Genomic DNA, 288,358 nt, shown 5'->3' with positions numbered 1-288,358 from the left:
TGACTTGGATCAAACTGGGGACACTGTGATCACAGTATATGCATACGTATAGGAATATAATGTATTTCTTTGCATTGTGTTCCAGTTAGTTGAAGACTTGATTACAAAATGTGACTTCTTGTCACAGTGAGAAGGTTCTGGGTTTGCATGTTCTCCCCGCGCCTGCGTTGGTTCTCTCCGGGTTCTCCAGCTTCCTCCCACAGTCCAAAGACACACATTAGGTTAACTGGCGACTCTAAAGTGCCCATAGGTGTGACTGTGAGCGCGACTGGTTGTTCATCTCTATGTGTCAGCCCTGTGATGGACTGGCAACCTGCCCAGGGTTTACCCCGCCCTCACCCAGTGTCAGCTGGGATTGGCTCCAGCCCCCTGCGACCCAATAAGGATAAGCAGCATGGATAATGGATAGATGGACTTCTTCTCTGTAAAGACAAGAGTGTAAGTTGATTTTGGTTTTTATGGTCCATGCTAAGGGAGTTCTTTACCTGATGTACTCCAACATTAACACCGTTTAAAGGCAAACTGATAACATTCATTTTGATCCTGACTATTTCAGTAGGTTCGGCTTTGTTGTGTGTTTTTACTGCATCTGATGATTGTTGATTAGTTCATCAGTTTTTCTGTAAAGCATGTTGTATTACAAAGTTCTGTTTGCGCTACAGTAACCCCCAATCCCCAAGACATGAGACTGTAACCAGATTGGAACACAGGAGCCAAGACACAAATGTTTTGATCCCGTCTGGACACATCTGTATGGTGGTAGCATGTAGCACAGTTATCTCACTGAGCTGTGCTAAAAGATCCTGTCAGATGGTTCAGCACAACAGTGGCTCCTGTGTCTTACACCACCAACACATGTTGTCAGTGACTGTCCACCCCCACCCCACCCCCACCCCCCCCTCCTCTGAAAAGAAGCTTCATCTTATCTCTGGTGGGTCTAAAACATCTGTACGCACACCTGGACTCACTGAGGGCAGCCCTCATCAAACACAGCAGGCGCCGTATCCTCGTCTGATATCAGCCGACAGCTTTCTGCGGCTCAGACCGCCGTGGAGAGGCCCCCCGTTCTGCTGCAGCAGCAGCGGCACACTGATCCATGACTGTTACTCTCACTCTCACTCTTTGTGTCTGAACACAGCTGCCATGATGATGCAGTACTGTCTCTGCAGGCTGGGGGTGCTTCAATTCAGGTGTGGCAGATTAAACTGCCAGGTCCAGGTGTCAGGAAAGGATAGGATAATATATGAGGGACTACTTTTTCTCTCGGTAATGCTTGGTTAATGAGGCTGACAAAATATTTCAAAGAGGATAATTCCAGTGCATTACCGTATGTCTTATTTACACAGTTTAATCCATCATTCCCTCAGTTGTGACAACACTGTACTCTGAGTTCTGGGAACATGATGGTATCACTAAAAAGAAGTCCTGAGCAGTCAGGTTGGAAACAAGCCAACAGTCTGTCCAGATAATCTAAAACACTTTATTTTGAGATCAAGCTGAAATACCTGTAGTCTTCCTTTTCCCCATATGCCATAATTTGACCTTTCAAAAAAAAAAAAAGATGGTTTGTGGTTGTTTGTTATTATTTTTAATGTACAAAGGTAAAATACACCTAATCCTGGCACCACAGAACCTTGAGAAACAGGAACCCATGATGGTTTTAAACCTCCACAAGCACAAACCAGCAGCACTGGCTCTAGTCTGGTGGGCATGAGTTCCCCAGCCCTGTGGAGGTGTTCTTTGAGATACTCTGTTGTTATAGTAAAGATGAATGAATGAAAAAAAGTAAAACAGATCATGATGTTCAGTGACTCCAATGCACAGACTGCAGCAGTCTACAAAAGATCCAGCTGCTGCAGATGAATCTTTTTGTGCCATCTGGTGGTGAATACGTCACAGTGCACCTGCGCAACAAACCCTCGCCCTCTCTATAACTTCAGTGTTCAGTTGATACAGTGTCTACCGTAGGAGGCCGACTACATGTCCATGGTTCTTCACTGACTGTAGAGATGGTAACTGGATCACGTCATTTCTATTATCATGGTGAAGATAAACGACCGAGCAGAAATGTGTCATTCACTTTGAAGTTGTGTGAAAGAGCCCACACAAGGAAAGAAACCTGGATCGCTAAAGTCATGGTGCTTTCACGGTCTATAGAAACATGAGTAGAATTTACCCCACAGAGAGAATCTATGTCCATATTCTTCATACAAGATACTGTTTCTGTTTTGTTTGTTTGTTTGTTTTTTATCTTAGCATTTTCAGTATGTGCAATTTTGTAAAATTTTGTATGTAAAATTAGTACCTGAAATGTGTGTAGAAAGAAATTTTAAGCATTGAGCTTATTGCAGGTATGTGTGTGTTGTTACCAAATGCTAATTCAGATTTAGTTGACATTTTTAACTGGACTTTCTATGGTCTCAAATGTACGACGGAGTATTAGGGCCAGATTGAGGAAAAAAAAATATTATAGAAATATTATGATTTTTTTTTTCTAGAAATATTATGATTTTATTCTCAAAATTACGACTTTATTCCTGTAAGGTTTTTACTTCATTCTCGAAAATTTCAGATTTGTTTTGCTCTATGTAGCCCTAATACTCCGCCGTGCAAATGCGGAAACATGATTGTAAAGAATGTGGGGGTTTTGGCTGGACAGAGAGGAAGCATTACCCAACCTACACCCATTTACACCCATTCTATAAGTGGGAAAACTTGACACAAGTCTTTCCAGCATTATAAATTAATAAGTAATTTATTATATAGCAAAAGCTCTCACATTAAAATGGCCTGACACTAAGGTTGTTTGCTCAACTTTAGGTAAATAAAGTAGTAGTAGTAAATTACTTAATAAAAGTTGAAGAAGCAGCCGGAGTTGTCTTTATTCCCATGTGGCCTGAAGGCATCATGAGGTAATTTACTGTAAGCAGAGCAGGTTATTTCCCCATAGAGCAGGAAGTTTTTCATTCATAATCGACGGCGTCAGTCACAGCAGCTCATGGTGACCGCTGTCGTTTGAAAGTCTGTTTGTAATATTTTGTAATGGCAGAAAAACAAAGACTTTCTGCACGAGGACTGATAGTGTGACTGAATCTTGAGGATGTTTCTTCCAGGGGTTTTGGTTTTACTGTGTGCGTCACTGTCGTCCGCGGTGAAGGTGTTAACATGGCCGCCCCTCAACTGCTCCAGACAGGTAAGCACCGCCTGACAACTGGGAAGGAAACGAAGATATTTCAGCATTTATTTACCTTGACCATGGATGTTCTGTCTTTAGAAGGTGTAGAAAGTTTTATCCAACAGAACAAATAATTCTTATCTCTACATGTACAGGTACATGTGTAGTGTAGTATAGACTTTCTCTAACTAATTTTGTGACACAATAACTACAGATAGTAGACAGTGGTGATGAGATGCTGTTATCCAAAGCACTACGTGTAATCGATTAAAAGTTGAAGTAAGAATGATACAATTCTCTTTTCTAATTTACTTTTTTGCTTTTTTTTTTCCCCTTCCACAGGATTTGGAGTGTAAAGTCACCACAAGTGAGTAAACGCTCCTCTTCTAAATCACTGTTATCGTTACTTGCTGTTCAGTATTCTGTTACCTCATGTGACAGATTTGAGTTTTTGGGGTGTTATAATAATATTGTTATATATTGATACCAATAAGTCACCGATCAACTATCAGCTATCTTAAAATTTAACTGAATGTTGTGAAACTGTTTAATAGTTTCCTGCATTAAATGAAGCAGAGCAGGGATTCCTGGCACAAGTTCACCTCCTACCAAGATGGCCGACTATAAATAATCCTCTATACTTAAACATTTGCCTTTAAATTAAAAAATACATTTAAAAACAAACAGCTACAGACATGCTTTAAACATGTGTTTGATTGGATGTGCAAGGAAAAGCCAGATGTGATGTGAGGTTTTTCATTCTGTGTGTGTGTGTGTGTGTGTGTGTGTGTGTGTGTGTGTGTGTGTGTGCGCGCGTGCAGGTAACTGTATGGACAGGGGATGGCTGAATGTTTATAAATACACTCCCAGCGGTCCAGAGGATCTGCAGGTGACTGTGGATACCAGGCGGGATGAAAGAGGACGTCTGCAGCCTGTGCTGAACGCTAACTGGAAGCTTAAGGATGACGGTGAGTGGTGAAGAAACAGCTCGTTGGAATTTCAGATTCATTTGGACAGTAGAGTTCAGATGATAAATCAAAAAACTTGAAAGGATAATCCCAGTTTTTATGCTCCTACACCGGTGACAGCCAGAGCCGTCCGTCCCACTCTCGTTTACATGATATCTCAGTAACACGGATTTTTTTCAGATTTGGGACAAACATTCACTTAGACTCAAGGGTGAACTGGTCAAAGGTCAAAGTCAGTGTGACCTCACAAACACGTATTAAGCCATTACTCAAGACTTCACACAGCAAAATTTCACTCAAATGTTTCATATTTTCTATGACTCTGGATAAACAGGGATGTAACCAGAAACTAGTCTAACTTGTGTCTTTTTAACAGTTTAACAATAATTTATATCAGCAAAAATAACACTATATATATATCAAGTTAATAACTGTGCCCAACATCCCTCCTTATTTACTAAATATTGCCATATACTATATTTACCATCTACCATTTGATTTTAGTGTGTTCAGTGTGACATTTACCGTACTATGAAAATAAGTAAAGGTTAAGGAAAAAAGTTTGGTGTACTACTAAGCAATGAGTCATATTCTATAGATATGGAGATTAAACTTCAATTATCAGTGATTCATGAGTATCTGAAATATCAATTTAGTGCTCATTATAAATTCAAATACTGAGTGTTTTTAATGTAGAACGAGTGATTGATCTTAAAGGAGCTATTTGTAAGTTTTGTTATTGCTACATAGCTAGCTTTAGCATTAGCAGCTGTTTACTTACCAGTCTAGAAGAAATTTTGCAACTTTAGCATCAAACTGTTTTCCTTAACTCACCAACAGCTGTCTCCAGAAGTGGAAAGCAACATCAGTATTAACTCCTGTCTCTATCATGTCTTTTCTACTACTGAAGCTAGCATGCTAACCAGCTAGCCCCGGGACATATCGTCACTTTCCAATAGCAACTCACTGTAGCTTCCAATCTTCCCTGAAGATGTAAGAGGACGTATTATAATCTCATGTCTTGTAAACGCAACAATGGCTGAAGCTCTTATCAAGTGACAATCACCGCCACCTGCTCCTGGCCAGAAACCAGAAATCGTTGGCATAGAAAACTTACAAATAGCCCCTTTAAGACTGAGCTAACAGCAGGTATATGGGAACATTGTGATGTCACTAAAAAGATTTCTGACGAGGCAAGAATCAGAAAGTTGGAAACAAACCAACAATTATTTGGATGAGAAAGTGAAAGTGAATGTATAAAGTCAGAATGTCAGTATAAAGTGGGTTAGATAATCCAAATATCCAAAAATAAGCCCCCCCCCAAAAAAAAAAAAACAATGAACCATCCTTTAATGCAGCATATTGAGGACGAGAGGAGCAGTGAGACATGAAGTGACTTCGGCTGTGCTGTGTCTCCTCAGGCAGTATCAGTTCCCTGAACGCCACTGAGCTCCACGTTCTGGTGCTGTCCACCAATCAGAACCTGTGTGTTCGATATTCTCTCAAACACATACTCCCAATGAGAAGTCCATCAGGGGAAAAGGTTGGTGGCTCATTGAGTTATTCAGATCATATTCACATTTCATGGGCACACAGGGATAAATCAGAGAGAAACGCCCTCTGTCATAGCAACGCTGTTGTTTGTGCTAACAGTTTGTCAAAGTTTAACAGCCTGTTTTGTGTTTTCTCAGTGGTCATTCTCAGCTAATATGGTGGTGGTGGACCCAGGTCAGAGGTACCGGGTCTCTGTATTCAACATCCCCAAACCTGAGCTGCGCCACAGCAGCTACGACGTCAGCGCTGATGTCATCGTTCCTGGTGAGTCAAAATGATCTTTTTGTTGTTGCTGCTGTTTTAGATTAAGCAGATTAAATTGTACTGGAAAGAGTCTTTCCTGGTCTGTTCATGCTCCTGCTTAGTTAGTTTGATTTCATTTTGACATGTCATCATCCTGCCATCCGTGAATCTGTGACTCTGTTCATCTGTGACTCTGTAGACAGTACAATAACTCAAGAGCAATACACAATAGAAACTTCATACTTAAACCACAGGTACTCCATATGGAGATAAACTGATTAGATTTTGCTACATAAAGATGCATATTACTGTAATACTGTGAAAGTGCTCAGTCCACAGGGAAATGCACACAGCCTGTATTCAGGACTTCTGGAACTTTGTGATGTCACAACAAAGCAGTCACCACCCTCAGCCATGCTCTAAGCCCCGCCCACCTGGACCCACCATCCAACCTTGCAGGATTTGGTTTCTCTGAGTGTTTACCTGAAATCTGCTATATTTTTATTGGATCACTCAGAAAACAGTCAGCAAAACTTATAAATTCATTCACCAATTATAACAAGATTTACCTCAAATGTGTATAAAGATAAAATGAAGTGATGACATTTTATATCCAAAAAGTCAAAGGTCAACTTCACTGTGACATCATAATTTTCTGCAGAAACATTTTTTTTTCCAATACCAAAAATAAAACGTGACAATGATACATTCATGCAACTAAACAACAACTTTTTTTCAAGAGAAACAAACAAACTAAGAAGATTTTGAGCATCTGGTTTCATCTCTTGACTTTGATGAAACTCTCTGATTCTTGTTTACTCAGATTGTCGAGATTCCATAATGCAGATGACCCAGTTTTGCATAGAGAGTGGTGAGTCGCTGACAGTCTGGAGTCCAGTTACAATGAGTAAATCATGTGAACCATTTCTAACATGCTGTCTTGTCGCTGCACTGTAGGAAGTCTGTGGCAGCCTAACATCAGTCTGGCTGAGATCACCTCCGTCGGGGGAAGTTCTGCACTGACTGTCAGCTTCCGTCCTGATGAACTGTGTGAGGAGTACATGGTTATCGTCAAGTGCTCCTCTTATCAAGATGTGAACCATATATACAAGGTGAGGTCACATCATGATGCACATTCAAATCCCTCTGTATTTGAAGAGTACTTGTGCAGTAGGCTGCCTCACACAGAAGATGAATGCAGTTTCCTTTTCAGTGATGTGACCCAGAACATTACTGTCAGTGCTCATTACGACATCCTGTGTGTTTTGTACCTTAGCCTAGTTTTTACCCCAGTTCTTTTTCTTTCTTTTCAAAGCAGGAAATTCATCTGTTTCCTGCAGTATTTTTCTGATGATTGTTCATTATATTTACAAACTACTTGAATGTATGTGACACTAGACATTATCTGAGGACTTAATTTGAGCTTCAGAGCATTGTTGCAGTTCATTAGGAGTGTGATGTCAGCATCTCCCTATATCCTTTATCAGAATTATCACCCACTAGATAAAACTGCTGCCCTCCTGTTCAAAGCACTGAAAAGGTGTTTCTAATTCAGTATATAGTCGGCTGTCGTTAAAACACAAAGCTTGATGGGATTTATTGGAGTTGATGTCAATGTGTTACACTGCATGTGCACCAAACAAAGTGTCAAACTGATCGGAAAATGCAAAGTGAGTTGCACAAGAGAGAGATGATGACATATGAGGTCATCATCAGTAACAGGAAAAGTTATTTTACAGGCATCTTGATTTTAGCTACACGCCTCTGTGACTGCTTAAACTGGGACAAAAATAGTTTCTCTGAGTGTGAACCTGAAATCTGCTATATTTTTATTGGATCACTCAGAAAACAGTCAGCCAATGAGAAGAGAGGCTCAGAGCCTCCTCTTCTGATTGGCTCACTGACCTGTTGTTTCTAGAGCTCCAGAGAGAAGCCTGAGAGAGGAGATGTAAAACTTGATGTAAAAAATGTAAAAGCTTCTTAAACCACAAATACATATTATAGATCAACACTTCAAATAAAACACAGAAGAAGTATAAAATATGGACCTTTAAATGATGCAGCTCAATAATTAAACTAATCACATGAAAAAAATGTCTTCTCCAGGGCAATCGCACGACTCTGAATACAATGTTCAGCCTTGATAAATCGCCAAGCTCCTGCTGCCGGTTTGACGTTGAGGTAAATCTTTTCACATCTTTTCTGCTCAGTGATGTTTGTGTGTTACTGAACTCCATGATCTCATTTGACCTTCATGTTAGAGTTAACATGACTTCATTCTTCACTGCAGATCAAACCTCTATTCCTACAATGTGGCCCGGACTGTGTCCGTCAGAAAGCAACTCTGGATATTTGTCATGGTATGTTGGCAGCTATGGAATATCAATATCATCAAGTAGGAGAGTGACTGAATGCTCTTTCTGGTGATTACACAACAGTGTCTTAGCATGTTTTCGAATTCAGGATATGCAGCTGCTTGTTATCAGAATATGTTGTTCATATCCAACCATGGAAAACTATACAAAAATTCATGGTACTTAATCCAATAGCCATAGCAACAGACTGAGTAACTTTGCCAACCCTAGACCATCGCCAGTAGCATGACTAAGACAACACCTTATGGGATAGCTTCAACAAATCATCATCAAATGAATCAACTTTGTTCTGTTTTTCACAGTTCCTCCAACGGACTCCCCAGATGATCCTTCGTTCATATTCGTCATCCTCGGAGTGGGAGTGATGTTCATGTTTGTAGTGATGGCAGTCATGCTGTTTGTCCACTGCAGGAAGCCAGGTTAGTCTCAAATAAAAATTCTATTGTATCTCCATTGAGTTTTAACTTCAAACTCTTTTTTGCGATTTGTGCTTTTGTTGTCATTGGTTTAGAATAACTCCTACTTTGCTGATGGCATATCTGTGCTCTTGTGCACTTTCAGTCAAAGCTGGTGCTGCTGAACCTCCTGTGGGAAGTGAGAATCTGCAGCAGATTAAACAACCTCCCAAAGTGTTGGTCATCTACTCCCATGACCACTACCTCTACAGGGACATAGTGCTAAAGCTCTGTGCCTTCCTCAAGATCAAGTGTGGCACCAGGGTGGTGGTAGATTTGCTGGACTCCACCTCAGTTGGCATGGTGGGTCGAGTCCGCTGGCTTGAGTGGCAACGGCAACAGATGAAAAATCCATCAGATAAAATTCTGGTGCTGTGCTCGAAAGGCGTCCAGGCAAAGTGGAGAGCCTTGTGCGGTCAAGGCCAGGTGACGCTGAGGGAGGACGTTCTCTCCCCGACAGACGACATGCTCACCCCCTTTCTCCACCTTTTCCTACCAGACCTGCACCAGGCAGGCATGCTGGGCAAGTACATGGTGGCTTACTTTGATGACATCAGCAGCGAGCAAGACATACCATCGGTTTTTGACATCGCAGTCAAATACAAGCTGATGAAGCATTTTGAAGAGCTGTACTTCCGCATTGTAGACATTGAAAAGTATCAGCCAGGTCAGGTCAACCACATCGGGGGCATCGGTGGGGATGAGTATTTCAACTGCCCCTCAGGCAGAGACCTGAAAAATGCCATCGAAACTTTCCAGGCCTACCAGTTGGAAAATCCCGATTGGTTTGAGAAGGAGTGTGTGCGCAGTGAGGAGGAGGTCGTGACTGAGGCCAACCTGCTCATTGAGCCCATGCAGATCCCTCCAGTCCTACAATGTGTTCCTCTAATCAGAGAGGGCGCTCCTGTCTACATCCATGAGGTGAAAATCGCTGAGAATGGTAACAGTGTTCATGTCCTTACACCTGAGCTGAACCCGCAGCACCAGGTGTCGTCAGTGGCAGAACTTCAACCAATTGTAAACCCTGAGTGCAAGCATCAGTATCCATCAAACCTGTATCCTCACAGTCCAAGTCCAGAATCTCTCTACATAGTTGAGCCTGTTTTCAACAGGCTGCCTTCACCAAGACAGAACTTTGTCCCCCTTGAGGAGGAGCCACTGTATCAAATTCCCACTGAAGATGATGAAGAGGGCTCACTACTACCTAGAAGCCAACCCTCGGTTGATTGGGACCCGAGGAGCTCAGCTCTACAGAACTCCTTTGACTCGAACCATCCAGAATCCTCATGTGCAAACATGCAGAGTGACTATTTCCCTCCATCTAAAATCTTCCACTCCGAGCCTGTGGAGATGGACGATGATGAGGTTCTGGAGCCCAGAGGAAACAGTGGTCCAATCAGTGGATCTGATCAAGGCTACATCTCCAAAATGTCCTCCCAGCATGAAGCACCTTTCAAAGCGGATCCAATGGTGGCTCTGGCACGGCTGCAGGAGGAGCTGTTTGAGCAGAATCTCAGATACTCTGACGAAGGTCCTGAAGGGAACTGATGCTCAAGGTACCCAAAGTAACCAACTTTCAATGACTTTATTCAGTGACATTATTGATACCCACAAAACAGTAGCCCCGTTTACACAGCCTGCTCAAGATGGTATTGTTGAACCTTTGTCCCTCCTTGCCATTCTGTATAAAAGGTATGAACATGGAATGGGTGGGCATCGCTGCTCTGCCTTTAAGCCTTCACATGCTGTCTAAAAGCACCATGGGGGCAGCATTATGCCGGGTCTTCTTAACAGCAATAGAGCAGAAACTGTATTTAAAAGGGGCTAGTAACTGCCCAGGGGCCCCAGATTCTCAGGGGGCCTTAAAGTTTCAGGTCCACAGTTTGGCAATAACTTAAACACATTCTAAACTGAGAGGATGGGAGCCTGAAGGCAACACCTCGTAGAGATGTAGCTCCAAGAAAATCTAGTTCAAATCTAGTTTTCAATCCTCTTTTTACTACATACATTTGTTCTTAATCAGGTTACCCCTAACTAATACATAGTTGACTAGTCAATCTGCATGAATAATGTTGGATCTGGAACGACAGCCTTCGTCTTGTGAGGTTTTAAATTTCTGTTTTTTTTGTGCATTGAAGGAAATATTTTGATACAAACAATGAAAGTATTCCTGGTTAGAGGAGGATATATCACAAGTAATTTTTTTTATCACTGTGTTTGTGTTGTGAAATTTTCTGTGAAGGTCTTTGTTAAATACTAATTCTAACAGCACTTATCTTTGTTTCAGAGTCAATCATTTTCCTCTGTTGTAAAAGAATGCGTAATAAATAAACACGTTGTACAGTACTTTCCTCAGATTTATTTCAGGTTTCAACCACATAATACTCTGACTTACATCTACAGTACATAGATTGGATTATATCAGTACAGATATACACCACACGACTTTATGGTACAGGTATAGAGTCCTATGTGTAAACAACAGCGATATTCTTTCCTGTAAACAAGTTTGAAGAAAAAGGAAAACCCATGTGTTTTAAGGTACGAGTGTTCAAATTGTACACGTTGCCTAATTAAGAAAACACACAAACATGAATCTGTGTAGCAGGATTGGCTCCTTTGAAGACCCATGTCCATGAAAGCCTTTGGTAGTTTCAGTGTCGTTATGCACTGTGCTTATTCATGCAGGTTAAAGGCCCACTATATTTAAGTTTAAAGTTTCATGTAAATAAATGGTCCTGCTTGTGATTCAACTATGGTAAAGGTTTATGTGCAAATCCAAATACAGATTTTTAAAGAGCCTTTCCATCAGCATACAGTGCATACGCAAAGGTCCAGGAGATTACTGGCACAAGGAAATTATACAAAATAGTATAGAATATAACATTTTTAATACTTTGGCAAAGATATGATAAGCAACAAACAAACAGAAGCCGTTCTATTCTCAGTGCAATATGAGAAACAAAGCAGTCAGCATGTCATATTGTTTGTACAGCAGCATCTCTGTGATCTGTAACCCCCCCCCCCCACAGAGAGGTCAGAGGTCAACTTCACAGCGGCACCCTGATGTCTGCAGCGTGAATAAACAACAGCTCAGTTAAAAGATCTGATGAGATTCAATGATCCGGGAGAGGGAAGTTCAGCCTCGACTTTGACTTCCAACAAAAATAATCTGCTGATGTCTCAGAGTTTTCAACCACATCTCATGGTCTACAGCACCGGGTGCAGTCGTTGTCATGGAGACACTCCTGATTCCCTCATGTGACCTATATGGAGCTTCATTCATGTAAAAACAAGGTGATATTTTAGTGGTGGACAACTGAGGAAGTCTGCTGTTGTGTGTTACCATCTACCCCCCCATGTGCAACCGCTTATTACCAAGTGACTCAAGTTTCACACTAAGGTCACGTGATGACACCTGATCAAACTTTGGGGAAGACTGTGAGATGTTGTCGAGAGCTCTGGAAAAAGCAAAGTTGTCCTTCAGATTATTCTGTCAAACTATTTAATTATCTGTTTAATATTTCTAAATAACAATGACTATTATCAGTTATTATTATCTAGACCAGTGGTAACCAACCTGCGGGCTGGGGTCCACTGATTGGCCGCGAAGGTATCGCAAGTGGACAAATCATTTGCAAAACAGTATAAAGAAAGAAATAATAATAATAAAAATTATCTTAAAACTTTCTCTTTTTCATTTATGTTGCTGCTGTCAGACCACATCATGGATAGCTGCTTAGCAACAGGAAGAATTAAAAAGAAGAGGAGAGTCAAGAGACAGATGGTGAGTTGACAAGTGATCTCTCCCCCATCAAACAAAAAGGAATATTGAGCTTCCCCTGCTTTCAGTTTAGTCCCGAATGTTCAATCACTATAAATAAAAAGTGCTCTGAAAACACGTTAGCATTATTTGGTCTCCGTATGTTATGGAGTCGAATGTGTGTCGCCAACATTTTTGACATTTTCAAATGGGCCATCGGTTGGAAAAGCTCGGGAACCACTGATCTAAACAATCCATGACACTGCCTTCAGCTGAACTGACTGAACGTGAGTCTCGTCCTTTTCCCAGCTGACCCGCAGGCAGCAGCCCGTTTGGCCTCAGGCAGCTTCTCTGGAGGACGTACACCCACAACATGATAAGTGGTTTGAGAATAATTAATAGATGTGTCAGACAGACACGATAAGCGAGACACAACAGCGACACCCGAGGACGATGATCTGTGTCGTAATGACTGACAGCTGCAGGTCAGAGCTTTCGGGGGAAAGCGGAGGGATTTATAAACCGACAATTCAGCTGCACAAAATACTGGAAATTCACTGTCTCTTTAGGATTCGATTGGGTTGAACATCTTCTTAGTTTTCCTGCATGGAATTATTGTTAAAGCTTCAGAAGATTTTCACATTATGGTGTCGATATGAGTCTTTAGATCCCATCTCAGTCTAAAATGTGAATATAACCTCTATGGAATCCAGTCTGCAGACCCTGACGCCAGGCTGTGTTCGGCTCTACTCGGCCCTTTTGACAGCACCAATTCTTTAAAGTCAGTTTGATTGTGAGGACTCTTTAAGGTAAAATGAACAATTCCCTGATTTTGGCAAAGTGCACAATAATAAACACAAATGTACGCGTAGTGTGTTCTTCTGAATATGTAGAACGCCTGTGGGAGCTATAAACATCCTCACAATGTATCTTTACATTTAATCCAAGATGAAGTTCATTTTAAATTGATTTAAACTGAGCTCTTCATCCTTGCTGATGCTGCCTAACACCCAGAACCATGAGAGCAGAACTGTCCTGAGACCAGCCTAACCTACATCACTGCAGCTCTGCTGGGGCTGAGTCAAACAACAGGTGACTTGTTTGCATGTTTGTACGGTGGCCCTGACAGCTCAAAGCACTGTAACTTTTTGACTCTCTTTGCCTGCAAGCCCAATACACTTTGCATCATTTTCTAAGCAAACTGCGTGTTTTGAGATCGGTTTCCTCCTCTCAGTCCATTTCAATACAGCATGAAAATCACCAGAAGAGGCTTGAAACCTGCACATCTGTAATCCTTCACCTTGAATATAACACATCTCAGCGCGTCAGCCTGGGAGGTAGGAGAACACGGCAGTACACTGTACACAGCAAAAATGCAAAGTATTTGTGATCTGTAGTAAAAAGGGGCTCAAACTTGACTACAACTCTGGTGTTGGACATTTATCTCATCAAGTCCTGACCCCCTCAGGAGTCATCTTACACCGCTCACAAGGCACAACTCACATGAACCTGTGGCCTGCAGACACCGATCGCTCAGAGAAGCAAAGAAAGATGAGAAATTGCACATATACCCTCAGTGTGATTAAATCCACCTCAATGAACCATGAGTTCACTCACGACTCTTAAATAATAGGCACTGAAATCAGACTGAACCCTTTTGACCCATATTGCACAAACTCTTGACAGTACATTATCCTCGGTCACATAATTCACTTTGATCACCTGACATTACTATCAGCTTAGGGAGGAGCTCATCGTGGGGGGGGGGCGGTGACCATGCCATGACAAACTGTACCTACTGTTCAAACATAAATATAGTGTCATTCTAGTAAATCTACTGCACGGACTCACTGAGAGGGAGTTCCCCTGTTGCTCCCGGCAGCACCAGGATGCAGATTGTCTCCCACGACAACTCATGTTTACATACACTCTGAAGAAGGTGGATTTTCAACACGACCTGTTGGATACATGTGTGTGTCACTTTACTTTGTTTAAGGTGGTCCACGGATTATTTCAGTGAAACAGTCTGACTTTTTTTAGTTCGATTATTTGACTTCCTTAAAATGATGCTGATGTCGTCTCTGTGCATCCAGTAGAGGCAAGTCTGGGATCTGGTTAGCCTAGCTTAGCATAAAGAGTGGAAGCAAGGCGGTAATGTTATCCAAGCTCAGATCTGGTGGCGGCGGCAGCAGCAGCAGCAGCTTGGTCCTGAGGACAGAGCTTCAGAGATGCTGTGTGAAGTCTGGTTGCACAAAACACCTTACATTTTCCACTTAAGTATTTCACTTAAGGTTTCATTTCTCCTTAGCTGAGAGTGTGGCACAGAAACTCTTCATTTGCTTCATCTATCACCTTAAACTCAGTCATGCTGCAGTTACGACTCAGAGGTACCTTTAGTCTTATTCCTTCCTTTGGTCGCTAAGGTCTTTTGTGCAACGGTTTAACTGACTTGATAAGATGACGAAGTAAAGAAGAAAACCTTAAATACTTAAGTGAACATTTTAAGGAAACCTTAAAGAGAAGACTTAAGGTCTTTTGTGCAACTGTTTTTATTTTAAGGAAAATCTCAACTTAAGGTGTTTTATGAAACCGGCCTCTTGCTCTTTAGCTGCCAGATGTTCCACTTCCTTCACCAGTAGTTGAGTTATTATTGGGCCTTGTGCAAGAACCAGCTGCACAAACTGATTTTCACCAATCTTCTCTTAGTGACAAATGAAATTCTTCAGTGGTGCGGACCTTGTTGAACGAGTCATGAACAGATGAACTACACTTGGTTTCCTCTGAATGAAATTTGGAGTATGCATTGTGCCACATTCAATGGGTCTCAATCTTTATCAGCTGCAGCTGTGGGGCAGCACGGTGGTTAGCACTGTTGTCACACAGGAGGTTCTGGGTTTGAACCCGGGGGCCCGGGGCCTTGGGTGGACTCCCTCCAGGTGGTATATATCCTATAAGGATAAGCGGTATAGCTAATGGATTAGCTGCTGCTAATGGAAGTGGAGTTTGGCACCTGATTAAACCAAAACAATGAGCTAAAAGAAGCTAAAGAGAGCTGAGAGGAACTGAAGTACTGATTACTTGAGCTTTATGTAGAAGTTATGATTTAGTAGGTCCAGACTTCATATTTCATATCTGACGTGGTGAGAGACTGTCATAATGACTTTGTGTGCTAAACTGAAAACGTACTATTTTTTCTCCTTTTTGACTGAATTTCATCAGAGAACTGAGATTCCATAAAATACTGAGGAAGTAACAGAGTTGACACACAGGTGTTGAAAATGACACTTTTTCAGAGTCTAAGATTTTAGCAAAGAAAAATGACTGTAGACTGATAAATGAATACATGAGTGTATTTTGGGGAAACTGAGAGCTGAGCCCTTAGGAGAACTACTGCTTAAAAAAAAAATCTGCTGACAGAGTGAACAGTACCCAGTGATCTTTTAGGACTCCTGATCCAAAAAGTGACAGAAGTAGTAAAACAGTAGCAGAGCCAGTAGAAACTCCTGTTGTCGGGCTATAGAAAAGCTGTTTGTCATGGCACTATTGGATCTTTATGCATGGCATTAACTTACACACGTGTCTACTCTAACCTTAGTACCAGACACTTTTAGCATTTAGAACCAGCACACAGCAGCAGACAACACTGTCGTCAATAGAAAAACACTAATGTACATGGGTGGAGCAGAGCCCAGGTGAGGATTCTTCAAATTGCACTTTACGTCCCAACACTAGACACAGTCCACATGCTGTCTCTCTCTGTATTCTCTTCAGGTGCAGTGGTGAAACACACACAACTCAACAAGGTCCAATGCACTACAGTTGGTTCTCCCTTTGTCGTGAGCTCTTGCAGGTGTTGGGTTTGACTGTAGCACCTGTAGACTGGTCTGAAAAAAAGGAGCATTTGTAAGGCTGGTACAGATGATGCGTTCCAGACTTGTCCGAAAAATTGGAGAAAAAAAAAAAAAAAACCATTCTCCTGCTATGTGAAATGTCATCAGAGTCAAAATCTCAGGTGATGAGTCAGCTCCAGGTTTTGAGAGATGCAGTTATCTGACAGCCATTCGAACGTAGCAACATATGCTGTAAACACTAAACAGAATCAAACTGCTTTGAGAATGTTTTTTGCCTATAACACTGAATCTATAGATTCTATTTTTTGCATCACATGATGTTAAGTCCACCATAACTCCAGTGTGGTGATTGCTTAAACACACCTGTTCATAGTTGGATTACCAAGCGGCGACCGCCTCAGGCTGTATGTGGCAATGACTTTGTGGTAATTTGACCAATTACAGAGCTGTTTGGTTATATGCACCATTTTTATCCAGTTAAGGCCCTATGTCATAGATGGACCCAATTTTAACATAGGGCTGGAACTATTTGCTCAATGGCGGCCCAAAGCTCTCGTTCACCCCGTGGCTCCATCTTAAGTTAATTGATACTTATCTGTGCCCCAGGCATAAATATGAAGTGTGTATGATAATAGCTCATCATAAAATTGTATTTTTTTTGCAAAGAAATCCTATAATCCCTGTTATTCAAAAGTAGAGTTGCACCAATGGTTGTATATTTATCGCTGAGATATCTGCCTTCACCCCAATACAAAGGAGGTGGATGGAATTCAGTTCATGCTCGCCACATTTTAAAAGCTCCATCGTCCCATCGTCTCAAGAACACACAGAGGCAGTTTTTATAGGAGCTATTTCTTTGTTGTAAAGCAGTTCCAATGAAAACTGTGAGTTACCCAGAGTTAACAGGGACACTGTTTCTGGAAAGATATATTGCTTTTAAAGGTGTGAGCAGTAACAACAGTTCACCTCTGTTGTACCCCTTGTTGGGGCCCTATGGTCCATCTAGAGCTGTGGTTCCCAACCTGTGGGCCGACAAAACAACAAATTTGGTCAAAAGATGTAATTTAAAATAAATAAATAAATAAAATCTAAATAATGTTTTGAAATGTTTTAAAGTGAAATGATCTTTTTTCTTGTATTAAGGCCTATCACTGTGATATGGCAGGAATGATCATGTTGTTACCAGCAGGACCCCCTTGTTTGCTATCTCAAGCTGTGTCCCAACGCAGGGGCCGCATCCTTAGCAGGATGTGGTCTGCGAAGTTGTGGCTCTTCAGCTTTACGCACCAGCTGTACCCGCCTTTTACAGTTGCGTCATACTCAAGCGTGGCTAATGTCTGTGACGCAACTGGTCTTTGAATGCAGCCTGCGTAGAATTGGGACACAGTTTCAGTCTGATTGCACACTAAGAGATCTCATCCATGGCAGAAACTGGACTATCTAAGTGGATAGGTGGTTAAAAACAGGAAGGATAAAATAAAAAAGAAACAAAAAAAAAAAAAAAAAAACTGAGCTTCCTCTGCTTTAATGCAGTCCTGAATGTTTTGTCATTAAAATAAAAAGTGCTCTGACAACATTTGATGAGGCCGATTTTCAAGTGGGTCATTAGTTGGAAAGGTTTGGGAACCACTGATCCATTGGTCCAATGTCAAAATCTAGTTTTAATACTGTTAATATTATAGTTGATATTAACCTTGTATTGTGCATATCCTTAGATAAATTAGTGGTTATAATCAAACTGAGTTGGGGCATACGGGGGGGGGGGTCAACAGGGGCCCACAGCTCTTATTTTGCCCATAGGCCTGTTAGCAGGTGAATCCAGCCCTGCAGATGTTTGAAACACTGGAGTATTGGAGGGAAAAAAATCTCAATTTATCACTAGAAGTAATTGAGGAAATATGTATTTTCATCATTTGGATGAGGGGAACCCTTGAAGTTGGGCCTATTTAATATATTCAATAAGATTTAGTTTTCTCTTTCAATCTTAATTTACTTACCAATAACTGTGCAAAGTAAATTAACCTGCTTCTCCCGACAATAGTGGGGAAATAATTCGTACATTGTTGTTCAGTACCTTTCATGTGGGCTGTTAGTTGCTAGTCTTCCTCTCGGGTCATCACTAGATCCAAAGCCACTGTGCGGACGCAGAGGTTTGGGTTGTAATTCGGATTTAATTGGGATTTTCCCATTTTCAAGCGCAATTCAGACGCGCAGCACGACTCCACTTTCCCGCCATCACCACAGTCACACGGCTCTCCCCCCAGCGCCCCAGGGCCCGGGCTCTAGGACTGGGTGACGGCCAGGGTGTTGACGTATCCGTGCGGACACATGTCATTCTCGGACACGCAGTGGCTGAACTGGGCCGGGTTGCTGCCGCCGGCCAACCTGCGCGCCCCGCGCACCGCCACGCACTGCTCCACCAGCTCCAGAGACTTACACAACAGGAAGAAGATGTTTTTAAACATGAACACCGACACCGGCATCTTGTAGACGTACACCTGGAAACACCTGACCACCAGCAGCGGCGCGTTGACCAGCAGGCCCGTGGAGAAGCGGGCCCACAGCCACCGACACCGCAGCTCGGACGCGGTCAGCTCGTAGAGCCAGATCACCGGCACGGCCAGGGCGACGAAGTACACCGTGATGACGGTGTACTTCAGGTACACGGTGGGAATCTCGTTCCTCAGCAGCATCTCCAGCAGCGTGAAGCTGTCCAGCAGGTCCAGGCAGGTGCTCATGAAGCAGCTCTGGGAGTGGTGCCGCGTCGCCCCGTTCAAATCTTCAATGATGGAGTTGATGAGGCAGAAGAGAAGCGGCGCGGAGAGCAGCGTGATGATTTTGAAGCCGGTCACTCCGCACGGGACCTTCAGCGCGATCAGGTCCAGGATGGAGGTCTCCAGGATGAGCACCACCTTCGGCGTGCAGGCGATGACATATATGAGCCAGGCCAGGTAGGCGTAGGTGAACTCACCGAGGTTGCAGCCGAAGATGGAGCTCTTCTGGTGGAAGCCGCAGGCCCGCTCCCTCTTGCTCCGCGCGTTCTTCATGAAGAAAATCCCCCAGCCCGAGATCACCACCAGGTCCGTGGCTATCCACGAGCACCAGTACAAGTCGGTGAAGATGATGAGGTAGAAGTCCAGAATGCCTCCCTGGAAGATGAGGAGGAGGAAGCAGAGCGCCTTGTACAGCAGGCTTCTCTTGGATTTGTGCGCCAGCAGGGGAGCGGTCTGCATGAACTCCCCCGATGTCATGATGCAGGTGGCGGCCGCGGATGAGGAGACCAGGGGCTGGATGCTGCCGCTCTCCTCCGGGATGATACTGCCGCTGGTGGTCTGGGTGTCCCGCCTCCTGCTCAGCTGCCCGGCTTCCGGCGAAGATGAGTCGGGGGAGTCTGGGCAGTAGCTCGCTTCGTATCGGAGATAGTCGGCCTTCAGATTGTCTTTCCCAGTTTCAGAGATCATTGTATTTCTGCGGTCGCCTCCCTTTCTCTCCTTTTCTTCCTTCCTGATGCTTTAAAAGGTGGAGAGACAGAGACATGCGCAAAGAAAGGCACGGACTTTATCTGATGGAATGGACTACAGCGGCTTCCATAGCCTTATTTACTATTTCGTTACACTGTAACAATCATATATTTCCATCAGCATGGAAACATTCAATGTCTATAACTTGGAGTGGATACAAGAGGATTTAGACTTAATCACACCATCTGTTACAGTAAGGTCTATATGCACAAACATGTCTACTATACAGGATAATAGAATAAAAAAGATCAGAGAATAAAGAAATATATATAGCCTTTATAAAAAAAAAAAAAGGAGTTACAATGACAAAGAAAAGTGTCAATGATTTTCCAGTGGTAAGAAAAAGTCAGTGAAGCCTTTGGAATGACCTGGTTTTCTGCATTAATTGGTCTTAAAATATGATGTGATCTGAATTATCTTAAATATTAAACATTTACAGCGCATGTGGAAAAAGTAAGAGAAACCTTGATACTTCACTAATAACTCTTTAATTAACTTAAACCTCCTTTGGCTCCAATAACCTGGCACCAGCTCTTCCAGTAGCTGCCGGATGACTTGCACAATGTGCAGGCCTTGGATCGTTCTTCCTGATGGAGCTGCTGCGGCTCAGACATGCAGGGTATGATGTCTGGTGCCTCTTCGGCTCAATCCACAGCAGCTCTGCTGGATTAAGGTCTGAACTCTGACTCCAACAGGTGGATTTCTTTTGTTTGAAGTCATTCTGTCAGTCGACTGATGTTTATCGTTTAGCGTCATTGTCCTGCAGCATCACCCAACGACACCAAAGTAAATACATTGCTATACCACAACAGAAATAATAAAGCAAAAAGGACCTAAGACATCTTACATTATTAATGCATCCAAAGTAAATAAAGAATCTCTAAACCTTCACCAGGGTTCTGCCTATCCTGTTAACAGAATACTTAAATACATGATCCAATTTATATAACTAGGCAGGCTACTAGCAGGAGGAGGAGCAGCACCCACACCAACAGGCTAAAACACCTTTTCTTTACTGTCATGGGATTCAAACAGCAAAGTTAGTGTCCTGGTTCATTTATTATGAGTGTGCAGTGATCTGAGATATTATTTGGAACAACGGCTGCATGTGATGTTTTTATACCTAATGGTTTTTTAATGACTCTAAATATAAATGCTCATAACCTCAGTGATTACAGCAGCTGCATATTATAAAATGCTCATCTTCACTTTACAACCACATGTGGTAGAAAACTGTCATGTTTGTGACGCAGGGACAAAGATGTCCTTGAACAAAAAAATGTAATGTAAATAATTATTTAAAAAAAGTTATAAACTAAAACAACATAGACAGGCAGGTGTAGGACCAGCATGCACCTGGGAGGATCTATTACCAGAGGAGATGGAGCCATGATTTCTATCTACTAAATAACTCTCAAGAACAGATAAAGACATTATATCAAGTTTGTTTAAAGTTTGATTTTAATTATGAACAAATTGTCACTACAGAGGGAGAGCTGTGAACTCTTTCCTTTGTTTCTATACGTAAAACAGTTTATTTGCATTTAGCCTGAAGGGCATCTGCTGTAGTTTTACCGTGGAAGTCAGTGGACATATCAGAGAGTAGAACGAAGAAAGTCTGGCGATGCCTCCAACCTCCATCCCTGTGAAGGAGGCTCCGCTGATCTGTGTGTGAGGATTAGATGTAAGTGTGAAGCGCCCTCTGCCGGAGATGCGGCGGGAGGCAGATCATTTCTATACAGAGTCCCAACAGCTCCTGGCAGGAAGTCTTCACCCCTGAAGACCGAAGTGTCTCTCTGCCCTCCACCTTGTTGAGCAGAGAGATGATGTAAAGGTAAGATTTTCATCAAAGATAATCAGGGGAGGATGATAGAGGACCATCCCAACATTCGTCCTGAGACAAAAGCATTACCCCCCCCCCACACACACACACACACACACACACACACACACACACACACACTGTTGAGAGCAGCTGTCCTCAGTCTCTCTAGTTGCATGTGCTGCAGACAGCTGACCCACTGACTGTTTGTTTTTCTTCCAGGTTTCTTCATGCGCTGCCTGGATGACATTGTGTGGAGACCTGGAGGTGTCCAGCTGGAGGTGAGTACTACAGGTGCTGGTTTTCACCTGCCTCCTGCTTTTCTATTGGTCAGAACCTTCGGTCTCTGCTGCGTCAGTCTGAAGGCTGTAGCTGAACCAGTCTGACCTCCCTCCTCCTCCTCCTCTCTCTGTCTAATGTTCAGGAAAGAGCAGCAGGAGATCCAGCCCACACCCCTTGACGTTGAGCATGATGACGTCATGTCCTTGCCCCTCTCGCCCACCCCCTACAGCCCCCAGCCCGATGGTCCCCCCCCACTGCTTTTAATGTAGTGTCGGACATGTTGATGGCCTGGTTGACCGAGTCTCCGTTCAACCGGGAGATGTGAGGTGCAGCAACAGTAACACACACACACACACACACACACACACACACACACACACACACACACACACACACACACACACACACACATTCTGTAGATAAGTTTGACCTTTTTTTAGCTTGTAAATAAGTTTTCATTAAAAAAAAAATTAAATAAATAAAAAATAGATAAGTTTTAACGCTTTAAGTTTTTATTAGTTAGTTGGTAAGTTTCCTTTTTCAAAAAAAAACAACAACAATCTTTTAGTTGGTAGATGTTACTGTTTGATACTGACACTGATACTTTATTGATCAGGTTTAACTCTTTACTTTGTTATTAGTTTGTATATAAGTTTTAACTCTTTCATTTCCTCTTAGTTTGTAGATCATTTTGAACTCTTTACTTCCGTAGTAGTTTGTAGTTTAAAATCTTTTTGTTATGTAGATAAGTTTTAAGTATTTCATTTCTCAGAGTTGGTTGATATGTTTCCTTTTTCAAAAACAAACAAACAAAGCAAAACATTTTTCTTACATGCAAGATAACCATCATTTCCTCTTGGTTTGTGGATAAGTTTGAACTTTTTGTAGTTTGTAAATAAGTTTTAATGCTTTAATTTTTTATTAGTTGGTTTCCCTTTCAAAAAAAAGAGAAAAATATTTTAGTTAGTAGATAACTCTTTCATTTCTTGTAGATGATGTTTAACTCTTTTATTTCTTAGTTTTTAAGTTTTCAGTCTTTTATTCATCCTTTCATTAGTTAGTAGAAATGTAAAAAAAAAAAAAAAAACTCACAACAAAATAACCTCAGTGTGTAGACGGTACATTTGTCTAAATATTAGACTAGACACTTACTTTGATAAACATCTTCTACATCAGAAAATGTAAAATCATTTCATTTCACCAATGTGATTAATAAACATAATATTTAAGTGTTAAGTATTTATTGTGATATTTAAAAAATAAAGTATTATATAAATATTTCTATTTTTAATAATGTTCTAATCTATTGAGACCAAATTGTTCTAACTTCACGACAGGTAAAGGGTTTTAGAGATGTTTTCTCCTACAGTTCATATGTTGCTATAAAAACAGACTACTTTGGTAAATTTACCATTTTGCACTAAATGGATTTTTTTTAAATGAACGATATCAGTAAACATTTATTAGGTGTCTTAAGTGATTGAATGTCACACTGACTCCACCCACTAGAGGTCAGGAGTGCCAAGTTTCAAAGTCGCTCTGATGATGTTAATTTACTGTATGAATCTCGCAGCCTGAACCGACCGGAGCGACGTGAACTTCTTCCAACACAACACATAATTTCATAAAGATCTTAAATAGTCCTCCAACAGTTATAAAGATGCTCGCAGCTCATAGTTACAGTATCAGTACTTCATGTGTTTTTTAAACTAATTTCATTTGATTAAATCCTTGTGATCAGCAAAACTAATTAAGGTTTCTCTTTGTAGTTTGTTTTCTAACGCTTTGAGTTTGCAGCAGAAGGAAACAGCTTTATGAGGGTCTGTAGGGAACTTTCCATTTGATTCCTTTCTCCTGGGTTTTTTTTTTTTTTAGAATTTAGTCCATAATCATTACTGATGAATCTTTTTAATTTGGTTATATCTAAATATGTTATCTGATGAGCATTAGAAAGAAAGGACAAGAAGCTGTAGGACCTTGTTTGACAGATGGTGAAACTACATCCCCATATGAAACAATAACAACATTGGCAAAGGGTTAGTGAGCTTAAAACCTTCCTGATGAGTTCTTTCCTTAAATGATAAAATGTGAACATTATAGAGGATTCAACACATTTAAAGTTGTTATAACACAACAAATAAAGTCTAGAAGCCTTCTGCTGTTACTGTAGCCTTTTTTTTTGTTTGTTTAATACAAGAATATCACAGACCTCGTGAGTTGACCCCACCATAACTCACATCCACTTTCTGTTTGGCTCAGGTGTGTGTGTGTGTGTGTGTGTGTGTGTGTGTAAATTTCAATTTGAAGATTTTCTCCCAGCTGTTGATGTTTTGACACTTTTGAAAGCTTGAGCTGCTGAGTTGAGAGGAAATGATGAATTTAAAATGATTTGGGAGAGCTAATGCAATGTAGTTTTAAAGCAGCACGCAGTTATTTTATTTCACCTAGCTGTTAAATAATTCACTGTGTTGACTGGCTGTTTGGCGCCGGGCAAGTGTTCATCAAAGCTTTTTCACTGAAGACACGGCTGTTAACAGTGGAGTTTGTGGGCTGATCAAACCAAAACAAAGACCTCAGACAATAAAAAGCTGCAGATGTGCTGATAATTCTGTTTGTGACTGTGATCAAAACATTTCACATTACCGTGTTTTCATCCTCAAACAGAAATATTCAGACTGACTCAGTTAACTAAGAATTTTAAAGGCGCTGTTTTACTGTTGCTACATAGCTAGCGTTAGCATTAACAGCTGTTTGCTTACCAGTCTAGAAGAAACGTTGTGAGTTCTGCATCAAACTTTATTCCTTTACTCCCCAACAGCTGTCTCCAGCAGGGGAAAGCAAACCTCTTGTTTTGTTTCTATTTCTGTCACTTTTTTTCTTCTACTGAGGTTAGCAAGCCTTTCCGATACCGAGTCACTGTAGGGTCCAATCTGCTTTGAAGAAGTAGCGCAGCTCAGGGGGCGTATTATAACCTCCTGCCTTGTAAAAGAAACAATGGCTAAAGCTCTTGGCAGGATTTGTAATTAAACAACAGTTAAAGCGAATGCTGGCTTGCAAAACTTACAAATGTCTCCTTTAAGGGAGCACAGCTTCTCAGATTACTCTGTCATTCAAACAGACAAGACACATAAACACAGATTGATAATAAACTTTAATTTCATGTTAAGATGGATGGCTGTGGAACATAGAAAACACACATTTCAGTATTAACATATGCATTCCAATGGAGTTCAACAGGTTGAGACCAGCTATTAGGAGTCAGTAGATGAGCATCTTAGCAGCAAAGCTTAAAACACATTAAGCTTAAACAGAACAGTGAATCTACACACTGGTGCTGTGGGAAATGGAAAGTCTCTCAGCTCCTGGATTCTCTGCGCTGTGAGTCTGCTGATGAATGTTTAATCACAGGTGTCGACTCTGTAGCCGGGTTCTGAGGAAGGACTTGGTTCTTCCTGGATGCTGAGATTCAGAATGGCTGAAGGGAAGATGTTTCAGTGTTTTTTTTTTTTTTTTGTCTGTCTGACTGATGTATGGGGCCGATTGGAAAGGTAGGTAGACAAATACATCTGGAAAAACCTAACACAACATTTGACCTCAGTTGCGCAGTAAAATCATTCACGCAGCTCATAGCCACTTTGAAGATTTATCACTTAGCCATGGTCCAAGACCTGTCACACAATGCATCATGGTCCAGGATCATCATCTCCATAACCCAAGACACTTCAGTCACTGAGCAGCTTAAAATCTGTTACTGCCACCCTGACAGAAACAGTGTACAAAGGCGACTACCATTTTGTTCAGTAGTAGTATTTACTGTAATATAGACCCGTCGTCAGTGGCAGCATCGAGCTCTGTGGACTCAAAATAAGTGTGCTTGAGAAACTGGTTGCAGATCAGCCTGTAAACACCGGAATAAATGTCTTTTTTTTTAAGCTGAATTTGTGCAGATATTATAAACATCCTACAACTCATCATCAATCATTGGTAAATTTCATTTCAACAATCTCAAAATCTTATTGACCCATAGTTTTTCCATATACTCCAGCCAGTGAGTGTAAAATAAACCCCGTGTCATTTTGCTTTTGCAGCCCTTATAAGACTGTAAGAAGACTGCCAGCCATGTGGTGCCTTCATATTTTCAACATTCGTCCAGTATCTAATTTTATGAGCTGCTCAGTGACTGAAATGTCCCAATAACAAAAAGACGGTTGATCCAGGATCAGGGCTAGTGTTCACCCTGCTTTACAAAGCCACAAAACCCTGCATGAATTTCATTTTTAGGGGTTTGATGTACGTGTTCTGTTATGATTTTAATGTCCCATATGAAAAGGTAAATACTTTTCAGTACAACATGGAAGTGATTATGGTAAATTTATTAAACATCAGCACAATATATTGGCTATCAGCAACTTTAATAAAGAAAAAAAAAAAAAAGTTCCAGCCTTCAGAAACCTTATGTAAAATCTTAAAACATGCCCATCACTGTTACAGTAAATGGTGCCGAGTAAGTTCGAGTGCATCCTCAGAGTCTCAGTATTATGTACAAACACCTGGGTAGATGATAAACAAGTCAAACCCACACCCACAAATGAACTTAACAATTTTTATTAGCAATATTTGAAGAAAGTTATAATTTTTGTTAAATCTTATATTGAGTTCATTTTGTCATTTTATTATTTTCAACATGAACCGCACAAGATAAGACTCACGAGGATAGATGTCTAGAAAATGTTGAGCACGAGCGCACTGACTTGTCGGATTTTTTTTTTCTTTTATCTTTTAAGTTCATTTATTAATGGCCTGCTTAAAGGCACTGCCACAATACAGGGGGTGGGAAAAAGCTACTGTCCATCACTCACACAAGACAGTCCATTCTAGTGTCTAGTATACATGGGGGCTCGGGGAGGGGATGGGGGCTCGGGGAGGAGGGGGGGGGGGGGGGGGGGGCTGCTATAGGTAAATTTCATAGAAATCATCCAGCTCCTCGTGAAACAAGTCCCACTCATCCTCTGAGTCTGTCACCTCGTCGTCGGTTCCTGCGGCGAGCAGCATGAGGAGCATCTCGCTCAGCTCAAACGTCACCATCTCCTCATCCTCGTTGTCGAAGGAGTCGGTGCTTTCCCTCTCGTCGTAGATGTCCCACAGCGGCGTTCGCCTCGGGTTCTGAGGGGGGAAAGTCAGACGTGTGGACAATTTATACTTGGTGAGTCAGACTCGTGAGATAAATTTACATTCCACTGTACAGTACCTGTTTCCTGCCTGCGAAGAAGGAAAGGGGAAAAAAATGTAAATAACCTAACCCTAACATTTATTTATTTTCTGTAATTCTTTAGATTTTTCTCTCCATCTCAATAAATCCAAATATACAAGTCATATATCTGAATCTATAGCAATAACAAAAAGCTGTCAGTCGTTCTCTGCAGCAGTGTATGCCATCATGTTACATTATCTTATGGCGTGTTATGTGTCGTTATGTTATCACTTTCTTTGTCTTCATCTTGATTCACCAAATAAAAATAACAAGAAAAAACATTTCATTTCCTGATCATTTTGACTTCCAATCTCAGAATCTCACAATCTTGATTTAAAAAGTAAAAACTTACACAGAAAGTCAAACTCTTACTGAACTAAATCACTCAACAATTTAACTTAGTAGCTGATAATCTTGTAATCTTGATTAAGTATCTCAATATTTATGAAGTAAATCAAAATCTTTAATTCTGACACTTTTAATCAGTGTTTCCTCCCTGTCAGAGGTGGCTTCTTTATCTACACTAGGAGAAGAAATCATCATCAAAACATCAACTGACATTATACGATACAAATTATAAAATGAAGTATAATGTTTATGAAAGACTGAATTCACACAGGCTTGATTTAATGAGGGGAGACATCACGGTCTGATTTGCATCACAGATCTGTTCAATATTTCTCACTGAAGTATGCACTGGTGTGAATATTTTCCATTTCATTTATTATTAACAGATTTAACAGACAGAAACACCAGTGAGCGACAAGACAGACAGAAACCTCCTGTAATCATTTACAATCTGGACTCCTCTGGACCAGTTCTGTTGACTTTTGAAGTGAAGCAATGTGTTTATATGAATAAAATATAGAATTTGTCCAGAGCTGCCCAAACTGTCTCATGCTGTAACTAAAACTCAATGATTCTTACAAAGGTTTCAGTGAAAACAAAGGAGGAGATGTGGTTAATTAAACAGCCCATCACATAAACAGACACGTCACTGTTCACCAAAGTTACAATAAACAAGATCCTGTTCTTATGAGGATGAGTCATCATTAGAACATGACATGAAAAAACAAGCTGCTGATCGTGTACAAGGTAATAAACACAAATACAATTGTAATGTAATTGTAAATAAATGTAATTTAAAATTTCAACCATAAAGCCTGCGACACTACTGCCTTTATATATTTTGACTGCTGATGACTCAGAGAATCAGAGAGGTCATGTTTGAGTCTGCAGCTTGTGGTGAGGTTGTACTGGACAGTAATCTATTATAAGGCAATGGTTGGTCACTGGCGGAGTGAATGAGAGTGAATGACAGACACACACAGTCACATCAGGCTGCACTGTGGTCAGTGCACAGCACTTGGTGATAAAATAGATCTCCATCATGGCAGCAACAGTTACCCACAGAATCACTTTCTCTTTAGCCATTTTGCCAAAAATATAGCACAAGAAAGTTTTTTTTTCCCGTTATTTCAAGGTATTGTGAGCTTTAATTCTGAAAAGTTCTGACAGGAAGCTCCAAAGGTTCTGTTGCTTACTTGACAGACCTCTGAAACAGCTGACATGATGTGCGATATGAAAAAAAAAAAAAAAGACCAGTAAATCAGTCAAACGTATATTATGTGACTGTAACATGTGAGTACAAGTAACAAAGTTCATTCTAGTTGAATTTCTATCAGTTTTTCTTAAATTAGCCTTTGATTACGTTCTGACCGTCGTCTAATGGATTAGAAAAAACGTACTTGCCGCCCCCTGTTACAAGGCGATCCCAGTACTCATTTAACATGTTTAACACTCTACAAATACAGAACATTTTAGGGTAGATTTTAAGGTAGTATTTAATGCACAGTTCCATCTGATTTATTTCTGTTCTTCTGGTTACCCTGCACCCTACTGTTATTACATGTTCTACTTCCCACGTCCAGCAGAGGGTGCTCCTATGGAGATAAAGCAAAGCTAATGTCTTTTGACTGTGTTCTCGTGAGTATCTGAACTACTATAGAAAACTTTGGCCATCAGGGAAACGCAGACTGTCACACTCCTGGTAGCACTGGTGTGTTTCTTGCTGGTACTTGTACTTGCTGGTGAGAGGGTTTTAGGAGCGAGTTTTAAAGTTACCCGGTTTCTGCTGTTGGATCCGGTCTGTCTTCTCTGGGGCTGAGCTTCCTCCAGCCGTCCGTCGGGGAAGGCGTGCTTGTAGAAGCAATTCGAGCCAAAAGGGCACGTTCCACGACCCTCGTCAAAGTATCGACACGGTTTACTCCTGGACGATCCAAAAGGGAAACCAGAAAACACAACACCCACAAACACACACGTTAGATCGTCTCAACATAAAACCCCAAAAACACACCAGAGGCATCAAGCAACACTAATCTGCTTTTTTTTCCCCCAACTCTGCCTCCCTCCACTCCCGCACACACATCCACCCACAACAGCTTTCTATTCAAAATCTCTCTGCTCCATCCTGCAGGGAAAATAATGGATTTTTAATTGCTGAGACTCAATTGTTCAGTAAGGCAGCTCTAGAAGACTAGATTTAAAATAAGGCAACAAAAAAGATTGTGTCCCTGTTTCCCACAGCATATCCAAAGCAGTTGGTAGAAATCAGGCCTCAGTGAGGCAGTGATACTCTTATTGTTTACGTATGGATGTGAATCTTCTACAGTCCCATAGTATAGAAATGGTGTGTGTACCCCATGCCGTCCTTGTATTTCTGGATGAGTTTCTGCTTGTCATCCTTGTCTTCCACCCAGTACTCGCTCGGGATGACGAAGTTGGACGTGATTCGACACTCGGGGCAAGACCTGCAGAGAGTCGAAGAACGCTGTGGTCAGGTACAAGCACCGAGAGTCGTTAAGGACGAGCTGTGTAGTCATTAGGCCTCGGCCAGTGTGACATCAGCCCTGTTCACACCTGCCTTAACATGCGTCTCCCCTTGTGATCGGATGAGGAGGGCTTGAGTGAATCATTGCTCTGCTCACAGCTCTAATGAAATAAAGTTTTATCAATTTGAAACAGCACAATATTTTGGGTTCATTATAAACTGTGTTGGGACTACCCAGTCTGTGACAGAGGACATCAGTAGAGTAGTTGGTCATCAGTAACTAAGTACATTTACTTGAGTACTGTACTTAAGTTTATTTTTTCCCAGTATCTATTCTTTACATGAATACTTTTTTGGGGAAACTTATGACTTTTCCTCCAATACACCTAAAGACAAATATTGTAGTTTTGACTCCAGTACATTTCTATGAAGCAGCTTTTAGTCAGAGGAATGCATCTTCTTTTATTTTGAAAATGTGATAGACCATACACTGTGTTCATCACAGGAGAAAAGCAATCACAGCCAACTCCTCCACTGTCAGTCCTGTTGTAATGCTGCATGTTTGAACAGCTCAATTTGAACGACGGCTACTACATAAAGATGAGGCAGAAGATTCTTCAAGTCTATGTATAACATTTTTTAATCAAATAACGTTTGCTGTGTTTGACACAACCGAAATTCATCACTACCGACAGAAATTAGTCGTCCAACTTTAGAAACCACCTCTGAATGTGGTCTGAGTGATCGGATCTCAAATGCTTCCTCAATGTCGGGTGTGTTCACACCAGAACTTAGAGCTGACCACTTGTGATCGGATATTAATACCAGGTCTGAACAGGGCCATCCTGACCATAACATTGCAATAAGAACCCACCCTGTCTTTTCACAATACATTGCTGCTTTATATGTAAATAATAATAAAATATAGATTTTATCAGAAAGAAATTCTCTTAAATAACCACACGAGAGAAATGTGTGAGACTTTGAGCTTGATAAATGATGTTCAGAAATGATTTCAAAGCTTGTGACTGTTTATCAACTTCTGTAAATTTGTGAAAACTGGTATAAAAGACATATGAAGATTCTGAGATAAAAAGGAAGTTTTACCAAAAAACAACTTACTTAGATATTCTCAGGAAAGGGTCTATTATTTATCAACCAGAGCTACAGATTTAGCCTGACAGTGATCGAACCTACAATCTACTGGAGAAACAAGGACATTTCAGTGTCTCATAAACAGATAGAAACTCTCCACAGAAAATCTCCCCTCGCTGTTCAAACCCTAATGTGACTCACTTGATGATTTTGCTCTCAAACTGCTTGGCGCTCCTCCACTTGCGAATGCACTTTAGACAGTAGCAGTGACTGCAGTTGGAGAGGATGCCGAAGCGACGCTCACTTGGGTTGGCCTTCTCAAACACCACCTCCATACACACGCCGCACATCATGTCCTTGCTGCGTTGGATGGCGAATGAAATCTCCATGTCTTTCTCGTGGGCCTCGATGCACGCCTGGGAGAGAGGGAACGGTTAAATCATCAAACCACAACCTTGTCTTCATTCGACCGCGGTACTCGGATGCTTCAATAAACATCTCACAGACGCAACTGTGTTCTGTGCTCGGGCTGTGTTCAGATGACAGAAGCACTTCATTAGAAAACACAGCCTCCTCTTTCATTCAAATTAGACCATTATACCGACGCAGCTGTGGCGCTCGTTCGGCAAAAAACCTGAACCGGGCTCAAGTTTTGCTGCAAATCAATGTCAATCAGGAAATCACTGTGTCAGCCAATCAAACGCGTGTTAACAGCAGTAGATGACTTGATTTTTAACCACCAAAATCTGATCAGTTCATCCTTGAACCGAACCAAACAGAACCTTGAATTCAAAACTGAGGTATGCATTGTAATGTGCCTTTTTTTTTTTTTTTTATGTACACCCCTACTCCTGCACCTTTTTTTACTGTACGTTACTGTGATGTGTCCAAGTGCTAGTGTTGCTGCGCTGCTCTCCTTAACGATACCCTATAAGTGCTGAGCTGAGAGCTGGTGAAAGTGACTCTGAGATCTGATGCCTGGATTGTCAAAATACACAAATTCACTGAGCTCCAGTGCTAACACCATACAAAACAGTCAGGCAGCAGATTTTTGATTTGCGAACCTGTGTCTGGACTCGGAGGTGATTTGTGAGAGAAGCAGCTCAGCTCTGTGACACCACTGTACAACAGTGAGTGTTTCTGTAGTTCAAACAGCAGAGTGAGGAGGCTGATCCCTTCATGTCAACTGAAGGAGTCGCTGGCTCTTCAAAATGCAGCTGCCTTACAGAAAAGGTTGCCACGACAACAAGTCTGAAGTCACCTGTTAACTCAGTTTGGCAACAGTAGCTATGAAATCTAGATATTCCACAGATTCCAAAAAAAGGCAGAGGAATGAAAACACTGAAAACAATATAAGTGACAGGTATGAAGGTATTCTGTGTGAGACTGTAATCCTCCTCTAGCGATTCCACTGTGCTGCTGGACATACTTCATGTGGATCACCAGCAGGTTGTGTCTGTAACCATTACCTTAGTGTGCTCAGAGCGCTGGTTGTTGTCAGTGGGGTGGAGCACCTGAAGGCCGCACATATCACACACGTCGCCGTGGAGATAGGCACAGTTGATTCCGTAGCGGCACTCACCGACGGCGGCATACGGACAGAGCTGCTTCCTCAGCTGTTTGGTGTCTGGCGCCGGGTCACTGTCGAACTCCTCGATGAGTGGGACGGAGCTCTCCACCTTCGCTTGCTCGGCTGGACGCAGGAAGCCCGTCATTACAGAGACACAAACATTTATTCGTTAAGTTAATCAGCAAACAATAATGCTCACATGCTTTTCCCCCCATCCAGTGAGGAGAATCTGATCTGAGGACACACCTTCCCTTTCGCCTGCGCTCAACTTGTATTTACCGGACAGGCCTCAAAATGCAACTTCACCAACCTTTAAACTTTAACTTGGAGGTGAAGTCATGATCCCAGTTACATTTTCAGACAGTGAAAGATGCATGACATCATAAAAGTGTCATGTGTGCCTCAGGTTCAGTTGACTTGTTTCAGACCACAGAAAGAAAAAAAAAAAAAAAAAAAAAAGATATATTATTATATTTACACTCACTTATTAGAAACAAACCAAGGTGTTAGAGACAAACCGAGTCTTTTTCAGGTGGTCCTGGTCTGAGTTTTTTTTTAAATCCATTTTCACACAAGCTTCAATGAACTCAGCCAGATAGACAAACATACAGGAGGTTGTTTGAATTGCACCAAAGAAAGCTCCTTGGGTGCAAATCCACCTCCAGCCCAAATATCGTGAGATACGATATTACTGCTGGGGTTGGGGTGGTTATAATATAATTGTATTATTGTATTTTATGTTTCATGTATAAATGATGCTACCACTAAACATCAGTTGAAAGTTGTAATTGTCACATGCTGAGGTTCAAAGTTAAGATGGAACATTAAGGCCACATTGAGGAAAAGAACTTTTTTATTCCGAGAATAAAGTCATAATATTTAAAGAAAAAAAAGTCCTAATATTATGAGAATAAAGTGGTAATTTCATGTTGTGTGTTGCTTCAGAGGGGGAATATCAGAAGCTTCAAAATGAGTAACATGCAGCGTCCTGTGAAGTTTTACTTTAGCAGAGGTTTCACAAATAAGGAGATACTTCAACTTTGCCAGTTACTGTCCACTCACCTGTTTGATTGGTTGTTGTAATATTCTTAAAAATTATATTTTTTCTATTGAAATTTTACATGTTTAATTCTTGTAATATTACAACTTCTTTTCTTGAAATATTATGATTATATTCTTAAAATCACAACTTTATTCTCAAACTTTCCATTTTTTTCCCCTCAATGTGGCCCCAATACAGCGTCGTACAATGTACAGTAAGCAGAGCGGTGAAATAAGGGTCAGACTCATCAGCCTCTGCAAATCTGCCAAAAAAAATAAAATAAATAATGATCCAATGAAAAACAGGCTGCATATGATGGGAAATACTCAATATGGAATATTGGCTAGAATATCACCCGTCCATAGAGGACATACTGTCTTAACCTGGTTAAATCAAATCATAAAGCATCAACAAAACGACCATCCCTTTGTAAAAGATGGTGAAAGTGTGAATCTAGGATTATGTTAAAATGTGAGTATCAATATCAAACGTTATGTAATCAATGCTGGTCGCTCACCGCGTCCACAGTATGGCTGTCCTGGAACAAACTCAGCAGCGTTGACCCAGTCTTGCGCCCCAGGGACAGGTGTTGGCCCACTGGGTTCTGGGTCAGATGGGCCGGCCAGCGAGGCGGAGGGCAGCGGCAGCATCTGGGGGGCTGGCAGCTCCTCGTTTTTTGCTGGTTTACAGTGTTCAAACCTGAAGAGTCACACAGGACCAGGAGACAAATGATCTACGGTCCCACAACAATAATACAATGACGTTACAACCGTTACAGCAATGAGCAGGGACATATAGGGCAGAAAGAGAGGAGCTTGATTACAAAGAGCAAAACCAAAGTTGATTTTAAAGCTCTAAATATGTAAATGATTGTAAAACCCTGCTACTGAAGCTAAACCTACAAGGGTGCATGAAACAAATTTCTCCCATTCCAAAAGTACATCAATAAAAGGTTCATAATTTGCCAAATTAAGTATAAAAGGTTTTTCAGCACTAAAACACTTCAACAAAATCCATTTTGAAATATTTAATATTGAAAATATTGAAATATATACTGTGGATTCCTAATGTACATGCGTAGTAATTGTGAACTAGTGTGGCATATGGGACAGTACTGCTGTATATCTGCCACTCATAAGTAGGAAAATCATTATGCGTTATTATTGTTCCATTAAAGCAAATAATTACATCCAATAAAGCAGAGCCTTGGCTGAGGACACCACTCAAAACCTGGTTCTGCTTTTTCTTTCATCTCTCCATGTCCTTGCCTCTTTACATGAGAACCCTGTGGTATCATTTATCTTTAAGCTATTCCAATGGTTTTTGTAGCTTTATCAATAAAGGAAATAGTGAATGAAACACGACCCATTAAGACTACACATTAACTTTCAATCATTTCCAAGCTGCTGCTAAAATCCTGATTTTATAACTGTGACGTTGTCTGACAACATCACTAAACACATAAATTAAAGCCAGAACATAGAAACTGTCAATTCATTTTGAGAGAGCAACAACCGACAATGAAACTTTATGACTCAGCCCGTCGACCAGGGGTGTAACTTCATGACTCAGTCACATGGTGTTCAGTTGAGAAAAGGTGTAACTTGATCACTCGCTCAGCAGTGTGGACGTAGCTAGACTAAGTTTTCATTTTTAAAACAAAAACGATTTCTGTCCAGACGAGTGTTTTAGCTCCATATCAGAGTGTTACTACTCCTTCTGTAGTAACACACCTTAAAACGCATATCACATGACCATTCATGTACACTGGGCATGCACTACACCATTTTGCATTGGCTTAAAGAAATGCAAACAAGGCAGAGCGTTTTTATTCCTCCATGCTAACAACACTCAAAGCTGGAAGAATATTGTTTTCAGGTTGTCCGTCCATCAGTCCCATCCTCGTGGACACGCTACCTCAGTAATTCCTTGAAGGGACTTCTTCAAAATTTGGTAAAAAAACATTCACCTGGACTCAAGGATGAACCAATTAGATTTTAGTGGTCAATGGTCAAAATCATGGTGACCTCACAAAACACGTTTTAACCATTACTCAAGACTTCACAAAGCAATTATCTTAAAATTTCACACAAACAGTTAATACTACTTTAGGCTTTTACCACAAATGACAAGAGACTAAGAGCAAAAGAGAAACAAATCACATACACATCATATACTTGTCATTTTTACATAATACATCTCTATAACTGTTTTTGTTTTTGTTGTCATCTGCATATCTGTCCGTTATGTCCTAAGTGTCCTTCATGTCTCACTTGTTCTTGTTATGTTATCTAACCAATAAAAACGAAACTAGAATCACCTCCTGGTGGTTGACTGCCTCCTCCACTCAGACTTGTTTCAGGTCACATCCCCGTTTATCCGGAGTCATAGAAAATATGAACCATTTGTGTGAAATTTTCTCATAACTGCTGTGTGAAGTCCTGACTACCAAAATCTCATCAGTACGTCTTTGAGTCTAAGTGGACTTAAAAGAAATTTAAGGCGTTACTGAGATATCACATTCACAAGGCCAAAACCGTGTTTTGTGATGTCACCACGACTTTGAACTTTGACCTTGCCCACCAAATTTCAATCAGTTCATTCTTTGATTCTAGTGAATGTTTATGCCATATTTGAAGAAGTTCCATCAAGGTGTTATTGAGATAATGTGTCCATGAGAATCGGTTGGATGGACAACCTGAAAACAATACGCTCTGACTGTCGCTGGTGCAGAGGCATAAAAAGTGCAATAAAAGCTTTCCAACAAGTGTTATGAATCTCTCTAAAATCAAATATGGACAGGTAACGACCCCAAACATCTAAAAGTCAGGACAAAATATTAACGAATCAGTGGCGAGGATGCCGAGGATGCTAGCAGCTCTGTCCTGAGAGAACAAATAGCTCTGCTGCTGTTACAGCTACAAAGAGAAGCCAAAAGCTCCTCCTCCTGCAGGTTTACAACTCCTATCTTTCCTAAATGTTCATCCTCTCTGAACTGGTCTGTATTCTCAGTAAAAAACTGATTCAAATCGCCATCAGAGTAAAACACCATAGATCAGCTACTGCACCTGTACAATGTTTATGCCAGTGGTCTTGTACCTTTACACTGGAATGAGTCTACAGACACAGAGGACAAAGACAACAAGATACTACAATGAGTTTAACCTTCAGTAAGCTCAGTTTGTACCGACCAGGACAGTTTTTAGTTTGATAAGGCCTCAAAGACAGGACCCAAACTGATCTTCTCAGTGAGGATCACGAGAATGAATATTCTGGTTCTTCTTCTCCTGTAAATAACAAGCATGTAAGTGGAATGTAAACTGGCATTTCCCGTGCTGGGCTGTTTCTAAGTATAGGTTGACACAGAGTGTGGTGTTATATCATGTTATAGAGACAAGAACAGATAATGATAAAACAGTCAGTATATGGGACTTCAACAATACAAAGTAGTGAAGCTAATCCAGATTACTTATCAACATGTTTACACGCGTACATGTTACTCAGGGCCTTATTTCATGTGCTTTGTTCCAGCATTCTGCTGTGATCACATGCTCTATTTTGAATGAAAAATTAAGGCTTCATGGGAAAATCATAATTTTGTAATGTGTAAATCACAGTCAAGGAGCTTTATTTATGATCTACATGCTATGTTTTTCCTGTTGAGATAAAGTGTTTTTTTGGGACCCTCATAAAAAGGTCTCAGATCATCAGTTTCAGAAAGAAATGATCGAATACACAAACACCCATTTCATGCTGTGACTGGCCAAATGTGCGGAGTTGAGGGAGGAGCCAGGCACTGTACTACTGTCTCTAGCTCCCTTTTTTCACAACTTGTTACACAACTACAGTATTCCTGCTACTTTTAATGTGAACAACTGAGTGCAAGACTATGAATGTTTTACTGGAGAGACTGTCTGAAAATATGCACATTATCCCTCTTTGTAATGATATTGCGTCTTCCCTGTCTCTATTATATATTTGTTTTGTTTTTTTAATGTGGCCTTCTGGAACAACTATAGAACATTTGATTTCCAAAGTAGTTGGATGGCATGTCTTAAGACAGGGGTCTCCAACACGTGGCTTTTCGGGGCTATCTACTGTTGACTATAGGGGTAACTTGACCCCATTTTTCATTTGAATCACGCTGACTGTTGTATTAGTGCAAAAAAAACAGTAGTCTGATCTCTAAAAATGCAAATACCACATACAAACTTAAATGGAAGTTTATCTCTATACTATACTCAGTGGTGAGATGGCAGATATCCTATAACAACAGAACAAAAATACATATGCTACACTGTGAATACTGTTCATTTTCATGCACTGTAGATTCAGAGGTTAGGCCACAATAATTATCATGAAGACTACACTTTACTTAAAAGTAGGAAAATATGTTCATGCTCGCACATGCAAAAACAATGACATGTACATATATGGCTCCTACTCATTAAGCTCCACCAACACACATAAACACACACACGCAGTCCAGATCACAAACCTACATATAGCAAGAATAAAATTCACTAGCTAACCAGCTTGACATTATATGTTATTGATATGTTATTGTTTAGACAACCGACGTTAGTTGGTAGTCAGTGAACGTAACTGGTTAGTAACCACATTAATTAGCTGCCATGTTGCATTTGAGGACACAGCAACTATGATTCTGTTTGGAGTAATACAGAATTAATATTAACAGGGGGGTTAGGGTCTGGGGGATGGGAGGGATTATGAGTCCAGAAGGGGTCTGGTTGGTACAGGATCTCCACTGCACAGCAAGCTCTCTCCATCTGATCCGCTTACTAAAAACATTTCATCTGTTATCCTGAAATATCACCGTAGCCTTTATAGCACCATCATGTTGTATTTTGTGATGATTTTGGTGATACCAGTCATCAACAAAGGCTGAAAAAATACATAGTAAACACAGGGGAGGTTCTGAGTTTGTATTCAGTGATGACAGGAAACTTTGAATCAAAGCCTATCTCCAATATAAGCCTGCTTCAAATAAAGGTCTGGTTCAGTGATGTAGTTTGTCATGTGGTGTTTGTCCGACTTCTCACATTTAAATGAACATAAGAAAATGATCGTATGAGAAGTGAGAAGTGCTAAAATGTAACTATCCTGCTAATACGGATAAAGCAGAACCAGTGTAATGTAACAATGAGATCACATTGAGGTCTGAATTAAAATCATTATGATGTCAAAATAAAATAATTTAAAATATATTTTATAAGGTCATATTTAATATATATTTTTGTACATTATTATAATATGATTAATGGAACAGCCCTGATGAGAGAAGACCCTCAGCTGTCATCATGGAAGTGTCTGTGAGAGTGACCTCATTATCAAAACAAAATAAGTCAACTCCAGTGTTTCCGCTACATACAGAAATTAAAAGGGTGCCTAAATGTCATGAAATCACAAGACACCGTAGAGACCTTTTACTTTGAAACTACAGATACAGGAAGTGAAGACATGTGGTGACACCCACCCGCGGTGAGAGAGAGAGGGAGAGAAAGAACAGAAAAACAAAAGAGAAGGGAGAGAAAGGTAGATTAACGAGTTCACATTAAGCTAGATAGATTTTAAACCTACCAGGTATTTTAAAAACAACCTCCATAGTCGGAGAGGCCATCATGTAAAAACTTCTACTAAATTCATTAGACCCTGCAAAAACCCTATAGCTCTACTCCAAAGTTTGACCCTCTGAGCTAAATTTCCTTATTTGCTAAAAGCTAAAGCTTCTCAGTAATATAAACAGTCAAAATAGCTTTTAAAAAGTGTGTTTTTCAGTTACCAAGCTACATTAAGCAAGATCTGTGCCATTAAGTTCTTTTAGACAGGACCACATATAATTGATATAAATATAAAATATAATATAATTGATTCATTTAATATAATTGATATTAACATTAGGAAACAACTTTACTCTTCAGTAAATTAATACTACACAGTTGGAAGAAAGTGAAAACCAGTGGAGTGGATATAATTGTTGAAATGTAAAGACTCAAAAAATGTATTATTATTAACTTGATTGTAACTGTAAATCAATCAGCAACAAACAATCTAAACCAACACATGTTGGTAAATTATCCTTTGGGTTTCTCGGACGTTCAGTAAAGATTTCAACTCAATCCAGTGAAAAATAAACGTTTGGTGAGTCTTAGAATAAATTTACATACACACAGATGCAAGGAAATTTATCCAAATGTCAAAAATACTAAAAAAGTATTTGGAGTGAGTATAATGGAGGTTATATATGAATGTGTAAAAAAAAAAAAAAACATGACATGGAACTGGAAGGACCGAGGTGAGTTGGTATGAATTACCCTAAAATAAAGCATTACTAACAGACTATGACAGCCTGTGCACGCAGACGTACAAAAGGAAGACCCGGCCTATCTTTCCTCCTGCGTCCTCCATAATGGTAAGCACCATCACAACACACACGGTTAACCAGTCTGTTCCCAGGAATCCATTGGAGCACTGGAAAAGCAGGGAGGGAAATGAGGGAGGAGGGCTGCTGGAGTTACGCATAAATAAATGAGAGAGGAGGGTGCTGCAGTGGAGTGAACCTGGGGAACCCAGCAACAGCACGGGGGGAGGAGGGGAGGAGAGTGGGGGCTCTCAGAAAGAGAACAGGAGGGAAACAGAGAATGTTATGCAATTGCCATGCAGGCTGCAGTGCACTCTGTCTGGCCCTGGGGGCTGCAGGAGAGAGAGAGAAAGGGAGAGCGACACCGAGACAGAGTGAGAAGGCGAGACAGAGCCCGTCACAATAGATAGAGCTCAGGGAATTCAACCATAATAAGCCCCCACAGCGAGAGCTTTTCTATGGACTCGTAATACAGGGTGCACAGCCCCATGGGGGTCACAGAAATAATGAGGACACCTTCCTCACTCAAGCTCCATCACTATAATGGAGGAATGTGACTTATCAACAGAACAACAACAGCAGCTTTGTGCTATATACACTTATCCAAAGGCTTCTACAGGCAACAGGCCAACTATTCAAGAAAAATGATCAAGTATGTGAGTACCTAATACATCCCCGTAGCTGATGGGGTGGTCCTACGAATGCCTTGGTAACTATGGGGATGCTCCTGAAGCCAGACATGGAGCAGACACTGTCTGTACAAGCAGGCTGCTGCTGTCTGGGTACACTCACACTTAACAACACACTGGGAACCTAATTAGTTTCTCAGAGGACCATACCACTGCATGTTTGAGCCCACTTGCTACAAATATACACTGATGACTATATTCAAAGCATGCCGCAGTGTTCTAGATTTTACTCTCTCACTCTTTGATAATGCAGTTTAGACTTTTCAAGCCAGTCTGCGCACATGTAACGATGACATAACTGACACATTAAATAACACAGAGCTAGATCAGCCAATAAAGATAATAAATAAAAAAATTCATCCAAATACTTTACTTTAATTTCTTTTAATTTACGTTCCAAATGACAAACAAATGACAGAAAAATGTAATTAGAAACAAAATGTTCTCTGGACCATCTTTCACCATTTATAGATCTGATGAAATTGAACGTATTGTTCTTTGAAAACTTGGAAGCTTAGAAGTTAGAATAACCAACTGTTGTGCTCATTGTGTATGCATTTAGATGATTTAGAAAAAAAAATGTGTATCTGAAATTGACAGTGGGACATCACGCAACTAATTTCCAAATCGTATTTAAAAAACCTGCAACCGACCACATGTGCCACCCTGATCATTCAATGAATGGAAACCGAACCAAGTCAAAAATATTAAATACTACAACATGTGTGCGCAAAAGAATATCCATCCATTCACTTGAAGGTCACAGAGGCAATAATCAGTCAAACTGCCATGTATGTATTGCAACTATTGTCCATTCCATCTCAACAAAGGCCTATGGTGAGACCGCCAGGAGGAAGTTTACGCTGGCAGTCATGTTGAACACACACTAGCTCTACAAACACTCTAGATGTTTCATAATACATGATTTCTTCCAGCAGAGCAATACTGTAACACCACAGATGAGTGAGTCTAGTTCCTTGAACCTACACAGGGTCTCCCACAGACACAGACCAACAACATGTTGACATTAGAAAACACCAGTCTCAGGTGTCAGATCCACTTGAGGAACAAACTGCAACACTTCTGAGAAGCCCTGCCAGCAAAGCTGCTGTGCTGTCATTTGGCTGAGACCAAGGCCAGTTTTAGAAAGGAAGTTATTATGTAGCTCAACTGACAACTGGGAGCACTTTTTCGGACTGTGGCAGCTGACTTTGAACATGCCACTTGAGTACAGACATCCAAGCCTTTTCTCTTTCTATTTTTTTTTTTCCATTTATAACAACGTGGATTTTAGTTTTGTCTTTACCTGCAACGGTCCCCAAACACACAGTTTCCCTTCTGAAAGAACTTGCAAATCATGGCCGCAGGTTTGCTGTTGGTCAGATCGTGGGAATATCGACAGTTGTCTCCTTCTTTACAAAGTCCATGCATGAAATATCTGAAAATACAAAATAAGAGTAAATTTGTCATTTTCAAATCTGCATGTCAAACTCAACCGTGACAGTTTAAAAAACATTGAACAAAGCAAAGCAAAAGTGTGTAAATGCCGTGTTTCACTTTCACACTAGTAACGCAGTCAAGCTAATCTTAGCACGGTCCAAACAAACAAAGCGTCTCATAACGTCAGTTAATGTAGTCTGGATGTGGCGATTAGCATGTGCTATGACTATTATGAAGTTTAAATTCGCTGGTTTTCAAATTGATTAATGTTAGTTTCAAAGTAAAAGTGTAGCTGCTGAGTGTCTCTGAGCAGCTAATTCACATTTACATAAAATATTTTATCACTGTGTTGTATGACAGCTGTTTTACCTAGTCTAATGTTGTTGTCTGGCGTTAATGCTAGCCGTGTGAATTATTCAAAACGTTGCTAGTAACCTGGCGGCTATCCTCCAACTGCACCCTCGTATGTGACCATAACACAGAAAACATAACACCACAGTAGTCCAACGTTAGTACAGCTAGCTAGCCAACAACAGCTGAGTCGAGCCTTAGAAGACGCTGTTGTCAGTCGCCCTCCGGCCTGGTGTCAAAACAGCAGTGGTAGACGATGTAATCATCTTAAATATTTTTAATAATCGCTTGTCTTTTCTTACCTGCAGGTTACGTGTTTGGTCCAACCTCCTATTACTCCTGAAGCCGCCGTAGACGCTGCTGCTGCCTCCGCCATAGCTGTTTATGTTGAGAGGCTACAGCCGGATGTTCCGGACAGCTCCGGTCCAGCTCGGCCTCTTTCGTATTTGTACGATTCAAGTCGGAGTTTGCCGAAAACCTAACTCCTTGTGTCATCAGCGACCGGGCAACATTGCTACACTCACCTGTTATTCATTTATGCACAACAGCTGTATAAGCCGGTGTTCTTTCAGCTTCGTTACATAAAGTAAATTAATTTAAATCCAGACGTTGTTTTTGTTTAAAATATCAATTTACTTCTAAATTGTGTAGTATTGTGTGATCTTTTCCTCCCACTGTAAAAATAAATAAAATAATAATAATCAAGTTTCAACCAAATGCTTTTTTGAAAGATTTAAATTATCAAAAAAACAAACAGATTTTTACACTTTTTGCAATCCTAAGTGACTTGTAGAAATAGGGGAGACTGGGGACCATTGCAACAGTTTCACTTTCTCTTAGTTACTCAGATTATTTGGACTAGACCAACAAAACTTAAACTTACATCTGCCTGCTAATAACCCATACCATGTAAAAATAATAATATATGACATATCATTCACAACATTTATTTTGAATTAAAGAATTCAGATGTTGCAACTGACCCAAACCCTGGAGACAGTTGCAACTTGGATCAGGAACGGTTGCAACGAATTAAAAATACATATAATTTCAATAATTAACTGTTTGCTTTTTGTTTTAATGACCATGGTTTCGGTTGTGATTTGGCAGCTCAGTTTGGGGAAAGTTACAATAACTTGTTGCAACTGTCTCCACCCTGTCAGCCATGACAGAACATCATGTACTAAACACACTGACCTTGACACATGCTAACCATGTCATTTAGAGGTCAACAAAACAATGATTCAGACTAAGTAAGTTTTAATTAGGTCATTAAAATAATAAATAAATAAAAATTCTACTGTGATCCAGCACTTTTCCATCTCGGGTAACCTTTTCATTTAAACTGGCGGTGCAGTGATATATGTCACAAAGTGGTGGGTTTTATCCATCCTTAATTGTAGAGTATCCTCATTATTTCTGCCTGTGTTATGACTGACGCCAGGTCAAGACAGCAATATGTCAAACAAGAATTTAAACATGATCTTGGATATTTAGCATAAATAATATCCACAAAACATGTGTGCATATTTATTTCATATTTAGTTTCATGTTGATTGAACCAGTAGATTATATTTCTATTATTTATCACAGAATGATAATCTAAAATAATAACCAATCATTATGTAGGCACACAGTTTCGAAAAAGGTTTAAGCCACTTGGTCGCATGATATTGTGGCAAAAAAAAAAAATTCTATTAAAAAATATATTAATAAATACACATACTAGTATACAGTATGAAGGGCTGTGTGCTCTCTTTGGGCCATGTAGCCATATATTTTAGAATAGATTTTGAACCAGTAGATAGCTTCAAAAATCTTTTAAAATATTATTCCTAAGTAAATAAAAAACTCCAAAGTTGATGACCTTCTCCTTGGTCTCGGAGGTGTTCAGAAGGAGGCAGTTCTTGTCGCTCCATTCACTGAAGGTCATTGCCACAATAGCTGTGTCAGCCGAGTATTTCTGGATGTGGCAGGACTCAGAGTTGTATTTAAAGTCGGCCTTATACAGGGTGAACAGGAACGGAGCCAGAACAGTCCCCTGTGGAGCCCCAGTGCTGCTCATCACTGTCCCTGAGACACAGTTACCCAGCCTGACGTACTGTGGTCGTCTTGTCAAGTAATCCACAATCCAGGACGTGAAGCAGGGATCCACCCCCATCCCTTCCAGATGGTGTTAAATGCACTTGAAAAATCAAATAACATAAACCTCATGTATAACCACTTGGCTCATTACAACTAATAATATAATAATTCTTATAATGATATAATATTATATATGTGTAATCCTGTTGTTATTAATCAAAATGGTACTTGCGTTCTGACCACACCAGCCAACTGTGCATGACATGACGTTGCTGCTGTGGATACTGGTTCTGTCAATCTGTGATGATCAGCTGTTTGTGTTTCGTCATCGAGGACGTAGCTTTAGTTGACTGACAGTTGCTCCCTGAAATCTACTGAGGATTGTACTTTTCATCTTTTGATATACACAACAACAACAACCTAGAACATACACTGCTCCAAGACTAGATCTGTCTGGACAAACTCCCATTAAGCAATGTCAACAACATCTCTGTATATTTTTGAAGGAATTATAAAATATTTTGCACGTAGTAACTCAAATTCAAGATATCTCCCCTTTAACTCTGACTGGTCAGTACTGTCACTACGAACAGCAGTTTGAGATAGTAAAAGATACTCAATGCTAATTGCTAACTGCTAATCTCAGCAGTGTCAAATCTTTCAAAAATACTATATTTCTTTAACCAGCATGGAAATATGTTATTTGTTCTTCAGTATGGTCTTGTGTTTGTGTCCTCGGTCTAAAACTTTTTATTTAAGTGAATATCTCCATCTACTGTTTGTACTGACTCTCTACACCTCACACCAGTATGAAAGAATGAATGTGACTGAGGCTATACAGCACAGATAGCATTTTTATCCTTTTTCATTTTTAAAGAAATCACCTAAAATTCAAATTCAAATCCATGATAATTGTACTATTGTATACTGATGCTCTATACTCTAATTAAAAATACATCATAAAATACATTTGCCTTCGATTCCGAGTTATTGTGAGTGTCATTTAACACCTGTATTTTAAAATGATTTTAATTCATTTTCCCTGGATAAGCAGCAGATATTAAATGTAGATTTGGATTCATTATTTTATTTGAGTATATGATTTAATCATTTGAATACATTGAGTGTTTATCAACAATATAATTTACCAAAATGCAAACAGTGTAATTAAACATTACAAAATATCTTATGACTAAATAAGTAAATAATTCAATAATTGTTTATAGATCACTTATAAGCCAAAAGAACATCTGCTGTGTTGCCAGGTTGTGAAAGCTGCTTTGGTGTTTATCTTAACATAATTAAACAAATTAAATTAAAATTTAAAATATAATAAAAGCCAATTTTGTTTTTGTTTTTTTTTCCCACAACCAGGCAAACTAGGAAGGGTTCAGTCTTGCTTTAGAGCAGTAATAAATGAATTAATCATTCATAAGGACATTAATTACAGCGTTATTTTCCTTTACACAATACAAAGGTCTCAGAGGGTGAGGAGCGAGCTACACTGCTAACTCTGCCTTTTCATGTGAAGCACTTGGTGCATGTCATTTCTTTGTTCTAAAGCATTTTGTTCTACATTTCTTGTATGAAAGGTGCTATAATATAATATGGGATTTTAGGGTCACATTGAGGGAAAAAGAATAATGACATCATGAGAATAAACTCGTAATGTTACAATAATTTAAAAAAAAAACACAGTTTTTAGGAATACTACATCAACCAATTAAACAGGGGAAAGGACAGTCAGTGTCAGTCTGAGCTGCTTCTGGCAGCTGCTGTTTGACTGTCTAACAATAGAATAGACTGTGAAGAAACAATCTTTTCAATGTCATCATCATGATGATGATGAGGATGATGATGATGATGATGATGATGATGATCCAAAAGATTAAGTATCTCCTTATTTGTGAAACCTCTGCTAAAGTAGAATTTCACATTTGAAGGCTTTTGATATTTCCCTTCTCAAACAACGCATAACCTAAAATAATGACTTTATTCTCAAAATCATCAATCAAGGATTTTTCAAAAATAGATTTATTTCAGTAAAACCTTTTTTAGCAAGCCATTCATTTAAAATTGTCTCAGACACCCCCCCTCAGTATAGTTCGGTGGCCCCCTTTGTTGATGCCCCTGCTAAAAGATGGTGATAGTTTCCTGGCATTACACTACAATACCCATCATTCTATGCAAACAACATCAACACGATTTGCGCCGACTCACTGAGTTGTGTAGTTGCTCCTGCTCTCTCCTCCTTTCCAGTGTAAGATGGTGGTTTGTGTTGTAAGTTGGCAGTCAGCACCTTTACGTGCAGAGAGAAGAGGCCGGTTGTTTACTGAAGACAAATGTTAAGTCCCGCAGCCTGCAGCTTTCTGTAGGGGAGTGACTGTTACTGTGACGCTGGACTTCTCCTCCAACATCCTGGAGAGGAATCCCACTCAGGCAGGGTGAGTATCCTGACTATCCCAATTATCACAACGCCATAAACTACGCTATCCACAGAATTATCATTGTCATTGGAAGACATGAGTGGCACCGTTCAGCTAAAGCCGTATACAGTTGTCAAGCGACAGCTCATCCGTCACAGCCGCTGCTGCTTCGGGAGGATAGCCGAGGCAGCTTAACTCAACGGTAGGTTGGCTTTGCGGTTATGTCGGGCTCAGGCCGTGTAAACTCCCCTTCCCGACACACTTTTTTGTAAGGAATACAACTTAGAAACAACACGTTATTGTGCGAAGAAGTACTAGTGTCTTTCGGTAACTTTTAGCGGGGGGTTCGTGTCACGGTGAGCGTTGTATTTCATGCAGTACACCTCTTAGCGTACGTCGTAGAAGACAGACAGTTAGTTAGCGGCATTCCAGCCTGGCAGCTGGTTACCTTAGCTGGTTAGCTTAGCTTAGCCCGGCAGGAGCACCGGCAGCGCCCAGCTGGAGTGACAGTTCACCCGGCACATGAGCTACAACAAAGCTAACGGTTCTAACCCTCAAACCAACACGGATTCTATTTTCATACCTTTATTACAAGTGCGTGACAGTTAAACAAGGGCGCTATTTGGCTGTCTATATTTTAGCTAAGAGGGTTACAAACTTTGCATACTTGACCTGGACTTCAGTATTCAGTAGGTTTCCTGCTCTGATCATATATGATTTGTATGAATAATATAGTAGCCCTGTCTTCTTTGCGAGCAGATGTGGACACAGCTCACAATTTCATTACTTGAGTAGAAGTATACATCCTCCTGGTCAAATATGATTCCAGTACTCAAGTTAAAACAACTTTCTCTTATAATGGAGTACTCGATCTTGAAAATACTGTGTTGTAATACAAGTATTCAAAAGTACATTTTTTAATTTTTTTTTATGTCAACTCATTGTTGTAGTATTCCACATTTGCAGAACCCAATGACTCAACATACTGACTGACTGACTGTCTGTAGAACCTGTAGTATATGATACAAAGCATAATTTAATTAAAAGACTGAGAGGCTAATTTTGTTATTTCTAAACCTTCAAACACAGACTTCAGATCAGATCAGGTCTCTGGTGAAGAATCTTCTGCCTCATCTTTATCTAACGTTGCCATCGTTTGGACACTGACAGGTTCAAACATGACTGACAGTGGAGTAGTTGGCTGTGATTGGTTTTTCTCCTGTGATGAATACAGTGTATGGTCTATCACATTTTTTTTTAAATAGAAGAAAATTCATTACACTGACTAAAAGCTCTACTTCAAAGTAAGAGTACTTCATAGAAATGTAGTAGAGTCAAAATTACAATATTTGTCTTTAAGTTTAGTGGAGTAAAAGTCAGAAGGTTCTAAAAAGAAATAATACTCAAGTAAAGTACAGATACTGTAAAAATACTTAAGTACAGTACTCAAGTAAACACCGCTAATTTTGAATGAATAAGTTAAGTTGAAGTGATAAAGGTTGTCAGGACAAAGTGAAGAGTGTGCTGGTGCCATTATATTTTCCCCATGGCACAGCTCAGTGTTGACACATGACGCTATTCTCATTAGACTCATCCTGCTCTAAAAAGGTTAGCTATCCACAAGCCATTCTTCGAGACACACAGTGGTATGATAAGAGCTGCTGATGTGGCTTTACACTCCTCATTTTGCTCCATTGTTCACTTGAGTTGATTGTAGCAGTTTTTTATTCCTCCTCATTTTGCAGTTGTCACATTTGTGACATTCAGCCTGTGTTGTCAGGCTACTGTTGCATTTGTTTGTTGCAGTGGGGGGGGATCAGGTCCTGTTGTTGTTTTACATGGCTCACTCAGCCCTCTAGTGATTCAAACCTGCATGCTGAGAGAAACAGGCAGAGTGTAGAGAACTGTTTTGACTTTGACAGAACTGTTCCTGCCTCTAACACCATCTGTCAGAGTGCAGTCGTGCCTTGAGGCAAAGTTTTTCTGTCGTGTGTTAGAACTGATCACACAACTTTTCACTGCCTTCTCCTTTTTAAAAATAAGTATTGCAGACTGTCAAAAACAACACACTTTTAAAGTGGGGGTAAGGTATTTGTACCAGCAGAAAGGACAGTGGGCAGTAATGCTGCCTCCAAATCAGGATTTCTCTACAGCTAAGAACCAGCTTGTCATGATATTTGCTGTGGATGACGAGGCTAAAGTTTCTACCTGTATATCTGAAAATCATATTGCGATTATTTTTAGATATTGTGATTACAGTTAGAATTGTTATTTCATTTTCACATTTGTACCAAACGAATGAAGATTATGATTCGTAGACCGGTCGTCTCTGTACCACCACAACACTTATGATCCTAACAATCCAATCGAATGAAAACATGATAGAATGTGAAAGAATTCTCTCATAGTGATACATCTACAGAAGATTATCACCAACTCTGCAGTTTCCCTCAGCTCTGTGGAGCTTTTTAACCTCATTTAGCTCATTGTTTTGGATGTATGAGTCTGCAAACTCCACTCTCGTTAGCGTACCTTCCAGCAGAAACAGGCAGCTGTTGTCATTGAAAAAGATAAACCCACTGTACACTACACTACACGCCCAGCAGACAATTGCTAATTGCTATGACACTGAGCCTGATTTTGTTGGTGTAAAGAGCCGAGTGTCAAACCGCAGTATTTTTTCAGTTCTCAAATGTGTCCGTGGCAATGTCAAAATTCTCTGCTTGTGTTGAAAACTTTTGAACATTTGAGTTATTCTGGCTTTTTTTTTTTTTGTTAAATTGAAAAGGGGCTTTGTATATTAAGTTTTTCAGGGTGTCAAGTGGTTCAGATGAACTAGACTTTCCCTGCTTCAGTTCTGTGTGTGTCTGGTGTGTTATACAACGTGCGTCTGATTCTGGCATCTATCACACATTATGCCGGCTTTATTTGCCACGATAATGAAGGGTCTTCTTAACAGCCATATAGTGGGACCTCTGTTTAAAAGTGACTCACAATAGCGTTATTGATGTAACGTTTGAGAAATGACTTCCTACTCTCGATCTGTCTGATAACATCTGTATAAGCAAAGTACTCATGTCATACTAAGTTTTGACGTCTCATGCAAACAGCTGTGCATGTTTTGTTTTTTTTCCTCTTCCTGTTTCCTCTGGTCTAATCCGGCCTCCGTGTCTGGAAAGGCCCTCCTCCACAAAACCAGGTGTTTATCTTTCTTTTTATGAACTTGCAGACAATGTATTTCAGTTAATCATTAATGAGAAAGTCCCAATCGCATCATGGACAAAATTCAGAGTGAGCTTGCTTTTAGTCTCTTGTTGTTTGTGTAGGTGAGTGAAGGCCTCAGGCTGGCTCTTTCTCAGTCAGCAGAACCTGTGTAGGAAAGTATGTTTGTGTTGTAAGGTTGCTGGCATGCCTATACAGATATTTCAGGTGTTTCCCTGAAAGAAAGCTCTTCATCTTGTGACACCATGCATGACAGCACAATACAAAGGTTACAGTTTACTCCGTGAACATATGAATAGGCCCTGAGTTTGTGCAGCACTTTGTGAGGCTGATTTATACTGGGATTTTAAACTGTGGGAAGCTCTTCTGCCACACACAGGAGGAAACATATTTACTCAGTTCAGGACCATGCAGGAAAGCAGAGTAAACGAGGAACTGCTAGTGTTGCAGCACTGCAGTTTTGCTCATTGTTGCATAGGACTGATATTAACCAGGGACCACCTGTGTTTTGTAATTATTGCAGAAGTCATCTGAGTTTTCAACCATTTTAAAACGACCTATTTACATCCAAACTTATTCTCAGGGACCTTATTCAGTTAAATTGGAGCTTATAGAATCAGCACAGCCTGCTCTTCCAGTGGTTAGATGTTTTCTTCAGTATCAAAGGATGATACTGGTGATTGTTGTCTGAATATCACCAGTGTAAACAGGAAGTCGTTGTAGCCAATGCAATGTGATTTGAACTTAATGATGCAAATTGGACTAGATATAAAGAAATGGAGACTGGGTTTGCATCATTAATTTTTGGCCTCCATGTCAACATCATACTTCCTGTTTACATCAGCCACAGACAATGAAAACCCTGGTTTGGTTTGGTGTTAGGTTATCAGTATATTCTTTTTGTAAATATGGATCTAATATGGAATTGGATCAGGATCAGAGCCAGAAAAACACTTCATCAGGATATCCATAATTCCGAGTCCTTTAATCCTCGTCTACCATTTCTATAAATTTGAAACAAGTTGCTCATTGCAATGCTTACTAAGGCGAAACTTAAAGGTAGTAGGTGTTAGTTTTGTTTTGTAATTCATAAAAGTATCTTCCAAAGCCCGTTCTATTTCTGTGTCAACCGGGTACACCATGTTTATATACAAAGGCCATTTAAAGGCATTTAAAAACACTTTTCTTTCCACACCAAAAGCACATTTGCTTTGCAGCAGCTATTCTTCCTGGTAGAGCATTAGCCAGGGTGTTTTGAAAGTATCACTTCTTCCTCTTCACTGGCTCAGTTGGTCTCTCCCCACCTGCACCCGCACCCTCAAAATCAGTTGTGGTGTCGTTGTAGTGAGCTCTGGTTTGCTCTCCCTCTCCACCAGGCACATTTTCATTTAAGGGCTCCAGACTAAACTTTTGTTTTGTGCAACTTCAAAGTGTCATGCTTAAAGATAATTGATTGAATAAATAACAAATGAGCAGGTATGACACAGAAGTCTTTAGTGCAGATTTACTTACATAGCACAGAATCACAACCTACATAACAAGACACTTTACAGGGAAGATCTCAACCTATATATAATACAAAACAGTATGATTTAGATAGAGTAGAGACATAGGGGAGAGGGGAGGGGAGAAAGCAAGTCAAGGTAGGGGATAGAGGATAAAGGAAGGACGGGCAGTGTAGATAGGAGAAAGGTAGGGGGTGGGGGAGAGAAGAGAAAGGGAGGGAGTGTCAGGTAGAGAGGAAAAACTTAGGGAGGGTAAGGGAGAGAGGAGAAAGGCAGGGAGCGTAGGGATGAAAGCTGAAAGTGAGGGAGAGTATGGGAGAGAGGAGAAAGGAAGGATGGGAAGTGTAGATAGGAGAAAAGTAGGGGGGTCACTTCCTGGGGGAGAGAAGAGAAAGGGCCCCTCCCTTTCTCTTCTCTCCCCCACCCCCCTACTTGTGAGTGTCAGGTAGAGAGAAGAAAGTGAGGGAGTGTAGGAGAGAGAGAGAAAGAGAAGACACAATTGGATGGAGTGAGGAGAAATGAAGGAGAGGGAGAGAGGAGAAAAGAAGCGAGGCTGGGGTAGAGAGGAGTAGAGAAGGGAATGTAAGGGAGGAGGTAGGGGAGAGAGAAGAAAGGGAGGAGGTAGGGGAAAGAGGAAAAATGAAGGGAGCATAGAGGTGAAAGGAGACACTGGGGGAGGGAAGGGGAGACAGGAGAAAGGGAAGAAGGGAAGGGGAGAGGAGAGGCAAGAAAGTGAGGGAGGGTAGAGGGGAAAGTGGGGGTAGGGGAGAGAGAAGAAAGGGAGGGAGTGTCAGGTAAAAAGACAAAGTCAGGGAGAGTAGGGGAGAGAGGAGAAAGAGAGGAAGAGTAGGGGAGAGAGGAGAAAAGGAGGAGGGGTACTATAGAGAGGTGAAAGGGAGTGAGGCAGGGGAGAGAGAAGAAAGGGAAGGAGTGTCAGGTAGAGAGGAAAAAGTGAGGGAGGGTAGGGGAGAGGACAACGGGAGGTTAAAGTAGAGGAGAAAGCAAGTACAGGTAGTGTAGAGAGGATAAAAGTAAGTGGTGGGGTAGAGAAGAGAAGGGTAAGGGAGAGGAGTAAGTGAGGGAGGGTAGGGCAGAAAGGTGAAATTGAGGGAGCATAGGTGGGGGAGAGAGGAGAGAAAAGAGGAAGGCAGGAAGCGTAGGGGTGAGAGGAGAAAGGGAGGGAATGTTAGGTAGAGAGACGAGAAAGTGAGGGAGCGTAGGGGAGAGAGGAGACACGGTTGGATGCAGAGAGGAGGGAAGAGAAATGAAGGAGAAGCAGGGGAGAGAGGAGAAAGGGTTGGAAGTAGAGAGAAGAAAATGAGGGAGGGTGAGGAAAAAGAAGGGAGGGTAGAAGGGAGAGGTGAAAGGGATAGGGGAGAGAGGGGAGGGCAGGTTGGGGAGAGAGGAGAGAAAGGAGGGAGTGTCAGGTAGAGATAGGAGAAAGTGATACAGAGAGGAGAAATTGAGGGGGAGTAGGAGATAAAGGAAGGAGGGAGGGTCAGGTAGAGAGGCGAAAAAGGAGAGAGTAAGGGACAGACGAGAAAGGGAGGAAAGGTAGGGGAGAGAGGAGAAAGGGAGGGTAGGGGAGAAAAGGTGGGTAGGGGATAGAGGAGAAAGGGAGGGGGTATGGGAGAGAATAGAGAGGAAAAAGGCAGGGATCGAGGGGTGAGAGGAGAAAGTGAGGGAGTGTCAGGTAGAGAGACTAGAGAAAGAGGGAGTGTAGGGGAGAAAGAAAGGGTTGGATGGAGAGAGGAGAAACTGAGGGAGATTGGGGCAGAGAGGAGTAAAGAGGGAGGGTAGGGGAGAGAGGACAAAGGGAGGTTAAAGTAGAGGAGAAAGCAAGGACGGGTAGCGTAGAGAGGAGAAAGGTAGGAGGTGGGGTAGAGAAGAGAAAGGGAGGGAGGGAAGGGGAGATAGGAGAAAGGAAGGTAGGGGAGAGGCGAGAAAGGGAGGGAGGTTAGGAGAGAAAACAGGGGTAGTGGTAGTGGAGAAAGGGAGGGAGGTAGGGGAGAGAGAAGAAATGGAGGAAGTGTCAGGTAAAGAGAGGAGAAAGTGAGGGAGTGTAGGGGAGAGAGGAGAAAAAGGGAGTAAGGGGAGGGAGGGAGGTAGGTGAGAGAGAAGAAAGGGATAGTGATGGCGGAGAGGAGAAAGGGAAGGAGTGTAAGGTAGAGAAAGGAGGAAGTGAGGGAGGGTAGGGGAGAGAGGAGAAAAGAAGGGAGGGTAGGGGAGAGAGGAAGAGTCCTGCCATGAAAGCCAAGACCATCAGCTCGTCTGTCCACAGCGTCTGGGAGGAATCCTTCTGTGCCAGACGAGTCAGGAGCTCCTTCAGGTGAATCTGGGGAGACTGGACGATGGCTGCGTTATCATGAAGGTATTTTTAGTGCAAAACAACTGAGCACCTGTGACAGTGGAACTAGTAGTTGTTTAAAATAGTCACACGTGTTGCACACACACAACATAACAGTTACACCTTTTCAAATCCTTCATTGCAGCTGCACAAATTCTGTTCTACAAATCACAAATTAAGAAACTCATACTCTCACATCTTGTGTTTTGTGGTGTGTTTTGCACCACATTCACTGCAGCAACTGTAGCAAAAATGTGAGTGTATGAGTTTCTTAATTTGTGATTTGTTAAACAGGATTTGTGCGCCTGCAATGAAGGATTTGAAAAGGTGTAACTGTTGTGTTTGTGGGAGAGAAAAAAAAATCTACAACAGCGTAACTCCTAGAGCATCTTTTCTGTGACTATTTTATACAACTACTAATTCCACTTTCACATGTGCTCAGTTGTTTTGCACCAAAAGTACCTTCATACTGCGACGACCACTGTGTCCTGGAGAACAACTAGTGACTCCAGCAGGCACTGACGGGTCCTTCCTCACAGCCTTGAAGACTCTCTTGACATACCTGACGTCTGGAGAAACGTTTCTGCACTGGTGAGACCCGCCATGGTCTGGACAGCCTGACATATCATCAAGGCTTTGACTGTCTGCAGGGTGACAAGGGGCCAGACCTGGTCCTCACACTGTGCCTCACTGGAAGCTGAAGGCTCAGATCTGGTACTTTCTTCTGGTTTCTGGTGGACCTCAGAGTCCTTTCTCTGCTCTGGGAAGACTCCCTCTCATGTCTCCTCAGATACAGCTCTTGTTTGTGGTTTTCTGGTTGACCTCACACTCCTCTCCATGTTCTGGGATGTTTTCCTCTAGTGGAACCTCAGATACGGTAGTTGTCTCAGGGTGGTCCATGACTGTAGACTGCTTCTCTCTCTAGCACATGTGTAGTCTACTGGCTTCTGTCTCTGAGTGGGAGTGTGTGTCTTCTGAGTGAGACTTAACTCTAAATCTAACTATGTGTCATATAATATGTCATAATGTAGATTCTGGAATGTCAAGACGCTGGAGTGTCAAGACAGACACACACACACACACACACACACAGAAATACAGGAACACACGTGTTGGTGTAACTGTAGTTGTGAGGACACTATTTGACAATGCATCCCCTAGCCCCTAACCCTAATTTTAACCCTCACAACTAAATGCCTTTCCTCAACCTAATTCTAGCCTGATCCATGTGTGTTAGTGTGTATTCAAGTTAAAATTATAATCTGTAACTTTTCCACATTAAAATGTCCACAAACAACTAGACCAGGCCGATTCAACTGGCGGCCCTCTGGCCAACTCCGGCCCGTCTATCAAGTCCGACCGGCCCACCGTTCATTTGTTTAGTTACAGATAAATGTTGTTGTTTTTTTTTCTTTACAATAAATCCTCTAGACCACAGAGAGGCTTTAATCATACAGCAGCCTTGGTAAACAATTTCACCTGTCCCAGGAAGTAACTGCAGTGTCTGTTGTCAATATGTTCCAACTTTCAACTGTAGTTTGTGTTGTATTGTAGGGATGGTACTGAAACCTGGTATTAAACGGCCTTAGTGTAGTATAGATAAGGTTTAATGTCTCTCTATCTCTCTCTCCCCCTCTCTCTCTCTCTCTCTCTCTCTCTCTCTCTCTCACTCTCTCTCTGAGCCTGTGTGTATAAGGGGCGTGGTCAGCTTTGTCTCATGCTGGAGCGCCGTGCAGCACACACAAAAACACAATGGCAGAGAGAACTAAACGTTCAAAGTATGGTTCAGTGTTTTTTCGAGCAGAAACACGAGCGATCGCTGGAAACATCCAGTCAAAGTCCGTCACAAACAGACAGAGAAATGCAGTATTTGACCGACTAGGTCGTAGTTCATCCGCTGTTGGTCCAGGTGTGTTTTGTACGCTGCAGCCTGGAGCCCACACACAGAGTTAACTGAATTTTACCGACATAGGTTGATGATGAAAAGTAACCATTAACCAGCTGACTGTTCTGGGCGTGTTCTTAAATTCTATTTGAAATGGACAGAGCATCATCTGAACTCTTCAGACATTCAGGTTCAGGTCACTCACAGCAGGTGGGGGGGTTAATGATGTGGGGGCTGCTGGTGAACTACTGCACAGTAAAAATACAGTCACAGAAAAAGTCATGTAATAAATCAATGTGTATTTTATTAGTTTTACATTTCCATCATTCCAAAATCACTCTACAATGATTGTTCAATACGATGCTGTTGAATTTAGCATGTAGCTAAGCTCCTGTTTATCTCTGCTCCAGTGTCTGCAGCTCCTCCCGTCCCTCTCCTGTGAAAGCTGTCCAGTCCAGTTAGAGTGGAATCATAGAATGCTCCGAAGCCCCGAGGTGAAGGACGACCCGATGGAGTGCCCGCTGTGCATGGAACCGCTGGAGATCGATGACGTCAACTTCTTCCCCTGCACCTGTGGATACCAGATCTGCCGCTTCTGCTGGCATCGAATCAGGACGGACGAGAACGGTCTCTGTCCCGCCTGCAGAAAGGTAGACCCCAGTCTCCTCTGAAGCCTGCTCAGACTCACAATAACTAATACTAGTCCAACTGAAAGAGATTCGGTCACCACAGTTATGCAAACCTTGATGCTCACTTCTGATTTAGTTATGTTAGACCAATACACCATTGTAAGGTGACCAGCATGCACCAAAGAATCATGAGTTAAATCTTCTATTAAGTGTATTTTTACAGAACTATAGGACTTTATGCGAGGAATCACGTTAATTCAATTAATACTTGTTTAATCTTCACTTTTTTTATTAAATAAGTCCTTTTTTATAAAATCGTCAAACACTTAATCTATAAAATGCTAATCATAAATTTGCAGAGCTCCACACAAAATAAACCAAAAGCTGCTGCACTGACACAAAACAGAAAGGCGGTAAATCTTCACACTGGGGGGAATTGACCTCAACACCCATCGCTATCTAACTTCACGTTGTTAAATTATGATTCTTACATTATATAATAATGTTTATTATATTATTATAATATCACATGTTTATAATTATTACAAAAATAAAACATACTATTCTGTCATAACACCACCACACTATTATCATATTATTCTACGCTATTCTACGCATTTTATATCATAGTATATTAAGTTTTATAATATATTAGCATTTTCTTTACGTATGATTTATTTATTTATTTATTTATTATATTTTATTTGATTTTTTTTTCTCCTTATGATTATATTTATTTTACACCATTAATGTCCACTACACACACACACACACACACACACACACACACACACACACACACACACACAATCACTTGGAGCCCTCCTCTTGACTTTTTGCCATTTGATTTAACTGATTATCTCTTACATTATCTGTTACTCATCAAAGAGCTGACTCACACTGAACACCATAGCTTATATGATACCTGACAGGTAGAACATTAGATTGGGGATGTTTTTTTCCTTAAATGATGTGTGTGTGTTGTGCAGCCTTACCCAGAAGACCCTGCAGTGTACAAGCCTCTGTCACACGAGGAGCTGCAGAGGATAAAGAACGAAAAGAAGCAGAAACAGAACGAGAAGAAGCAGAAGATCACAGAGAACAGGAAACATCTGGCCAGCGTCCGCGTGGTCCAGAGAAACCTGGTGTTCGTAGTCGGGCTGTCTCAGAGGCTGGCTGACCCTGAGGTGAGACACACACACACACACACACACACACACACACACACACACACACACACTCACACGTATTCACAGTGTATGTTGCAATGTAATCTGTCTATCTGTCTGATGAAATTGGGCATTGGGAGGAAATACCACACACTCATCTACCTAAATGAAAATAAAAATAAATGTAGAAATACAGAAATAAATACATGAATAAATGTAGAAATGAATAATTGATTAAATAAATACAGACATGCATAAATAAATTAATGTAAAATACAAAAATGTCTATAGGGATAAAATGAGGATGTGAGGTGATGACATTTCATGTCAAAAAGGTCAAAGGTCAACTTCAGTGTGACACCATAATCTTCTGCAAAAACACTTCTGGTCATTATTCAACACTTTTAACTCAGGAAATACAGTCAGAGTCTCTCCTTCCTGACACTCGGCAGGTTGATGGAGGAAACGACCACGAGTCGGTGATTCTAGTTTTGATTAAAAACAATGCTCCAGCAGATATGTATTTGTGGAGAATTCTGCTAACCTTACTACTAAGGGATTGTAAAAGGCAACAAAACCCTGTCGCAGAAAATCTTATCCCAAGATGGCTGAACTCCAAACCTCCATCTATGAGCTGCAGTCTCATGGAGCGTCACAGAGGCTGAGCAGCATAATAACAGCAGTGAAATGGTTTGAACAACTGATCAACTGCAGAAAACCAATGATTTTCTTAAATCTACCTCTTTATAAAGGACGCTGTGACCTTATTCAGCTTTGTATGAGGAGAAACAATAAGAGATGGAAGTGTTTTTTCCTTGTTGGGGTTTTGCAAGCAAAGTTTATTTGTGTAGCACTTTTCGCAGAGACTAGTCACAGAGTGCTTCACAATTAAAAGAAATGATAAAGAAATTAAACTCAAAATATATCAATTAAAAGCAAAAGTATATCACCAGATGAAATGTACAAGAGGAAAAACAGATATAGGACACTGGTTAAAAGCATAAAATACCAAATGCTACTTAAAAGCCTTTGTGAACAGATGGTTTTCAGTTACTTTTTAAAAGAGTCCACAGAGTCAAGGGAACTCAGATTTAGTGGGGGGGAGAATACTCCAGAGCTTCAGAGCTGTTGACTGGAAGGCGCCATCGCCCTGGATCTTAAAGCGTGTTTGTGGTATGTTTAGAAAAACCAAGGGTGGAAGACTTAAGAGCTGGGCTCGTGGTGTGAGGGTGAAGGAGATCTGTGATGTATTCTGGGGCCATGTAGGGCTCTAAAAGTTATCTTAAAACGGATTCTGAAATTTAAGGAGAAGCCAGTGCAGGGAGGTTAAGATAAGTGTTATGTGTGACCATCTGTTTGATTTTGTTGAAAGCCTGGCAGCAGCATTTCCACAGTTTGTAAGCACTGTAGGGAGGATTTGTGAATTACAATAATCTAATCATGATGAGATAAAAGCTTGTATTTACATCTCCATCTCATGTTGTGACACCACAGATCTACCTTGGCAGTATTTCTGTGGTGAAAGAAACATGACCTAGTCAGAGTGTAAGTGGTTTGGATGACGCAACATGTTGGTTGTCTCTCCACACTGGCACTTAAAGTGAATGTTCAGATCATCTGCATCAGTATTAACTACGTGCAGCGAAACGTCTGCGTGAGGCTCCCTGTAGTAACATTTAGACGTCTCCCTGGCCTTCTGCAATTACACCAAATGAAATTTAAAAAAAATGATCATTAATGCAATAACCATGATGATGATAAATGATTATTACAGCTAAATATTTGCTCTCTGCGTTTCACAGGTTTTAAAGAGGCCAGAATATTTTGGGAAGTTCGGGAAGATTCACAAAGTGGTGATCAACAACAGCACGTCGTACGCCGGTTCACAGGTGAGGCCATCCTCAGCGTCAGCGGGGGCCTCTGTCGGGGGGGGGCCACACTGATGAAACTGGTTTTTAATGTCAGCCTTGTCTCTGTTGTCTGACCTTTCCTCAGGGACCCAGCGCCAGTGCCTATGTCACATATATAAGGTCTGAAGATGCTCTCAGAGCAATCCAGTGTGTCAACAACGTGGTGGTGGATGGCAGAACACTGAAAGTGAGCTCCAAGGATTAAAGTATAGAGAGAGTTCATACAAGGTTCATCAGCTGGTTGTTGGTTAACTGTAAAATATGTTTTGTGTTTTTCAGGCTTCTTTAGGAACTACAAAATACTGCAGTTACTTTTTAAAGAGCATGCAGTGCCCCAAACCAGACTGCATGTATTTACACGAGCTGGGGGATGAAGCTGCTAGTTTTACAAAAGAGGAGATGCAGGTCAGTGGAGGTGGAGAATGAACTGAACTTAACTCAGTCTAACCTGAGCTCACAGATTCCAGTGATGTCAAATGTCCATTTTGGATAATCGCTCATTGAAGGATAATCAGACACTCTGAACTTGCCTCATAATCAGCAGATTGAGATTGATTTTCTTCAGTCTAAGTAATGCAGGTGACAGTTATTTGTAACCCCATGGCAACAGTGTAAACAGGAACTGCAAGCAGCCAATCCAGTGCCATTTTCCATGGTGCAAAAATGGGGGCAACAGGAATGACTAAATCCATGAATCTGAGCTTTTTCTTTTTACATTACACTTCTTGACAGAACTGAGGCTCAGAATGTCCCATCTGCAGGGGTCTAATGTTCCTGCAACACTCACACTCACATCTATCAATATACAAATATTTACTGCTTACTGTTTAGCTAAGACATGTAGTTCATACAATAAGTGTTTAAACGACGGCAGCAAAACCAGCCACAGGTTCAAGCCGAGTGTTTAACTTATACTCCACTTGTATTTTGCCTTAGTTTGGCTGAAGTTCCAACATAACAAACTATCTGTTGGTATTTGACATTTTTGTGTGATGCTCTCTCTGATCTGTCCTTTTGCTTCCAGGCAGGAAAGCATCAAGAGTACGAGCAGAAACTACAAGACCTCTACAAAATCAACCCGACCTTTCTACAGACCTCAGCTGTGTCAGGGGACAAACCAAAGGGCAAAGCCAACTCGTTACACATGTATTCAAACAGCATCAGTCTGTCTTTGTGTATTAGTATCCGTGTGTCTAGTCTTTTGACATGCTCCTCTCTCCTTCACTTCACTCATTGTAAATGAAGATATGTAAGCACAGCTTTACATTGTTGAGTGAGCTCTCTTTGCTTTCTGTGTGTGTGGTGTCATAGTCTACAGCCGTCAGGGAAAACCACCAACGGCCTGTCGTCAGACCACAGGAAGAGTCCACCGTTAGATGGCTCCGACTCTGAACACTCCTCCCCTGAGGGCCCCAAACCTGACCTCAGCCTTGGCCCCATACCGGACCTCTCTCCTTTCTCTTCAGACTGTGACGTTGCTAGGTAAACTAACTAACTTGACAGCTCCGCACAAGGTAGATTATTCATCATTCTCTTTTGATACAAAGGCTGCATTAACCAAGTAGGTCAGTCATCTATTTTTAAAAGTCTTGACGTCATGTATAGAATCAGAATCAGCCTTTATTGGCCAAGTATGTTTGTGCATACATGGAATTTGACTCTCACACAGTACAGAGAGATAAAGATAAATAAACATAAATATATGACTATATTATACACAATTCAGAGGGAGAGGAAAACACACAACACACAATATCTAGTATATCCATATCAAGTCAACCAGTAGGAAACAGGTGGTGAAAGGCGTGGGCGAGTAAAGGCAGTGCTGAAATAAATATTAAGTGGGTAGTGTAAGTTTCTTTATATACATACAGTAGGTGGTTTTATGTGCAGTGGGTGCATGTTTGCATGTCTGTGTGCAGTATATACAGCCTGCCTGTATTTATATTTAACAAGTGACAGATGATATATGAAGGTTATTATACAATGTGAGTTTAAATACAGAACGCATAGGTAAGTGGATGTTTTATTCAACCCTCGCATGGGGGGAGAAACTGTTCTCAGCAGAGTGGTGAATATGACATGACATGATGTTTTACTGATGGAATTAGTTCTGTGGAAATACATTATGCTGAATTTATTTTACCTCAATGATTATTTATTTATTTATTTTTTTTTTTTTTTTTAAATGCCTCCGCGCCGGCAACAGTCATGTTGTTTTCAGGTTGTCTGTCTGTCTGTCACATTCTCATGGACGCGATATCTCAGTAACGCCTTGACAGAACTTCTTCACGTTTGGCACAAACATTCTCTAGAACTCAAAGATGAAATGACTGTGACACAATTTAACTCAAATGTCTATAAGGATCAAATTAAGCGATGACATTTTATATTCAAAGGGTCAAAGGTCAACTTCACTGTGTCATCATCATGTTCTGCAGAAACACTTCAGGTCATTATTTAACACTGTAACTCAGGAAGGAGAAACTGTGACCATGAGGCGGTGATTCTAGTTTTCTTCACATTAGCAAATGGGCTTTATTTGTGGTGTGTGTGCTTATTTGGAACTTTGTAACAATTCACCTTTACGCTGTGTTGGTAGTGACATTATCAGATAGGGTTAAAACACTCCTCAGTATTCTGGTGAGTGAGTCTAACTACTTTTTTTTCCTACTTTTATTTTTCAGCCCCAGCGACAAACTGCCAGAAATGATCAGTATAGGCAACGGTGAAACCTCACAACTGGTAAGAAATGGACTCTAGACATTATTAAATGTGTGAGTGAAGGTGGCCTGAGACTTGGTTGTTGGACGTTTGATCTAACACATGAAACCGATTGGAAAAACACTTGAATATCAGGATTTAATGTATGTGCTTCATAAATAAAGTAAGAGACTGTACTCTCTGGTGTGCTGCAGCTCCCGGGCAGTGACTTCCCGTCGCCCCCTCCTGGCCTCAGCAAGCCCAGCCTGGTGGTTCCCGTCAGTGTCACAGGCCACACAGCTCACTCCCTTTTTGAGGTGGCTGCCGCAGAGTCCCAGTCTCTGTTCTCAGACAACAGTAACTTCAGACATCCAAACCCTCTCCCCAGTGGACTGTGCAGTTTCCCCAGTTCCCCACACAGCAACTCCGACTGGCCCACTGCACCAGAACCACAGAGCCTCTTCACCTCAGGTGGGTCTGCCCGCTGATAGCAGGCTGTACTGGTTCTTTAAGTCTCCAGTTGTTCTTAAAACAGAATTTAATGGATTGTTTTACAATGGCAATAGAACACTGATTTGAAAATAGTTACAATGTGAAAGGAGCTAACTTAGTGATGAACCTGCAGGGAATTAACAGCAGACAGACGCAGAGAGCAGCTGGTGAAGATGTTGGAGCATGTAGCAGCTACAGAGGCAGATATTTCCCTCAGAAATGGCTTGAGAGCAAAAAGAGAGGGAATGTTGAACTTACATTTAGCAGACGAACACAAACACGACTCCAAATGAATCAGTGGCGTGCGGTGACTTTTACAATCCGTCAGTCAAATTTTATTTGTATAGCACTTTTCATACAGGTTAGTGCAGATGAAAGTAAATTGAAAGGCAACTGATGAGCTAAAAAGGAAAAATCAAGTAAGAAAGCTGATAATGAAATGCAATAAAATAGATTGAAAAAGCTATGATCACATTAGCAAACAAATAAACGTAATAATAAAACGACAGATAAAGTACAATAAAATACAATTCACAACGTAGATAAACAATAAAACAAGTGAATAAAATGAAGTGACTAATGACTAAAAACCAGATTTAATTAACAGTCAGGCTGAAGAGGAAGGTTTTGAGTTTAGGTTTAAAGCTTTCGACACCTGCAGCTGCTCTCAGACTGTTCCATCAGCTCGGAGCATAAAAGCTAAAAGCTGCCCCGCCAAAGGTTTGAATCCTGCACTTTGAAACAACTAACAGACTCGGAGGACCTGAGGAGTCGCACTGGTTCATGAGTGTCAGCATGTGAGGTATATCTGCCACTGCAAGACCATGAAGTGCTTTAAAAACAAATAAGAAGAATATTAAAATCAATACGGAAGCTGACCGGTAACCAACATAGGGACTTTATAACACCTTTGACGTGTTCTACAGATACAGATGTTTACAGATAGGCAAGTCAGAGCTAAGCAGAATATTTTCCATTATCTGAGAATGACACACTCCAGTGGCAATGTAGAATCCTGCCTCAATGTTGTTAATCTTTCCTGGCTCATAGTCTGGACTGGAGACACAGGGACTTGGGTCCTTAGGAGTCGTAGCATTTATTTACTGACAAACAGCCTCAAGTGCACAAATATTTACTGCTACATTCACAGCTACACTGCTATGTTCTAACTAAGCAGCTCACTCTCTTCTCCGGTCGCCAGCATCACCACTCTCTCTCTCTCTCATTCTCTCTCCCTCTCTCTCTCTCTCCTTCTGTCTCGCTACGCACACAACCTACGTACTGATCTATTCCTGAAAGGAGCGGCTCTACTCCTGTAACAACATTCTGTCTCTAACTTACAGTAGATCTCACACAGAGATGATAGATCAGTGTAATTTGCTTACTTACTTGCTATTGCTGCATCTTTGACGCTTAACGCACAAGTTTAGTTTCCACATCATGATGCTGCAATATCATAACTGATCTCAGAACAGTAGAAGAGTCAAGGCCATTCTGACAAGCACACTTTGGCTATAGCGTTATCAGCAGTCAAAGATCACAGGATTATCCTCAATGTGCAAACCTCCAAATTTAGATGCTGTCCTCTCCTTTGTCAACCGGACACGGTCACACCCACAAAAATGACACCATAGATACAACAGCTGGAAGTCAAAGCTAGCTTCAGAGATAACACCCTGCTGCCACCACAAGAGGGCAGTAAATAATATGATGAAAACAAATGAGTAATCAGATCCTTTATGGGACAGAGGGCTGTTCTGAGATCAGATGTAAGTAGAGGTATCACTTCTACTTCAATATCGTACTAATTGCCAAGTTAAAGCTAAAAATAAAACATCAAACACTGCTTAAAAATTGCATAATAAAAACAGAGGTGTTGGTAGCTGCAGTGTAGGCGAGCTGCTTGAGGAACCTGTGTGTGTGTGTGTGTGTGTGTGTGTGTGTGTGTGTGTGTGTGTGTGTGTGTGTGTGTGTGTGTGTGTGTGTGTGTGTTTGTACAGATACCATCCCGGTGTCATCATCTACAGACTGGCAGGCAGCTTTCGGCTTCGGCTCATCCAAGCAGCAGCAGGAGGACGATCTGGGCTTTGACCCCTTCGACGTCACTCGCAGGGGTCTGGCTGACCTCATAGAGAAGGAGCTCTGTGTTGAGGACAGCTTCAGCTCCTCCCTGACGCCCCCCAGCTTCCTCCCCCACAGAAACCACAAACATCTGCTAAATAAAGGCCTCGGACCCCCAGGAGGGCCCCCACCCTCCCACCACCTCCCTCACTCTCACCATTTCTCCCAGAATCAGCACCCTCACAGGGGAGGCTACAGCTTCCCCACTCACCTTAATTCTTCATCATCATCCTCATCATCACCGTCCTCATCCTCCTGCTCCTCCACGGTCTTCTCCTCCCCTTCCTCCTCAGCGTTCCGTCAGTCCTGGACGGGCTCCACCTCCTCTCGCAGTAACTTTGTTCATTTGAACCACACAGTCAGTCCAACAGCCTCAAACAGCAGCTTCTTGGACTTTACACTGCTGCCGGGACATCACAGTTCTGGGCTGGGAGGAATCCCCATCACAGGTAAGACTGGATCAGGGAGAGGGGGTGTGGCCTGTCTACATATAGTGGTGTCTGTCTGTTCTAATGTGAATTACAGGTCTAAGTTGCTGTTTAGTGTCATTTGTTTTCGGGCTGCTCGATTATGGCAAAAATCATAATCATGATTATTTTTGATCAAAATTGAGATCACGATTACTCATTGACTTTGGAAACGTCACAAACTTAGCAGACTCAGGAGACTTTCTTGAACTTTAAATACATTTCAATGGAAAAACAAATACATTTTAAAAATGATATGAATAAATAGAATAATAAATAAAATGTTATGTTTATAATATACAATTAAATATATAATATAAAAATTATTAAACATAATTTAAATCAAAATAAATAAGATCAACTACAACACATCAATCCTGGTGGCAGCTTGTTGATGGTAAAGCTAATATCAAGCACTAAAAAGAAAAAACAAAATTAAAAAAAGTGCGTCAATGTGGTTTCCTGGATATACAAGATAGAACTTAAGTGTGGGACAGCAGCCAAACAGGACATGGTCTCTCCTGACTTTATATTGAAAGTCTTTGAACCAGCAAACTGCTCAAGATGACGCATTCCTACTTACGTTGCTAACATACGCCGAAACATAACCAGGAAGTGGATGGGGGTATGGTCTTTGTAGGGGGGATGAAATTTGTTGAGAAACAGAATGCGGCACAATAATGGTTTTATCTTGATCATCTTGTTTTCATATTTGTTGAAAGCCAAAATCATAATGCAAAATAGATTACATTAATTGCCCTAATTTGTTTGTTAATCACGCCATCATTATACCGTTTTTCTGGGTTGAAGTTGGGGTTGAAATGTTAAAACAAGGAAAACTATTTTTGATTTATGACATTGTCAGACTCCCAGAAGGCTTTGAAGGGAGGGAAACTGTGTCGTTTTGTTCACATGTAATATTCATAACACACCCACATCTGTGTTTGCAACACGCAGCCCAGTGATGCATGCCAGTGCAAGTAGGAGTACACACACCACTGAGCTGTTATCAGCTATCACAGCACGTGTGTGAGTGACGCATATTTGGAACTACTTTTAGAACTGGGAGTAAATGCCGTCTGTCATCTTTCTTAACTTAGGAAATCAGATCTCTGCTGATCCAGATGTTATTCATCTGTTAGCGGCTGCCAGGAGGTGGAATGTAGGATGAGACAATCGGACATTATGCAGGAGGAGAGATGTTCCGTGATGACTAAACTGACATCCTGCCAACCTAAGCTTCGAAACAGTGATGATAAACCAACAGTTGATCACTGCTCCAGCTCCTCAGATAATACACAGATTTATTCATGTCTCATTACTCAGTGTTACTGCATCCATTCAAATCTAAGGATTACTGATCAATTAATTTCTTGAAAATTAGCAATGTCAGGGCTATTTTTAAGAGATATTGCTTCTTCCCAATTAGGTGACATCACAGAAATAAATAATTTCCCTCACCTGCGAGGTAAATTAAAAGGAGTTTCAGTTAAACGATGAATTCCATGTTTTCGATGATGATGATGTTCAATGTTCCATCGTCTATTTACAAAACAATTGCTGCATGTGCAATGTTTCACAGCACATGCATGATGCAGCGCTAACATAGGTTGTGTAAAATTACTGTATGTGATTGGTTAGTTTATCTTGTCAGATTATCTAGCCTACTATCACTCTGCAAATGGTTTACATATATGTCTTTGTAAGATTTAAGTTAAAGCTGAACAATTAATTGAAGTATTATCAAAGTCGCAATTTGGATACGTGCAATATCCAAATCACAGGAGCTGCGTTTTTTTTTGATAAAGGTAAAATATATCGCAACAAATCATAAATGTGGTGCTACAGATATGCAGCAAGCCTCCAAATAATTTTCTCCAGATATAAAGGAAGATGTTTGTTTGGTACAAGCCCCAACAAAAAATAACATCATTTTTATATTTTTTTCAGTCAAAATCAAATCAAAAATGATTCTGATGTGTGAAGTATTTATTCTTGAAAGGGACTGCTTCTGCAGAACATGACATCATTGTAGTGTGCTGCATTGTGGGTAAACAATTGTTCATTTATTGACCACTTGGTGGCAGCACACTCATTTACTGTAGCATCATTGCAACACAGCTATGGTTCCAGTCTGTTTCTGAGCATCACCAAACACAGACCCAGTCTGTACTGGTTTATACTGAGGTGTCACTCAACACCTGCTGTAAATGCCAACACAAATCTTCTTCTTGTTTTTTGCTTGAGATAAGAAAAGAGAAGGAGCTTTGCAGCAGTGACAAGAGCAGCTCTCTGCACCTTACAAATAGATTTCAGGTCTCTCTGCTCCCTAAGTCATCATGATGATATGTATTTCTACTAATATCTAAAAAAGTGGTATGGTCTTAGATTCATGGACTAAACCTACAACTCTAATGGAGGCACGCAGAGGAAAACTGTCCTATAAGAATATACATATCTATGATATCTCCTTATAATTTTTCATTATTAGATGACTTAGAACTGGTAGCCTATTAGTTACTGTTATGTGTCTTTTCTTTAAAGGTCCAACATGATATAAAGGTAGATGTCCATGTGTTGTTTGATTACAAAGCAGGTCTAGGTTCTATATTTATACTGTGAAGTTATCAAAGCGCTCAGTCCACAGAGAAATGCACACAGCCTGTATTCAGAAACTGAGCCTTAAAACAAGTTGTCAGGACTTCTGGAACTTTGTGATGTCACAACAAATCAGTCACCAGCCTCAGCCATGCCCCAAGCCCCGCCCCACCTGACCTACCATCCAGCCTTGCAGGATTTGGTTTCTCTCAGTGTTTTCATGAAATCTGCTATATTTTGATTCGATCACTCAGAAAACTGTCAGCCAGTCAGAAGAGAGGCTCAGAGCCTATAATATATATGTAGAATATATTATGTAACATGGTCCTGCAGTTCCCACTGTGCAGTTTACAATGTTAACATTAGCAGATAAGCATAAGCTACCGATTGTGGTTTTGCAGGTTTAGATACCAGCTTTTTCTATTAGCTGTAGCCAGATAGCTAATTAATCTTAACTCTGGCAGTTTGTACAATAATCTTCTGGAAAACTACCACATGACTAAACCAAATGGCAATTTTGTATAAAATACCAGCTTTTGCTAGCAGATTTTATTAGCTGCAGCCAGCTAGCTAATTAATGTTAACTCTGAAAGTCTGTACAAAACTGAAGCCATGTGTCATGCTACGTGACTGAAGATAAATTATAATTTTATGTTCATAGTACTGCATTAGTTATCAGAATGTAAGTTTACAGCTGTTTTGTTCCCTGTTTGGAGCAATAGACAATTACTTCACACTTGTACAATCAACACAGAGGTTAGCTTTATGCTACTTTTAAATAGTATAATTCACTTTGAGGATGAGGTCGAACCACTGAGTATATCTGTAACAAGCTAATCTGTGGTTACTGGAATGTTAACTTCCCCAAATCCAATAAAGAGCAAGACAGAACCGTTGATGTCAGCCTAATTCACAGTAGCATCCAGGACTGGCAGCCACACAGATGGGGAATACTACAGTACTAAATGTGATGTGCCAGCCTTGAACAGGGCTTTTTACAAAACTTGTCATGCTGCTTTGCTCCTCAGAAGTAACGAAGATTTACTGCTGTAGGTCGTAAGCTAGTTAGCTGAAGTCTAAATGAAGCAGACAGGGCTGTTCGCATAGGATACTCAAATTAAGCAGCAGCTTCTATCTCAGGCTGGAGCTGTCCACCATTTCTGATCTCATTATGTATCAGGCTTTAGCAATGTCTAAATATAAGGTAATGATTGTTACATGAAACTCTTTGAAGAGCACGAGGCTACATTGGCAGACAACCTTCTTCTGATAACAGTCATAGAAGATATCAGCTAATTCAGTGGTAAATAATTCATCGCTGTGAAGGAGTGGCACTGGATAACTTGATTAAAACAGATTCTGAAGGCAGATCTCGTTCTCATGAATTAAACATGGCAGTGCTTGTTTATCTGGGGATGCAAATGGCAACATAGGTGATGATGTTAATGCCAGTCATGCTTCCCTGCCTGACAGCCTGATTAAAATGAAAAAGGGGCATGGTGAGGGCTAAGCAAGGATCACAGGGGAATACTGAGGGAGGATTGTTTCTTCTTAATCACTGATGTTCTGGGGGTTACTGCTTGACAGTATTTAATTGAAAAGCTTATTATAATCAGTGGTAGAAGAAGTATTTAGACCCTTTCTTTAAAAAAAAAAAAAAAAAAAGTAAAAGTACAAATACAGTAAGAGTAAAAATACTCCATTACAAGTAGTCTAAATGAAATATCCTGCTTCAATAAGTATTAGTATTAATATTAGTTAAAGTATGAAAATAAAACTATTGATTGTTCCCTCTAATTGTTGTGTTATAGATGACATCATTGGATGAAGCACTGAAGCATCAGTGTGTCAGCACCATTTTACTGTTGTAGCTGCTGGAGATGGAGCCAGTGTGCAGTACTTTACACAGTTATATACAGTTATATACAAGGTCACCAGATAAATCTGGAGGGTCGTCAGATAAATAACGGGAGAGGAAAGAAGAAGAAAAAAAAAAAAAAAAAGTTCTGATTCATAAATCTGTTTTCAGCTTTTGGACTTTTTCTCTAATCTTTGATTTTTGGTGAGATGTTGGATCATTTCAACATTTATTGAAATGAAACCATGTGAGAAAAAATAATTATTTTGTGGAGCTGTGACCCAAACCACACACTGCTTTTTTTTAAGATGTCAGAAGCCAAAGGTTGGAAACCACTGATTTAATCTAGAACAATGTGTTGTATTTTTAAAGCTTAATATTCATCTGAAAAGTTACTAGTGACTAAAGCTGTCAGATAAAGGCGGGGGAGTAGAACAATTAAATGTTTTCGAGTGGAAGTATAAAGTAGCATAAAATGGAAATAACAAGTATCTCAAAATTGTACTTAAGTGCAATACTTGAGTAAATGTACTTAGTTACTTTCCTCCACTGAATGTAATTAGTAGTATCTTATTTAAACCTAAACATCTCAAGACGTTGTGATAAATAATGCTTCATAGCATTTCCATTGTCTCTTCTATTCAACAATCTCATAGCAAGCTATAGCTGTGGGAGCTAATGAGTTAGTCAACTAACGATCATCTTGTCTCGTTAGTATTATTATTCATAGAACCATGGTAACTGGAAAGGATGTGTTCGTCGTGACGCCTGCTGTCTGCTGTGTCTCATTAGACAGAACTCTAAATGATTCCAGCTCCCAACCACAGCACAGTGGGACTGCTTTTGGGCTGCAGGACAAAACATGGCAGATGAATAATTAGCCCACTCCTGTCCTCCCCTGGACTTAAAGACCCCCCTCAGATGAAAATCAAGTTCTTAACCTTGTTACCATCCACATGATGTTTTTATATAATACAAGACATGTGACGAGTGAAATAATCAACACCATGACTGAATCCGCTTTTATGAGACTGTCATTGGTGCACTGCAGTTCAAGGTGGAAACACTCAGACAGCCAGGGTTTCATACGTCACAAACCTAAGGAACCAATCCTGTCAACTTGTGGGGACGGGAGGCGGGGCTAAATAAACCTGAAACCATGTCAGTACAGAGAGAGAGAGAGAGAGCTAGCATTAGCACAACCACTAAGACTGTGTCAGCCACTGCCAGTTACAAGCTAGCAAACAACATGAACAAATAAAAGATGCTAACTATGCTAACCCTTCTGATCCGTCTGGGTCTGACTGAGGCTCAAACATGTTTCCTCCTCTAACCATCTTGATACTCTCTGCTCTTTCACCTGTCCACCTGGAGCAAGCAGGTGGTGGGCGGGGCTCAATGCCTGATCCAGATATGTCAAGCAGGAAGTAAGAGTAGATGAGCTTCAGATCCAGGTTGTGTATGGGGAAACCACGCTAATCTAAATATGAATCATAGCAGAGGAAACACGGAAAAACAAGTCTGAAAGAACTTTAAGTCAGATCTCAGATCAGACCACAGGCACAGAAATCCAGCGTGGAAGATCTAATGTTCACAGTATAAAGTCTTTGAACATTTTATGAAATCAAATGATTTTTCACTGATTGATGATTTAATTTTGGAGCTGTAGTCAGATGTATTGTGCAGCTCCCTGTGTTTAGGCAACATTCAGCATTTTGGAATTTTATGGTTAATGTATGGAAAAAGTCTGTAAGGTGTGGCGTGAACGGTGAAACTTTTCTCTCTGCTCTAAATCTACCAGTCTCTCCCTTTGTGACAAAGTAACGTGGCTCCATGTCCCCAACTTTAAAGCTTTAGAGTTTAAAATCTCAGCTGCTAATTCTTTCCTTGTCTAATTTCCTCTCGCTGTGTTGTCAGATAGTGAAATGAGGGGGCCATTCTCACACACCAGCAGCCCACTGTTCATTTTCTCCACTAGCTCTAGAGTTGTGTGCCAGCACTGAAATAGTCTGTATGACGTCAGGTTTTACATTTGCATTGAAGGGCTGTTTCACACCTGAGCTGTTTGGTTTGTTTGAAGAATCCGCCGGTGCGTTTGTCCGTTTGATTTTGTTTGTTCAGGCTGGTGTGAAAGCTGTCAGTCAAATTCTAGTGCGGTTTGTTTGTGGTGTGAAAGCAATGCAGACACAACCACAGGACTTAATGACAGTAGGTATGAAATGCATAAATTCACAAGCTAAAGCTCTATTAAAGCTTTCTTCTCCTGTGTTTTGAAGTGTTGATCCATAAGTAGATATATTTGTGGTTTTAAGAACCAAAAACCATCTCAGTGTAGTTTTACATCTCCTCTCTCAGGCTTCTCTCTGGAGCTCTGGTAACAACAGGTCATTGAGCCAATCAGAAGAGAGGAGGCTCTGAGCCTCTGTTTTCTGGGTGACGGATGGAAGCCTACTGCTATATCTTGTTAAATCTCATAGGTAAATGTAAATGGTGATGTCAGTCAGCGCCGAACAGTCAAATTCAGACTAAAGTGCTCCAGTTCTTCTGAGTCCTTAATAGAGATCAGCTGAAAATAGCAGATTCAGAAAAACACTCTGAGAAACAAAGTCCTGCAACATTGGACGGTAGGTCCAGGTGGGCCGTGCTTGGGGCATGGCTGAGGTATGGTAGTCCCGCTAACAACAGTGTTTACAGTGATGGAAGAAAAAAATGAATACGAGGTTAAAAAAAAAAATGGGAAAAAAACATTTCCTTTGAAGTATCCTTTATTTATTACTTTATTTATGGACCACGAGCCTAGATTCCTTTGCAACAAAAAGAAGGGCACTTGATTTTTGCATGGGCTGTGCATCCTTACAGTATCTGTCACAGTCGTGCTGCTGTCATTTGCTTCAATAGGCACAAAGTGAATCTGAAGTCATTCCAGTTCATATTTTATACTATAGCTGTAAACAGGGCACTACCACAGTGTGAGTCAACCCTGTGCTCTGTCCCTGTCTTCATGCAGAAAACAGCAGTTGCGTAGAGAGTATAAATGTGAAGGAGTGGCAGGACGGCCTCAGAGCGCTGTTACCCAACATCAACATCAATTTTGGAGGTCTGCCCAACTCCTCGTCTTCCTCCTCCTCGTCATCATCATCCTCCTCCTCATCCGGCGTCAACCACACAGGGGCACCAGGGATTTCTGGGAGTGTTTCTCACAGCCTCCGTTGGGACGGCACAGCCAGCTGGATGGACCCGGCCATCATCACAGGTAGGGGAAAGGTCCTGCTCAGAGGTCCTGCAAAGATAATGAGCTTTTAAACAAATCCGGGGAGTTATCTTAAAGAGAAAACACCTCACTGTCACATTAAAAACAGAAATACTAACACTGAAGATGTCTTTATCCAGATTCAGATCACAGATTAATACCAGGTGGAGAGGGGGGAAACATTTAAGAACCATTTTCCACACAAAGTGTACACCTGAATTTCAGTACTCGTCAGTCTCTACTGATACATATCCAAAAGATTAGATACGTTCCAAGGGGACATGGTAAATTTAAATTTCCCTGTACACGGATGAGTTACCTGTAGGTACAGAAAACAGAGGATGTGCCATTCCATCATAAAAATGGATTAAAATCCCAAATGTCATGTAAAATAATTGGTTCAAAATCGTTTGTGTCAGTACCTAATTAAAAAAAAAAAATCTTTTGATTATTAATGTTCAAAACCAGGAGCTACAACTAGGATACATCATTTTGAATCAAGTATCTGTCACTCTCCCAGTTGAAGCTCCACTAATTGTGTTTTTCTATTAATGTAAAAATCACTGTGTTTAAATGTGAAAGATTCACTTGCAGTGAAAAACAGAGAATTTTGATCCTTAGAAAATTCACAATATTGTATCTGCTATTTATTATTGCTAAACCAGTGAATACAGTGTATTTGCAATTTAGCCAATAAGAAAGCATTGCAGTTACACTTTACAAGTTTTATGCATAAAACTTTCACAATGCTCGTGCAACATGGTAAATCACATCATAACAGAAACATGACATTATATCTGCAAAATAATATGACAGTGAATAAACAAATCAATACCACACGTACATTTTCCATATCCTGTTCAGTAGAGTTGAGCTAGAGCTGTGTTTTACACCATTACACTTCTTCATAGGATTATTTTTTACATGGTACCTCTGATCCCCTGCACCCATATACATATTCATATATATGCACCTGCGTGTAGGTCTCCTCAAACACTCAGAATATTATTACGATATGTTCAATGGATTCTTTTGTCTTCTTTGTCTATAAAATTACCTTACAAGAACACCCCCCCCCACACACACACACACACACACACACACACACACACACACACACACAAAATAAATCAAATTCAATTAATAACTAGAAGAAAACAAGTACAGAGGCTGGCTACAGAGAGCACATTGACCAGACTACAGCCAGATGGCTCATTTTGGCCTTTTGGAAAGTTACCTAATTCATTTACATGAATATAGACACATTCATAGATTTTGATCCTCTTCATCAAACTGTCCATCGAGTTTCAGTGTTGTTGAATTAAATGATAAATCAATGGTGAAGTCTTTTAATGCCACACACCCTTTGTGGATGTAATGGGCAATTAATAAAATTTTATTCTCAATTAGGATTTTGGCTTCCCAACAATTATGAAAACAAGATGATCGAGATAAAACCATTATTGTCCCGCATTCTGATTCGCAACGAATTTCATCCTCCCCTACAAAAGCCACCCTCCCCCATCCACTTCCTGGTTAAGCTTCAGTGTACATTAGTAACGTACGTTAGAGTGCGTCATCTTGAGCAGTTTGTCAGTTCAGAGTCGTCCAGCCTTTAATTTCCCTGGACTGAGTTACTCAGTGGAATATGTTAAATATATTTTACCAAACTGTTTTGGAGTTTTCAGGATGTTGGTGCAGTGCACTACAACATATTTGATCTCATTTATTTTAGTCTAATTTATTTTTATTTATTATTTTTATATACTGAATATATATTTAGTAGTTTTCAGTGGGTTGTGGAAGATAATTTAATCTAATTCATTGTTGTTCATTTTTATATTATCTATTTAATTCTATATACTTAGATATAAAATATAATTGATTTTTTTTAATCTAACTTTTTTAATGTATTTTTGTCTTTCTTTCCATTGAATTGTATTTTAACCTCCTAGGACCTGGCGTCCACATATGTGGACCTCACATTTTGGGTTCTCTAGACCACAATACTAACTTTTTCTCAACAAGGGCCTGGTGACCACATATGAGGATATTATACTGCCACTCAGTAATCGAAATTTAAAACTAATGTCCTCATATGTGGACATCATTTTTCTCAGGTCTCAATCAGCCTATATAGCAAAGAATAGAGCTCGGGTCTTAGGAGGTTAAGTTGAAGGAAGTCCACTGTTAAAAAGACAAAGTTTTTATTTAAAGTTCAATAAATACGTGGTGTTTCCAAAGTCAATGAGTAATCGTGTTAAATAGTCATGATCTCAATATTGATTAAAATAATCTTGATTATGATTTTTGCGATTATCAAGATGTAATTGCTATACATTACAAATTTTTTTTTTAAATCTTGTAAATCCCAAAACATCCCAGTCATTTTTAATACGGCCTGAAAACAGAATCTTATTTATTTATTGGTATCTTAAAACGATTTCACTGTAGAAAGCTGTATCTGAGTGAAGCTCGTCTCCTCTGCAGGGATCTCAGCCTCCAGCAGCAACAGTCTGGACTCTCTTCAAGACGACAATCCTCCACACTGGCTGAAGTCCTTGCAGACGCTCACAGAAATGGACGCCCCATCCAGCTCAGCTTCACAGAAAGGCCCCTTAGGGAGCCAGCGCCCCCCCTACAGAGCCGTCTGGGCGCACTACCCAACCCCCACCAGCCAGTTCCACTCTCCACCGCCGGGCTTCCAGGCAGCCTTCAGACACCCAACACAGACCCAGGCGGACCTGCGACAGAGCGCCGCCATTGACCGCCACTAGGGACTATTAACACACACACACACACACACACACACACACACACACTAACACACACACAAACACACACATACACGCAGCTTAAGAGTACAAAACTATTAACAACTAATCAGATAATATAAAATACTCTTGTGTTTCTTGTCTTGGTTTCTGATTGGTTGCTGGAGTTGGTCAAGGCGAGCTACCTGAGCTGCACTGTCTGAATGAATCATGACCACAGAGGTCTGCTGAGACAAAAACACATTCACTCTGTTCAGATCAGAATCAGAAGCAGTTTCCAGATTCTGAAAAGGTTTTTTGTCATCACAAGGTCAGATACAGCCATCATGTTGAAAAGGTGTGTTTGAGAGATGCTGTGGAATAAAAACGGCTGATTTATGCGACATGTTAAAGCAGGTTGCAGCTGAAAAAAAATCCGGGGATGTGTCTCTGTAGCCCACTCCTCATCTCTGTTTGAGGCTACAAGCTCAAGGCTGTCTTAGCTACCACTAGCATAACACATCCCAAATGCCAGACACTGGGTTTTGCCAAAGAAGAAGAATATGTGGAGTAAAAAAAAGACTTTTCTTGTTCTGTTGCATCAGTTTTGTGAGTGAGTTTAACAGTGTTATAGGAGTTTAACAACACTAAATCAGTGCAGTTCTCTTTTCATACACAGGATCACAGGAATGTGTCGAGACATTTGAAAAAAAGCAAAACCTTTTATCTTTGATAGAGGAGGTGACATCCTGGTGTTCACCCAGAAGCAGTCTCCACCAGAGGGTGGGATGTCGGGGTGTGTCTGCACACACACCAACTGTTCCCAAGTTGGTGTGTATGGTCTTCAGGGTCGTATATGTTGGGCTACACACAGATGGTCCTCACAGACAAGGGCATAAAAGAATGATTTGTGCTGAAGGAATACAAAGCTTTTAACACAGTGGTAAACAATGCTTTGAGTATGTTCCATTGCCTTAAAGTTTTGCAAGGCAGAAACAGGAAGTGTGTATCTGGGGAGCCCTGTACTACGGTGGCCCTTAGAGCTCAACGCACTGCATCTTAAGAAAACACATGCAAACAGACAAAACATCTTCATCAGTTTGACAACACCTGTGCTGCAAATACTCACTAAAAACACTAAACATTAGACACTAAAAAGTGATGAACCTGCTGGGACACACTTGTTGTTCAATGCATTTAACTCCAAAACTAACAAAGCAATGAAGAACAATTGTGTCTCAGCAGGTTCATCACTTTTTTCAAAGTTATTTTTTGACTTAATTCCAATAGTGACAGAGGCCACAGGTTGGACTCAAACCTGGTACATGATCTACCAGGTGAGCCGGTTGTGTGTTTGGTTGCTTCGTGAGTATTTGCAGCACACGTGTTGTCAAACTGATGAAGGTGTTTTCTGAAGTTGTTTGTGTTCTGTCTGTTTGCATGTGTTTAAGTTGCAGTGCGGTGCGCTCTCAGGGCCACCGCGCTGTGACCCCGCCCCCAGGAGATCTGTTGGCCAACCCTCTTTATCAAAGGGTTGAAAGTCGACAGACATCTGCATCAGGATGTGAAGTGCCTCCGCTCAGAGTGGGTTTAGCTCACTGTCAGCTGTCTTCAGAGACCTTGCCCATGGCGGCAGATTTATATGACAGCTTAAGCCTCTACTGCATGAGTGACGGGTCCCTGCACATTTAAACCGTTTGATTTCACCACTACGGAGATATCGGGGAATGAAAAAAATCACCCCTTTCATTTTTTGTTTTGCCAACAGAATAAAGAAAGAAGAAAGCAACTTAAATCCTTCTTTTTTGGCTCATATTTAAAAACCAAGATGTGTAGCTGTGATCAAACAGTATGTTCTGATGACAGCAGAACCAGAATACAACCTAATGTCACTGTGATTCACAGGCAGGAAACCAAATTAAAAGCTGACTATTTGATTTTCCCATGTGGGCGGGCCTCCCTACTAACGTGGCACTTCATGTCACAATAAAAATAATATGTGGTATTTTATTTCTTTCATGCAGGTTTTTGCTGCTTTAGATAAATACAGCTGATAAATATTGAACAACCTGAGGCTCTGTTGATGAGGGGGTGAAGCTTGTGCGGTCTGTAGGCGGTCTGTAGGGGCCCATCATGGTGGTGTTCAGTGCTCAGGCAGGTGAACATCTTCAGCTAGATGTTGCTGGTGGATGCCATTTTCAATGAACACCGCATTTAGTTGATTAGTGTTACCAATACCACACTGGTCCTACGGTAGTTGTTTAGGTTGGTTGCCAGGCCAACCTCAGCACACCTCAGGGGTAAGCTGAATGGAGTTGGAGAGGAGACAGGGACTCATGAACCCTGTTGCTGATGAGTCAGTGTTGAGTGGACGAACCTTGTAGCCAACATGGCGCACGCAGGTTTTTGCTAACTCACTAAGTTGTATCTCCAGAACTTCAGTTCAGGTCACCAGAGAGGACAACTATGCAGATTGATGTGGGTGTAGTCAAGTCAGGTCAACTTTATCTCTTGAGCATGTTTAAACACAGCTTGAGCTTATCAAAGTGCTGCACAAAGGACAACTCAAATAAATAAAAGAAAGTAAAACACAAGGAAAGCATAGTAAATATACTGTATACAGAACATATAAACATACTAACAAAAACAAGAAAATAACAAGGAGCAAATACACAATTATGAATAGAACAATGGACTAAAAGGTTAGTTAGAAAATGTATTTTTAGCTTCGATTTAAAAATGGAGATGGAGGGAGCTCATCTGATTTCTAATGGAAACTGTGTTCCATGATTTTGGAGCAGCAGCTGCGAAGGCTCTGTCGCTTTTTAGTTTCAGTCGTGATCGGGGGACGTGCAAGAGGGATGAGCTCAATGAATCAGGTCAATGAATGAGTCAATGAATGAGGTCTGTGATGTGAGGTGGGGCCTCGACATCACAGACTGAATTCTGAAGTGGACAGGAAGCCAGTGAAGGGAGGCCAAGACTGGGGTGATGTGCTTACACTTTTTAGTGCCAGTCAACATCCCTGCAGCTTCATTCTGGACCGATTGTAAGCGAGATGATGCAGTCTATCGAAGGCCTGATTACAAAGAATTACAATAGTCTAGTGGAGTTGTGATGAAGGCGTGGATTACTTTCTCCTTATCATGGAAGGACAGAATCAGTTTCAGTTTGGTTTGGTTCTTAACTGATAGGAACTGTTTTCAACAACAGAGGTGATGTGTTTATCAAGGCAGAACTAAGTCAAGGAATACACTACAGGTTTTTTGCATGAGATGTGGTCTAGCTTACTTGCAAGTTTGCCATCCAGATATAGGTCCAAAGCAAAAAATAACTAGGACTTCTTTTAGATACACACACATACAGGCAAATAATCAATTAAAATCAGTGAAAGGTTTTATTGTAGCTTGTCAGATGTGTTCATCAGCTGCACATCAGCTGCTCAGTATGGACTACAGTGACCTCTGCAGATTAAGAGGTGTGAAACCATCTACAACTTATGTTTACATCGAAGCAAAACACCAGGAGATAAGGTCTTCATGTTGGGATTTCGTCAAAGGCGACGTAGACAAGGATATGACCGTCTTACTTTCCCATCAAGTAGCCAAACCAAACTCTTTGATATGACATGGTGGTGCTCTACAGAGACACCTAGTGGTAACAAGTTTTTAGAGCAGTTCAGTTAGTAAGTGAATGTAATATCTCTACGTTTATAATTATATGACCCACATGTAGTAATGTATGTAATGTAGCTTTGTGGAACAGATGGAACATGGTTTCCCTTGTTGCCACATAGCTTCAGCCTGTTATCAACAGCCCCCCACCCCATTATCTGTTATTGATTGTGGGAAACTCTCATGAATTAAACAGTTACAGAAGTAGAACTAGTGACATTTTAGCATTTTCTGTGTCTGTTTTTATGCATATTAAGCAGATTGTTCCCATTCTCATGGGCACGATATCTCAGTAACACCTTGACATAACTTCCTCAAATTTGGCACAAATATTCACTTGGACTCAAGGATGAACTGATTAGATTTTGATGGTTAAAGGTCAAGGTCACAGTGACCTCACAAAACACTTTTTAGCCATTACCCAAGACTTCACACAGTAATTATGAGAAAATCTTTACACAATTGGTTGATATTTTCTATGATTCTGGATAAACAGGGATTTAATCTGAAAGTAGTCTGATTGGAGGAGGCAGACAACCATGAGGAGGTGATTCCAGTTTTGCAGTTGATTCTTGGGGCAGTGTATGCTGGGATAGCACAGCTTCAGACCAACTCAAACCTTCAGTAACATGAGGTGTACGTCATGTACCCATTAATCATCCAAAAGCTTCAAATTTAAATGGTTCTAAATAGTATCTGTTTATAAAGTCATGACAAGTTTCATTGTTCAACAGTATCTTTAAGAATGAAGACACTGATGCAGTGTAACATGTTTTCACAATGTTTAAACCTATCTAAAACAAGGAGCCTTTCTAAATCTGGAATGTAAAAGAAACTAATTATTAAATAAAAGAAAAATGTAAAGTGTGTTGAGTTTGTTCCTTGTTTTTCATCCTTCTCTTCAGTCAAATAAAGCTTCAGGTCAAACACAGATTATTCTTTTCTATGACAGATTTTAAGCAAGTCAGCGAATCAGTCTGGAGGCAAACCATAAAGAACCAGGTTTGACTGTTCAAACTCTGGTATGAATCAGTTCTCTCCATTCATGTAGGAAGTGGTTTTGAGCTCATTTGGTGTCACGTTCACTCCCCTGCACCAACTCGTGAGAGGCTCTGATGGTTTCCACTGACCTTACACTTCCCGTAAAACATTTGAAAGAACCGACCTCAGAGGCTTTCAGTGTGGACCAATTAGCTTTATCTGGCTGAGGAGGTAGCGGCTTTCAGATAATGTCAAGAATGAATTAAGTGCTCATACTGTTCCTGGCAAAGACGTGCTTATGTCCTATTCAAGTGTCACACTTTCAATAACAAAAATGACTCCTCTTCTTTGCTAATTGGCCAAACAAATGATGACCTAAACCATGGTTTATCGATGCTATTTAAATTCTGTTTCAGATATTAATTGGTGACCAATGCCTTTTTCAATATTTGAGGAACTATTTGTAAGTCTTAATATTGCTACATAGCCAACTCACCAAGAGCTGTCTCCAGTGCTGGAAATCAACCGTCTTGTTTTGCTTCTATTTCTGTCACTTCTTGTCTTTTATTCAAGTTGGCATGCTAACCAGCTAGCTCCAAGCCTCTTGTACTGTAAATGCAATCATAGCTAAAGCTTTAGGCAAGACTGGAAAGTAAGAATGTACCAATAGCTCCTTTAAAAAAAATCATAATATATTGTGTTCACGCTCAGCATTGACTGGGTTTTCTAGGTTCTCTGCGTGCACATTGGTCACAGTCAGCACCGCCCACCACCACAAGTAAATTCTCAACCTGTGGGAAACACTGTAAAAAAAAAAATGCCATTGCTAAGGGAGGAGGGAGTCATTTTTTCTGGGATTGGGACGACGAGACGGTGTCGCAGTGCTCTCTGGTGCACAAAACTATGTAACAGTGACACTGGTTGTTTTACTTTCTTGTTTCTTATCGAAAGTTATAAATGCCAAATCCAATTCATCAGCAGTTAGCTTAAAGAATCTATATGTAAGTTTTGCTATTGCTACATAGCTAACGTTAGCATTAACAGCTGTTTACTTACCAGTTTTGCCAAGAGCTTCAGTCATCGTGTTTACAATACAAGAGGTTATAACACGTCCTTTGAGCAGCTACTTCTTCAGACTGGATGCTACAGCGACTCGGTATTGGAAAGTGACGAGATGGTGGTTTCGGCCGGGTCGGGGATAGCAGGTTAGCACGCTAACTTCAGTAGAAGAAAAGAAGTGATAGAATAAACAAGATCCACCTCTGGAAACAGCTCTTGGCGAATAAAGGAATGAAGTTTGATGCCAAACTTGCAATGTTTTCTGGTAAGTTAACAGCTGTTAATGTTGGGGTTGCCACCTTTGATGAGTGATGATGTGGTGGTGTTAGATGTACGTTTTTTTCACCTGATTTTGTTGCTACGCCCTCCTCATCCATCTCTCCCCCATTTTACCACACAAACAAAATATACCATAGGGAGTGCACCCCAACCACTCAACCATCAGTCACACTTGCTGCTTCCCGCCTCAATCCTCTCTGCCTAGATTCACGGTGAGGTCATGGATGTGGATGCATGCTGCAGTTGCTATGTAATAAGGTAAACTTTAATATTTCTGCTACCCATGGAATAAAAGTATAAGCTTGGCCATTGGACAATCGTTACTGTTGTACAGATTTTCATACGTTAACGGACACAGGATTGGACATAAGCAGGAAGAAAACAGAATAGCAGGAGAAGGAAATAAATGATGTTTTATTTGTAACTGAAATTCTAAATTAGAAGTGCATCTTCACAAAAATCGGGACAATTTGTGTATACTCAAAAAATAGAAGAATCCCGGGAGAACCGGGACGGGTGGCAACCCTAGCTAATGCTAACGCTGGATTATAGCAAGACTTACAGATAGCTCCTTTAAATCAGCAGATAGAATCGTCCTGTCAAACTATCAGTTGGGCCTGTTAAGTTGTTTGAGAATCTCCATTCTTCACCAGTAGACCATCTGAAGGTAAACATCTATATCTGTGCCCATGATGATGATGATGATGATGATGATGGAGGGAAACTTATCTTGTAGGTATCTTGAAAGTATTCTCCAATGATTGTTGGTTTTTCTTTTGTGAAAGAATTTTTCCATTTCTGAGTGAAGAATCATTTATTTCCATTTCCAGAACCACCTTTGTCTCCTTTTAATCTCCTGTTCACCTTCTTACTTCACACACACACACACACACACCAACATGCACGACAACCAACAGCATTAGTAAACACACCGATGAGATTTATTTTGTTGTGATTTTACATTCCACAGTTGAACATTTCCTTTTTTTCTCCTATTTTTATGTTTACTCAACAGACACATTACTGATGTTAAAGGTTGATAGATCAGTTTTGTTAGAAATATCTGTCCACAATGGAAGTTGCAGTATCTCTGTCCTGAAAACCTCTCCAGCTCCGGTCTGTCTCTCTCGGTGAGTCGGCTGAGAAACGATGGGGGTTTTCAGTTCACTGTCACAAAGCTGTTGGTCTTATTAGTTGCCTGGAAGAGAGTGTTGCTGTTAGGTGAGTCATGGTTCAGTCTGTCAGTCCGAGCTATTTCAGGATGTCCATATTCTGACATACTGTAAGCCCTTGTCTGTGTGCTTCCCTGCTAACTCAGCTTTTAATGGTTTTGACGTTCGAATTTGACGCCATGCGTGACAAGTGTTTCAATTTATCAGTGAACACGGTAACGCCGCCCTTACACGTACTCAAAAAGTGCTGTTTTTACCTCGGTACGGTGGCCCTGAGAGCTCAACAATCTGCAACTTAAGAAAACACGTGCAAATAAACAAAAGTTTGTTTCGGTTTCAGTTTGCATGTGTTTCCTTAAGTTGCAGTGCTTTGAGCCTTCAGGGCCACCATACCTCTGACAGGTCATAGCGGTTGCAGGAAAGGAATCATGAAGTGAGGACTAATCTTCACTATGTGATCTCAGCCGGCAGCATTTAATATATAGTTATAGTTTCCAGTCAAGTTGGGGCCATTTTGTTGTATAAAGTTAAACAAGCTTTTATTACCGTCTCATCTCATTTTGATTTGCTCAATTAAACTGTAATGAATGTAAAAAGGCCTTTACAGTTTTAACTGCTCGTACTGTCAACATCAGTGTCACTGAATTAAAGGTTATAATCTCAACAATTTACAGTTATCAACAAGCTTTAGTTCAGTTTGAACAGATGGCTCGCTTTTTTTTTTTTTTTTTTTAATCAGCTGCTCCAGCGATTAACTTCAACTCTGGGGGGAAAAAACTAATAAACAAAAAACAGGGAGCAAAATCTACTACTCCATGGAATTATTTTCACTAATTCATCTCCATTATATTCTCTTGTTCAATCCAGAACCAGACTCTATGTGTTTCCTGGTTATAATTAAATGCAAGTTTGATGATTTATAATCAATAATTAGTTAGCTAATAATGCTAGACAGGGTTTCATCACTTAATAGCACTTTCGCATCCAGACTGTGGCTGTACCTCATGATGTCGGCGTATTAGTACATAACCTCAGGTCTCGGGGTCAGGTCCGGGTCTAAAATTCGGCGGCGGCGGCAGCAGTCCGGCTTACTGGTCCATGCAGAACTTTATGTTTAAAGTATAATCAGGAGCACCATCTGACATGAAGCGGATTGTGCTTTTATGCATGGCTTGATAACTCCTCTCTTGCTCTGTATGTCCTGGTCTTTTCTTCTTGTGTGTGTGTGTGTGTGTGTGTGTGTGTGTGTGTGTGTGTGTGTAGCTTTTCTGCTCCGGAAAGTTTGAGAAAAAAAATACACCCTGACTGCAAAGAACAACTCCGGCCTCGTTGGACCTGAATAGTTCTGATGGCTTGTATTGCCTCCAGTCATGTATACATATGAGAACACTGCTATAAATCTGTTGAATCCAACAGCAGCTATGGTTGCTGATCATATTTTGGTCCGTTACGTTAAAATGAAAACTAATTCATTTACTCAAGAATTTTTTTTTTTTTTTTGCGATGCTCATCTTTACTTTTCATCGCTGTTATCAGAGATTGTAGTTTGATGTGTCATTATCTCAGAAAAAGGCTAATTAAATAGTTAATTTATGATGATGACTCCATAATGTCATTATATGAGATTAGTGTATTAAAAGATTATATGTTGGCCGGCCTACACAGTTTATGATCTGCGCCTCTCTGAAGGCTCACAGGAATCACTCCACGATAAAACAGAACATGATTATCCCAATATAATGAGAAACTGACGTCCTGATCACCAGAATAGCATGTTTGATGTTCCCAGATAACATTATAATTACATTTTTATTAAAAACACCGACTCGGTCGTACCTCATTACCTTGGTCTCTAGTTGTAAGTGTGTAGCTGGGTACAGAAGGGGTGAGTGCTTCTCATTGAACCCTTTGAAGGTGCGGTCCCTAACTGGAGAAGCCGCGATAAAGATATTAACTGTCACCTGAAACGCTCTCCTCTAATCCACCCCCCCCCCCCCCCACCCTCCCACCTCACCTAGCAGAGTTTCCTTTAGACCCCACAAAGACGAGATCGTGTCACTGTGAACTCAATTTGGAGACAAAACGACTTTATTTTTTTCTCTATAACACGGCTGAATGAATTTATAACCACCTTTATCCTGCCCCTGTAGTATTTGAGCTTTATTTGCATACAGCAAACCAACACGGCAGAGCGAGATGATGATAGATATGTGTGGTATGTATGTGGTGTAACTGTACCCCATCAAGGTACCGCACTAAAAATGTGTTTCTGTTATTAAAGGTTCATTCAGGTTTAATACGACTTTGACTGTGGGTCTTATTTTTGTAGTTTTATCCAACATGTCAGGATGAAATTCTGCTTTGGGAGTTCATTTGTGAAATCTGGGAACACGTGACATTGATACAACAAAGTCTAGATTATCTAAACTCAGATAACATCCTCACAAGCCAGCAGTGCTTGGACTGGGACTGACAGGAGCAGAGGATATCTACAGTTGTGGCTTCATGAACCTGAATCTCTTTCCTCTCCCTTTGATTTGTTTGTCTTGACACATCTTGACATTGTTTTATCTTGATTGAAATGACTTTTTGTCGAACTTCACGAAAATATATATTTCACATTTTCAAACTCTGGATGCAGCATATGGATCAGTGTGCTGGGGTAATGTTAGAAAAAGTTAGAGAAGAAGCGGTTGGAACATGTTTTTCTGAACCACTTCAGAAATCATGTTTTTATAGCTTTTCTAAATGCCTACACTTGAAGGCTGGATGAAAAAGCACACGGCAATAATCGTTTAAATGTGTTCAAACCCTTTTCACTTACAGCCTCTCCTCATCTAACACTGGGAGAGGGACTGTGGGGCGAGTCGGTCCAGAATTCAGTCATTCCCATGGAGCATATTTAAACGTTTTTCCCTTGACTTGTGTCAACAAAGAATAAAAGCGGTGTAGTAGCTGCTGAACGCATAAACCAAAGATAAACCTACAGTAGTCTGCAAGACTGATGATGACTTATGCGCCATAAAAGGTTGAGGTTGATCTGAACCAGAATCTTCCCAAGCCACAGCACCCCGGCATCATTGTACTCCAGGGAGTAAATCAGCCGGGATAATCGGGATAAGCGTTTATCCCGGTTACTTAAACCAGGATATGATGTTTATATGAACAAAAACATCAAGAAACCCAGCCATAACTGGAATACAAAAATAAGACCCAGGTTGTATTTAACTGAGATTATTCTTGAGCAGACGCCAGTTCGGGTTTTGTTTTCGGATTGGCTACACTGGTTTTCAATGAACGGTTTTATTGGGGGGATCACAATGACTCTAAGTGTTCTGTATTGAGCTCAAAGCTCAGCTCTGGATGACTGGGATTCTGTATCTGATGAGAATGAATTGCCCTGTTTATTGCATTACGATGATCATGCCTAATGTGCATAGAAATATCCGACACCATGCTCGCGTGTGTGTTTTTTTATTTCTGACTGCTGATGGGTGGCTGAGGCCTGGAGGAATCTTGCAGATACAGAGGGCTTTGATTTTTTTTTCTTTTTTTTTTTTTCTTCAGCCTAGACGTCTTTTGACGGAGTAAGGTGACATCTTTTTAACCTCAACCTCAGCGGTACAGCAACAACGCACGACGGTTAGAGAGATTAAATAGGTTTAGAGAGGCCGGCAGAAAGCCCTGCCTGGTCTCGGCTGTAGGTGAAAAAAAAAAAAAATAAAGAGCTAAAGAGGAAAAGCCACGTACTCTTGAGAAAGAGTGGAGCTTCGCAGATCCGCAGGACGAAAAGCCAAGAGTGTGTTTTCGACCGATGCAATTACTTAAGTCTTTCTTAGTCGCTCAGGGCGGCAGAGCGCAGAGTTGACGTGCTGCTGACTCTTCTTTATGTGCCATGTCTGCTGGGAGTCTCCAGAAAAGATGACGAGGCAGAAGTCATTCGGGTTAAACAGGATACTGCATCTCCCCATTACTGTACGTTTGTCTGTTCATCAAAGCTCCTGCCTTTATACATCCCCAAGGCAGGGCTCCACTTTGTCCTTATTACAGTTTTTTGTTTTTTTGTTTGTTTTTTTTTACAACTGTTTTTCTTTAGAGACTGCTAAATAAACCCTCCCCACACACACACACACACACACACATTCACACTCACACATTTATCTCTATGACTAGAATGGAAAAAAAAAACGCCACATTTGCTCTGAACGTAGGCTCAGTCAACAGTTCGTCCACGACATGAAGGGGTCAGTAAAAAGGAAAACACACTTTTGAATAAAAGAGGAACGCATGTATAAAATGCTAAATGGCTAATGGGATCATCAGACGGAATGTAATGCACCTACACGAGAATGAAAATGGTCTGACATGACAGTTTCCTGGTTGTCACTTCTCTGGAATATTCTGTACAATAATGTACAACGGCGGAGGTCCTGGATCTCCTCGCTACCCACAAACCCCTCCCACGTGACCGGAGGGACCTCAGCAGCTGGAATACTGAGAGTTAATAGATGATCCCAGATCGGGGAGTTACATGTTTTTCATGTTCGGTCAAGTTCTCTGTGAATTATCAAACAAAGGAGGCTCCAAGAGTCCATGAGAAATGTTCCGCAAGATTTTTAACAATTTGACCTTTTCCCCTCCAATACTGCTGATTCGTTCAGTTCTCCACACACTCACAGTAGACCAGTCAATATAAGCTATAAGCAGTTCACAGGTTGAACACCTTTACCCGACACCTTCAGAGGTTCAGAACCGTTGTTTTTGCTACAACCATTCACAATCCAAAATGTAGTCCTTCAGTGTCTCCACGTACTTCCTTTTAAAAACTGTCTCGGGTCAAGGTCCGTTTCACCGTCTGCTCCACAACAACAAAACAAGCACAACTTCAAATTTTTGATAATATTTCTTTAGTTCTTCAGTTTTTTCTGTTTTTTTTTTTTCAAGATAGCAGAGCATCAAGACACCCATTTTAAAACACACACAAACAAAAAAAAAAAAAAAAAAGAAAAAGAAAAATCTGGAACCAGGAGAGACTGGAGATGAGTGGATGGATGAACACATGGAACAGTTTTTTCTGTTTTTCTTTCTTTCTTCTGCGGCTTTCGGTCGTTTTTTTCCTCGCGGCTGCGCGGCTTTAGCAGACGGTGCCGTTCTCCTGTCGGGACTTGGGGCAGGTAGATCGGGGTATCGGCTGCACGGAGGGTGCCAGGGTGCAGAAGAAGCCGGCGATGAGGGTGAGGCCGAGGCCTCCCCAGGCGCAGAACATGGACCAGCCGTAGCCATGGCCGATGTCGTCAGGCAGGCCGTACAGGTACCGCGGGTAGCGGGAGAGCTCGAAGTTGATGCCGGCGACGCAGGTACAGAGGGAGATGATGCAGAAGGTTCCTGCAACGACAGAACGAGACGGTGACGGAGAGGAAGACAGAAATCATCATCGTCACAGTGAAAGAGCAACTCTGCCTCCTATAAAATATGTCTATACCATAGTCGCTTTGTTGCTTGGATTATGCTCACTGGTAATGTTTTATCTCATCCAGGAAGTATGGCATTCCTGTACTGCAGAGAATTAGTCAGGGTGGACGCTTGGATGTCTCAAGCATCAATTGTTAGGTTTAAATTACTCAAACACTTATTATGTCTAAGGGGAGATGGAGCTTTTTGTTAAATACAAGTCCACACATCCTGTCTCTTGCACTGACCTTTTTCCATATTTAACCAAGACCGCCATCTTTCCCCCAATCTTAAAGGTCACACGGTGACACTTATTTTTTGACTGGTTTCCAAGCTTGAAGAAAGCTGGTCTTATGTAATATGAGCTGACCGAAGAGCGGACGCCAGAAAAAGAGAGGGAAAAGATCAATGACGGAAAGGCTAGCTGAGCTCACCTGAGTTTCAGGTAAGGCCTGGAACCCAAGGCATTCAGGTTACGTAGTGGCCTGTTAGGACCTGGTACAACCATAAAGGTCGGTGGTAACTGACCTAAAAGAATGATCTCACCAGCACTACCAGACACTGGTGTAGAGTAAAACAAAGAGCCCTTGAGAGAGATGTTGAAACCCTGCTTACTTTCTCACGTCTCACAAGGTGACACTTTGCATATACATTATAAATGTCTCCTCATTATGTTGATAAAAGTACTAATCATGATGTCATCATGTTTCATACAAAACATACATGCTTCTCTGACCGATGATTCAACTCTAAACTCTTAAAGTCCGTCAGCTGATAGTGTCTCTGCATAAAATGGAAAAGACTTTAGCTTCCGGTGCTGTGGCCGCCTGATATAACACCGCCCACTTCATCACCCGACCGTGTCTGCATTGCATTGTGGTCAATTTTCATTCTGCTGAATCGTTCCTTGAATTGAATGGTTTTTTTTCTAGATTCACTACCGAAGCACTTACTAAGGGACAAACCCCAGGGGATGAGGGGAGGATGTACCACCAGCTCTCTGACATGCCTTACAGAATGTGCTGTATTCCTGTAAATATTCCGTCCAAATTCTCTCATCTGAACGACTCTTTTTACTTTGGATTGCGCAGTTGGTGATGCAGACTCTAAATTTGGCCTCGTTCTCGGAGCTCTGCGACCCTGTGGGCTGCTTCAGACTGACCCAGCCTGTGTCTTGTGCCTTTATTACCAAGCAACATAATTGACTTTTTAATTGCCTGTTCATTATACAACTGTAGGGCACAGCACTAATCCAAGACTGATCATAATTGAGTGTGCAGTCGCCTCCTGCCAAGCAAGAGCAGTGCAGCACACAACACAGTGTGTGTGTGTGTGTGTGTGCGTGTGTGTGTGTGTGTGTGTGTGAAGTTACTACTGATTGTCCACTGCCAGAAAGTGGGACACACAGGGTTTTGTGTGTGTGTGTGTGTGTGTGTGTGTGTGTGTGTGTGTGTGTGTGCGCTTGGGGGATGCAGAGGCTGGATATGCACATTCATACTCACTCTAATTCACCAGCATCAGCACAGATGACAACACGAATACACACATTTATAGAAACACTGCTGTTTACAGTGTTTTTATCCACAGTGGTTTTTCCCGTATGAAATGCTATTTCAGATGAATTACGAATGGAATGTTTCAGCTGTCAGGTTTCGATATTTGTAGACAGTTAAAAGAATAGCTCACCATTTTGTCAAAAACACGCGTACTGACGTTTTTTTTTTGTGAGAGTGAGATTTTCAAATGGAATGCTGATGCTCAATCTCGTGTGTGTGTGTGTGTTGAGAACAGAGCTGCAGTCAGGACATGGTTAACCCAATTTAGCACAAAGACTTGAAACAGAGAGAAACAGCAAGCGCCGCTCTGGCCCAAAATCAAAAATACACCACCATCACCTCGAACGCTCAGTAATTAACACACTGCATCTTGTTTGTTTAGATGTAACAGTAACAGTTTGTGGTGTTAGGGGGGCTTGCATGCTGAAACTTCTCTATTTATGGGTGACAATATCACAATTCAATACTACATAAGCAATGTATACAGTATGCAGTACTGTGTATACAAATTATTAGAATACATTGATTTTTGCAGGCAGTATCCATGAAATCAACATGAATCACTGTTATATTAAAAGGAAATATTGCATCATTGTCTGTAAATAAAGATGGACGTAGCCTCTGTGACGTCACCCACAGGTTTCTGAAGAGCAGTTTTGAAGCTCAGAGTGAGCTGCTCCACTGTTGACATCTTGGCAGTAAAGAAAGGGGCCAAGAGGAGGGGCGTGCGCGGAGGGAGTCTTCAGTGCATGCATACTTTCACCCACCTGTCACTCAAAGAGGCCACGCCCTCAATTCTTCATAACTTTAAGTCTTAATAAAATGAATTAATGAATGAATGAATCAAACAGTTTTTGTACCAGGCTGTAAACATGTTTATTTCTGCTGTAAAGTTGGACATTTTAACATGGGAGTCTATGGGGATCGACTCACTGTTGGAGCCAGACTCTAGTGGTCGTTAGAGGAACTGCAGTTTTAGGTTCTTCAGTGTCGGCTTCATTTTGCCGCCTGATTACAAAATGCGCACCACTGGACACACTGCGACTGCTTGAACATTGCAAATAACTAACGGTTTTTCCCACGTTTTAATGCTTTTTGTTTGTTTTCAAGATGTCACCGCTATATTCAAACAGACATGGGACAAATTAAAGGAAAAACCTGAATTCTGACGGCTCGCGGTGACATAACACCTTCCTCAGACACTTTATGTTAATGTTTCCTTTAATTAACCTGTATATTGTTTTGCATCTCAGCCATGTCCATTCTGCAATGCATTGTTGGAGAATATTGTACCCCAGCAAACTCAAAACTCATTTTTCTTTGCTGCATTCCGACTGTTTTGAGTGGCTTCAACTTTTCCACTACATACTTAAAACCTGCTTAGAATGAGTATGTAGCCTGTGGCTTAGAGGTACTGTAAACCGTAAATCACTGGTTAGTGTGTGTATGTGTGTGTGTGAGCATGTGACTCACCTCCCATGAGGAAGAGGAGACCAGCCACATACTGCATGAGGCCTCGGTCCCAGCAGCAGCCGAGCACGCCGATGATCCAGCCGAAAAGGATGATGGCCACCGCCATGCCCATGAAGCCTGCCGTCATCCGCCGCAAGTCTGAGGAGGCGACAGGAGAGAGGTTCCACATTATTAGAAGAGGTGAAGAGAAAACATGACACACACGTGTTCTTTGTATCTGAAAGATGGGAAGTCAGAGGAGATTTTTTTAAACACAATAGGTATCACTGTGTGAATTTCTCTTCTTATCACTCTATATCTTTTTCTTTTTCTTTTTTTTTGGAAAAACATCTGACTTGGATGTGGCCAGATGTGCCACACATCTGACAGACAGCAGCTGTTTTCAGGCCCATGTGACTCAGTGTTGACTATGAGCTTTTAAACACAACTTCAACCTGCAGCAGCTGTGATGACAATGAGCGTCATCGTCTTTAATACACAGTCCCATTGGTAGCAGTTAACTCCTGGGCCTCGGTTGCTTCTGTGTTCCTGGTTAATGTGAGAATCACTGTGCAGAACTGAGATGATCCAGACCTGAACCTCGCGTTGGATTCTGTTTAGTAGTAAGTAAGTTGCCACAAACTCTACGTAATAAACACAGTATAGTTTGATTTACTGCAGCTTTCAGGCTTCTGGTCTCCTTCCCCTCCCTCATGTTTCCATCATGTTCCCCTTCCTGTTTGTAGCCAGTGTTTCTGTGTGTGTGTGTGTGTGTTTGGACGTGCTGGGTGTGGCTTCCTGTTTCTGTTCCCGCCAATTCTCTGACGCACCTGTGTCAGATCTACTCGTCACCTTTAACAAACTGCTGCGGTAAATACGCCGCGGCTCTTCACCCTCATTCCTCGCCGGATCATGAGTTCACCTTTGTGGTAAGAACGCTGCAACCACGCACACACCGCCTTCGCCGCGTGAACGTGGCGGCTGCCGTGGCTGAACTGCTGCAGCTCTGTCTCTCTACACAGAGTTTGCAGGTTACTGCAATGTTTTGACAGAAACAGTCACTAAAATTTCTCTGTCTCCACATGCAGCACCTGGTGGAGCGTGTACCACATGGACTTAGTCCTAACCGCAGCAGCCATGGGTATGAATCCCACCTATGGCCATCTGCTGCATGTCATCCCCTCTCTCTCTCCCGGGCTTTCCTGTCTACCTCGCACTGTGCTATCAAATAAAGGCAAATTTTTTTTCATGTCTGTGTGATATTCAGATTCAGCCTTTCTATCACATCACACTACATAGCTGCGAGACCAGAGACGCACATCTCACGCCTTCCCTGCTTACTTTGACAATAAACCATTCCTGTTAACTGTTCCGACCGTCTCTGAGTCAGAGTCTGAAACATGGATTTGATTTACAGCTTTGTATTAAGACAGTAATTATTATTATTGTATTTAATCCTGTAAACAGAGGCTAAAGGACTCTTTTTATATTCAAGACAGATTTTTTCATTTAAATAGCATTTTGACCGTTTGTTGACTCTGCACAAGGATATTCACCTACATTCATATGGAGTGTAACGATTTCAATATAAGCTCCCAGTGGCTTCAGACCACTCCACTTTTTCCACTGTATTCTTGTAGATTTCCTTTTGAATGGATTGGCCCATCAGTCTCCGCTCAGCAACTCATAATGACTAAGTGAAAACTGGTTTTTAGACTTTTTTGATAATTTATTCAAAATCGAAAACTGAAATCTCTCATTTACAAAAGTATTCAGACCCTTTATTCAGTACTGTCGGTTGACCTGGTTTTGGTCGGTTTATCTCATTCTTCCTTGCAGAATTCCTGTAGCGTGATGTTGCCACCACCATGCGTCACTGTAGAGGTGGTATTAGCCAGGTGATGAGGCACTGCCTGGTGTTCAGACATCCAGTAATTCATTCATAGTCATTTGCCTTTTGACTTGACTTGACTAAAAGTGGCTTCCATCAAGCCTCTCTACCATAAAGGCCTGATTGATGGAGAGCTGCTCTCTCTACAGTCGACAGTAGACTGTGAGAGTGGCTGTTGGGTTCTCGGTCACCTTCCTGACCACGGCCCTTCTTGCTTGGTTACTCTGCCTAGAGAGCAAAATGAAACTTTGCCCAGGCAACATACATACCGAGTCTGGCCCGGATACTTTAACATCTGTCGTCCTGGTACTGACTGACAGCTGGAAGATTTCCTGTAAGCTTGCCAGAACTTAGAAAGATGTAGAATTAGCATCTTACAATCAAGCTGGGTCAGATTTATTTTGCTATCTGGGTGTTTGGCTGGATAGCAGCATAAATTATGGGAACTTATGTATGTGTGCCTTCCTAAACTATGTGCAATCAGTTTGCTAAACACGAAACAGCGTCACAGCAAAGGATGTAAATACTTTTGTAAATGAGCGATTTCAGTTTTTGATTCTTTCTGAATTTGTAAAAAGGTGTCTTTATGGATTACTGAGTGTAGACTGATGGAAAAATGGCACTTTTATCCATTAAACTCCATAAATTGAAGGGGTCTGAACGCAAATACATTCAATTCCACTGATGATTGCCACAATGAGCCTGATATTATCATTTAACAGGTTTACATTAAACAACAGAAACATGCAGAATCGTGTTGAATGAAATCTGGAATACAAGCTTGTGTGTGATTTGTTGAGCTGAACCTTTAAGTTTAAATTCCTTAGGAAAATTGAAATTGAAAGCATATGTTCTACAAAGAGGACTTGAGCTCCTCGGCTGCCTCAGGAAACCAGCCACTGTTTTAAAAACTCAACTGTCTGACCCGCTCAGTGACGGAAGACAGGTGAAGTCACACTCTACTTAAATGTGTCTTTACCATCTTTTATACCCGGTGCGGTTTTGTAAATGCGGTCCATTGTGCAGAGGCAACATTGTGAGTGCTAACACAAAGAGGAAGCAGAGAGTGGATAAGGCCAGGCTCTGCCACGTGGACAGCAGTGTGCTCTGCAGGAGGCTAATGACAGTGACAATGATTAGCTGCAGAGAGCAGCTGAAATATGAGAAGTGGGGGAGGAAGATGAAGAGCTCCAAGCAAAACCCTGACTCCACTTCCACAAGTAGATTAGAATGTCATGGGTGAGCTGCTCTGCCAGGAGGAGGAGGAGGAGGAGGAGGATGAGGAGGAGGGAGGCTGGGGGCTGGCACAGGGCTCGGGTGGAGGGCACCATGTGGTGGAGCGAGAAAAGGTCAAAACATTTGGCCTGAGAGCATAAATGAAGAACAACGCAAGACAAGCCACCTCTCGTGTTGTACATGCTGCACATGTTCCTGCATCGTCGTCGCTAATGAGCCGTTAACACCCAGCATCCAACATCAAATATTATTGGTCCGAAACACGAGTTAGAGCTTGTCTAACCAATCAAAAAATGCCATAACAGGAAGTGGAGTAAGAAACTTTTTTTTTTAACATTAATCTACTAAATTCCCCATATCCACAGTTCATTTGTGTCGGTTTACATCAGTATAGAAAGAACTATGTGTGAGATCTCCCTTTTTAGCACGGAGAGTGTGAACAACGAATTGGACGGATAAACATAAAGTCAAACAAAATCCTATTTATTCTTTTGTGGAAAACGCTCTGCAGTCAGTGAAGACCTGGAGTGTTCAACCCACTGCAGCCTCCTCCAGCCTCTTGCTTGTCGATAAATGTCATTAATGTTCATTCCAACATTTTCCATAAGGTTATCCAGTGACGGTAAGGGTTGGCAAAACGAATGACTTTTCCATCAGCCTCAGGTGGACTTTGTATTAGGTGCTAATTGTGTTAATTGCAAATGTTAGCATTTTAACACATCAAATAAAGAGGAGGGACATTAAAAGCATCACCTGCTACACATCAGCAGGTGATGCAGGTGATGTTAACACTGCCATTTTCAACATGTCAGCGTGTGTCAGAGCTCTCTCACATCAGCTCTCCTGCATCTCTAGGAATACTTAATAGGTGGTAACAAGCTTACTATAGTTTATTGAACCAAGTGTGTGTGTGTGTGTGTGTGTGTCAGGTTCCTTCTGCCATCTTTCCATCAAGTACGGTCATGCCGCTGTTTCCGTACTCCTCTATCAAAGGCATTAGGCCCAGCATTCCTTCGTGATGTCACCATCGTATGAAGGTGCTCCTGTGTGTTCGTGCATACAGCATGTCCACATATGGTGAAATGCTGGTGTGGGCGCTGCTGCACCGCTTTGGCCAATAAACGAGCTTCGCTACTGAAGAACGGCGACGGCGTTTCCGCTACGCTACTGAGAAATGTAGTTAAACTGGTAACTACTGCCCAACACTGATGACCACCAACTGTCTCCTCTGTCTCTTTGCTCTCTCATCTGTCCATTGGCTGCAGGCAGGACAGCACGTGTGTCCATGCAATACTATGAAATCATAGGGCATTGTTACCCGGGGGGGGGGACACCACAAGGGGGGTTTTACTACATGGTTGTCCTCTGTAGTGCTTAAACTGGTGGAGTCCCACGGAGAGCTGCAGGGTCTGGTTCTTGACAGAGGACGTACTATGGGCTGATCTGACCTGACAGAAACACTGTCAGGGTGAGGAGTGAGGGGGAAATGTAGAGCAACCACTCACCCTGACCTACATCACTGCCAGCTAGCCTTTAGCCTTTAGCCTCTTATCAAACATATGAAAGCAAATACAGATTTATCTTATCCTGGACCCCTGAAAACTTTCAACCCCTGGGGAGCATGAACGCATTTCATATCTACCCGCCAGTTAGATTATGAGATATCTTATGTACTAAAGTGATATTTTGGACTGAGAGAAGTATAAGAGGGAAGGTCAAGGAGGTCATCGAAAATATTAAGATTCATTAAGATTCATCATTCCAGTAGCCAGTATATGGATCATACATGTGAGTCTGGAACTTTGTTTGATATGGCAAAGTGTATGTAATGTATGTAGGAACACTGAAACCCAGAACTACATGATATATGTGAAAGACACAGAATGAGCAGACAGACTTTGGATGCTGAACGGGACGAACAGTTCGTGCTCATGCCTTACTGTATAGGTCAGGAGTCGCTATGGTTACAGTGTGGGACTGACAGGCGTCCTAACTCGGAGTTCCACATGAGCTCTGTCATCATGAAGTCGTGTGCAGACATCAGCATGAAAAACGCTTCAGTCTTTGAAATTCATTTGTATTATATTCAGACACATAGATCCAGACATTATAGAGATGTACACATTAGAAATGCAGATTACATGTAGTGTGATAATAATAATAATAATAATACGTATGTTTCAGACATTTCTTTAGTTAATACCACAACACACATTACATTTAATAGTCTGGCCTTCAGTATATAACATATATATATATATAAATACAGCTCTCTGAAATCTGTATGACCTCCAATGATTTCCAATATGTACTACCTTGATTTCTACCACCTGTGGTGGTTAGAATGAATGAAATATAACAGCTGATTTTCCACAGGATAAAACTACTTTATTTACACTGGACAAAGGCAAAGAATTTACTCAAGAGAATTTACTCAAACAGGCAAAATTAGTGTAAAGTGACTCTTTAAGTAAACGTACAGGAAACATGGAATAAGTTGTCTTAGAATCAAAAGTGAAAGTGCTCATCATTCATAGTCGCCTTTTTATAATACTTGTATTTTCACTGATGACGTTGTAACGTATAAACAGTCTTCAAATGTTGTAGCTTATCAAAGTGAAGCTAATGAAACTACTATATAAAAATCCTTCAGTTTTATAGACTGGTGTTACGTTATATATGTTTTACGGTAAATCTTAATCTGTAAATAATAACAACTAACGAATTAACAGTTAATGTGATTCTCAGAGTCGAAATATAAATTAGCAAAAAACAAGTAAATTGTACATAAAAAAAGTAGAGAGTAAAGAGTAAAGCTGTATAACCCAACTAAGTATAACCTGTACTTACGATCAAATTTATTGAAAGGGACTGAAATCTGTTATGAAAATATTCTGATGCTGTTAAATATCTAGATTTTTGAATTGAATAATCATGTAAATCACATCTAAAATTTGGATTGAGACAAACCTTTGATTACAGTAAACACGTCTGTTCAACATTCACACTCGTAATTTCCTCCCTAATGCTTTTCTCGGGCACGAAGACAGATCTGTGTCCTCCTCATGCTCACGGCAGGCTGCCTGTGTTCAACACATCACGCTCCTTCCACGGCGTCTCCTCAGACAGAGGCCGCTCATGTCACTATTGTCGGCTGCGATTCTACGCTTTATTGATCATCGTCAACGCTGTCACAGATCTCCTGAAACACAACAGCGTCGCTCCTTCACGTACAGACTTTGTCTTTTCTTTTTCATTAGAGAAGACATTTTCTCAGTTTGTCTTTTTCCCTCTTCCAGCGTGACATGACTTATTTTTTTTATTTTTATTGAAATTAAGGTTTATTTTAACAATGTGTGTAACTCCTACAAGCGATGCTTTTAGTCATGTAAACTAAAAGAGCCAATAAGGAACATGGTGTCTGCTACAGCCTCTCCGCCGCCACAGCCGCCTCCTTATGTGCTGAGCTGTTGCTCTTGTTGATTTTATCACAGCGTTACAGTTCATGTATGTGTAGTTAAAAGGCAGGATTATGTCTCTTTGTCTTTGAGAGTTCCCTCAAAGATCGCTGCCTAATTGTAAAAAACAATTTGCTATAAATGGTCAACTCCATAAAACAAGTGTCACAGACTTGGTCCCGTCTGATATCAGGTCAAACATCTTGTTGACACATAAATGGTTTAAAGGTCGACTGGCTTCATCTGGAGGCATCTCATAATGTAGCATAAATGGTCCTAAATGGCCATGTATTTTAATACATTTGACATTAGTACCTGTGTAATGTCGCTACAGTAGCTCTAATTATATTAACAATTGATCAAATGATGCGATGGGAAAGTGTAGCTCGATGAACCGCAATAATGTCAGTGCTGTTTTTTACAGCTTGTTGTGATGCCCACACGTTGTTGCAGCTTTAAAAGAAGGATCACTGTATAAATCTTCATCGCTCACACTTTGTTTACGAGAAGCTCAATAATCTCTAATCTAATTGTGATGTATGTATATGTTGCTCCAGACTTTTAATCTGAAGAAACTAAACAAATCTGCAGTTTAAGGCTGAGACTAGAGAATATGCTGAAGCTCACAGCCTGAAGAGCAAAACAATGTGACTAACAATCCAAAAAGCGCATGGTGTGGACTGAAGATACCGGAGTGAGCGACTGCAAGAAATGAAGAGGAGGGATTTTTTTGGGGCCAAAGGTTTTCTAAGGACTGATGTCAGCTCTTCTCTGACACGCAGTAACTCACGGAGAGGGAAGAGACTGACTGGGCCGTCAGTCAGTGACTGGGAGGGAAGCCAGCAGAGGATTTTAACTCAACGCACTTTTCTGGCCAAATTCTGTGCTGACACAAAGTCTGCGGATCCATACGCTCAGTGACAGCCAGTTATTCTACATATACAATCACAATATTGGACAAATTGATTGAGATGATCATTTCTATAAAAGTGAATTTGATACCGTTACAAAGCTTGCCATGTCATTAGAAAATATTTCATTTAAGAATACCTTTTCATATTATTTGTGTATGAATCAAATTAATATGCTAGATGAAGACATTTATGATCGAAGCAGCTGTGTGGAGCTGTTGCCGGTTCACAGCAAGTTTTCTAATCCCCTCTATGAAAGCACAGTCCGAGTGTTTTAGAGATTAAGAAGGTAATTCTGTCATTTGCTTTAGCTCATAATCGGCATCACCTACTTGCTTAGCGCTTTTGACTTAGCACCCTTTTTTTTTTTTTTTTTTTTAATTTTCTCTGCTAACTGAGCGAGTGAGTTCTGCTGGCAGGTGATAAATGTGCTGAATTCCTTTTAAGGTTCGTCCTCTGATGTGTCTAATACACTCCTGTTCTCTTGCCATTGTGCTGCTCAACGGTTGAAACCTCTGCAGAGGGCTGGAAAAAACTCCCCCACTACACCTGACAAAGGATTCACACCTGCTGATCTCGCGCCTTATGCTATTAGCACATTAGTTATCATTATTATCATTATCATTATTATTATTGCCAAACAGTGACACTGTAGAAACTCATTCGTTCTTTCATTCGTCACTCCATGGTGTATTGAATCAATGAGGCACAATTCTAAATTAAAAACAGTAATGATTCATTTTCATGTAGCAGTGAATGTGGCACAATACTCTACATTTGTTGGGTTAGTAGCTATCAAGGAAGGATGAAAGGAGTAATGATGAGTGCTACACAAGGTGACAGCAGAACCTGAGAAAAATAACTTCCACTTCAGAGAGCAATCTAAGCAGACCTTCCTTCCTATGCAACAATTATCGCTAATTTAAAGCGACCACGAATCAAAGTGTTGGTTTCACACCTACAAACGTTTCGTAGGAATAATCTCTTCTGCATAAATCCCTCAGTGAGGGTTAAGGAGAGGTGAAATTCTAACAACGCTGTACAAATATCTGCTAATGAAATATGATCTGCATAACAAAAGCTAAGTAGTTCCCTGAAAGGAGGAGACAATGCAACACCATTGCCCTGTCATTCTGCCCAGAATGGCTTTTTCATCATTACCCCAAAAATCCCAAATAGCTCACGAAATAAATGGTAATCCAATAATATTCATTATGTATTAACAGTGAGACAAGACACCACAGGCAAAAACCTTATATACATATACTGTACATTACAGCAAGAGGGGTTTGTTCTATCATTCATCGCCTGATTCATATGAGATTTTATTCCTAATGACGTGGCAACGACTGATTTTTATGGCTGTTGACAGTATTTTCTGGTTTCTGTAGAAATCATCATTCGTCCTTCTAGGGTGAAATTACTAACACAGACAATGTGAGACCAACATCCACAGAGACTTTAACATCTACGTCACTAAACAGCAGTGACAAGTCTAGGATCCTCGAGTGTCCATCCAATGCTGCACCAGCGCGGCAACCGCATCACCGACTATAAAGCTACGGCAACCGACTCCAGCGCAACAGCTGGCCCGCCGCATCTTCAAACAGGTTAGCTCCTTGTTTATGGGTGACTGAGCATCGTCACGTTTTAATGCAGATACCTCACTGAGAGATCTGTTTAAACCCTGAGGCACGGTTTGATGCATGTCTCCTGTTGTCAGCCTGACTGTCTTGGTCTGTGGATTCTAGATACGATGGATCACAGCAGTCGGAATTCAGACAGGGCACTCAGGGCCTGTGCATTGGCTGGAGCTTGGAGCTGTCAAATCGTCATCCATGCCCCTGCGTTTGATTACAGTTCAACTCCCCCGGAAGTTTGAAACGTTTGATTGATGGATATACACTCAGTTATACTGTGCACATCCATCTGTGTGTTAGGCTAGTATTCTTTAAGGAGAAGCAGAGCAGTCAGTATCAGTTTTCCTGGTAGCAGGATTAGCTCATTTTCAGTATTAGTATTCATTTTATAAAAAAGTATTATTTGCTTCAGTGAGACAAATGGTGTTCATCGTTCTCCATCTTTTTTTGTTTGCATTTTTGTTCCTGGCTGGTTTATTTTGGATTTGCCTTCTTTTTGTAAGTTTCCTTTTTTTGGCATTAAATAAAACACCTTTCTCTCACTTTGGTTTGTCTCCATTTTGGATTCAGTTCTTCCTGAAACCTGACAGTAAGTTTGAAAATCTAAGAATATTGAGTTTCTTCTAGTTTGGTTTCAGTCAAATTTTGTTTAAAACAATAAACAGCATTCAATTGTGAACACAGGCCCAAATGATTAAAATATAAACAAACAGAAAACATACACAACACATTTTGTGAAAATCATCTTATGTTAAGATTTGTTGGGTTTTTTTTGTTGTTGCAATTTGAATTTCTAGGACTTGGTTGAACAAAACAAATAATTTAAAGAAATCACCTTGGGCTCTGGGAAATTGTCATGGATGTTTTTCACCACTTTCTCTCTGACTGCATTAAGCTGTGGGAGAAGCCAGTGGAGCATTTGGTGTCCCGGTATGTATTCAATTAGAGACGCAGTCAGAATTTACAAACAGACAATTGCAAAGCTAGCTGGCTATCTGAGAGAAAAATGAGCCTCAGTGAAAAGCGGAGTGACAACCCAAAGCTTCAAAATGTAATTGCTCCTTCACACGTTCGTGGGAATGTCCACATTTAAACATACAGTATACATGTGCCTTCCTTTCAAAGTAGTCAGCAACAGTTGAAAGGACGGCTACAGCATGATGCAATAAAGTAGATCCAACACTTCCTACTGTTGCAGCCCAACTGTCTACAGGAAAAAGACTAGTTTGCCATGTGATACGTAAAAGAGTATTTGACTCAGTCATTTCATTTATATTCATTTATTCCATTAGTAGTTTTATGGAGTATGAGTATATTTGTTAAAGATACATGATAATTTGACAGATTTTTCCAGTTTATTCATAGACATGTCAGTTCAAACTGTTGTTAACCTCCATCCTCCCTCTGCAGCCCACAACCTCACTGTGCTGTGTGTTGATGAAACCATGACGCTGTCCGTGGTGCTGAAGTAATAAACTTTATACAAACTCCTCATTTAATATTAAATTGTCTAATGTCAGGTCATTTTAAGAGACATATTCTTTCCAGAAGAAGTGAAGTAGCCGTTGTTAGAGTTGAATGTTGCTTAGCGATCTTTGATTTCCATTGCTACGGCAACACGTTGTAATGTATACGGGCGCTGTAGCCGTCACTTCAAACGTCACTGCTTCCATTAGGCAGGTGCTATGAGTGATTAGCATCAAAATTAAACCTGGTGAAGGGTCAACAAGCATTCTAGCAACTCTTTCAGGCTATACTTAGGCACAGTGGCAAATGCTAATATTAGCGTGATAGTAAATAACAGTGCTAATATGCAGAGGTTTAGCAAATACAAAGTTTACCATCTTAGTTTAGTGTGTTAGCATGCTAACATGTGCAAATTATCACTTAACACAAAGCAAAGCTGCGGCTGATGGGAATTTGTTTGGTTTTGTAGTTTTCCCTTCCTTTCCCTCTTAACTTTATTGTCTATCATTAATTCTATAACAGCTTGATCCACTTTATATGAAGTATACATTATGTCAGTTTTCCCTTTGTCACCCACCTGTATATAGGTGTGCTTATTTATTTATATATTTTATTTAGCGTTTTTGAAACCACTTTACACTTTACAATAAGAAGACATTTATAAAAGATTTATATATAGTTCATAATTAGGTTATCAATTAGCTTGTTAACACTTTATAAATCATAAATAAACTATCATAAACAAGTTATAGCACAGTTTTCATACATTGATGCAGGCTCACTATTTGCTAACTAGTAACTAGTAAAAGGAGCCTTATAGTAACTCTAATAAATGGTGATGTGTCTTACACTTTTACCAGTTATAAATGTTTGTAAATGATAAATAAATGGTAAAGAAACCTGAAGACGATGGAGGGAGAATCAGAGAGATGTGAACAGTGGGAGAGAGAATGGGTGAGCAGTTCACCAGGTAAAGGAAGGTCACCACCTGTGTTCTAGCTGGAATGCTAAAGTCCTAAAGAAGAGAGCGACCAGCAGAGAGCATCTCCATGTTAATCTCCACTGTGATAACAATCTGATCAACAGCTGTGATTATAATGAGGACGGCTGCTGAGAGCATGTAGAGGTCAACAACACTGCCGAGGCCTCAGAGGATGAATCTGGTCATGTGATATCATCATGTGATCTGCCAGAATTTGATCTGCCAGATGAAACTTTCTGAACATTAAGATGCTGACGGTGGTTCATTGATAGTAACTGAACAAACGTGATAAAGCAGCAGGTACAAACGCTCATGATGGAGAAAACAAAGAAAGCTCAGTAACTAATGAGATATGAGGCTGAACAGCACAGACAAATGTGGGCTCACTATTTGGCAAGCTATAGGTCACTGTTGCCCCTTTTTTCCTAATGTGTTTTAACAGCTTATAAATGATTTACATAGCTTTAACAATCTAATAACTAGTTATAAACCATTTATAAATCCTTTATAATGGTCGTCTGAATGTAAAGTGATACCATGTCTTCTATAAAAACTGTACTGCTGCTTCCAGACTTCCATTTGCTTTGCCACAGATTTGTTCAAACTGTCTTGGTTAGTGATAATAAAAGACCAGATGAGGCTCCTATCGTTGTTGCATTAAAGTTGTGGGAGTTGTTGCCATTCGCTGCTTCTGAGAGAAAAAGTAAATGACTAAAATAATGACATGTTCAGTAGAACAATAAACGTCCAAATAAACTGCACAAATGGAAAAAAAGAATGACTGGAGAATAAGAAGCACAGATGATCAGAACAACCACTGTCTTCACATTCAATCCTCTTGATTGTTAATGCTGCACTGTGAATAACTGTGGATAAAAAAAAAAATGCTGCTCATTTGTTTACTGTATCTGCATATGACAGGCTGCTGTCTATCTGCTTTTCTCTGCTGCTTAATAGGTTCCATTGTTCAGCTCTGTGCTGCAATTCCCTTTTAATTACATTCTTCGCTCCAGGACCAATGGCCCAATGAAACGTTATTTCATAAAAGGGAAATGGCTTTTGGTGCCTGTGTGGAAATGTTATTTCCGCAGTCTGATAGATGGAAATGAAAATGTCTTGCAGTAACAGCTCAAAGGTTGCCTGTTAATCAGCAGTTTGCTGCCTCGGATACTCCACTGTTAGAATATACGCTGTTATAACTCTGGAGTGTATTTTTAGATGACAGTGAACTGTTGTAGTGGACCTGGGCCAGTATGTGGATATGTGGATGGATATGTGTGGATGTTGTCATATTGTCTACATGTTGCCAAGTCACCACAAGAAAGAAGGAACATGCCAATTAACAACAACATTGGGCTTTAAATGCACAATATGTAATTTTCTGCCTTTTGCTGAGTTTGGTGACAACATGAAGTAGCGCGGGATCATGGGAGTTGTTGTCTTCATGACTATTGCTGATTCCTTCAGTACCAGTTGTTCAGGAGATTTTTAGCAGCAGCTGAATTATCCACAGAAGTCTCCTCCTCTCCAAAACAAACACACCCAGTGATTAAATGCAATAGAAACACGAAATAAAGCCGTTTCATGTTAAAAACCAATGTTTCGCCAACACTGTTTGGATGCAGGGCGTCTCAGAGGGGCTGGTAGCCGAGCTGCTGCTAATGTTTGTTCATCTCGTTTCTCTAAGATCCAGATGTCTGACGATTAAAATGAATTTAAAAAGTGGATAAAAAGTCTTGCTTCTGGCAGACAATCACAACGCTAATACAAGAGCAAAGGAAAAATGCTGGAAACGCTTGAGATAATGTTAGTACACATCTCACAAAAAATATATAACATAGGTCAAGTTGTTTCAAAGCATATTAATGAGGAAAAGTTAGATACTATACCTTTAACGCACTAGTGAGAGCTTCTGTACGTTCTCACAAGTTGCAAGAGTAATATACACTTTATTCAGATCCACTCTACAGTGAAAATGTTCCCACATGACAGAACAAGCCCACATTATTTTAAACGATAATTAGCCTTAGGACTCATTACCTCTTTTTTTTTTTTTTTTTTTTACAGCTTTCATCTTCATCTCACAGTCTTCCTCAGCAAATGGAATTATTGGCTCAGTTGGCATCACGTGACCCAAGTATGAAACTGAGCCAACTCCTTGACAACAAAGCCAATAACTTCCATTCACTGATCATGATTGTGAGATGCAAGTGAAAACCCTGGAAGAATATTTTGAACTACTGCTCACAAGTTTCATTCAGGTTATTATTTTTGTAGTTTAGTACAATATATCTATCAGTTATGTGCTCAAAGATGTGGGATCATGGCACGGGTAAAGAAACTGGACAGACTGGAAACAAACCTACAGATCGTCTGATCTTTCCACTACCTAAACCCAACCACTTAATTTGGAAGCCATTACTTAAAGGTATGTGTCGTAGGTCAACGTTATCACCATGCCCCAAGATCTCAGCAAGTAACTTGGTGAGTGAAAATCAGAATAAATAAACCTTGCAGGTCTAACCTCAAGTACAAGGCTTCAGTTCTGATTGGCCACAGTGCAACATACAGCAATGTCAGTGTTCCTATTGGTGCCCACGTTTTTTGGGCTCAGGGTGATTCATTCTGATGGCAGGTGTTGGTAGAGGAGGTTTTGCTGAGGTTTTGCTGCTGTAAGCATGTGGCCTTGTCACAGAGGCTGCCTGCAGCCACAGCTCAAGATATCGAGCTTAATTTCATTACCCCATGTCAACTGCCACTGGGGAGAAAACAATGGAGTGGGAAAATCAAATTATGCAAGATAACAGGAAGGGGGAGATTGTGGGTGTGATGGGGATGAGTTGGCAGCAGTGAGAGCAGAGTTAATGTCTTTAAACATATGTGCTATTTGCTGAGGAAGCCCTCACAATGCCCTGTGGCTTTTTTGGCACCGTGGTGAAGCCTTCATCCGGAGTGGGGGCCATATGCGCAATTTCATAGTGTGTCAGGCAGCGGCGGTGTGAGTACCCCTGCAGGTTGAGTCAGGGGCCCGAGGGAGTCAGCCAAGCAAATACAGAGGGAGGGGTAGACAGAGGACGGACGGGGAATTATAACTGACAGCCGTCTCCTGGAGATCAGGCTGGATGCTGGAACGATGGGAGACAAGATGACACCCTGGGCCTCCAGTTGGCCCTGGAGGGCCCAGCAGCTGTCAATCACCTCTCTTGGGTAGGCATGTACTGAGCACAGATGGTGACAGGATAGCTGGCATATGGGAGTGTTACTACAATGGCATTCTTATCAGCTGTCCATCAGAGTCTCCATGACAACAAGAAACAGAACTTTGATATACTTTTGATATGACACGTAAAAAATGAAATCAGCACCATAATACAATCAAGTCTCATCAGCATATCCATGATAAAAGTCCATGTATTGGCCCAGAGGCTGCAATGTCACATCCAGGAGTTAAACAAGAAGGAACAAATTTTTGGCTGGACCGCAACAGCAGGGCCAGCCCTATAATCATGAATGTCGCTGACTGACTGGCTGACTAATGGCATTTCCACCACTGGTGGAGTGCAGAGCCGCAGTCTACTGAGCTGCTCTGGTTTCCCAGCTGCTCAGGAACAGCAGGAAGAGGAGGAGCACTTCCAATACACTGAGCCTCTCCTCCATTACAAAAAATAAACTTCTTTCATTACATGTAACATTGTTACTAAAAGAGGCAGAGGAATTACTAAGAATAAGACAGACTGAGCAGAGTGAGCAGGAGATAGAGAAGTCGTCGGTAACGAGGCTTCGTACTAACTACTATGACCAATTCTTCATATCAACCACTGAACTACTGTATTGCTATGCACAAGTGCGCTGTATTACACCACTTTCTGATTTACTCAGCTGACATGCAGCTGTGGCATAATACAATGCACTCCATAGGTGCACTTGTGCATAGGAATACGGTAGTTCAGTGGTTGAAAAATGTAGTGCCAAAGGAAAGTCTTGTTCTCCATGAAGCTACATTTAAAGCTACATTTAAACGGTTATTGGATTGTTTCTGTGGCTGTTTTTAAAACTTTGCTGTCCCTAAAACATGTTTTTTTCTGATGGCCCCGTGCACAGCAACACATCGCTCTGCCACTCTGCTGGTGCTCCCGGTTGGCTTTCCTAACTGGGAGCACGCTGAACACAATCTACTGTGGGTAGTGTACCGACTATTCATGAGTACCTCACACAACCTCATGTCAAAAAACCCAAACTATCCCTTTAAGAGATCGTGTGCAACACCCTTAAGTAACTCCCGCAGCTAAGGAGAAATGAAACCTTAAGTGTTACACTAAAGTAGAAAACTTAAGGTGTTATGTGCAGCTGGCCCCTGCCTCTAATAAAAGTCTGTTACATTCTGAAGACGAAGAAAATAAAGACTAAACTTTTGTGGAGCCAGATACAAGCTGTTCTCTGTGTGACAGACTAAATAAGAAAGATAGTCTGTCTCAGGCCCTGGTGGTTCACCTGGTGGAGCACGTGACATTTGGGTTAATCCTTGCTGCCATGGCCCGGGTTCGAGTCTGGCCTGTGGCCCTTGCTGCATGTCATCCTCTCTCTCTCTATTTCTCTGTCTCTAACTATGACTGAAATAAAGGCAAAAGTTGAAAAAATAACTTAAAAGAAGACAGATATTCTGTCTCTTCTAACTTTCTCTCTGAGTGATCATGTTGCAGTAAATCCAGCTGAAATCACAGCTCAGTCTCTGTCTTTCATTTATGTGTTTGGTGATTTTGTCGGACGACGGGGCAGTTATAAAATTAGGATTTGACCATAGGTCCAGACATATACTGGGTTTAGACCTAGTTTTGTTTATGCTCAACAATAGAGCGAAAAAAACTTCCAACTTGGTGCTATGGGAATGGGGTCATTCAAATCCAGAGAGTATATTTGAACAATCGTCTCATCCTTTTCTATGACATCGGGCTCTTGCGAATAGTCAGAATAGTTATAACCACTTTTGCCTGAGGCAGCATCATGCCAACATTTTACACAAAGCAGTTAATTTGAAGCGTACCTCAGCCTCGAGGGCTGGTTTATAATCTGTCAGGATTAATCTGTAAAACATGCTGTCTGAGGTGGAGTGAAAAGCCCGGTCATAGCGATTTCATTTAAATACTGGGACTCACACTTTCAGACAGTCTCTCCAGGAAGACACTCATATTGTTGCACTTGGTTGTCCATGTGAAAAGTGCCACAGATAGTAGCAGAGAGAAAGAGGAATTCTCAGCTCGTTTCTCACCTCTGTGCAGTCGATCAAACACAGCTTGAAGTGGGTGTGAATGTCGTATCATTGGTTTTGGAAAGTTGCGGCAATGGTTGGATGCAGATTCCTCCCACTCCAACGTTGGAAAGGTGTGGGGGTTACTGAAGCTATCGGACCAACAAGCTGTTCGGACGAAGTATAGCAGCCGGAGAACACCTGCCTCTCCCTTCCCAGACTCCTCTTTCATCTCCCTCTCTAGCTGCAGACTTTATTCCTTTCTCTAAAGCTCTCTTTTCACCATAACTGTCCACCACCTTATTGAACCACACCTATTCCTTTTAGAGTCAAAAGTTCAGCCATTCCTGCTTGTTCCTGTCCCAAGTTCCTGTCTGTCTGCTTGCTCCCAGTCCCTGACTTCCCTGCTGCCCATGTGTTTTTGGAGACTGTCCTCCTGTCTCCACAAGCAACTTATTAAGACCTATAGCTACGTCTTATTGTTGTAGTAATTATGACATGAGCAAGAAAGGAAGTCAGGTGATCAGTCAGGTGTAGTATAAAGAACAATAACATCAGGAGGAGGTTGGGGTGGATGGACGGATCCACAAGGACTTTATAACACAGCGGGACACGACTGTTCATTTCTCATTTGAAACCAAGAGTCATTGTTGTTTGTTTAACTTAACTGTGTGTTTATTTTTCAAGATATCTTTTTACCTTTTTTCTGATAACCACAGTGAGAGAGAGGCAGGAAGGTCAGGGAGACAGAGAGAGGGGAGGGGGATGACATAGTGCCATAGTGACGACCCTGGGCCGTGTGACCTTGTTTTGTTTTGGCCTGTTCCTGTTTCCTGTGTTTTATTTAGGTACTTCCTGATTACCTGATGGATTTCACCTGCATGGAGCATATTTAAGCTGGGAAATTCAAGCTGGCGTCTCTCTCTCTCTCAGCCTTCTCTCAGCCCAACATGATTTTGTTTGGTTGTATATTGTGTTTGGTTAAGGCCTCAGTTTCTGGACATGTAGTTTAAGTTGGCTTAATTTTCCTAGCATCCAACATCTCCACTACACTACTGACTTCACATATGGTTAATTTGCTTCGCTTAACTTGGGTTATCCTCAATAAATTTGGTTTCTTTAAATGGTCGCTGTGTGAACCTCTCTTCTTGGTTATGCTCCTAAATGAGCCGGGCATAACAACCCAGGACCTCTCACACCCTTTACTGTGTGATTATTAACCCTGACAATGAAGCTCCTCTAACCTTTAGGAAGTTCTTGTTTTAACCCAAACCCAGACCTTTTCCTAAAACTAACCAATTTATGCCTAAACCAAACCAAACTGTGAATGTTCCATATGCTTTACCACGTGTTTAGCATTGTAACCACAGCGGTATTGCCTGCCCCCATACGAGCACTGCTCGGAGATATTCCAATGGGTCATATCTTGGACTCGACTTGGTTTTTGACCAATGCTTCCTGTTACTGGACTTCCTTTGAGTTGTCTGACCTGGCATTGACCAGTCCTTAAATGTAACCTCCATATTGTCTGTACCTTCAGCTGTCACACTGGATGATAAAAACACCACAAGGTACCTGTGATCCCAAGAGAGAAAAAAACACAAACGCCACCTCAGGAGTGAAGCAGCAATAGAATACCATGGCGTTTCAGAATGATGTACCTTTCATGTCCAGTGATTCATACTTTATTTGACTGAAATTTCACAAGGGTGCTTGAAACATATGCAAAACTTTAAAGGAAAGAATGTATCCTCTGCAGTTAATTCCATGGCAGTGTGATCAGTGGGTGTTACTCTGAACCAAAGTGTATGAACAACAGACCGCCCACCATCATCACCCTCTCCACTAAATATGATGAATATGCTTGGAATCTGGCCGGTATCTTCATCAGCGTCATGTAGAACTTCTGAGCGAGCCAACTTATACCAGCTTTACCGGGCGCCAAACATAATGAGCGGGGTAATGATCTCTATTAATCAAGGTCAGGAACTACAATCAATGGATAAACAGATGAAAATCAGCAGCCTCTGCTAAATGAAATCATATCACAAAGCATGTGATGATCATAAAACAGAGATGGAAAACAGCTGGTAAAGAGAAAGAGGAAGGAGGAGGAAATTGTCCAATCTGGTGCATCAGTAAGCCATTTCCCCCCCCTGCCAACTGTACGACATATCCCATTGCTAATATGCAAATGGTTGTCTTTCTGCACTCTGCAGATGGAGCAGGGACACTGACAGCCAATCACTGCACAGCATCATTAAAGCATTGGCGCTGTCGTGCATCCCCTCTGACGGGCCACTCCACTGGCACTGCTGATAAAACAGGACTTGTCTGAAACAGCATTTTTTTTTTTTTCCTTTTTTTTGAGAGGGAAGAGATTTTGTTAATCTTTCCAGCACTGATGCCAAGTTGTTAAGGAAGCGACACTCCAGCCTGGACCCTGAAAGCTGTTTGAATGATTCAAAGGCAGAACAGGAGGCAGGAGGGAGGGAGAGGTGGTGGAAACAGTGAAAGGCAGAATTTGAGGAGAGAGATACTAAAAGCTCTCAGACATTAATATCTCTGGTTCTAGATGCTCAGAGCATGTAAATGAGAGTGTCGCTCATTTAGAAGGGATGTGCAGAGCTGAGCGCTTAAGCAGATGCGAACTGAAAGAGGAAAATGTCATGATGGCTCAGGTTAACTCACACATTCCTTTCCTTACTTCAAAAATAACGATGTATGTTTTTGCAAAAGGTGAAAATAAGTCAAAGATGATTTCACCGTCTCAGAAATTTGAGTCAAGTTGAGCACGGTGGTGACATGTCAGGAGATAACCGCGACGAAAAAACCTTAATCATTAAAGTTGATGTAAAAGAGGTCTAAATGGAACATGAACATCAAAGGCTGAAACAAAATCTGCAAGTGGCGCTCAAGCAAAACCACAAAAGAAATCAGGGTTTATCCTCTGAAGGCCACGGAATATACTTTGTCATGCGATCAAACTGTCAGTCAAGAGGAAATCTTAGCTTAATGGTCTGGAGGAGAGGTCAGGGATGGGATCGCCATGATCACCAAGCAGGGTGGGAATTTCATGGCCGTCGTTGCGCCTCCCTGTGGTCGTGATGCCCTGAAAAATACTGTGCGTCCTACGGCCACCATGGCCTTCGTGTCCACGCTACTGTCACATTTTTGAGGTTGCTTTAAAAGAGTCCCTGAAGCAGTCCATGCTCTCTATTCCGGTCGCCGGCATCACCATTCTCTCTCTCTCGCTCGCTCCTTGCTGTCGCTCCCTCTTAACGCTTTGTGCAAGTTCAGTTTCCACACACGTCTGCGCATTCGTATAATGCTGCAATATCATAACTGATCTCAGAACAGTAGAAAACTGAGCCAAGGACAACTTGACAAGCTCCAGTTCTTGTCAACAAGGACATGCCCATGGAAATATAACTTAACTTTATAATATGATATAACTTTACTGTGCAGAATGATTTCTGTGGGTTTGACACTTGAAAACTGTTCTTACATTCATCTACTGAAGGTTTCTCTGAAATGACACATATTTACATATTTATAGATTCTGGTAAATGGATACATGGTAACATGATGCATTATGCATAATACATGATAACGACCTGCATCTTAAAACATGATTTTTTGGTTCCTTTAAGTGAATCATTTATGATTTTTGTGTCATTCGTGTTATTTTCTTATTCTTTTCTGATCAGAAAATCTAGTTATTTATTTGTAGGCATCAAGCCTTTGCGCCCTGAACATTTTGCTGACAATGCCTGGCCTGATCATCTGAGCTCGACATGAGCTTTACAATTATGATGCCTGGACGTTGCTTTCCTAGTGAATGTGGGATCTGTGACGTTTGCATTCATTTATTTAAGTTAGCTACAGTAAGCTCCAGTAAACCCACTGAGTAAGCTGCAGTGCTACCTACAGAACATCAAACCATACCACCAGAAAAAGCAGGAACCAGACAGGACGTTTACAGAGAGACAGACACCAGCAGCTTTTATCATTTGATTACAATTCAGCGGTGGACAAACGGTCACCCTGGACACGCAGCATGACGCGGATTATACGATTTCACACACAGCCATGAAGAAAAAGGATATGTTTGTCTGAAACCACTCTGTGTAAGGCAGAAAGGAGGGGAGCACTGAGGGGCTGTCATTTACTTCCCTCTAGGAGGTCTTCCTTCCTGTGGGTGACTCTCCGTACAGATTCACCTCAGCGCAGGCTATTATAAGCTGTTCTGTTATTGGACAACGGGAGAGTCCATGTGAGACCACACCTCGTCGGTTCAAATGGGATCGTCGTTGCCATGCTGAGTGCGGCCTGGGGAATCAAAACATGCATATGAACTTTTTGGTGGCCCCCCCCAAACCAAAAGAAATTCTTCTGAAAGTGGTGAAGGTTTTAACTGCAGGAATATAGTGTTCATGTGACGTATAAGTTGATGCAATGCAGGGGTGGACGATCCGGCAAAAAAGATCACGTGACAATTTTTTTTCTGTAGAATCTCAATCCACAGTTTGAGTCATGATCTACATCCTGTTTCTGCCCTGATTTTATTGTGAAAATCCTGACCAGAAGTTTTGATTTGTACCTTTTCGCCACAACGGTGCTTCTTGCATAGGAAGTTTGCTCGCCGCTATTCTTCACCCACAATGGTCTTCTGTTTACAAATTTGGTCACAACCAATCACTCTTATTGCTTAGTTCATGTGGATTATTGATTTGAACACTTTGAACACACTGTTATTTATTTATGAGGTACTATATGGAAGTAGTTTCATTTGAAAGTTCAGGTGGTGCTGACCAGCTGCCTGCAGCAGGTCTCTGGTCCTGTGGACAGACTGTAACTCCACCATCTTGGACTGCAGCTGGTGACGGTGGTTCTTGTTCTGCCCTGGTGGTAAACTGGTTCATGAACGTGACTACCACATCACATGGCAACCCATCAGATTGTTGTTGAGATATTTAACTAAAAACCACAAATGTGAACCTTATGGTGTTGCTAGAGGAAAAGTTAGGGGAAAGTTATTAGGATTCATCGTCTGGGCAACATGGATATGTGTGAAATCCGTTCAATACTTTCTGAGTAGTGATAGTGGTTGAGGTGTAGTGGTGTTGATGCGGAGGTGCATATACCTACCTCTGGGCAGGGGGGGATTTACTGTACCCACCTATAAAAATAGCTGCAGATACGCTGACTACAGGCAGTCATGTCAGAGCTTTTCATGTTCTGGTACCGTATATGTGTACCTTGTTAAATCTGCACTAAGCCTGGAGAGTAGCTCTGCCTGAAGGATAAACTCGGGAAACAAATGACTTGCCAACTGACGTTCAATAACCCGTGAGCTCCACAGCTGACACAACCACGAATAGGAAGTGAAAGAGTTAAAACTGTCGGCTAATGATTATACTGGAGCTGGAAGGAGAAGCATCTCCAGAAGAAGACGACGAAACCAACATAAGATTAGATAACAATGTTACAGCACAGGAGGAGTGTGTTGATCAGAGCTGAAGGAAGCATTAAGATCCTGAAAGTTGCAGTATATCTACTGCAATATAAAAATACTTAAAGTATCAAAGTAAAAGCAGGCTACTCAGAATTCATACACTGATACACTGATATAGTAATATGTTAGTGTAACCTATAGGAATGCATTACATTTTATCAGTGCATCATAAAGTAAAAAAGTAAAAAGTGAAGCAAACAATACCTAAAGCTGCCAAACACAGTGAAGAAATCCAATATTTCCTGGTGAATATGGTATAAATATAAAGTTGTAACTTTGGTTTGTACTTAAATACAGTAATAAATGTACATACTGTATTCACATTCCAAATTACATTACATTACCTTCAAAACATTTAAACAAGGTATGTAGTAAAGGTAAAAGGTTGGAGAATGTGTTACAGATGTTGCCATAGAAACAAAATTGAATCAATAAAAGGAGCTATTGCCGTTTTGTATTCCCTGTTTTGTGGACAGTGATGAAATCTGGTCGTGGTAAACACAGCTAACATTCCAAACTAAATGAATCTTTCTTTATTTCTAAACCTTCAAACACAGACTTCAGATCAGATCAGGTCTCTGGTGAAGAATCTTCAGCCTCATCTTTATCTAACGTTGCCATCGTTTGGACACTGACAGGTTCAAACATGACTGACAGTGGAGGAGAAGGCTGTGATTGGTTTTTCTCCTGTGATGAACACAGTGTATGGTCTGTCACATTTTCAAAATTCATTCCTTTAACTAAACGCTCTGCTTCAAAGTAAGAGTACTTCATACAAAAGTACAATATCTGTCTTAGTGCAGTATACTCACCTACCAGAACACCAACTTTTATACTGTAAAGTCGGACATTTTAACATGGGAGTCTATGGGGATTGACTCACTGTTGGAACCAGTGGTCATTAGTCATTAGAGGAACTGCAGTTTTTAGTACTTTCACGTTGGCTTCATGTATCAGTCCCAGAGGTTGCGGCTTGGTCAGAACTAGTTTGTATAATGTGTTCTGTTTGATATCAGAAGGCGGAGTAAAAAAAAACTGCCATCATGACTTGGATGGAGACGTTGAAGACTCTCTCTCCAAGAAGACACAGCTGGCCAATCACAGGGTGACGCAGACGTGAATGTTGTATTGTCGGCTTCGGAAAGTTAAAGAAATGGTCGCACACAGACTCCCCTCTATCAGATCTAGTAAAGGTATGACCAATCTGACGAGTTTAAAAGTCCTCTTGATTCTAACCCCAGTCTACACCTCATCTAATTTCTGATTTTAACCCTAACCTTGAATCAGCTCCTGTTGCCTCGAACAACCACAGTGACCTTAATCTTCAAACCACATGAGTCTAGAAGTCATACTAGTTCTCTCTAGCGGTAAAGAATAAGGACACACCACAGTCAGTAAGAGTTTGCTCTTCTTTTCGGTATTAAGCTTTCTGAAGCTCGTGGCCTGAGGTGCCTCCACTTCCTCTGCTCGTCCTGTCACTGCAGGATGTCTGGAATATGCTGTGATTTTATCTTTATAAATGTCCAGCTGGAGCTAACAGGAGAGCGGAGAGGAACAGTGGCAGTGGAAGATGGGGAAAGTAATTACTCCTTCAGTTGCGAGAGCGAGATTAAACAGACAGAGGGCAAAGAAATACACTTTCTCTTTCAGCTCCAGGGGAGATGAACTGATGATGTGACTGATGTAACTTGGGTATTACCGTCACACTGCCTCTGGTCTTTGATATGTCCTAGGACTAACAAAGTACAATTATATTATTGATTATTGTTTGTCATAAAATAAAGATGAAATAAACATATCTAAAAATAAAAACAATGTTAATTATGGATTGAATTATAGTGAAAAGAATTTTTGGAACCCCCTCAAGGATCCCTGAGGGTCCCCACACCCACACTGTTAGTGCAGTGTATGTTAGGGCTTCAAACGTGTGTTTCACACACAGGTAATCTCAAACACATCCTGACGCCATCAGTTTAGAGAATCTCGCATGCTGCCCGACTTGCAACATGCAATTTAAAGCTACAGGTTTTCCAACAATAAGGAGCCATCTTGGTGAGTAGTTGAGTTAATAAAAACTTAGAACTTCATAATGTCAATCATGCATGTATTCCCGGTCTTCTGCAATATGTATTGAATTGTGAACTGTTACATAGGGACTGGATATCGGTTTGTTGTTATCTTCCACTTCATGTGGGGTAAGGTGATTGGCTGCAGATTCAGCCACGCCCATTTAAGATGGCTCCTTAGTAAGCAGGAGTTTTGGATCCACTCATCCCGTTCCTACGCTCCTGTCTCACAAAATAGATGTCCGAAGTTTTTCTCCTGCTTGGAATCAGTTTAGAGAAACCATGAAGCACATGTGTGGGGTCATATTATACAAAGCTGTATAAGAGAGTGATTTCATAGCTGAGTATAATGACACCTTACAATCAACTGTTCTCTTCTGAAAATACCCACTATAAGAGGTATAAAACATTACATATTAAGTATTCCAAATCTACCCCAATAGATAAGCTTTCAAGTTCGTTCTTGACCTTTCAGCCAACATGTATGAGAGGTCCTTAAAGTGTTCACAAAAAAAAAAAAAAGGAAATTTGAATATGTACAATTTCCTGACAAATGGAGAAACGCCATCTGCTGATGAAGGGTGGAGGGTGAGAGCCAGAGTGAAACTGTGGGAGGAGAAGGCAGATGGAGAGAAATGATGGGAGTGAGACGGCTTGAACAAACAGTGAAGAAGAGATTCTGCATTTGATGGAGACACTCCCACCCATTAACAGTTTCTGTTAGAAATCAGTTCGACATGATGTCAGAAAAAGAGGCTTTGTGATTTGGTTTGTTAGCAAAAAGTAAAGCTAACTGCGGTGTATCTGGAAGCACCTCAGGGTGTTTGTGATGGAGTTTGTTCGGCAGGTGACTGAGAGAGATGACGGCTGGTGAACGTGTGGGTGTCAATATCTGTGACAGACAGATATTCCATATGTTAAAGGCCCATCATTCGTCGCACTCTCCTGCTGCCATGCCAGTGATTAGCCGGCGGTCAGCTGACCCTGCAGGCCTGGCTGAATGGGTGGATGACACCTGCTGCTCCGTGCTGCAGGTGAGGTGACAGCTGTGAAGCGCAGCATTTGGTTTATAGAGCTTTCTCAGTGAAAACATGAGACGGTTGGTGAGAGAGAATCCAAAACAATGAAGTGAGAGACATTAAAACTCTGTTGGCTGAGGATACGTGATAATTCTCTGTGAATTTGGCACTAGCAGCTGGTCACAGTCATGTGACCCATTGTTGATTTTAAAATACTAAATAGTAAGAAAGAAGTAGTTAATTACATGACACATATTCTTACACGCACAGTCTATAAGTTCTGTCTCTAGGAGTCTCTCAATTAAAACAATAACAAAAGAAGAGATGAGGTGACGTTATGAAATAGTGTGGAATCATGGGAGTTGTTTTACAATTACTGTAAGCTCCTCTCGGTTTGGATCCCTTCAGCGTCAGTGGTTCAGGAAATCAAACAGACCCGGTGATCCTAACTGTTAAAAACATAAAGCAGTTTGTCATTTAAAGTCAGTGTGTGAGCGACGCCGTACGGAGGACAGAGACTCAGGGAAGAGCTGGAGCTGAGATTGATGGTAACCTTTTCTAATTGTTTCTCTGATAACTTATGAACCAGACGTTCAGCAGGTTTTTACCAGCAGCTGAATTATCCACAGCTTGTTTCTCTGATAACTTCAGATCCAGACGTCCGACGACTAAAATCCTTCATCTGGTTCAAATATAAAACTGAAAACCACCAAGGTGTAAAAAGTGTATGTGGCTTAAAACTAGATAAAAGTCAATGTTGAGCTTCTGTCAGACAAACACACTGACACATGATCATAGAGGATGTGATGTCACTGACAGGCGACCAATTGAAATGAACCTTTACCATGATTAAAACCACAGATTTATTCTGGTTTGAGAATTGATGGAAACATTTGTGATAATGTAAGAACACAACTCAACAACATATAAAACATAAGTCTAGTTGTTTTTAGACATTTTAATGTGGAAAAGTTGCACATTATACATATTATAATTTAAAATAAAAATGTGTTTAATCAAATTGCCACAAAAAAAAAACTGATGGATTACTTCAGCATATGAGCTTCAGTGTAAAATGAAACTGCCATATACAGACTGCAGTTTGCTCTGGGCTTGCAAAGAACATAATATGCTGAGGCTCAATAGAGCTGTGTGTGTAGCTACAGTATGTGTTCAGTAAGGTAGTGATGGAGGTAAGATTGCCATTTTATTGTTCTTTCTGTAGTCAGAGAGGTAAAGTGGGCAACAATGTCATGAGGTCAGATCAAGAGTAGAATAAAGGATGAATATGGGTGTGAAGCAGGATTTTGTCAGGAATTGTTGACTTTTCCAGGAAACCAAAGTCAAAGTGAGGTTAGCCGAGGCACGAGGTGAAGTCTTGACATGTCTAACAAACACTTTTGTCTTTTCTCCTTCAGCATCCAGCAGCTTTCCCTTCGTCAGCACATGCTTCACTATCTGAGGGCGACTGTGTTTCTATCCTCATGAGCCAGAGACAGAGACAGAGAGAGAGAGAGAGAGAGAGAGAGAGAGAGAGAGAGAGAGGAGGGAGATGACCTTGGTTTCTCTCGGACTGTGGCGCGGCCTTGCTGCCCACATGCGCTGAGGAGATAAGCAACAGTGCTGAGAAGCCGACTTGACACAGCCATAAAGCTGGACGCTCTGTCTTTCCGCGGCGCTCAGATAGTCTGTATATATACAGGAACTCTGTGTGAGCGGCTTATGCGATGCTTCCATTCAACATGTGTACACCCACACGCAGCGTCTTCTTATCCGCCCTATATACTGACTCATTTTAAACCAACTTTAACTACAGCTGCATGGTAGTGAATGATGAAGCTTTAAAAAGAACTAGTGACAGCAAATGTACTGGAACATTGCTACAGTGACGCGACCCCTGTTGGATTATGCAGGTAAACAAATAAACAAGTGCTCAGGGTGCATGCAAATCTTAGCGTGGATATGTGTCATAGCAGCTGGGAGAGCTCGCTCCTCAGAGCTCCACCTAGACAGAAAACCAAAACCTAGAAAGGAGAAAGCTTTTCCTATCCTCACTCAGAGAAGAAGACCAGTCCTACCTGATGATCCAGATTAGATTCAAGATCACAACTCAACACAACAGGCTCTATTTTAACGGTCCAAAGGTCATTGTCTGAAGGGTGCAAGTGTATTTTAGGGTGTGTCCATGTCTTTTTACTATTGTATTAGAGGAAAAAACAGATGCTGCTCCAGGCGCATGGTTCAAAAGGGTTGTTCTTAGTCTCTCAATTATTCATGAGGGTGTTTTGGGTGTAACATCCAATAAACCAATAGACCAGTCCTGACCAGTGAGTCTTGTGTGCACAATTCAAGCAACGCCCAATACCTAAGCTGCTGTTGCCATGAGGTTCAGCATCTCCTCTCTGTCTATGGGAAAACACAGGCTCACACACAGAAATGAAATGCAGCAACAGACAAATATCTCCCCACTGTTGTTCTCAGTTCTCCATCACTTCTTTCCCAGAGGCATCATTAGTGCTACGCCCCCTCAGTTTTTGTCTTTGTCCGGGGAATTGTTGTCAACTTCTAACTTGTGTTTGGTTTTAGGTGTACATTTAAGGGAATTACCATTTATTCGAACTTGGATCTTATGCTTATTTTCCCATCATTTCTATAAAATTATGATAACATTGTACTCAAGTTATTTGCTGAGACCTGAGAACATGGCCAGCCACATTATCAGTCAGTTTATCCAGATGAAGCACTTTCAAACTGAAGTCAAACTACTTCGGTTTCTCTTGACTAGCCTGAGGGGTTTGGTCCCACACAATTTTTTTTGTCTGATATGAAGACTTCTATCACAAGACCACATTGCCTGCCTGTGCCTTCCAAAACTGTTACAAATCATTATTTCCTGGTGAGGTTAAAAGAATAAACGTCGGCTGTTGGTAACACATGGGAAGTAACCAGATAATCTGTTGGCCCATTCGTGTAGAGCTCACAGTTGTATCGTCATACCGTAATTCATATAGTTAAAGGTAGTTATAAAGGTTACGTATTATAAATGTGAAATAATTTCCTTGTTGTATGACGAATTACAATTTGGTACCAGGGACCAATACATGTCACAAGGTGGCAGTAATGTTACAATACAATACAAAGGAGTATCGTAAAGTCCAGGAAGTAGGTTTCAAGAGAGAAAGTACGCTACTAGCACAAGTGAGATGAAAAACAGCGCAATGTTGTGCATTTGTCAATGTAATGAAGTGCTATGTCCACATTCACACTACTTTCACTTTTGATGCTGACAAACAAGAGTCATAAACCATTCCTTTCTGTGGTAAATATGAACATTTTCTGGTGAACATCTGCTCTCAGACCTCAGCAGGTGAGCGCAACGTCAATGATGGAAATGAGACAAAACTGTAGCAGAAGTTCTTCTTCATATTCCACATTTCCTTTTTCCCCCTGCTATGTCAATAAGGAGTTAATCCATTAAACGCTGCCTTGGAAAGAGACTGCTCAACAAAATGGTGACTCTAACAGAGTACATGCACTCTTGTCCAGCACATGGTGGAAGCGAGAGAAGGGAGCAGCTCTTTAGGTGGCTAACTTTGAGCTAATTACAGTAAACTAGGAGGATAGCACCGCACTGTGAAATCTTATGTGGCAGTTGGTCAAAGTAAGCTAAGCTCTCTCTTTTCTTCTTTTTCTTTCTTTTTTTCAGTCAGGGTAAATGACTTGAGGATTTCTGAGCTGGTGGATACAGAAGCTCTGTGATGTGACGAACCGGATTAACGGTTAGCTAGGACTTCATGGGAGGAAAACGCAGTGTGGACTCATCATCCTCTGCCGCACTGGCAACACATACAGCATTAAAAGCGTGGGGGATGCACTCGCACACCCACACACACACAACTTTACTATGACAAACTGAGGACAAAGTGAAAGTGGGTACAGTATTATCCTATATAACTAGAAATCATGTTTAATGGCTAAAGGCATTAAAAAACTGTCAGATATGACATATACCTTCTGGAAATGATGTTGGTTTAAATCAGGTATATTTTTGAAAAGTTCCACTTGCTTCTGATGAATGTATTCCACACAAGAAAATATGTTCTTTCTCCTTGTCTTTAAAATAAACCCATGTTATCATATTCCTGCCTGTACTAGAAAACATCATTCGTCTCTAAATCTAGAGACAATGAGCTGAATTGGCAACGATGCTGCTGTAAACACCCCCTAATAGAACCAGAAACTCCAACTCAGTGATGAGGCACTCAGCTGACCAGTGGTGGAAATATGATCAGTCAGTCAGTCAGTAAGCGACATTTCACATTATAGGGCTGGTCCCACTGCTGTCAAGCTGAAAAGAGAAATCTCTGCATATCTGGGCAACAACAGCAAGGACACTGGAGGTAAGTGCTGGCACAGTGCTCATTCTGGAGGATGTCACTTCAATGAGAAAGTGAGCATTCCTTTTGCACTGACTGTCTGAACTGACTGGTGCGATTTGGTGACAAAAGGAACAGAAAAGCCAAATAACTATTGTTGGGTAAATATAATTTATTTTCTTTAATTGTAATTAGAGTAAATTACCTGGAAGTCTTGGACAATATACTGATCATGAACAGTGCTCATGAAATGATCAGCTTAGGCCAAAGTGCGTTATCTTAAGCAGCTGTCACCAAAACTCACTGGAATTTACTGAGGCATTTTATGCCAAATTTTACGTCTCTGTTTACTGTTTTTATGAGCTTCAGCTTGCAGACTGGGAGCTCTCGTTCTACAGTCACCAACACACCCATGCAAACGCTCCTAGCAAAAAAGAGAGGACAAATGATGTGACCGATTGCGATGTTTAGCCTATCACTTGATAATAAATATGCAGCTTCGTGCAGTCGGTGGGGGTGGAGGGGGATGTTTTTCTGTCCCAGAGACGAGCTGCTGAGTGGAGACAGGGAGATGTGGCGTCTCTGTGAGGAGATTTGCTGGTGTAGCCTGGCATTGCTTTGAAGTCTGTGAAGTGCTGCTGCAGACAACCATGAGATGGGGCTTTCAGTTTCCAATTACTCATGGCTCCACGCAAATATGGGGGAAACTAAATTCACTCAAGTTATGTCAGACCCATGCTGCAAATAAGAAGCTGCCTGCCAGTTTTCTTTGCATGTTATATAACATATGGTAAATGTCAGATTTGGCAATGTCGTATTCCAATGTGCTGTTTCAGTGGTTTTTCTACCATGACAAAGAATAAAATCCAGAGATGTTCCTACTCAATCAGGGTACTTCCATAGATTATCAACCAGTTTAGACAAAACAAAAATGTACTTCATGTCAGCTAGTAAGACAGTTCATACTGCTGTTTAGTGTTTATTGCTTCACGTGGGTCTTGGGAAGATTAAATCAGGTCCCCAAAACATGAGTCCTCCAACCTGAATAAACACACAGGTCATTTTTTTCAACCCTCTGATACGACCAATAGGAGTGCCTCCCGAAATAGTGCCCCTATGGTGGCAGGCGTACCGGACCTTGGTTGTCATAGTTACAATAATCAACATGGCGACCGCATAGAGAGCAGCGTACCTACCTTCGTCGCCATAGTTACTGTAATAACAGTCATGGCTTGGTTAGGTTTAGGAAAAGATAGTGACTAAAATAAGTACTTCCTCAACATTACACGTTTTTGTTGTCATGGTTACAATAATAACAACATGGTTAATTTTGTTGTACTGTCATGGATAATAGAAACAACGTAAACTACTGGTTTCACATGGGAATCGAACACCGCTCTCCTGTATCATATTCATCCATCCACCACAACCTCCTCCTGACGTGGACTTTGTCTCTCTTTATACTACATCACCGCACTTTTCCCTTTGCTCCTGTCATAATTACTACGACCATTAGATGTCGCCTAGCAACAAAACCTAACTATGTGTCATAATAACCTGCTGCATAAACGACCTGTGGGCTCATTTCTTACAGGAGGACTGTCTGCAACAACTGTTTTCCATCATTAAAAAATCATTCATGGATACTGTAGGCAGCTGCAAGATAATGAAACTAATGCATTCTACCATGTATATGTCTGCCATGGTATTAAGGTACAAGCACCCCTGCTGCAAGGACCCTAATGAACTTCTCTGTTTATCAATATTCTCCAGAATAAAAAAGAATTGTATATTTTGAGAGTCTCTTTTTCAGAGTCACTGAGGGGCCCCTCACAACTGCAGCTACTGACTGGCACTGTCAGTGCGACTTGTCTTTTGAGAGGGGGGAATTGCTGTGGTCCAGTAGCTTGTAAACACTTAGCATATCGGAAGTGTCTCCAGCCTGTTTCCTTTGGGCTCAGAAATTCTTAGCTACTCGCACCTCCTCTGGTTTCAGTTGTGTCTGGTGGTGATCTGCTGGGGTTGCAGGCCTGGATTCCCATCAAGACATCTGAGTAAACCCTGGAGAGATGCTGCTCAGGCTCATTGATCACTCTATCCAAGCATGGGGAGAGCATTTTCCTCCTCACATCATCTACACTGCTTGCATCAGTTCTCACAGCACAAGATGATTGCATCCATCCTTTTCTGCTTTCTCCTTCGAGCTGCACTCGGCTCTGAGATGTCATATATCTCACACGGAGATGCAGTTCTTTCAAAGTCCAAAGCAACATCATTGCTTTCGCTTCAAGCTATCATTGACGGCCTCTTTGTGTTGGAGTTTAGCCAACAAACCCACTGTTGGCTGTCAATATACTGGCGAGGCTCTGAGTGACAGCAGAGAGGTTGTTGAGCAGTGAGTTGACAGTGGGCAGTCAGCGTGCCCGCCGGGTCTGAGATAGCTGAACAAGATTATTTGGCTGCAATTCAAGTGGATTCTGAAGCTCCGGATATTTTCTGACGGCTATCCAGGGAAACGCTGAAGAAGGCTTAACACACTCTCCATCGTTTCAAAGAAATATAAAGCTTCTGGAATTTCCCCGCACACGTGATATGGCTCCCAAATTTAGCTCATTAGCGTAACAGTGCACGTAAATGGCCTCAGGGTGATGTTCTGGAAAAACGGGCTTGCAACACGCCAACAGGCCCACTCATCATGGATGCATCACTGACTCCAGGAGATGTTGAGCTGATGCTGATTGACTCTACATTAAATCCTTGCAATTGGTTGAGTGAGAGAGAACTTATTTTTTTAGTTTTTTTTTTTTACTGCATCCTCCACTGATACATACCTGACACACATGGTTAGTCTTTCTGTTATGCTGTCTGTCATGTCTTCTGCATAACATGCAATCATGCAATGTTCATTTTGTGAGGGTGGAGAGAGGGAAGCCGAATGACATGGAGCCTTGTAGTTTTTGGCTGGATCATAGCAGCGGGGTCAATGTCCCTGACTGACTGACTGGCTGACTGACTGATGATATTTCCACCACTGGTCAGCAGAGTGCTGAGCCGCAGTCTACTGAGCTGCTCTGGTTTCCCGGCTGCTCAGGAACTGCAGGGAAGAGGAGGAGTGCTTCCAATACACTGAGCCTCACCTCCATTCCAGAAAATAAACTACTTTCATTACATGTCTCATTATTACTAAAGGAGGCAGAGGAATAACTAAACATAAGACACACCAAGCAGAGAGAGCAGGAGAGAGGGAGGGAGAGAGAGAAGTCATCAGTAACGAGGCTTCGTACTAACGACTATGACCAACTCTACATATCAAACAGAGGGAGTTAGACATAAAGACCTGCCTCTAATAAAAGTCTGTTATGCTCCCCAATTCTCTTTTTTGTCACTATGACTGTAATAAAGGCAAAAGCCTGAAAAATAACTTTAAAAAAGAAAGACAGTCTGTCTCTTCTAACTTTCTCTCTGAGTGATCATGTTGCAGTAAATCCAGCTGAAATCACAGCTCAGTCTTTGTCTTTCATTTATGTAATAGGTGATTTTGTCAGACGATATTGCGGTTATAAAATCATAATTTGACCATAAGTCCAGATATTTACTAGGTTTGGACCTGTCTTGTTTAAGAATGGGTCGAATTGCTTGAGGTACGACACTCGAGAAAACTGCCTCGATTGTGGCTCATGTTCGATTCGTCATGACCATGAAACTGAACTCCCTGCTTCTCTAAATGGGCGAGAGTTGCAACTACACGGGAAAGGAACTCTCTCTCCTCTCAATGATTTCCCAAAGTTTTTCACACTTTCTGCAGCTGCTTAATTTCTCCACCCCCACACCAGTGGGAGGCTTTTATTGTGAAGCAGCTACAGGATATTTTACAATTTTTACTTTATAAAAATGTTCATTATTCTTTTTTTTTTGGCAGCGGAGCCTGTTTACAGAGTGAACTGGTAACATCCACAGTGAAGTGGTTAGAAGAGGTATTGTGGACAGTTAACATCAAATCTCCAACACATCCATCACCAAAGTAAGAAGCTCCTTGTAGCATGGCTGCATCACAGACTCAGATCACGTGCAAAGAGTGTAAATCCTACAGTATCTGATGATCTGATTTTAGAGGTCTGTCTGTTCTCCAAACACGTCCCTGCCTCTCAGACCTGCTGTCTGCCTGTGATGACCCCCAGGATGGTGATAAGGTCCACACCCAACCCCGTGTCCGGACTAAAAATAACACCAAGTTGTGAGCTAACTGCAGCACACATCATCGTGAGTCTGCAAAAGAAAGCTTCTGTCTTTAAAACCCCTCAGCAAGTTGTAAACATCAAAACCTGATTTCATTCTGTGTGTGTGTGTGTGTGTGTGTCTGGAGTGGACCTCTATCCCTGAAGGGAAGTGGTTGATACACTTCACTGATTCAATCTAAGTACATTTCAAATGGGTTCTGTCTCATTTCATTAACAGTCCAAATAGAAATCCTGTGTTGTGTAAAAAAAATAAAATAAAAGTTGGAAAAACTCAAAATTTCAAGTTAACAAACAAAAAAAAAGAGAAAAAAATTATGTGGTTTAACTTAAATTCTGAACTTATTCCAAGTTACAGTAACATATTAGTTTTCATAATGTCAACTCAGAGTTTTTACTTCCTTTTTACTGCCTTATCCCTCATGACAGCTTTAGCAGTGCTGTCACAAAAAGCCCAGTAATATTCTTCCTCAAGACAACCCTGTGATTCAAGTGGGAGGAAATACCTATCAACGTCTTCCAGTGTGAAGTGTAATTGGTAGCTTGCAAAGCTCTGCTTTCAAAGTACTTTCCTCTAGACTGAGTATGAAACAAGACTGACCACACCCCCTGGTCAATATCACAAAAAATATTAAGTAATTACAAATACTGTTCATTTCAGAACCAACTGCCGCTAAAGTCAGCACAACCCTCATTAATAAGATTTCTTTTTTCTTCTTTAAAAACTGATTTTGCATAATACCATCAACAAATGTCATCTCCCCTCCCCCTTTTGCTCTCAAGCAGCCGCTTATCAGCACTATCAGCTCACTCCCTCCTCCATATTTAATGGTCAGCATTATACAGCATATATATCAGTGTGGGAGTCCCGGTCAGGTCCATACCAAACGTGCTGGACCCCATCAGATCCACACAAATTTATTTTGGTTTTCTCTGACTAAAGAATGTGCTGCCAACATTCATCGGGCTTCTTTTCATCTTCGTTGGCAAAGTTTAATCTGCCGTTTTGTGAGCAGAGGTTTTTCTACTTGGACACCGTCCGTGGTGGTTTAGACCGACTTTATGCATTGTCCTTTGCACTGCCTGATAACTGAAACTGAAACACCAGTTTCCACAGAGTAATCCTTTTTCAATGCCAGGTTGCATAAATAGCGAATTGTGCATGGCATCATTTTTTGGAGACCGGCCACTGCACCCTGGCTCCTCCTGTACCTCCTAACCTCTGCTGCAGCTGTGTTTCTGCTTATGTTCAGTATCCTCTCCCATCTTCGCAAAGACTCACAGTCTGGTTTCTTACCTGTTCAGGTAATTCCTCACCCTGGCAACCCAGGCCGAGAGTGAGGAAGTCTCTGTGTTTACAGGTTATTTTACAACCTTGTTCACAGAATTAGCCTCATTTTTGCTGCAGTGATCACAAGTGCTCTCGCTTTTCCCGCTTCTGTTACAACTGAAAATTCAATTTATCTGTCACTGTATGTCTTGAGTCATCACACCCTGATTTTTTTGTTTTTCTAATGATAAAGTGTTGCCAAATGACTGAGAAATTTCTTTAGTTCCTGAATCATCATTTTGTGTTTCCTTCACAATAATCCATCAGAGCTGTGAGGCAGACTGCTATTATTCTCCACTGGAGCACTAAATGAATTGGAAAGCTAAGGCTGCAGAAGAGCAAAAGTTTTATAATACACAACTGTCTTAAAGGATGCGATTGCTGGGGGGGGGGGGGGGCAACAAGACTTTTTCTCTCCAGTGATAGGTTGGACTTCAGCCTTCTGCCCTCATCACATCATGCAGGTCCAGAGAGGGACAGCTCTCTGCCGGAGGCCCCGGCCAGAGGTGGAGGGAGCTGTCGACTGTTTCCTTGTGACACACTGTCACTGCTGTGCATAAAAAAAAAAAAACAACTGCATGCCACTTAAATCCCTCCTTTCCCGCACTGATCACAGCCCTGCTGTCTCAGTCGCAGGATAATTGTAGTTTTTTAAGGCTTAGCCTGTCTACATTTGATTTCTTCCCCTTCTCTCTGAATATGAATGAGCCACAACACAGCATCCAGCCTTCCAACAGGACTCCAGTCTCTCATTTCCTCCTTTTGTCCCCTTGTCCTCAGAGCCAGTAATGAAAGCAAAAGTTTGCACACTACCTTGTCAGAGCTGATTTAACACATCTCCATCTGCTGGCATAAGTGTTTTATATCATCTGTGACACTGTTGTGGCAGCCGTCGTCCTACGGCAATGGACAACCAACAAAATAATAATTACTGCAGGTACGTTAGCTGAATCTTACAACATAAAACCCATCATTTGGTCACTATATGTATATAATAATTGTGAAAAAATTAAATTAAAAGTTTACCCTAAAGGATATCTCTGCTGATCTGTGAAAACAGTTGTGTCTTCTGTGGCTTTTGTGGCGAAGCTTCGACAAGTCTGAGAAAATAACCCAGAAAATAACCTCTGATGTCACTGTGATGTCATCAGGGGATTAGCTGTCACTATTCTGTCTCCTGCCATTCTCCGTCAACCCAATACATGCTGTTTCCCAACTGCTTCACCCACCTGCCCTGCAGTAACCCCTGCGCGTCATCACCCACTCACACCCCTTGTTTCCAGTGTCTTTGTTATCCAGCCGGTTCCACGTGCTCCGTGCCAGATGTTCCCACGTTGTTTTTCGCTAGGGACTTATGCTCTCGCCAACCTGCCTGTTACCTGTTTTGTTTTTGTTCCTGATACCTGAACCACAACCTGCTCCTGTGCCTGCCTACAGTACCTTCCTTCTTCTTCGTCTGCATGGAAGCTTTTGTTTTCACCTCATGAAACCACTTCTCTGCACCTGCCTGCCTGTCTGTGCCTGGATCCGCCTTTCTGTTGTCTTAAACAGCACCTGTGACCATAGTCTAATGCATAGATGGTCTCGAGTTTCATTCATCAATGGTTTTGGACCTTGAACCACACAAGGGACTAAAAGTCAGGATATTTGTTTCTGTTGCACAGATTTCTGTCTTTTTTTGTATTTGGTGGTATCTATTAAAAATATATCACATCACTAATATGAAAAAATATGTTTTTGTAGGTTATAAACCAGAGTTTAGAGAAGTGCGGAACGTGAAAAGGGTTTAAAAAGGCCTGGAACTATTTAATTTTCACATATTACTCCCTGATAATGCTATTTAAATATATATATTTTTGGTGGGTTATCAAAAATTAATACATTTTCAAAATATCTCATTTAATTGCATATTAAGATTTTGAAAGCTGAGCAGAATGAAAAGGGTTTGAGTGAAAAGATAATGTGCAAAAAACATAAACCGGGCCACCCACAAAACAAACAGCCTTATTTACCGTCCTCTACGTTAAACACTGTGCTGACGTTCACTAACTGCAGCGTTTGCTCGATCTAATGTTCATCAGCTGATCAGGTGAGTGAGTGTACTTACTGTTGGGAGGGTGTCTGACCCGGCGGTGCCGTCATCTCATCAGTCAACATGAGCGCGGCACACACACCTGAGGGGCGTACATGATAGTGGCCACGATGAGATAACTTGGCCCCAGTACGTGCCTTGCTGTGAACTGATGCAGCTTTAGCCCCTGCTGACAAGTTCCTGAAATCAATATCACTTCTGGAATATTAAGTTTTAACCGCTAGTGGTCCGCAAGTAGATTAGTTAAAATATCATGTTTTAAATGTAGTGTTTCTCAGACTGTCTGTGAGTGAGCACAAAGCCTACTACAGAGCACTGTACATGTGTTGTTTTCAATATTAAAACAACCCATTTGTAAATTCCAAATTCACCAGTTTACAGTTAGTTTTACTATTTCTGTTAAAAATTGATCAGCGTGACATTTGAGAGGAAATGTGGATGAAGCTAACAGTTATCCTGCCCTGGGATTGTGCAAAATTTCTGCAGTTATCAGCCTGTTAACTATCAAACAGGGAAAGCGGCAAGATCATGGATGAAAGGGTGAAGGCCGTGTCATTTAACAGAGAAACCCAAATGAAACCTCCAACATAACCGACACAACAGGCAAGTCTTTAAGTGTTGAGTTTTAGCCGTAATTTAGTCACCACGGCTGAGAGTCGTGGTGCGTTTGATGACATCCGACCCAGTGTTCATACGTGCGTGAATGTTCTGATGTTACATAAATAACAAGACCTGTTGCCGTGCAGCGTGTGAGCAGCAAGGTTTCGAAATGATCAAAACATCTCTACCGGGTTGAAGTGACCAGATAGCTGAATGATTAAGGCGCTCACCATTAGCTATTACACCAGTTTGGTTCCCACGGCTGGTCGGACTTCTTGCAGCATGTCATTCCCCTCTCTCTCTGTCCCCCGCGCTTCCTGCCTGCCGCCACTGTCCTATCCGATAAAGTCATTAAAGTGTCCCGTCGCTTTGCGTCACATCATTAACCGGCTCTGCTGGTGTCTTTACCAGCTGCATCAGTGTCTTTACCAGCTGCATCAGTGTCTTTACCAGCTGCTCCAGTGTCCAGCTCTGTCTGTGTCTCAACCGGCTCTGTCAGTGTCTCTGTGGCCGAACGGAGGCCGGAGACGTGGCTGACAAAGTGTTTTCTGTTGGGTCTGAGATGCTGGTGGTCTAGCGCAGCATCGAGTGGCGCTGACGATCGTTCACAGGACCTTAAAGAAGCTAATACAGGGGCATGCTCTCCGCTCCAGTTGATGTTCAGGGTCAAAATGTAGATGCCAAATCTAGATCACATCTGAATTAAAAAAAATTCTTTCCCAATACATCTCCTTATAGCAGTGTTAAGTGTCCATTACTGAGAAAATAAATATGCTTGAAGCACATCATTTGTGCTTTGATAAATACCAGCCTCAGGAGAATGCCTACTGATCAGGTTCCTGTTCCAGCTCCAGCGGTTGTCCTGGACTGAGACACAGCTCACGGCTCTTCCCTCCAGACTGCAGCTTCATATGGATGAGCAGCGATGACTCACTGGGCCTTTGGGGCTCTGAGGTTACATGGCGGCACACGACCGATTTCCACTAATACGGAGCGCCTAAAGCACATAAGTATAACGAGGTGCATCCATGACTGCCAGCTATGTGTTTCTGCGGCGTTTCAACCCTGTTAATTAGGCCTAATTGTACTTCCCATCAGTCATTCACAACAAGAGGGAATGAATCCGAGCAATGTCTTTCTTCTGCTTCATCCTCATACCTCCGAATCAACTTCATGTTCTGTGTGAGAGGCAATGAGTAATGGTTGTCGTGCCAATGAGCAGCCCCTTCACCATGTCTAAATATGGAAACGAATGATTTCTCCGCTAATTACTATCACCGTAATTGCCTGCTGCTCAGCATAAATTTCTTTAACTTGACATCAGACAGAAGGAAAAACATGCAGGAAACTTTTTGAAGCTTTAACACCCGTCCCTGTCAGACGATTGGTGAGATGAAGTATGATGAGGACGCTGGCCGGGAAAAGACTAACTGCGATGATGTGGGGAACGATACAGGATGTTCCTAACGGTCGGCTCGGTGACTCGCGTAAATAATTGCATGCGTTGACCTTTCTCTCGTCACGTCTGAACATACGGAACATTGTGTCGAAAATGTTTTTCTCCAAGGAGGACGGTACACGGTGAAGACGGCGGCGGTTGACTGTACAGATGAGAGCTGGGCTGTCATTGGTTGATTTATCAGAGATGCAGTTCACACTGAAATTGATGTATATGTCAGAAAACCCGTGATGTCTTGGGCATGTCTGTACTGTCATTTCTTGGTACTTATCAGTATATGTTTTGAATGCACAGGGCAACAACATCATATGTAGATTTATACAGTTTAAAAATAAAAATAAAGTGATAATAAATAATCAGTTTTTACTTGTAATCAGCCACCTCCTGCCTATTTCCTTTCACTCCATTGTTTTCCTTGGTCTGTGCTAGATTACTGTTGCACAATCCGCAGAATAGATAATATTGTTGATTTTTGAGATGTTCACAGAGTATGCTGGGTATGTAATGTTCTGCACTGAGGTTTGCTAATTCCAGGAAATAGCCAAAGACTCAGACCACTGTGTCCGACACTGACAAAAGCTCTGACCTTTTCCCCATTAATCAGCTTAATAACAAGAACGAAACAAAACTGTCAGAGAGCAAGACTGAAGATTCATATACAGTAGTATGTTATCATTATATCAACAACTGGAATATCAATGTACTTACTGAACTTTAAATATCAGTATAGAAGATCAGAAGTTTACTGTACATCCCAGTATATTTCAGGAGAGACTGAAACGGTTATTAGAAAACAATTAGGGCTCCATCTAAAAATGTGTTTCTCCATTATTACTGTCTGTTGACTATGCTGTATATTTATTTTCTTAATTAGTTGAGGAATAAGGTTACAATCAATTAGTCACACCAGGGAACACGTCTCTATGCGCAGTGCAAAACACTGTAAATACCGTAAGGAAAAGTATTGGGCCGCTTACTGAACCTGAACTCCCAGTAATAAACTCCCAGATACAAGAGGATTTATTCTAATAATCCAAAGGAGATGGAGATTTGCTTAAAGTAATAAAGTTGCCCATTATACAAATGATCCACTGTAGAAAAAGTAATTTTAATGGCTGGTAGGTTTGAACTTAAAAAAGACAGATTTAAAAAAGTGGAAGCAGCAGACTTGACAGAACTCCTCCACAGCCACAGAAGACGTTGTACAACTGCTCTCACAGGCCGATTAGTATTCATCAAGTAAACTGAGCTTAATGTTTGAAATTGGTGGAGTGCCCCTTTAAATATGTAATAAAGATATCCACTGTGTGTGTTTGGTGTTCGGGGGTTGGAGAGATCTGGGTCTTTGCCTCAGCCATTAAAACAGACTGCTAAGTGGTAGAGAAGAGAGCACTTCTGACACTTTTCACTTCTACTTGTGTGTATCACGTTTTTTTTTTTTTTTTTTTGTCTCAAATACTTGTACCAGAATCAGCTTCAGAAATTAAGTATCACATTTTAGTTTGTAGTTGGCAATACTTTAAAAATCTGGAAGCAGTGAGGATCATTCCTTTATATTTGGTCTATTGTACCTGTTTAAGAAAAACTCTGTTGGACACAGCAGGACTGAAGCAGGCATGAGTGTGTGAACTGAATGTAAAACTAGATGATGATGTCTGGGTGAGTGTTTAAAAGAGTATACACCACTGCTCAGTCAATGTCAGGTCATCTCATACAATTTAAATCTAGAATTAGTAATGTAACACACTCTCTCTGGTCATGCAGTAAAATTAACACCAATTGGAAAAGCTTTTTCGGGGCTTTCGGGGAGCTGAGAGCGATTCTAGGAGCAAACTTACTCTTTATCTTCTGCCGATAAATATGAAAAAATGGCTTGTTTGGAGTGGTAACTGCAGAGAAGTTAATGATATGATGACATATGATTTGCGGTTGGGAGAAATGGCAAAACACTCTGCACTTGGAGAGACTGAGATTTTACAATGAAGATAGAGGAAGTGTGTTTGAGAAGATCTGTTTGTCGCAAAAAATACTGTAATATATAAGTTTGTTCTTTTTAGAGAAGCACTAACTTTCACTTAATTATCTGTGACTGTTGCTACTGTTGTTTTGTATGATGTGCTGTTGTTTTTTTTTATTCTCCCTTTCTGCATTCTGATTATACAGCAAATAATAAACATATGCATATAAGTATAAATTTAGTATCAGACACGCTCTACTGTTCAACACTAACACATCCTCCTCATTGGTCTGCTTGGGATGTAACGCTGATCACAAATCAAGATCACCAACGGCTGTCATTTTGGGAAATCTCATTTGTCATCATCTCTCCTTCCAGGACCGATAGCCTAGAGGTCTGGGAGGTGTTTAGCTTAGCTTAGCTAACAGGCTGGAGGCAGAGGCTAGCTTCTGCCAGAAGTATAACAATATGCCTTCCAACAATTCTGAAGCGGTTCTGCACTGTGCATACGCTTATGATCATTTGATCTGCTTCACATCAAAGTCGAGGCCTCAGGCAAGACATTTGAAGAATTCTGACAAAACTGCGAAAACTAAGCCCCCCCCATTTCCATTTCACACCAACACACACACACACACACACACTCACATCCTTGTCTCACTATATCTGTGAGGACCTGTAATTGACAGAATGCATTCCCCGGCACCTCACCCCCTCACATTAACCATCACAACTGAATGTCTAACTTCAACCCTCACCCTAACCTAACAGTCATTTCAGCACAAAGCTGAGACAGGCTCTTTCATTATCCACTCACTACTTTCCAAAACACAGTGGTTGAATCAAAGCATCTTCCTTTAAACGCACAGTGTGTAACTCCTGCTTCAAGGGGCCTCTCCATCAATCAAAACAATAAGAAAAGACGGCGGGGAGTAGAATGGGATCATGGGAGTTGTTGTCTTCACCATCATTACTGTCAGTCAGTATTTGAAAACCACCAAGGTGTAAAAAATGTATGTGGCTTAAAACTAGATAAAAGTCACTGTTGAGCTTCTGTCAGACAAACACACTAACACATGATCAAAGAGGATGTGATGTCACCGACAGGCGACCAATGAAACGTCACCATGATTAAAATCACAGATTTCTCTGGTTTGAGAATTGATGGAAACATTTGTGATAATGTAAGAACTCAACTCAACAACATATAGAACATAAGTCTAGTTGTTTTTAGACATTTTAATGAGGAAAATTTCCAGATTAAAACCTTAAAGCTCTGAGGAATGTAATAATGCACATTTAGAAGAACCTTTATCTGTTCTAACTCTCTGTTTATGTCTCTGGGCTTCATGGACTTAATCCTGGAGGATTAGGTGATTTTTGCCTTTAAAGTTAAAATCCTTAAGTGTGTTACCGGGGATACTCCGGTGAGTTCACACTTCCACGAAGAAGAGAGAGAGAGAGAGCGGCTGATAATGCGTCTCGATGGTGTCTGTTTGTTAGACTCCCGGTAAATTCCCCAGACTTTCAAATGTCACACCTCCAGTTTGCGACACAGGAGAAAAGCTGAAGAAGACACGATGCATCTGCTTTCAAAGGCTCTGTGGGACTAATCATGATGAGTAAATATTTGTAAAAAAAAAAAAATCAGTGGAGTGCACCTTTCCAGCTGCTCCCTGGTGTCTACAACGTCACAAAGGGTGTATTTCCACATTTGAAGTCCTCGCTCTTACTCTTTGACAGGAACCAAACTGTTTCCTCACGTATAACCGGAGGACTCCGACACAGAAAGGTACCGCTCCTGATCTCTGGCTGCTTTTTCCTGCCTCATAACTTTGTATTTTTCGCTTGCTGCTGACCTCCTTCATGGTCAGGTTTCCTGCTGCAGAGGCAAACTGCTGAGACTCACACTCTTTAATGTGACAAAAAAAACCCCCAAAAAAACCCCTGATAGTAAGAAACTGATGGATCACGTTTTGTTTTGTTTGTGTGGGGGAGAGAAATTGATGGTATAAAAGGGTGGAAGGTGGAAGTTTCTACCTTATCAGCTTAACAGGATGAAACCAGCAACCATACAAAGCTTTTAAATAGCAGTGAATCAGTGCTTCTCAATGAGATAAATCCCTGTCATCTTCATGCAGGCCTGCTCAGTGCATAATCTACCGACTGTAGCAGCCACATCAGTGTGATGAGATTGAGTGGGAGTGACTGCCTCGTGAAAAATTAGCCTCAGCCACAACCTTTAGCTACTACCTTGGATTATACACTGTCACTCATTGACAGCTTTTCCCCGGCTCACAATTTATAGTTTCTTTTGAAGTAACAAAACCCCTAAGCTGCGGTATGAGAAAACCTCCTTCCATCCTGTCCTCTCTGAAAGCCAGCGTCAGAAATGTGTGCACCCTCGCTGCTATCTGCATCTGTGACAGAGAATGAGGGTGGGAGAAGGGATATTGTGTACTCTGTGCTGTTGCTTTGATGTTCAGCAGTAATAGAAAAAGGGGGTTTTTGGTTCCCACCCGCGCGGTTGTGCCACCGCGAGTCGCTGCGGCTTTTTTTGACTGACAGAAACAAATGAGTATCATGTTCATCTCTGAGTCTTTGAAGCAGTGTCAGTGTCGCCCCACTGTTTCCTCAAATCTATGTAATGGGAGTGGGAGAAATTGTCAGGCCTGCCCAAGCTCAATTTAACTTCATGAAAGTGAAGACTGGGTTGTCATTCTTACTTAATCCGTACAAGCCCCGAGGCAGTGAGGGTGGATTTAGTCCAGGATATCTCTGAAGTTGAACAGCAAACTATTAAACTCTGCCTGCTGACCAAACAGCCTGAAAAAGGCTGAGATGAAGTGGGGTTACTCGTCTGTAAAAAGCAGTACTTGGGTCTTCCACTTCCAGGGGGCCGCGCAGAGAGACGCGGTAGACCGGCTGAAAGAGTTAGGCGAGTCCGTCTTTTATTTTTAACACTCATCTAATCTGCCAGATGGTGAAAAGGTGTAAATGACTATGTCTCTGCAAGACGCTCCGAATGAAACTACATGTCTGTGCGGAAACTGATAAGGGACTCTGAAATAAAACTGCCGTTCTCTCCGTCTCATTGAAACATCAGGACAAAGCGTTTCAACACATATGTGCCCAGTTTCACAAAGATACTTGACGCTGGTCTGTAGTGTTGGACCACTCTTCATTTTGCTCACAGATTAGTCTAATGCAAGTAAAACCACAAAAATAAAAACTGACTCATTTTTTAAGCCAAACACATTAGACATTAGACACATTAAATTAAGACTTTTTAAAAAATGTTTTATATACAGTACGTATATAAAAAAAAAACTGCTCAGTTCTGCTTACACCCAGCAGAAAATGTTTGTCTTTTGGAAGAATTCAACAGTTACAAGGACATTTTACCTGAAGAGTGAAACAATAAACAGAAAAATGGGATTTGAAAAACAAATCTGTGCGGTCTCTTTCCCTTCTCATCACTCTCTCCATAACAATGTCAGCAAACCACAAATTATGAGCCATGTTTTCCTGTTATTTGATGTTGGGTTTGCTACTGGTCAGCGCAGGTGTCACTGATTGTTACCATGGTAACGTTGGTCTTAGGCCTGAGTTAGCCTGGGGGTAAGTTGTCAAGTGTTTTTAGCTTAAAATGAGTCTCAGTCTTTATTTGGTGAAACAATCTGACTAACATCAAAACACCAACACTACAGACCAGTCTGAAATATCTTTGTGAAACCAGCCCCAAGTCTATGACCAATGTCACCATGGTAACAAATTAATTTTTTCTTTTACTCTCTTTGCTGAATTTCCAAGTAAAATGTAATTGGTAACTGTTAAATTCTTCCTATAGACAAACATTTTCTGCTGGGGGTAAGTAGAGTATTTGGATGTGGTTCCTTGGTCGGCCATTTTTTAAATATAACAATAAAAGTCTTAATTTACCCACAATTCATTGTATGGCAGTCTGGCTTAAGTCAAGACCTAACCGCTTTAAACTGTGTAGTTATTACAGTGACACATTCTGTTCGTATCAAGGATGATTATCCCTTGTGTTGTTGGGTTACCTTGGTTACACTAAAATGACTTGGTCAAAGAAATTGACTTTGAACATTTCAGAAGTCAAATTCAGCTGCTTTATACTTAGGTGATTGCACAGCACTGACAAATCATTCATTTACTACATAATTGTGTCCTCTGTGCCCAGTAGATAGAGATTTCAGAATCAATTAGCATCATCACTGGGAGGGCTAGCGAGCACTCATTTACACTAATCTAAAATGTGATGTATTGCACTGCGGGACTGTTAGCAGAAAGTAGTGTACAAGTTATGTACAGCATCTGCAGTCAGACCGTGGACTCATTAGAAGCCGACTGTCCCATGAGACCCCCCCCACCCCCCCACCACCAGTTCAAGGCCTTACATATAATTTGTTATTAGTGGGCTGGTCAGAGCTGCTGCTCATGGTTTGGTGGTCAGAGCTGTTTTCTGTTTTTTTAGTTTTCATACCCACTGTGACAAAACCTCAGTTAGAGGAGTGGAGTTACCTCCCGCTGAGATGGTGTGTGGACGGGCCCGGTAATAAGGACATTAAACATCTCCGACTAGCCATAAATAAGAGCTGTGTGTTTTTCTCAGCTCACCAAGACGGAAGAAAACACATCCTTCCTATTGCACATGAGCCAACACCAAAGTGGAAAGTGACAGTAACTGAGCCAAACATTTTCAGAGCTTTTGCATACACAGCACGAGCTCTCTTATTAAGCCCCATAAATGTGATGTCATTTGTCCTAATAAGCCTATCCATAGTAGAAAGTGTAGCGTCAATGATCTCCCGGTGGGACACGTGCGTTTGTCTAGAACTGAATGCACTAAATGTAATGCCAAACAGACAGATTCAATTCACTGATTTATCAATTTAATCTAGAAAAAAAAAACAGATACAGCTGCTTGTTATGGTTTGCCCTGAGGGACACTTTATGTCTGGACACTTTTTTACTCTTTGTTAGGACATTTGTTTCATTTCCCTTTTTTATTTTTGAGTTGACTTGTGTATCTCAAAGTCACTTTACTTCCTGTCTTTGTCCTGTTTCCCTCCTTGTTGACTGTCCGCCCTGCTCTACACCTGTGTTCAATTACCCTTGCCTCCTTTGTGTATTTAACTCTCTTTCTTCCCCTTTGTCTTTGTCAGTTCATCGCTTTCTGTTTTGCCATGTTTACCCGGTGTGTCCTTGAGCTGCCGTTTTGTGTTCCTGGTTTCCGGATTATTACTTAGTTCTATTTTGCGAGTTTTGTAAGTTGGTTTTCTTTATTCAAACACTTTTTTTCTCGTCTACACCCTTTTTGTCTGTCTGCGTTTTGGGTCCTTAGTTTCTGATACCTGACATTGCTTATTCATGCAATTAGCCAGTCAGCCAAGCTTTAACTGATAGAGACAGGAAACAAAGTGTGACCATGGGTCGGTTAGCAGGTTATTACGACCTGTAGTTACGTTTTGTTGCTAGGCGACATCTAGTGGTCGTAGTTATGATGACAGCAGCAAAGGGAAAAGTGCGGTGATGTAGTATAAAGAGAGACAAAGTCCACGTCAGGAGGAAGTTGTGGTGGATGGATGAACATGACACAGGAGAGCGGTGTTCACTTCCAATGTAAAAGTAGCAGTTTATGTTGTTTCTATTATCAAAGTTAACCACGTCATTATTATCGTAACCATGACAGCAAAGTTCATCTAATGTAGAGGAAGTATTTATTTTAACCCACACCTCGATCTTTTCCTAAACCTAACCAAGCCATGACCATTATTATAGTAACCATGGCGATAGGTGCATCATATACAAAAATCCATGCAGCAAAATGTCCTTTTTGTCCTGCATGTGTCTCATTGTCTTTCAGAATTATCACACTCAGCTCCAGAATACCACGTTTTATTCATCACATGTTCAGCTCCCACTTGAGGACTCCCCCTGGGCGCCGTCGTCACACGGGGTGATGGGGGTTGGGTGGGGCTGGGTTCTTCCTGAAGTCCACTATCATCTCCTCTGTCTTGGCGCTGATGGTCCGGGAATCAACCAGCATCACGTGCTGCCTCCTGTCAGGCAGGAAGTCAGTGGAGTCACACAGCTTGGAAAGCTTGTCCTGCAGCAGAGCCGGTGATGATGGTGTTGAAGGCAGAACTGAAGTCCACAAAAAAAGGTCTTGGCATAGGTCCCTGAGGAGTCCAGGTGCTGGAGGAGGAAGTGAAAATCCATGTTGACAGCACTGTCTACGGACCTATTAGATCTGTAGGTGAACTGCAGGGGGTCCAGGAGTGGCTCGGTGATGGCTTTGAGGTGGGACAGCTCAAGCTCAAATGACTTCATAACCACAGAGGTCCGTCCGACAGTTATTAAGTCCTGTGGTCCTTGGTGTTTTGGCACAGGGATGATGGTGGAGGATTTGTAGCAGGGTGGCACATGTGAGGTGTTAAAGATGTACATGAACACTGCAGCTTGAGCTCCTGTTTAGTTACATACATGTGTGCTCTGTTGTCATTTTGATGCACTTGCATTGGCGCTCTACTTTTTGTACATGTGTAACATGATTTTGGCATAGGCCTTCATCCATTATGTTCTGTAACAGTAGTTATTCTCGCTATTTCATTAAATGGCAGAAATAAACTGATAACATTTTGGGGAGAAACGTCCAACTAGAAGTAGTAATACATACAGCACATGGTATATCATCGGCCCTGGATATGCTACAGAATAGCCTTAAATTAGGAACTTTTCCCTCTTCTCCTTTGTAGGACAGACTGCGCAGTGGGAAGAAGACAGAAGAAAGGAGACAGCGGAGCAGTCCTCTGCGGTTTAGAGCTGAGAGGAGCTTTTCCCAAGCCTGTCACCTGACAGCCGAGGCCTGCTCAGACTGAGACAGTGACAGTTTGAGGTCAGAGTGTGTTTCCACTTGGCTCAGTGGCCAAGCGACTGGAGAGTTTCAACATGCCCAGAGGAACGGCTCATGAATGGCAGGTATCCTAAAAGTAGATAGACTCCCCCCAGATTCCTCTGACAGCACTCGTAGCCGTGCTGATATTATCTAACAGGCAAACCGTACTGTGGAGAGGAAGCTCTCCAGCTCCGGTCCAGGACTTTAAACTCAAACACAGTCAGTGAGTCAGTGAAAATAACTGAAATCATTGTTTTTGCCCCCTAAGAAGAAAGACTAAAAGTCAGTGTTTACCTTGAAGCACTAACACTAAAACCTACAAATCAAGCCAGAAATCTTGGTGTAGTTATAGACTCTGATCTAAACTTCAACAGCCACATAAAGACGATTACAAAATGGGCCTATTACCATCTCAAAACAGCAAGAATTCTGTCTAACAGGAAATAGAAAACGTTATTCATGCATTTATTTTCAGCAGGCTTCAACCATACAGCTGCACCAACACAGTGCAGTACATCACACTGCTCCTGAAATCACTGCACTGGCTTCCTGTGTGTCAGAGGACAGATTTTTATAATCCTTCGACTGGTCTTTAAATCTTTGAATTGCCTTGGGTCCAAACACATCTCTGATCTACTTGTACGATATAAAGCACCCAGACCCCTCAGGTGATCTGGAACAGGTTTACTCAAGTGTTCCCAGGATCAGAACCAATCAAGGTGAAGCAGCTTTAAGTTCCTTTGCTGCTTACCTGTGGAACGAGCTTCCTGAACACCTGAGATCTGCTGAAACGGTCAGCTCATTTAAATCATGGCTTTAAAACATCAGTTTACTGCAGCTTATCAATAAATCGCATACGTAACATCTTTTTAATCTTGTGAATTTGCTTGTTGTTAATGTCTTTTAAATGGTGTCCTAAGCTTCCTTCTTGATCTTATGTATTAAAATATTTTTATTTATTCAAATTAGTTTTTATTGTTTTTTTTAATACAGTTTTAATGTCATCTTAATGTTCTATTCTTAATGTATTTCCATGCCTCTATAAAGCACTTTGAATGGTGTTTGAATGGTGTTGTATAAATAAACTTGTCTTGCCTTTAATCAGTGTTGGATGGAACCAACTACATACTGATGATTTATTCTTGTTGTGACCTAAAACAGAAGGTTTACTCTGACGGGGGATTATGGATCCATCTTTTTTTTTTTTTTTTTTACTTGGTATACCTGTTCAATTTTGACATTTGTCATGTACAGTACAACCTAACAGATAGCATTCATCTTCTGGGGACTATGAATATACACTAGATTGTATGTACATTGTATGTTTGTATGTAACGTACATTATGACCTGATGAGATTCAGTCTTTTAGATGGATGGACAGACTGACCAACTGACCACAAACTGCCACAATTCCATTTAAGACACCATTAAAAATAAGAAGTGGCCTAGTGGTTGAAGTGATTGCACAGTCCTGGAAATGCTGTTGGTATGAGACCTGCAAAAAACCACATGCATTAAGACCTAAGTAAGTTTCACCCAAGAAAAGCCAAGTCATTAAAATCAAAACGGTTCATCCCTCGGAAACCATGAATGGGCAATGACAATCTTCTTACTTATAGATATGTTGTGTACAAATCTGAAATGTGACGTGTGAAGCAGCACAGAGGAGAACCTGGGTTTATGGAATCAAGGCAGTTAGCATTGATTCTCTCAGGTCCATGAACATCCATCGTGAATTTCATGGCAATTCAGTTTCCATATTACTTATTCAGTTAGTTCAGTCAAATTGCACAAAGGTAAATTGTGGACCGATTAAGGCACCATAACGCAGGTCAGGGGGATCATAAAAAGCATTGGCGATTATCCTCTGAGAACCATGACACAATACATTTCACGGCTGTCTGCTCAGAAGTGGCCTAAATATCTTTGCTTTTAAAAAAATAAACAAATACTGATTAGTGATCACTGGATCAGAACGACCCAATGCTTCAAATAATTCCTGCAAAAACCACATTCCACACTGAAGCTGCTCAGAACACCGCTACAGCCCCAGTGGAGTAAAAATTACACAGTATACTAGTCTACCTGTGAAGAATAAACATTAGCCTGCGGGTTTAATCACAGTGAAATTTTCTTTTGCTACATTAATAGCTCAAGGAAGGAAAGTCAATTGAATACAAAGACAGAGCAGAACAGTGAATAACTCTGTGGCTAATGTGGTGTATTTCTATTTATCTTACTTTGTCCTTTAAAAAAAAATGTCTATTACAATATAAATACTCCTCGTAAGTGAAATAAAATTTACTCAGCCTAAAGCACTTACGTTTAAAAATGAAATGGGAAGTTTTCACAGAAGAAAAGAAAAGAGAGCGTAGCAGACTTACGGAGGGAGTGCCACTCGTCCTGCCTTATCGTCTTGGTGATGTTGTATGAGAGATTTTTGGGTATCGTAGCTGAGGAGTAGTGATATTTGATGTAGGAGCATCTTGCAATGGAACCTGCAGAGAAATAAAATACATTTTTAATACAGAAACAGCACTGAGTCATAGGTCATTACATAAGATCCACACTGATGACACAGAACATAAAGATAACACTGTTCCACGGAAGATGATTCAGATGGAGATTCTGTGTCTGTGCAGTCATTAATAAATACCCAGAGACCGGCAAATCACTCACCCACCCTGAAACAATGGCAATCTGCTGTCGTATTAGACCCCATTGTGTCGACGCTGAAGGAACACTTTCAACATACATTTCCATTGTCTGCAACTCTGACACAATGGCTGTCAGAGAAAGGGTGCATTCTTCAAAAGCTATTAACTAATCAGTCAAGGGAGACATTCATGGTGTAATTATGAACTTTTCTGCGAGTCCCCTGGCCTGATGATGTCTTTCAGATTTCTGGATCAAATATATTTCACTGACAATGTAGACCTGAGTCAGACTGACAGTCTGACATATGTCTGAATTAATTAATACTGAGAAATACTAAACCACAATGGCGGGAAGATTTTTTTCTAAAGACCACAAAATGTTGTTAACAATGTCAGCATTTGTTGTTTGGTCAAACACGTAGAACAGCCTCTCGTGGTCATGTGACTAATCCTGAAGTAAAGACGAAAAACTCAGGGATAAGGTCTTCTGTGTCTGACTTTGACACTGGAGACTGTTACTCAGATCTTGTCTTCTACCAACAATAACTAGAATCAGCAACACGTGGTTGTTTCCTCCACCAACCAAAGTTGCAGGAAATATAGTCACAATCTCTCTTTCCTGAGTTACAGTGTTGAAGAATGGGCAGAAGTGTTTTTGCAGAACATTATGATGTCACAGTGAAGTTGACCTTTGCCCTTTTGGATATGAAATGTCATCACTTCATTTTATCCTTATAGACATTTGAGTTAAATTGTGTCATAATTACTGAATGAATTTGTAAGTTATGGACAAAAGCATGCTTTGTGAGGTCACAGTGTGACAGAGGTGATGAAATGCCTGACTGCCTGACATGGCGGTGCTTTCAGCTAAATGCTAAAGTCAGCATGCTGACAGGTTCACAATAACAATGCAAAACATGCTAATGTTTAGTAGGTATAATGTTTACCATGTTCACCATGTTAGTTTATTGTATCACTTGTCATGAATTTGTCATAAATCAGTTGTTGGACAAATTAAAATGTTGACCTGATGGAAACATCTATCAATTACCACGGCAACCAATCCTATATCAAGATATCACCCTCAAAACCACACATGTCGACCTCATGGTGGTACTAAATGACATTTGACTGACATTGCCATAGAGCCACACTGCCAGTGTGGCTATAATAAGGTCATAGGAGTTGTTTGGGAAGATAATGACAAAGAACCTGTTTTGTCGTTTGATTTGGAGGAAACGTCAAAGTCACCTATTTCTAATGTAAACTAAACAGTGACAAATCACAGACTGCTGCTTCGGTTTGACATTTGCTCAGTCCTGAAAATGTGCTGCCAGAAAAAAAGACCTATGTTTACTGGTTTACTACCGTTCAAGTCCCAGCATTCAACATTCAATAGTCAACAGTCTCATAATAACCCAGCAGAAACATAGACATTGTTAGAAAGTCTGACTGTAACTAAATGGTCAAGGGACAGACTAAACTAATAGCTGCTGCAGTGACTGTAAGCTTGTTGCCCTAGTGTCTTATTATAATTACACATTGTTAGCAGTGTGGCAAGTATTGTTTTCACTGTGTGCATGTGTGTGTGTGTGTATGTGTATCATCATGTCTCACACACAGTGATACTGTCACAAAACTTAACAGGTGTGTAGTTGAGATAAAAGTGAAGGCAGAGATCAAATATGAGTGTTGTCTGACTCTAAGTACTGAGTATGAGTAATAATAATAATGGTAATAATGTAGCAATGATTACTGAGTATTCATGGGTCGGAACGTCAACGTGGCGGAGATTATTAGAAAAGCAGGTTGTCTGTTTGACTGTGAGCGTGTTGGTCTTTTTGTGGAGACTGTTATATGTGCTGGCAGGTCATTTTATATCAGTACAGGTGTATTTGCTCACCTGAAGGTTTTTGCTTTTATCCACACAGAAACATTTCCATCTCGGGCCAAGTATAAAAACTTTTTTTGGATATTTCTACTTTTTTGGCTGGTCCGAAACAGAGGGATACAGAGGGCTTAGGGCTTACACCTCTTGTTACAGACAGTCCACTGAGCTGCGTTGGTTTCCTTGCTACTCAGGAACTGCAGGGAAGAGGAGGTGTGCTTCCAATACACTGAGCCTCGCCTCCATTACGGCAAATAAACTACTTTCATTACATGAATCATTATTACTAAAAGAGGCAGAGAAAGAGAGGGAGCAGCAAGAGAGAGGGAGGGAGAGAGGGAAGTCATCGGTAATGAGGCTTCGTACTAGTCTTTGTCTTTCATTTATGTGTTTGGGGATTTTGTCAGACGAAGTCACAGTTATAGAATCAGTATTTGACCGTAGGCAGTCCAGGCATGTACTAGGTTTAGACCTTTAAATTTGTTGCATTCTCTACTTTATCACAATCCCATGATGAAGTCGAAAATGTCTAAAAATACAGTTATTGTGTATATAACCTGTATGTTTTGTAGTTGACCTTTACCTTCTATAACCTGCCCCTTGTATTAACACAATGTGAGAATGGTAATAGTAGTAAAAACTATATTTTCATACCATGACTGTAATTTCCTGGCTGGTGGAGAAAGAGCACCACTTCCTTTCCACATCATTACATTACACCACATATCTGCACTAATTATTTCTGGCAAGGCTTTGTGGCCCATTGAAAACTGCATTAGAATTATTGGAGTCCTGGAAGAGTTGAAGTGCATGAAGAGAGACAACCAGGACAACACTCCACTGCCTCTCCTCTGTCCTACAGACATGCACTCACTTACACAACAACAACAACAACAACAACAACCACACACACTGGCATAAAGAAGCAAGCCTAGGAGACCACAACTGCTGACAATGATAATTACCCATTCATGACTATCTCTTTAGCTGCGGTACAGTCAGCACAGAGGGAGCAGATGTATTAGATGAAACCACTAATACAACTAATGATACAGTGCTACAGCGTATAACTTTCAAAGTTAAAATATTCTCCAGACTTCTGTGACCCAAGCTCATTGGACATCCTGCCCTCACCTTTCCAACCAATAAGAGAAGGCCAGAGTCAGGGGGTGGGAGCTCCTCAATCAGAACGTGAACGCTCTTCCTGGTCTACCACTGCTCTCAGACGGAGGCTTCAAGACTGGATTACATTGGCTGAGGTGAAGGGCTGGGCGGAGCGTATGGGAGCAGGGAGAGGGAGGGGTGGTAGTTGCATATCGAAAAGCTTAATTACTTTCAAAAATAGAGGACACATGGATTAACTGTTTTTTGCTGTTATCTGTTTTAGGATTTGCCTGGAAAAAATGTAAATATGAACAGATGGCAGCTTGTAAATAATTCTTTATTAGTCTCTATACATTAGTCTCAATAATCCTGGAGGTTTTTATTCACTTGTAAAATACATGTAAAAACACCCTTCTACACTTGATTATATTTATCCCTGTCTGGCAGTAGGTTGGTCAGTCTGTATGTCAACCAATCAAAAGTAAAAGTACTTATTGTGCAGAATGGCCCCAGTCAGAATAGTACATGGTTATCTAAATTATAATATTATTTTATTGCTACTGATATAAGAACCAATAAAGCCTGTTTATATGTTGTTGAAAGAAAATGTTTTAACTACTTATTACATACTTGGGTAGTTTAATCTATAACTATCTATTTTACACTATATATTACATTCATTACATTCTGAATGAACTCCAGCTGTCAGATAAATGTTGTGGAGTAGAAAGTACAATATATCCCTCTAAAATGTATTGAAGTAATGAAGCAAAGTACTTCAGAACTGTATGTAAGTACAGTTAAAGATCTATACTTTCTTCTTCTCCTGTGTTTTATTTGAAGTGTTGATCCATAAGAAGATATAGTTGTGGTTTTAAGAACCAAAAATCTCAGTGTAGTTTTACATCTCCTCTCTCAGGCTTCTCTCTGGAGCTCTAGTAACAACAGGTCGGTGGCTGAGTGTTTTCTGAGTGATCCGATAAAAAATATAGCAGATTTCAGGTAAACACTCAGAGAAACCAAGTCCTGCAAGGTTGGATGGTGGATCCAGGTGAGCGGGGCTTGGGGCATGGCTGAGAGTTTTGACAGCTTCGTTGTGACATCACAAAGCTACAGAAGGCCTGACGGCTGGTTTTAAGGCTCAGTGTCTGAATACAGGCTGTGTGCATTTCTCTGTGGACTAAGCACTTTGATACTTAGTATTAATATAGAACCTAGACCTGCTTTATATTCAAACCACACATGGACATCTACCTTCATACTATATGGGACCTTTATGTAAATGGAATCAGTTATATATGTATTAGCTATGTTACTTTACTGCACTGAAGGAAATGTATTTTGACAGCACTTTAGCTGAAAGATATAGAGCACTTAAGACCATAACCCACCAACACACCAACATACAAATGTGCACTGCTCCATTCGGTGAAATGGCAGCCAATAGTCCACATAGCCAAACTCCAGTAAGTTAATTTGCTGTGGTGGTAAATACAAACACTAGGGTTTAAAATATCCCTTCTGAAACATCACCAGTGGTACAACAGATGGATAATACGAAAATATGATCTCCAATCTGAAAGGTTTATAATCTATCATGGTTCCTATGCCCATGCTTGGACATAACCAAATCAGACTGAGACCATAACAGGATGGTAACTCTGCCAGGTAAAATCCACTCAGTGTTCTAACTTTACACCCTTATCCCTAGTGTTGGGTATCCTAACGCAACACTGATTAATCAGTGATGTTCCTGTGTAATTCATGTACTCACTGAAGGCTTTGCTTATGGCTCCCACAAGACATCTCCTGTTACCTCAGAGCTACTTCCCCTGTGTAGTGTTTGAAGTGGATCTTAACAGAAAGGTGGTCAGCAGTGATCTGCCCTGTGCAGTATAGAGTCGTGGGGCCAGCATAGATTTTCCTGATGTTTGAAGAAACCTCTGAGACCTGGACGGATTTCAAATAGGCCAATAAAACTGATGACCCCAGCAAGAGGCTCATCAGAGCAGTATGGCAACCGGCTTCTATTACCCAGTCGTCTCATTTGAACGCTGCTCGACACTGTTTGCATACCGCTCACATACCGACACTGCGTTAAGGAAGCCACTAGAGGGGACAGTGCAATTTACACACACTGAAATTGCTTTCCTTTGCTGCAATCTGGACACAGAGTAGAGCACTGACAATAAAGACTGGGCTGTAATTGGTGCTTGTTCACGTAAACATTTACATTTATGTAATCAATACTGCTCAGCTGTGTGTTATGGCGGAACACCCGTCCTATTATATGCCAGACGAGATGTTTCGATGAAGACGTACTTGGATTTATAGAGTGGGAACTGGTGGAATGAAGGCCTGACAAGCAGTCAGAGCCCATTAAGTCAGGAGATTTTGAGCAGATGAATGTAGGAAACAACCATTTCCTCTTGTCAGTGGCACAACAAGGTGAGGTGCAAGAAGCACATCTCTCATCCTCCACACTAAAAATAGAAGGTTTTTCCCCCTCATGCAAAGGCAAGATCAACAAATTCAACAGTGGCAGTTTAATTTCTGCAGATTTAGCACTTTTCTGTATACACACAGTATCCGCAGTCCAAATCTGGCCCATATACGGCGTAATTGTCAGATGTTACTTCAATACCTCGACAAATTCTGGAGCGCACATGAAAAATCTTCCGGCTGTCAGTCAATACTGGAGGATAACAGCCAGGCTATGCCCGGACTCAGAGACCAAGGACGAAGGCATATGTTAGGCCAGAAGTTACATTTTTCTATCCGGAGAGTCTGTGGTGCAGGATGTCAGGGGGCGCTGCAAGAATACCACTGATATAATTTTATTAATCATGGTTACAGTAACAAAATTATCATCGAAAGCAGCCTTTTTATTAAGCACAAGTTATTCTGAGTCAGAACCATTTTTGCAAAGTGATGGGAAGTCACATTCAGATATTTCTGCTGCCGTGTTGTAGCAATGGATGAGTAGGTATAAAGCTTGGAAGTAGGCTGGAGACTCCTCTCTCACAAGGGAATTCTCCCTAGTTTTTTGCCTGGGAATTTGTAGCAACACTTCACCAAGATATCTACTGCAGAGTCCAGAGTAAACCCTACGTTTGTCACACAATCCACATTCAGTCCCCATATAGCAAGGCTAAACCTGGAGTGATGGTGCTTCAGTACAGTGTACAGTTGCAGAGATAATTAACCAAGTACTTCTTTATTTCCTCTGATGTGCCTAAAGTGACTTCTTGTACAGTTTTTAATAAAACAATCTGAAGGCACCACACAACCAGCTGAGTGGAACTCCAAGAGTAGTGTAAAGAAAGACAAAGTCCACGTCAGGTGGAGTTTGTAGTGGTTGTAGTTGTTGTTGACGGATGAATACGACAAAGGAGAGTGGCGTTTCCCATGTGAAACTAGCTGTTTACATTGTAACCATGACAACAAAGACTGTGTAATGTTGAGGAAGTGTTTATTTTAACCGAAATCATGATCTTTTCCTGAACCTTACCAAGCCGTGACCGTTATTATAGTAACCACGGTGACAAAGGTAGTTACGCTGCTGTCAGCACAGTCTGCGTGCTTATTTTTGCTCATTTTTGTAACCATGACAATGGAGGTCCGGTATGCCTGCCATCGTACGGGAGCTGTGTCAGGAGACACTCCTATGGGTCGTATCAGAGGGTTGAAAAAAAATGACCTCTATGGTTGTTCAGCCCATTCACAGAGAACACTGGGTGTCACATAGCAGGGACACATCTGTGTGTGTTGTGCCAAGAAGATGATCTGTTAGTAGCTTGTCTAACAAAAGATGATCTCAGATGGGCCAGGAGGAGACATTCGATAAGTGATTTCAGTATTGATCAGCTCAATGTGCAGATCAATTATCTGTAGAACAGCTGCTTAAAATGGTAGAGATCTAAGAACAACTATGTACTAACGCTAAACTATTAAAGTTAAAGTTAAAGTTTTTTAACCTGATTTTTTATATTTTTATGGCTGACATTTATTCAGCATAAGCCCATTAGAGTATTTAAGATGTAAGTAGTAGTTTTTTATTGTTACCGGCAGAGTTAGTGCCTTTACTCACTGTATTTAGATTGCATAACCATTCACAAAGGGTTCCAATCATGTGCTGTGACAGATAACACAAGTTGCTCCTCTTCTGTTGTATTTCTGACAGAATAGCTGCTCAAGGAACATTCACTGCCTCAAAGTGAGTCATTTCGATTGGAACTCTGAAACCTTGTTCCCCATAAATTCTCAACAAGGGACCAGGTATTTACATATACATATAAAACCTCATTACTAATGTCTGTTTTTATTGTACATAATTTCATCATATTTTACCAAGAAGTCTTCTTCTGTTTTCTCCTGTTGTAATTTTGCATTGATGTAACACTTCCTCTATGTTAGTCTGTCTTGATAAATTCAGCACTTGTTCCATACAATGACGTCATGTGACACTCACATTCTCTTTTCAAAGAGAAATATTACTACCACAGCTGTTTTCTCCATCACTGTTAAGCTACCATCAGTGAAACGTGGTAGCTTATACTTTTTTTTTTAGGTATTGTTTCGAGACATGCTGACGTTTTTTTGCATCTTTTTCACATTCACTGAGCACTTTATTAGGAACACCTGTACACCTGCTTATTCATGCAACTACCCAATCAGCCAATCATGTGGAAGCAGTGCATAAAAATGCGCAAATGCATAAAATCAAGCATAACAGGTCAGGAACTTCAGTTATTTTCCACATCAAACATCAGAGCAGGGAAAAATGTGATCTCAGTTTCTGAAACTCAGAATGGAGCCAAAAACAAAACAAATCCGATGAACGGACAGAAGGTTACGGTCAGTCGGACAACCATTCCTTACAACACTCTTTATAACTACGTCCAACCTTGAGGTGGATGGACTACAACAGCAGAAGACCATGTCAGGTTCCACTTCCTGTCACCAAGAACAGAAACCTGAGGCTGCAGTGGACACAGACTCACCAACACTGGACAGTTTAAGACCTGGTCTGATGGATCTGGATTTGTGCTGAGGCAGCAGATGGTAGGGTCAGAGTTTGAATCCATGGAGCCATCCTGCCTTGTGTCAACAGTCCAGGCTGCTGGTGGTGGTGTGGTGGTGTGGGGAATGTGTTCTTGGCCCCTTAATACCAATGAATCAGAGTTTAAATTTAACAGCCTATGTGAGTGTTGTACCATGCCATGTTTTGAGAGGGAGTTACTACGCAGTATTAGTCTGGTGTTCCTAATAAAGTGCTTAATGAGTGTATTTCACATATTAATTTGGCTGTTATTAGGTAGAGTAGGGGGTGGCTAATGGGGCTTGAGCCCCAGTTCTTTTCCCAGAAACCCAGAAAGTTTATAATATAACTTCAACTTGGCATCATTTCCTCTCAGTCTCATCCGACCACTAGTGGAGCCTTGACATAAAACATGCAATGGTTTAATTTTCAGTCCAGAATGTTCACAATGTCTGGCTCCACCCCTGGCTGTTAGAACCTTGGCCATATGCAGAGTATAAAATGTTTTATAAAGATAAATGACATTTCATCAAGTGTCTCCCCACAGGGAATCTGCTGTGTGCCCACAGTTACAACACATTGACCTCAAAATAAGCGACAAATGACACGACAGCCACTAACTGGATAAATGTTGCCAAGCAAAACTTTTTACCCAGAAAATTATGAAGATCCTCTTCGTTTTACTAACATGATTAAGCCTGGAGAATGAGGACAAAAGCACATCCTGTGAACCTGTTGGGTCTACTTTTAGAGTCCATTACTTCAAATGTATTCATGCCTCAGGTAACCCAGTCTTCCTGTTTAAATATTTATAAAGGGATGAGGCATCACACATACTTCTTAAAATAAAACCTAAAATGTGTCAAATGCAGCAATCAGCAGCCTTGTCTTGACAATTTCCAAATATTTACCCATGGAGGACCAATTATGCAAAACAAAGTCATTTTGTCTTGGTTGCTGAAGATATCACCATAAGTCAACAGCTTTTTGCAGCAGTGAACCGCCGTTCCTACAGCAGCAGCCATGTGACTCAGTCCTGAGCCTGGCAAACACACAGGAACATGTTGAGAGTGAAGGAAACGTTACAAGAGCCCATAGGTCGTCTCGCTTAGTATGACCCACAGTTGCGGTTTATTGTTAAGCGACCTCTGGAGGCCATATAGTAATTATGATGGGGTCCACATTAGGAGGGTTGGGGTGGATGAATAATTCTACCGCTGTTTGTTTCCTGTGTGAAACCTAGTAAACGTTATTTCTTTTAACCGTGACCGTTCCAAAACCTTAGCCATGTGTTTACTATTGTAACCAAGATGACAAAGGTACTCTAACCTTAAACCAGATTAGCTTGATGTGTCTCATGTTTAGTTATTCCTCTGCTTCCTTTAGTAATAATGATACATGAAATGAAAGTAGTTTATTAGCGAGGCTCAGTGTATGGGAAGCACTCCTCCTCTTCCCTGCAGTCCCAAGTAACTGAGAAACCAGAGTGGCTGGGTGACTGCCCGTAACACGAGGTGTAGCCTTAAAAAAGTCTGTAAATCTAGCGACTAATGCACTAAATTAGCAACACTGCAGCTGTAAACATCCCCTAATAGAACCTGTGCAAATTCATTTTGAAAGTGCAACAGCCAATGGGGAAACTTCAATTCAGTCACGTCGCATTCTGCTGACCAATGTTGGAAATATGATCATTCAGTCAATCAGTCAGTCAGTCAGTCCTGTTGCTGGTATACTCTAAATGGGTCGTATCCAAAATCTAGTTTTAAGAGAGGGTAACTAGTTGTGATGTTAGCCCATATTATGATGTCCTGTTTTTAAAACACTGTCATGGCCAATGATCAACCGCCAAAATGAACAAATCAGCCTTACTTTGGGTTTTAAGTAACCAGAAGTTTCTCTTTTAAGCTGTAATATATATCGTTTCTTTTGCAAAAACAAAGCAGAACAAAATTGTTCATCTGCTTTGTTGGTTATTTTTCTTTTTCAGTCTTATCTTTTTCATTGTAATCACAAAGTAAGTATTGGGTATACACAGGCAACACCATTTACATTACAGTGAGAGTAAACTATATGAATATGACTAAATTCCATATACCAGATCCAGTTAACTTTACAAGCAACACATTGAAAGATGCAATGCACACAATGTGAGATTATGCAGCACAAAATCATTTTAAGACCATAAGGTTTTGTTACATTGTTTATTGAGTTGAGTTTATCCATATGATTTCATCACACGCCATAAGGAAGTTAGCTGAGTGTGAAGTAAGAGTAGAGAATGAGGAGCAATCTGATGCCAGGCTTGTGTGGCCCGAAGCTGGAATGTACTTTGACCGTTTGATTTCTTCACCGTAGAGAGTGCTACATTAACGTCTCTTTTGCCTGTTTCTGTGAACGATAACGCCCGAAGAAGCCTAATTCCCAAACCTCTGGAATCTTTTTTGCACTGAGAGACATATTACATTACACAACATTAGGCCTGCACACTTCCCCGAGAAGCGCTACTCGCAGCCCCGAGACTGGGCATATCACTCCCACCCTCCCAAATGGGTTTCTAACTCATTTTATCCAAATTGCCCTTCAGCCTTCTGAAAACATCTCTGAGCCAGACACCATTTCCTTTCCGTTAGTGATTGTGACTGGAAGTGATTGCACTGAAGGAGTGGAGCTGTCTGTTTGTGTACATACCTTCCCATGTGAGTGTTTGGATATTTGCATACAGGCCATTTTCTCGCAGGGATGTATTTTAGGACTCAGAATCTCAATATAATCCAACTACTCCTCAAGACTATAACCTATTCCAGCCAAGAGTCAGAAGTATTTTGTTGATACCGGAGTTTAGGACAATTAAACCTCGAAGCCCAATGACTTTTGAGATGCAGCATAAGTCATTCTTTAGTTTACAGTGTCTACTTGTTAACTACAGTACATAGGTCACAACATGTAAATAAGATAGCTTTGCAGTTTTCCCCAGCTGTTTCCAGGGCTATGATTGGCTAAGATGTTTCATTGTTTAAGATGTATCTGTTTTATGCAAACCTAATTATGATTAAGGAAGAGTTTATATTTAGCCATTTGTTAAAAACATTCTGGCTAAATGCAGGAGGGAAAAAAAAGAGGCTTTTAAACCTGGTATGGTTATGTTAGATTAGGGATAGACCACTACTACAGCAAACAATTGGTTTGGGAGGACATGAGTAAAAATACAATTCATTATTGCAATAACTTGATGTCAAACATTTGCAACCCTTTAATATTTTATCCATAACAAATGTATTTCCTGCCTTTAGCTCTTGCTGTAGCTGAGGGCCTGTCAGAAAACAGGATATTGTGGTTGACAGGACCCAGGACAATAATAATGGAACTCAACCACCTAGAGGTGAGGTTGCTGCAGCGCCCTCAGCATCCCTACTACTTGCAGCTCTGGAATCTCCTCAGAACCAAACAGCTGTCAGGCAAAACAATCAGTCCTTCCACTCACATGTATGCAGTATGAATTTCAACCTTTCACAACAGAGCCAGGAGTCTAATCAGGCTTAAAGATCCAGGTTTTTAACCTTGTTACCATCCATATGATGTTTTTATATAATACAAGACAATAATCATATGTCTTGAGTGAAATAATCATCAACACCGTGATTGTGTGTTTCCACCTTGAACTGCAGTGAACCAATGACAGTCTCATAAAAACAGATTCAGACAGCCAGGGTTTCATACGTTCAACCTAAGGAACCAATCGCGGGGGACGGGGGGCGGGGCTAAATAAACCTGAAACCTTGTCAGTACAGAGAGCGAGAGTTAGCATTAGCACAACCACTAACACTGTGTCAGCCACTGCCAGTTACAAGCTAACAAACAACATAAACAAATAAAAGATGTGTCCACCTGGAGCGAGCAGGTGATGGGCGGGGCTCAATGCCTGATCCAGATTTCTCAATCAGGAAGTGAGAGTAGATGGGCTTCAGACACAGTTTTTATGTGTGAAAAACATGTTCAACTAAATATGAATCATAGCAGAGTATTTTTACACAGTTTAAAACATGCCTGGAGGAACCCTAAAAATGTAGAAACACATTTTTAAAGCTTCCCACAGTATTTTTTTTATCTAATTTTCATATATTTCAAAACAGTTACCATATTATTTTATCAATATAATTGGCTGTTCCAACACTTTTTTCATTTTATTTAAGCAATAATTAATGTTTTATTTTCTTTATCTTTACCGTAGTTTATCACAACAATTTTATTAGTGTATCTATATTTTTGAATTAATTATACAATAACTAATTCATAAATTCCTCAGAATAATAGTACCATCCGTTTCTTATTACAACCCATCAGTCTCACATTTCAGACCCTTTAATTCCACAACAGAAAGCATCAGACTTTTCAAATCAAAATATATAAAACAATATATATTTATTGTGGTAGATTATTCAACAAAGTTTCAGTTCTCTCAAGTTGACTGACTAAATTCAGAAAAAAACGAACATTTGTATAAAATCATCAGGAGTAATTTAGTGACTATGGTAATTCCCCTGGGGAAACCTGAGCCAGCTGTTTTGGCCTGTTTCATTTGTGGCCGTGGCAGATAGGTTGGCTAGCTCTCTGCCAGCTGGGAGGTCCTGCTACAGTTCAAGCCCTACATGGCCTCATTTCTGCGTGACCCATTTCATCTCTCCCTCTGTCCCTCCTCCCTGCTCCCACACCCAGACCAATGGGATTATGATGGAGAGCAGCGCAGCCATTCCTGATGCTGCATCCGAACAGCTGGGAGGATGCACAGGGGCAAATGAGGGCGGAAGCTTTAACAGGTTGAAAGGAAGTGTGTGTGTGTGTGGGGGTCAGACTACAGTCTGACTTACTCTGTATTCACTAACACCAGCTGTCTGTTATTTTACCTCTTTTAATATCTTCACACAATGAGGCTCATCTACTGCTGGATCATAGCAAATGTGAGTGGGACATCAGCTGTGTGTGTGTATGTGTGTGTGTGTGTGTGTGTGTGTGTGTGTGTGTGTGTGTGTGTGTGAGAGAGACAGTGAATGACTCCTCACAGTTGATTTACGTAGCTGTGAACAGGGTAATTACCACAATTTGGAAGATGTTAAATTGATGCACGTCATACACCTCACACTTTCAAAACTGTGCTGCCAGCAGATCGAGGTGTCAGGTACGACGGCATATTAGGGGCCACTGTAGGTAAAAGAAATTATGGAGCTGGTTGGAGGAATAGCATGAGAAACAATTGATATATTCTTTCAGATTCTAAACTCATAAATTTGCCAGAGAAAGAGAGGTATTTCATGTTATTTTGTAAAATCTCTTTCACTGTTGCAAATGCATCCAATTTTTTCTTTAACTAAGGAAACCTTTTTAGAGATTCTGTGCAAGACAAGTAATTCCCTCAGCTAAGGAGAAATAAAACCTTAAGTGTTATACTCAGTTCCTCTCTAAAAAAGACCTGATGTCTTCCTTGGCTCTGGAAAGGCACCTTCACCTCACAAACTAGCCAACACTTTCTGAACTTTATATATATCAACTGATGTTATTTTGTCCTGTGAAGATGTTTTCAACTGTGTGACACATGAAAACTTCCAAAAATACTTTCACCCTCAGCTCATCACCAGCTCCACTGCCAGGCTGCCACTCATCAACAATATGTAATGCAAGTTGAAGTTGAGGGTTGCCAGATCATAATGGAGTATCCCCCATGTCCCGGTCTTTCATTATTTATCATAATAACCAACATTTTGCAGAAAACACTAAAACCTGGCAACAACTAGAGAGTGCATCTTACCATTAACCCAGAGGGGAAATAAAATGAAGATTGTTTGAGCTGGTTAGATATAATGGTAGGGACAATCCAGCATCACCTTGACATTGGTAGGGACATGTCCCTATTGTCCAAACACAAATCTACGCCAATGTCCAAAATAGACATGGACAACATTGTTTGGATCCCCTCTGATCTCCTGACTTTTCATCTGATGCCATCTTAATGTGTGTGTGTGTGTGTGTGTGTGTGTGTGTGTGTGTGTGTGTGTTCTCTGCCTGTCTCATTCAGTCATACCAGTCCCATCTATGAAGACTAATGTGTTAAAATCAGTTTTTCTCATAAAAACTCAGTCATTAAAGTTATCTAGGGGGAGATTCTAAGGTTCTCATCCATGGTTAGCTTGACATGAGTTGAAGGAAGATGAGTGCATTGCAGCATGGTTCCATCAGCATTTATCTGGCCTAATTCTGCTTCACACAGGCCTGTCAGAACCATTTCTTCAGGAATAACCAATTAAAGAGAAGAAAACCTGGTGTTTTCTCCCGCGAAGCTCAGTGGGATGTCATCAGACCCAGTCTGTCTAAGCAGTTTCTTATCCAGCACCAAACACAGCTTCACCACAACCAGTCTCTGGAGTGCTCCAGTGATTCTATTTGTGTTTGTTAATGCATTTAGTACCACAAGGAGAACACAAAGGAAAAAGAGCAGAAGGAAGATTATTACCAGAAAACTAAAAAGAGGCTGCACTTACTACAATACATGTGGCTGTTCTTTTATTGTACCAAAGCTGATTTGGCCAGATAACAATTAGCTGAAACTCCTCAGCCTCCGTGTATCTGCTTAAGGTTTGGTTAAGTTTAGGCAACTATAACTTGACCAGGTTGCAGAAAAATCATGGTCATGGTTAGATCAGCAGTCTCCTGCGTCATGGACTGACACTTCCTGTTATTGCCACTAAACACAACCAAGGAGATGCAAGTAAACACATCACTTGTCTACTTTTGTCGCCAAGGTTACTATTATAACAGTCATGGCTTGGTTAGGTTTAGGAAAAAATTGTGATTTTGGTTAAAATAAGTATTCGGTGTTCAGGCACATTCTTCTACACAACAGGCCAGTGAGTGAATGAGGTTCCCTACTGCAGTACAGTTGTGAAATGGCAGGGCTGTGGTTGGTGATGCTATCGTCACTGATCATGCTGTGAGATTGATTTCAATGCCCAGCACCCACATATCCTGCTGTCCTTTCATCTGAAGGTCTCAGCGCTTTTCTGTTTGGGTGGCAGCCCCTCCCCCATTACACATGCCAGGCCAGCCTTCTGTTACGGGGGGTCCTAAATCTCTCCCGAGGTAAAGCAGAGCAATGATGGATTGCAGGTGCCCCCCCCTCCCTCGGCGACCCTGATTGTGATATAAGTCCACCATCTTCCTCACCTCACAGAGGACAGAAAGATCAGGTACAGGGAGGGTGAATTGGACCAAAGCCTGTCCCTCTATCCCACATGTTTAGGCCCAGCAGGGGGAGGATAAGTCGGGTAAAATGGCAGATTGCCATGATGGGAGTTAGTCATCTGTCTGTCTGTCGAACAGCATTGTCAAGGGCAACCAATCTCAAAACCTGCCATCAGGTCAATATTTCTCCTACACATCAGACAAACAATTCTGTGTTTGTCATGTTATTGCAGAAGGTGCTGTCAAGTCTTCCATTAAACTACCTGTATCTTACAGTAGAAGATAATTTGCTAATGCGTTGACCCTTGACCACATGCCACTATGAGACAAGCATTTCTACATGTTTACAACAAAAACTGCTGTCTAGTAATCATGACATTTAGTGAGTACACTCATTCCCCAGGGAATGAATCCTTTCCATTTCAGGTTCATTATAAAGTTTATACATGAAGTATCCTTGCAAAAATCAAGTGTTTCACCTTGTCCATATGATGTTTTTATATAATACAAGACATGTGATGATCAGCCAGTTGTTCATGTCTGAATGTAACTGATTTATATATATATCATAACATAAACTTGATGAGTCTTGTGGCTTTGTTACATTGTTATAGAGCCTCAGAACCTCAGGGGGAGGAGGTCAGGGTGGATGGAAGCAGACAAACAAAGCGTGTGTCTTTGACACAGGAGACAAATCCCAATTCCTAGCAATAGTCAATAGGGACTTTAATCACTTAGATTCTATGTCGAGACTTCCTACTGTTGCAGCCCAACTGTCCACTACAGGAGAAAGACTAGTTTGCCCTGTGATACCCTGTGATACGTTAAAGAGTTAGCAGGTAATTGTACATTCCAGGTGCACCAAGAGCCATGTTCCAGTAAGCCATTTGGGGGAGGAAGGGGTGGGGTGGGTTTGGGGTCGATCCCTTTGTTAACAAAAATACCAAAATGTACAAACTGTTGTTAACCTCCATCCTCCCTCTGCAGCCCACATCCTCACTGTGCTGTGTGTTGATGAAACCATGACGCTGTCCGTGGTGCTGAAGTAACAGACTGAAATTAAATTGTCTCTAAAGCAAATAACAAGGGCTCTCAGGTCATTTTAAGAGACATATTGTAGCAACGTTCAGAGCGACCTCGGTTTCCTGAAGAACTAAAGGAGTCTTTGACAGAGTTAAATGTTGCTTAGTGATCTTTGATTTCCACTGCTACAGCAACATGTTGGCATGTTTACCGGCGCCGTAGCCGTTACTTCAATCATCTCTACTTAAAGTCCCTATAACATCAGGGTTAGGGCTTCTTTAAAATCATAGTGATAATGATCTTTAAAAATGTAGTGCCTTTGACCCAACACCTCCACAGCATTGGCCACTGGTGTTGTTTACATCAGATTACCAAAGAAAGAGGGACCCAGTAAATGACTCGGTAAATTTAATAGCAGGGAAAGCAGCTGTGCAGCTGACTGCTAGAATTTAATTAAGATTAATAGAATGAGTCCACCTTAGGAGCATCCCCTTTATGTTCCAGCCACAGATAGCTGGAAGGATCCAAAAGCAAAAATCAACTGTCCACACTTCAGCTTTAAAATTTAGTCATCTATTCTCCAGGAGAAGCTGAAACTCGTCAGTTTTGTTTCTTCAAGATGAGCTGGGTGTTTTTTAAAGTCCTTTGTAAAATGTCTGAGGCCCAGGGGACGTTTGTCCAATCCTTTGTTGTGACTGGCACCTCTGTTACTGTCAGCTAATTCCTTAGAGAGTCTGCAGCAAATCAGTCTTGCTGTTAACACAGTAGCTGTTATTTTAATTTGAGCACTACTTTATTTCATCTCAGTGTGAGTTGACAGCAAGACCCGCTGCTTTTATGGAAACAAATTACTCATTAAACACAGTGTGTTTCAATAACCTTAAAGCTGCAGAATGGCTGGCGAGTTTGCAGAAGGATCTTCTGACACACAGTTTGCTCTTAAAGACTGATCATTGTTGGCCCACGTTAAAAACACTCTTATCCAAAACTGAAAATTAATCCTGAGCGGTGTGATGATGCACGCTCGACATTTATGGCAGAGATATAGAGAAAAGCAGGAGCACAAGTCAAAGACAGAGGTGGCGGGCACTTTCATCAAGGTGCTGTAAGCTACAGGAGTGGAAGTCTCTTTGCATCGAACCTGCTTTTTCACAGCTTGAGGCTTTCAAGATGAAATGTCAGAGGTAGAGCAGCTCTCAGCTATAGCTAACCTTTACTTTTAGGGAACCATGAAACATATTCAGATGTCCACACCGTGCTAAGCCTCCTATTGGCAAAAGCATCCGATGAATAACACTTCAGACTATTTCCCATGTAATATATTCTGACTTTGAATCGTCTTCAATAGTGCAGGATAGTGATTGGGTGTTCCCATGGACACAACATCTATATAAGCAGTCCCATATTCAGAATGCTTTGTACTGCCACTCAGAGAAGAACTAAATCTTGTGTGATTCTATTTGAATTAGAACCAGTGAGCACTGCTAATAGCCATATCTGAATTATCGAATGATGAAATATTGGAAGCAGCATTTCCCATTAACGCTGCAGAATTTAAACATTTAAAGACGCCGAAGCGCAAGCCCCAGACATCAGATCTGTATACGTGAGATTCATTTCCACACGATTCTCTAGCCTAGTCTCCTGAATGTGTGTCATGCCACGTCTGCACACTGGTGAGACAGCTGGGGCCGAGCTAAGACAGCACTGAGCGCAATGTGCCTGCCCAGGACTACACCACAGCGCTGACCCACATGCAGACTGCCTACGGTTCAGTTTTACACTCTGCACTTGATCGCGGAGAGCAGAGACGCCGAGAGATGCTCATCCACAGATCTTAGACTGTGTTAATGTAGCTGGAGTAATACTGTTCAAGTCTTACTGAAGTTAATCTGCCTCCTTGATCTGCCCTAACTCTCTTTGAACGACTGCCTGACACAGACTGTAGAAATGTGTAGCCATGACGATAGTTTGAGAGACAGAGCAAAACATTGTCAGCCACAGAAACTTGTTTAGTGATCAAATCTGAGATACTGGGAGAGAGAAATATTAATTAATATCACAATTACATAATATTCCTATTTCTCTCTCCCACTCAATAAATCAAAATATATATGTCATATATCTAAATCTATAGCAATAACAAAAAGCTGTCGATTTTCTGTAGCAGTGTATGCCATCATGTTATGTCATGTCATGTTATGTTATGTTACCCCTTACTGTCTTTCTCTTCCTTCACCAAATAAAAAAAAAAAAAAAAATCTGAGATATCTGAGATTTAACTTTAGGGACACATTCAGTGAAAACTATAATTTTCCATCACTCTGTGTTGTTATTGCTGCTGCTGGTTGTGAAACAAATCACTTCACCTGCTTCACTTGTTAAGGATTTGTCTTGGGAAAAATAAAAATCCAGCTCATTTAAAAGCTTCGGTGAGCCTGTTTTAGGTGGAATTTATGTACTGACTGTTGACAAAAATTACTGGTTTGACTGGGTATATAACAGCATTTTAAGAGCATGAAAATGTATCTGCTGAGTGACTGTAATAACTAGTAAATCTAGTTCATAACATGAATTTTATAGGCAATAACTGTATGAATGAGTGAAGTATAATAGTAATTTGATATATTTGACTGGACTGCTACAGCGAGGCCAACCCTATTATCAGGAATGTGCCTGACTGACTGACTGACTGACTGAGTGACTGATGATATTTCCACAGTAAAGTGCTGAGCAGCAGTCTACTGAACTGCAGGGAAAAGGAGGGAGACTTCCAATACTCTGTGCTTCGCCTCCATTACAGCAAATAAACTACTTTCATTCCATGTATCATTATTACTAAAGGAGGCAGAGGAAAAACTAAACATAAGACACACCGAGCAGAGAGAGCAGGAGAGAGAGAGGGAGAGAGAGAAGTCATCGGTAACGAGGCTTCGTACTAACGACTATGACCAACTCTACATATCAAACAGAGGGAGTTAGACATTAAGACCTGCCTCTAATAAAAGTCTGTTACATTCTGGAGTTGAAGTAAATAAAGACTAAATTATTGTAGATCCAGACGGAGGCTGTGCTCTGTGTGAGAGACTAAATAAAGGTTCACCTGGTGGAGCATGTGTCATTTGTACTTTGGACTGGCCTGTAGCCCTTTGCTGTGTGTCATCCTCTCTCTCTCTCTCTCTCTCTCTCTCTCTCTCTCTCTCACTAAAAAAATAAAATAAAAATAACGTGATAACGTGTCTCTTCTAACATTCTCTCTGAGTGATCATATTACAGTAAATACAGCTGAAATCACAGCTCAGTCTTTGATTGGTGATTTTGTCAGACAACATCGTGGTAATAAAATCAGGATTTGACCACAGGCCGTCCAGACATATACAGTACTAGGTTTTGAGCCAGTCTTGTTTGATTTTTCTAGAGAAAGAAATAGGAATTTTGACTTTTTAAGTATCATCCTCTGGGAACCAGGAATAACGGCACAGAAGTGAAATCTTACTGGCAGTTGTGGAGATGTCCGTGGACCAACTAACCAGCACTACTGGGGTAAGGCTAAACACTGCTCAACATTACCACCATGTATTAACTATAGTTGTTAAAGGCTCAGCTGGAGATAATGGAGTAACGAGGCTTAGTTATGACATTAATATCACACAGAGGATTAAAAGCTAATTTTAAAGTCTCCCACAGTCCTTACCTACTTGATGTCCTTGCATGCTGTTGGGTAAGTACATCTTAAGTATGCCTCCCTGCATTCAGAGAGCGCGGCGGTATGAAACGGTGGATGGTGAATAATCAAAAGCACGGAGAGAAGGTGGGAAGGTTATTTCACATATTGATGGAACTGATTTTCAGGCCTGAATGGCCAAGTCCAATTATTGTGCCCTTTGGTGTGGGGAATTGACGTTGCATAAGAAGGGAAAGCTGGGAATTTGAAGCGAAAGTGAATGAATCATCAGGAAAGGTTGTGGCCCTGTTTGTAAGATAAAGCCCCGCTTTGTGTCATTGGCTCTGTTTTGATTGGATTCATCCTCCTCTGATGTCGTTCGCTTATTCCCCTCCCTCATATTGTCCCTGCCTCGATTCAAAGTCCCATTTTCAAGCAAATGTGGAGTCACTTGAAAGTATGAAATTTGCATCACATTTGAATAATGATGACAGCATTCCCCACACATCGCTGCAGGCTGCGCTCTCCCCTCTACTCCTTCCTCCTTCTGTCAAGCCCTTCTTGTTTCGCTAACTCTCGTCTCCTCTGCGCCCCCCCACCCCCACCCCCACCCCCACCCAAACCCCAACCCCATTCGACTTGTAAAAGGAGTGATGGGTCTGGACCAGCCTTGAGTCTCCTTGAGCCTGGCACTAATATTAGTCCTGTAATCCCAGCATGCACCGCTCCAAATGCAGGAGGAGGAGCAGATCCTGGAGGCTGCTGGCAGATTCTGACACATAGTCACTATCACAGAGCTGACAGTGGTTTGAACATTTGAGTGAGCATATGTGAACATGTTCCTCCTGCCAGAATATGTGTGTGTGTGTGTGTGTGTGTGTGAGTCTCTGCTGTGGCCTAAAGCTACCAGCTTGTAATTACAGCGATACTGTTCACATGAACATTTTACCACAGTAATCTACAGAGATTACTGTCCTAGAAAATCATAAACATGACCCTGATGATCATCTGTTTTTATTAGGTGTAGTGCTCATTAGCTGAGTCACTACATCCTATAGTTCAGAGACTGTGGGAGACGCGCTGTCATTTATATAAGGGGATAACAGCGCACATCTTCAGACAATCCCTTCTGACAGAGAGGCTCAAACCCTGGCTCCTCTCTCACCTCCAATCAGGTCGAGAATATCACATCGTCAGAATCTGAATCTGGTTTATTGCCAAGTAGGTTTCCAACATACAAGAAATTTGCTTTGGTGTTCTGGTGCATAAGAATAAACAAAGTAAGAAGAAATGAAATATAGACAAAGATAAAACAAGCAAGTGTTGCCACAGGGCTTGTTTAAGTCATCCAAAACTTGGTTACTGTCAGGGAAAGATTAGAGTTATAGAAAGAAAGACTGACTCTGACAGACAGAATGTAAACTGCAGAGGCTTGTGCTAAAGACTCTTTAACATCCCACCATGTGTCCCACCCTCTTGCCTGGGGGTTTTGCAGCAGGAATGTCAAGTTCCCTCTGCCTTTGCGTCTGAGTAAGAACAGACATTTATTTTTCACAACTGCAATAAGTCCTTGTCCAGAAAATATGAGCATAGGGTTTGTTGTGCTAAGCATCGAAACGAACAAAGCAGTGGTGCTGGTTGTCTGGTGTAGACGGTCTCGGGCTACACCCACGCGAGTACGTATTCATTTAGAAATGGTGTTTTAAAACGAAAATGATCTGCGTATCAAAAACAATGTAATTCCAAACGAACACGCCTGAAAACTCATACATCATTCACGTATACTGAGCATGCGCTAGGCGGTGTAAACAGGAAGCAGATTGTCTACTCAGCAGTTGGTTAGCCGCACAAAATACTATGACCAAGGAACGACGAAAAAAAACAGTTGCAGCATAAACAACAGCTGCTAGAAAAGACACCAAGTCGGTAACACATCCATGTTGTGTCCCAATCAGGAAGTCACCATGGGTGTCTATGCCATCATGCCCAAAGGTCTCAGTTCGTGTCCGTCCAGACTACAACACAACACAACAGTTTTTCAAACTAAAATGGGGCTGGATTCGTGCAGACGCCAGGAGTAAAACGTAGCAAAAGAGATGCGTCGTTAAAATAAAATTTGGTTGTGTGGATTTAGCCTCACGCTAACTGCAAGCTTGGTTATGGAACATTAGTGCTGAATGAAGAAAGAGCAGCAGGATTCAGCGGTCACTACTGACTGAAAGCCTGAAAAAGTCACAGGAATTGTTATCAGGAGGACGATGTCAGACTAAATGATGACATTTTAACAATCTGCTCATTTCTGACTGGTACGGACCATCAGGCCTTGTCATTAGCTGATTCAGCTCCTGGCTTGAGTCAGGACACTGAGGAGCATGTGTACTTGCCTCACTGATGACATTTCACTTCATTTCTTTGCCTAACAGAATGGGCTCGTGTTGTCACAGCAGGCCACCACCGGTGAGAGAGGAGCTCCGGGCGTTCGGTGGCTCCCTGAGGCCCCCGCAGACAGACTGTAGCTCTGTGAGGGAGAGCTGTGCAGGAAGTAGCGACTGTGACAGACAGGTGGACTGTATTTAATTAGTCACGTTACCCTGTTAGTCATAGGCTTCTGGAGCTTCCCTCCTCTGAAACATACACAACCTCACAAGCTGGTCTTATTGCAGCTGCAAGGGCCGTCCACTGACTACATTCATTCTCCATCAGCTAAATCCTTATCTTAACAAAATATAATACATTTTTATGCCTGTGCAGCGGCGACATCCAGAGCCAGAGGTGCATTGTTTTCGGGTTGTGATGGAAGTACGTTCGTCCCATTCTCATGGACAAGATATCTCAGTAACACTTTGACGGAAATTTGGAAAGAACATTCACTTGGTCTCAAGGATGAACTGATTAGATTTTGGTGGTCAAATGTCAAAGGTTAAGGTGGTGATGACTTCACAAAATGCGGTTTTGGGCTTATGAACGTAATATCTCAAGAACTCTTCAAGGGAATTCCTTCACATTTAGCTCAAACATTCACTTTGACTGAAGATCAACAGATTCAATTTTGTTGGCTAAAGGTCAAAGGTTAAGGTCACGGTCACCTGACAAATCACTTTTTAGCCATTACTAAAGACTTCACTCAGCAATTATAACAAAATTTCACACATGTTTAATATTTTCTATGACTGGAAAAACCGGGATGTAATCTGAAACTAGTCTGAGTGGAATAGGCACGCAGGTGATTTTAGTTTTCATTTAAACCAATGTCCGGAACATTATTCTTGACCCTAAACTTTATTCCTTAAACTAGCTTTAGTTTAAATTCAAGTCGATGTAATTCTGGTCCTCACTTTTCAGCTTCGCCTTGAATTCTTGAGTTCTGCACCAGCCTGAAACTGAGACCTAAACCTGAAGGATGCTTTAAAATCTGACCAGACAAATTCCAGATCCAAAATTTTGAAACCTAGCTTATATTTTTGTTAATTCCCTGCTCGAGAACTAATTATGTGCTTCTTTGAGTGTCAGATAAATAGATAAATCTAATCTGGCAATGGCAAAAAATATTTATGCCAACAAAATATGGCACAGCAGCCAACCAGCACAAATACAAACACAATCAAACTCTAGTGCAGACCAGCGTTTCATTGCCTTTGGGGTCCATGTTGGACTGATAATAAATGATGATATTTGGAACAATTTCCCAACGCAATGAATGAGTTAACTCACTCATATCAATCCATGGGACTTCATGCGTACTCCTCTTGTGTACTCCAAAAGTTATGTTTTTATGTTTATGTGCTCAGCTTCTCATAAAAAGGCTATGATGTCAGTGCTTTGTTTCCTCAGACTGTGCTCACATCCACACATAGGTACACACACACACACACACACACACACACACACATACGCGCACATCCATCATCAATACTTGTGTACTTCCCTTGACCAACTTTCCCAAGGTTCCAGCTAAAAAGAGGCTCTCCATGCATTTAATTAACACCAACCCTCTCACTGTGCTTCCATCTGCACAGCTTCTTTGGGGTGTGAAAGGTTGGAAGGGGAATGTGTCTGTGTGTGTGTTTTTTTTTAATGATATAGTTACTTATATGTTTCTGGAGTATTCTGGAGTATATGATTTTTATTATTCAACTCACTGTGGCCTCAATCTATCCCTTTGTCTCTATCAGCCGTGGGCTTAAAAAAATTTAAAAAAAGGAAAAGGGACATGAGCCTGCTGGTATCAGAGCGATGATCTGAGCCCACAGCGGCAGTCATACATCTCCTGCCAGCCACTGTGATGCCAGCTGCAGCGGTACAGGGAGAGCTCCTAAAATGGCAGATCACAGCAAACCACAGACGGCGTGGTCTGGCAGAGTGGACTGTTCCACAAAACCACGAACTGATCTCAGAACCAGACAGGTTCAAACCATCGACTGCAAATAAAGACGGACGTAGCCTCCGTGACGTCACCCACAGGTTTCTGAAGAGCGGTTTTGAAGCTCAGAGTGAGCTGCTCCGCTGCTACCATCTTGGCAGTCCGCCTCTAACTCCCAGCTAATCCAAAAATGGGCGAAGAGGCGTGGAGACGAGACTTTGGTGCATGTCGATTTGTGGCAAGCATGGGCTCACCCACCTGTCACTCAAAGAGGCGACGCCCTCAGTTCTCCATAACTTTACGACCTTAATAAAATGTAAACAGGTGAGTTATATAAACAGGTGTCATGAAGGAGGAAATTAGCTCTAGAGACCAAAACTGTTTTTGTACCAGGCTGTAAAACATGTTTATTTCTGCTGTAAAGTTGGACATTTTAACATGGGAGTCTATGGGGATTGATTCACTGTTGGAGCCAGACACTAGTGGTCATCAGAGGAACTGCAGCTTTTGGTACTTTGGTGTTGGCTTCATTTTACAGCCGCCTGGTTCAAATCTGCAACGGACTCTATGACTGTGAATGTGCCTGAACCTCTCCAGTAATGCTGTAATCAAACTTTAATGCCCTGACAGTGTACTCATGTCCTGGTTTGTATGTTAACAACTGTGATGAGAAGGCGCTGCGAAATCCAAGACTAAAGGAGAGCATTAAATGGAATTACTCACTGTTCTTGCTCATGGTGTGAACAAACAGAAAACAGGCCACAATGGACAATTCTCTACAGTCTTAAAACGCCTGTTATCTCTCGAAACTAAAGCGTAGGAACAAGCAGAGCCACTCATCCAGAGAGAGGCATATCCAAAATGAATGTGCTGTATTTTCAGTATTCCTCAATAATTGTTTCAACCAGAGGCATGGGCAATAAAAATGCATATAGAGCCATTAGAACCAAATAACATTAACAAGTATCTGCTGATTTGTTTGTGAAATTATATACATTAATAGTTAGTGACCTGACTAATTACAGCTAATAATGCATTACAGTTTTACTACTATCAAATATTCCTAATATGCAAATGGAGGGTTGTCTATTTTTTATGTACCAAATTAATGGATGGTACAAATGCAGAAAATAAATGCTCTTCAGTAGAACGAGTGAATCTATGCATGGAACAATCTTGATTATGACTTAAAATGTTTAGTACAACTGAGAGATTCGAAAGAATCTTAAAAAAAACTAAGTGATAAACAAATATACAATTTAAATAAACCTAACCTGTTTATATGAATCACTTTAGTTTGTTATTCTGTTAATTAAAATGTATAAATACATACCAATATGTATATATGTGTGTATGTATGTATTTGCATATTTGCAAAAAGCTCCAACATCTGGCAAAAAATAATACATAGTTTTAAAAATGAATGCCACTTGTACAGAAACATTATATTAGCCATATACTGAGGTGAGTCACACTCTGTGACTGTAGCATACTCTGCCATATATATGGCGAAGGAGAATGGAGAATGAATAAGTGTAGTTGTACTGGTATGATTACAGATGGAAGCGTTGGATTGTTAAACGATGGCTTAAATTGATATGGTGGATTGACACTGATACACTCAATGTGGTTCAAAGTTTATTACATTGTATTTAAAGGTCCAGTATTTTCTTCTTCTTCTGTGTTTTATTTGAAGTGTTGATCCACAAGAAGATAAATTTGTGGTTTTTAAGAACCAAAAACCATCTTAAGTAGTTTTACATCTCCTCTCTCAGGCTTCTCTCTGGAGCTCAGGTAACAAAAGATCGGTGAGCAAATCAGAGGAGAGGAGGCTCTTATCCTCTCTTCTGATTGGCTGATTGTTTTTGTAGTGATCCAGTAAAAAATATAGCAGATTTCAGGCAAACACTCAGAGAAACCAAATCCTGCAAGATTTGGGTCCAGGTGGGCGGGGCTTGGTGGATGCCTGAGAGCAGTGACTGCTTTGTTGTGACATCACAAAGTTCTAAAAGTCCTGACGGCTGGTTTTAAGGCTCAGTGTCTGAATACAGGCTGTGTGCATTTCTCTGTGTTTGATACTTTCACAGTATTAATATAGAACCTAGACCTGCTTTATAATCAAACAACACATGGACATCTACCTTTATACTATATGGAGCTTTAAAATTTCTTGAGAAATTAATCATAATGATCTATGGAATGTCCTTTATATGTTTAATCTTATTCATACTGTTTTGGGGTTGATGTTCAGAATATCAGCACAAAACATCATATTTATCTTCACAATCTTACCTTCATTAGTAGTAGCTGAACATTTGACTGACCTTGCTCTTTAGATGGTGCAAATATCAGACAGGATGTAGATAAATATTAGAATCCCGCTCAGACTTGCCTGCAGGCCTGATACCAGACCAGACTGTGTTATTGATCCATATTTGTGAAAGTGAGGCCCGTACACCTGGCTGAGCTCAGTGTGACGTCAGTGAACTGCAGCTGCTCTTACAAGTCTGTTTCTTCACTACTGTTTGATATTCCCCTCCATGCCTGTTCCAGGGAGCCACTGACAAAGAGATGTGCATGCTGTGGCAAGGTGAGGCAGAGCACCGCTGCATATTGCCCGCACTATGATTACCCCGAAGCTCTGTGCAACTCCGGAATAACAAATTAGTAATCAAGTTGTGTGTTTGCGAAGGGCCTAAAAGAATCTGACGCAACAAAACATCGAGTACAACCATGAGAGGGAAGATGGAAAGATTCACACTGAATTTCTACTCAGATCCCAAAGAGGCTGCTGCAGTGCTGGCTCACTGAATTAGAGAGGAAATGTTCTTTCTGGCTCAGCCGTGCCCCAGGGACTGCGCTGCAAACAGACCCCCACCAACTTCATTTTACACCATATGAAGCTCTCAAAATTGTGATCAAATCAATTCTTGCAGTTTGGTATAATTTCAGTGTTACCCAAGGGTACAGAAGGGCCCAGTTAAGGTGTAGAGACACTTGAGGGAGCATGACAACTAGTAGCCAGGGCTAGAACAAGCTTTTAGCTAGGGGCTTAAAGAGGTACCTGACTGATTTAGCATTGTATTTTTTATTATCTATCATTAATTTATCATCTTTTGTTTTTACCTGCGCAATCTGCAACTTCTGTCTCTAGGAGTCTCAATCAAAACAATAAAAAAATACTTTGAGTGACGTCATGAAATAGCGTGGGATCATGGGAGCTGAGACTGATGGTAACCTTGACGTTCAGGAGGTTTTTACCAGCAGCTGAATTATCCACAGAGGTGTCCTCCTCTCCATAACAAACACACCAGGGGATTAAAACCAGTAGACTAACACTCATAAAACAGTTTCACTTTAAAAACCAGAGATTCACTGACACTCTTCAGTTGACACAGGATGACTCTGAGCTGATCTGTCTAACATTTATTCAGATCTAGACATCCAGTGACTAAAATCCTTCATCTGGTTAAAATATGTAGTTGAAATCCACCAAGGTGTAAAAAGTGAATCTTAAAAACGTGACTTATGGGTGTCAAGTAGCTCAGTTGGTTGAGCATCCGCCCCATATGCTGAAGACAGAACTTCTTCAAATTTGGCCCAAACATTCACTCGGACTCGAGTATGAAATTATTAGATTTTGGTGGTTAAAGGTTAAAGGTCATTGTGACCATTATGACACAATTTCACTCAAATGTCTATTAGGACAAAATTAGGTAATAACATGTCATGTCTAAAAGCTCAAAGGTCAACTTCACTGTGACATCACACAGTGAAAACACTTCTGGCTATTATTCAGTGCTGGAACTCAGGAAGGAGAGACTGTGTCTATATTTCCTGCAACTCGGCTGGTTGGCGGAGGAAACAACCACGAGGTGGTGATTCTAGTTTTTGAAATTCTAATTTCTAATAACAAAACATGTACAGTGATTCCTGAGCTAATACTGTTGGTAATAGATAATAAAATAGTGTATAAGCCTCTTTTCTTACCCCTCAGGTGTTCCCAGGAAAATATGTTTCTGCTAATACGGAGAGGCCTTTGGTCAGCAATGGTATCTATAGCTGTGCTGCGTGCAGGGGATTCTATTAGATGGCTGCCTCAATGCCTGGACCTAATTTGTGCTCCTCATGCCATATTAATACAATCTCATGCAGCACAGCCAGGAAGTGGAATTCAATTAGCGGCGGAGCTGGCCCAACCAAATGGCACCTTGACCAGTGGTACGATTGAACCAAATTAATGAGGGGAGGCAGGCATTCTGGAAATGGAGTCCTGGACCATCACACCTCCAAATTAGACGCATTAACATAGAACACAGCCGGAGGCGTTAAGTCAAGAAGAAACATGCAAACAGAAATGGTACACCCTGCAATTACTGAATTTGTAGCAGCTTTTCAAGAAATCACAGAATAATTTGTAACCTTTTTATGCTAATAATTTGTTTGTTATTTAAACAATATTTGTAGGATTTTGTGCAGCAAATTTTATTTTGGTAGTTGGAAGCCTGTGGAGAGAACTAAGCCAAGAAGCTCAGCTTCCCGCCCACAAACCCTGCCAGTTGTCTTATGTGTGGGACTTTTTTGTCATCAATGGAGCCTATCAGGTCCTGCCTAGTTCCACTTCATGTAGAGCTCCCACTAAAGCATAAAGCATCATGAGTTCACACTGGGAGGAGGAAGACTTAAGGAGAAGCTTCCTCGCTTGCTTTGTGAAGAACAGTAAAAATGACCACACTGTCCTGACATTTTATTAATTATAAGTAACTAGAGATTTGATAGAAATATGATATATATCTCTATCCGTGAATTAACTACAGCCTAAGCCTATAGGTAGCAGCTGGTAAACCTAGCTTAGCACAAAGATTCCAAATAGGGTGAACCAGCTAGCCATGGCCGCGGGAAGCGGGGTTTGCTAAACCAACCAATCTAACTAACGAAGGCAACGATCACTAGCCAATCAGAGGCAGGGTAGGATTCATAATTTTGCATCCTGCTGCTGTAGCACTGATAGCTAATTGAAGGATAAAATCACAATGGCGCAAAAACATATAGTAGATCTTTTTAGGCACACCGCCAGCTAAAAAGAAGAAGAAGAAGAAGAAGAAGTCCAGCCTGCAAAGGACAGGATCTTGACCAGCACTCCATCGCTTTAGACTTATGTCTGTGCCTTCCCGTTTCTGTGACCTCATCTCAGCAGACCGTCTCCTGCTCGCATCGCTTGAACACATGGTTACGCAACACCATGACCCAGAGGAGAAAAACTACTCACCTCTCCCTGATGCATGCTCTTATGAGAGACTTCACGTCCACAACCCCCTGAGCGCGAGGCCGCATCTGGATTATTATTATTATTATTAACTACTGGAGCACCTGGTCAGTAGCTCAAGGTAAGACATGTGGTTTATTATAAGCTGCCGCTGAGCACTTTAATATTCAGTAGAAAAAATGTGGGTATTTGGATTTGTTCTTGTGTGCCGTGTACAATGGGCTTTTGGACATTTGTATTGCAATGTTACAGCATTATTGTGAGCTATTATTGTGCAATAGCACTTGTACTGGGTCTTTGTTTTATAGACCTGGCTGCTGCTGTTGTTGCTGCAGCTGCTTGTTTTGGTATCTGTTGTAGTAGTATTGTTGTAGGCCTATGTTGTATTTGTATGGAGAGACACCCAATATGAAGTTTTCCAAAACAAGGTCCAACAGTAATGAAATCCACCAACCAGCACCTTTAAAGTTTACTAACTGACATATAACAATGATTTGGTGTTTTACAGGGGAGTTATGTGCTGGACTATTTCTTGGCTAGGACTAGTAACTTCCCAAAGTCTGTGCTTGTTGCCTGGCAACTGCTCAGAGGCTTTGCCAAAGCTCTAAACTTTTGCCCAAATTGCCAGTTTTTACACACTAAAGGTTCTCCTGCTCAGTGTGTTTTCTCAGTGAAGCTTAGTGAGCTGCCGGTATCAGAACACTCCTGTTCCTCTCTTACTCCCGAACGAATCAGATTCACAGCTTTCACAGTGAAGCTCAGGTGTGATTAAAAACACTGGCAATGGCTCCATTCCAGCAATAATTACAACGCAATGCAATACGTAATTAATTATGTCATTAGTGGCACCTGTGTTTAACAAGCAAAAAAAAAAAACCTGCTGTGGAAAGGGTCTGTTTAACTTCAGTTTCACTCCGGTCATGTGGGTAAACCCTAAAGAAAAACAGGGTGAACCGTATTTTTTTTTTCCTTTATGAAGTGATTACAAAACAAGTGAAGATGAGTGTAACAGTAGCGAGAAAGATTGGACCAAACACACAAGAGGAAGAGAGAAAAAAAGAAATAATGATAATAATTGCAGAGGGTGTCTAATAGGAAAAAAACCCTGAAGAAAAAAAAAATACGGTAGTGTGTGTGTGAGAGAGAGAGAGAGACGGAATAGAGGAGCTTGTGTAAATGTTGTATGGTGTGTGTGTGTGTGTGTGTGTGTGTGTGTGTGTGTGAGTTGATTGTGAGTGGGGGTGGGGGGGCCCATAGCGGGGACAGGGACCAGATCCGGTGATTAGCAGGGCAAGCGTAGGGGCCAGGCAGCTGAGTGGTGGAGTGGTTTGTTTTTTTGTTTTTTTTCCCCCCTTCCTTTTCCGGGGGGGGGGGGGTTTGCTCAACCTGGCTGGTTGGTTGGGTGCAGCACCATCACCCAATCCCATTTAGCACCTACTACCTCTAGGGTAGCCCCAGTGAACACCAGGGACCGGGACCAGGGCCCACACCGCCGCTGCTGCCAAAAGCTGCAACCAGAGGACTGTTGGATGAGAGGCTGTGAACTGAATATGTTGTTGATTGACTGTGTGTGTGTGTGAGTGTGAGTGCAAAAGATATAAAAATTACTGGTAGTAGAGAAAGAGAGGGGAGAAAAGTAGAGAGAGGAAGAAAAAAAACAACAGAATGTTATGGTAAGGAGATAATAATAAGAATAAAGATAATAATAATGATAGTAATGGGGATGCTTGTAATAATGTTTATAAATGGGTGAACTGCCTGATCGTTTTGTTAACGTTTGCTACCAATCCCAGTCTGAACCTGTGTTCTGCCCCTGTAGTGGCAGCTACGCTCCAGATTCAGATTCTTCTTGCTTCGGTTTCATCACCGGCTGTACTACACTGTGTTGCAGGGAGGTCACTGTGTGTTCCCATCTGTCTCATGTTGTTGTCACAGCGGTGGGAGATGAGAGTGTTGCGAGGAAGCAGCCCCGAGTGCTACGGGGCAGCTAGGTGTTTGTAACAAGACCTATGAGCCGACCCGACACACGGAGACACCGACACCGCGCTCACGCCGCGGCACACCAACACACACACATCTGTCTGTTCACTCCCGAGCGCGTGTGTCAGCTTCTTCACGGATCTCCTGGAGAAGTCCCTCCTCTCCGGTTAAAGGTGAAATAAGCAGCGGTGTTTGGATGCTTGTGGGAAATATTTGCTTTTTTTACATGTTCATGTTGGATGCAATCATCACCGCAGTCTTCCGCAGCCAAGAATGTGCCCTTAAAATGAAATATCATCAGGAAAATAGCTTTTGAAAAAAAAAAAATCACCAATTCACCGAGTCAGGACCTCCAGTGGCTCATCTGACCTTTTGTTGATTTTCCATCAAGGCCAAGGCAGTAATGGAGAGCTTCTTATTCCTCGGAGGAGACCATTATTCCTTGAACACTCGGATCGTTGGAAGCTTAAGTGATTCTGACTTTAACCTTTCCACTTAACTGTATGCATGTGCCCCATGTGGAAGTGCTGTATATGTCTTTTCATTTAACAGACAGGAGATATGAAGTCTAACGCACACGGAGATGGAGAGAAAGAAGTACAGCAAGAGGAGAAGGGAAGCTGACCAGGAGGGGGGCCAATTACCGATCTATTCAGCCCGTGCCGAGATGATTGAGTTTCATAAAAATCTATAATCATCTATCAAGAGTTAGAAAGTATTAACACATTTTGAGCTGATGTTATTCTATCAAATGTAAATGCACATTGAAGCATGACAGGCAGCAGAGCAGGATTCATCGACTGGAGAGGGATTTCATCCATGTTGCTATGTATGCTTGGTTCTTGTATTTTTCCTTTCATCACAGGCACGCACACACACACACACACACGTCCTCGCTGGTGTGTGTGTGGGAGACAGATTTACAACTGAAGGTCTCTGGTGGAGGTCAGGGTAAAATAGACCAGAGACCTCACCTTCACCACGGTCTAAATGAACCTGACAAGCATCTCTCCTCCTTTTAACAAGAACCTTATCTTAGAGTCTTAAAATAAATACCTTACTAACTGACCACTTATTTGTATTATGCATCTGCTTTCATTAAAAGCCTGTTGTTGGTTAAGTGTAAAGGGAATCTCTTGCTTTGTTTTCATTTCAGCTAAATTGGGAGAATTTTCACTTTTCTTTGTGTAAAATTCAAATATCTTCAAGCCTCTTGGATTCTTTCTAAACTACTGTATGTAATCTCACAATATTAGAAATGTCGCTGTTGGTTTTGAGTTTGATCATTGCTTTAAGCCAACTCACTTGATAATGAGACAGGCTTAAACACAATACGCCAACTTCAATAAAATGAAGTTGTATTTTCCTCTCACCAATTGCTCCCACTGACATTTCAGTCTGCCTCATAGCAGAATTACTTAATGATTGTCAGTTTGTGCTTTAAAGGAGCTATTTGTAAGTTTTGAAATTGCTACATAGCCAACATTAGCAATGACAGCTGTTTACTTACCAGTCTAGTATCAAACTTTATTCCTTTACGCACCAAGAGCTGTCTCCAGCTGGAAAAAAAACCCTTTTGCTTTGCTATTAGCTAGATAGCTATTTGCTATCTATTTTTATCGCTGAAGTTAGCATGCTAACCTTGACACTTTACAATGCTGAGTCACTGTAGCGTCCAGTCTGAGGACGTACTATAACTTCTTGTTTTGTAAATGCAGCGATCGCTGAAGCTCTCAGCAAGACTGGTAAGCAAACAGATGTTAATGCTAACGTTAGCTATGTAGCAATAGAAAAACTTAGAAATAGCTCATTTAAACAAGATCAATAGCATGTAAAATTAGAGCTAAACGCCAGAATGCCCTGCAAGAACAATTGACATGGGCTTGGCAAAGGCCCCTGGCACCAGCTCACAAAACGAGTTGCTGGCTGAAATATTCAGACCCCAGACAGCAGAGCACAACTGTGAAACTGCAGGCCTGCTGGATTGCTTCAACCAAGTCACTTTGGACAGAGGCCACCTAGATGCTCAGGCAGACAAACAGTTGGTCTGTCTACCCTATCGTCTCAAGAGGGTTAGAAGGGTCAGTACACGGGTTAAAGTGTATCTCAGACAAAACTTTTGGCAGGATAGTGGCACAGCAGCACCCAGGCACCATCTGGTAAAGTCCTAAAACAACATAAATGCCTGCAACTTGCCTATTCTCCTCGCCAATGTCACCAGAAGAAATGCTCTATTGACAGACGCTGTTTCAAGTCAAACAACTCCAGCAGTTAAAAGGGAGTGTCCTGTAGAGCTCCCATTACCCACTGTAGGAACCCCCTGCGCAAAGCAAGCAAGGGGATCCAGTAGGAATATGCTGCGCCTGTGGAGGGTGGCGGGGCCTTCTGCTGGGTGGAAACCACCCGCTCTGGCAAGCCCATGGATGTGAGTGTGTCCCTCTCAAGGAAGAAGCCTGCCTCCTGCTTGCAACCTGTTACTTCCGTTATTGCTCTTTCAAAGGGGTGAAGTCACCACGGCCACCAGCGCTTCATCTTGTCCCTTGTTTAAAACTTTTCTAACATGGTTGTTTGCAGTTGTCTGCAGACAAACCTGGCTCTAGGCACCACAAATTGTTTCAGCACTACCTCCTCAAAACACTTGGAGGAGAGGAAGACCCCAGTGCATAGTTGGAGTATCACCCTCATCATCAAACTGAGGAGGATGTCAAAGTGGAAGTCACTGGGAAAGAAACCCAGAAGATCCTCACTGCAATCACTGATGGATGAAAATGTAAAGGGAAAGCTGCAGGCTTTGATTGGAGCCGACAGAAAGGTTATGGTACCTCAGATAACCACTCTTTACAACTGTGGTGACAGAAATGTCAGTGTTGTGTCATAATTAGTGGATGATTTCCTGAGCTATGGCCAAAAACGTGCTTTGTGAGGTCACAGTGACCTTTGACCACCAAAGTCTAATCAGTTTATCCTTCAGTGCAAGTGAACGTTTTTGCTCATTTGAAGAAGTTCCCTCAAGGCGTTCCAGAGATATCATGTTTATGAAAATTGACTGTCACCAACACGGAGCCATAATAATAATTTTCAGATCATTGATTAAGCTGATTCTCTACATATCCATTTAAATCAGTGCCATATTTAGTGCAGTTGCCTTGATCCCTGATATTCCCCCGTGTTTTCTTTTCTTGGATCACCTTGATGTTTGATATTCTATCTTGAAAAAATGTGGGTAGCAATCTCCACTTCCTTTATCTCACCCTACACACCTGACTGCATCACCGCGAGCCACAGGCATCTGCAGTGATCAAAAGATTATAAGAGGCAGAGCAGTCGAAGCGAGACGGCTGAATTTCCTCACCACCTTGACGATATAGCTTTCTTTATCTATTCTGACAGTGAACAGGCTGCAAAAGAGTTGAGTTTACAGAGACAGGGATAAATAGAGGGGGAAACAATAAAGAGCTGAAGCTACACAAAATCAATCAACTCTCAATCAATTCTTAATGTTGTCGATATTTTTTGAGATGTGAATGAGCTCGTCCTGATGCCCAAAGCTACACAATGAATCATATTTTAGACAAAAGTGTTCTTTCAATTTGTGTTGGTCCCTTGTCTTTTTCAATGTTAACATGAAACCAAGGTCATGAGAAAATGGCTTTCCAGTTTAGTGTGGAAGAACCTGACTGAGCACTGACCTCAACCCCATCCAGCACCTTTGGACCGACTGAAAGCCAGACCTGCATCAGTGTTGGACCACATTAATGGGAGTAAATCTCTGCCAGACAAAATAAAACCAGTGGAGGCTGTAATATCAACACAGTAATGCCCATCGTTTTTGGAATCACATCCTCATCTATCACATATAGGCCTATGTGTCAAGTCATGCTTTTAAGGGATGCCCCGATTTGATCAGCCGCCGATCATTATCGGCCGATTTTCATTAAAAATAGCTGATCAGTCGATCGGCATTAAATGCTTCTAATCAGAGATCAACCTTAAAAGCGATCACCTGTGGTTAATACTCCGGTGTCTGCGGCTGAGAGAAGCAATGCGTGTTGCGCAGTGTAGTCCCGCCTCCCACCTTGTTCACTGTGCCGGCGTGCGACAGGCACACCAGTCACATAAATTAACACATCTAATTAATTAATCATTACATCGTGTTATTCAGTTGTCCTTACTGCAGGATACTGTAGTGCTCTGAGATTTTTGTCCTGATCTGCTGAACAAAGTAAAAGCATGTTGTTATTGACGAAGACGATCCCATACCAACTGCTTAACCAGCTGCTATAACAAGACACAAAAAATGATCGGTATTGGTTACGGATCGGTCGATCTCACTCACAGATGATCGGAATTGTTAGGCTTTAATGACATATTGTTTGCTCGGACTAACATTTTTTCTTCCCAGCAATCAGTATTAACCAGAGTCGCAGCATCAAAGTGTCTTTTTCAACATTTTCTTGCTGCCGGGGAATAAAAGACTTAAATGACATGTCCCTGTGCCTCCATGAGCTGGGACTATTTCTAACCTTGCAGGCTCATTAAACCCTTCTGCATCCCTTTGAATGGTGTCAAAAATGCATTACCTTCCAGATACATTAAGGTTGGTTATGTTTAATGTCTACATGGGAACCTTTTGTGGAGCTTCTTAATGATGTGTCCTAAAACAACACTCAGGCTCTCATATGTCTATTAAAACTGTTTCTGCTGTCTGTGCTGGCCCTGTAGATGTGCATCTCTAATTTGTTTCCAGTGGGGGACGAATCTATATAATCATTCTGTGCGTCCTTCATCATCATCATCATCATCATCATAATCATTCAAGTCGTTTAAAATCTTCTCTTTATATTTTACCATCACAGATCAGCAAAGGAAACACAAGAATGGAAGTTCATAATAAAAAGATTCTAACTTTGGTTAATCACCAATTTATGAGTCCAACTCAGATGGCTGAAGCTTCAGATTAGCTTCATTTGTATCATAGAATTAATTTTTTGCATGTAATGACGATGTGTGATGCTGCTTTGACCTGTGCATAAAAAGAATCACTGGAATCACAGGTGGTGAGCGACAGAATGTTTTTCCCCGTTTTCTGTTTTTCAGTGTAGCTGAGACTCGCTCCGCAATCTTGAAATACATACAATACTAACATAGAGATAATATACTAATATAATACATTTATAACTGGATCAACTTTTCAGCAATCAGGCTTCTTCCAGTTATTTTTCATGATAAAATGTCAGTTTACAGATACCTGCATTAATGCCCAATCTCCAGTCCTTATAAACCTAGATATATATATATATATATATATATATACTGTTTGATATCGCCATCTTTACATATGTATAGTGCTTATATCTGTTACATACTGTTGACAAATAACAGCGGCAGACAGACAGAGGCAGATCAGAGGAAGTACCACATACCTCGACAGTGAGCTTTGAAACGGCACTTAGTGTCAAAGAGGCAAACGGATGTGTCTTTAAAACCACTGCTTCAGGAGGCAAGACAGTTCAGTGAAAGACTAAAGCTATTACATTGCTGTCGTATCGCACAGGACAAACACAGAGAGATCGAAATCACAGTGCGGAAATAATCATCGAAATCACGTTACGGCCAGGTGCAATGTCCAAATCACAGGAGCTGTGATTTTTTTGGGTAAAGGAAAAATGGTTCTCAACATTGTTGTGCATTGTTAGCATCATAAGTGTTGTGGTGCTACAGAGACACTACGGCCTACAAATCATATTCTCCAGACAAAGAAACATGATCACCTGGTAAAAGGTCCAACAAAAATCACACACATCATCATTTTTAAGAAACTTTCAGTGAAAATTAAATGACTCTATATACTGTATATATATATATATATATATATTTGTATGGGCTCAACATATATGTGAATGTAGGAAATGGTTCCAATTTCTAATAGTTTTATATATTTGCTTTTGTTTTATATGCACATATATTTCATATGTAGAAATTGAATATATGTACAAGGGTGATGTCATTGTGATGTCATCAGGGTTATCTCAGCTTGGGCTTGGAGAACCCTCACTACAGGTACTGATTTCATGTTTACAGTTTGATTGCTTTTGTCTGGTTTACATGTTCTACCTTTGCTGAGGATACTACATGGTTGCAGAGTGCATGCAGGGGGATATTTACAATTCTCCTACTGGAGATGATTCTCAGTCACGGAGGTGATGATGTGTAGTAACATGAACTCCAAGCACCACACTGCCACAGCTGTTAACTGTGGTTCATGTGAAATTCATGTCCAGGTGCCAGATGACATCAAGATGATTTCATTCTTAAGCTTAAGATAAAGTCATTTCAAAGAGCAGTGAGCTTAAAACTCCTGAGAAGATGTGATAATGGTGGGTGTCATGTCGGCACCTCACACGTCACCTCACACAAAATAGCCCTGGGCTCAAACATTTGCTTTTCTGAGGAATCAAACAGGAAACTGAAACTGCAGGTTCATAAGTTCAGTTCATATGTGGATTGCCTCACATCAAGTGTATGGAGAATTTAAAAATGAATCCATCAATAAATACTATTTACAAAAATAGCATAAAGCTGTCATTGAATAAACCATTTATAAATGCATTCATTAATTCATGAATAATAGATTTTTTAAAAACTATTTGAAAAGGAATTTTAAAATGGGAATACAATAATAATAATAATAATAATAATAATGATATTTTAATTAATATTATTATTATTATTATTATTTTTATAACTTTATTTATATAGCACCTTTAAAAACAAATTTGCTAAGTGCTAAAGCAGGACAGAAATATGGTTATGGAGTTACAAAGGGAGGACAAATAATATAATTCAATAAAGATAAGGACAATTACAGGGAGCAGATGTCGTATAAAAACACACACACATGCAAACACAGTAAAAGCAATAAAAGGGCGATACGGAGACAATTAAAAGATTAAAAGAGGATTAAAAGACGACATCACATAAAAGCAAGTCTATAAAAACTTTTCAGAAGTGATTCCCTCTTTGATTTCCATTTCCTTTTTTTCAGCTGCTTCTCCTTTTCCTCTTAGCAAATCGATTATCTTTAGTCATTTAGCCTCTTTCAGCCTTTCTCTGACACTCTGGTCTTATCAGCACTGAAAGCCCAGGTTTGTAAATCTAAAGTATTTATTGATCGATTAATAGTTCATTTATAAATTCTTCCAACACCCCTGTTCCTCCATACAGGTGAGGTGTTTAGTGTGTAAAGCAACGAATGTTGCTATTAGGAGTGATAGTGATAGAATGCATACAGTATGAGCAGTCTGTTTTGATTGAACTGTGGGTCTGAGACTCATCTCTTTATGTACCATAATGGAAAGTGGAGTCACAGCAGCGTACAGTGTTTACAGGTCATGGTGTTCCAGTGATTTAGTATTTACAGTTCTATAAAGTTAACAAAGCAGCAGAGGTTAAAACTCTGTGTGTCAGACCATAAAGCAATTTTATTCAGCGTGTTTTAATCATAACACGCTTGTAACTCTATGTCTGTAGGTAAATTTCCAGAGGTTTTTTACCGCTGCAGCCGGTTCACGTCCGTCCCTTGCTGTGCTTCTAAACTCCTCTGGTTGGTTCAAATTCATCACATTCCTACTCTTCTTTACCACTTTTATAAGTTTTCCTAAACCCATTCATGCTTTGAGAAACCACAGGAACTGCAGCGGTGTGAAGCGATACGCCACGTCCGTTGCTTTTGTCGAATGAAGGGGACAAAAGAGGAAAGGTAACTGAAGAATAACGACGTGAAACAGCAGCATGTTGTTGGGTGTTGAGGAAGACTTTCATAATCCGTGCTCATGCCCGCATCCGTGCGCGTTTCCTGTATCTGCTGAGGAGACCTTGGCGAGGAGAGGCAGCTTTCAGGAGCTCGACACCTATCTCAGCCTGTCAGCGGACAGAGCTCGGCCAATTATTCAGGGAGAAATGGATGTCATTCAAATGTCAGAGCCATTCCAGCGGCATGCCGAGCCTCAGCCGCACGTCAGGGCCGGTAATTAAATGCATCTCAGAGGCTGCATGAATCAAGACCTGCTAAATGTTTTAATGTGAGCCCGCAACACTGTGTTTATGTTTCCAGCCTGTGTATGCCTCACAGCGGGCTGCATGAGGCCATGAAGACCTATTGCATGTACACTGAATGTTAATGGTAGATATTTTTGACATCCAATTTGAACTCTTGTTGTGGATTGGGACTTGCCTCAAATGTCAATGAATACACCATATTTTTTCCAGTGCTATTTAATGCAGGCTATAACCAGCATTTTAGAAATACTTTTATAGGTTATAGGTCATATCTCCGAGCAGCAACCTCACCTCCACAGGCAATGCTGAAGAGACCAGGAAGGAATGTATTTAAATTCATTGTTTTTCATGTTCCAACTTGTTTTTCTTTTGTTTTTCTTATGCTATTTATTTATTATTTTCTTCACTTCAGTTCACTTCACTTTAAAGTTATAATCTGTAACTTCCACATTAAAATGTCTAAAAACAAGTAGGACTGTGTTCTATATTTTTTGAGTTGAATTTTTAATCATGGTAACGCTCTGTGTTATTGGTCGCCTGTCAGTGACATCATAACCTCTATGATCATGTGTCAGTGTGTTTGTCTGACAGAAGCTCAACATTGACTTTTATCTAGTTTTAAGCAACATACACTTTTTACACCTTGGTGGTTTTCAGCTCTATATTTGAACCAGATGAAGGATTTTAGTCGTCGGTCGTCTGGATCTGAAGTTATCCAGAGCTTAACCCTCCTGTTGTCCTCGGGTCAAAATGACCCGCCACTGTGTTAAAAACCAAAAAAAAATCCCCTAAACGATATTTTTTTAACTTGAAATTTTATGACTTTGCCTAATTTGGCACCAACAGTGGAAAAAGTGAAATGTTTCTTTTATTCACATTTCCATGTAAGCTGTACAAAAAAAGGTACAAAGATGGTCTTCGGGTCAAAATGACCCGTGAGGCAAAAAGAGTTGAAATCATGGTCACAGAGTTATTTACACACCACATAATGTTACAATGTTTTAGTTGTGTCTCAGATCAATCAGTAGCAGAAGTTAACAAGACAAATCAGGTGGTCTTCTAGCAGACTGCTGTGCCTATGATCAGTCTCAGATTAATTACTAGTAAACGTGAACAAGACAGTAGCAGATGTAAACAACACAAAGGTGTTGTCACAGACTGCAGAGCTCTTTTTCTGTGGATTTCCAGAGGTTATAAAGGTGCTGCAGATGACAGGACCCGAATTCTGTCTGTGCTGAAGCCATGAGTGTGCGTTATAACGTTGAAGAGGCTCTAGAGCTGATTTTTTCAGATGTCCAGCAAGACAACTCTGATTCAGAAGAGGAAGTGGAGGATGTATCAGAAGAAGAAGATGGGGAGCAATACAACCCAGAGCATGATGAATCATCTTCAGAAGAAGAAGAAAACCCTGAAGCTGAAAGAGAGACTTTCCTTTCAAAAAATGGCAAAATAACATGGTCCTCAGCAGCATATGACCAACACGGCAGGCATGCAGAACAAAACGTCATAAAGATGACCCCAGGACCCACAAGGTATGTCGTTTCTCATGCCCATGACATTGTCTCTACATTCTACCTGTTTATCACACCAGCAATAGAAAAAATAATCCTGGAGATGACAAATCTGGAGGGTTTTCTCAAATATGGAGACAGCTGGAAAAAGATGGATGAGACTGACCTGCAGGCCTACTTAGGGCCGCTAATCTTAGCCGGTGTATACAGGTCCCGAGGTGAGGCTGCAGCTAGTCTATGGGATGCAGAGAGTGGAAGGCCAATTTTCCGAGCCACAATGCCACTCAAACTCTTTCACACCTACTCAAGACTGCTACGATTTGATGACCGTGAGTCAAGACCAGCAAGACGTGTGACAGACAAACTTGCAGCCATAAGAGAGGTCTGGGACAAGTGGGTGGAGCGGCTGCCCTACCTCTACAATCCAGGGCCTGACGTAACAGTGGATGAGCAACTCGTTCCATTTAGAGTGAATCTATTTTCATATTTGTAATAAAAGTGATTTTCACTATTGATTTGTTTGACTGTTTTCTGTGACACTGATAATAATCACTGATGCTAATGTCTGTCTTATGTTATTTTTCATATTTTTGTATTGTAGATTGTCTTAAATTGTTCACTGGAGAAAGAAAAGAAGGAAACTGAGTCATTGGGATGAATAAAAATGCATAACTCAAAACTCCCTTTTGCACATTTTTTTTCTTTTCTTAAGCTATAGAAATACAAGTGAAGAGGGAAAACTCAGGTATTCACACATTTTGTGGTGAATGACAAGTTGTTTTCTTCAAGCAAGAGGAAATTTGGTGTTTAAATTCAATTAAGCTGCTTATATTGGGGGTTTAGTGAAGACGGGTCATTTTGACCCGGAGGACACGGGGTGTATACAGAAAATGAGGACAACAGGAGGGTTAAGTAGCATCTGTGATTTTCAAAGCAAAAACTGCTTTCTGGTGTTTCTACTGGTTTTAATCCCCTGGTGTGTTTGTTATGGAGAGGAGGACACCTCTGTGGATAATTCAGCTGCCGGTAAAAACCTGCTGAACGTCTGGTTCATAAGTTATCAGAGAAACAATCTAAACAAAGGTTAGCATCAATCTCAGCTCCAGCTCTTCCCCGAGTCTCTGTCCTCCGTACAGCGTCGCTCACACACTGACTTTAAATGTGAAACTGCTTTATTCAGTCTTTTTAACGGTTAGAATCACCGGGTCTGTTTGATTTCCTGAACCTCTGACACTGAAGGATTCCAAGACAACAACTCCCATGATCCAACGCTATTTCAAAACATCATTTTTAACGAGGTCAAAGGTTTTTTTTTTTTGTAAATATTGTAGCACATCACGTGAAGTTACATTTTTTCAAGTCGGACCTTCCACGCAGCAGCCATGTGTCTGTCTGCTGTGAGGTCATCATCCTGCAGTCCGCCGCACAAATGAGATTCTCCACCTACACTCGTATCATCCCAACCCCTGTTCGTCTCCCATCATTCTGCGCATTATAATTATGAACTCAGTGCAAATTAGAAGGTAAAAGGAGCTGAGAGAGGCACGACGGGAACCGAGGGCTTGATGATTATGTGAGGAGACGAGCTGTTAAGCACAATGAGATGAAGCCCTTATGCAGGTTTAAGCAGGGCCGCAGAGGGCCAAGGTACGTCTGATCTTCCTTCTGTAGCGATGAGACACAGTCGTGGCCTCGTCGCCAAGGAGAGGCAGTGAATTGCTCATCTCACTTTGCATCCGTCCCCCCCTTCTCGAAATTCATTTTCACGGAAAAGAAAAACACCAGACTGATTAACAATTAATGTGAAAAAGCCACTGAGACTAATGAGGACCGTTTTCACTGACAGCTGTTTGTTGACGTGCTATTCAGGTGAGACGCAGCTGGTCCTGGGGGAGATTGTTTGAAATGTTTGTACAGCACTTTGTTTATTCTGTTTTGAAAAGTGCTATATAAATAACGCTATTGTTGTTGTCCCCCTCAGTATATCATTGTGAACTTAAATATGTAAATGTAAGAAAAATAATATATATAGATTTCGCCCCCTCCCCCCCTGCCTCCCAGTGGTTTGGTCCACTGTGTGCTACCTTGCTCGCACACACATTAGCCTGGTAGGAGCCTGTGGTTCAGAGAGAGGGAAAACAGATTTTTTGTCACTGCAGGAAAATGCCAGTAATCCCTCAGTTATATTAATTTTCATAAAAAAAGAATGAAGTTCTTATGGAAATGTTAACATAATGGTGGAGCAATAGCGGTGGAGCAGGGACAGTCAGACAATTAGTCTGAAGTCTCAGCTAAAGTTTGTTCAGCTTTTGTTTATCAGTGTTTTTGTAAAGTAATTTCCTTTATACACATATTATACAAGTACATAGGGGTTAAAGTGGACCGCACCGGCACCAACACCTTTGTCTAACCAGTAAATAAGTGTGAGTGTGCAAACAGAGAGAGAGAGAAAGAGGAGAGAAGCTCCTCCTCACCGTGCTGCATGATGCTCCTTTAAACTTCCCTGTTGCAAAAGACCAAACACAGAAAAAAGCTCTGTGTTATAAATCCATGAGGTTATTATAAAGATCGGCTCTATGTGTATTAAGAAAGGAGCCGAGGATCGGAACCGCTTGTTGACTGGCGAGACTTTTTTTTCCTGTTTACTGTCCGCCCCCGAAATTCCCGCCCATTGATGAAGGTACTTATTGTTTTACTGTTGCGTTACTCTTCGCTCTCTCGGCCCGTCAGCCACAGCAGGCCTATCCTTTTAGTTTGGGAGGTGTTGCCTGTTGTCATTTGTCGACACAACTATTGATCTGTTGTGCCAGAGGGTTTGGATCAGATTTAGACACTCACTCCAACATAGGCAAAATCAATTTCAAAAACCCAGCTGTTTTTTTTTTTTGTCACGTGTGATGACTCATTGTGCCACTTTTTTACACTATGCTGTCAAGATGTGATTTATGGGGCATTATGAAAGTTTTTTTTTTTTGCATAAAAATGCAACTAAGTGTAATTGTAATGCTATGGTGTTATTGGCTAAATTGCAAATACACTCTTTGCATTGGTTTGGTTTAGGAAGAAAATCACATAGAAAAAATATTATGTCTCTTATAAGGATCAGAAAGCAGCAGGTGCAGCAGCCTCTCACAATCCGTCCCAGTCTTCTCCTCCTTCACACACACATCTACCAGATCTCCAAACACACACACCATCCCAGTGTTGCTTATATCATAAAGTGAATGAAAGGATGAAAGTTACTGAGGTAAATAACTAAATCACACGTAGAGGAGGAGGAATCTGACACTGAAATATAAATCCGGTTGCCAGTTAATCACGGTAGAAATACCAGACGGTTAGTATTACTGTTTAAATTTTAATTATCACTATAACCGTGGTTTGATTACAGCGGTTGATTATTGTGGTTGATTTGACTCGCGTTGGGTTCTGTACGCACGCACAGCAAACAACATGGGTTTGTTTTGTGTCAGTTCAAACGTGGTGGTTAGACAGTGACGCTGCGCCGCTTCTCAGATTCTTCAGCTTCTAAAAACCTTTTCACACCAAAATTAACAGGTAAAGGCAGGTGTGTCAAACATCTGTAAACCTGCTAAAATTAAAAAAAAAAAAGGCCACTGACTCCTTTTACTCCGTCATAGGAGTTTGTCTTTCTGGTCCGAGCGATGTCACATGACCACAGAGCGCACACACAGACGCAGCAGAGAAACAGTGGTTACTGTTATTATCATTTTAATGAATTAATAATAGCACATTTGCTATTTCCTTGTTAACAGAGTGGGCATGCAGCAGGTCAACCCAGCTCTGCCTCTGGTCCCTCGTCCCTCATCTGAGACACAGACGTGTTGGACACGTTATTTTAATGTTTAAATACAAACATTCACAGGTTTTGTTTTTGTATATGACTTTTTGAACATTTTCTGCACATTTTTACCATTTCATCTCCGCTTAGTCGAGCATAAATACAGCTTTAGTTTAAAGAACAACAGAATTGGTGCCACACCTAATTCAGTTTTTATTTCCGCTCACTAACTTGGAAAAAACATCAACATGATTGAGGTCACGAACAACCTTTGTGCACATAAAGCCCGCTGAATTAAAACTTGATGTCATTTTGCATGTTTGATGCCTGCGATTGGCTCGGCAGCTCGGAGGTCTGATGTTACTACTCATGCCACAGCATATCCTCAGTGACACGAGGCCCCCGTTACTTCTCACAGCAAACACGCCCAGACAGCAACCAAGGTGCGGCTGGCAAGAAACAGCGAAGATGTCGCCGTGGGAACGCAACGTCTCTCTCTCTCTCTCTCTCTCTCTTCACGCCTGTCGTCATCCGGCGCCGGAAGCTTTTGTTGTCTAACCTCCTGACATTCAGAGAAAACGCTGTTCCTGATCCCCTCTCGCCTCGCGTCGGCTCAGCTGCCGGCTCAATCCGCCTGAATAACATCTGTCAAACAGTAATCGCGCGTTACCATGACAACGCTAAAACTGGGAATAAGCGGGGTGTTTTCTTTATTGCTCCGAAGCTGATGATGCTCTCATTCAGTCCTCCCAGTGTTTATCAGTGGTTGCAAATTAGCTATGGTTTTTTTTGGAGGGAGTGTGAGACGATGTCATGAGCAAAGGAAGCACAAAGCTAAGATAACTAAAGCCTTTCACTTAACATCCAGCCTGCCTGCTCCACTTGCACCATAATGGTCCTTTTATAGGACATAATTCTTGCATTGTCCGGTGGTCTTGAGCAGTAAAAAGGCCTTTCTTGTGAGGGAGGCAGCTGTGGCCACAGAGCTCCCTTCATCTGCTCTCCCTCCTCACAGGCAGTCAGTCTTTGGACAGGCAAAATAAGGATCTGATTGATGCAGTCTCTTCCTAAAGGCCCACAGCGCTCTCTTGACTTGATTAGCCATTGATTAAACGGGCCAGTGGAGGACAAGGCTGGAGAGGCACCACACAAGAGAGAGCTGCCTTTTAAAACTATGGAAATGTCCGCTGATGTGAAATCAGAAATGGTTTTTTATCCCGAAATGCTACAGGAAATCACAGCAGCAGTTTTTCAGTCTGACTGACTGTTATATGAACTGTGCAGCTTCTCCACTGCCCGTGTGCAGGACAATCGTTGTCTTGTGCCCTAAAGAAGTGGTTTAGAGTGGGCCACTTAACTCCCCAAACATCCCCAAAACCAAAAAAATCTCAATTGGGGTTTGTTTTTTTTTTTGCTTTTTGCATTTTGATGTCTTCATTGGATCGATAGACAGACAGGAAACACAGGAGTAAAGAGTAGGGGAGTGACATGCAGCAAAGAGTCCAGCCAGCCGGGAATCGAACCGGGGTCTTGCTGCTCTAACCACTCGGCTATCTTATTATTATTCATGTTGTATCAAACTGAACAGTGGCCACATGTCATCAAACGCACCACAAGTCTCAGTGGTGGTCATAGGTTTATTTCTGCTGGTTCCATTATTTTTTTCTCCAAGTGATGAAATGAAGTATTCACAGTTCACATTATCTGGTTGATATTTTTATACATTTTTAAGAGCTTGAAGAACAATAAAACAAATGAATTGATCAAAGTTGTCTTATTGATACTTAAAGGTCTATTGATTGATTTCCAAACATCAATCATGCATTGAGTAAAACACAAGAAAACATTCCACCTTAAAAGATTGCGGCGCCTGCCGGTAGCCTCTGAGCTGCTCAGTGAATGGGACATCAATCCAACGTTAGCTCCGTCTGATTTCTACTCCATCTGATTTCTACTCCATCTGATTTCTACTCCATCTCCCATCATCAGTGCTCACATCACACCGTCAAACTGTGACACAACAGCGTTTGTACCATAATGCATTTTCAGGAATAAAACATGAAAGTTGCCGTCTCCCGAATAAACAACAGAATACCGAGTCACGACAGACCAGATTGATGCGTGCGGTGTTGTATGGGGTAACTTCGTAGCAGCTGGGTGTCATTTGCATGTTTATTAATAAAGGTTAATAAAGTGGACAGCCATGTGCGATGCTGCTGCGATCTGACGCGGCACTCCTCAAATCAAATGGTGCGGATTTATCGGCGTACGCGTCCTGCTGCCTTCAGATGGCTGCAGTTTAAAGAGCGATTCCCCCAGAAAACAGGTCCCTGTGTTGTTCTGTGCTGGTTCGGCTGCTACCAGGACTTTTACTGATAAAATGATGAATGGCATTTGCAAAGCAATTAGTTGGACATGCTGTGGCTAATTTTGTGCATGAATAATGTCCATGTTATAATGACCCACACAACAATAAGCCATTATGATCCATTGTGAAAAGGGAAGAGGAATGGTATTCTGCCTACAAAAATTACTGATGTCAAAGATATTTTTTTCTTGGCTGTGATTATAAAACATTCTTTGGTTTAAATACAGACCTGATGGCCTCCATCCTTTGGATTTCTGACTACAATAATAGAGGTGTTTAATGATAAAATAGTAATTACTTTGCACCATGAACACACATTTGCTAAAGTGTTATAACTGAACCTTTTGAATCATTTAAAAATATAAACTAGAATCACTTCCTCATGGTTGTCAACCTCCTCCACTCAGACTAGTTTCAGAATACATCCCTGTTTATCCGGAGTCATAGAAAATATGAACCAGTTGTGTGAAATTTGTCATAACTGCTGTGTGAAGTCTTGAGTAATGGCTAAAAAGACCTTTGACCTTTGACCACCAAAATCTCACCAGTTCATCCTTGAGTCCAAGTGAATGTTTGTGCCAAATCTGAAGGGATTCCCTCGAGGAGTTCTCAAGAAATCGCATTCACAAGGCCGAAATCATGTTTTGTGAGTTCACCCTGACCTTGACCTTTGACTTTTAGCCACCAAAATCTAATCACTTCATCCTTGAGTTTAACTGAACGTTTGTACCATATCTGAAGATGTTCTGTCAAGGAGTTAATGAGATATTGCATCTTGATATTGCGTTTTTGTCATTCAGCTTGAGGGTTGCCAGATCATCAGGTCAGGTGTTACACATAATAAACATAATTTGGGTGAACTGACCCTTCAAGCTGCAGTTCCAACAAAAAACCTTGTGACTAGAGAAGAGCTGTTCCTAAGGAACAATTCACTTCTTTCCTGAGGGGAAGGGTTTCATGCCTCCTCATGACGTGACGTCAGATACGTGCCTTCTGCTTCTGCCCACTCATCTCCATGAAGCCTCTGACTGCCAATCACAAGCCCAGGGTACATTTGTCTCCATGGAGATGTCATGCTTCCATGACACTGCCAAGGCAGTGTGGGTTAAATGTACTGAGCAGTCACTAAAGCTACAGAGGAGACGTGTGAGTACATGCTGTGTGTCACCACCTATAGCTTGCTCGACATTTCTGTGGACAAGAGTCATCAAAACAGAAACCTACACACAAACCATGTTACTCCAAAATATTCACCAGCCAAAACTCCCCATCTACATCTTTTTTTATTTTATCTTTACTTCCTATCTCAGTGTTTGTGATATGTGACTCATTTCTCTTTTGCTCTTAGTCTGTTGTTATTTGTGGTAACAGCCACTTCCACAACTACAGTAGCACTTCCTGAATGCCAGAGGAACTAGAATCACCTCCTCGTGGCCCTCTGCCTCCTCAGACTAGTTTCAGGTTACATCCCTGTTTATCCAGAGTCAGAGAAAATATGAACCGTTAGTGTGAAATTTTGTCATAACTGCTGTGAAGTCTTTGTATGGCTAAAAAGTGTTTTGTGAGGTGACATGACCTTGACCTTTGAGCTTTTTACCACCAAAATCTAATCAGTTCATCTTTGAGTTCTAATGAATGTTTCTGCCAAGTTTGAAGGAGTTCCGTCAAGGCGTTACTGAGATATCATGTCCATGAGAATGGGATGGACGGACAACCTGAAAACAATAAAATACAGCCAAGAATAAAACATCAAGTGTTCCAACTGAAAGGTTTTAATGATGGATTGAGATTACTGCAATGCAGCAATTAGACACAGACAGTAGAAAATGACATAGTGGCATTCATTTAGATTGATACATCACATTACTGTCGTCTGTGTTGCAAATTATCATCTAAATAAATGTCTTGGATGTCTGTCGACAGACCATCAGAACACGACTGTGTGGAAGTAGTAGGGATGCAGAACCCGACTCTGGGTATCTGCTGTCACATCTAAAATCTACATTCCTGACTTCATGGAACACCTTGGGATAAATCAGTTGACAATATCCACCAGGGCTCGTCCTCACTCATGAATACAACCTCTAGTAGAAAAAGTGAATTCCATCAGTCAAGTCTGGCTGATACCAAATCCACTTCATGAGATCAGTACGGAGGACTCCATAAGAAGAAATGATGGGACTGTCAAGGAAGGGCTCTCCTATGTGATATACAAGCAATCTATATAATTATACAATTTGGTAACCATGGTTACACACATGCAGGTCAAGAAAAATGCGGGGATTTTCCCTGATGTATCAGAAAGTGACAACAAGTTCAAACAGACTCTGTTGTGGATTTACGTTGTTCCTCATTAACGTGACTGCTCGCGCAAAAACCTGCCGTCAGTCACCAGAAGATGATTTTTCTCACACAAGTCCATGTAGCTCTGCTGATGCAGGATGACATCACCCTCCAATCAGTGAGTTACATGGTAGTCCATATGACTTCAGTGTGAGTCAGTGTGAGCGTGACACAGAGCAGAACTAAAAGCAACAACGTATCTTTTTTTATTCCTCCGCATCGGGTTGTCTGTACGTCTGCATCATTCCTCAAATATGGCACGAACATTCACTTGGACTCAAGGATGAATTGATTAGATTTTGGTGGCTGAAGGTCAAAGGTGTCCTCACAAAATGGGGTTTTTTGGACTTGTGAACTCAATATCTCAAGAACTCCTCAAGGGAATCCCTCTACATCTGGCACAAATGTTTATTTGGGACTCAAGGACGAACACAAAATACTTTTTATCCATAACTGAAGACTTCACAAGGCAATTATGACTAAATTTCACACAAATGGCTCATATTTTATATGACTAAACAGCGATGTAATCTGATACTAGTCTGAGTGGCGGAGGAATACTACTGTGAGGTGGTAATTCTAAATGCCACGTACTTTGTGACAGAGTAGAGCTCCATTGCCTCACCCAGTGTCAAACAATCCCTCGATGAACCCTGACCAACTCTGTGAGTGTTGATTACATATTATAATGGGTCAGTGAGCCCAGTCCTGGCACATGCATGTAGCGTCCTCTGAGAATCCAGGGCACACAGAGAGGGCCTGTTCAAACTTCATGGATTCTGTGACGGTCCACCAGCTCACCAGAGAGAGAGAGAGATGAATAACCAAACCCATTTGAAATAGTAAAAAGAAATAGAATGAAATATCAATATGTGGCGGTCAGTTTTGATAATGTGGCGGGCTGCCTCAAATAAACCAGTGTATGGGAAAGACTGGACTGAGATTAAGTGCAGATGTAGGCTGAGCTTGAAAAGTCTGGCACCAGGTTAAGGATCAATACCCGTGACAAATGATGTGGTCATTTGGCCAATAATCATAAAGATATCATGAGTCTGATGGATTCACTTTATTTTTTATCTTCTTCTCTTACCCGTTTTTTCGCTTTTAATTAATTCCAGTAACAAAACAATGTTATCATACTAATTAAAGTCTGCTTACATGTTTTGTTTAATTCTAACCAGCCTGATGCAAAGTATTTAGGTTGGACTCGCAACTCAACAGAGCAGCAGCATGTTCCTCTTGTATGTGTTTGTGTATCATATGCATGGACATTGTGTGTCAGGAGACAGTATCAGAAGTGCATTGAGTGCATCATTTATTATTTATGTTGGACAAATCATGCTCGTTTATGCATGTGATGTGTGTGCTGTCAACAGTACACCCATATAAGTACCTATTGTGTGTGTGTTTCGTGGATGTGTGTTAGTGTGCACATGCATCTACTTTAAATGGTAGCTGCCCCGTGTGTGTCCGTCTGTGGGAGAGAGCATGAGGTCATCAAACATTGATGTTAGCTGTGCGGCTGTGAAGAAACAAACCACATCGTGCTTCTTCTTCCTCCTCATCTCTCTCTCCATCTCTCTCTCTCTCTGTCTCTCTGACTCTCTCCATCTACTCTGCCTGTGGTCATACGAGTCAGACTGACTTCATGATGAGTAAGTCTCCCAGCACAGCAGAGCTGCTCTCCGGCTCAGGCCTTTTCAAAAAGACGCACAGGGAAATCTAAAACAGGAATGAAATGTATCCACTGCATGTCAAGCTACTGTCATATTACGCATGTTTGTTCGTTTTCATTTGAAAAGCACAGGATTCGACTTTTTCATGTTACTAAGTGACTATAACACACACTGTAAACTCCGAATGGCAACAAAATATTACACACTCCAAAAGTATTGGGCTGAATGACGGTCATATTGATGATTTAAACAACACAAGGTTTAATTTCCTGTCATTTAAAAATTATTGCTTCACGTGAATATTATAATATATTCTTTTCACACAATTCCTGGGATTTCCTGCCAAGTTCTCTACAGAACTCTAGATAATTAATAATGTTAAAAGAAATAAAAACTAAAAACAGAAGAGAGATTTAGCCAATGAGGTTGGGCAGTACTGACACCTTCAGTTCATTATTTTCATTCACACAGAGTACTGTAACTTGCTTCCTAATTAAAATTTTTTTTTTTAAAATAAGAGCTGATTACCCTCACACACTTCTCTCGGCTTTTTCCTCTGAATTTAATAAGGTACCAGCTTAACTGTCAGTTATGATTCATATTGCAGTGTTAGTGGACTAAACGCACAAGGGAATGGTTTAGTACACAGTGAAGTAAGAACCTAAACCTAGTTAGTAGCCAGCTCCTGATTTCTTCCTTATAGTCTTAAATAACGCCACAAAAATGTCTAGAACTTTTCATTTAGTTATAGTTTCCAGTTTTAGTAGCACAAAACAAGTCACTCCGTCTCCAAGAAATTATGTTCAAATGCTACTAAACTATTTTTCTAGTTACATTGTGGTGGCAATCGCTGGATGATGATCTATGATTTATGATCAGACAGGGATGGGACCAGGCCTATAATCTGGAGTGTCCTTCACTGACTGGTTGACTGACTGATCATATTTCCACCACTGGTCAGCCGAGTGCCTCATCACCGAGTTGGAGCTTCTAGTGTAAACAGGTTTGATTAGTGGGTGTTTTCAGCTACAGTGTTGACAACTTAACTCATTGTCTCTAGATTTACAGACATTGTGTCAAACATTCTGGGTATAAAACCTGGTTCAGGTCTAGACTGTGTATGGATGTCAACCGGGGGCTACACCCTGTTTCAGGCAGTCAATCTCCGGCTTCCCGGCTGCTCGGGAACTGCGGGGAAGAGGAGGACCACTTCCAACACACTGAGCCTCGCCTCCATTACAGCAAATGAACTACTTTCATTACATATATGATTATTACTAAAGGAGGCAGAGGAATAACTAAACATAAGCGACGCTGAGCTGAGAGAGCAGGAGAGAGGGAGGGAGAGAGAGAAGTCGCTAACTACTAAAGAAGCTAGCAGATTTAAATAACAAATCCACAGCAACACCAGCAACATGAAATGAGACAAAACGCTTACTGCAGCAGATCAATAAAATCCCTGTTAACACATAAAGGGTTTATGTCCACTGAAACGCTTTTAAGGGCTTTTAATTTGAAAATGAACAGGAAGTGTTAAGTTTGTATTGACACATAATGCAGTAACTTTAACAGTTACTGCATTATGTGCGTTTAAAACGGGAGTTAGACATAAAAACCTGCCTCTAATAAAAGTCTGTTAAGTTCTGGAGTTGAAGTTAATACAGATTAAACTATTGTGGATCCAGACGGAGGCTGTGCTCTGTGTGAGAGACTAAATAACACAGATATAAAATCAGGATTTGACCATAGGCGATTCAGATATATACTAGATTTTGACCTAGTCTTGCTGTTGTTTTTTTTTAATGAATGAATGAAGTGCTACATATATTAATGGCAGCATGCGGACAGGAAGTTGTTGTGGTGGAAGGCAGGTCCCATCCACAGTCCCATCAATGGTTTAGGCAACAAAAACCTTTGGTTAAGTTTAGGGAAAGATGGGTTTGGTTAAATGTAGATGAACATGTTGTGCCTGAAGTCACTGTAGAACACATTGTCAGGTTGCTGGTTACACAGCAGCTTCACCTTCAAATCAACCGAGCTGTGGTGAACTAAAGGGACAATAGCATTTTAGCATTAAACCCAAACAGCTCCTGATATAATATAGTTGACATCAAATTACTACTGAATTTTATGCCAGGTGACACAAGACGTGAGAAATTTCAAGTGTCATTACACAACAATCTGAAGACATGCTCATGTCATATTTGGGTGGATGGCATCATTGGATGGCCCTGGTAAAAATACAGCGTATCATTAGTATCTGGGTGTGAGTGGCTGCTAACAGGCAGGCACACAGTCTGTTCGGCAAGGGCTGCAGACTGCAGGGCCACTAATGAACAAGGACTCCTGCTATATGTGTCTGAATAATTTAAGTGTTTCCAGGAAGACGAGAGTACCCGTGTGTTTGCTGCTGTGGCCTCAACAAACCACCTTACACGTAAATAACCTCACACTTACACCTCTGCCTTCCTCTGAATACAGTCTGGCTGCAGATTCAACTGGACAGAGTCTATCTTGATACAACACAAACATGCCCCGAGTACACTAAAAGAGTTATGGGTCACTGTAATCATTCCTCCTCTCCATACTGGCTGTGAGATGATATCTATGCTGTAAGAGATGCAGCACACAACCCACAGTCCTTGATCTATATCTAAATGCGTTCTAAGACCAGATACACACTGGATGCATGGTGTGTGCGTCGCAGCTGTGGAAAGTCTTGGTTTTCATTTCAGCGCCCATGCTAACAGGTTAGAGTGGATACACTGCCTGTGATCACATACCTCGTAATGCGTCATGTGATCTAGAGATTTGGCGTCTTACCTATTTTTCACTCATGACGTGTCTCCCGGCAAAAAACAGAGAAACGACCTGTTGATGTCATATTCACATCATAACAGCAACATCACATAAAACTGACACCTTCCTCTATAGTTGTCTCTGTCTCTGTCTCGGCTGAATCTGAATATAACACAGATATGAAAAAATACATTTTCTTTAACTGTTTTAGCAGCTGCATGTGGAAACAGTGACATTTTACTGACATTTTCTGTCAAAAATAAATCAGAAATGAATTTATAATAGAAATCCAACATTACAGTGACCTACAAACTCTATGTAGAGAGACAGAGATGCAGCAGCAGCAGCAGCAACTCAGCAGAGAAGCAGCCGCCACGCACACGCAACGCAACGCAGGCAGTGTGTTCCCGGCGTTAAAGCTCAGCAGAAGTTTAACATGAGGCTTCACAGTTTGAGTTGGACAAATAAAGCAGGTACTTTTGTCCTATAATGAGCAGGTTTGGCCTGTTGCTTGCATTTTGTCCCCTGTATCCCTCCACCACGGCTCAGCGAGGAAACTGTGAGAACACAGTAAAGAGTTTCAAACTTAAAAGAGTGCAACATTGGAAATTAGTCACACATTCTCCTCAGTTTTAACCAATATGGCTGACTACAACATTTGCTTGACTCGTGTAAATGTGACCAAGTGTCCACCACTTCCCTCTGACTCCACACCTCCATTTTCTTCATTTACAGACTTGTAGTCTTCAGTTCCAACTGACGCTGACTCAAGTCATAACAGTACTTGCTGTATTTGTTTATTTATTTGGTGAAGCAAGATAAAGACAAAGAAAGTGATAACACAACAAGACATAAGATAACATGAGAAACTGTAACTGTAACTGTAAATACACTACTACAGAGAACAACAGACAGCTTTTTGTTATTGCTATAGATTCAGGTATATGATGTATATATTTCTATTCCTCTCTCCTTCTCAAGAAATCCAGAGTGAAATAAAAAAGGATTTATAGAAAATAAATAAGGTGTTAGGTATTTATTTATTTATTTTTTTCTCTCTTTCTTCGCAGGTAGAAAAAAGTTACTTGGGGGTAGGTGGGAGGGTGGGGCAGAGAATTGGGACAATCCATCGGCGGGAGAGGCGAAGCGTGCAGTACTGGGGGTATGGGGGTAATACTTGCTGTATTTCTGATGTTTGAAATGTTTGGCATAGGCATTGTTAGGCCTGGGCAGCTAGCTAACAAACTAAGGCTTGAGAAAAACAAAAAAGGATGAAAGAGGCAACGAAGCGCAGGCGAGGACAGAGGAGGTGGAGGAAGAGTCACCTGTTGCTGTGGCAGCAGGTGAGTCAGGACGTCAGTGACACTGACTCACCTGCAGGCTCAGGCTGGTGAAGAATCTCGAATGTTTTTTTTACACACATCACACCATTACATATTATTATAGCAGTGAGATAGCACAGTTTGAGAACTAGAGCTAGATCCTAAAAACGCCTCTGATGTTTGTATTATGAAACAGGAAACCAAATATATACAACTTCCAATAACACCACTCTTGGCCTAAAGTACATACATAACAATACAGACAATTAGCGGACAGACTGAAAACAGTCTTTTCATTTCATTGTCACTATAATTAAACCTCAAAAATAACGATCTGCTTCCAGCTAACTCCCACTAATAGTCATCCAGGGGGAAAGTCAAACTAGAAGTGAAGGCAGCCGCCCCACCCGCCCTCCACCTCTTCGCTGTGCCTATTAGATGAGCAGCTTTACGGGCAGGCTCTTTGGCAGGGAACCTATGAGGCAACTTTAGTCTCCCGTAGTGTCTAATCTAGCCCTCCCCATGATACAGGACCCCTAGGGAGCAAGGTAATCCAATCCGTGGATTCTCCCCGTTCTTTCTGCCTGGATAGGACTGTGAATGTCTTGATCAGGACCTGAAAGCCCTTTTACCTCACGGAGCTACAACAGATGGTGCAAGATGAGGAGGCCTCAGCCCTCCACCTCTCTCTCACCCACCCCCCCACTCCTCTCTATAATCCTCTCCTCTCTGACATCCTCGGCGTTCACGTCCTTCTCATCCTCTGTCTCGAGCCACCTTTGAGCCGGATGTCTCTCAGCCGTTGTTTAAGATTTCCCCTCCTCTCTTGAGGAGGTCTCTCCTTGTGACAGACAGAATGAGAGAGTGAGCAGCTTCTGCAGCGGGGGGGGGGGGGGGGGGGGGGGGGGGGGGGGTTACATACAGTGCCCAGTCACGGCATCAGAAACCAAGCCAACTGTTGGGATTAGCAACACGAGTGAATGACCACAGACATTAAATGCTGGTATGGCAGTGACCTTATTTAGAGGAGAGGATGACTGCACAAAAACACCTATAGGTCAGCTCAGTTTATGTCCTGAACCTGCCTTTTTCTGCAGGACGATGCTCCTTTAGATTGATTTTCACAGGAATTACACATCGTATTTACATATATAGTATATATATATATTTGTTTACTATTAAATTAATGAAATGGTCAAAACACATCAATCACAATCAGAGATCAATACACATAGAATATACATTATGTATACAGTTAGGTTTGGAGACTTGCCTTTGTCTCCCTGGTGACTTCAATTAAGTTAGTTCTTTGTATTTTACCCTGTTTCTGTATTATTGAACAATCCAGTCAATCTAATTGTATATTTCTTGTAATGTTGGAGGAAGGTTAAGGAAGTTTAAGGTCCTTTGCTCAAGTAAAAGAAGCAACTCAACAATGTGAAAATACAAGTAAAAGTCATGCATTCAAATTGTAAACTATAAAATGCATTCAAGGTAACAAGAGTGTCAGTAGATGTTATGCAGAAAATTGTCCCACATGTTTCATTGACTGAGCTGATAAGTCCAATATTTGCCTCTGAGGTTTCAAAGCTGAAGTTAGTAATATTTCACACTGGTTTTTAGGGCTGAATGATATTCTAAAAAAAATAAATGAATAATATTGGGATTGTGATGTGAGTCACGATTTCAGTTGGACTCGTCATGGTTTTTTCACTGAAAGAAATATAAAAATGAAAAATGATGATGGTGTGATTTTTGTTGGGGCTTGTACCAGACAATCATTGCATTATCCTTACATTTGGAGGAATTGATTTTTTTAAGTTCATTAAGTTATTCATTATCGAGACATGAACATTTGTCGGACTACTGACTAGTAGAGATAGTGCATTTGTCGGGGACTATTTTCTACAGCGGATAAATCCACATTTGGTGCTCTATTGAATATTTAACAAGTAGCAACCTCAGTTCCTGGTACAAAAACAGTTTTGGTCTCTATAGCTAATTTCCTAATTCATCTTCGACAACTGTACGGGGGTGAATTTTTATCTAATTCACTTGTTTACATTTTATCAAGGCTTTAAGTCATGTAAAATTGAAGGTGTGGCCTCTCTGAGTGACAGGTGGCTGAGTGTATCCTTGCCACCGACTGAAATGCACTGAAGTCTCGGCTCCACCTATACCCCACCTCTTAGAACATTTTTGGATTAGCAGGGAGTTAGGGGCGGAGTCAGGCACTGCCAAGATGGCGACGGTGGAGCAGCTCACTCTGAGCTTCAAAACCATTCTTCAGAAACCTGTGGGTGAAGTTTTCATGGGAATTATTGAGACAACCTTAACCCACTCTGTATTCACAAATACACACATTATGGTCATACTGTAACAAACAAACTCATTAAAATGGAGGCCTTAGTGTTGTGTGTTGACCTGTTGACACCGCCTCTCTCCCTAACTCCCCTGCCTCCATAAATCTACATAAAGATGCAGTTTGCAGTTATGCAAGATGCCTCTAAGATGAGGAGATGAATGGATGTTGCTGATCTGGCCAAACACATGTCAGAGAGATGGATGAGCTCCGAGAGATTAGAGTTTTCAGAATTGTTAAATATGAAGTATGTGAAGGTGAATCGGGACTGATCTGTGTACAGAAATAGGATAAGTACTTTTGGATTATGATTCATTCCTGACATATAAGAACAATGTTCATCTATGTAATAAACGAAAGCATTATCTTATTCAAAGGAACAGGAAATGACTCATCTGGGTTTAGTTATGTAGCTAATAATTGCATGAATGGATCCTGTCATTTCACTTCTTGTGTCATGAGCACACAGGAGAATGTGGAGTCATTATGAAACAGCAGGCCACAATCATCCTGTATGTGTGTATGTGATTCGATTTTGGGAGATTAAATGGAATAAAAGTGAAACAGCATGTGGGGTGGGGGGATGGGGTGGGGCGGGGCTTTGTGGTACTCTCCTCTGACCTTTCACTTCCCAAAATCCCTGAAAAATGAAAATTATGTTCCTCTCTATAATGCATGTCAACAGCTGACAGGGCATGGAGCTTAACATTACATTTACAGTACTTTTCATTATTAAGTAAAGGAGTGGTGTATCAGCTGTGGTTAGGACTACACCTTCGTGGTACGCATTCCACCAGGTGACCCTTGTGTCCCCTGGAAACACTTCTGTTGTGTTGTGAGTATTTGCAGCACATATGTTGTCCAATAGACACAACACAAACAAATTTAGATAACATCTTTATCTATTTGCATGTGCTTTGAGCTCTCAGGGCCACCGTAGTAGGAGCAGTAGAGGTAGGCTAGTAGTATTAATGGCAGCAGAGGCAGTCGCAGCAGTAAGAGACGTAGTGGTAGCAGAAGCAGCCATAGAAGTAGAAGTAGAAGTGTCAGTAGAAGCAGATATAGAAGCAGTAGCAGCTGTAGAAGAAGACGTAGAAGTAGTGGCAGTAGAAATAGAAATAGTAGTGGCAGTAGAAGAAGAAGTAGAAGCAGTAGTGGCAGTAGAAGAAGAAGTAGAAGAAGTAGAAGCAGTAGTGGCAGTAGAAGAAGAAGTTGAAGCAGTAGTGGCAGTAGAAGAAGAAGTAGAAGCAGTAGTGGCAGTAGAGGAACAAGTTGAAGCAGTAGTGGCAGCAGAAGTAGAAGCAGTAGTGGCAGTAATGGCAGTAGAAGAAGAGGTAGAAGCAGTAGTGGCAGTAGAAGAAGAACTTGAAGCAGTAGTGGCAGTAGAAGAAGAATTTGAAGCAGTAGTGGCAGTAGAAGAAGAGGTAGAAGCAGTAGTGGCAGTAGAAGAAGAACTTGAAGCAGTAGTGGCAGTAGAAGAAGAATTTGAAGCAGTAGTGGCAGTAATGGCAGTAGAAGAAGAGGTAGAAGCAGTAGTGGCAGCAGAAGAAGTAAAAGCAGTAGTGGCAGTAGAAGAAGAATTTGAAGCAGTAGTGGCAGTAGAAGAAGAGGTAGAAGCAGTAGTGGCAGCAGAAGAAGTAGAAGCAGTAGTGGCAGTAGAAGAAGAAGTTGAAGCAGTAGTGGCAGTAGAAGAAGAGGTAGAAGCAGTAGTGGCAGCAGAAGAAGTAGAAGCAGTAGTGGCAGTAGAAGAAGAAGTTGAAGCAGTAGTGGCAGTAGAAGAAGAGGTAGAAGCAGTAGTGGCAGTAGAAGAAGAACTTGAAGCAGTAGTGGCAGTAGAAGAAGAATTTGAAGCAGTAGTGGCAGTAATGGCAGTAGAAGAAGAGGTAGAAGCAGTAGTGGCAGCAGAAGAAGTAAAAGCAGTAGTGGCAGTAGAAGAAGAATTTGAAGCAGTAGTGGCAGCAGAAGAAGTAGAAGCAGTAGTGGCAGCAGAAGAAGTAAAAGCAGTAGTGGCAGTAGAAGAAGAATTTGAAGCAGTAGTGGCAGTAGAAGAAGAGGTAGAAGCAGTAGTGGCAGCAGAAGAAGTAAAAGCAGTAGTGGCAGTAGAAGAAGAATTTGAAGCAGTAGTGGCAGTGGAAGAAGTAGAAGCAGTAGTGTCAGTAGTAATAATATGAACCAAGGCATTAGTAAAAGTAGCAGTGGAACTAGCAGTACTAGTAGTAGTGGCATCAATAGAAGTAGAAGATGTAGTAGTAGCAAAAGTAACAGGAGCAGTAGCAGCAGTACAGATAAGAGTAGCAGTAGTAATGGTAAATATAGGTGGTTATAGGTGTTGTTGTTTGTTACATCATGAACCAGCAGCTGAATGTGAGCTATTAGTGTTGATGGTAGATCACACTGCTGTACATGTGGAGCACACACAGACATAAATCTGTTCATCTCTACAACTTTGTTCTCATTGACCCGTCACTGTGAAGAGAGTGTTGGATGCACCAGGACAGAGCACGCTGTACTGAACAGATCACACCCCTCTATGGAGGCATTCATCTGATCCCTGAACGCACTGACTGTGGGCTGCCCATTACTGCAGATGGTAGGCCATCAAGGCATTCTCAACGGAAAGGCACAGCTGCAACACACACACACACACACACACACACACATGCATTCAGAGAGTACACACACCCTCTCCTCTTCCAGACTCAGACCAGTAACTTCCATCAGAAACCTCAGCCTCTGTCTTTTAACACACAAACCTGCCTCAAAAAACTCATGTATTCTGAGTACATTGTTGTCAAAGACCAAAATCATCAAGTCTTTACGTTTTGTGAAACAATTATCAGTATTTTACATTAAATTACTCATTTTCAAATGACTTGACTTGCCTGTAGGAGCTTTTCACTATCTTGTTTTTTGTTTTTTCTATTATTTATCCATCTTTTCTGAGTTTGGATTATTTTGATTAATTTGTTTTATTTTTGATAATATTCTCTTTTTCTTTATATTATTTGCTTATGCAACATAGTTAGTTTGGTTAACTAGTACTCTGTTTATTTTGGGTAACGCTATGGGCACATGAGGTTATTTAGGTAGGTAGACCCATAGTCATTATGTAGGTCGTACGTCAGCGTGGCCGCCATATTGGACCGGTCAAGACTGCCCTGTAATCAAGCATAAGTAAACTGAGGAGCTGCAGTTTTTCTGGATAAAAAGCACAGTAACATATATATAGTAATTTATAGAATCATTTTTATATTCGAGGGTTTATGATCTACTTGGAGTAAAAGTAAAAGTTTGGTCTCCAGTTACTTAGAATGGTGATAGTTTAAGCTGTAATCACTGTTTTCCAGAAGGAGGAGTGTGCATTAACGTTAGGTTTACATGAACTGAATTACTGGCGTGGTGGAAAATAATTCATTGGGTAGACAGGTTTAGGACCAGCATGCACCTGGGTGGGCTTTACCAGATGAGGAGGGGCAGCAGGAAACATGAACCCTTTGGTCTTTGGTTTGCTGCTTGTTTGTTTGTATGAATAAATCAAAACGATAACACAATAGCTTTGTTTGGACAATTAATTTTTTTGACTGTGTAAACCATATTCCCCATGGTGCATCAGTGGCCTTTTGATTTTTATTAGGGCCCGAGCACCAAAGGGTGTGAGGCCCCTATTGAAATTGTAGTGTTTGTTATTATTTTGTTTCCCCTCCATAAAAGTGAATTGCCTTTTTGAGGGTCTAAACATGCTTGAAAACTCATTAAACTTTGCAGACGCGTCAGTCCTGGTGAAAATGTACATATTTTATGGGTCATGTACGTGGGTGTGGCAAAATGGCTCGATAGCGCCCCCAAGAAAATTTCAATGAAGCCCTTGGTTTCACCTACATGTATGAAATTCGGCAGGCACATGCAACATGCCGAGACTTACAAAAAAGCCTCTTGCACCCATAGTCTAAACCCAGCAGGAAGTCAGCCATTTTGATTACATATATCAATTTTGGCACTTTATTTTGGGATCTAAGGACGTCATCCTTTAACGAACTCGACATAATATTTGGTCAATCTCATCTTAAGACCTTTGCGATGCTAAATTGTTAAGTTTTAGCGAGTTTTAGTTGGAGCGCCTGCACATGGCAGCGCGGTGAATTTTTTGAAGTTCTTATAACTATAATATACAGTATCCACTCTGCCCCGAATGTGTTTGATGACAGTCCCACACTGAAGACATCTGCAAGGTAATCAGGAAGTAATCCTTGAGTTACAATCATCATTTGACATGATGTTTTCATGGTCTGGTTTACACTCGATATAAAGGGACAATGCATGGTGGCATCATCAAGCGGCCTCCTGGTGGCGGCCCCCGAGGTGCATGACAGGGCGAGGGGCCCGCATAACACTGCTTGTAGCTTTCATGTTGGACTTAAATTTGTTTGAAAGACAAATAGCCACTACACCACCCCCTTAAATGGCTCAGGCATTACTGCCACAGAGATCCTGTCTTGAAAATGGGGTTGTGTTAATGGGCCGGGTGTTATTCCTGGATATATCACATTATATACACTTCCAGAGTGTGGAAAGAATGGGAGGTTAACAGGGGGCAGAGTAGCTCTCATTTTTTGCATGGGGTCACCATAGCAGGAGAACCCAAACCATGCACATAAAGCCTGTCTAGAATACAGACCCGATGGATGGATGGATGGATGGAAGTAAAGGCTTCCTCTAAACCCATTCTCCCTGAAATGATTATGTCATTATGTGCAGTAGCAGGGTCAGACGAGCACCACTTAAAACTACAAGAGAGCGGACAAATCAGACCTGAGAAACAGAGAGAACATGTCACGTACTTGCTTTTCAGCGTCGTAATTACCATGCGCCCCTCTTCTGCAAGATAGCATGACAACAAGCGAGTCTGCAGCCACAGGCCGTGGCGCTCTGCATGCCTTTGGACAAACATTTGTTAGCGTAGCAAGGAAAAAGCTCGATGCCCTTGTTCGCCCTTTGGTCAGATGAACGATCACTCCAGAGCAGACTAATTGATTTTCTCATGAGAAATGTCACAGCATGTTTGGTTGTGTGGAATGCACACTGCTGCTTTCTGCGGCCACTCTTGTCATTCTTACCTTTCCGGATGAGATCTTCGATTTCTTGATCGAAGCCCAGCCGGTGACATTTCCTCCACAGCCCCATGTTGGTCGAGTTGTACTGCCTGCTGCACTCATCCGCGGCGCTCATGGCGAACAGCTGCCGCCGATTCCGGGCCAGCAGCAGCTTCTCCTCCCAGCGGGGCAGGCTGCTCCGGCTGGCCCGCAGCGGCAGGCTGTTGTTGGGGATGTAGATGAAGCCCGGGTCCTTGCGGCGGCTGGAAAAACTTCGGCACCGCTCCCTGTACCTCCTGGCGTCGGTCTCGTACCAGTGGTCGGAGCACATCGCCACGGCCAGCATGCCCAGGGCGCAAAGAGAAAGAGAGAGCCCGGCGTAGAGCAGTAACTTCCCGGCAGCCATGCTCGCTTGTCACAGCCGCATCTGCACCTCAACAGACGGACAGCTCCTCTGCGGCTTCCCCTTCACTGTAGCTCAGCTCACATCACCTCTGGAGAGCAGCATCGGGACCATAAGTGCAAAATAGAAGGGGGGGGGGGGACACCTTTCACAGCTCGCAGTGGCACAGCTCACAGCTCAAATGAAATATCAAATCCCCTGTATTCCGGTGTTTTCCACTATAACGTGCCCACGTCCTTCTTGTGTGCGCGGCGCTGCAGCAGCTCGGCGGAGATGGAGAGAGAGAGAGAGAGAGAGAGAGAGAGAGAGGGGGCTTATCTCATCTCAGCCGAGGATCCTCAGCATCCATCTGTCTGAGCACAACAGCACAGCACCCATCGTTAGTAAAGCATTACCTAGACTATAAATATTTCACATAAAATAAACCCTGACTTGCACAGCCCACCCTCCCAGACGAACGATGCACAAAGAAGAAGGGGGCAGTTAGAGAGGATCGCGCGGCTGCATTAAGCACAAGCCCTATTTTTTTTTTACAAATGCAACATCATTTCCAAACAAAACCGCCTCTGTGAAACTTCAAAATGACAGTGCGGACAGTGTAAATGTACCTGAAGAGTCCGAACCGAACCCTGTGCAGACCGCAGTCCATCAGCAGCAGGAGAGCGAGGGATCAGTCGGCAGACTCAGCAGAACCCTCGCGTCTGATCGGATGACGGCAGCTGCTACAGAGCAGGCCCGACCGCGAACCAATCAAAACAGCAGCCTGGTCCAGCAGCCTACAGGCTACATGAAGTCTGACTCAACAATCCCACAGAGAAATATAACATATGACATATGCTGTATGTCCCTATATCAAGAGTGATGTTGCCATATGTATGAAATACCCATAGTAAAATTTGTATATGTGCATACATTAAAAAAAAAAGTCTATATGATGAATTTTTATATAGTTTTAACATGTTGTCAATGATATTTATTTGATTCGTATTCGCAAGTTTATTTAAACAACATAAATATAAAAATTCTATAGGCCTATATTTTTCTTATTAATTTTAGCCATGTCTTCACATTCTGGGAAAGTGGTCTCAGACTTTTGGACCCCAGTGTGTATTATATCAACATATACTGACAGGCTCTGTGATGGATACATATTTATTTAACTTACAGTATGTCTACAACATACATATTGCTGTGGGCTACATATTTGTCAGTGTATAAAATTGTTTCAACTTCTAATAGGTTTCATATAAAGTTTTTACATATGTGCTTTTATTTTATATGTGCATACATTTCATATATAGAAATTCAATATGTGTACATATTACATTTGCGTATGGGATAATACGCTACAACTTCTGTTATCCTGCTACTGTTGTTTCCTACTATTGCTTTCACCTAAATCCTATAATGTGTGAATAATGGCAAGTGACAATAATGAATTACAGAATAATAAGTATTATAGCTAAATGCACTAAAGCAGGGGAAGCCCATATGCAAATGAAATATGTATATGTATTGAAATAAAAACATGTGAAAATTATATATGTAACCTATTAGAAATTGGAACCGTTTTCTATATTGACATAAATGTCTGGCTATACAAATATGTATGTTTATGTCTGTATGCAACATGAATAAATATCCATCCAGTATATGTTGATATTATGTACAGTAGAGTCCAAAAGTCTGAGACCACTTTCCCATGACGTGAAGAAAGACATGTTTAAAATGAATGAGAAATTGCTGAGAAAATATATCTAAACATGTAGAATTTTTATATGTATGGTGTTTTAATAAACTTACAAATAAATGAAATATATATTCAAATATATGGTCGCAACATGTTATACCATATAAAAATTCATCATAGATATTTTAATATATGTACATATATAATTTTACCATGGGTATTTCATGTATGTTATAAATTTATATCTTCATATATCCAGAGGATGTACTGTATATATGTTATAATAGAATATCCCCTGATAGGTGACACACATGACATTCCATTGCTGGGCAGACAAGGACATTTTAGGCAGCTCTTCACATTATAAGATTGTGAAACAACAAGCAGGTCCTGCATCATTACACATCTAACTATTCCAGATTAAAATGTCTAAAAACCAGAGAAAAACTGGGATTTTAATCGTGGTAATGTGTCATTGGTCGCCTGTCAGTGACATCATATCCTCTTTGATCATGTGTCAGTGTGTTTGTCTGACAGAAGCTCAACATTGACTTTTATCTAGTTTTAAGCGACATACACTTTTTACACCTTGGTGGTTTTCAGTTTTATATTTGAACCAGATGAAGGATTTTAGTCGTCGGACGTCTGGATCTGAAGTTATCAGAGAAACAAGCTGAGGAGACGTTAGACAGCTCAGCTCCCAGCTGCTGGAGACGTCCTGTCATTTTTAAAGGTAAACTGCTTTAAGGGAGCTTCTACTGGTTTTAAATCTAAAACTGCTTTATTCAGTGTTTTTAACGGTTAGAATCACCATTCCTGAACCTCTGACACTGAAGGAACCCAAACCAAGAGAAGCTTATGGTAATTGCGGTGAAGACAACAACTCCCATGATCCAACACTATTTCATGACATCACCCGACGTCGTCTTTTGTTATTAATCTGATTGAGACCTGCAGAGACGAAAGTTACAGACTATGTGTTTAAAATGTAGTTAAAAGGCTTTTTATTACTTACACAGGCTACATATTGTACTTATACATGGTACATATTACTGAACGAATATGTGTTTAACCAAATTACCATTACATGAACTAATTATTAATTAATGTACAGTAAAATGGGAGGAACAGTGAGAAACAGCTACATTTTTCCCCAGGCCAAAGTAGAGCAGTGCTGGTCCCTCTATGCAGAAGACTACTATTATTAATATCTACTTCTACTTTATAATGCACTCGCCCTCAAGAAGAAAGATCATGGTTTGGGTTCAAAAAAATACTTCACGGAGGTGGGAGGAGCTTTTACATTATGGTTACAATCATAGGTGTAGTGCTGGCGGCGTGTACCTGAACCACACCACACCTGTTCACCTAATACGTTCGAAAGTTTACCTTCAACGGAAATTCATTTCAATGTTTTTTCCAGGATTCATGTTAACAGTATCTGCAGTTCGAGCAACGTGTAGACTGTTAAAAGCCCATGACTTTCATTTCTTGCTGGTGTGGTATTAGCCTGAGGTCATGGTTTCCTGCCATCCCTGTGAAAACAGTCAGCTAAATAAAATGACATTCCATTGCTGGGCGGACAAGGACATTTTAGGCAGCTCTTCACATTACAACATTGTGAAACATTTATTGTTCCTCCACACTGGTGACAGCCAGATTTGGCACATATCTCGAGAACTCCTCAAGCGAGTCCTTCCGAATTTGGCACAAACATGCAATTGGGCTCAAAGACAAACTGATTAGAGTTTGGTGGTCAAAGGTCAAAGTTCATGGTCACAGTGACCTCAAAAAATACACTTTTTAGCCATCACTCAAGACTTCAAACCGCAATTATGACAACATTTCAAACGAATGGTTCATATTTTCTATGAGTCTGGATAAACAGGGATGTAACCTGAAACTAGTCTGAGTGGAGGAGGCAGAAAACCATGAGGAGATGATTCTTTATTAAAATTGGTTTCACTTTCAATTTCAACCATTATTAACTTAGTCAGGTTTTATGTTCTTTTCATATCAGATAAAGAATTCATTTACTCTTCTAAAACTCTTCTCTATAAAAAAAATATGAAAGCTGACAGACAGTTTTCCAAGTTCGAACACAACCAGCAAATGTAAGTCTGCCTGTCAAACATATGTTCACACCAAATGTCTCAGTTTAACAGAGGCTATGTTAAACCTTACAGTACTTTGTGGTATTTGCTGAAAATGAAAATGAGCATATTTCACCCTGTGAAACATGCTAATGGGTAACATGCTAATGCCTAATGCTAGCTGGCACTTTTGGGAGCGTGTCTATGTTCCCACAGCCCTATGTTCCCACAGCCCTATGTTCCCACAGCCCTATGTTCCCACAGCCCTATGTTCCCACAGCCCTATATTCCCACAGCCCTGTATTCCCACAGCCCTATGTTCCCACAGCCCTATGTTCCCACAGCCCTATGTTCCCACAGCCCTATGTTCCCACAGCCCTATGTTCCCACAGCCCTATATTCCCACAGCCCTATGTTCCCACAGCCCTATATTCCCACAGCCCTATATTCCCACAGCCCTATATTCCCACAGCCCTATATTCCCACAGCCCTATGTTCCCACAGCCCTATGTTCCCACAGCCCTATGTTCCCACAGCCCTATGTTCCCACAGCCCTATGTTCCCACAGCCCTATGTTCCCACAGCCCTATGTTCCCACAGCCCTATGTTCCCACAGCCCTATATTCCCACAGCCCTATATTCCCACAGCCCTAACCCTAATTTTCAAAAATTTCTGTAAAAAAAAAAAAAAGTTCTAAGAAATGTGGGAACATAGGGCTGACCCCGCACTTTTTTATATCTCCACGCCGGCAACAACCAGAGCCCGAGGCATATTGTTTTTGAGTTGTCCATCTATCTGTTCGTCATACCTTGAAGGAACCTTTTCACATTTCAAACATTCGCTCGGTGATTCTTGGCGATCCAAAACAACAGTTTGCAAATTTAAAGAAATAATCATTTAGAAATTGTGTTTTTTACTTACAATTACACTTTAGAGAAGCAAAGTGATCAGATGTATCTTGGTGTGTCACTCCTGTGACACCGTGACGATCATCTGTCATCTCTGAGTTGAATGTTTTGCAGGTTAGGTTTTTTTTTTTTCTGTGTTCACAAGAGTGTTTAGCTCTGATGTGATAATCTGTTGTCTGTCTCCTGCTCTGATCTGACACACACACACACACACACACACACCTTTGCCTCCTGAACTGGCTGCTGTCACATCGACTCAAAACACTGTACATCTTTTTTTATGACATTTTTTTTCATTTTTAGGTAATTCCAAGTCAAATGGAAGTGAAAATCAAGATAGATAGATAGATAGATAGATAGATAGATAGATAGATAGATAGATACTTTATTTAATAAGAGTGGTTGATATTAAACTCAAAGTGAAGCTGCAAGTTTTTTTATGCCTCCACACTGGTGACAGTCTGAGCCGGAGGTATATTGTTTTTGGGATGTCCGTCCGTCCCACTCTCACGGACAACACATCTCAGTAACGCCTCATGGCGAGTTCACCTTGTGAACGCAATATCCCGAGAACTCCTCAAGGGAATGCCTTCAAATTTGGCACAAACGTCCACCGGGACTCAAGGATGAGCACAAAACACTTTTTAGCCATTACTCAAGACTTCTCACAGCAATTATGACGACATTTCACACAAATGATTGATATCTTATGTGACTCTGGATAAACGGGGATATAATCACGATCAGAATCAGATGTATTCGTCACTACCATAATCCGCATTTCAGCATACATGGAAGCGAGATACCGTACTCCACAGATCAGGGTGAAAAAAAGAAGTGCTTATGCAACGTGTCATCCTGAATGAACAGGCGGTCAGTGGACACTTAAAGTACTGGTGCATTTTTGAGCATTTATGTCATCCTGTGGTTTTGGAGGGAGGGATGGGGGGGGGCAGCACTTTGAGGGAGTTCATAGTTCTAATGGCTTGTGGGAAAGAAAAGCTATTGCACAGTCTGGTGGCCGTTGCATGGATGCTCTGGAGTCTCCTTCCCCGAAAGCAAGAGTGCAAAGACGGTGGTGGGAGGTGCGAGAGGGGTCGGTCATTATATTGGCTGAAACTATTCTAAGTGGCGGGGGCATACAACCACAAGGCGGTTATTCTAGTTTTCTTTTTTCTATCTGTTTTCTCTAAAGCCATCGTTTTTGCTATTTGAGTCCAAGGCAGGTTGACTCGAGTCCACGCCTCTGAATTGCAAGTGCAATAATCTACTAAAGTAGGTAAAGGTACATAATTGCTGTTCTGTAATCAGATGTACTTCCTCAAATGTTCTTTTTTTTCAGATGCAGTGAGTCTGACGTCAACAGAAATGATGTAACTTAACCTGCTGTTTGGTAACATGACTTGGATGTCAGAAACAAGTGTGAGAACATCATGGAAAATGCCATTGAATTTATTCACCACCCTCAGGCTCTCCAGAGGATGAACCCTTTTCTATTCCGAACTGTGACCGTTTCTCTAGCACATCACACAAGGTATCCAAGGAGATTGATTTGTGATTTTAGAGATGCACTAATCAATATTTTATAAAGAATAATAGATGAAGTGACTGCATGTAATGTAAAATGTGTCACTTCCAGTGAGAAACCCCCCCAAAAAAAATGTGTGTGAGGGAAATATGATATTCCGATGGGACGGATGTGTTTTGCTCTTGTGTGTGCAGTTGACTTCGTGTCCTGTTGTTCAAGTTCAAGTGTTATCAATCTGACAGTTATGCAAGTGAGAAGACCTGGCGAGGACATTGTCCTTGGCTTGGGTCGTGATGACCGAAACTGTTGAAGTGATTGATGTTGTACAAACAGTTTTGGGAAATGTTTGGATAAAGACTGTTCCAGTGCAACAGTCCAACAGGGCCTGCTGGGAAACTGTCTGTTTTGGTGATTTGTAAGAGAGGAAGTCTTGTCTGTATTAGTCGGAGCACATTTGCCTTGACAACCTGTGTGTAAAATGTTTCTCCGTGTGCACATGAAACTGATATTAAAGAGCACTTGACTTCACCTGTTGGGCTGAGACTTCTTTTCTTTGATTAAGTAGATAAGTGTGTTTGTTGGCTGCGAGCGGGGTTGGACGGGCGGACCGAGCCGGAACCAGGGTCTCCTCGGATGGGGTTCATCTGCAGGCGAAGAGCGATTTAACCCCAAGGCTGGTCCACAAAAGGGATGTGCCTGCCCTCTGGGGGGGGGTGGGTCATCTGGTGCAGTATGTAGCATTAATGCTCAGTCCTTCGGTTTAAAGCCGACCCACAGCCTTTTGCTGTCATGCTTTGCCTCGATGAACACTTTACGTTTGGACTCTTGAAATTTGTTTGGACTCTTTATTTGGACTTTTGGTTCACTTCCTGTTTTATTTTGTGATCACTTCCCTGTGTTGCTTGTGGTCATTTTATCTCCTGTCTTTCTCCTGTTTCCCTCCTTCAGTGATTGGCTAATGTGTTTCACCTGTGTTTAATCACCCTTGCCTCCCTTGTGTGTATTTAGTCTCTGTGCTCCAACTTGTCTTTGTCAGTTCGTCGTTTGCTTCAGTTTGGATTTTTGCAGTTCCAGATGTCTCTTGCTGTTCCCAGTGTTTTTTTGGATAGGTCGTAAATGGCTTTTTTTGGTTATCAAAAACACCATTTCTTCCACCGACCGCCTTTGACTGCCTGTATTTGGGTGCTGTAAATCTGATATGCTGCATGTCATCAACCCCTCTCTCTCTCTCTCCCCAACTTTCCTCCAGAAGTATACTTTTCATAAAAATGATAAAAGCATGTCAAGTTCTGAGTGAACTCCCGGGCGTAGCTAAGCTATTTTGGCGTGTTAACGTGTCTGCAGTGCTTCAAGTGGGAAGAAGATACTGGTTTCCCTTATTGAAGCACTGGAAATGTGTGTCAACCAAAAAGATAATGATAAAATAAAAACTATTAATAGCAAATAAAAACCTAAATTGTAAGAGGAGAGAGACTGAGCATACTCTGTGCAAAGCCCCCCCCCCCCTCCACCCCACCCCCTTTGTGTGCACTGTCTGACTTTGTGTAAACATGTCTTTTCCTTTTTTTCCCGCACTCCCTCTGTGGAGGCGGTGTGTGTGTGTGTGTGTGTGTGTGTGTGTATAAGAAAGAGAGAGAGTGTGGGTGTGAGAGACAGAATTAGCAGTAAAGAGAACATAAGCGTTTAAACAGAATTTCAAGAATGAGATAGGAAATAAGGGTACCACTTTAAAATCAAACTCCCCTTATAATGGATTTATAAATGGTTTATAACTAGTAATTAGCTTGTTAAAACTATATAAATCATTTATAAGCTGTTATAACACATTAGAGAAAAAGGGCAACAGTGACCTATAGCTTGCCAAATAGTGAGCCCACATGTATCTGTACTGTTCAGCCTCATATCTCATTAGTTACGGAGCTTTCTTTGTTTTCTCCATCATCAGCGTTTGTAGCTGCTGCTTCATCACGTGTTTGTTCAGTTACTATCAATGAACCACCGTCAGCATCTTAATGCTCAGAAAGTTTCATCTGGCAGATCAAATTCTGGCAGATCACATGATCATATCACATGACCAGATTCATCCTCTGAGGCCTCGGCAGTGTTGTTGACCTCTACATGCTCTCAGCAGCCGTCCTCATTATAATCACAGCTGTTGATCAGATTGTTATCACAGTGGAGATTAACATGGAGATGCTTTCTGCTGGTCGCTCTCTTCTTTAGGACTTTAGCATCCCAGCTAGAACACAGGTGGTGACCTTCCTTTACCTGGTGAACTGCTCACCCATTCTCTCTCCCCCTGTTCACATCTCTCTGATTCTCCCTCCATCGTCTTCAGGTTTCTTCATCTCGTTTTTACAATCATTTATTTATCAGTTACAAACATTTATAAAAGTGTAAAACACATCATTTATTAATGAGTTACTATAAGGCTCCTTTTACCAGTTACAAATGGTAATAACTCATTAGTAAGATTAATGAGTAGTAAGCATTAACTTCATCTTGCCAAATAGTGAGCCTGCATCAATGTATGAAAACTGTGTTTATGATTGTTTATGATTTATAAAGTGTTAACAACAGAATTAATAACCTAATTATAAACCATGTATAAATCCTTTATAAGTGTAGTCTGATTGTGGTGGTACTAATGAATGAAACAATGAAAGTCAGTGTAACGTTTACACATTAAAAGGCATATGCAGGTTTGTTCACTCAGTAGCTGCTCTGGTGCAGCTGAAGTGCAGAAATAAACCGGAATTTTCTGCCCATTAATCATTCTCATGTGTGTGTGTGTGTCCCCGCCAGACTCTGTGCTGTAAGTTTGTGTCGGCCCATTTATCTCCGGTGGTTACTGTCAGGAACTGTCACTCTGCTGAGGAAGTTAAGCTCTGAACGTGTGCGTGGCTGCAGTTCCTTCATATCTGGCGCCCTCTTCTGTTAATAAGTTGTAAAGACGCAATGGAAGTAAAATGACAGCTTTAGTTTTAAGCCGCTCATGAATAAGTGAAATAATGGAAAGGAATTGGCAATATAAAACAATACAGTCTAAGCACAGATTTGCAGGCCCCTGTGGTAAAAATTACCCAACTGTCAAAGTTGATTAAACACAAATTCCATTTTTTAGATATGTAACTCTTTATTTACCACCACACACACGGAAACAATGTCAACAAAAGTGTTGTGAAGCTTGTGAAGCAACATGCTATTTTCTTTGATTCCCACATGGGCGTGTGATTTCTCAGCATGTCACTGAGAGGACATGAAATAGGCATCAAAACAACAACATGTCAGAAAGCTTTAAAAATGTTTTGCTTTGAAACGTGGATGTGACAAAATCCACAAAGAGAAAACAGAGCATAAATAATGAGACGTAACTGAGGTTAGATCAAATCTTTTTTTTTGTCTTAAAACAATTGTAGGATGCGATTTGTTATTTCGATTTTTTTGTATTTCCTCAGGTTTATTGAGAAACTTGAAATAATTGAAGTGATGGTAACAGTACAGAGACAGTACAAATATAATGCATTCTGTTCCTTAATTTAAATTTAGTAAACTTAGTAAGAACTAAGTTTCTGGTTAATGCTCAGAGTAACCATCAGAGAATACTGGTGAAGTTTATATCCACAGATCTATCACATATCAAGCATATCAACATACTGTAGGTCATAGGATGTAGTGGTGTCAATACAAACACAAATATACACATTTAAAAGTCTTCAAGTTTGCAATGAACATAAAGTAAAATGGTAGATGTATGGCATTTTTAACATATTTTAACATATTCAATTTGAAATAAAACAATGGATACTACATTAACGTACAAAGTCCCAGTTTTAATCCAAGTAGATTTCAGTAGGTTTACAGCAATATGCACAAGTCTACAATATATCTACATGTGATGTCAGGTGATGTCACATCTGGCAGCCAATCCCTCCGTGTTGGAACCAACTCATGCCACTGAGTTTACTGATCTTCTGTACAACAGTGCAGTCGTTATTACAGCAGACCAACTGGATTTGAAATGAATTCATTCATTTGACCCTTGCTTCACCGGCCTTAGCGAGAGCTGGGGAATGGAACATCTTACGAACAGACTCAATGGGACAGTGATCACTTTCCTGTGCTGAGCCACTTTGGATTTTCCCTAGTTGTGGATCCTGGGAAAACAGTTAAAAGATTTGATTTTTTGCCTGAGATGAGGGTCGAGGGCCGAGGGTCATGTTATTGCTCCATGGTGGAATAAGGATTGTGACAAGGCAGTAAGGAAGAAAAAGCACACATTAGGATATTCATGCAAGAATCCCACTCAGGAAAATCCTATTGAATACGAACAATGTAGAGCATTAGCAAGACAGAAATTAATAATGCAAAAAGGAAATGTTGGAGGGCTTTTTGTGGGACACTTGGTCCATATACCTGAGCCAGGCAGATATGATCCAGAATCCATAAACTGTCTGGTAAAGTTGTTAAGACATCAACGTCTGTTCCGAATGATGGCTGCACTGAGGCTGTAAATAGCAAAGAAAAATCAGACGTGTGTGTTATGGTCATAATTCAGAGTCACTAGGAGAGGAGGGCTTTAGGATAAGGGACGAAGTTAATGCAGTGCAGGCTGGGGAGAATACCACTCCAGGCCAGGATGAGATACGTTATGAACTTTTGAAACATTTAGTGTTAGAGGAAATCCTTTTGTTACGATTTGGTATTTAATTCTGTTCGGAGCCCGGGGCGGATTCAGATACAGACGCCACAGGATAGATGTGCTAAAAGTTCTTTATTGGCATGAGCCAAGCCCCTCCAGCTTCTGCGGGTGGAAAGTCAGCGCATGCAGGTGAATATAGCGGCGGGTAATGGTGGTGGATCTTCAGCAGGAGCAGGCACAGCACCGGTTCTGACAGTAACTGAAGTGAGGAGTCACAATGTGGAGTATTTTCCCCCCAAAAAAACAACAAGAAGCATCTTTCACGGGAGCAAAAGTCAATACTGTACCCCCCCTGTAATCAGCTATAATCAGATCTGATCCAATTTGGATATTTGGAATTCATCTTCATGTCATCATAGGACAAATAACTCACAGTGAGCTCCGTGCTTATTCTGTCATATACCGTCTTTTTTCTTGTAATGCTAACATTAGGGTTCAGTGCTTTCATGCTTGTTTGTTGTCTATTATATAATTTTCTTAACCATGGCAACCCCGTGTTTAATGTCACAACGCTATGAACTTTGGGTTATTCCCTCAGGCAAAGTCTACAGAAATGCAGACTTACAGAAAGTCTGCATAAAGGAGTCAAAATGTCTGCTGGAGAGCTCCATGACCTCGATGGTTTGACAGTGGGACAGAACTACGCCCTCACAAAATTACCAGGAACTCACGTCCAAGTCTGTGAGTCTGTGAGAGGCGATATTGGGATTGGGCCACACATTCACACAAGGAGGACGAGACACAGGGAAAGACAGACATGGTAAACAAACTGGGAAAATCCAGCAGTCATGGAAGGGGCTGTAACACCTTGCCCTTTTGAACTGTATGTGAAAGGCTGGTAAGTTACCAACAAAATGGAAACAGGCTGTAGTGATTCCAATATGAAACCAGGAAAAGACCCAACCTGTCCATCGTCTTATTGACCTTTAGCGTTGACATTTGCTCTGTGCAAGATAATAGAAAGAACACAAATAGACGGGTATATTTCCTTCAAGCTAGTGATTTTTTTTTTTTTGTGAATTATCAAAGTGGTTTCAAATTTGGAATAAGCACTATGGATTCTATTGCGGTATTAAATCAGAATATTTGTAAAAACTATTGTCATTAAGGAAGCTGTAATTGGGTTATTCTTGGATATTGAAAGGGCATATGACTCAATGTGGAGGGAGGGTGTGCTTAACACAGTAATGGCAGAATGTTTTACTGGATAAATGACTTTCTCAATCCAGGTCTCAAGGCTCAGTCATAAGTCCAGTCCTCTTTAATGCAATGATAAACAACACCTTTCAAAAAGTTCACCAAGGTTTTGCAAAGTCTTTGTTTGCAAATGATGGCGCCATCTGGAGGAGAGGGAAAATATTGGTTATTTGTTCTATCAAACCCAAAAGGCCTTGGGTCAGGTTGTTCAGTGGACGGGTAAGTGGGGATTTAGGATTTCTATGTATTTGGCTTCAGGAGGAAAATTCCTGCTTTAAATATCTATATGTATGTGTGTCCCTCAGAGAAATTGAATGAAAACTTAACATGAAAAAGTCATGTAGATAAAATAATTAGTAACGGAGAGAAAGAAAGTAACGTTCGCCATAGTTTAGCTGGAGGTGATTGGGGGGTGGGGGACACCTCCTGAAAAGGAATTATGACTATTGACACTCAAATTCAACATATCTCCATTTCAGTTTTGATCTACAATATCTGAATTTTGGGTAGTAATCGTTTGACCTATCAAAAAAGATGTGGCTAATTAAATATATTGTTGATTGGAATTAGTAAAAAATTCCATTAGAATTGACAATTCCGTTAGAATTTAATGAAAATATCTGGAATTCACATTTTGGATGGCAAAATAGAATTTCAGACTCCTTGGTAATTCCCCTCTCAGTTTTGACTAGTCATAATGTAAATTAAAAGGACTTGCCATAACCAACCAACCTTAACCGATAGCAGTACAGTAATACACAGCTGATAAAACCATTTATTTTTAATGTCAGCTTTATGTTTTAAATTATGGGTTTCAATGCAATTATTAGATTCATATATTGTAAAATACTTGCTTCATTGTGGCTTTGTTTTCTAGATAAAGTCAAATAATAAATACCGCTATGTACAAACAAACTGCTGTCTGAGAAGCGGAACTTTTGTGCAGAACTTTTGTTGTCACGGCTCTCTTACGACCGACGGACTTCCTGCCAGCGCTCGATAGCTTAAAAGATACATCAGTTTACATCAATAACGAAGGTGTGTCTCCGTTAATATAACGTTTTAATCAGGACTTACTTACATATTTGTGTGAAATTAAAAAAAACCGTGTATATTAGAAGATAGAATGTCGGAAAACAGGAAGTGAAAGCAACTAACCAATCAGCTGTGGGGAAATGTGACATGCGCGATAGAGCCTATGATGGCAGTATGGCGTGTGTGTGAAGGTGAACGTTAGCTTTAGCGTCAATATAATTAATTTTACCCACAGTTGTAATTTAATTCGGGCTAAATACGTTTGACGAGCGGTTTTTACAGTGTGTAACTAATTCTCCACTGACTGCAGACTCAGGTAAGACTGTTACTACTGTTGCTGTTGAAATGCTGTCTTTCATCATGTTGTTCAATAGGGGGTTTCACAAGGCAAAGGGAAGTCAAAACTGACAAACTGCTTACTAATATGACGACTAAAACACGGAGAGCGTATCCAATAACATGAGCTCACAGTGTTAGTCAGTGTGATAACCAGGGGTGGACAGTTAACCAAGTACATTTACTTAAGTACTGTACTTCAGTATATCTTTTCAGATCTGTTCTTTAGTTGAATATACATATATTTTTTTAACTGTTTGACTTTTCCTCCACTATACTTAAAGACAGATGTTGTACTTTTGACTCCTCTACATTTCTATGAAGTACTTTTACTTTGAAGCAGAGCTTTTAGTAAGGGTTATGTATCTTCTTTTATTTTGAAAATGTAATAGACCATACGCTGTGTTGATCTGTGAACAACTTTCACTTGTATTGGAGTCTATTTGACCAGGAGGATCTATACTGTGACTCAAGTATTGAAGTTATTGACTTTTCCCACTCTGATTACGCTGTCCTGCTCACTACATGTTTGAATTTTCTTTTGTTTAATTATTTAATGCATACACTCGAAACACAAAGCTCAGGATCTTACCTGATCTATTTTTAACTGTGTAGGCTAAAACCGTGGACATGATGAATATATAATTGATTATGTAGCCAGTGTGTTTAATGCTAAGTCAATGTCCCTCACATCTCCTGTATATCAAGTCTTCTCTCTGCTCTGCTGAACAGTCATGGCCGGTCTGTCCAGCTATGCCGTGCGCATGGCAAGACTGAGCGCTCGGATCTTCGGGGATGTTGTGCGTCCAACAGACTCCAAATCTATGAAGGTGGTCCAGCTGTTCCAGGAGCCTCCCATGGCCAAGAGAAAGGAGGTGTTTGACTGGTACCCACAGCACAAGATTTACTATGCCATGACCCAAAAGCTCAGATTCATGGGACTTTTCAGGTACTGTAGAAACTGCTCACCTGTCGCTTAATGTTGATGACTTATGGCAAAGCTTTAAGCTTGATCTTTGATCTTGATCTATTTGCTTTTTTAAAATGAAATGAGTTCATTTAAATATTAGTGCTCCATGTATTTGCACTTTCACACAGGATAACAATGGTGGTAGTTCATGACTGTCAATCTTTAAAATAAAATCATTCAATCAAAGTAATATGAAGCAAATTTAAAAATATACGTCCCACATTGAAAACCAACCTGGTAAATTAAGTATAAAGCACATCTCCTCAGCACTCTCCTTTTATCTCATTCAATGATTAAGTTGTTTCCACTTAGCACAGGTTTTTTTGACCGTTGTTAAGCATCTGTCAGTGACACTCAATACTTCCTGCAAGTATTTTGCATTAAAAAAAATGCAAATTACAAAAAAAATGCATACTACATAAAAAAATGTATTTGCATTTAAATAAAACAGTAGCAGATTAAAGACTAAAACTTAAAGAAATTATCCTGTTATAATAACTTACAAGTTAACATCAGAATAGGTAGACTATGGTTATGTTAAATCTAAGTTAGCAATTTCAAGTTAATCCACAATAGCATATTTTTAATCACACTATCATTCTAAAACACTGAAGATGCACCTGTTTCCTCATCAGCTGCTCTACTTACTAAAAAATCATTTCTTTTCATGGGATTTCTCGACACAAATTCAACTCATACTTTGACATATCGACCCATTTTATATTACTCCTGCTAGCAATCTGACTGCTAGCCTACAGAAGACAGAAGCCATGGTTAGCTTGCTAGTTAAATCTAGCTAACATGGTTAATTAAATAACATCAGCTGACATTTTTCCACAGTGGAAAGGCTGGTGACATTAGGTACCAGTGTGATATTCTCACATGACGTGAGCCTTCAGATAGTCCCCGCCCTTTCAGCCACTCAGCCAATGCTAGCATGCCTAAATCAGTCGTCTTGGAGACATACCCACATAGGAATGATCTAATATGACTTCACTCCAAACATAGTATGAACAAGTTCACTCAAATATTGGTTGGGACAATTCTGTCCTTACAAAATAGTAGTAAGGACATGTCCCTACCGTCCACATGTAAACCTACACCCTTGCTGGGAAGTGTTCTGCTCTTTGAGCTGCTGGAACTTTAATTTGAAACATGTGCGCAGGAAATGTTGAGTTAATTAGTGGTAGTTTAACAGCTATCAAACATTTACCATAGTTAAATTGATCAATGAGTGAAAATGGTATTTAATCAATGTGGATGTAACCTTCAGTAAGCAGGGTGAAGGTTTTCATAAACAGTTTTTCTCTTCCTTCTCAGGGATGAGCATGAAGACTTCAAAGACGAAATGCGTCGCATGAGGAAACTAAGAGGAAAAGGAAAACCAAAGAAAGGAGAGGGGAAGAGAGCGGGGAAGAAGAAATGAGCTGTAACATTTCTGCTACTTCACCTTTTCACAGGACTTATGTTTTTTGCTTTTCCTGGAGACAGACAGTGGTGGACTGTGTACATTATTGTGGGGGAGGGCCGCGAATCCTGAAACAATCCCATGGGTCTAGCCACAACTGTCCAGTGCTTTGAAGCTTCACTATGTTGGCATGAATAATACCCTAGGTCAGCATTACACACATGCAACATTCTCATCTATGTCTGTTGTACTCAATGGAATTCCATTTGTTTAATGTTGAATGTGTCTGATTTAAGTTGCAGGGGGTGAACCAGTATGGAGAAAGAAATAGCCAATCAAATGCTATTGGATACTAGAAAAACAAGCTAATCACTATGATCATACGTACACATACAACATTTACAGGCCTGTGGTCATGTCTTTTCACCATTCATGGATTTATAGCAAATTTGGGTCTATTGCAGCTGTACTGCACCTCATGTCAACTTTGGAGTTTTGAGCTTAACTCAGCGCAATGGCTGAAAAAATGATGTAAAGAAACAGACATCTTTCATGTTTTTTCAAAATAAAATCAATGTGAGGAATGTGCTGTTCAAAAATGCTACAATAAAACCACAACACAGTACACAGATGCTGGTACTGAGTTATATATTTCATATGGGATCACTGGTTCCAGTAAATATGTGGATGTATCTAATGCTAGGCCAGAAACGTTAGCATTTTTTTTTTTTGGCTATAAAAGGATTACTGGTGAGGCACTTTGGTACGATGGAGTATTAGGGCCACACTGAGGAAAAGAAAATCTGAAATTTTGAGAATAAAGTCATAATTTTATGAGAGAAAGTCAACATATTACAAGAATAATGTAATTTTACAAAAAAGTCAATATAAGAATAATGTGGTAATTTTAGATTTTGTGTTGTTTTAGAGAGGAAATATCAGAAGCTTTAAAATGAGGAATGTGGAGCATCCTGTGAAGTTCTACTTTTGCAGAAGGAGATCCTTCATCTTTAGCTCTTCACCATCACATCAGCATCAGGACATTGAAAAGATTGTGTCTATTCTATTGTTGGACAAACAGCAGCTGCCAGAAGCAGCTCAGACTACCACTGACTGTCATTTCACATGTTTGGTTGTTTGTAATCCTAAAAATTATGTTTTTTCTTCTCTCAAAATTTTACACTTTTAATTCTCGTAAAATTCCTACTTTATTATCGTAATTTCAGATTTCTCGTTTTTCTTCAATGTGGCCCTAATACCCCATCGTACTTTGGCAGACCCGCTGCATGTCAATGAGATCTGGAAAAAGAAATTCCATTTCATAAATTTCTCAGAAAATTTCATTTCATTTTTTAACACAAAAGTACAATAATAACTTAAACATGTCATGTATTATCACTTCATCTGGAGGCCCTGTCTTATGCAAGGATAGTCAAAATATTAAATGTGATCATTTCTGTTAGAATGGGCAGGAAGAAAGGATAGTGAATAATCAAGCACTAGCTCCACCTACAGGAAGGTTGCGGTGGTTCTCGAGTCTCCAGAAAGCTTGTGTGAGTTTGAATACTGGTAACTGATTTTCCCAGAATGATGTTGGTATATATTAGTGATGTCCATGGAGACAGAGATAGGAGGAGACCGGATGCTTGTAAGATGGATCATTTGTAACACTTCCAGTTTCTTCAATCAGGAACAAGTTATGAATCACCTGATTCACTCTATACCTGCTCAGGTTAGTCTTATTCTACATATGAGGAATTAGCAGCCTGTGACAGAAAGACTGTTTTAGAAAGAAAAAACTAATTTTAGGTAAGAATTTTTTTTTTTTACCTCGTTTTTGTAATAGCAGGTGCCTGATTTGTAGTTCAACGCTTCAAACTTATGTCATGTTTATTTTGAGTCTAGATATTTTTCATGCTAGTTGTCAGTGCTAATGTTTTAGCTGTTAGCTGCAAGTTAAGCTAGTTCATGGCTACAAGAGTCTGGGTTAGTTGTAACAACAATACACATAGGTGGACACAAACACAACTGTTACATTGTTGAAGCTGGTGAACATTTGCACATTTTGTTGTCACTACTATGACTGACAGTAAGTCTTGGCTATCTCTCTCTCTCTCACACACACACACACACACACACACAATGTCAAAAATGTTACACCCAGCCCCATTCTCCCCTATTTACTTTACAACTAAGTAATACTGTCAGCTATGGCAAACTGAGAAGTATTACATTTTCTGGTATATTTGAACGTAAGCTTGCTGAGGTCTCCAGCAAATGATAGTAGATAAAGTAGATATCACTGAATTCTTTTGAACGTTTTGTACTGTTAGCTGTATTTTTCAGTGTAAACACATTTGAACAGACAGAGGCACCAGAATGCAAAAGTTGTTGTCGTATTCAAGTTCCTTTTAGTAGAGGCTGTTTACATTTTTTTTTATAGAAACACATGACCAAGTTAAATGGAAATAATAATTATAATGGTATATTAATAAAATAATTATAATGACAACATATTTTGTGCCAGCTTAATAGTAGTAGTAATAGTAGTAGTCCTGTGCCATCCATCCAGTCCACATTAGTTCTATCGTCCTGCGTCTCTGTCTCCCCCTCCTGTCCTCAACACCACCCTGCGTTTCCCTCTATTATTTTCCACTCAGTTTCTCGCAGTTTAAAATGGCGGCGTTGAGCAGCGCCGAGTCCCCACCGCCCGTCTTTAACGGAGACACCGCGGAGCGGGAGCCGGGCAGGGAGCGGGGCCTGGAGGAACTGGGCGCTGGGCTGGACTCCTCTTGCTCGTCGGGGATCCCCGGAGGTCCGCAGGATGAGGAGGTAAGCGCTGCGGCGGTGGCGGCGGCGGGGTAGCGTGTCTAGGCTAAGCAGGGGACACGGGCTCCGAGTGGAGGTAATTGGATGTAAATCTTCAGGAAACACCGGCTGTAACATGGATCGTGGGGGCTGCGGTGCAGGGGGGCAAGACGATGGACTAAATGCGAAGGATCCATTTGAGTGCGATGCGTTCACATCCCTCGGCTTCCTATGAACAGAAAAATGCGACAGACGAGTGTGAGCGGGAGGGGGAAGGTTTTATTTCGCGGAGCCTGTGTTTATTTCGGGCCTGCTTTATTCCATTCGCTCCTGGCTTCATTTTCCAGGCTCGCTGCAGCTGCAGCCTGGTGCGCCAACAGAGCACACACACACATACACACACACACACACACACACACACACACACACACACACACACACGTACACACACACGTACACACACTAGTACACACACACACACACACACACACACACACACCGCTGTTGACACAACAAAGACGCAACTACGCCGCTTTCTAAAGCATTCTTGTACATTGTAATGTGTCCAAAGTTTCATTTTCACCAATCCTCAGAGGTTCATCACCTCAGAGGGGTGATGATGATGATGATGGTGGAGGTGGAGGCTACATCAAGTCGTGCCTGTGTTTTTGCGGGTGCAATCCAGATACACAGGTTACTTTTATTTATATTACAGGCTTTACAATCACTGCCCCCACCTCCACATACACACACACACACACACACAGACACAACACACAACACAGAGGCGGAACCATCAGCCAGGCTGTGTCCTCATCATTTAATGCACGGTGACCATGTAGCCTAGCCTGGAAATCTGTCTCTAGTCTGCAGATCAGAGGCCTCACTGCTTGACCATGACAGCAGGCAAAACCACATTAGCAGGATGCTGCAAGTCAGATACAACAGCATTTTAAAAGTATATAATATATAATGCTTATTGCTGAAATCAGATGTTCTAGCTCCACATTAAGACGTGTTTTCTGTTCCATATCTAAAATGACAGATGTCTCATTGTGTGCACTTATGTGGCCTCTGGCCATAGTTCATTTTAAAATGCAAAAATCCTCATCACCCCAGTAGTTAAGAGTTTCCTCGTTAACATGTCAGCTTGACTGTGGCATGGTAGGTTGTCTATCATCATCACCAGCATTCGCAGAGAGACGATCCGATCGTCTCCGGTCTTTCACTCTTTCAAAAAGTCAATAGAGCCGATCTTGCTGCTGCTATCATTACACTGTGTTTTGGTTCATTTTTATCAGACAATATAGTGATCATAAAACAGTAAATTTGTCTCCAGCAACAGCTTGGTGCTCCTGAATGGAGACCTCCCTCCCTCCTCTCTGTCTTTCAGTGTGTGTGTCTTATTACACACACAAAAACCTAGTTTTGCTGCATGCATCAAAACAAAAGTCAGTAAAAAAAAAAAAAAAATGAAATGCACATTTAAAAATGATTTTAAGTCAACTGTCGGTTTTAGCAAATTATACACTCAAGTTAAAGGTCAGCCCTCAGAGATGTGAGCCGGCCCGGCACATAAAGATAGAGGAGCAAGGAAAAGAGCGAGGATCACGTGCGCACATGCACACAGCATGTATATGTTGAATGGAGGTATGTGGTCTGTCAGTTTGCTCAGCGCACTTCTCAGGATTGGCAGATGGACAAGGTTTGCATAAATTAAGTTCAGAGAGGTGCTGATTCTGATTGTTCCTTAAATTCAGCAGTGGAAAAAAAGCCCCAATAAGTTTAGTTTATTTATTTATTTGATAGGGACAACGCAATTTAACATGGTTTCAAAACAGGGTATGAAACTGAAGTGTTGCATAAGGAGTTTATAGCTATTGCTAATTCTCGACTCTTTTGTGAGTGTTTTCAGTTGGCCATAGTCGATGTGATCGCCAATGGGCCACACCTATGGCATCTTGGTTTTAGTCTGTCTTCAGAAACATGAGAGAGCTCCAGTGGGCTGATGATAGAAGTGCTGATGTAATTCAAACACATTTAAAAGGCACTCTAGTGATTTTAATATTGCACTTCCATAAAGTTGGGGGACTCACAACAAAGAGATTAAGAAATTGTGACACACCTGTGCTGCAGAGGCTGACGTATCCTGACTTTTAGCTCTTAGTATGGCCAGACTTCAAAAGACAGTGGTACCATTTACTTTTGCTAGCCCCAATTTGTGACACCAACTTCTTCTTTGATAAATTTCTTTAAAAAAGATGAACCATGTTGACTAGGACATTGTGCATGCTTTTTTCTCAGACTTGCCAAAAGCCTTGTTTTCACAGGCTGTAAACAGCCTGTAAACTTCCCGCTTTATTTTAACTTTGAATATATGTCAACTAAATATCATCGTCATGTAATATCAAGCAATATCATATCAAGTTGAGTCACAATTACTCAATTAAAAAATCAGAATTAACTTTAGGGCTGGGATTTCTTATCAGCTGCTGCCTGGATGGAAGGAGAAACACTTCTAAACTTAAGGACTAATATCTATTGGAGGTGGTATTGCACAGAAAACAGCTTTTGTTGACATATAGTGGCTTCAGAAAGTATTCAAACCCCTTCACTTTTCGCTTATTGCACACTTTGTGTTGCAGTGTGTGTATTTATTAACAAGACGCGATCTATTCCTAGTATATGTCTGGACCACCTATGTTCAAATCCTGATTTCATAACTGCAACGTCATGTGACAAAATCACCAAACACATTAATGAAATACTGAGCTGTGATTTCAACTGTATTTACTGTAACATGATCAGAAAGTTACAAAAGACAGACTATCTTTCTTTTTTACAAATGATTTTTTTGCCTTTTATTTTAATCATAGTGCGAGGGAGATGGGAAAATTGGAGAGAGAAAGAGAGACATGTAGCAAAGGGCCACAGACTGGACTTGAATCAGGGCCACTGTGCAAGGACTAAACCCAAATGTCATGTGATCCACCAGGTGAACCACCGGGGCCCGAGACAGACTATCTTTTTTAATTAGTCTCTCACACAGAGCACAGCTTCCATCTGGATCTACAATAGTTTAGTCTTTATTTATTTCAACTCCTGAATGTAACGGAGGCAGGTCTTTATGTCTAGCTCCCTCTGTTTGATATGTAGAGTTGGTCATAGTTGTTAGTGTGAAGCCTTGTTACTGATTACTTCTCTCTCTCTCTCCTGCTCTCTCTGCTCAGTGTGTCTTATGTTTAGTTATTCCTCTGCCTCCTTTAGTAATAATGATACATCTAATGAAAGTACTTTATTTGCTGTAATGGAGGCGAGGCTCAGTGTATTGGAAGTGCTCCTCCTCTTCCCTGCAGTTCCAGAGCAGCCGGGAAACCAAAGCAGCTCAGTAGATGCTGAGTAGCTGCTCAGCACTCCACTGTCAGTCAGTTAGTGACATTCACAATCATAGGGCTGGCCATGCTGTTGCAGACCAGCCAAAAATCAAAGCTGAAATCTCTCATTTACAAAAGTAATCAGACCTATTGCTGTGGCACTCCAAACTGTGGTCAAGTGCATAATTTGACTGTGTAAGTCCACCTGTGGAAAATTAAATTGATTGGTCACAATTTGCGTGTATATAATGTCCCACAGTTCATACTGCCTATAAGGACAAAAACTAAGACATGAAGTCCCAAGGAAATTTCTGTAGACCTCCACGATAAAACTATAGTGAGTCATAGATCAGGGTGAGGGTATAAAATCATTTCTAAACTTTGTTCCCAGGATCACAGTGTTTGGAATCACCAGGGCTCTTCCTGGAGTTGGCCCACTGAGTAACCAGGCAAGAAGAGCCTTGTTCAGGGAGGTGTCACTCTAACAGAGCTCAACAACAGTGCATGCGTTTCACTTGCATTTGCAACTAAACATAGATGTGTGTGAACTGTAAAATGTATTCAGGAGTATTGTATGAATAAAAGGTATTTGAAAATTTAAAAAAAAGGTTGATAACCCAATGATGACAACGCAGTCATTGCATTGAACCAGTGTCAATTCTCGTGAGTGGATTGCGTGTATTGACAATGCAAAGTCCCTCTAGACAATAGTTCAACAAGCAGATGCCTCTAAGTGTTCACAACTGAAGACTTGAAGTGGATCAGCTCGGGGGGCTTGATATCCCTTTTGTGTAAAACAGACTAATCAGATTTTTTAAAACTGCTTTAATACAGATGTATTCATACAGTTCATACTCTTACATGGTTTTAAAGTATGTGAAAATGATTACATTATTATTAACCAAATACAGTAATAATTTTAAAATGAAAATTAATCAAAAACCTAGAGTATATTCAAAGAAATTTAATCATTTTGTCTAATAATTTTGTCCCTTGATTGAGGAAAAGCCCATTATTTGATAAATTTTCATTGAGCCCTAAAGTACTAACGCATTCCTACATTTTTCAACTCATGTGCTCCTTGACATTAAAGTAAGCATCAAGCGCTGAGAGTCCTCTGCAGAGACAGTAGAACCTGCTGGAAGGATGACCATCTCAGCAGCTCTCCATCAGCCAGGTCTTTATGGTAGACTGGCTAGATTGAAGTCACTTCGAGTAAAACGTACATGACAACCCCTTTGGAGTTTGCCAAAAAGCTTTTAAAGCAGTCTTCCCCTACATTGATTTGATTTGTGGCAGCACGCCACAATATCAACATTGACCACCTTATATTGATTTTCTATATTTTTTCTCTTATTTGTAAAATCTTATTTCATTTTAGAGCTGTGTGAAGCCTCTCTCTCTCTCTCTCTCGCCCTCTCTCTTACCCTTTTTACACCAAAATTAGCATTTTTTCAAATTGACTTCTTTCACACTGCCAGCCGAGTTTGTCTTTCTGCTCGGAGAGGACACACTACAGGAAGCAATGTCGTCACGTGCTGTTGCAGAGCACACGCACACAGAGATGCAGGGGAAAGAGAGTAAGCAAACTGGAAAAACAGATCTGTTGCGTCTCATCCCTGGGTTGGTGCTGCTATAAGTGTCTGAGCCTCTGGGTGAGATGCTTCGATCAGCGATTATGTGTTTTTGAAACTTATTTCAGGGTTGTAGCTCACTCTTGCAGGCCCAGAATGCAGTGTAGCTGCTGCATTTCAGGTGTAACAGCACTGTGGTGGGCATGTGACAGGTCTTTTTACAGGGTCTGCTCTGAAAGAGGTCAGGTGTTTTCTAGGGCATTAACTAATTATTATTTTCATTATTGAAAGCCCATGGGTTTGTCTACAATCAGCTTATTATGTTATCACCAGTTCAAAACCAAAAAGAAAACCAACCAGTCCAAAAGATGTTCAATACACTGCCACATACAAGATAACAAAGAAAAGCGGTATATCCTCACATTGGAGAAGCTAGAACTAGTGAATGTTTTGCATTTTTATTGAAAAATGACAAAAACAACTTTACATTAACTTTCTGTTAATGGACCAGTGTGTAGGAATTTGTGACATCTAGTCTGTGAAAATTTTCAGTCATCCACGTCACGGTTATCCAATCACAAAGCAAAGACCAAAACATCCCCATCCTACTGGCAGATAAGGGAAGATGTATAGTGGTTTTAAACACAGCTGATTAACATGCCAAGGTCACCACACTACTCAGTGACACCAACACATATGAAATACTTGGGCGAGACCCGACCCGTGGCTACAAGAAGAAGGCAATAGAATGTTTACAGAAGTTACAGAAGGAAGAATCGCCCATAGCCAGGCGAAGCTATCCAATGTATGTGTTGGCTCCCCAAGATTCACAAAGAAGGAACCTCCTCCTCATCAGCAGCATCAACTGAGTGACCTGCAACATTGATAACAAAGTTACCATCTTAGCACCTTTGATGACTCACTTTTTACAATATTCAAAACTCCATGGACTTTGTAAACAAGGTTTGAGGATTGAATTGGTCCCAGATCAAATCATGGTGTCCTATGACGTGACCTCATTGTTCACATGCTTACAAACTATGGAGGTGTTGGAAACTGTAGAGCAATGCCTGTTACATGACAGCACAATTCATAATAGAACCAACCTCAACCCAGACCAGATATGCAAACTGCTGGACCTCTGGCCTGACCACTACCTATTTCCAGTACAACGGGGGTTTTATAGACAAAAACACATCTCCCGCCAACCTCTAAATGGAGCAAGTAGAAAGTGGGCCCCTGAACTCTTCCAGAAGGAACAGCAATGAGCTGAGAAATTAAAACCCAGGAAGTGCAAGCCTTCACAGGACACATTAACCCAGTGGACAAAAACATCAAGTTCACATGAGAGGATGTTAGAAACAACAGCTTGCCTTTTATGGACTTTGTCGTACAAATTGAAGAGTACACAGGAAACCCCCACACACAGACCAGTACCTACTCTTTGACTCTCACCACCCACGGGAACACGAACTAGGAGTTATAAGAATCCTGCAACACTGTGATGTGTCAACAAGTCCAGGCCCAAGAGAAGGAGCACAAACACCTGAAGGATGCACTTAAAGCTTGGATACCACAACTGGACCTTTATAAAAAACAGCAGCAACATTGTCATTCCATACGTGCCTGGAGTATCTTAGAAACTCAGGAGGATCTAAAACAAGCATCACATCCCTGTGTTTGTCAGACCCAGCAACACATTAAGACAAAAATTGGTGGATCCAAAAGATCATGCACCCAGAGAAGCAATCTAGTTCAATTTAACAAGAAAAGCACAAACCTATATATTGAGGAAACAAAACAATCACTAAAGAAATGCATGGCTCAACAGAGGGCGGACAGCTCCTCAGGCCAGGACACTCCTTTGATGACAACTATGTTAATATTTTAGATGAGTAGGACAGGTGGTTTGAAAAGAGTAAAGGATGCCATCTGTGTCAAAGCAGAGAAACTATAATTCAACAGAGGAGGATGTCTACGACTCCCAACAACAGTCAGTCACCAGGAACACTAACAAACCAAATGACAGTAGTGGCCTTGATAACGATCCCACGTAGGCTAAATATCTGGTTCTCCTCACCGGACAGTCAATACTGAAGAAGCCTCTTGGATGAGTGGTGAAAAGACCAAGTCCAGTTCCCCTAAATTCAACTTTTATTGGATATCTACTGCTGAGGTTTCCAATAGCAACCAACTGAATACCCCTCCATTCGCCCTTCCCTTTCCAAGCTTGTAGGAGAACCCTAGGGTGGCCTTAAGGTATCGTGTAAAAACGTGAAACACCATCCATAGACTGCTACTGTAGAAACATGGCGGGCTCCGTCTGCTCACTGTGTAGATGTGAAAGGCTCATTCGAAGCTAATGAAAATACAACCATTCATAGTGTCAGGTGAAATACACTAATGAAAACATAATTATATTCCATTTCTGCCAATAGATCCCCTAGATCCAATACACTGGTCCTTTAACAGACTAACCGATTAATTAACTAAAGAATCTACAATTTTGTTCTAGATTTTGTGGTTCGTCAAGTGTTTTCTTTTGACATGTTACTTTTCCATCTCTCTCACACAAAATCATTGTCATACAAGACTGAGAGAGGAGCGAGTCAAAATAACATTTATTATCAAGCCCTAGTTTGCACTGTTTTAATGGTCAATAGAATCCTATAGTAATTGAAACTGTTGGCTCACTGTTGTTGTTACATGATGTTGCACCACTTGTACCACCTTGCTGCAACCTGTTATATTTACCTAAGAGAAGCCCCCTTTTGAAAGGGTAACTACACATTCAAATTCTGCTTGAAGCCTGTTTTCCAGCATATTTAAAAAGGAGGGGGAGGCATGGCCTCGTGGCTACGCAGTGTATGATGTAATAGGAAAGACACGAGGAAGAGCTGGTAGTCGGCTCAGCAGCCAAGAGAAGCTGCTGTCAGACTCTGTGTCTTTGCTGGAAAGCATTGAAACTGATGGAGCTTTGATAGGGTCACTGTGGGGATATCTGTGTTGTAGATGTGCTAGCACTGAGAGCTCCTCCTGTGTGTGTGTGTGTGTGTGTGTTGGTAGGGGAGTATGTAACTAGCCTTGCTGTGTATCACGGTTAACGTTACTTTATGTCAGCCTCAAATATCTTGTTATGCTCTGAATACAGTACAGATATTGATGGGCCATGTGACTCAGACAATACTGAAAATGACATGTTACGTTTTACCTAAAAACTCACATTTTAACATCTTTCTTCATTATTATCTGGCATCTCCAGACATCAAAAACAAACATTGGCATCTTGGTGATCTCGGTTATGAAATCCTGTCATGCTACTGACAGGCTCATGTTGCGCAGGTGCTGCACTAGTCCAAATGGAGGACTCTCTGTCTGTCTGTACTTTAATTTTCTCGACAACTGCTCATCGATCGACCTCAAACTTGGCGAGTGTATTGCTGAGGACCCAAGGAAGTGGATTTGTTATAATTCTTCCATTTATTTTAGAGTACGCTTGCTGTTGCGTGCATGGTAACCATCTTGTCTTTTGAATTGACACACAACTCTTTGAGGTGTCACTGATGACATCAAAGGTCACGCTCCAGCTTGATGGGCGTTGCACTATGGAGAGTAACAAAAGGCCACATCTGGGGCACCAGCGTTAAGGCACCACCTCCCCCTTTTTGGGAGGAACCTTTCGTTTGATTTTTTTATTTATTAGCCTAATCAATTACAAATGAATGAGCCCAATCGGTCTAATGTCAGAAGCTGTGACCTCTCAATTCAATGGCTGAACAGGATAGTGACTGGGTTTAAATAAGGGACTGTATTTACTAACTAATACAGGGTAAATGCAATGTCTGATAATCAACAAGATGAAAAGTAGGGCAAAAGAATAGTGTAAATCAATGGCTCTCAAAATAGACTGTGTAATACATTGAGCAACGGTGGGAGAGAATAGGCTATTTACGATACGGCTATACTACTATTTATACTAAAAGGTCTACAGATTAAATTTGATAAGAATTTTTTTTTTTTTCGACATCAACCCAGCCATGAGCATAAGGGTAAGTTTCATATACTGTGAGTTGCACTAGACGGCTTAATAGAGCTCACTTTGCCATTGCCATTCAGAAATGTTCACTTTGTTCAGTTCTGGTACTCGTGCTTCTGTTTCATGTCTCTGTCATCTTCTACTCTATGCCGAAGAAGTTAGCTAAGTAAATGACTTTCTGTTAGGAGAGGTTGGTAGGTCTGGCATGTCACCGTAGAGGCCACCTGCTGCACACACTCTAAACCGCCTATGTTGGACTGCTAAACCGTCTCGTCAGTGTGTGTGCAAGTGTTTGTTTGAGTCCCCTTCGTTTTCATACTAGAACCAAGCACATACGCACAGTTAAGAAAGCACAAGTTGGTGCTGGTTACGTTTTGTTATGAATATTAATAAACCATGTGAAAGTTCATAATTTGGCAGTGGGGGTGTGTCACTGGTGAATATACACAGTGGGGAAACACTGAAGTGGATACCGTGTTCAAAGATGATGATGATGCAGCAGAAAAATGTTTGTATTCCTTGCTTCCTCGTGCTTCCACAGTTTTGAGCCTACAGAGCATGCTCAGTTGAGTCCTTCTCCAGCAGCGTCCACCCATTTCCCGTTGGTCGAATAGACTCCAATACAAGTGAAAGTTGTTCAGTCAGATTTTTTCTGATTGGAAAAACAGAGTTAAAGTACTGGAGGACTTGATTTTAAAATTACTGGAGTGTTCAAAAGTACATTTTCTATGTCAACTGATTGTTGTGTTATTGCTAATGCCTGAAATAACCTACTGACTGACTGTAGAACCTGTAGAATAAAAATATGATATTATACAAATCTGAAAGAAATGGTCATAAAAACACAATTAAATCAACAAAAGGTTTTAGTATTTCCTTTTTTTTTTTTTTTTAGGAAGTGATGAGGTTTGGTAGTGGTAATCACAGCAAACATTTAAAAAGATTAGATTTTCTTTATTTCTAAATATTCGAACATGGACTTAAGATAATGCCACGGTGCTCTGGTGAAGAATCTCCACTGAAGAATCGAGTACTTCATTTTAAATGTGGAGTCAAATGTACAATATTTGTCTTTAAGTGTAGTGGAGTAAAATTCAGAAGTTTCCAAAAGAAATAATACTAAAATAAAGTACAGATACTCAAAAATATAAGTACAGTACTCTAGTAAATATACTTCATTACAGTCCACCCCAGGTTATCACCTCTGTAGGTTCACAAGTCATTAAAAACAATGTCCAACCTGTAGTTTTCCATGAAGTCATGGGAGATTCATTCTCTAGACCTCAGACTCAGGTTGTTGTTCAGTTACTGAGAGATATCAACTCCTTAACATTGTTTGGTGTGTTTCCCTCACAGATATGGAATATCAAACAGATGATAAAGTTGACACAAGAACACTTAGAGGCTCTACTGGACAAGTTTGGAGGAGAACACAATCCTCCCTCCATATATCTAGAGGTAAGAGTGTTTTGGCTTTTAGTAAATATAACTTTCCAGAAAATAAATCTTGTGTTTGTCACTTGAGGCTTTGAAGCTGTTGAGTGAAGGCTCTCTGGTGTGTTGTCCCTACCAGGCCTATGAGGAGTACACCAGTAAACTAGACGCCCTGCAGCAGAGGGAGCAGCAGCTGCTGGAGGCCATGGGGAATGGTACAGACTTCTCCTGCTCTCCTTCTCCAATGCCAGCCCTTCTGGAGGTCAAGATGGGAGGCTGTGGGGTCGGAGGGGGGGCGCAGGCCTTTCCCTCAGCCCCCAACACCTTGGCTGTCCTGCAGACCCCCACTGACGCCAGCCGAGCCAACCCTCGCTCCCCCCAGAAACCCATCGTTAGGGTCTTCCTGCCCAACAAACAGAGAACAGTGGTATGTCTGACGTCTTCTCAGAGGATACACGTGTTGTGATCATGATTTTTAAGGTTTGAGATTTTGATTTCCCAAGATTATAAGACACCAAAAACACATTTATTGTGTTTTAAGTGTTGCTCCACCTTGGAAATTACACAGGCTACAGAAATGTTTGCCTCAATGTGCAATAACATCAGACATGTTGGGAGGGATTTTCATTCACTTCAGGGTTTTCATTTTTCAGCCCTGGAGGTTGCCGATTGGATGAGGCCAATGTCTTTCATTTTTTGTTAGCACATCAACCAACCGAAAGCATGCACTTAGTTTCCAAAATGCCTCATTTAGAGTAAAAGCAATAGATACTTAAATACTGTATTTATAAGAAGACTAAAGTCTGACTGATACTGGGTTTCTCAGGCCAACCTCTCTATAAAAAGTATATGTTTTGATTTGACCAACATTTGTATTGAGTTATACATTTTAAAGTTGCAGACTTTTAGAGAGTGTTCACCGTGGGACACGTTTCAATTTCGAAAACTGTTTCTGAATGACCTCTGACATTTCTGTGCTGACATTTCCTGCATACACCAAACTCATATCTGTGATGAAATCAGCCAGTTTATCAGTTGAGCTCTGAAGACGAAATCTGGCTTTCAGATGTGCAGCGGCATGTGCTGCTTTAAAAGCTCTGACAATGTCACTGCTGCTACAACCCGTGTTTACAAACCAACCACTTAGAATATGGTGTGAGATGACTAAAAACACTGGCCAGTGTTAACTTGTGCTCGCACTCATGTACATTATTGCACAAGTCTCTGTTTGTTTGAATGTCTACAGCAGAAATTGTAAGTGCAAAGTTTAGCATAACCCATAGAGTCACAATGGCCAGGTTGAAAAATACCAAAACTTCCTCTTTAAGGGCTTCCACAATATTTGCAACTTGGAGAGTGAACATATATTGTAATCAGAAACATTGCTGACTGCTGAAAAGCGATTTTCATATTTAACACACCCCTGGTTATTTGGCAGTTAGACAAAGTCTCTGCGCAAGAGTTTTTCCTTGTGGATCAGACTGACGAAATCAAAAGTGTTAACAGCCCTAATGTTAAGGATGAGTGGTGCAGTGAGTTCAGATTCTTCTTGGAGCTGAGGCTCTGCACAGGGTGTCGTTAGTTTCGTTTTGTCTATTTACAGGAACTTTTTTTTTGAAAGTCAGACATGAGGCATATTGTTTTCAAGTTGTCCCTACATCCGTCCCATTCTCATGGACATAATATGTCAGTAATGCCTTGACAGAACTTTCGTAGCCGTTACTCAAGACCTCACACAATATATTATATTTTCTATGACTCTGGATAAACAGGGATGTAACCTGAAACTAGTCTGAGTGGAGGAGGCAGACAACCACCAGGAGGCGTCTTTTGTGTCTCTCTGGTCTAGTGAATGTAGTTGACCCCCTTTCACTTTGATGAGCTCCACAGCGAGAGGCTGCAGATTAAAAACCCGGCTACCAGGCCTGAAACCGTGATCACCAACGCAAAGGGCCGCTAAGCTCATTCTTACTCCGACTTTGCAGTACATCAAGTTGGTGTGGTTGTCTCAGCTCATTTGCTTTCTGCTGTTAGTCTCCCGTTGGTGCACCGTGTCGGGTCAGTGACTGTTGTTCTGTGCGCAGGTCCCGGCCCGCTGTGGGATGACTGTGAGAGACTCACTGAAGAAAGCTCTGATGATGCGAGGCCTCATCCCAGAGTGCTGTGCAGTGTACAGGATACAGGATGGGTAAGTCTGTCACTAACCTACTGTAGAGGGGACTAACTAATACGCATTCTTCTGCTGTATCTTGACCACACACTAGCGTCAAGTAACACTGTTTGTTACGCATTCCACCTGTTCAGCTGGCGACAGTCAGGACTACGGGCATATTGTTATCACGGTTGTCTGTCTGTGTTAATGGAACTTCCTCAAATTTGGCACAGACATTCACTTGGACTCAAGGACAGACTGATTAGATTTTGGTGGCTAAAGGTTAAATGTCAAGGTCACAGTGAACTCACAAAACGCTCAAGACTTCAGCAATTATGGTAAAATTTCACACAAATGGTTCATGTTCATATTTTCTATGAGAGTAAGCTTTAGGACTGATTTTATGAATTTCTGAAAGCTGCTGTTCTCTGGAGTTTAGCGCTGTTCCGGGATCTCTGGAGCTCAGTCAGAGTGACCATAAGGTTATTGGTCAGCTCTTTTACCAAGACCCTTCTCCCATTTCTCACTTAGTCTGGGCGTCCATCTCTAGAAGAGTCCTGGTTGTTCCAAACTTCTTCCATTTAAGAATGATGGAGACCACTGTGCTCAGGTGGACTCCAATCTGGATGTAGTAACATCAAGTGTCATAGCAACGTGTCTGAATACTTATGTCAATGTGATATTTAAGTTCCTTTATAATACATTTGCAAAAAGTTTAGCAATTTATAATAGAGTATTATAATTCTTGCTTTGCTGTTGGAGAATTGAGTGTAGATTGATGAGGGGGAAAAACTATATTATGTCATAATCATACTATGTAAATCAGTGGAACATTAACTTCCTGTTTCAGAGAGAAGAAGCCCATTGGCTGGGACACAGACATCTCCTGGCTGACAGGAGAAGAGCTACATGTAGAAGTATTGGAGAACGTGCCGCTCACCACACACAACTTTGTAAGCACCGTCAGACAACAATCTCAAGCATCATGGCTCACATGACAGACAGGAAACATTATGTGCTGATTATCTTACCTGATTGTACGTTTGTGTGTCTGTTTGATTGACAGGTGAGGAAGACCTTCTTCACACTGGCCTTCTGCGACTTCTGCAGAAAGCTGCTGTTCCAGGGTTTCCGCTGTCAGACCTGTGGATACAAGTTCCACCAGCGCTGCAGCACTGAGGTCCCTCTCATGTGTGTCAACTATGACCAGCTAGAGTAAGTCACACAGAGTTGAGAGACCACTGGCTTTCTCCAGTCTGGGACTGAACCTACTGTAAAATGTAGCAGCAGAGGAGTTTCTGTTATGATTTTGGACTTCGGTTATTATAAAATAGATGTATGTACTGTATATATATATATGATAGCAGTGCTTGTAATGGACCCTTACATTTACTTATAACTTAGTACCACTACCTTCTAGTTATTGTAGGCACACCATGTAGTTATTGTACATGTCGAGCAACATAAGCCTGTTTCCAGCCTTGGTTTGATTTAATGGGGGCAGATAGGTGTAGGGAAGGTGTAGTTAACAGACATTTTGTTTTGAATAGTCATTGTTGCACTGACTTGCCTTTGGCTCAACCCTGAATGTTATGGAGGTCCAGGGATGTCACAGGAAAAGTAATAAAGCATTTCCTTAATTTCATATTTTAATAGGCATTAAAAATATGAATTTTCAAAGGAATTTATAAATGAACGATTAATCCATCAATACTTCAGATTTAAAAAACGGATTTACAAAAACAGCATAAAACTCTCATTAAATAAACCTGGTAAAACCAGGCTAAACAATCCCAATCGGCCATGGGATGTAACAAGCTCTCTGATTGGCTGGAGAGCTAACCAGTGTGTTTTACCAGCACTGAAGGCACAGACTGTCACAGAAAGGCTTAAAGGAGAAGCTAAAGGACTAAGCTAATCGATTGGTTGTGTAATCATGTGGTGATACTCACATGACTTTATTCTTTTTGTCTATCTAGTTTTTCATGATCCAATTCCAAGTAATAATAAGAGTTGGGAATGAGTAAATAAGTAATAAATAACCTTAATGATGTGTGTTCTGCAGCTTGTTGCTCGTGTCCAAGTTCTTTGAGCATCACCCGTTCACCCAGGAGGAGGTGTCCTCAGAGGGAACCACTCCTGTGTCTGAGGTCTGTCCATCACTCCCCCCATCTGACTCCACCGGGTGAGTCCTCCACCTTCACCTGCTCAGTGGAATAAGAGGAGTCATTCTTCTCCTAAACTGCTTTGCTAGTCGTCAACATCCAAACGGTTTTTTGTGCAGAGATATATCTATTGAAGTCTTTTTTTTAACTACTTTTCACCAAAAAATTTCCTCTCTCCAGGTCTATATGTCACACCACTGTGTCCCCGTCCAAGTCCATACCCATCCCGCCCAGTTTCCGGCCCAATGAGGAGGACCACCGCAACCAGTTTGGCCAGCGGGACCGTTCGTCCTCCGCCCCCAACGTCCATATTAACACCATTGAGCCTGTCAACATCGATGTGAGTCTGTCCTCCCCGGAGCGACTGATTCATGTGTGCTTCTACATCATTAACTATGATTGGCCACCATGACTCTGCAGGTTTCACTACAGCCAAACAGCAGATGATTTCACTGATTTCTAGTCTTTAGCCAGAGATGACAAGCTAACCAACAAAAAAAAAACATGCAGTCATCTCCAAAGCTGGACCTAGAGGTTTGCTTTAGGAAGTTTGAAACGGCTGATAAGCCACTCATCATCATCATCATCATGGACCAAAAAAATTTTGCGTGGTCTCTCACTAACCGTTATTTGCAGCATTCGTTCTTTCCTCTAAGTCCAAAGCTGCCATTGTTATGTATTGCATCATTTTGCACATGGGTTTTATGCCCACTTATTTAATTGCATACACGTGGGTGTGTTATTGTTTACAATAAGGCCCACGTGTCCATGCTGTGTAATTCAGTTTGGGTTGTTTTCATGTGTCTGGCAAACCGCAAACCAATTCCTGCGTCGTCTCTAGGTGTCGTCAGTTGACTAAAAACCAATTGAGAAGTTTTCTACTCAAGAATGTTAATTGAATACATATTAGAAAATAAAGCAATATTAATTCTGTTCTTAATTTGTTAGTTTTTTCTTACAAAATAACAAAAAGTACCGATAAGAGTACGGTTACGCTTCATGAAGCACTGAACCATTCCAGCAAAGTGGTTCGAGAAAAGGTTCATTTCTTGATGCGTCATGTGAACAGAGCGACATCTACAGGCCAGAATGTAATTTAGGCAAATACAAATGTTACCTTTACAGTAATTGTTGTGAAAGCAATTGATATATGTGCTATAAAAAATATATGTCAATAAACATAAAGTATCTATAATAACTGTACACTATTAAACTTGTACTTTATTGGAAGAAATAAGATCAAAGTGGCATCAAACTGGATAAGTCTTGGTTTTCCTTGGTTGGATCCATTGCAAATACAACCAGTCAGTGAGGTCTAATGTAATATATTATTAACTCGAACCACCACCAAAAGCAGTCACGTGGTACAGACGAGATGCGAGGCTTCACATGTCGTCAGTTACGTCATACATCTAAAATGATACAGGCATCAGTGAGCGCTTTACCGGAAAAGCGCAGCTGTACTCGACACACACTCGATGTATCTCACGTAACGTCACTACCGTTAAAGTTGCATCTACACCAAACAACCTCAGTACTTGGTACTATGGTAAATGTACAGTAAATTGTGTGTCGGTTATTTTTTTAACAGTGTTCTTATTATTTATTTTCTTTCTTCCTTCTTTTCAGGACCTGATTCGAGATCAGGGCTTACCAAGGTCAGACGGAGGTAAGGATCACAGTAGCAGACTTCAGGCTCATTCTGTGGCTTTTTTCCCACCATCCTCCGTCTGCGTGCTCTTGGTCTTTTGTGTGTGTGTGGAGTTCAGACCCGAGGAGTTGAGTCGGTTCTGTTTAGCCCTGCAACCAGTCACTTTTCAGATCTGTGGGTCAGTTTTTTTGGAAGAACAGAACTTCCACTTCTTCAGCCAACTTTATTTTTTTCTTCTTCCAGTCTTACTTAGAGTTGCTCTGCCAGATCAGGAGGAACACACGTATAACTAATGAATCTTTTCAACTTCATTACAAAAGTTTAGTGGAAATAAAATCACAAAGAAGTTTGACAGTAAATCAGAGGTATGCTGTGGTCTCAGTGATGTAAAGAGCCAGCTGATTCCCCTGCTTCCAGTCTTTATGCTAAGCTTAACTTACTGTTACTACTGACTGCACAAGACTGATATCCATCTGAACGTCTCACTCTTATAAAAGAAAATTTCCCAAAATGTTAAAGACTGAGATTTATTATAGATGAATATAAATTTGAAACAGTGCTGAGCTAACGTGCTAACTGTAGTGTGGTAGGAGGGCTCTCTATTCAGGAGCTCAGCTGTATCCTTGGACAGTAGTTAGAGGTGAGAGGGGCAGGGTGAGTAGCAGTGATGGTCTGTCTGTCTCTCTTTGCCCTGCAGCCCCCCCGACCCACCCCGCCCGCTGCTTGAGGAAGCACCGAACACGGACCTCAAGCCCCCTCCTATACTCCTACCCCAATGACATAGTGTTTGATTTTGAGCCCGAGCCTGTTTTCCGAGGTAGTTAGGCCTCCGTGTGTACCTGTGTCTTTCAACCTGCAACCCCCCCAACCCATCCCACCACCCATCCCACCACCCAACCTCCCCACACACCAACCCCCCCCCCACACGTGTGTCCCATCCACAACATCCACTGTGTGTACCCCCCCTCTTTCTTCTTCCTCACATGCTCTCTCTGCCACACACCTGACACTACACCGACTACACACAGATCTCACCACTACTCTGATGTGACACTTCTTATTCTATGGATGGTGGTTTCACTGCTAAAAAAATGCTCCTTTGTTCAATTATTAGTTAACTCTTGTGATGAACTAATCACCAGGTGTTAAGATCAATTTCATGATAGCACAATAGTAAATGATAGTATGATTCCAGGCTTATCCACTTTTAAAATGCATTAGAATTAAATTTTTACCAGTATGAAAGCACAAACATAACTACATTCATGTAGATGGCTGCGTAAATTAACATAATAAGCATATCCTGAAGCCTTTAATAGGTAAGTTCACAGTTCACCAAAAAAGTTTTCTGTGAACAATTTGAGAAAAATTGTGTTTTTTTTTTTTTTGAATTGAATTGCAATGATGGTGTATAAATTAAACTCCAGCCCTGTGTTTATGGCCTGCATAGTTTTAAACAAGATATGTTTATACCAAACATCATCACAAAGGCTTCTACATCAGTAGTCTCAGATGAAATAATTCAAACTCAAACCAAGCCAGATACAGAAATGTCATGTTTATTTATATAATAACATTCTGAACATTACTGTGTAATATTGAAAGAGAATGATAACTTTGAAATATTGCTCTATTTATTTATAACAAGAAGCACAACGGAATAGAGTTACATGGCGTACACAAGAGTCAACAATAAACAATCCAGCCACAACCATTAGCCCACGCTAACATTGTTGTGATATGCTACAGCAATGCTGGCAGTAAGCCGGCTAGTGATAGCAACATTTGCCGAACACATTCTGTAGCTGGTCACTAATGAAAACAGACATGTAGCATTGTGAACCATCAAGTCACTTACACATCAAGGAGAAGAAAAAACAGTTCTGAGTCAAGCTGGAGCCTTTAGCAGCTTGTAGGGCTCTCCATCTCATTATTGGCTCCACGGTCGGACTGGGAAAGAAATTCAGCCTTGGACTTATTTGATGGGACCGGTTGACACTGACGGAGCCGGTAAAGACAGTAATGGAGCTGGTAAAAACATTGACAGACTCAGTAAAGACACTAATGGAACCAGTAAAAACACAGATGGAGCCGGTACAGACACTGACGGAGCTAGATACTGACAGAGACGGTAATGACACTGACGGAGCTGGTAAAAACTTTTAAAACTTTATGGATGTTTTGATGGGCCACCAGCTGACCGGGATTTGAGCCATTAGTCCCCATGTCCAGTCCACCTTTGCTCTGGTCTCATCTCTTTCTTTGCCTGAGGTCTTTATAGCTGAAAACATGGTTTCTTCTTCAGTGGAGGAAATTCTTGAAGTTCACTTTCACCTGAACGCTGCGTACTGCACTGTGCCATCTCACCTGTGGGCGGGGCCTTTGTTTTTATAAATGTGGGGAGGACCAACGGACAGGAGGGAAAAGCAGGGACTCACATTCACTAACATGCACACGTACATGCACTAAATATGCATGTTCTACCAGACCGGCTGCCAAAACAAGGAAAAGAGAAGATCTACTATATCTTTACACACAAATTAGTTCTTTGCTGCTACTTTATTGTTTAAAATCTTGTTTACAGAACCTTTAAAGTTGTTTACATGGATTTCAAAATTTCACAGATTCAAGACGTTGATTTTGGAAGACATATATTACTATTCTTGATGGAGCAAGGCTACTAGTTTGCCTCTGCTTCCAGTCTTTGTGTTAAGCATGTCCTGGACCAATTTCTGTGATGTACTCTTTTTTTTTTTCTTCCATATTTATTGGCAACAGTTTAAAATGAGCTTCCTCTTAGACATCATAACATCCTTGTAATTCTGACAGAGGTAACTAATAACTGTGATGGTTTTGTGATGTCTAGATTGTTAAACCATTAACTGCCATCCAACAAAGCACCCCCCCCCCACCTCTCCTCTGTGCATGTGACCAAACACACACAACTGATACAGATGCCTCAGTCCCTGTCCTTGCCTCAAACTTTCTCTTTCTTTACTCTTCTGCTTCATCTCATCTTCTTTTGACATGTTTCTCACTCCCTTTTCTTTTATTGTTTCTCTTCTTTTCATCCATGATCCCACTCCAGGCTCCACCACAGGGCTGTCGGCCACACCACCTGCTTCTTTACCTGGCTCTCTGACCAACGTCAAGGTCCCACAGAAGTCACCATGCCAACAGAGGGAGCGCAAGTCGTCATCCTCGTCTGAGGACCGCAATAAGATGGTGAGAGATTACAGTTTTTTTTTTTTCTGCAGTTCAGTGTGTGTGTGTTTGTGTTTGTGCTGACTGTGCCTTGTAAAACAGAAAACCCTGGGGAGAAGGGACTCCAGTGATGACTGGGAAATCCCTGAGGGTCAGATCACTCTGGGTCAGAGGATAGGCTCTGGATCTTTTGGAACTGTCTTCAAGGGAAAGTGGCATGGTAAGAACAGCAGCACACACTTACTATCCGACCAGCAAAAAAGGAAAAAGAAAAGAAAACAATTTAAATCCTAGTGGGAGCTTTTTTTTTTTAATTAAAAAAACACATTGAGTCACACCACCATGAACACACACACTTTATTTTGACTCAATCCCACATACACAGTCCACAGACCACCCAATGTTAAAAATAGTCCCAAACAGATGTACTATGTCCTCTATCTGAGTAATGTATCGTAAAAACTACAGTGACCTGCCTTTCTTAAAAAATAAAATAATAAATAAACTATGTATTACATATTCAATAGAACCAATGGGCTTTGAGCTGAGGGTCGCAGACAGGGTAGGGAAGTCAGAAAGTGTCCAAAAATTGGACTAAGACATTGTTGGATTTGCTCGTTTATTGGATTTGTTGACTGTAAGAAAAAGCACCTGCTGCCACCTGGAACCACAGGTGTAGCCAAACCAACCAGGCCTATCATTTGAATTTTGTCAGTATTTGCCTGAATATAAAACAATGGTTTCCCTGTCTAGGAATTTCAAAAGTCAGGTTGTTTTACGTTCACAGATTCAATGTATATTTATATACAGGCTTATATTTAGTCAAGTACAGTATGTGGACGCCCAGTCAGTGTGAGCCTGACCCACAGTCGCATTGTGGCCTCATGTAGCAGTGTGCAGCTTTTACAGTAGTAAAACATAACTTGGTTCCCGTGGATCCTGAAAGGCCTTCCCTCTCCTCTCAGGTGATGTGGCAGTGAAGATGTTGAATGTCACTGCTCCCACGCCACAGCAGCTTCAGGCCTTCAAGAATGAAGTGGGAGTCCTCAGGTAACTTCAGCCACCTGCTCTTAAATCAGGAAAACCTGTGCACTTTGCACCTCTTTATACTGCACTGCAAATTAATATCATATTACTGAAATATCCTCCTTTTTAACAAAGCCAAACAAAACATCTGCACTTGTGTATTTTCATCAACCTGTGTGTGTGTGTGTTTCCACCAAGGAAAACGCGTCATGTGAACATCCTGCTGTTCATGGGCTACACCACCAAGCCTCAGCTGGCCATAGTGACCCAGTGGTGTGAAGGCTCCAGTCTGTACCACCACCTGCACATCATCGAGACCAAGTTTGAGATGATCAAGCTGATCGACATCGCCCGGCAGACCGCTCAGGGCATGGAGTGAGTCGTCGTCTCCCCCTCCCTCCCCCCCGGAAAAAAAAAAAAAAAAAAGCAAAAGCAGTCAGATGGTGTGTGTGTGTGTGTGTGTGTAGTCCTCTAATAACTTTTCTCTTCTTCCTCAGTTACCTGCATGCCAAATCAATCATCCATAGAGATCTGAAGAGCAACAGTATCCTTTTTGAAGCATTTTACTAAAGCAATCTTTCGGCCAAGATAATTCTGTTCTTGTGTTGCGTTTTTTTCTTGGATCTCAGCAAACCTCTGGTTTTAAAGCTGCACCTCTCACAACTTAAACTAAATGAGGTCCCCATTCCGACTGCTTGAGGTTCCACAGAAACCCTCTGCACAGGTGAATTAAAATCAACCGTAGACGAGGACTCATTTAGCACACACGGATTCTGAGCATTTCAGTCGGTGCAGGTTTATTTGCAACAAGGCGTGTATACAAACGAACTCTGATCTGTCCCGGTCACAGTTCAGTCTAGCACAGAATAGGAGCCCCCACGGGCGCTTCAGATTACACAAGTCAAGCAGACATCCTACATTAAAAAATCACCCACAGACAAAGGAAAAACTGTCTACTGACATCTTAGGACCGTTTGCTAGGTCGTCTAGTTTGTGGATAGACGGATTATATTTTTAATTTCTTTGTTTTACTCGGTCTCCTCCGCTCTCTCCCTCATAGTATTATGTTTTCAAAACCTCACTCATCCTGGTGCATTTACAGTATCTCAGGAGAGACACTTGTTTATCACGTAACTTAGTTTTAACAAGCTCAAACAAACTTAACCAAACTATACCATTGGTGGGCACAGTGTTTAGACATCACCTGAGACGTGAGAGCTGACACCAGCACTGATCAGCTGTTGCCAGAGATGAAACACCCATATGTTACATATGCTCAGTCATCAACTGTTACATAGATGTCGTTTTACATACATATGCTCAAGTGATTTTCTTCTTTTTTTATACACACTATGTATTATGAGTAAGTATTTTTACTTTTATAGGTGCTAACATTTTCCTATCTCCCACCTGCCAACGAAGGATATGTGTGAGTGTGACCGAATGTATATTTGCCTGTCCCCCCAGCACCCCCCCGACTTGAAAATATAACCTCCATCCGTAGAACACAGTACTGTTTCCATGACCTCCTCTCCTCCCAGATATTTTCCTCCACGAGGATCTGACGGTGAAGATCGGTGACTTTGGCCTGGCTACAGTCAAGTCCCGCTGGAGTGGCTCCCACCAGTTTGAACAGCTGTCCGGCTCGATACTGTGGATGGTCAGTGACCTTAAGTTTTTATTTTACCAGTTTACCAATTGTAATAATTATAGTTAATTTATAATTAAATTCTTAAAGCAGTAATAATATAATATTTAGTAATAATAGTGGCTACATTAAAAAGGGTCTGTGTTCCCTGCACTGGAGCCGGCAGCTAGAAGAAGTGTGTAGTTTTCGTTGGGTCATGTGACAGTCCGTGTGACTTATGCTGGTCTTAGGCTCCAGAGGTGATCCGGCTGCAGGACAAGAATCCCTACAGCTTCCAGTCAGACGTCTATGCCTTTGGCATCGTGCTGTACGAGCTCATGTCAGGAGCTCTGCCCTACTCCAACATCAACAACAGAGACCAGGTGAGAGGACTCAGTAAATCACACCGCTTGCCACCAAATCCATCATGTTTTGTCATCAGTGATAAAGCATCTTCTAACCTAAGTTATGATAATCAAAGAAAAAAGGTCAACAGAGAGTGAGACGCTCAGACGGAAATCAGTATTATGTCTGCGTGTTCAGGAAAGAGCTGGAGTCAGGATATGGTTAGCCTAGCTTAGCACAAAGGCCGGAAGCAGAGGGTAACAGCTAGCCTGATTCTGTCCAAATATCAAATATATACCTTCCAAGTCACTAATTAAAGTTCCTCTAGCTCATCTGCTCTTATTTCCTGGTTGACAAATCTGGATAAGGCCTTATGCCCCGCCCACCACCTGCTTGCTCCAGGTGGACAGGTGAAAGAGCAGAGTATGAAGATGGTTAGAGGAGGAAACATCAGAGAGACTCAGCCACATGTTTGAGCCTCAGTCAGACACAGTTTAAAATCTAATTTATCTTTCATTATAAGGAAACAAAATGATATTTATCCATGCATCATTCAAAGGCACTTAATTATAATATAATATGTTTTAATTCAATTCAATTCAATCAATTCACTTAATGATAATCGACAAAGAAAACCTTGGAAAAGTTCTATCGTGGCACAGTCCAGTCACATTTCATAACATTAACATTCGGGCTCCAGTAGAAGTGAGAAAATCTCTGTTTAAATATTCTAACGACTCATATCTTCTCTACCCACAGATCATATTTATGGTGGGTCGAGGTTACCTGTCTCCTGACCTCAGTAAGGTGCGCAGCAACTGTCCGAAGGCCATGAAGAGACTGATGGCCGACTGCCTGAAGAAGAAGAGAGAGGAGCGACCTCTCTTCCCTCAGGTGAGAAACAGACGTTGATGCTGTTATTTCATTGGGAAGGCGAAAGATGCGTATGATTGGCTACATTAAAGACAAGAGGGCACCACAGCTGATTGAATATTATAAATCCTCTTTCTCGACCTCAACAGCAGAGAGAACTTGCTATTTATTTTAAATAGCTTTGTATTAGAAACAAGCCTTAATTTCTAACTGTCACTGTGTTTGAGTATACTGTGTATTTAGGCTAGAGAGCCACATATTTACATTCACCTCTTTAACCCCATTTACACGAGCCGTTGATAACTCCATATAAATAACATCAAGGAAAGTTAGAACCCACTGTCTTGGGTCTGAATACACTGTAGATTTTTATCAGATGCTAGTAAGACATGCCGCCTTTCTTCTATGTTTACCTCTTCATAAATTAAGTATAATATACAGACAGGAAACTAAAGGAAAAACCAACATAAAGTGTCTTAGGAATGTGTTGGCATTGATTCTACAGGTCTCTGAAACTCTACAACACCGTTCTTGCAAAAGATGTTCCCTCATTTGGTGTCAAACCATTCACCCCACGAACAGAGGCATTGTCATCCTGTTTCTCTAAGCACTAATTTCATCAGTCCAGCAACAGAGTCCTGTCAGACTCATCACTCTGCTGCTTTGATTTTCTCTTTTTAACTGAGATCATCATCATTTATTAATTAATTTCAACCGCTTTTCCTTCCCCTATCACTGTTAAAGTGATAGTTTGCGTTATTTGACGAACTGTAGTTATCTATAGTCAGTGTGTTACTACCTGCAGTAGAATTGTTAATTATGTAATGACGAATCTGAATTATTTTGCCTTTGTTTTGGTTTCTTATTTATTTATTTTACCCTTTATCTTATTTAGGTTGTCAACCTGATTGATATTGTAATGTTATATGTTTGTGTGCATATATATTATTTGGTTGGTTTAGTGTGAAACTTAATGTGTTAAATTTGATCTCCATCTATTGTTTGATTATGTCAGGTTTTTATTTATTTAAAATCATATATGTAAGTGTAATTTAGCCTCTTAACATTCCCACAGGAAAAAGCTAATACCAGTTTAAGTATACGCTGAATAATTATTTTTTTAATCAAACTACCCTTTCCTTTGGAACTATATTTTCTCAACTGTTGAACTACCATATTCCTACGCACAAGCACACCTATGCTTTGCTCTGCTCCACTCAGGAATTTAACAGGCTTTGATTCAGTAAAGAGCTCAACATTTTTCTCGGTTTTGTTCGAACTGATTCTGACTGATGAGTCTGCGGCTGTATCTGTGTATTCTGTCAGATCTTGGCGTCCATTGAGCTGCTGGCTCGCTCGTTACCCAAAATCCACCGCAGCGCCTCGGAGCCTTCGTTAAACCGGGCCGGCTTTCAGACGGAGGACTTCAGCTTGTACGCCTGCGCCTCACCCAAGACCCCCATCCAGGCCGGTGGCTATGGTGAGTTCATAAACACAAACATCTGTCTTAACAGCACCGGTGACAAACTCGTATCGTCAACAGCTGCGTCAGTTAACAAGTATTTCTTTACACTAAAGGTTCCTGCTGTATCAGGAAAAATGCAGATTGTAGAGAAAGCCCTTTAGAGTAACGTCATCCAGCAATAAATACTAGCTCTGTTAAACAGTTAGTGGCGGTGTTGTATGGAAAATCTACGGTGGCCCTGAGAGCTCAAAGCGCTACAACCTAAGAAAACGCATGCAAACAAAATCAGAAAACATCTTCATCAATCTGACAACCCCTGAGCTGCAAAAAATTCACAACATAAGGAGGGACAATAAAAAGTGATGAACCTGGCTGGGACGCACTTATTTTTTTTTAACTTTAAAAATCATAATTGGGCACTGACCAACAAGTGCGTCCCAGTCAGGTTCTGTCAAATAAACAGAACCCTCCAGAGAGAGTGGTGGGGTTATGCCCTTTGAGCTGCTGGAAGACTTTTAATGTGAAACATCTGTACAGGAAGTCTTCCACTGACAGTAAAATAGCACTGGACAAAAATAAATGGTAAAGTTGGAATTATTCAAATGAATGGAGAGAAAATCTCTGAAACTTTCTCAATAAAACTGATAATTGTGTTGTAATCCAATGCAGTCGGAGCATCCCACAGTGGTTTATAAGCTTATCTGGGGGCCAAGATGGAAAAATATTGGTAGTAACACAAACAGAAGGAAATGTAATGGTTAAAAATTATTAAATTTAAATGCTAAATTTCTACGACTAAGGATTCTGTGTTTTTTTTAAACTTAGACCGTGTTAAAATTAGATTAAACTTCCTGACACTTTTTTATGGTCAGCATAACCCCACTGAAGATTTCAGAGACCTTTTTGTTCCAGCTTCTCGTTCATCCGTGTCCTAAACCAGAATAAATCTGAATAGAAAGATTGGTACCAATTAACAATAAGGATGTATGAATGGTTTATAACTAGTTTATTAATTAGCTGTTTACAATTTATAAATCATTTATAAACTATTATAACACCTTAGAGGGCAACAGTGACCTGTTGCTTGCCAAATAGTGAGCCCACATGTATCTGAACTGTTCAGCCTCATATCTCATTAGTGACTGAGCTTTCTTTGTTTTCTCCAGCATCAGTGTTTGTACCTGCTGCTTCATCACATATAAGTAAAGTGCTTAACCAGTGTCCGCATCTTAATGGTCAAAAAGTTTCAGGAGTCAGATTCATGCGCAGTATTGTGTACCTTGACATCCGGTCAGCACCTGCAAAAGGGAACCTTATTGTAAAGTGTAAACATATCACATCATCATTTATTAATGAATTACTATCAGGATCCTTTTACCAGTTATAAATAATAGCTCATTTATAATATTTATAACTCATTTATAAAAGTTGATGAATTTCACACATTACAATAACTATGATTTGACATGAACAAACAATCATGACCACGCCCACTTAGGAGACCAGGAAGTGTTTACCATTTCTTACCATTGGCGCTGCTTGTAATGCTTCGTCTTTTGTTACAGAGTCTCACAAAAGCCATTTATTGGGAAATATGCCAGGCTGAAATAATATAATTATACATGAATAACGAAACAAATAAATCCATTTCCACTTCCACAGTTGAATTGGTCGAGGTAAAATGTGATGAAAAGACGCCAAACCTGATGGTTGACATTACTATGGCTGCTGCATCAGGGCTTACACGCTCATTTTCTCCATGTCTTATCTTTCAGGGGAGTTTTCAGCATTCAAATAAGTGCTGCAGATCCCACCAGCCCATCCCTCGTCACTTCTCAAAAAGTCTCGTGTCCCTGCGGTGGATTCATTCATTACTGAAAAAAATGAAAAATTAGCTTCAAAGAACGGGCTGTTTTCTTCCTCTTATCAACCTGAAGAAGGCAGCCTCACTGGAGGCAACCAAAAGCTGTCCAGCAGGCAAACAGCCACAGCAACAGACAAAACTGAATTAGGGAAGACAAAAAAAAAAAAAAAAAAAAAAGAAGCAACTTGAGTGACACAAAAAGGAAAAAAAAAATATCCATACCAAAACAGTTTTCTTGCCTGCTGGAGGGAAAGGAAGGGGAGACGGATGAGAAACGTCAGGAGAAGTCGAGGCTCTGGGCGCCGCCGCTCATCTCGCCGTTTCCTACGCAGGCGAGGAGGGAGGCTGGTTAATCAGCTGGGCCGCTGAACTGCAACTTTGAGTGACGGCAGAACGGGGCCCCGTAAGAAGGAGAAGCAGCCTCCCATCTGACGCTTGAGATGATGAAAGGTCAGACATTAGCCTGTTCCCAGGAAAAACTGGAGGTCACTCAGCAAGGGTTACCCCCCCACCACCACCACCACCCCCCCCACCCACCCTCCCGAAGGAAGACGACTTGAAAGATAGATCTATTTTTACTTTTTCATCTTGTTTCTCATGTTTCAGATTTTAGCTAGCAAGTTGCTAGGAATGATGAGCTTTTTTTTTGTCTTTGTTTCTTTTGAAGAGATGGTAGCTTGTTTTAGATCTAAGCTTCCCTCCTGGTCATGCAGCACAGGCCTCTGCTTGTTTGTTTTTTTTGTCTTTTTGGGCTTATCGCTGACCAAATTCTGCAAAATACTGTATTTTGCCTTCTTGATTGCCTCCAATAAATTTGACACCAGTGAAGAAAACAGCAACAGATCTTGATCTATGGAAAGATTTTGCATTTGAAAGCAGGAGAAGCAGTGCTTTCCATAGATTTTGGCTAGCAACAGTAGCTGTTCTTTGTAAGGAAAAATGCTAATTTGATGGATGACGGAAGCTACATGAGAGGGATTTGTTGTTCCCTTTTTAAAGGACCTGGTTTAAGCCAGCAGATGTTGATTAATGAGCTTTAGATGCTGTTGGATATTTCTACCTTTTTTTTTTTTTTTTTTTCAAAGGATTTCGTGTTTATGTGAAAGCAGGGAAAGCGGTTGTGACTGTAGATTTTCCGGTTGAAAACTCTGCAGCGTGACGGCGGTTCGTCGACCGCAGGAGCTTCTCCAGAGGGAGGAAGATTCAGATCCGTTGGATGATGGAGTTTAAAACGAGGTGTTTTTAAAAGAGCCTGGTCTAAGCCGAGCTGCAGCCCGGGCTTTATGCTCAGCTAAGGAGAGTGTACAGTACTTGTGGCTTCTCTAAGCTTCAAAGTTGTTACACGGCATCTTTGCAACAAAGCTTCTGACGCTTTTTCCACAAAACCCAACCTCAGTTTTTTTTTTTGTGACAATAAGTGCATGTCCTGTCGTTTTTTTTTTTTCCTTTTTTTTTGTTTTTCTTTTTTATTTGGTTTGTTGAACATGTGGCTTTAATATTGCACTCAGCTTAAAATGGGGACCTTACTTGTTGCAGCTGCTGAGTAATGGGCTGCAGCGTTAATCTGCTGAAAGGACCAGCGATCGTCTGGTGAGTTCCGTTAGTCTTGAAAATGTTCGGTCAATCACACCTTTTACCTTTTCTACACACATGCACCTGTACTTTTTTTTCATTCCAGCGTGTGTTAGGGGTTTGTAGGTGTTACAGGTTCTTTTTATTTTTGTTATTGTCATTGTTTGCCTTTTTCTGTACAGGCAGGCCTGCAGATATTTACTTATTTATGTGAATCTTTTTTTTTCTTTTTTTTTTTTCTTTAGTTTTGTTTTATGGATTCATTTTCAGAACCGCTTTATTTGACGCTATCAGTCTTTCTTTTGACGCTTGTTTTAGTCTTTGTGACTCGTGTACTTGCACTTTGTAGAGATGGATCGAAGTAAATGAGCGACTTGCCTTGACTTTTATTTTTTAATTGAAGAATTGTGACATGCGGAGGTGATGACCCGACATCCATCCAATGCATGAGTCATCTGCAGGGGCTGAAGTGTGAATATTTTTTTTTTGCTGGGATGGCTCAGTTTGTGATAAAGCCTCCAGGAGCTGGAGGCGGCAACAAACCTGCTGAGAAAAGAAATGAGACTGCTGGCTTGATACGTGGATGTTTTGGCTGTTGAGCATACAGCTGAAGCATCCACCCAAACACCAACAAACTGCTTCATCACATTCATCATGTATGTCTTTTTCATCACAAACGTCATGAACTAAACCCCAGCCCCCCCCACACACACACAACATTGTCATTCCAATTTCTTTTATGGAACGGTCAGACATGTTAGGAAATACCTCTGCAAGTCTATGAAGCAGAAAGGTCTGCGAGTATCTTAGCACAAAGACTGGGGGGCTGCTAGCCCTGACCCCAGGCCCTGACCCCAGGCCCTGACCCCAGGCCCTGACCCCAGGGCAGTCTTACTGTTTGTCATGGTCCTGGATCAACACCTCCTTAATTTGGATGTTTTAGTCACTGAGCAGCTCATGAAATGTCACAAGAAGCATATTCAAAATACGAACCGGTAGGAAGTGGGAAAAGCACGTCAGTTAGGTGCAACCACATTATCCAGGTTAAGAGGGCCAAAGCCAACTCTGTGTAAAGCCTGATAATTTACAGTTTTATTTTGGTAGTTCTGGTTCAACATTCCTAGCATTGTACTTACCGAGTTGATGGGCAGGGCTTTCACTTTTTAATTACAAAATGCTCCAACACAGGAAATCTTATTTATTCCTATCTGGAATGATATGTTCCTCACAAATGGATAAGCACAATAGGCCGTGTCTTGTTACTCCAGCAGGGGGCATTAATAAAATGTTCTTTCTGTCTTGGCCGGTGCTGAACAAGGTGATTGTTTCCTTTGCTTTTTCTCAAAGTGGAGAAAACAAGCGTGCTGCTGCCGTGCTGCGGAGAAACATTACACCAAACCATCCAAGAATAGAAATAGTGCAAGTCTTTTGAATTGGACAACCACAGATTTAAAGATCTCAAATAAAAGAAACACCAGCAGTCTGGTGGTCGGACAGGTTGGAGAGAAACCTCCAGCTCGACTTATTTAGAAGGAAGGAAAAGGTGAAAAATTAAAACATGTTACAGAAAGCTACTGAAAAAACCCGCTGTCCAGACAAATAGTGGTGAACACAGTGGAGCATTTAGCAGCTAAAGAGCCAGATATTTTTGGAGAGTTGGTGAAGACCAAAACAGAACTGAAAGGAGGGGGAATAAAGTCTAAATGAAAGCTGTCGTTGCCACAGACGGGTGACAAATTAAAGGATAAATGAGTGGAGAAACAGGACGACAACATCTCCCCCCCCCCCAGAGGGCACCAGGAATCACTGAATGTTTAATGAGCTGTCACTAGATCTCAGTCCAGTTTAACACCTTCGGGTGATTTTGGACTGATGCGTTAGACGGCAGAAACGCCACATGAGGGAACATCTGGAGGAAGGTGTTCATCCTCCAGTAGAGTTGACAGATGTTACTGGAGGTAATCAAGCTGTTCCGGCAGCTCATGGCAACACCTCACTAAGACACTTGTTTTTTTGTTTGTTTTTTGCCATTAATTTGTCATTTGTATCATGTGTTTGCAGAATGTGTAAATGTTCATTAACACGTTAGCCATAACGAGTTTCTGTTGTGTGTTGAGTTTTCATCTTTGTTGCGGATGCGGCCAAAAACATTACTGCAACTTTAAAGCTGATTATTTCATCGTGGACACGTTGATATGGCGATCAGTGATTGGCCAATCATTTTTTCATCTACACATCCAACTGTTACAGAGCAGCATGAGCTGTGGTTGATACATTTGTTACAATAAGAACAGTAACTATAGAGGTCACTCGAAGTCCAGTGTCGGCCATGTTGCTGATTCACATGGTTCTTTTGTTTACATGCAGTCGAGGCGGGTCGGTCTAAGCAGCATGTTTCTGTGGATACACAGTGTGTGTGTGTGTGTGTGTGTGTGTTGAGCATGAACTGGTGTTAGTCGGGTCTGGGTTTGGGAACCAGCCGACTCAGTATGTGGTGATTTTAAGTGAGAAAGATGCTCCACAGAGTTCGCTTTGTACGACTCTTCTGTAGTCTGTCCGTTATCTGCACACATGAGATGCAGGTTAGAGTTAGACTCATGTATAGAGACGATGAAGGCCTTTTTTTATTATTACATATCCTCCAGTCTTGTAACACCTGACAAGTTATTCACCTGTTCAGGAGATGATGACCACCTCATCGATCTGAGCTTGTTGTGGTTGATCAGGACACTTGAAGTTCTAGTTCTGAAGCCCCAGTAACACTGGTGTTTCTGGAAGAGGAGGATGAGGTCATGTGGGTTTGGGAGAATGAAGTCAGCACGACGAGGGCCGTAACGGTTCAGTGATACTCATCTGAACTCAGTGGACCACCGGAGCTCAGGATTCTGACTTGTGTTATTTCATGTCTTGTTCAGGAATCCGCAGAGAACTGATATTTCACACAGGAAGGCTGCAGTCGGCCACTAATCACCGAATCTAACGTTACTCTCAAAAATAAATTAGATTCTTAGTTTTTTTTTGTTTTGTTTTTATTGAGATTTAAATTCTATTTCACCCCAAATTCATCAAAACTGTTTCTCACTTCTCATCAGTTGTATGTGTCAGTCAGATTGTTTTTGATGTGTCTTGATTTATGGATATATATTTTTTTTTTGGACCATATCATGGTCTTCTTCAGCACATTGAGCTTACACAATGACGAAACAATCTCAACTCAAGGTTTTATTTACTTGTTTTTTTTTCCAGAGCTTTTGACTTGCGAAGAATTTATCGTCAGTGTCACACAAGATTTGACGTCTTAGATCATGAGAGGTTCGAATATAAACACATCTGCTGATGAGGACCATGTGATAACGGTCCAGAACGAGTAGTAAGTGGACCTTGAGTTAAGGTTTAGTAGACAACTATTTCCCAGGTCAAGTACGACACTAGAAGTATCACATGCCCCCTCAGTCCTCGTCCACATCGGTATCAGCTGCACTGGGATCTGCTGTTTGACGTTTTCAGATTGCTCATTGTTAGCATGGCGGAACCTGAGGAAGTAAACAGCTTTGAGTTGCTGTATTTATTTTCTCTTGAGGATATTATCACTGGTGTGTGTGTGTTCTGCTAAACCTTCATAGAGCCTACGCTGAGCTCTGATCTCACCACACACTCCCTGCTCTTCCACTTAACGCACAACTTTCCGTTCAGCATTGCTCTATTTTCATTCCCCCCCTCTTTTTCTTCTGAAACATTCCCCCCCCCCCCCCCCCTTTCTCTCTCCTCCTTGCCTGCACCTTAAACCCAACAATTCCTTTCAACTGAGAACCATCATGAAAAAAAAAAAAAAAACTTTATGGAAATTTGTTTTTGTTTTTATTTACTTTCACCTGTAAATAGTTGTACAAAGGAAATACTGTCAGTTTGCTAGGAGGCATGGAGACTACAAATGTAACAAATTATAAAACGTTCAAAATAAAGAGGAAAGATTAAAAGACATTTTGATAGGCAGACTTCTGAGAAAAATGGTGAGTGTAAAAAATATTTAAGGCTGTATCATAAGAAGAAAAAGCTTAATGTATTTGTTGTGAATATGAAAAACTGATATATTAAAGAAGTGCATGAAAACTGTAGCTTGGTTTATGTGTCATTTGTATTTGGGAGTGAGCTGGTGTTTTATATTTATGTCCACATGGTGGCAGCATCTACTGTTGTAATGTGTTCAGAAACAGCTGCTGCTGTGAAGGAGATGTTCAGCACACACAGTTAAACTGTCACACACACTGGTTGAAAAGTCAAAATAACCTCCTTTGCTAAACACGTCTCTTCAAACCTTGATAGAAAACATCATGAGGTCAAGGAAAGATGAGAGGGAGAATTCATAAGAATCTGTCTGCGCTTTTAACTGAGCTTTATTTTTTAAGACTAACTTTATTTGTAACACAAGGATGATAAATCCTACTTTAACCACAAACACAAAACAAACAAATGTTGAAATAAGATAAGATGAAAGAAAAAAAACATGGAAAAAGTTGAGCAATTAAACAATAAATAAATAGAAATCAGGGACTGAGCAAGAGATCATAATAAATTATATTTAGACATATGTACATGGTTTCCTGTTGTAGGCGCTTTTGACATTTCTATAAATAATTAAGGATACATCCGAGGATGCGCCGGAAGCATACGCTAAATAAAAATGGATGTAGCCTCCGTGACGTCACCCACAGGTTTCTGAAGAGCGGTTTTGAAGCTCAGAGTGAGCTGCTCTACCATCGCCATTTTGGCAGTGTCTGACTCCGCCCCTAACTCCCAGCTTATCCAAAAATGGGCAAAGAGGAGGGGCGTGTGTGGAGCTGAGACTTCTGTGCATGCTGGTTTGTGACAGGCATATGCTCACCCACCTGTCACTCAAAGAGGCTTAATAAAATGTAAACAGGTGAGTTATATAAACAGGTGTCATGAAGGAGGAAATTAGCCCTAGAGACCAAAACTGTCTGTACCAGGCTGTAAACATGTTTATTTCTGCTGTAAAGTTGGACATTTTAACATGGGAGTCTATGGGGATCGACTCACTGTTGGAGCCGGACTCTAGTGGTCATCAGAGGAACTGCAGGTTTTCGTTCTTCAGTGTTGGCTTCATTTTTCAGCCTCGGAGGTTGACGCTTGGCTGGGATACATCATCAGCGATATTGGGTCACCGGGTGTTTCCGGGTCATACACCCTCGCTCAGGCCGGAGTTGATCAGGCTCTGGCATGTGTCCCAGCAGCATTGGGTCCCGCCATGTGTTACTCCTCCTGAGCCACAGCCTCTCTCTCGGCAGCTTCCATGGTGGATTTGACAGCTTTTCTTTTAACAGCCCCCGTCGATGCCAAGCACCGGTTTCGACCTTGCTCAGTGAGCACCCAGCAAAACCTCTACACCATACTTCAATGGGCTCACAGCGGAGGGGGTTTAGAGAAGTTACATAATTTATAGGCTAGATGTTCAATATGTTTGTTCTTCATGATGACTCCTAACCGGACAGATCTGAAAGAGGATGAATCTATATTTATGGATTCGGGCTTCAGTCGCTCAGACAAGATTTTCCATCAGTTTTTAGATCGTGTCACAAACATAAAACAGCTGCTCTGTTGTTTTCTTCATTTACATGGGTCTGCCGAGGTGAAACTAATGTCGCCATGGCAAGGAATTGTGGAACAGTATTTTTCCTTTCCTTTTGTAAAGGAGGGCCAGTGTTTCCTACGCTAAAGGAGATAAGATAGGAAGCACTGAAGCTCCTTTCCTTATCATTTCGAGAAGTGGAGCAGCTCTGATCATGGCTGCTGCTCAGATACTTCGGGGTTAAAAGCAAAAAATACATTTTTCGACTGCAGCCCCACTTAAACTGTCAAATAGATCTCGTGTGATCTTGTGTGTCTGTTTAATTGCCAAAAATTGTTGCAGTGTCACCATCATGTTGTCTGGATTCAACACGATCTGTACATAAAGGAGGGGTCATAAAGTTCACATTTTTCTGTCATGACTGCCCCCCCCCCCCATTTTTATCAATAGAAACAAGCAATCTTAGCTGATAACAACTTACAAAACTACATAAACACTATTGATAATCCATGGGTGAAATAGACTCTTAAATTGTGTAAAATTATGATAAAAGAATATGAGCTAGATGGAGATATTATAATTCTTTTCACTCAGATTTTATACAGAATAAACAGGATATAGATTCACAGACTGGACAGGTAAAGAAATAACAGCTCAATATAATTAAAGAAGGAACATTGCTCAGTTTTGAAAATCTTAAAGAGAAACGTCTTCTAGAAAAGCAAGACTTTTACTGATATCTGCAAATACGACATTATATTGATTCTTAAGGTGTAAAATGTTAAAGAGCCAAGTACATGTCTGATAGAAGTGTTTAGAAAAGCCATTTGCAATTCAGATACTGGTAGTAGAATCACTTCATGTAAATATAAAATACGTTGGACTTCATATGTTAAGACAAAATGGGTGAAGGAAAGAGGAATAATTACATAGACATATATATGTAGACGCCGCACTGGCCGCTGGGTCATATGTCAACATCGCCGCCATATTGGACCGGGCAAGACCTGTAAACTGGAGGAGCTGCAGATTTTCTGGATGAAAAGCACAATAACGTTTAAATTTCTCAAACAATTTCAATGAGTCGTTTTTATGTTCAAGGGTTAATGATCTACATGGAGTAAGAATTAAAGTTTGGTCTGCAGTTAACTGGAATGGTGATAGTTCAGACTATAATCACTGCTTCCCATAAGGAGGAGTGTGTATCAGTGTTAGGTTGAACTTAATACTTACTACTAAAAAAGAAACAATATTGGAGAAACCAGTAAGAAAAGCAAATAATAATAAGACAATATACATAGGTACAAATTAAAATAAAATGAACTGATTAATATAAATGTATGATTATAAAATGTAAATAAAAAAAAATGGCAAAAATAAAATTATGAAGAGTAAAAGATACAGAAACACAAACACTCCAGTTGCTGAGTAAAGAGAAAAAAGGAGACAATGTTCAGTTGGTACACTTTTAATTAATTGGTTGAAATGAACTGCTGGTGTGACCCAGAGGTCAGCTGAGCATGCAAATGCCTCAAGTTTGTTTCTATTTTACCCGTAATTTGTTCCAATTTATTAATTTTAAGATAAATTGTAGGAAATAATAAGTTTAATTATAAACCCATAAAACGAGGTGTTACTAAAACAACATAACGAACAGGAAATTAGATGAAAACAAGATAAACTTTGCCCTCACTGACAGATTATTTTACACGCAGAAACACAAGTCTCTCCTGCTAAATTAGCAGTAACCTAGTAACTAAGTGAGAAAGGCTTCTTCATATTTTGGATTTGATGTGTTTGGCAGCAGACCAGGGTGCTGGTTCCCATTTTTAAAAAAAAAAGGGGGAGGGTGTGCTCCAATTATCGCGGGTGTCACACTGCTCAGCCTCCCTGGATAAATCTACTCCAGGGTGCTGAGAGTAATTTACATGTCATTCTGTTTTCTGAAGGAATCTTGCTAACTGGAAGGTCCAATGCCACAATTAATTATGTTGGTTGGTTGGTTGGATAGTTAGACCTGTTGAACATACCAATTATTATTTTTAGGGTTCTAATCCTAACAAACCTAAACTTACAGACACAGGAGCAGAGGTCCGAGGGGTCCGAGGGGCCCTTGAACCAAGACTGTATTACCAAGAAGGCAACTGTGCTGTAAAAGCCCCAAGTTCACTTTGTGACAATTGGTTGTACATAGTTTTCTGTCACGGCTATGAAGGGTTTGAGGGGTAAGTAGGACCCAAATGCAGCCAACACAGAGGAGATGGTGCAGAATGTTTAATGAACTTAAAGCTTTCACACAACACTGGCGGAAAGAAACGATTTCAATAACCAAAAGTAACTACTTACAAGACAAACACAGGGAAACACAGGAACTTAAACAAGAAACAGGAACAGGCAACATGAACAGACCGAGGACAACCAGACGTGAACAGCTCTGTGACTAACCAGACATGAACAGGCGACATGAACCAATGAGGACAAACCCAGAAATCAACAGACAAAGCGACACAGACAAAGTGGAGCACAAAGACTATATAGACAAAAGAGGCAAGGGTGATTGAACACAGGTGAAACACATTAGGGCGGAGCAGACAATCACCACACAGAAACAGGACCAAGACAGGAAGCAAAAACACTGAGACACACAAGGAAACCTTATTACAAAATAAAACAGGAAGTGAGAAAGTCCAAAAAACCAAAACCCTGGAGCCTCCAGGGTTTTCCAGACCATGACAGTTTCATTATAGACCCCTTCAATGAAAATCAAGTGTTTAACCTTGTTCACATCCTTATGTATTCAGTTCACACTTAAAAAAAAACTAGTTCAAAGTTCAGTTCATACAAATGAAAATGGAGCTAGTTCACGTTCATAGTTCACTTTTTAAAATTTCACAGTTTGCAAAAATGAATTAGTTCACGTTCATTTGTTCTGTTTTATTTTTTTTTTAGGCCGATATCCTTTTTCAATAGAATCTCCTTCACAGACATGAGTTACATTTCAAATCTATCTATATAAATATAATCTGTCCGGCGTAAACCCGCAACCTTGTCAGTACACAGAAAGAGAGTTAGCATTAGCACAACCACCATGTCCAAAGTCCAGCCCACACGCCAATTGCAGCACTATCCTACAGGTTGTAGACATCTCCACAATGCAGGTGGAATACATCGTTTCCACAGACCATAAACAGACAACAGACGTTTACCTCTAGGTAGCAGTCATTTTTCCTAATTCATACCGGTGACCGCCCTGCAGTGAATGGGTGGAGAAAGTGAAACATCTTGAAGCTAGCCGAGCTTCCCAGCGGTGGCTTTTCACATGGTGGCCCCTAGGTATTTTTACATTCTTCAATCTGGCCCCCATTCAAAAAAGTTTGGACACCCCTGAACTACACTAACTGTCCTGATACGTCTTCTACAAGCCAATTTTGGTGCACAATAGACTCTGTCCAACCCAGAGTCTGGATCTTTTTATTGATTGATCTATTGATTGATTTCCCTGAGGCCTGCTAACATAATCCAGCCATGGCCAGAGCCCACAAAGGCCTTATTAAAATGAAAAGTAGTCATGGTTCTTTTTGCTCCTGAAAGAAAATGAGTAAAGCTACCTACATCTGTTTGACAGCAGAATAACTCTGCTGGTGGGTTTTAATTTTGAGCTGTGCCCATCTGCTAACTCTATGATAACACTGTACTCACCAAACGTAGCAGCTGTGATCTCAGAAACAGGCCCAGTGGGGCAATAAACATGGGCAGTTAGACGATCTGACAGGTTGCCTCACGTCAATGCGAGAACTCTCCTACCAGTTGATCGGTTGATTGAACAGGGGTTCATCCTTTAGGGAGCACCATAATCCACTGGACCAACCAACATTCACTAACAGGGTAAGAAGTTTGAGCAAGTAAAAATAGAAACGTTTCTCCAGTGTTTCAGTGTCCGCATTTATTTTTCCTTAGAAAGCTTTATGTTTGTGACAGAGCTATAAAACAGTGCTGATGCTGCAGGAGTCACCAAGGAGCTGCAGTACAACTTTTAGACACTGCGCATGCACACACACACACACACACACACACACACAAAGATACACTCTCATAAATACTTATCAGATGTCTAGGAAACTTGGTTTGCGCCTGAAAATGCGATGCAGGAGAAATTAATTTCACGTCAAATTCATTCATCTGTATTAAATACTTGTTGAACAGAAGCTGTTACTTAGGAAAAGAGTGTAAGTGAGTTCTTCAGTGGCTGTGTTGGGATCAGATCACACATACACACACACACATACACAAAGGCAGTTTGACTCATACAGCTTAGCTGATAAGCAGCTTAGCAGATAAGCACACTCAACCCTGTCTGCTAGAAATTTTCGTTTAGATACAACTAAACTGCAACAGCAAATACGTTCTGCAGGAAAAGGTTGTGGCGGACTGAATTATGTTCCGGGGTTTGTGGATTTTTGAATGACTGAATGAATGAATGAAGTGCTACATGTAACAGAAACTGAGTCACACCAGAGACAGTGGTTCATACCCACAGTCTTGTCTGTGGTTAGACTTAGTTAAAGGAGCTATTTCTAAGTTTAGCTATTGCTAAATAGCTAATGTTAGCATTAAGAGCTGTTTACTTACCAGTCTTCCAGAGAACTTCAGCCATTGTTGTGTTTACAATACAAGAGGTTATAATATAACGTCCTCTGAGCAGCTACGTCTTCAGGGCAGACCGGACGCTACACTGACTCGGTATCGGAAAGTGACAGGCTGGGCTGGAGCTAGCTGGTTAGCATGCTAACCTCAGTGGAAAAAGCAATAGAAATAGAAGCAAAACAAGTGGGTTGTTTTCCACTGCTGGAGACAGCTGTTGGAGAGGGAATGAAGTTTGATGCTGAACTCACATAATTTCTTCTAGACTGGTAGGTATATAGCTGTTAATGCTAACATTAGCTATGTAGCATAAGCAAAGGTTACAAATAGTTCCTTTAAATGTAAATAAACATGATTTTGAACTTTTTATGTATTAAACCAGACCGGGATGTTTTCCCAAACTGTGATGCGAATCTCAGTATAACCATAAAAAAGTTAAGTGATACTGTATTTGGATTATTTTGAATATAAGTTTACCATTTTAATTTGTGTTGTATATCAAGTGGTGCAATATTATTCAAGTTTATTATATTATCAAGTAATATAAATTCCTTTAGTTTATTACATAATTTCATTATCAGTTGCTGTTCTTATTACTACTTATTTCATATATATAATTTGTAAGTGTACCATTTAAATTGGTTATTTAAAATCCCTTTCGTGTGGAGCACTTCTGGTTCCCACCTGCCATTTATTGCAGGGAGACAGGTGTGAATGTGACGGTCTATTTGATGCACATGTCTCATTTACTGTTTCTCATTTACTAAAATTTTCAGACCCATAATTCAGTACTCTGTAGCATTGACAGCTTCAAGTCTTCTTGGGTGAATCTCTACAAGCTTTCCACACCTGGACTTGTGCTTTTTATCCCATTCTCCCTGACAGATCCTGTCAACCTCCGTCAGAGTGGATGTTAAGCGTCAGTGAACTGTCATTTTCAGGTGTTTGCTTCTGGTCAGTGACATGCTGAGCGAAGAAACATCACCCCAGTGTCATGTGACATACTCTCTGGAACAGGGTTTCTTCGAGCACATCTCTGTATTTGACTGCATTCATTCATTCCCTCAATTCTGACCAGTCTCCTGTTCCTGCTGCTGAGACGCTGGTGTTTTCCAGATTTAAGCTACGTGTATGCACAGTGTTTTAGCTCTGTATGGGAAACACATATCACATGGAACGAGGAACAGTAAAGACTAAAACCACTAGAGAATCTTCTTCTCATGCTCTCAGTCCTTTATTTGTCCTTTTACTCAAAGTGGCTTCCGTGTAGCCACTGATGGAGAGCTGCTGAGATGGTCGTCCATGATTCTTGTTCATCTCCCTGAGCAAGGCCCCTTCTTGCCTGGTGACTCACTTTGGCTTGATGGTCAACTGTAGGGAAGAGTCCTGGTTTCTAACTTCTTCCATTTCACCATTATTGAGACCACTGAGCACCCAGAGCTGTCCAACTTCATCCATTTCAAATTAAATCTACAACACATTACATTGTATAAAAAGCGAAGGGGTTTGAATATATTCTGAAGGAACTGCATGCATGTGGACAGTTAGAAGTATAACATGTTTAGAGGTGCAGAGCATCACACAATGGCCCTGCCTCTATCTCAATTTCCGCACATGCATTCAGACTGTCTACACCTCTGAAATATGATAATGCACACCATTAAACATATTTACAACCGTTCATAAAATCGCATACTCCCTGTCTCTCTTAACATATTTCCCGTTTATTACCACTGTGGTTACAATATGGATACCTTTATTTATATGACGGTATCTGATAGCTATAAGATCCTGGTCCTCCCTCACACTATGAAACATCTGTCAGGAAAATATGGGAGGGGGAAGGTGAATGAATCATCCTCTGCCTTCTTTCATCTACAGTGGAGGTGCCCTTGTACAAAGCGGTGATGCCCCAGCTGCTCACAAGGCTGTTGGAGGAAGTGGGCAGTTCTCAGTGTGACTGTGGGACTGAATGAATGTGAGGCAGGAAAATGAAGTAAAAGAGCTCACTCCATTCTCTCCCGAATAATCGTTCAAACGATTAGCGTGCAAGACAGACACACATCTTTCTTGCACGGGTGCTAAGTCGAAATGGGTATAGCTAGCTATAGCTGGATCCAAACTGCCCTCTGTCAACAGTCCAGGCTGGTGGTGGTGGTGGTGTAATGGTGTGCGGAACCAATCAATCATGGTCTGAATGTCTCAGTCTATCTGAGTATTGTTGCTGACCATGTTCATCCCTTCATGGCCTCAGTTCACCATCTTCTAATGGCTCCTTCCACCAGGATAAAGCTCCATGTTTCAAACTGGTTTCATTAAGAACTTATATGAGTTACCTTGAAGATGTCAAAACATTTGCATTCAATTGTGTGTTTTTTACTTTTGAGTATACATTTTTATTGCCTCCCTTCGCTCCCTGTTTGTAAACAAAAAAAAAAAAAAATTGGATCAGATCTGATCCAATTTGGATATTTGGAATTCATCTTCATGTCATCATAGGACAGATAACTCTGAGTCACAGAGAGCTCTGTGTTTATTCTGTCCTATACCGTCTTTTTTCTTGTGAAGCTAACATTAGGGTTCAGTGTTTTCATGCTTGTTTGTTAACCGTTCTTCTTCTATCCTGTTTTTCTTGCGCTTCCGGGCGTCCCCTGATAACCATGGTAAACTCGTGTTTAATGTCACAATGCTAAGAACTTTGGGTAATTTCCACAGGCAAAGTCTGCAGAAATGCAGGCTTGCAGAAAGTGTGCAAACTGATGCAGGTCAATGCCATGTTTCTTATTTAGGTGCCCAGCCAGATTCGTTGTGTTTCCTGAGTATTTTATCTTGGCATGACATTGTTTGCATTCCGCGTGTGTTTTGACTGTTGATCTGTCTTTATTTCGAAATCAATAATGTTTCCACATTGATTTGTTTCCGAAAGGAGAGTGAATGTCCTCACCTTTTTATTGGCTGCTACTGCTAGCCATCATCCTCCAGGTTGGCGCCCCACTTTAGAAAGTGTGCTTGCACGTAAATGACACAAAGACGTGCCATGGGAATTTCAAAATAAAGGCGTTTTTTTTAATGACAACGTGGATCGATGTTTTTACTTTGCGTGTATTTGATTGAATCATTGCACATTATATCAATATATCGAACCAGATCGATGGATCGTTACACCCCTAGTTATTGATGATGAACTCCTAACCTGCTCCGGCGCAGGTTAATTTAGAGGATCAGATCAAATCATTTAAGACAGTTGACTGTTGTCTTATTTACTCTCTACTCTCTGCTCTGGTGGCTGGTTGCTGGTTGGTTGCAGGCAGCCACCTGACCAGTGATGTGTGTTGTGTAGACATGATGCTTGGTGCATCCGCGAGGAGAAAGACTAGTTTGCCATGTGATACCCTGTGAGTTAGGGGGTAATTATGCGTCATATTTTGCCATTGTTAGAGTTGCTTAGTGATCTTTGATTTCAATTACTATGGCAACGTATTGGAATGTATACGGATGCCATCACGTGAACCGTCGCTGCTTAAAGTCCCTATTGCTATTAACAACAACAGAGATGGAGTCAGGGAAGACAGTGTTGCAACAGAGAGTGAAGGACATAGACTCTTGCATTTCACTGCTTTTGGGGAAGTCTGGAGTTTTTGAGAGTCGAGAGTGATGGTGTTTAAATTCCATACGTGGTATGTAAGTAAAATAGTCATCAAGAACACGACTGAGTCGGGGACGAGTGGCCTTCAGCAACATATAAGTGAAGAAAATCAGTTGCTAGAGGTCGCCAAGTCTCAAATTCAGAGAGGGCTTCATCAGTGTTGCGGAGGAGAGCTCCTTAACATGGGTGCTAAATATGGGGGCAGTGTTGAGGCGGGAGATGTCCTGCCTACTGCAAGTACAGTTTCTCTCCATGTTGAAGAGGAGTATGAAAAAAGCAAAGAAAAGCTGTTATGGAAGAGCTCCGACAGGAAGGCCAAGTTACACTCCCTTCGGATTTCACCTCCGGTTTCTACTGTAAACACCTTTCTGTTTCTGTCGTTCTCTCTTAATTTCCTGCAACAAACTCCACATCTGCACTGGCCGACTCCCTCCCTCCCTTGTTCCTCCGCCTTTTATTTATGCACCGACATCCATCCATCCTTCATCAGCTATTCCATCCGTGGAACATGCTTCAGGCGTCGCCTCTCCTGAGTGATTTATCGTCTTTCCTGGCCTCTTAGAATTCTCCCAGTTCCTCCAGCTGCCTCTCACTCTTCTGACAACAGAGAGGGGGAAGACTCCGCCACTGGGACATAAAGTACTGTTCACCCTGTCCATTTAAGTAATTGTCTATTACATGGTCGTCTACAGAAAAAAAAAATCAAAGTCTAGTAAATGATTCGGATCTGTCCCAGAAATGTACTTGAATTCATTCAAACTTCGTGTTGATGATCAAATTTATATTCTAGTTATATCATATATAACTAAAACAGCTATTATATAAAGCATGGGGTGGGACTGCTATTGCCAAGGATTATAGCTTTAATGTGAGTGTTACATTAATAACATCAGCAGCTATCAACATTACATTAGCAGCTCCCTTAACAAATTATTTCCATTTTTACGCAATGTTACACTTTTATACAGTTCTGCAACATCCATCCAGTCAGCCAGTCAGCCAATGATAATCTGCAACCCACATTTCATTCTCTACAATATGCACTCCTCAACCTTAAACTCACTGACTCACTGATGCAGATAAAGATCAGGAGCTAAGGAGACTGACACAGGTCTTCAAGTCTGCACTCTAGACGGCACCTTGATTGAGAAAGTTCCTCATTATAAATACCTAAGCATCTGGACTGATGATAAAAGTACTTTTAAAATGCACATAGACAACTTGACTCACAACTTAAGGATGCAACTTGGCTTTTTATATGGGAACAGGTCCTGTCTATCAGTGTGTAAATTTAATGTTTCTCAAACTGTGGCACAGTGTACAGTGGTTAGCACTGACGCCTCACAGCAAGAAGGTTCTGGGTTCGAATCCCGGGCCTGGGGCCTTTCTGTGTGGAGTTTGCATGTTCCCCCCGGGTTCTTCTCCCACAGTCCAAACACATGCACATTAGGTTAATTGGCGACTCTTAAGTGCCCATAGGTGTGAATGTGTGCGCAAGTGGTTGTTCGTCTCTATGTGCCCTCGATGACATCCGGCCACCGTTCATGTATCTGTGAAAATTTGGACGCTACATCAATTGCACCACATTTTGCTGTCCAGTGTGTGAAATGCAGGGGTTGAAAACACCGTTCAAAATCCACGTGGCCCGATAGCCAAATGCTTAGGATGCGTGCCACATGAGCATCAAAGTAGTAGTGAATACCTGGAATAGCTGGAATACCAGCTGACATTCTTCTGAGCAAGCTTGTTACAACAGCAGCCCTGTTGCTTTTGGGTAGGTTGGAGGAGCTAGGTGGTCCGTGAGTTTTATTTTAGTGGTCCTTGGCCTGAAAAAGTTTGAGAAACACTTTATGAAGTTATAAAGGGCTACTCCAGAAATCACTACCTTATTTATCATCACTCCTGTGCCCAAGACATTCTACTTTTAATACACGTTCTCAGGACTGCCTGACCTAATATGCTCCTGCAGTAAATACTAATCTCGGCAGGACAGCCTTCGGATATCACGCCGTGTTTGTGTGGAATAACCTGCAGAACAGACTAACTCAGGCCGGTTCAAACATTTGATTAGAAGAATTTCGGACTTGGGGTGTAATTGTTTTACTTTCTTTTCTAACTTGCACTTATGGGCTGTGTATCTTAATGCACATTCAAACGCATTTAAATATACACTCAGATTGACAAGTGTCCACTTTTCTGTATGAATACATATCACTGAAAGTTTGTATTTCTGCCTGTAATATTTCTTTTTGGAATTGATTTTATTTTTCTGTATTCAGGTCTCACTTGTAAATAAGATCTTGATCTCAATGGGAGTTGCTGATTAAATAAAGTATAAATTAAATATGATTATACTTGGTCTAATTTGTTCATAAAGCAACAAATCAAAGCACTAATTAGTTTTAATGAGTCTTGTAGTGGATGCTGCTACTTTTAGTTTGGAGTTTATTAAAGGACACTCACTTCAGCAGTTCAGCAGTTTGAGTTTTGCCTGCTAAAGAGAGCCAAAACCCAAGTGTTGTGTACAAGCAAATTCCCCAAAGGCAGCCCTCAATGTCCCGTCTCTCCCCCTCAGAAATCAATACAGGCATTTGTTCTCAGATGTCTTCATCGTGACATGTCTTTGCATGCTTAATGAACTTTCCTTGTTCACTGTCCAAGGATGTATTGATCCACAGAACGGCTCGTATTCAGCACAGATCTCCGTTTGGTCCGAGCAGAGCCGAGGTAGAACGCTCCATAGATCAAGCAGACAGACTTATGCTTCCTTTTCGAAGCCGAACTGTCCCGCTCACTTTTCAGCCACCGGCCATTTATCCACTGTCTTCTGCAGACAGCTGTTTAAGAGAGGTGAAAAGGGGGGAGGTGCAGTGAATCTTAATCTAATTAAATGTAGAAAAGTTAGCAGGAAAGTCTCTCTCAGCTGTAGACTGTCTCTGTGGATCTCTCTCTGCCGGTACCAGTGAGTAATCAGCTCCAAGGTCAGCAGTCACAGTCACGCCTGGATTTATTCCTTTTTCTCCACAGTCGCTCATTCTGCACACAACACCCCCTGATGGTTTGAATCGTCATCAGCATCGACTTCATTGGCCAAAAGTCTCCACACGACACAACTGATTCAACGTCTAAGTGGCTCTCAATTTACTTACACAGACAAACCTATAGGTAGAATCACTATACAGCTGAACAAATATAACAAGAGAAGCATTTACTAAAGAAAACACGATTGCTGTGATACCCAAAGCTGATTTTTGGATGAATTCATAAACATATGAAAATTCATTGACTTCATTGACATAGATATAATGGAAATAAATAGAGAATTTTAAAACATTTCAGCTTTACTGTTTAGTTTCCTAACTGGCATGGAGGTTGAGCTTATCAGCTGGTGCAGCAAGTCCGTGGGCTTGTGTCATCATGTTGGACTCCCTGTCTCTTCACGTCCTGGGAGATCATAGATTCCAGAAACCCCAGGGTTCCTAACAACAAGTTTTTAATTGATACCAATGAAGCCTAATAACATCTTTTTTTTTCAAGAGCATTCCAGCTCCTGGAAATCTTGTACGATTTACTGGTCATCAGAGGATACATTTATTCATGTCAGGTTTTAGTATAATAGGACACACATGCAGACAAGGAAAAAAAGGGGGATGATGGACAAAAGATGTTTTAATAACAAAAAGAAATGTACAAAATCAATCCAAAAAAAACTGGCAACGTCAGAGGTAAAACAGAAGCAAGACGGACAGTTCAGAAAGACTGGGAGCGCAGGAGCAAGCGACACAGGGAACTCAAAAATTCAAGTTGAAAAGCAAATTGAAATACAACAGATTCCAAATACACAAGGGAGACAAAGGGTGATTGAACACAGGTGAGACACCTTAGGGCGGGCAAGCCAATCACAAAGGAGGGAAACAGGACAAAGACAGGAAGAAGAATAACAACAAGACACACAAGGGAAGTCATTTCAAAATAAATGAGGAAATCAATTAAAAGTCCAAACATAGTCAACAGAAATAGTCATGTCAGGGAAAACCATGACGATTGAGTGAAATTATATGACGTAAATTAATCTCCATAATGTGATGAAAGACGTGAAAAGGTAGAAAATATGTACATAAATACAAAACATTAATAAGTACATTAAAGTAACCTTCAGTATACACTTAGATTAGATTAGATTAGATTAGATTAACTTTATTAATCCCACAACTGGGAAATTCATTTACCACAGCAGAAAAATAAACATCTATAGAATAAACATCTATGGAAATATACATCAAAAATACACCAAATATACACTAATAAAATGAAAAAAACTAGAAGAAAAAAAATTTTTTTTTAGATCATTGCCTTTTTGCCAGTTTTATTGAGATTTTAGCAGTTCTATTTGTCATTCTATCTCCTCTGGCAATATCAACACTCCTGCGTCTGTCAGTGACATTTTGAATGAGAAAAATAAATATTACTGCAAAACACTGATATTCAATTCAGACAATAATAAAAAACCACGGAGTGCCCAGCTCGGCATGACAGCTTTACACTTTTGCAGCTCCCCTTGTTGAGGCGAGCAGCATACGCCAACAGGTCCACGGTCGTCGCATCCAGCCAAGCCTCTGTTCTCCAGAGAGCGGGTGAGATAATCCCCAGCAGAAAAACCTCACATCTGCTGGGCTCCGCTCCGACTCCTGCTCAGTTCCCCCTGGTATCCCCCCCCCTCAAACAGCCACCGCTCAGCAGCTTCCACCAGGGCTGGATCTCAGGCAGGAGGCAAGACTTTACTCAATTTACGGCGCTGATGCAGGGTCGCTGGCAGGTTCACAAAATGTATGAATTTACTGTAGATTAAAGATAAAAGATCGAGCTTTTGTAAATGAACAGCCGTTACAGCGCAGACATTTTATGTCACAGATGTGAGCCAGGGATATTGCGGCCAACCACCACAGGCCATGTCTATCCTGAAAACATAACACTGTGCAGACATGCATGCAACATTCTGCACACAGTGGAATTCACCCTCTATACCAAACTCGCTTAAGGCCGTATTTTACAGTTCACACGTAATTTTAATAGTAAATGTTTGTAATTATATCCTATAACCATCATTGCTAAAATTTTAGTTAACACCATTTCATTGACTTAACTGTATACACCATGGAGAACATTAAACAGCACTGAATCCTGCAGTGGATAACTTGGGCTCTGCCAAATTCATAAGCAAGTTAGATATTTAAAAAGGTTATTGGCAGGTGCCTCTGACGGAGCGCACGTCCCAAATCTCTGCCTTCGTAACTCCAGACTATTTTCTTCAGTACACCGTTATGGCTTTCGGGACATGTGCAACGCCCCCCCGCTACTTTCCAACGTTTAGTAAATAGGAAACATTATTTAAGAAGGGGAATTAGGAAATATTTATCAATTCCTCAAATATTTAAAGATTAAGTGGGTAAGTGTGCATAATGGGCAATTAAGCCTGTGTGTGTGTCTGTGTGTGAAATTCTTTATCTCTCTCCAAGGTGCTGACACATTTCTTCTTTTGTCTTTCTCTTGCCGTGTTCTCCTCTCAGATGAAATGAAGACCGACAGCAGCACTAAGCTGAGATAACGTTCCTTACGGTTATTTTTCGGCCTTCATCACCAGCGTATATGGTCACCGGCCAGGGGTGGTCACAAACATATAAGGTGCCAGAGGTGGAGGCAGCTATGGATGAGGGCCAGACTGGGAATGGTTTTGTGGTCTCTATAAGTAGTTTTGACTCATTTGATTATAATGTCAAACTGTAGTCATTCCCTCACTCTCTCCTCCTTTGGCTGGGCTTGCTTGACATTTGGGAACAGTGAGTCCATCATTCAAACGTGTGCAAAATGTCAGAATATGATTATATGGCCCCTTATATTCTGACATTTAGCAGACTCTTGAATGAAGACGGTTCTGATTGTTCAAACTGTTGTTGAAGGAGTTGGTTTTCTCCTTTGAGTTGTACATTTTGTTGGGTGCAGGATTCTAGTTGCATAGCCAGGTACGACTCTTCAGTCATGTCCACCAATGCAATCTCCCAAGTTTCCAAAGGAGTCATCATAGCTTGAAGCTTCCAATGCAGCTGAAGCTGCCATGTCTGATTTTCGAGGGATAGACATGTAGATGGTTTGGTTAATGAGTTTGATTTATATGTCAAAGTCAGAGAGAGAGAAAGAAAACAACTACATGGGCCTGTGTATGTTTTACTGTTAGTTCTCACAAATGTTGGGATCAACACGGGTTATGAGAGACCCAATCTAAATCATTCTTATTCAGCAATGTATTAAGTTATAATAATAATAATAACCAGGATCCTTATCTTTGCCATCACTATCTACAACTTGCAAAAGTCACCTGTCTGGTTCACAGCCACCCTCAGAGTCTTGCACCACTCAAGAGTAATGGTGTTCGATACTTCCTATTCCAAACGTTTCTGTTCAATGATCGATTCTCACATTAACACTGATACCGTAACTCAATAATCTGGGGTAAATGTGTCTTTTATCATCAACAGGGACACAGTACAAAAGCAACAACGCTATCACCGGAATCCAGTCTAAATAATACCTGGTTGATGGGAACTACCTCCTTCCTGTTGACAGTGATGATTGCATGCAAAAAATGTGAATCTGGAATGTTTTGTAAAAAGGTTGAGGCAAGTGTTTTCAAGGAACCTGATTCAGATGCTGAAGTGTCAATTAACATGCAACTTTGAAGCTTCTTGGTCTGTAGGAAATCTTCTTTTCATTTATATATTTCTACATGTATTACCTAATTTATTTATTTCAGGATTTATTTCATGGCTGTATTTATTTATTTAAGATTGATTGAGATGGCATTCCATAGTTATATAGCCAGCACCGACAAGCTCTGCAGGGTTGAAACCATATCAGAAACCTCGCCGCGGATAACAGATTAAACGTACAGCCTCCCTTGATCACGTCACCCTGGCTGTAATTTGTGCCATGAGAAAGTGAGTCCCCGTGTGCTCCGTTCACACTCCTCCATCATTGTGTGTGAAATGAACTGAAAATCTAAATGATTTCTCGGGCGCATCGCTGCCGCTCGCAGTAAAAATCCTCTTCATCTCGTCCCGGTCACAGTTGGATTTTTCATTACATGCGCTTTATCGGTGTACATGTGTTGAGATCCTGCTGCCGAGAAAATACGAGACTTTATTCTTATCTTGCTGCTGTGTGGAGAATGAAGAAGAAAAAAGATTCTCACCCTGACACTTTTTTGAAAGCACTTGCAGTCAGTAATAATATTTTCCCAAGGTGTTCTACTGTATTATATAGCTCAAACTCTAATGATGAACCACTGAAATGTATGGAAACCGAGAAAGGCCATACATGCAAATATCTCTTTATCCCATTATCTTGCGAAAACAAAGCTCCGTCATCTCGAGATAATGGAATAATTATCTTGAGAAAACAAATCTACGTTGACTGTGGATTATCTCGACATAACAAAGTTCCATTATCCATTATCTCGAGATAACAAGATAATTATTCCATGATCTCGACATAGCAAAGCTCTGTTATCTCAAGATACTGGGATAATTAACTTGTTATCTAAAGAAAACATAACTGTTATCTCGAGATAACAGATTATTATTCCATGACCTCGACATAATAGAATAATTATCTTGTTATCTCGAGAAAGAAAAGCTCCGTTATCTGTTATCTCGAGATAACAGGATAATTATTTTGAGAAAACAAAGCTCCATTATCTTGAGATCACAAGATAATTATTCTGTGATTTCGATATGAGATAGCGAGATACCAGCAATCTTCATACAAGCATTCATAGAAATAACACACCGATTTTGCCATATTCATCAACCGTAACATTGCCTCACACGAAAAGTGAAACTGTGTCTGTAATGCAATCAATTCAGAAATGTAGTCATCTTTTTCATGTTGATTTTTTTCACTGATAACAAAATGAAATTGTGCTCTAAGCTTTGGACAACTCAAATCCTTGGTCTGAGGTGAACATACACCCGCTTGCTGTCTCAGGGTTCGGAAAATCCGCCCTTACTACTGCCCCAGACTTTTACCCCGCAGAAACCAGCAGTGATACAGTGCTGTATACAAAGCAAGGTCACAGGCTTTGGAGTGTGTGGTGGATTTAAGCTAGGGCAGAACTGCATGACTCATCTTGTAATCATGCAGACAAGAGGCTCTGATTTTATCCTACATGACAAAGCGCCTTCCCATCTCTCAGAAATTCTCCGTAAGCCTATCACCAATAGTGACTGCTGTACCGGTCGAATGACCTCAGGACTACACTGAATTGAACATTGTAGTAATTCCACTTTTATAATTCTCTCATTATAATAAAGCTCATAGGATGCCAGAACAAGGTAATTTACCTCGGAGATGATTTTGCCAAATGAAGTGGATAGACTTTGCATTCAGCTCTGAGCTGAATAAATGACTGGCAAAACAAATGCCATGTTTTACAAGCAGGATGCGTCGCTGTGCTGGCAAATAATTGCCTGAAGAAGTTCTTGCCCGTTTCTCAATGCTTAATTATGCTCCCTGTTGCATATTTTTCGAGCAGCATAGAATATTACGCATTTCATTAGTGTGAAGTAGTATTCTGTTTTGCATGTTGATATATGTTTTGTGCAAATGTCAGATTGCCCTCTGGCCATCGCATAACGACCTAATTAGTTCAGTTTCACTCTGATCAGCGTTACCCACTTCAAATTAAGGGTTGTTCTCCAATATTTGAAGCTTTGAGCGTAGTAATAAAAGCAAATTGGTTTCGCTATCTTGTTCACTCATGTTTGCCACAGTGATATGTTTGTAAATCTTACAGTACAGACAGCCAAATGCTTTTTTAAGGGGCTTTTGGAAGCTTGCTGTTCAAATATGAAGTGTCTAAACACTCAGGTCAGTCAACTTCTCATCAAGTACACAAGATCATTATACAACCAAGCAACAAAAGACATTGATTTCAGGTTGTCCTCTTTTTGTCCATAACTCACAAATTCATTCGCTAATTATGAAACAATTGAAGTCAAATGTCTATAAGGATAAAGTGAAGTGATGACATTTTATATGCAAAAGGTCAAAGGTCAACTTCACTGTGACATCATAATGTTCTGTATAAACACTTGTACTGCCGGTTGGTGGAGGAAACAACCGTGAGGAAGTGATTATAGTTTTTTTGTTTTAGTTTTATTAAGTGCAAAGGGGGGGCCAGGGTAAATGGCATTTATAGAAAGCACACTAGAGACCGGGGTCATCCATGTGGTCAAGGCAACAGAAGAACTTTGGTTAAGGTGAGTGAAAGGGATAAATTATTTATTTACATTTGGCCATAACCACCATCTTTCCACATTGTGTCTGAAGTCACAGTGATTGTTTTCTGCATTTAACCAGACCACGATCAAATGCTGTGAGAGTCATCCAGTTATTAATGCTGTCATCACAGTGAATATTGTACTGCAAGATCAGATATTTGGAACATTTGAACACAAATATGTTGTCTGTTAACATTTTACTGATGTGGTCAGTATCAACATGAATTAAGAACATACTGATATAATCCTCACAATCTGATCCTAATTATGCTTTCTACAAAATGATTCTTTAAAAAATGTACTGTGTATAAATGCACAACACAAAGACACAAGTGTGACACAGTTGTCATTTTTCCGTCCAGTGCTCATGCTGTTAAAATAGCAAACACGCCCCCATGGGTGTCTTGGTCTTAAAATGAGGCGTGGTCATTGTTATCTTGATGCAGCAGAAAACGATCGACCAACCAAAACTTGGTCTTAAGTCAGTGGTTCAGTATTTCACTGCAACTGTTACGCACAAGCAGAGTGAGCTGAAGATGAACTTATATGTCGGTATAAGTCAGGTGGGACATTACAACACAGCCTCAGAAGGGCGGAGCTTCTGTGTGACACGTGTTGTATGGCGTGGTCATGTGTCATGGATGTCTCTACGTGAGACTGGAGGATTTACCATGTAGTAAGAAAGCTTCTCTACAGTGTTCCACATTCATCACCTCAATTTGTCCACAGTTTTATAATGAACTGAAGATTTATTCACACGTCTCATCATATCACATCAAATATTTCTAACATTGTGATTTGTTTATCTACTGTAGAGCTGTGTGAAACACCGGTCCATTATAATAGCAGTACACCAAGCTGCAGCACACCTGGCTTTTAAAGGGAATGGGAGATGCGCCCTGATTGGTTTATTGGATGTTATTAAGAAAATAAGTACAACCTGTTTGGACCAAGTGAGCTGCTGAAATAGCAAAAAAGACATGCACTAGCCCAAAGTACAAGTAGTAGTTTCTCAATAAACTGTAATTATTACAATTCTCCATATATTGTTGACCTTGGAAGCAAAATTTCTGCAAAACAAACTCAAGAATGAGATTCTCCAACTACTGCTTCTGTTACTACTGCTACGTACTATTGTACGTCATTTACAGAACTATTCAAAACCACATTCCTCTGGACGCTTTCTCAGAGACACTAGCGACAGTTTCGACCATGTTCATACGTCACTCGGTTATCAGCACTCAGCCAGTTGTAAATACAGGCCGCACAGAGGGGAAGTGCAGTCTGTGTAAGAGAGGCTGAGAGCAGATGGCGGCCTGATTGAAAGGATTAGTACAAATTAGTGGGAGGCTGTTTCCTATAAATGCATGAAAATACATCAAACAAATGGGAAGCAGGTGAAAGTAGCAGGTATTAGTGTGAGTATGTGTTGGGGGCTGGGGGGTGGGGGGGGGGGGGGTGCAGATGCCTTAGTGAATAAGGTGAATGCAGATATGGATCACAGGAGAGCAGATGATCTATTGACTGAAAAAGGAAATGCATCTGCTTCTTCTGCAACTTTGGGCCACAAATACACCTTGAAGGCAGAAAGCAGTGAAAACACCATCTGTCGGTCTCGTCCTACATAATAGCCAGAAACTAAATGTGAATGCAATTCAAACCACAGGAGCAGTGCGTTCTATATTCTATATTCTATATTCATCAGTCGTGTAAACTTTGAAAATATCAGTATTTTATCCGTTGGCAGGCTCAGCAGAGGTTTATAGATTAATGTTCAGGCAATAAAGTGTGAACTTCAGTATTTATGAACTTATCCCACACAGACACACTTCATTTGAAGAAGGGGAGGCTGATTTATTACTTGAGACCTCGCTTGAATGATGCTCCATGCATGGGAGATAAAATACAGGTAAGGAGCGACAGTTCTTCACCAAAAATGAATGGATTATGTGTCAGAGTCATGATATATAGAAGCAATACTGTAACACTACAGGTTTCAGGAACGGATTTCTTCTTCACATGCACTGATGAATGCAAGAATACGAAGGTTACCATGGTGTCATGTGAGATCCTGTCAATGTTTGCTCAAGAATGTTTGAGTTTGTGTCACTGAGGAGAAGTCTGTCTGATTTCAGTGCAGTTCTTTCTTTAAAACACTGAGTCCTAACAGAATATGCAGGAAAGGGATTTTTTTTTTGAGTATGTGTCAGTGTTTGTTCTGAACATTTGCTCAGAGGAGGTAACTGAAAGTGAAGCTGTCTTCAGAAGCTTCGATAAACAAATCTCTTCTCAACAAACAGTATAAAACTTTAAGAACATGAAAGTAGATATGGTTTTATTAGAGTCTGTGTAAATGCTTTCTCTAACACTGAACACTTTGAAGATCAGAGTTCACTTATACTGTCTTTTTGTTGGAAAAGTTATGATTCTTTATGACTAGATAAACATAATTATCCTAAAGAAGAACTGTACACATCTTGAAGTGAACTTTTCATATTATAAAGTTGTGTTTTCAAGACAGGAATCATCAGAGAGGAGCTGATTGACCTTCTCTGTTCTTCCCAGCTACTGCACCCACACATTTCTTATGATAAGGCAGGAAACAAGTTTCTATTGAGTGTGATTCAACTCAACAACGATGTGAGGTCACTCTCATATGTTGTGTATAAATCCTGTATGAACTTTGCATTCTTTGAACATTTGCATTGCAAGCTCTTCGTGTGTAACTTGTTCCCTCGCTGCAAGAATAAATATCCTGCTCTTGTGAATTTTCAGACGGTATTCCTGAGTTTATTTGATAATTTTCCTAACACTTTTCTTTTTTCAGAAGGTTTCACAAACACATTTCTTTACTAGAAAGACTAAAAACTCCAATAATATAAAAGGAAAGTGAGAAACATATGAATCCTATGTAAAAGGTTCTGTAGAATATAAATTCATTTCAAGTAACTACTACTTTGTAATGCAGCAGGAATTCAGTTGCTATCAGCTCCCAGCATCAGCATCAGCATCAGCATCAGCATCAGCATCAGCACCCTGGACAGCAACTGTGACAAGCTGTGTGCAGAATGGTGGAGAGCAGCAGGACACAAGACTAAAGGCTGGTGTATTAATAATCCTCAACCTTTATCACAATTTACTCAGGGACAAAACACAGCAGATTTAGTAGATTTAGTGAAGTATCGTGGGTACTTGTATTTGAGTAATTCCATTTCTCATTTCTATATTGCTACTCTACCACATGGTACTTTTTACTCCATTACATTTATCTGACAGCTACTGTATAGCTACAAGTTTCTTTCACACATTAGTATTCACAGTATAATTATGTCATATACAATCATGTACTCATTATACTATATGTCATTAATAAAGTGCTAATTTTACAATAAGAACAGTCATAATATTAAGAAGATAAAGTGGTAATTTTAGGTTACATGTTGTTTAAGAGGAGAAATATCAGTAGAGCAGAAGGTAAACTGCGAAGGCGGTATGGTCGAAGGATTTTCGCTTTGCATCACAAGCTGTGCCTGACCTTAACGTTGAATCGCAAAGTGCGGCTCCTGTCGCCTAGCAACCTTGACAATATGTGACTTTTTTCCCCCAAAATCTTGAGGTTTTCAGGCCCTTAATTTTAAGTTATACTGTTAGCTGTTGAACTGAGCTGAAACCCAATACTTCTAGTGAACAGCGTAATCCTCCTAAAACTGTGATATAGTATATTGTAATATCACGTAGGGGCTTAAAAAATATTCAATAAAACTTTTAAAATCACATCTGAATTTCATCAGCAGGATTTTGTCTGCAGTTCTATTTTAGACAAGTTGGAGATGAGCGAATTACAGAAATCTAGGCAAGGGAAAACGAGGGCACGTAACCTTTACAAGGTCAAACTGAGAAAAGTTTTAGTTTTATCAATGTTCCTGAGCTGTGAAAAACAAGGTTGAACTAGTTATTTGTTGTTCAAAGCAAAGCTCAAACACAATGCCCAGAAAATAGAAAATAATGCCCAGATTCTGTGCAGTGTCTCAAGTTCAAAAGTTCAAAGATCAGTAAGGATCATCTGACATATTATTTCAGTGGCGATATTTTACTGCAAGATCAGATATTTAACCGGAAAACAAACATGTCTGAAGCTTTCGGCGTCAACATATTTGTGATTTACCTAAATTAAGTTGAAGAAATACAAAGCTACAGTATATTACCTTCATCGTGTTTTGTTTCGTTATGTCATCAACATACGTTTCTATCACACAGACTGGCTTTTTCCAGCTGTTAGACCTGTGAGGTCATTTAATCTGGAGCTCCAGCATCCACAATCACCGAATCAAAGAGTCTTTTCAAGACTCTCTGATGAGAAGCCGCTCAGCGTGTCGTACCACAGAGAGCAAAGGGACACTCATTCAATCAAAACAGGGCCGCGAAATCAATAACTCATTGAATCTCAGTGTTTTTATTTTTATTTTTGGAATGACAACAGGGCACAGGCTCACCCACAGGTTTATAAATGACACACTGCAATGCATGGGGGCATGAATAGAATCAGTCTGGTGGCCATGTTGTGTTCAAGCCACCGTTAAGACCGGACAGCTCCTGATCCAGTGAAAACCAACCAGTCCTGCACCAAGAGCGGCATACCTACCTTCGTCGCCACGGTTACTATAATAACAGTCATGGCTTGGTTAGGTTTAGGCTCTGGAACTACTTGGTTAGGTTTAGGAAAAGATCTTGATTTGAGGTGCGAGACCATGTACGGCCTTAAAAACAAGCATTATAGTTGGAAGCCAATGTAACGACCACAGCACAGATGTTATATGGTCATATTTCCTTTTTCTAGTTAAAATGGAAGGGGCACTAGCACAGTGAATTTCTACAACTTACCTCACTCCCTTATGAAACATTTATTGGCTCCAGGTATTAATCGGATGTGTAGTCGAAAAAAATCAGAAGACGAATCTGAACAAAAACTTGAAGTGATAAATAAAAGACCTCATTACAATGAGCTCTTTAAGTAATAATGGACAGTAATTATCCGAACAGTTTGTGTTAGGGAGGCCTCTGTATACTTAAAGGAGCTATATGTAAGTTTTGCTATTGCTACACAGCTAATATCAGCATTACTTTGAGACTGGTAAGTAATCAGCTGTTAATGCTAACGTTGGCTATGTAGCAATAGCAAATCTTACATATAGCTCCTTTAAGAGTAGGCGGCTCAGGTTGGCTCAGGTGAGCCCTGACACATCCGTCAGTATACGTATATGTCCCCGAAGCTACTGGATGTCACCCCGACTCTGCCTACAGCATGTGTGGTACTGGGCTTACAGACATTTGACTCACTACATCCATAAACAAATTCACAGCATTAAAACAACTGTCCCCTCAGCATTTGATTTTTCATTGCAAAAGGACAATTAATTCAGAAGCGAAGCAGCAGAGAGCTGGCAGGATGTAATTTGGTTCCTGCCAGCTGTGTGGGAGGCGGTCATTGCTGAATGCATCTCTTTTCTTTAGAGGAGTCCTTGAACAGACAGACGCTAATATCAGGCAGAGCTGCTGTCAATGCACAAGGATTGGAAATCATGGCCAGCACTCACTTGTGTTAATTACTGCAGTGTTGGATGGGATTCAGAGTTGAAATAAATGCTGAGGAGGAATTATCATATCATTTTACTCTACTCTTTGTAATTAAAATCAATTCACAAAACCACTTTGTACAAAACAACCTCATAAATCAACGGTTAGATTTTATACTGACTATTATTAATATGATAATTATTATAAGAGGTAATAGTAGTTAAGGTAGAATTAGAAAATTCAAATTATATGGCTGTGACTGTGCGTCTGTGTGCCGTTGATGAATGGAGACAATCAGTGAGTCCAAGGTGAATTAAAAAAAAATATGTACTTAATGCACCAAAGAACAGTATTAAAGTAAAAAAAAAACTGTCTTACAATAATAGCACTAATTAGTTTCAGGTTGAACTTGCAGAAGGAGCGGATTGCGGGATTACGTGTGAAAGCTCCAGTAGCACTATGGAGCTGTTGTGATGGAAATTACCTGCAAAACATTCAGCACACATAAAGTAAACCGACAAAACACTGACGGGTTGAAAATGAAAATGTAGTGTATGCAATATAAGAAACAAACCTCATCACCAAAAGTCAGAAGGAATAGTACAAAAAAAATCACCATTATAGTGTTTCCAAGAACAAGAATCACATTTCAACATCCATACAACCAACTGAAAAGAAGCCATGAACTGTTACCACACACGAATTCCAGGAAAGCGTTGTATTTAATTGACCTTTAACTTTATTAATCAGAACAGAGCTTTGCAAAGGCAAATATCTCAATTTACCGCTCCATCTTTGTTCCATCCCTCTCATATGGTCGGGAGATCTGGGGAGTGACCAAAAGAGATAGAGTGAGGAGCTCGGACATACGGAGGAAGATCCGAGGAGAGTCGCTGCTCCTTCATGTCGAAAGGAGCCAGTTGTGGTGGATCGGGCATCTGATTAGGATGCTGGAGGGACTACATATCCCATCTGGCCTGGGAAAGCCTCCAGGAGGAGCTGGAAAGCGTTGCTCGGGGGAGAGGGATGTCTGGAATGTCCTGCTTAGCCTGCTGACACCGTGACGTGACCCCGGATAAGTGGAAGAAAATGGATGGGATGGATGGATTAATCAGAGCAGCCTCTTTTGACGAGTGTCCAGGCCAAGAGAGGAAGCAGTGAGACTGATATTCTAAAATCTTACACCAGGGGAGAAGGGGTCATCATGATGAATTAATTCTCAGAAAGCCCAGAGAAGCACTTACAGATACTACACTAACTGCTTTTTTATGTCTTATTATTACTGGTTACATTTATTCACATATCAAAATCATATGACTAAGATCATTTAACACGTCATCAAATATCAAAATATTCAAAAACATGTGAAACTCACATCAAACAGAAATCTGAGTCATGATTCAGTCAGACCTGAACACACACACACATGAAAACACCACTTTACATAAACCTCCAGAAATCTGATTGGAGATTAGAGAAGAAGCTCCTCAGTCAGTGATACAGCAACTTATAATAGATCATTCACTACACTTCATTTTCCAACATGTAAATGGTTGTAAATGGTTCAGGAGGTAGAGCAGGTCATCCATTAAGAATGTCGGTGGTTCGATCCCCGGCTCTTCTAGTCAACAAGTTGGAGCGGATGGTTAGGGAGCACTATTTTTTCAGCTGCTGAACTACTGTATTCCTACGACAAAATGTAGTGCCAGAGGAAAAATGCTGGAGGAAGATAAAGCGCTGAAAATATTCTACATGAAGCTACATTTAAACAGATAGTAGATTGTTTCAGGGTTAGGGTCAGTCTGTCTGTGTGTTTGAAGTTGTGTTGCTTAAAATTACTATGTATCTATGCATCCATGGTTTGCAAAGAGTATATTCTGTAAAACAGAGGGGGGGCTGCAGGTACAGCTCATGAGCCACATGTTGAAGACCCCTCACATGGACAGTTGTGAAGAGTTTCAGTACAGAGAGAAACAGGAACAAAGGCAGAGTTTAAGGTTCTCTCCCTCTTCAGCTAAGGTCAGCTCTGTAAAAAAAAAAAAAAATAAAAAAAAAAAAAATAAATTTTTGTCTCATATCTCTGGACTGCACATGCAGGAGTGTGCGCTTAATAACAATACATTCACGCCGGAGGAAAACATTAACAGGACACCCACACACGCAGGCTCACAAACCTGACACCGGGGCTGGCTGCGGGCCGGCTGTGGGCCGGCTGTGGGCTTGCATTCGGAATGAAGTTTTGAAGTGATGGAGGAGAGTGATTTGTCCTGCTTTGTGTTTTTGGCAAAGAGAGGGACAGGCTGTGCCAGCTGCTCTGCCTCGGAAAAAAAAAAAACCCCAAAAAAACAAATCAGCACAGCAGAGCGGGACTAACCAAGCACTCACGCTGTCATTGTCACTGTGGAGTATAAATCCGATGCAAACTATGACAGCCCAGATGGGGAGGTTTATACTCATAATCTGATATGCCGTTGATCCCTTCTGTGGTATGGCTGTATAAAATAGTGATGGTAATTATGTACACTGTGCTACTGTGTGTCTCCGCTGTTGATTTTCAAAGCCGTGTAACCCTCTCTCCTGTTTCCATGGCAAGGTCAAGGATAAGTTGCAGTAACTAGGTTAAGTACAATAAAAAAAATATATATACAATACATGTAACGAAAGCACAATTACAAACATATACAATATACAATAGTGCAAATGAGCAGGGGGCAGCTGACACGTTAAATGAGTAAATACCAGAGAGCAAATCTTATCAAATACAGAGTAACAAAGGTGCAGCCATGTTGTTTACAATGCCTGTAACGGCATAGGGAATGAAAGACTTCTTGTAAATGTTCCAGCTGGCTCTTGGATGCAGGCAGGAGATTAGCTGCTGTGAGGTATCATGTGTTGAGCCTTTCTGTGAACAGCACTGTCAAATACTTTATATTGCAAAGTTGTTTTTGTGACTTGCATATCACCTTCCCTGCAATGTTAACAGGTTTGGAGAGCATTTTTTTTGCTCTTTATACTCACGTTGCCACAGCAAGTTGTTGATGCCAACGCTCCTCAGCTTCCTGATTAAGAACAATCGTCGGTTACCTTTCTTAAAAGTACTCTCTGCGTTCTCATTAAAAGTTACAGTCTGATCAATGATTGTGCCCAAGTACTTATATTGTATTGAATAAAGATTTATCCCATATTTCTGCTGCACCTATGTGCTGCTGTTAATGAGGAACCGTCTGGTCTGTCTACGCCCTTACACCAAAACCACATGAATTTACCATGTTTTCCACGTTTTCTCCTACGTTTGATCACGTGTCACATGGTGCAACATGTTGTAGCGTGGTACCATGTGACACATGTGGAAAACATGTTACCACAGGTTATAACATGTGGAGCACATGTGGAAAACATGGCACCACATGGTGTATTAAGTCACAAGTACTGCAGATTTTCAAAACCATTGTAGCTGATTGAAAATGGAGCCTCTTTAACCATCAGTTGTTCACTCATGGAGCACTCCACACACTCCACACACAATCATTGTGCACCCTGCTGGTTGCCTCAGTCACAGCATGGTGCCTCTTCTGTTCATACAACTGACGGATGGAAATGTGTTTCTGTATGCAAGATTTTACATGAGTTTCACAATAAAGTTAATTCTTTACATGGGTTTTTACATGGGTTTAACATAGCTTGTTGATCACATTATCAGATGCAAGATTTTTGATTGGTTACACATGCAAATCCATGGGTTTTACATGTAATCCCAAAGGTTTCACATGGGTATTTGCTTTGGTTTCACATGACTAAATACACAGGTTTCACATGGGAGTTTGCATGGATGTGTGAAAGCAATGGGGGAGAGCAAAAGCAATTGTTTTTTCCTCTTTTATTTATTCCTGCTTTTATTTCTTATTCTTTCAGTTTTTTTTTTGCACTCCCATGACTCCATACGAGGGGGATTTCTCTTTTAGTACAATAGACCTTTTTCCCAGCATATGTCCATCTTTTTAATATTTCTAATTACACCTGTTGTGTATTTAAAGGCAGTATTTAAAACTAGCTACACCTACAAAATTTAAATAGCTCCTTTTATATTAATGCATCACTATTAGTATTCCGACAATAATACGTGATAAAAATACAACATTACCAGGAATTTCATTCAGTAACACTGTGAATGCCAGACTTGTACTAGTCATTGACTATTTTTACCACACAGTGTCCTTGGGGCACCTTAAGTAAAAGATCTGAATATTTATCTCATCACTGTTTATTTTATCTCCCCCTCTCAATATAGATCATCAATTATCTGCATTGATACACAGTCTCCCCTTCATTATCTTTTTGCTACTAAATCTAGTAGAAGAGCATTAATTAACGGTGGAAGGGTAGGTTCAGTGATTTCTTGAGGTCATTGACCTCCATTAGCAGTCAGGAGGTCTGCAATCATTACTCTCCATTGGCTGCAACAAAAGGCTGTGGCTGAGGGAGACAGGGAAAGAGAGAGAGAGAGGCATTTTGTCAAATAATCAGTGGTGAGAGAGAACAGCAACAGCAGCTTGTGACAATCGTCATCTATCATGGAGCAGCGCAGGAGGGCTGGAGTGAGAACATTGACCCGTGGGTCTGCGTCTTGGCAAAGTTCCTGGTGACCTTCACTGTAATTGTGTCATCTAATGTGAGTCTGGGTCAGGAAAAACAAATGTTGCTTAAATTAAACAAACAATTGAGCATGTTGTAATATCCTTACAATCCCGATGTACAGTCTGGAGTTAAACTTACAGTTAAAAAAAAAAGTCAAAAGTTTAAGAGAAGCAAAAAGCATTGCTGTCCCTGAGAGAGCCAATAACTTCACAGAGCCAATAGCTTCACAGAGCCAATAGCTTCAAAGAGCCAATAGCTTCAAAGAGCCAATAGGCTGCAGACGTTAAATCTGGTCCGTTTTATGTTAAGCAACTGGTGATGAAACTCAATGTTAAAATATAGGGATTCTGCTTTAGGAGCTGCCAGTGAGCTTTTAATGTGTAATACCTGTACAGGAAGTTTTGATCTTAACAGCAATAGAAGAAAAAAAAACAACAAACTCCAAAGTAGATCTGAATGATGATCCGAACTTATCCATAATCAAAATGATGATAAAATTTTTTTTTAAACATCCCAAATATATCAATATAACATTTAAATGTTGAGGAAATATTTAGTTTGCATAAATAGAAAATGAAAACAGAGGCAGAGCAAAAACAGGTTAAGTTTCTAATTAAAATCATGATAAAATAAACAGGGGAAATAGAAATGATACTGCTTTCTCTCATCATTAGTGAAATCGCACAGGACAAGAGAAAAACTGTGTCATTTTAAAGTTTGATTTTTGATTTTATTTTAATCCCGTTCAGCAAGATCAACATTCACTCGAATATTTGAAGAGCAAACGTAATCAGAGTGCGTTTATCACTTCGAGTGATGTGTCTCCACAAGTCTGAAAGCTGGGAGTAACACCTCGTCCGTACTAAAGTGCAGTGTCAGTTACAGATTGATGGATGGGGATCGAGCGCCAGCTCTCTGGCTTTCTGTCAGCATCTGGGCAGCAACACGCAGCAGCACAGATTGCTCTATGACTTCATACAAAAAAAACCCAAAACAAAACGACTGTTCAGTCATAAGGAGGTAGAGTGGGTCGTCCACTAATCGGAAGGTCGGTGGTCCGATTCCCAGCTTCTCCACTCCGCGTGTCGAAGTGTCCTTGAGCAGCGGTGTGTGAGTGAGCTGTGTATACAGCAAGCATGTATGAATGTGTGTGAATGGGTGAATGTGACTCGAATTCTGTGTCCCAACTCAGGGGCCGCATCCTTCACACACTGAATGACAGCGATACGACTAGACTGTGTCATTTCTTACTGTGTTAGGATCAATACATTTTGATTATAAATGATTTATAAAGTGTTAACAAGCTAATTAATAAACTAGTTATAAACTATTCATAAATCATTTATAAGGGTAGACTGATTGTAAAGTGGTACCAATAAAATGATATAATATAATGTTAATATTAAATAATAATGTAATATAGAATAATACCTCTGCTGCGCTGCAGAACAGAGAGGTTCAGGAGATCCTTTGTTCCCATTGCCACCAGGCTATACAACACCTCAGCCAAAGGATGTGGCTCATGAACTGGAATAATTGTTGTTTATCTATCTATCTATCTATCTATCTATCTATCTATCTATCTATCTATCTATCTATCTATCTATCTATCTATCTATCTATCTATCTATCTATCTATCTATCTATCTATCTATCTAAGATAAGCAATAAACTAAGTCAATTGTGCCTATTTTAAACTAATTCGTTCCATGTCAGGTAAACGGTAAATGTACTGGGTGATAATCAGTGTTATTTTCATTGCTTGTTAATGAATTCAAACACGGTTCAAATTTGAACCACAAACCCTAAACGTGTAAACCCTTTCTAACACATTTGGAAGGTTAAAT

The 288,358-nt window shown here is 41.0% G+C and overlaps 7 protein-coding genes and 1 long non-coding RNA gene across 13 annotated transcripts; 5 read left to right on the top strand and 3 right to left on the bottom strand.

The window, feature by feature from the left end:
* Window positions 1-2,926: 2,926 nt before the first annotated feature.
* il17ra1a (interleukin 17 receptor A1a) lies at window positions 2,927-11,116 on the top strand. Of its 2 annotated transcripts, XM_056367786.1 has the most exons (11): window positions 2,927-3,193; window positions 3,518-3,542; window positions 3,997-4,143; window positions 5,565-5,686; window positions 5,835-5,961; window positions 6,764-6,811; window positions 6,898-7,052; window positions 8,047-8,121; window positions 8,231-8,300; window positions 8,618-8,734; window positions 8,877-11,116. In XM_056367786.1, the coding sequence occupies exons 1-11, from the start codon at window positions 3,101-3,103 to the stop codon at window positions 10,316-10,318; spliced, it is 2,421 nt and encodes an 806-aa protein (XP_056223761.1). In that variant the 5' UTR covers window positions 2,927-3,100; the 3' UTR covers window positions 10,319-11,116. The 2 variants fall into 2 exon arrangements, with proteins under 2 accessions (XP_056223761.1, XP_056223763.1); XM_056367788.1 differs by lacking the exons at window positions 2,927-3,193; window positions 3,518-3,542; window positions 5,565-5,686 and having other exon boundaries at window positions 4,046-4,143.
* On the bottom strand, window positions 11,107-21,057 carry tmem121b (transmembrane protein 121B). The gene has a single exon (XM_056367789.1). It carries the CDS (start codon window positions 19,843-19,845, stop codon window positions 18,667-18,669), a length of 1,179 nt encoding a protein of 392 aa, XP_056223764.1. The 5' UTR covers window positions 19,846-21,057; the 3' UTR covers window positions 11,107-18,666.
* Window positions 21,058-25,141: 4,084 nt separating this feature from the next.
* mkrn1 (makorin, ring finger protein, 1) lies at window positions 25,142-43,111 on the bottom strand. Its single transcript, XM_056367931.1, has 8 exons — window positions 42,962-43,111; window positions 42,175-42,306; window positions 34,315-34,496; window positions 32,655-32,878; window positions 31,387-31,601; window positions 29,960-30,070; window positions 29,385-29,529; window positions 25,142-27,172 (listed from the first exon to the last, which is right to left on the bottom strand). Exons 1-8 carry the CDS (start codon window positions 43,033-43,035, stop codon window positions 26,960-26,962), a joined length of 1,296 nt encoding a protein of 431 aa, XP_056223906.1. The 5' UTR covers window positions 43,036-43,111; the 3' UTR covers window positions 25,142-26,959.
* Window positions 43,112-46,962: 3,851 nt separating this feature from the next.
* Window positions 46,963-80,620, top strand: cnot4b (CCR4-NOT transcription complex, subunit 4b). 2 transcript variants are annotated; one of them, XM_056367860.1, is made up of 13 exons: window positions 46,963-47,188; window positions 56,540-56,779; window positions 57,748-57,945; window positions 59,730-59,816; window positions 59,923-60,024; window positions 60,117-60,242; window positions 60,862-60,983; window positions 61,149-61,319; window positions 62,525-62,582; window positions 62,756-63,011; window positions 65,033-65,602; window positions 73,084-73,329; window positions 75,817-80,620. In XM_056367860.1, the coding sequence occupies exons 2-13, from the start codon at window positions 56,606-56,608 to the stop codon at window positions 76,101-76,103; spliced, it is 2,397 nt and encodes a 798-aa protein (XP_056223835.1). In that variant the 5' UTR covers window positions 46,963-47,188; window positions 56,540-56,605; the 3' UTR covers window positions 76,104-80,620. The 2 variants fall into 2 exon arrangements, with proteins under 2 accessions (XP_056223835.1, XP_056223836.1); XM_056367861.1 differs by lacking the exon at window positions 46,963-47,188 and adding an exon at window positions 47,238-47,372.
* A 4,690-nt stretch (window positions 80,621-85,310) lies between these two features.
* tmem178bb (transmembrane protein 178Bb) lies at window positions 85,311-206,813 on the bottom strand. Of its 2 annotated transcripts, none has more exons than XM_056367863.1 (5): window positions 206,664-206,813; window positions 205,677-206,408; window positions 142,493-142,606; window positions 91,725-91,862; window positions 85,311-88,629 (listed from the first exon to the last, which is right to left on the bottom strand). In XM_056367863.1, the coding sequence occupies exons 2-5, from the start codon at window positions 206,056-206,058 to the stop codon at window positions 88,379-88,381; spliced, it is 885 nt and encodes a 294-aa protein (XP_056223838.1). In that variant the 5' UTR covers window positions 206,059-206,408; window positions 206,664-206,813; the 3' UTR covers window positions 85,311-88,378. The 2 variants fall into 2 exon arrangements, with proteins under 2 accessions (XP_056223838.1, XP_056223837.1); XM_056367862.1 differs by having other exon boundaries at window positions 205,677-206,404; window positions 206,664-206,806.
* LOC130163578 (uncharacterized) lies at window positions 173,592-175,424 on the top strand. Of its 2 annotated transcripts, none has more exons than XR_008826482.1 (3): window positions 173,592-174,014; window positions 174,277-174,494; window positions 174,874-175,424. It is a non-coding gene; the product is annotated as an uncharacterized LOC130163578 (long non-coding RNA). The 2 variants fall into 2 exon arrangements; XR_008826483.1 differs by having other exon boundaries at window positions 174,233-174,494.
* Window positions 206,814-219,351: 12,538 nt separating the features above from the next.
* On the top strand, window positions 219,352-222,552 carry mrps33 (mitochondrial ribosomal protein S33). The gene is made up of 3 exons (XM_056367466.1): window positions 219,352-219,525; window positions 220,278-220,494; window positions 221,836-222,552. The coding sequence occupies exons 2-3, from the start codon at window positions 220,280-220,282 to the stop codon at window positions 221,939-221,941; spliced, it is 321 nt and encodes a 106-aa protein (XP_056223441.1). The 5' UTR covers window positions 219,352-219,525; window positions 220,278-220,279; the 3' UTR covers window positions 221,942-222,552.
* A 135-nt stretch (window positions 222,553-222,687) lies between these two features.
* braf (B-Raf proto-oncogene, serine/threonine kinase) lies at window positions 222,688-257,208 on the top strand. Of its 2 annotated transcripts, XM_056367464.1 has the most exons (20): window positions 222,688-224,755; window positions 235,072-235,173; window positions 235,289-235,576; window positions 237,234-237,337; window positions 238,152-238,254; window positions 238,368-238,516; window positions 239,367-239,486; window positions 239,647-239,806; window positions 241,096-241,135; window positions 241,815-241,934; window positions 244,206-244,342; window positions 244,424-244,541; window positions 245,287-245,371; window positions 245,546-245,722; window positions 245,845-245,891; window positions 246,889-247,007; window positions 247,226-247,357; window positions 248,079-248,213; window positions 249,519-249,672; window positions 251,433-257,208. In XM_056367464.1, the coding sequence occupies exons 1-20, from the start codon at window positions 224,600-224,602 to the stop codon at window positions 251,453-251,455; spliced, it is 2,469 nt and encodes an 822-aa protein (XP_056223439.1). In that variant the 5' UTR covers window positions 222,688-224,599; the 3' UTR covers window positions 251,456-257,208. The 2 variants fall into 2 exon arrangements, with proteins under 2 accessions (XP_056223439.1, XP_056223440.1); XM_056367465.1 differs by lacking the exon at window positions 241,815-241,934.
* The last annotated feature ends 31,150 nt before the right edge of the window (window positions 257,209-288,358 follow it).

The sequence above is a fragment of the Seriola aureovittata genome, chromosome 22 (genome assembly GCF_021018895.1).
Source record: "Seriola aureovittata isolate HTS-2021-v1 ecotype China chromosome 22, ASM2101889v1, whole genome shotgun sequence".
In the NCBI taxonomy this organism is placed as follows: Eukaryota; Metazoa; Chordata; class Actinopteri; order Carangiformes; family Carangidae; genus Seriola; species Seriola aureovittata.
This window is presented reverse-complemented; position numbering and strand designations above follow the sequence as displayed.

What these genes read in the sequence shown, in the direction of transcription:
- tmem121b (XM_056367789.1), bottom strand. Translation starts at nt 19,845, where the DNA reads ATGATCTCTGAAACTGGGAAAGACAATCTGAAGGCCGACTATCTCCGA.
- mrps33 (XM_056367466.1), top strand. Translation starts at nt 220,280, where the DNA reads ATGGCCGGTCTGTCCAGCTATGCCGTGCGCATGGCAAGACTGAGCGCT. An exon ending in AGATTCATGGGACTTTTCAG is followed by an intron (nt 220,495 to 221,835) that starts GTACTGTAGAAA and finishes CTTCCTTCTCAG; the next exon opens with GGATGAGCATGAAGACTTCA.
- cnot4b (XM_056367860.1), top strand. Translation starts at nt 56,606, where the DNA reads ATGCTCCGAAGCCCCGAGGTGAAGGACGACCCGATGGAGTGCCCGCTG. An exon ending in TCTGTCCCGCCTGCAGAAAG is followed by an intron (nt 56,780 to 57,747) that starts GTAGACCCCAGT and finishes TGTGTTGTGCAG; the next exon opens with CCTTACCCAGAAGACCCTGC. An exon ending in TCAGACTGTGACGTTGCTAG is followed by an intron (nt 61,320 to 62,524) that starts GTAAACTAACTA and finishes TTTATTTTTCAG; the next exon opens with CCCCAGCGACAAACTGCCAG.
- braf (XM_056367464.1), top strand. Translation starts at nt 224,600, where the DNA reads ATGGCGGCGTTGAGCAGCGCCGAGTCCCCACCGCCCGTCTTTAACGGA. An exon ending in CCGGCTCGATACTGTGGATG is followed by an intron (nt 247,008 to 247,225) that starts GTCAGTGACCTT and finishes TGCTGGTCTTAG; the next exon opens with GCTCCAGAGGTGATCCGGCT. An exon ending in CATCCAGGCCGGTGGCTATG is followed by an intron (nt 249,673 to 251,432) that starts GTGAGTTCATAA and finishes CTTATCTTTCAG; the next exon opens with GGGAGTTTTCAGCATTCAAA.
- il17ra1a (XM_056367786.1), top strand. Translation starts at nt 3,101, where the DNA reads ATGTTTCTTCCAGGGGTTTTGGTTTTACTGTGTGCGTCACTGTCGTCC. An exon ending in CGCTGATGTCATCGTTCCTG is followed by an intron (nt 5,962 to 6,763) that starts GTGAGTCAAAAT and finishes TTGTTTACTCAG; the next exon opens with ATTGTCGAGATTCCATAATG. An exon ending in AACTCTGGATATTTGTCATG is followed by an intron (nt 8,301 to 8,617) that starts GTATGTTGGCAG and finishes TGTTTTTCACAG; the next exon opens with TTCCTCCAACGGACTCCCCA.
- mkrn1 (XM_056367931.1), bottom strand. Translation starts at nt 43,035, where the DNA reads ATGGCGGAGGCAGCAGCAGCGTCTACGGCGGCTTCAGGAGTAATAGGA. An exon ending in GTGTTTGGGGACCGTTGCAG is followed by an intron (nt 34,497 to 42,174) that starts GTAAAGACAAAA and finishes GTGACTCTTCAG; the next exon opens with GTTTGAACACTGTAAACCAG. An exon ending in AAATACAAGGACGGCATGGG is followed by an intron (nt 29,530 to 29,959) that starts GTACACACACCA and finishes TGGATCGTCCAG; the next exon opens with GAGTAAACCGTGTCGATACT.
- tmem178bb (XM_056367863.1), bottom strand. Translation starts at nt 206,058, where the DNA reads ATGGCTGCCGGGAAGTTACTGCTCTACGCCGGGCTCTCTCTTTCTCTT. An exon ending in GGACGAGTGGCACTCCCTCC is followed by an intron (nt 91,863 to 142,492) that starts GTAAGTCTGCTA and finishes TCGCCTCCTCAG; the next exon opens with ACTTGCGGCGGATGACGGCA. An exon ending in TCTCCTCTTCCTCATGGGAG is followed by an intron (nt 88,630 to 91,724) that starts GTGAGTCACATG and finishes CTGTCGTTGCAG; the next exon opens with GAACCTTCTGCATCATCTCC.